At 46.6% G+C, this 288358-nt stretch overlaps 1 protein-coding gene and 4 long non-coding RNA genes across 6 annotated transcripts; 4 read left to right on the forward strand and 1 right to left on the reverse strand.

Annotated features, from left to right (window-relative positions):
• Positions 1-30934: 30934 nt before the first annotated feature.
• Positions 30935-45848, reverse strand: STC2 (stanniocalcin 2). Its single transcript, XM_036120344.2, has 4 exons — positions 44245-45848; positions 42008-42150; positions 39311-39522; positions 30935-34434 (listed from the first exon to the last, which is right to left on the reverse strand). Exons 1-4 carry the CDS (start codon positions 44393-44395, stop codon positions 34032-34034), a joined length of 909 nt encoding a protein of 302 aa, XP_035976237.1. The 5' UTR covers positions 44396-45848; the 3' UTR covers positions 30935-34031.
• LOC118553353 (uncharacterized) lies at positions 43356-223248 on the forward strand. 2 transcript variants are annotated; one of them, XR_004925986.2, is made up of 6 exons: positions 43356-43684; positions 53820-53923; positions 56564-56737; positions 57756-57957; positions 174248-174328; positions 222271-223248. It is a non-coding gene; the product is annotated as an uncharacterized LOC118553353 (long non-coding RNA). The 2 variants fall into 2 exon arrangements; XR_013445636.1 differs by lacking the exons at positions 56564-56737; positions 57756-57957.
• Positions 108710-126898, forward strand: LOC144381097 (uncharacterized). Its single transcript, XR_013445638.1, has 2 exons — positions 108710-109014; positions 124431-126898. It is a non-coding gene; the product is annotated as an uncharacterized LOC144381097 (long non-coding RNA).
• Positions 188207-212838, forward strand: LOC144381096 (uncharacterized). Its single transcript, XR_013445637.1, has 3 exons — positions 188207-188439; positions 189665-191477; positions 210544-212838. It is a non-coding gene; the product is annotated as an uncharacterized LOC144381096 (long non-coding RNA).
• An 11608-nt stretch (positions 223249-234856) lies between the features above and the next one.
• Positions 234857-252129, forward strand: LOC144381098 (uncharacterized). Its single transcript, XR_013445640.1, has 2 exons — positions 234857-236906; positions 251668-252129. It is a non-coding gene; the product is annotated as an uncharacterized LOC144381098 (long non-coding RNA).
• Positions 252130-288358: the final 36229 nt, after the last annotated feature.

The following is a 288358-nucleotide window of genomic DNA, read 5'->3' on the forward strand; positions in this document are numbered from 1 at the left end:
AGCATGTTTCTACTTTGCCTCTAGAATTGCGCTCAGAGAGTAAAGAGTGGCCCAGTTTTGTGTCTGTGATTTGGCTGATGAGGCTGGAGAATTGAGGAGACGGGGAGCGCGCCCCGGCAGGTTGAAATCCGAAGCTCAATGTTGCCTCCAAGTGAGAATACGCGGAACTGCAGGTTTTGGAGGGAGGGTCGGTGCCTTGAATGGGGCGCTTTGGTTTCAGATGTAGGGTTCAGAGAGGAATAGGCGTCCTCTCCAATTTTGAGGAGACACTGATCTGGTTCAGAGATGGACCTGGGACAATTAGATGACAATTGCCAGGCTGGAGACTTTCTCCAGTTCTCATTCCATTTGGTTTTATGGTTTAATTCCTTTCTAGAAGAAGAAGATAATAATGATGGTAATGATTATGGTCACTATTAATTAAATGCCTGTTACATGCCAATCTTTTTGTTAGGTGGTTTGTGTACATCAATGCTAAGTTTTTAAACAAAGCTCTTATAACTGCTATTTTGCACATGAGAGAACTGAGGCTCAGAGAGGTCAAATCTTTCACCTAGAGTCACCCAGCTGTCAGATGCGGGGGCCAGGTTCAAAGTCAAATCTGTTGGGTTCTAAAGCACTGCCCATTTTATTAGACCAGGCCCATCTGCTGATGAACCTGTTAGGGCAGCACTGACCCAAGCCCAGGTTGGATTGGCAGATCTCAAGGTCATACTGTTGCCTTTGCAACTCCATGGTTCTGCTATTCTCCCAGAGCTCTGTCTCACAGGCCCTGCTGGGAAGCTCCATTTTCTATGGCAGCAGGCCGGAGGGCTTTCCTGGTTGGGACAGTAGTACCAAGCACCAAGCCCTTAGTACCCAGTGGCCCTGCCCTGGCTCCTCAAAGGCGGCCACCAAAAATCAAACGGTGCCAGCTTCCTGGTAGCTCAGGGTGTCTTGGACCCTGTGCTCCAGGGCGGAGCTTGCCACCCTGCCCTGGAGAGAGAGGGGGGCATCGTGGAGCCCACCGCTACCAGCTGCCCATCCCCCGCCCCGGGGGCTCCGGAGGTGGGGCCAGCAGAAAGCCCTACACGGCTGCTCTCCTCCTCCTTTGTAAACAGTACCAATTAGGTTAAACTCTAAAACAGGTGAAAAAGGAAAAGCAAGCAAATAAAAAAGTCTTCACAAATCCTGATTTCCAGACCACCCTTGTTAGTTAAAAAAAAAACAAAAAAAACCCCACAATACATTCCAATGGCAAAAAGTAATTCAAACAGCACAGAAAGGCAGAAAAGAAAAAGTAAAGCTTCTTCTTCCAGAGGTAGCTTTAAAACAGCTACTTGGATTTCCTTTAAGAATTTTCTTTTGTATGGACTAGCAGACAAATAATACATATACTTATTTACATGTATTTAAAATTTACACAAATGAGGTCACACTATGCACATGTTGGAACACTCGGCTTTTTCTCATTCGATGTATGTTGGGGACTTTTCTGCATCAGCAGGGGCCCCATATCTTCATAAAGGCTGTGCAGGGCTAAGCTCTACCTGCCGTGATTGTTTTAAGCTGCCCCCTAATGGCAGGCACTGATATTTTGGTTATTCCAGTGTTTTCTGAAGCAAGTCCAGTATGGTGACCCCACCCCATCAGCAGGTGCAGGAATGAACCTGCTGCGAGGGGCCAGGCGGGGCCCCCTGGTGGAATCCGCTCCGCCGACAGCAGCCTACTGACCCAGCCCTGCCCGCCGGGGGTGGGTGGATACCAGCAGAGGCTGAACTGCTGCCCCCTTGTGGCCCGGCGAGGGGGAGCCTCTTGCTAACCGGGTGTGTCCCAGGAAAACCGAATCCCACCTAAATCCTCTCCGTGGAACCTCATCTCATCAGCTCGTTCTTGGTGTGAAGGAGGGAGGAGGAGAATCTTTGGTCCTTACGTCTCATGGCTCACCCATACCTGTGGCTGCATCCAGCACCGGTCTTGGAACAAGGATGCTCAGCTGCTACTGCGCATGGGAGGGAAGGTTTGGCAGTGATTGGGGGCGTGCAGTGTGCCTACTTTGGATGCTAAAAACCAGGATCTCCCTTACTCTCAGATGGAAAGATTTTGTTGGAGTCAGGTAGACCTGGGTCTACCACTGACCTGCTGTCTCTTCATCCGTCTATCCATCCATCCATTCAATCATTTGAAATTATTTATTGAGTGCCACTGTCTCGAGTGCTAAGCTCTGTGACCTTAGATGAGTTACTTCACCTCTTTCTCTTTGAACTTTAGTTTCCGCATCTGTACATTGAACATACTGACATTTATTTTTTATTTTTAGTTTTTTAAAGGTTTTATTTTTAAGTAATCTCTACCCCCACCCCAACGTAGGGCTTGAACTCACAACCCCGAGATCAGGAGACTCATGCTCTTCCAACTGAGGCAGCCAGGCGCCCCTGAGCACACTGACATTTATTTATTTTTTTAAATTTTTTATTGTTATGTTAATCCCCATACATTACATCATTAGTTTTAGATATAGTGTTCCATGATTCATTGTTTGTGCATAACACCCAGTGCTCCATGCAGAACGTGCCCTCCTCAATACCCATCACCAGGCTAACCCATCCTCCCACCCCCCTCCCCTCTAGAACCCTCAGTTTGTTTTTCAGAGTCCATCGTCTCTCATGGTTCTTCTCCCCCTCCGATTTCCCCCCCTTCATTCTTCCCCTCCTGCTACATTCTTCTTCCTCTTTTTTTCTTTCTTAACATATATTGCATTATTTGTTTCAGAGGTACAGATCTGAGATTCAACAGTCTTGCACAATTCACAGCGCTTACCAGAACACATACCCTCCCCAGTGTCCATCACCCAGTCACCCCATCCCTCCCACCCCACCCCCCACTCCAGCAACCCTCAGTTTGTTTCCTGAGATTAAGAATTCCTCATATCAGTGAGGTCATATGATACATGTCTTTCTCTGTTTGACTTATTTCGCTCAGCATAATACCCTCCAGTTCCATCCACGTCGTTGCAAATGGCAAGATCTCATTCCTTTTGATGGCTGCATAATATTCCATTGTATATATACACCACATCTTCTTTATCCCTTCATCTGTTGATGGACATCTTGGCTCTTTCCACAGTTTGGCTATTGGAGCACACTGACATTTAAATCATGTTGGGAAGAGTAAATGAAATAATGTAGGTGAAACACCTGGTGCATAGCATAGACTCAGTAGCTGACATTTAGTGGATCTGAGAATTAGAAGATGCCTCACCTTCCAGAAGCTTAGACTTTAGTCCGGGGGACCTGATGTAGGCACCTAAAGCCGTCAGGGACTTCGAGCAAGCACAAAATCCTATAAGACCACTGCGTGTGCATGTGTGTGTGCACACGTGTGTCCAAACCGTAGGCCTGTGGGCTGAAGCGATGCAAAATCAGGGGTAGACTGGGGTGGGCTTGCTGGAGAGACAACCCTTTAGTCAGGCTTTGAAGGATCGGGATTGCTGGAGAGAAAAGACGGTGTGCCAGGAAGAAGGCACCGCACAAACAAAAGTCATTTCTTACACAGAAGTGCCACACCATGGTTGTACTTGCATCTCCAACCCGTTAGCCACTGCATCGGCCCCCAAAACGATGGCGGGCCCTGTCAAGACCACCTGTTTCTTGGGGCAGTGAGGCAGCCAGCCAATGCCAAGCTCAGAGTCATTTGCAGCCATTTCTCACCACCTGAATCAGTCAATTAACTGGTCACTAAATGCTTGCAGCAGCGTTGCTGCACTACCCCCTGGGAATCCAGACAGACTTCGTTCGATTAATGCAGAGGAGAGTTCAAGGATTCTGAGTCAGCTAAAGATTATAGAGCACTTGCTACGTGCCAGGCATTGTGCTGGATCCTTCACAGAGCTGTAAGGCCGAACGATTACACTCATTTTCAGAGGAAGAGTCTGAGGGTCAGAGAGGATAAATGGCTTGCCCAGGACCACAAAGCTAATAAATGTAGAGTCAAGATTCTAACCCAAGCCTCCGGACTCATTGGTTTCCCTCTCTATTTCCTGTCCTCTCCCGTACTCTCTCCTGGAATTCAGCTCTAGGTACAAATTAATTCCCTGTAATTGGGTCTTCCATGTTGTTGGCCCTAGTCTCCCTCCCCACCAGGGAGGACCTAAGTGGCCTCACCCCATCCAGAGTGATTGGAGGGGACTCAGGAAAACCCCAGGGGCTTCCCTGTCTTGAAAAGGTAACCCTAAGCGCAAGCTCTGAATTTCAGTCCTGGAGTCTTTTAAATAACTACACACCCACTATTGTGGTAAGTCATGGTATCTTTGTGGGTCACAGGGATGTTTTTCATTAGTTCGTGAGGTTTACCTTAGGTTTCTTCACTTTTCTTAGTCAATACATTTTTAAAAATCAAAATAACTTGAAAAACAAAATCAAAGAAAATGAAAGGACTCATCATTTTACCGGCCCTTTTGACTCTAAGAATCAGCCATATAGAAACCTCCCCCGCCCCCACCCCCCTCCCCGGTGCCCGGAGTGACCAGAGTTACAAGTACAGGGATACTCCCGGTGGCTCTGCTTGTGTCAGCAAAAAAAACCGGAAGCGACATCCATCTACAAGGGACTGCTTGAAAATATAACAAAACTCTAGCAACGTTAGTAAGAATACAGTAGCATATGCGAACACGGAAGGACCTCTAAGATAAGTACAGAAGGTAGCTGTCATGTGCATCTGACTCCAGGGTCATAAACAATATACTGCGTGTAATTTCTGGTTTTGTGTATAGAAATAATTACTTAGTTGAATATGCACCAAATTACTTATGGGCCTGTGGGGCATTGTTCATTTTCTCTATTTTTAATATTTCTCTAATTTTAAAATTCTGTGTCAGGTGAGAGGCCGGCCCGCAGTGTCTGGCAAGTGGTCTCCACCCTGGAGGGTATGGAGACGTGGTCAGCGGGGCCTCGGGGTATATAGGTTCCAGGGCGTGTGTGCTTGTCTTGACATCCCTGGCTGTGTGAGCGGAAAGGTGGAAGGTGCGGGGAGCAGCTGTGAGATGGGCTGTTGGCTGCACGGGGTTGGGGCTGCTTCTCTTTTACCTATCCTGGCAGACTGCAGGCCGAGACCACCTGTGCAAGGTGGCTCCCACATCTGTGAGGTACCTTGTTGTGGTCCACCAGGCTTGGTTCCTGCCTCCTTTTCATCCAGGCCCCCAACAACTCTGCGACACAGAAATTATTATCATCTCTATTTAATACACGAGAAAGCAAAGGCCCAGGGAGGGTAAGTGACTTGTTCAAAGTCACATGGCTGCTGGTAGAGCCCAGGCTGGAGCCCAGGTGCTTGGACTATGGGATTGTCTCTCCAATTTCTCTCTCTGTCTCAGTAAATTTTCTTTGAGTCAATAGTGTTTTATACACTTAGGATTGAGCAGTGCGATGCAAGTGCCAGAAACTCAGCTCAATCCAGTTTAAGAAAGAAAGAGTGACAGAATATAGTAAGTTACAACACTGAAAACTACAAAGATTAGGGTTTCAGGTACAGCTGTGTCAGGGTGCTCAAATGGTGTTACTAAAGATCCGCCTTCTCCATCTCTCAGTTCCTCTTTTCCCTGTCCTGGCTCAAACCTCAGGTGGGCTCTTTCCATATGGTGGCAAGACAGCCCTCAGCATGCCTCAATTTCTTCTCGTGGAAAGCTGCCTTAGAGAGGGAAGAGGCTGGACTTCAACTCATATTGAATCCCAGTGAAGCTAGAGCTGGGACATCATTCTGCATCCAGACTCCAAAGTGGTGGCTCAGAGAGGTGCTTTGTTTGGTCTGCACAGTGTTTCTACTTATTTATTTTACATTTTTAAAATTTATTTATTTTGCACAGGGTTTTTAAAAGCTTTGGGTTAGTTGCCAACATTTGAAAATCGGATTTCATGTTAAATTCATATTTCGGCTTCTTTTGAAAAAAACGGAGTCCTTGTCCCTGTAAGGCGGCACATTGGCTGGTGGCTGCCCCCTCCAGTCTGGGTGTGCTGTTTTAGTACACCATAGTCCCCACCACTCCTTCTTGTCTCCTATCCCTGGTCTTCTTCACTCATTGACTGAAGTATAAACCATAGAAATAGTAGTTAATAGCATGGACTTGAGCCAGAGAGTCCGAGTTTGAATTCTACCTCCTGGCTGTGTAACTTAGACAAGTTAGCTAACTGTTAGCTGCCTTGGTTTACAAACCTGTGCAATGGGGACAATAAAAGCAGCTATCTCATGAAGCTCTTTTGAGAGGCTTAAATGAGTTAATATATTAAAAGTGCTTGGTGCACTGACCACATTTTATAAACGTTAAACTTATTATTATCATTGCTTTCTGGCTGTAACTATTTGCATTTTTTTTGGACTGCTGCTTTCCCCTTACAGTGACACACATTTTTTCCTTCTTGAACCATGCAACCATCTCGATCCAGTCCGATAGATAGAAGAGTTTGCAGAGAGGGTTACGAACTCGTCCGAGATGTTGGCCGAAGTCAGGCAAACGGAGAAAGGATGCCAGTATGAGCCTCCCACCCTGGCTGTGCCTTTGGGGGCTGCCGCTCCCAGCCAGGAGCCTGCTGGGACCTGGGGAACCACTGAGCCCGCTGTCACTCAGCGTCCCCAACACCCTGGCCTGTCAGGTGGAGCCCAGCCCCTTCTGCTCAGCACCAGACACCTTCGGACCCTGGAGTCGGGAGTCAACGGCACCAAAGGCGTTTATCTGGCCCGGCTCTCCTGCTGCTCAGCTGGGCTGCCTGGCCCTGCTCTGGACAGGCTCAGATGACAGAGGCAGAATTTAGAGCCCTTCTGGATGGCAGCTGGGATTCAAGCTGTCAGCCGGAGGCGAGTCGACACAGTCGGGCTGCAGAGACCAGGCGGGCCTGCGGAAGGGCAGGAGGTGATGCTGTGCAGGTCTCCCGCCCCTGCGCTTTCTTCTATTTATAATTCCCCTTGATAATAGGGCACATTCATCCCCCTGCAGGCCACTAATTGCTCTGGAGCGAAGGGATGACAGCCTAATTATTCACTTCACAAAAATTAAAGTTGGGCCGTGTCAACAAAGTCCATTCGCTGTCACCCAGATGCAATCCGTTGCCCTTCACTGGGGCAAAGGGCAGTTGGAAAAAACCCCCAGCCCCTGGCCTGCTTCCAGCGCGAGCAGACTTTTATTTTCTGGCCTCAAATGATCTCTGGGAGGTTCTGCTTCGAGGAGACAGAGTGCCTCTTCCTCTTGGCCATAAACTGCGGTCAGCCGGTCATTGCTCCCCTGACAGGAGGCGACATTTTGGTCCCCGGAAATGAGGCATCTGAGAGAAGGAGCGAGATTAAAAACCAGCAACTACTGGGACCAGTTCAGCCCACGGATATGTTTTATTTGGCTAGCCGAGTGTTTAAAAAACTAAACAACAACAACAACAAAAAACCAACTAAAAAAAATTGAGGTAACATTCACGTTACATAAAATTAACCATTTTGAAGTGTACGATTCAGTGGCATTTAGTACATTCATAATGTTATACTATCTCCATCTGGTTCCAAACGATGTTCCTCACCGCAGAAGCAAACCCCAGTCACTCCCCACCCCCCTTCCCACCAGATCCTGGAAGCCACCGCCTGCCTGTTACCTGCTAGTCTGGATATTTCACATAAATGAAACGATATAACAGGTGGCCTTTTGTGACTGGCTTCTTGCACTTGGCATAATGTTTTCGAGGTCAATCCATGCTGTGGTGTGTATCAGTACTTTATTCCTTTCAAGGCTGAGTAATTTCAGAAAGATCTGAATTAGTTCATAGCAGCCTTATTGAGATATAGTCCACATACCATCCAGTTCACCTACTGAAGCATTCAGCTCCATGCATTTCACAATGGCGTGCACAATTCACAGAGGTGTGCAACCATCACCACAATTAAATTAGCTTTTAACATGGAAAAATCAGGAGATTTCACAGAGCGCCTTGGAAAACCAAGAGATGTGGTCACACTGAGCCCCCAGTCACAGCACAATACTGCAGCCCGGTCCTCTAGATGAGACTTGTGCTCACTCCCTCTTGTGTGGAACCAGCCACTTCACTCGTTTGCTTACAGCCTGGTCCTAGAGGCATGTGAGCCTGTGTAACGCCCTGCACGGACAGGTGGAGAAACCAAGGCCCAGCCAGGCCAGGCTGCTTATTCAAGGACATGTGAGATGAGCTGCATGTAGAATGCAGGCCTTCCAACTCCCAGCATCACACTCCTCCCACTACCATGTGGCTCTTTCACAGGGGTGGAAGCTAATTGTCAGAATCTCTGTCTTAAGGGAGGTGTGACCCTATGTTTGTGACAGCCTTTATACCGTATTATTTGATTAATATGTGCATTGGGGATGACTGCCATTTCTACCTTCTTCTGGTAACTGTGCTCCAAGCTTTCTTTGGGGAAACACCCCAAATAATCACATGGTCTCGGTGGGGCAGGCCCTGAGCACCCCCGTCATAGGGGAGTGCTTGTAACTTCCCAAGCCTGACAGTCAGACTCTTGCCATAGTGTTTGAATCAGGGCTGAGGAACTTTTGTTCGATTATTGGAAAAAAGAAGCTCCTTCCCAGGTAAGGGTCCTGAGATGGTGAGATGTGAGTGGAGGTCTGCTGAGGGCTGTCTCACTATCGTGTAGAAAAAGACTGCCTGAGACTTGAGCCACTATAGGGGAAAGAAGAACTGAGAGATGGAGAAAACAGATCTTCAGTAACATTTGGGCACCCTGATACAGCTGTGCCTGAAACCCCAATCTTTTCAGTTTTCAGTGTGGTAACTTAATATATTTTGCCTCTCTTTTTTTCATTATTATGTTCAGTTAGTCAACATATAGTACATCATTAGTTTTTGGTGTAGCGTTTGATTCATTAGTTGCATATAACACCCGGTGCTCATCACAACACATTCTCTTTTTTTCTTAAATCAGATTGAGCTGGGCTTCTGGCACTTGCATTGAACTGCTCAATCCTGTGTATGAAACACTGTCCACTCAAAGAACATTTATTGAGCACTCATTCCATATCAGAGTTTTCACATACATGAGATCAAGCATGTGAAAACTCTGTGAGGTAGGTAGCTACAATTATTTCTCATTTACAGAGGACAGGATGGGAGGGTTAGGGAGGTGACTTACCCAGAGATACTCAGACTGTGAGTGGGTGACCTGGGCTTTTAACCTCATGTTTGAAGCTAGTTCCTACACCACAGTGCCCCAGTGCATCACGGGAAACATTTGTCATTTTCCAAAGAGTTTACGCATATTTTCCGCTCCCACCCCCATGATAAATTGTGGAAAAGTTGGAGTATATAGAGAAAAATTCTACCACTCACAGATAACCCTTGTGAATGTGTATAATATGTCCAGGTTTTAAAGTATAATTTTGTAACATATGAAAGTTTATATAGAAAAAATTAGAGATCAGCCGGTATGTACAATTTCATATTCTGCCTTTATCATTTAAAGTGATGTCATAAGAATGGAGACAGCTTTCCGTGTGGCCTCCTGGGTCAGAGGGAGAGGCAGCTTGCTGAGGCTTTTGGGGTAGACCAGGGGCTGACCCTCCACGGGCCGGCGTCGAGCCATGTGTGGCACCTCTGTGGGCCCCGGGCGGCCCCTTCCCCGCCTGGGGTCTGGCGGACCCGCGGGGACTCCACCGAAGGGCCGGCGTCCCCCGGTCTGTACTGGACTCTGCCCAGCAGCCGCCAGCACCGCGGGAGAGCACGGGGCGAGGGGGGGAAGGCTTGAGTGTCTGTTTCGTACGCGGGCAGGGTGCGTTGTGGTGGAGTCGGGGCAAATGTGCGTCCCAGGCCGAGGTGGAGCGGGCTGCGCGGGAAGCGCTGGTTTTGCTCTCCGGGTGACATTCCGATTGCCTCCCGACGGAGGAGGCGCGGAGCCTTTAGCCCACTTGGTCGAAAACGCGCTGTGCTCTCCGTTGCCGCCAGGTGGCGCTATGGAATAGGAAACGAATTCGCAGCTCACGCTCCGGGAGGAGAAATACAGGCAGAGCGAGATGAGCTCTTCCGAGAAGAGGAAGCAAGCTGACGATGTCCCGCTCCTGAGGGTGCGCCATGCAGGGTGAGGAGGGAAGGTGTGAGCCCAGACAAAAGTGGGAACACACTGGGGAAGAAAGATACAGCGGTAATGAATCAATGAACATGTCGTCACTGAAATGAGAGGCAGCTGATGTAGAGGGAATTCCTGTGGATTGTGGGGTCGCACAGACTGGGTGTGGATCCACATTCAGGCACTTACTGGCGTGATCATAGCAAGTCACTCTGTTTCTGAGCTTGAGTTTCTTCATCTGTAAAAGGTACACGAGCCTACCTCTGGGCTACAGGGCAGATGTGAAAAGGTGGAAGGGGGCTCTTGTCTGGATGGCTCCCATTGCCTATAGCGAAGGTGTGATTAGCTCAAGGTTCTCCATGGTGTTTCGGTCCTCTTTGTGCTCACTGGAACCAGGATGGTGTCATTTTTGCATAATGCCTGTCCTGCTGCCCCGTACAGAGAAAGTGCCCAGCACATTGTGTATTACATTGAATCAGTTGTGTGAATGTACACACAGAACATGACCATGGGTTTCAAGTTGTGAGATGGACAGCGGATCCTGGCCATCAGATAAAGGGGTCTAGGAAGGCTTCTTGGAACATGTGAGGCTTCGAAACAGGGGAGGATTGATTGGGAGATGAGAATCCCAACATTCTGGACTAGGGGGCAGCATGAGCAAAGGCCCTGAGGTGGGAGTGAGGGAATGGATGCAGTTTAGGATGGGGCTGTCTTGCTGGTGCTGGAAGAAGAGTGAGGAGCTGGAGCAGCTAGGACGGTGGAAGCCCTAGGAGACTAGCTGTGAAGTGCTTGGATTTGGCTTAGCAGGTGCAGGCAGGCCCCTGGGCAGTCAGGTCCAGGACACCTGGCCCTGGGCTAGTCACCAAATCAAGCCTGTCTTGGTTGCAGACACTCCTGCCTTGCCCAGAGGCTTAGGGCCTAGAGCGGCTACTGTCTGTGCAGGCACGTGCCAGGTCTGAAGGGTTTCAGTGCTGGCAGGGGGCATGGGTATCCAGCTGAGGTCCAAGGCCTCCGGCTCTCCCTCATCTGCAAGGAGGGGGAGGAGAGGTTAGGGGGCTGTTCTGAGAGGTTTGGAGGGACCGTGACAGACTGACATACTCTCTTCCATTGGATAGCTTCCAGGAAATGGGAATGACTACAACAGCCCTCCTCCTTGTGGTGTGTGGCACAAGAAGCCGGGACATCAGGCCCAGGGGCCCCTGACCCGGTGAGGGCTAAATAGGCCTGTGCACACTGCAGAGCTCTGGGACCAGGAATGAGCTGGAGGATAGTTGTGTGCTTGGGAACAGGCAGCTCCCGGAGCCTGGCTGTAGACATGCTAATTCAGGGGTTTGTTGTAAGGACCTCAGTGCTTCTGATACAAGTGGCCACTGGAATGTTCTGGGAAGAAAATGTGGGATCAACTTGGTAGGATCTCCTTAGAAGGGGAATCGAGGTTAGTGTGCACCTGTTTTGTGTCAGGAATACATACATTATCTTGTTTAACCCTTTTCAAGCCTTGTGAGTTAGGTATTATTCACCCCATTTTATAGCTGAAATGGGGCTCAGAGAGGGTAAAGTGACTTGCCTAAAGTCACACAGCTAGTAAGTGGCAGTGACCCCGGCCTGCCTGTTCCAAAGCCCCCTTCTATCATTACAATAATGATTTTGGTAACAATGATCACACACACACACACACACACACACACACACACACAGTGATCTTCTAATAACAGTTCTTTGAGATATAATTTGCACACCATATAATTCACCCATGTCAAGTCTACAGTTTTTCCATGACGGTTTATATTTGCATAGTATTGTTTTTCCAAAAGAGCTTCCCCATCTAGATATTATTTTAGTAACGGCTCTGACACTTACCTAGCACTTTAAAATGCACAGAATGCTTTTGCTCATTCTCTCTCTAGCCTGTTTTTTGATCCTATTATACCCTGTGAACAAGTAAGGCAGTTTAAAAAAAAATCGTCACTCTCCTGTTACAGATAAGGAAATGGAGGCACAGGGAAGTTGTGGCTGGTCTAGGAGGCAGCTGACTAGAGAGAGGAGGGAACAGAAGCAGCCCGAGTCCACAGACCCCGGGTCGGTTGGCAGCTGTCCTGAGATGACAGGCAGGGCCAGGCTCAGTTCCTGCGTCTGCTGGAGGCCTGGCGTGGTCTGGAGTTCCCAAGAAGGGTATGTGTGCATGCTCTGGCTGGTGGGCAAGAGCCCCCCAAGCCTGGGCCCTGGAAGGCATCGAGGGCAGGATTCTGGCCTGGGCTGAAGGGAAAGCAACTTGCCTACTGTTGTATCATTAAGGTTACCTTTGGCAACGAGTAACAGGAAACTCCACCCACAATGGCTTGACCTACAGAGAATTTAATTATCTCATGGACAAAGATTCTGGAAGAGGCAGCTCCAAGTTTGGCTCAGTAGCCCCACCATGGCCTTGAAGATCAAGGCCCTCCACCATCTCTAGCATGTGGCATGGGGACTTCCATGTGTCCTCTAGATCACAAGATGGCTGCAGCTGCTCCAGGCCACACATCCTCACAGAGCAGGATGCCAGAGAGGGCATTTCCCACAGTGCTCGTGTTTTGGTCAGCAACCTCAGAAAATCTTGGCACACTTCTTACGTCTCATTGAGCAGAGCTGGGTCACATGACCGTTCCTGGACTCTCACTGGCAAAGCGGAACAGGATGGCCAAGATTGGCTTAGACCAAGCAGAATTTATCTGCCAGGCCCGGGAGAGAGAGTGGCTTTACTTAGCAAGATGTCTGAACAATATCCGTTTTTGTTATCCAGGAGGAAGGGGCAGGCAGGTGGGGGGAGACATCGGAGGAATGTTTGCTGGGTAGGAGACCAGGGTGTCTCCCTCAATTGGGTGGGACTGGGTCTAGCCTGGCTTTGTGGGGTTCCTGGTTTGGGCAGGGGAGGGGGCTGTCACGGCAGGTGTGCACCTGTGATATGGTGGGCCCACCGATGAGTGAGGGCCTGGGTAGCTCCTAACTCAGCCGCCAGCAGGATAGCACAGGTGGGAGGGCCTGTGTAGTAGCCTTTGCCTTGCAGTGGATTCAACAAACCTGGGGCCACAGCCCCTTTAATGGGGGAGAAGGCAAGCCTGGAACTTGGTGTTTCAGACTCTGTTCATCTTTCTTTGGGCTTTGCCACTTGCTCTTGTGATCACTCTATATCTTTGTCTCAATGTCAGCGGCAAAGCTTGGGTGGAGGCTGCCAAGGTGAAAGAGATAGAGTTGGAGGAGAGCATCCAGCAGGGGATGGATGCATCCCAGGGGGGTGGCGTAAGGCTGTCCAGGCTGTTCACTGCACAACCTAAGGGGATGCTACTTGCATAGGTCATAGCATTTAAGGACTGCCTGGAGCTGTGTGGACACAATCTATAAGACCTGATAAAGCCGTCCATGCCATCTGCAGCGTGTAGACACAGAGCATGGGTTTGGGAGAGTTGGGGACACTTGGTGGGTTGTATTCTCCAATTCTCCCCTTTGTTCCATCCATCCTCTTGTCCCTCCCTGCCTCTCAGTCACCTTTCCTGGCACCTCTGTTTTCCTGCTGTTCTCTTCCACTCCCTGGAGCCACCACTCCCTTTTCTGGTCACCTTCGCCCACAAGAGAAGGCTCTGCTGCTGGAACCCGGAGTCCAGGCCTACTGGTGCGAAGATAGGGACCATTTCCAGTCCTCCCTGAATTTTCTCCATCTGTCTGTGCGCTAATGCCTCCGAGCAGCCTCTGTCTCACCTCCTGTTCCTCTCAGCCTCTGTGCTGGGGGGCCCGGCTCTGTTCGAACATCAGTGAGGGAGTAGGGGCTCACAAGTGCTCGGGCCCCATGCTGCCGAGGTGGGCTGAGTTCCTTCCTCTTGCCTGCTAGATTGCTCTCTTCATCTCAATTTCTCCAGCTGACCCACAAACGGGCCCCACTGTTCTTGGGCAAATGGGGAGACGCAGGTGGAGGAGCTTGGAGAAGGATCCACACAAATTCCTCTCCAGGGCCTGATGAGGCTTCTGCACTTACGACCGCGGACCAGTAACATCATCTTTATAAAGGAGGAATGACGCCCTGTTGCCACATGGCCCCTGGAAACTGCCACCTTGGCTCCTTTGTTGTCTACAGGCCCCCTCGGAAAATGTGGTGCGTGATCTGTGTCAGATAACACCCCCGGTGGCCCTGCCACCAGGGCCCGCCAGCACGGGAGGCCGGAGGGGAGCCTGGCAGGAGCTCCCCGGGCGCACGCCCCTTTGCTCGGATGTCAGCGTTTGCGTGTCAGTCTGGTGTTCCAGCTGCTGTCTGGTATTAGCTTTTCCCATTTCTTTGACTTTTAACATCCACTTTTGTATTGCTGATCGATGGAGGGCGGATATTTGGGCAATCTCACAAAGAAGGTGCCCAGAAGACAAGGAAGTAGAAACATAGGAGTGATAAACGAATGATAAAGGCACGTCAAAGGAACGCTAAAGCCGCCTCTCTTGGATTTGGATTTTGACATATTTTGCTGGAGACCTCTTTTCACCCATGAGCCTGATAATAATAATAATAATAATAATAATAATAATAATAATAATAATAATAATAATAAACAATGACAACAATGTCAGTAACAGCAGCGACCATCACTGAGTGATTTTTATGTGCTGGTGGCTGAGCTCATGTAATTGAACATAGCAGCTATTGTGATCACCATTTTACAGATGGCAAAACTGAGGCCCCAGAAAGGGGAAATGACTCGCCCAAAGTCACACAGCTAATTAAGACTTGGAGGCAGTATTTGAACCCAGGCAAGGTGGCTCTAAAACGCAGGTCCTACTGGGGAGGGTATGTGTTCTGGTAAACGCTGTGAATTGTGCAAGACTGTTGAATCTCAGATCTGTACCTCTGAAACAAATAATGCAATATATGTTAAGAAAGAAAAAAAGAAGAAGAAGAATGTAGCAGGAGGGGAAGAATGAAGGGGGGGAATCGGAGGGGGAGAAGAACCATGAGAGATGATGGACTCTGAAAAACAAACTGAGGGTTCTAGAGGGGAGGGTGGTGGGAGGATGGGTTAGCCTGGTGATGGGTATTGAGGAGGGCACGTTCTGCATGGAGCACTGGGTGTTATGCACAAACAATGAATCATGGAACACTATATCTAAAACTAATGATGTAATGTATGGGGATTAACATAACAATAAAAAAAATTAAAAAAAAAAAAAAACGCAGGTCCTGACCTCAGCTGCATGGCCATCTCCCAGCGAGCTGTCCTGAGGAATTCCAACTCACAAAAGGCCAGAGAGGCATGAGGTCTGCTGCCAGGGGTGGACGGATGAGGAGGAGGTAGAAGTCTTTTAAGAGTTGCCCCCAGAGAACCCAGGTGAGCTGTTCTTGCTCTGGGTGGGCCCTGTGGTTGGCGGGCAGAGCAGCGGGGGAGCCCCGGAGCTTCCCTAGGCTCACGGCTCTCACCTCCTTCTCTGCCAGATCCTAGCCCCACCTGGGACCCGCCACCGCTTGGAGGGCACAGGTGGTTATTCCAACTTTCCGAACTATGAGATGAGACTCGCCCAAAGTCCTGCAAGCCAGAAATGACAGGAAGCCGGAGTGATCTGTCATGCCTGGGCTCCTGCAGACCCTCTGGGGGAACCCACCTCCCCTGCTCTGCCGTCCTGCTTGTGCTTGGGAAGGTCTGGAGGGAGGTTCTCAGTGAATTCAAGAGATTCTTTGAAGAGGCAAGAGAAGGGAAGGAAGGACCTGTGAGGGTTTTGGGATGGCCTCCTGAAATTGGTGGCCTGCTCTTTCTTCCTTATGACTGCTCCTCACTGAATTCCCACCCACATCTGGGCCATGATTACTGTCTTCGTGTGGCCCTTTCCAGGAACAGTGGGTGGAGTTATCCTGATGTTTTTCTGAATTCAAAGAATTTCTCCAATCTCCCAGAACTCAGGGATGGCCTTGACTTGGCCTCTGAGCTCCCCGGGCTGTGTTTCCCTGGCCTTTAGTAAGGGTCAGATTCTGAAGGTCACTTCTCTATCCCTTCCCTCTGCTTCCCTTTCCTGTTCCCACCGTCTTCCCCTGGCCGTCTCCACCCGTTCCTTTCCTGATGCTCCCACACCAGGTATGCATGCTTGGAGGCTCTGCGCTTGACTTCCCTGGTGGTCCTTTTCCGGGCCCTGTAGTTCTTGATAGCTCACAATGCCTCAGGTGGAAACTCCTGCTCCAGCCCCGGCCCCTAGGAGCCCCACCCCTGCCTCCCAGCCTGCAGCTGCAAGATGGAGCACGTTGGAGTGAACGCAGGGATGGGTGTCACGAGGCACTATAGCCCCGGCCCTGTGCCACCTCTCTAGCCCAGCACTTCCGAGGACACTGAGTAGTGCTGAAGGGTAGCGAGCCTCTGGCGGTCTTAAGGTAGGAACAGGGAAAAGGGAAAAGAAAGTGAGAAACAAATGGAAAATAGAAATAAGAATAGTAGCACTATTGTTGAGGGCTCTGTGCTAGGTCCTTTACAAAGGTTATCTCGCTCTCGCTCCATGGCAGCCATCTGCAGTGGGCACTGTTAACCCCATTCACAGATGAGGAAACAGAGGTTCACAGTGGGACACTGACTCCCTCAAGGCCCCACAGCTGGGCAATGGCTCTATCTTTATCCCAATGAATCCCTCTTAAATCTCCGGTCCAGGCCTTTCTCTCAGAGTTCCGGACTCTTATATCAGACACTCCCTATGTGGTTCTGCTCTGAGCAATCAGTGTATTTCTTCTCCCTGCCTACAGTGACTGTGGAAAAAAAAAAATGGGCCAATGAGAACCCTTGGGAAGGAAAAACTCTTTTTTCCTCTGTGAATGCCAGTGGGAAGGAGGCTGTAAGCCTGGAGCATCCAAGGGATGCCACATGGCATCCTAGAATGAAGCTGGCATGGAGAGAATCAGGCCTGAGAGATGGAGAGGAGGTGGATGAGTCCTCATGGCACCGTCTGAGCCTGGATCCAACTATGCCTGAAGCTGGAACCCTTACCTTTTTAGCCAATAAATTCCCTTTGTTGGCTTAAACCAGTTTGAATTGGGCTGCTGCCACTGGCAACCAAAATCGTCTAGTACAATCGCCAGAACTTGCCCTAATTCCCATTTAAGTGATTTTGTTAGGTCTGTCCTTTTGAAGCACCTTGTACACAAAGGCCTTATAGTTAGTCTTGCTCCCAAGTGGGGTCTGGCCTTTATAAGAAGTCTGGTGCATAAAAGGTGCTTTATCCAGACCTTTTTTCTTTTAATTTTCTCTCTCTCTTGTTATTATTATTTTTTAATAAATAACTTTTGAGTCCTAGACTACCAGCCAGGAACCACCTCCCTCTTGCCTGTTCTGACCTAGCCATATATTTAGTTCTTTTCATCCCTCTCCTTGAACTTTGTTGCCCCTCCATCTCCCTGTTCTTGCTGTCTTTATAAATACATGCAGTGCTCTGAGGGGCAGGTCGTGAATCCTCAGAGGCCCCCTGTACTTCGGTGTTCCCAGACACAATGTAGGAGCCTAGGCCCTAGAGTTTTGGGACCCTTTGGCCTGTCCTGCTTCGGCCCCTCTGCCAGCCTCTGGTCTCCTCTGAGAAATGCTTCGGGAGCCATAAGCCTCCAGCTGGTGGCTGCGTCCTCCAGATTTCTGCTTTATCCATGCCCTGGGTAGACCGAGAGCTGAAGATGCAAGCAGTGCCAGACTGCGGTTCTCTCTCCTGAGGTGGGGTTGGGAGTCCCGAAAGTTCTCTAAATGGTTGGCTTGGTTTTGGGTTCCTGTGGGACCCAGCAGAACCTGGATGGAGAACTGTATCAAAGCCCAGCTCACTTCCTTGAAACGATCTTTTTCAGCCCCATCTTGCCAATGGGAGAACTGAGGTAGAAACCAAAAATGACCTGCTCGAAGTCCTGACGGAGAGTCTGACCTTTGGACTCGGAATCCCGTGCTGAGCTTTCCTGCACACGTAATCCCCCTGCTGCTTTATTTGGTCTACTTCCCTTCGGTGAGGGGGGTGGGACACAGCTGTTGAAGCTTTGGGGGGAGGATGTAATGCTTAGTAAGACCCCTGCTCCCCAGGCAGGGGTTCGGCGGGTGAACTCCTGAGCCCTGGGGCTGCTGCAGGAAGTGTGACATCCTGGCTCCGGCTGGATTCTGAGGCCTGTGGGGACAGGCAGATGAGCCGGCCTGAACTCTTTCGTCCAGGAGGTGAAGAGTGTGTAAGGGAATAGCAGAGCTCAAGCGCTGATGCACTTCTCCCGGCTCCCGGAGGCCTGGGCTCTGCGGGGACGACATGTGAGCATCCATGCTCCAGCGGCTGGGTGGGCCCTGGTGGGGTCTGGGGGCCCGCAGAGGCTGCAGGTGTGGGCTTTGGGCCTCCGGGCCACCGCTGGACACCTGCCGGCCTCCCTGCGAGGCTGGGAGACTCCACAGCTGGCAGCCTTGGCCGGAGCAGGGGGTGGGCCCCAAGGGGCGGGAGGGCAGGGCGGCAGATCTATCCCGGCGCTGGGGGCCCCAAGCTCTCCTCGGGAACCGCGGCTTCCACTTGGGAATCTCCTGCGGGGAGGCAGGGAGCTTGGTACCTTCATATGACTGCCTTGTGACAAGGGGAGTCATTAGACAGAATGGTGGGCTCCAGGTGCATGTACCAGCAGTGTCAAGTCTGCCCAGCACCCCCCACCCCCCACTCCTCTACCTTGTGCCTGTAGAGTTCTGCTGAGCTTTGCTGCCTAGTATCCATTCCCCTTCCTCTCGGGGAGCAGCATCTTGACTGCCTTTGGGGAAATCTACCACATGCTTAGGGTGGGGCTGGCCTTAGCTCTCCGATTCCAGGGTTGAGCCCGTGACTCAGCCCAGCCAATCAGAGCACCACACCTTGCTAGCTGCAGGGGAGGTAAACTAAGGACGCATGTATTAGTGAGGGTATGCCAGGTGAAGCTGCAGCAGTCACAAACCAACCCCCGGAATTGCTTTGCAACCACAGTATTTTTTTTTTTTTTTAATTCCCTCTCGACTACCTGCTCTCTTCCCTCCGGGGGTGACAAAACTGTAAGATCTAAGTCTAGGAAGCCACCTTTGAGGGAGCCTGCCTTGGAATGAAGCCAACACAGAGGAGAGCAGAATGGAGAGAGGCAGTTTCCTGATAATCTATCATTCGAGCACCCGGATCTAGCCATGCCTACATCCCATTGCCTGAGCAATAGAGTGGCCCTATTCTTTTCTCTTTCATCCCTTCTCTCCTTCCTTCCTTTTTCTTTTTTTGTTGGGCTTAGCTACTTTGAACTAGATTGCTGTTGCTTGAACCAAAATAACTCTAATGTATAAGTCCAAACTCTTTTTTCTCCTGCAGCCTGGTTCAAAACTCACCTTCTCCAAGATTAATGGCTCCTCTTTCTGATTCACTTATATTTTCAATGCTTCCTCAGAATTTACAACTTTTCTTTGCCTGGCATCATTTCATGCTTATTTATATATTGTTATTTTCTCATACAGTTCTTTTTAAATTTCCTTGACTGGGTTATTTTCAAGTCAAGTCAAAAACAAAGATACTTACCGGGCTCTTCTGAGTAAATGGCATTGTGCTGGGTGGTGGGGTGGAGTGAGTTGGTAAGTCACTTGAAAATAACAATAGAACATTTGAATTGGGTCCGAGATAAAAGTCACACATTAGGAAGGCCCATTCAAGCCGGAGGAATCCAGGAAGGGGTGATGGATGAGCAGGGGCTTTGTCCTGGCTACTGTCACCGTCTCAGGACTGGTTTGGAGGTCCCTTGCCTAGCCTCTGATGATTTCGAGGAGAAGGACCTGTAAGCAGAGGGACAGGAGGGAGGGTGCCAAGCAGCCTGAATCGCCTCCCAGGCTCCCTGTCCTGTGGTCTGTGAACTTTTGAAGCTGCCTCAACTGCGGATGTAGGCCTCAGTCCCATGACCTGTCAGGGAGTGTGAAACTTCTCTAAGGTCTCTCTGGCTGAGTCAGCATTATATCACCTTGCTCTGACCCCAAGCTCAGCAGGCCTGTTTCCTGATGACCAAGACTTGACTGATTTCTACCTGGATCTCTTGCCCGATAGAAGATTCTTTCTGAGTGTGGGATCCTGCTTTGACCTGGGTCTCTGCAGGTGCTGAGCCCTGGGCTGGGTCCCTCCTGCTGACCTCTTCATGCTCTGTCTTGCCCTCTGCTTATTTCTGTTCACCAGGTTCTCCCTGACCCACCTGCCACTTTCCTGTTGGGCCGTCTGGGCTCTGGGCTTTGGGTGGTTCCCAGGAGCCCATTGCATCCAGACAGATCTGGCCAAGATGGGTTCTGGGTGGGTGGGGGTGGGCAGTAAGCTCCTTCTGTCCTCTGCCAAATTGCCTCCGTCTCCCTGAGAACCATCTGCTTCTCCCCTGAGACCTGGGGTTCAGGGAGAGGAAATGACCGTCCCAAAGTCACTCGTGGGGTATGCAGTTTTACCTAGAAATGTTGGTGAAACATTTTGAGATCCTCAGATGGGAGGCAGCAGATAACTCTCCTTAAAGCAGTAGAGAATGACTTTCCCTTCTGGTTTTGGAGAAATTGGAAGGGAAGGGAAAGGCTTGGAATTCTATATGCTCAGGCTCATAGCCCAGGCTTGACAAAAGCCCTTTCAGGATTGAAATAACTCTGCAGCTCCCAGCTCGGCCGCCTGTTTCTGGTACCAGCAGCACTTTCTCTTTGTCTGCAAACTGCCGTGCTGGTGTTTGCAGAAGGGGTTCCTGCCGGCTAACTGTGTACTCTCTCGGCCCTGCAGAAGGCAACTTCCTAGGAAACAGGGCCTCTCATCCCACCGGGCCTCCCTGTTGTTTATCTTGTCTTCAGATGAGTCACTGCTTCTTGTGACTTATTGACAGGCCTGATGTGGCCCTGTAGAGAATCCAAAAGCTGCGGGTGGCCGCCAGGCCCCTTGGAGGAGCGCCTGTCTCCTGGAGCAGAGAAACTGGGGACTCGGTCTCGGGGATTCCTGAGGTCAAGTCTCGGCAACTGCTGTTGTGACCTGGAGAAGTTGCTTAACTTCTGGGCGTCTCTTTCTTTATCTGTAAAGGAGGAATAACAATTTCCATCTTTCGGGGGCATCATGCAACTCTATCTTTTTGAAACACTGGTCTAAATGTGGAAGTTGAGGAAAGATTTCAGAGCCTGGGGCTACTCGCAGGGTTGTTGTCAAGGGGTTCCTTGGTCTGTTGGTAGGTCATTGCCCTGTGCGCGCCCCCCAATACTGTCACCCCATAAGGCCAGCTTCTCGGTGATCCTTCCACAGGCCTGCTTCTGGTTCCCGGGCCCCGGCAGGAGGCCTGAGATGATGGTCCTGCTCTCACTAGGTGTTTTCAACCACCTGCCCAGGTGTGTCCTCAGGACCAGTGAGCCCACCGTGCTGGTCCACCAAGCAAAACCGCTCTTCACTGGGCTGGTGGCTGCTCGTGCTATTTCTTTTCCTTTAAATTTTAACTTTTAGCTAAGTAATACCTATATATAGTTAAAATTTTTAAACACAAGTTCTATTGGCAGAGTCTCCTTTTTCCATCGCTGGCACATGGCTTTCCAGAATAGAGATGGTTTTTTTCCAGCCTCCCTTGCGATGAGGAGTGACCATGGGACTCAGTTCTGGCCAGTGAGATTTACACAGAAGTGTTGCGTGGTCACGTTAGGGAAACATTCCCAAAAGACAATGTGGATGCACCCTTTTTCCATCCTGCTGGCAGGAATATGGGTTTGATGGCTGGAGCTGGAGCAGTCATGTTGAACTATAAGGTGATCTGGAAACCGGAGGCCATGTGTGTGGTATAGCAACAAGAAAAAGGAACCAGAGTCTGGGAACTTTGTGGAGCAGCCCTGAGTTACTTATCTTCAGACTTTTACCTGGCACAAAAATGCATTTCTGGCTTAATGAAGGGATTTTGTTTTGCGTTTCTGTTTCTTTCTGCCAAACCCAATTCTAGCAGATCCAAATTACCTGCCCCACCCCTCCCCACCAACAACCACTTGCTGTCCTTTAGCTCTTTCTTCCAGTATTTTCCTCCAGATGTCTGAATAATATGTCTCGCTGCTATGTTTTTGTTTATTTGATTTTAGATATTATCTATGACTTCCTACTACAAAATATTTGAATTTAGCTCTCTTTGCCCATCCCCTAACCCTCTGCTACCCTCACATACATACTGTCTTCCTGCCCATCCAGCCAGTATGGATTCTGGTTGAATCCATAGATAGTGTATTTATCCATTATTACCACCGAGTAATTACTATTTATAGCTGAGCTCAGTCTATACTTACAGGGAGTGTGCCACGATTACATTTTCTTTTTAAATATAACTTTTTACTTTTCATGGAATTAATGATGTACCTTTTTTGATTGGTTTCCTTTCAAGACTTTATAGAGGAATAAATCACATGTAGTAAAACATAAATATCCCAAGTGTCTGGCTTAATGACTTTTGCATATGATACACCTGTGACACCAGACCTGTGACATCCTAGAAAGTTCCCTTGTGTCCCTGTCAGTTAGCACCTCCCTGTCCCTGCCTCCTCCCTGCAAGAGGTAACCACTGTTTCGAATTCCAACTCCATAGACTAGTTTTTCCTCTTTTTAACCTTATATCACTAGACTCATACCCCATGTCTTCTTTTTTGACTGGCTTCTTAGCCTCCTCATGTTTGAAAGATTCATCCGTGTGATTGTGTGTCTCAGTCATTCATTCCTTCTTAATGCTGAGTTGTATTCCTTGGATCGAAATATCACACTTTGTTTATCCATGGACATTTGGGCTGGTTCCAGATTTTGGCAGTTGTGCATAAAGCTACTCTGAATATTCTTGTACTAGTATTTTTCTGGCTCTATGTACTCATTTCTGTGGACACATTCCTAGGAGTAGGGTTGCTGCCATAGGATGGATAGACGTTTACCTGTATAAGAACTTGCCAGAGAGTTTTCCAGAGTGGTCGTAGGCACTATTTGTGCCCCCGTGTGCAACATATGAAAGGGCCAGTTGCTTCACCGCCTTCTCAGCACTTGGGATTGTCTGTTGTTCTTAATTTGATCAGTTCTTCTGCGTGGAGAGTGATTATCCTTGTGGCCTTAATTTGCATTTTCCTAATGACTAATGTTGTTGGGGTCTTTTTCATGTGCTTTATAGCTATTTGGACACCTTCTTTTGTCAAATGCCTGTTCAAGTCTTCTGCTCATTTTTGGTTTGCTTAGTTTCTTGTAACTAATTTAACCACTACTAACTTACCCCTAAGCCCTCTGACAGTACCATGAAGTAATCACTTGCAGTCAACCTCTGTCCTCTGCTCTGCTCCCCCTGGACCCTTCTTACCATCATCCTGGGAAGTCCCTTCCCTTTCTCCTGTGCTAGATCTCTGCTTCCTGGATCTGATTATGTCTTTGTTCTCACTTAACTCCCTCATTTTGGTGGAGCACAGCCTCTGGGAGCTTCCTGTGGAAGGATATTTGAGAAGGAAATTTTTTGAGACTTTGCATGTTTTAAAAAATATCTGGATTGTACTCCCACTTAATTGATGATTGGACTGGGTGTAGAATTACTTCCCTCGGCATGCTGAAGCCTTGCTCCTTTGTCTTCTGGCTTCCAAAACTGCAAGAGGTTTTGGGAAGTCCGAGACCATGCTGATTCTTGATTCTTTTTATGTAACTCCTCCCTCTGCCCGTTAGAAGCTTTTGGGATTTTTCTCCTTTATTCCTAGGAGTTTAGAAGTTTCACAAAAATGCGTGTTGCAGGACAGTTTTTCATTCACTGTCTTGGGTCCTCCTTAGGCCTTTTCAGTCTGACAAGTCATGTCCTTCAGTTCTATGCTGTTTCTTAGATAATTTTCTCCCTACCATTTCCTCTGTTCCCTTATTCTGGAATTCCTGCTGTTTCAATGGTAAGTCTCCAAGACTGATCTTTCTTATATTTTTTCTTCCATAATTCAACTCTTTCTGAGGGACTTTCCCAAACTGAGCTCCCAGTTGTTTTATTGTTTTTCTTGCTTATATTTTAATTTCCTGGCACTCTGTTTAGGTTTTCTGAATGTGCCCCTTTATATCCGCGTAAGAAATGGAATGACCATGAATGGCTTGGATGCATCCATGAGTGGAGGCAAGCGGTCTACGGGGGCCCGGCTCATCAAGTATGTTAGTGCAACATGTAGGGTGTAAGACAATAGGGAGTGGTAGGGACTGTGGGGAACTGGAAAGAGGACTTGGGATTGGTGGATGTTTTTATTCTTGAAGAGAAGCTGGAAATCTGGATTTTTATGCCTTGTACGTGCTGGCAACTAATTTGGCTTTAAAAAAAAAAAATCAGCGCGTGAGTCAAACCAAATACATGTACAGGCAATATTTGACCTGTGAGCCACGATTTTGTGAACCTCTACTGTGGGCCTTCTAGTTTGGAAAATTACTCTTATATTCATTCTCTTATTCATTTCTCACAACAACCCTGTGAAGCCTCTTGCCCAAGGGCAAGAACAGAGCATAGTGCCCTGCTTAAAGGTGTTTTAAAAAAGTGTTGGCCAGCAAGATGTCCATCAACAGATGAATGGATAAAGAAGATGTGGTATATATATACAATGGAATATTATGCATCCATCAAAAGGAATAAGATCTTGCCATTTGCAACGACGTGGATGGAACTGGAGGGTATTATGCTGAGCGAAATAAGTCAAACAGAGAAAGACATGTATCATATGACCTCACTGATATGAGGAATTCTTAATCTCAGGAAACAAACTGAGGGTTGCTGGAGTGGGGGGTGGGGTGGGAGGGATGGGGTGACTGGGTGATGGACACTGGGGAGGGTATGTGTTCTGGTAAGCGCTGTGAATTGTGCAAGACTGTTGAATCTCAGATCTGTACCTCTGAAACAAATAATGCAATATATGTTAAGAAAGAAAAAAAGAAGAAGAAGAATGTAGCAGGAGGGGAAGAATGAAGGGGGGGAAATCGGAGGGGGAGAAGAACCATGAGAGACAATGGACTCTGAGAAACAAACTGAGGGTTCTAGAGGGGAGGGGGTTGGGAGGATGGGTTAGCCTGGTGATGGGTATTGAGGAGGGCACGTTCTGCATGGAGCACTGGGTGTTGTGCACAAACAATGAATCATGGAACACTATATCTAAAACTAATGATGTAATGTATGGGGATTAACATAACAATAAAAAAAATTAAAAAAAAAAAAAAAAAAGTGTTGGCCAGGAAGCCGCAGCGGGAGTGTGTGGCTCAGGTCTCCCTGCTGTGCAGTGTAGGTAGCTCGGCCTCCACCTGCCTCTCCTTCGGGGCCCATCGCAGCGTCCAGGCTGTTCTCAGCAACGACTGACCGCAGCGGGTAGGGGACCGAGCCGGCCATTCCTGCTTACGGCAGCCCTCCTCTCGCTGCACACCTTGCTCTGCGGCTGACACTTTCTCAGAGCTTTACTGCAGTCCCGCGCAGCCCCCCTTCCTCCTCCTCCCCATTTGTAGGTGTCAGGCCTGTGCTGTGGTCTGAGGCTTGGCCTGCCTGCTCCAGCTCCCGCCTGCTCTGCCTGATCCTTCCCAGCCTTTCCCCAACAAATCTCTTGCACGTTTAATTCCGTCTCTGCTTCCCCTAAATGACAGTTCTTCTGAGGCCGCAGGCCCCGGAAACATATGTATGGAGGTTACTTCCATCTCTGCCTGTGGGCGTCTGTGTAGAAACCCAGAGGTTGGTAAAGGACTCCCAGGACACTCATGCCCAGCAGGGAAGGGCCTCGAGAGGGTAGCGGGCCCCATTGCTCTGCAGAGCTACAGCCGCTAGGAGGCCAGAGGGCCCCCCCATCCCCAGGCCCCAGGCCCCCTTCCTGTGCTGATACTTGTTTGAATGTGTCAGAGGAATGGCTTCTCTTCCAGAAGATTCTGGCATGATGTAGGGTCCGGGGCGGGGGGTGGGGGGGACAGGAATTCTCTGCTGCTTTCCTATTTTCTGTCAGAATGTAGGGGATATAATCAGGGTGTTTTCTCTTAAGGGGCAGGGGAGGCCTGGCTTCAGGACAGTTGGGGCAGTGGAGTTTGATCGCCGCCCCCTGCCTGGGGTCTTCCTCTGCATCCTGCTCCCTGCCAGGCTGGCCTCCCTGCTCTGCATCCTCCCAGGAAGACACCTGTGGATGGTTTCCCCAGTGACAGGAAGCCCTGGCTAAGAGGAGGCTGGGAGAGCCTTAAGACAGGTGGCAGGGTTGACAGACCCTGTGAGGGGTTGCAGTTCTTAGCCCACACTGAAATGAACTCTTCCTCCCAACCTCCCCTTTTCTGGAAATGTGAGTTTCCGCGGAGTTCCCTGCCCCGGAGGAGGCGGAACCCCATTGTGGACCCAGCACTTACTGGATGACCCAGGGGAAGGGAGACACAGAGCTGTGGCTTCTCTTTGTTCTCCCATCTCTTCTCATTATCACGCTTGTTCTTCACTGAATATTTCAAGATGAAGCTTTTGCAATCGGGGTCATCTGACCTTGGCTGTCGGAGGGGATGGAGTTGTGTCAGCCTCTGAGGAGGGTGCCTCCTTCCACCTCCCTCCTCGAGGTGCCCCTGATGGTTTTGTGGATGTAAGAGAGCAAGGGAGGAGTCCCAGGGCACTCCAGACCCCTGAGAGGTGCCCGAGCCCGAGGTCACCTTTCTACCCGACTCCTCTGTCACAGAACTCACTACATTGTCCGAATCAAAAGTGTGGAGAAGCTTCCGCCCTGCTGGGTGGCCTTCAGCATCTCTTTTGCAGAGGTGGGCACCAGCCCCTGGGGACCACAGACCTGGCAGGCCCCGAAGACTCTCTTCATTTTCGTGGTGTTATTCTTGGTTTAGAAACCCTAGTGAGCTCTCGAGCTTTTTGCAGATTCGTCCCACTTACTCTGAGAAGGCATTTGGACCCCATCCTGGGGCTCCATTTTGTTCCTTTGTGCCTTTCATCGTTTCGCTTTTTAAAAATACATTTCTCTTCATTTCAGCTGAGTCATTTTCCTCCTCCTCCTTCTCTTCTTCTTGACACTCCCGGGAGCCGGAAGGAGCCCTGTCCCAAATCCTTGGCTCCACCAGGCCAGATCTTTTCCAAATGTCAAACTCTCAGGAGCCTTGGCACGGAGCAGAGCGGAGTGGGCTCTGGCCCTGAATCTCTTCTCTCCCTCATCTCTGTCAGCCTCTGCTTTCCTTTCTCATTAAGGAGGTTTATGAACTGGCTTTTCTGTGGGTACCTTGCCTTGAGGTTTGCAGACAGAGCCTGGCAGGAAGGCCCTCTGCTCCCTAGCGTGGTCCTGCTGCTGTCTGGCTGAGCCTGCCCCTTGGAGCTCCCCTCGGAACTCACGTCTAGCAGGAGGTGGGGCTTTGGGGAGCTGCTCAGCCGCCACTCTCGCATCTAGAGAGGGACTGGGCCTTGCTCAGGGTCCCCACCTGGTTGCTGGTTGGCCTCGGACCCTCATGCCTGGCTCAGGCAGGTTCCCACCCTGCACAGCTGCCCTCTCCACTCCCGTCCCCAATCCTGGCCATGAAAGGCTTCATAGCTGCCTCGTAGAACCACCAGGACAGTGGGAAGGTTGGGTAGTTCATCTCATGTGTACTCTTGGCTGTAGCAGGGAGCCTTCCAAAATGCAGGAGAAATAATATCCATCGTTTACAGGACAGTTCATGGTCTTCAAAGCATTTCCTATGTATCGTGACTCTTGCACAGCTCCAGATACTGTACCTCACTGACCCCTGTGAGGGAAGCAGGGAGCTGGTCGTTTCCTTATTTTGTGGCTGAAGAAAGTTTAACTGATTTACCAAAATCTCAGGGTCAGTCCTGATTTATTTTTTTTAGTTGTTATTAAAAAAGAGAGAGTAAGAGAGATTTACCTAGTGCAAGACAAGGAAGATCAGTATTCCTGTCTACATCTCCTGATTCCCAAATTGCAGGCTTCTCAGGGATTTTCAATTTTGATACCCACTCACCGATTCTATGACATGTGAATGCCCCTTATAAGGGCAGAGGGTCATATTTACTTTAGAAGTGAGTTGAAATTTATCTGATGTGACAACTTGGCACCCTTTTAGATATTCATTCATTCATTCGTGCACTCTGTGTAATGGCTGGCTGCTGGGCAACCATGAAACTTTGTACAAGTGACACGGTCTCTTCTCTCATGGCATTCAGATCTCGGGGTTGTTACGATACCAAGGATGAAATCAAAATCCTAGTTTGGGGTTGAAGAATGGGCTGCAACATTCTCTAAGTTCTCTTAGGGAAGCCCATCAGTGTTCGTCACCCTGAGGGAGCCATGCTTTGAGAAGTCTTGGGGGATGAGGTGCCACATGGAAAGACAAGAGAGGGAGGCCAGGAGCCACTGAGTCACCATTCTGAAGGGGCCACCAGGGGAGGGGACCCTCCAGCCCTGGTTGCCCCAGCAGATGCCGTGCGGATAAGAAACCAACCACCTAACTGAATGCTTTCTAAATTTCTGACCCACAAAACGGTGAGCAAAAGAAAGTGATGGTTTTAATTTACTCAGTTTCAGAGGTAGCTTGTCAACATAGCAGTAAACCACTGGGGCAGAATTCTAGGGCCTGATCACCTATCCTGTGCAAAGCCGTCTTTAGCACCCTTAGTCCTTCACTGACTCAGGAGGGCCAGCAAGCGGATGGTCCCCATCCTCATTAGCAGGCCACTTCTCATGTACGTGGGCACTCTCCTTAACTTGAAGAACCATAAAAAATCCTGGGAACTGTCTAAGGAAAAATAGAACCAGCTGCTTTTCCTCTGCACCTTGTGAATGGTTGCCCTGCCTCTGAGCATTCCTCGGGGGCGCTTTTTTTGTCCCTCCCAGTTTTAGTTTGCCCGGCCGACCTGATGGTCCATGGTGGCCAGGGGGATGCACGCCCTCAGGAGCCATGGGGCTTGGATTCTGTTGAGCAAGCGTCAGGGTTCATCCTGGTGGGGCCCATTGCATGCATAAGCTTAGGTTGGCTTTGTGGTTTTTTTTTTTTCGTTCTCTTCGGGGAGTGACTTTTTGTGTGTGTGTTCTTTTTGGGGAGTGAGAAAAGCTGATCTGCTTATGCAAGCAGCAACGCATGACTCCTAGCCCAAGGCTTCTGTTGCTCTTTTCTTCTCTTCTCCGCCCACAAAAAATAATTTCACATGAAACCTGTTCTCTGGCCAAGGCTTGTCCCCTCCTCAGCAGGGGGCTTTCTCTTTTGTTGACTTTAGAACAAATTCAGATTTCTGTCTCCCGATTTTGGGGCACGCAGCTCCCTCTTCCTTTGGAAATTTTGCTTAAATACCAGCATACTTGGAAGCCCCTCTGCCTTCTTCCTCCCACAGTCTAATAATTCCTGCACTGATGGATTGGAGCTGGCCCGAGGGTTGGGGGGAGCCAACTGCCATGTTTGAATGTGGTGTATTTCACCTACCTTTTCACACCCGGGGGGTGGGGGGAAGACATTGCAAGTAAGACTGAGCAGAGTGAGCCCTGGGGTGGGTTGGTGTGGCACCTCTAGAGCTCGCTGGCCTTGGACGAGCTCCAGGCATATTGAGGTGCATATTAAGGCATATTAAGATGCCTTGGAGCCTCAATTTCTCCATGTGCAAAATGGGGTTCAGAAATAATGCCTGTAAAGCACACGGCGGGGGCACATGATATTCACAAGGAACTGCAGGTGTCATGAGGAGGGGGATGATGGTGGTGATGGCTTCAGGGGAGCCTGGCTTCTCAGAGCTGGCGACTGGGTGGGCTTCACAGAGAGAGCTCCGGCTGCCTATTCACAAAAGCCGGCTTCTCCCCAAAGCTTCCCTCAACCACACCTGAGAATCTTTAAAAAAATTACCTGCGTGCACAGGAACGTGATGAGACGCCGTGATTCTCCTGCTCTCCTTTATCGGAACCAAAATTTGAGCCTTTGCAGAGAGGAAAGGTGAGGGCAACAATTTTCCTTTCTGTTCTAAAGCAGAGCTCCTTGGAGGTGCTATAAATATAAGAGTATAATTATTCTTTCTCTAAGCCTCGTGTAAAATAGGAATAATACTGATTGGTTTAAATTAAGAATAAATCAAACGTGGAGATTCTAAGGATGAAGTGGGGGAAAGCAGGTGGGCTTAGAGTCACAGATCTGGGTTTGGGTGCACTGTTCACTGGCCGCATGGTTTGGTTTGGGGCCAGCTGCTTTACCTTTCCCTATTTCAGTTTCTTTGCCTGTAAAATGGGGACTATACCCACTAATTGTAGGATGTAGTCAGGGTGAGAGGATGTATGTGAAATGCGTAGCAGGGTGCCTGGCACTCGGTGGGTACACCATGGGAAACCAGGGACTCCAGCTCTGTTTTGCTGTGGTGAGGATGAACTGGGGAGGAGGCAGCGAGCTTCCCTGCTGGTGCCAGGCCACTGAGCTGTCATGCTGGTGGCATCTGCCACAAGCTCAGTCTGAAAGAAAGGGGGGGCCAGGCCACAGGGGGAGACTCACAGGTGAGACCAGAGGGAGCTGGGAGGACGGCCCTAATGGTGGGGGGGGGGGGCTGGTGCCTCCAGGCAGGCTGCATGGAGTTCACTTTCTTCTTTGTCTTGGTGACTCAGGCAGTGTTTTGGACAGAGTGCCTCTAATGGAGGAGAAACCCAGGATGGTCATCTTCACCTGGTTTCCCTTCCTGTAAACTGAGCATCCAGAATTTTTTTTTAAAAAGATTTTATGTATTTATTCATGAGAGACAGAGAGAAACAGAGGGAGAAGCAGGCTCCCAAGGAGCAGGAAGCCCGATGCAGGATTCGATCCCAGGACCCTGGGATCATGACCTGAGCCGCTTAACCATCTGAGCCACCCAGGCGCCCAGCATCCAGCATTTTAAACGGACTCAAAACTCACTTGCACACAGCCATTCCCCCCGTGCCCTGGCTGTCCAAAGCGCTCTCAGACAATAACGCTACTCAAGGGAAAGCCATGTATTTAAAATCTTTATTAATGAATGGAGAAAAATAATGCCATGTGACAATGTTCAGGACCTGCTGCCTAAATCCATAACAGAAACAGACATTATGACTTAACAAGCTCACGTGGTGCCAATTCTGAGATCAGATGAGGTTGTTCTTCCTTAGGAAATGGGCTCTGGTAGCATTGTTTTTCCATGTTGTTCTAGCAAAGCCTTTTACTTGGTTCAAGTTTAAATTTCTCTCTCTTTGTGTGTGTGTGTGTGTGTGTGTGTGTGTGTTTGTCTAAGTATGACTACAGCTCTGAGCTGGTGTTTGCTATTTATTTGGTTTCAGGTGTCAGCATTTTGCTGTACTAGGTTGGTCCTGTCCTTTCAGAATAACATGGCTATTTATTGATACAAAGGAGAGGTGTTCAGATCATCTTGTTAAAATGCAAAGCTCAAAATAAACATCGTATCTTTATTTGGAAATCCACATCCTTCCTTAAAGGAAGGCTCATGAGTAAATTTGTATGAAGTATGAAGCCCAAGTTGAGTGTCTATTTTTAATGACTACTTTGCTTACATTTTAGATTGCCTCTGTCAACTCTTACAGGAATTTGGACTTTACTCTGTTTTGAGCCAAAGAACCTTCGCAATAAATACTATTGTATGCTTCAAAACATTAAGAACCAGAATGAAATGCGATCTACCTGACTTTTGAGAAGCAACACACTAGTGGTATGAAAAATATACAACAGAGATCAGTGAAGGGGTTCAAATGAACAAGGTAAGCAATTTTATGCCTTGGGGGAAAACACTGAGATAATAAATACAAATGACAAATATTTACAATAGAAGCAACAAATGGGACATCAGTAGGCGAACACATAAAACATTTACACTGAGGAAAATATAAAAGTGATGCCTTTCACACATCCAGCCCAGGAGCCGGTGAACAAATGAACAGCTGACCCAGCAACGCGGGAGAATGTTATTGCTTCAGCTTTTGAGTGATGTAAGTAAAACAGTAACATGCTGCAGTGGCCCATGGCATGAGACAGCCATGGTTTACGTTTGGTTCCCATGGCAGGGCCTGACACACCGGTCCTTCTCCCCCTGAGGGCAGAGCTGGATTAAGTGCACCATCTCTTCTGCTTTCTGCAGCTCTAGCTCTTTCTAGGTGTTTCTCCCAGCATTTTGTCCCCTTCTGCCCCCCCCCCAATGGTTTCTTTCTAATGTGGATTACAAAAGATTGGGGAGCTGACCTTCCAGCACCATGTCCTGGCACTGATGAGATTGGGTTTGGGGTATATAAATACTAGCTGGGTTTTGGGTAAGAGCATTCCCTGGGACAAATTATTTTAGAGTAGATAAATTTAGCTTCTTTATCTCTGGCCTCAGGTTGTTTTGAGGGAGAGCTATAAGCTGATACAAATGGAGGATGCTTACTTTTTTCCAGCTCACTAGAATGGGGGTCAGAAAACTCAGGCCCAAGAGCCAGATCCAGGGGGGCACCTATTAAATGCAGTTTTACTGGCGTGGAGCCAGGCCTGTTGGTGGCCCTGTCTATATATTCCTGCTTTCCTCCTGCAGCGGCACAGCTGAGTACTTGTGACAGAACCCACATGACCCACCCAACGGAAAATAGTGTAATTGACTACCTGGACCTTTACAGAAAAAGTTTGCTGACCACTGCTCTGGAAGGAACTGGCCCAGGACACCTGCGTACTCCTTGTAATACTGGCCTCCTGTTTGAGTACGGGCTGCAAGGGAGAATCTTTAATGTGACAACCCAGCAGGCGAGAAAGAAAAGGCCTATCTGTGGAACATTCTGACCAACCACAAGAACCCCACCGCTGACCCTTTGTTACAGTCCTCTCCCTCCTTGCCTTGGATTTTTAGTTCTGTCCCTCCTCTCTGCCTTTCTTTTGTCCACTCGGACTCCTTTCCTCGTTGCTACATTCCCAATCCGGATCTGGAAAATCCTGTCCCTCAGTGCTTCCTGGCGGTCTCCTCCATTTATGTAAAAGGTCAGCCTTCCCTGCTGGAAATCACAGCCATCTTCGCTCTCTTCTCCCCCTTTCCATCCCACACACCAAGAAGCCCCGTTTCCGACTTGACCTCATGGCATCAGGTATGCAGCTTTATCGATCTTGGCTGAGGCTCAAGGTGGCGGTAACAAAATGCTAAGGAAAAATCTGTCAAATGTACTCCTCATGCGTGCATTTTCCTCCAGGGGTGTGGTTTGCCCTGAGTGGCTGTGAGCCCACGCCGGGCAGGCAGACGCATGGCTTCATTGCTCTTTGATTCCTTTTAAAAGAGCACTCAAAAGAGAAAAAAAATCAGCCCCAAAAGATGGGCTGTATTTCTTTTTCCTTTGAGCTGGTTTTAATGACCCAGTTGCTTTGTTTGAAAGCCATTTATTTAGACGACAGGTATGTAGATGTAACTGGATAAATAAAAAAGTGAAATAGAGATTCGAAGCAGTGGTTAATATACAAACACACAGGGACCACTCCCTTGGACATGGTTCCCCAGACAGAACGATGGCTCAGAAATTACACTTAGAACCCTTGCCCTCCCCGTCCCCAGCAGCTCCAAACCTCAAGGTCCCATGCAAGAAACTGAACTTCTGTTTGGCACCAAGCGCCCACACAGCCCCCGTCTCCTCTCCACCCTTCTGACTCCCAGCACGGTTTTCACATTCCCTCCTGCACCCGGATCCAGCCCGCCCTCCGCCAAGACAGCACCGAGTGCCCGGTCCAGTCCGGCGGGCCTGCCGACCCCCGCCCTTCCCCGGCCCACCTCCCCCACAGCAGAGCAAACCGCAGGCAGCCGCCCAGTGGCTCCACGGATGGAAAGAAAACAAAGTTGCAAGGAGGCCGCGTGGCTCTCACTTCGGGATGTGCAAGTGTGGAACCCCCCTGGGCACAGCCGAGACCTCGCTGCGGCCTAGGCCGCCTCCGCCTCACCTGTTCGGCCCGCTAGCACACACCTTCATCAAGTCCACAATCCCCACCAAATCCTGCGTGTGACATCCCCCCTCTTTAATGGCAAATGTTTTGGAATGTCCATAGAGAAGAAAATGGACGGCATGGAGGAAAGATTTCCCGGCCAGGCCTTTCTTTCACCTGCGGATATCGGAATACTCAGACTGTTCCTCCTCCCACTCGCTGCTTCCAGAAGTTCCCTGGCCCCCGTGGCCGGCTGCTCGGCCCCGGGCATGGGCGTTTGGGTGGCTTTTGCTACCTCGCTCGCCCTTGGCACCTCGGCCCGTCTCCCGACTACTGGGCTCTGAGAGGTGGTGACCTGCCTCCCCGTGGTGGGTCCTGGAGAGCTTGGCTCTGTCCGCCTGGAGCTGGCGCTCAGGGGGCACCGTGGGGGGCCTCTGGATGGTTGAGGTGCAGAAGCTCAAGATGGAGCACAGACTTCCCCAGTTCTGCTCACACTGCGCCTGGACGCTATGGGTGATGGCCTCCTTCACCTCCTCCCCGCAGGTCAGCAGCAGGTTCACCAGGTCCACGTATGGTCTAGAAATGGAGAGCAGAGAGAGAGAGAGAATGGAACCAGTCCCGAATGGGCCAGAGACAGAGGGCAGTGAGGATACCCGGCAAGAGACATACGGCCGAGGCCTGGCTTCGGTTTAGTTTTGGGAAAGAGCTTTCAAGAATTACTTCAAGCCTTTATCCATATCCTAAGGAGCGCTGGCCTCAGCCACTATTTACTAGATGGCCATTACCTCCGAGGCTCCATGCCGGGCATTGGAGAGAGGCTGGTGATCGAGCCTACCACCAGGAAAGGGGCCAGTGACAATTTGCAGGTGCGTACGATGAAAGGAAGAGCCTCTGGGGAAGGTGGATGAGAATGCCAGGTACGGCGGCCGTGTGAGTGTTGGAAAGGAGTGTAGGAGAGCTCTGGGCATGTTTCGGGTATGCCAGCTAGGAGGGTTTCGGTGGGAGGAGTAGTCAAGTGTCTTGGGGGCCAGTGGAATAAAAGACAAATGGTGAAGGGTCAGAAATACCAAACTGAGGAATCTCTTTGGCAGGAGAGGAGGGGTGTCAAAGATTTGGGGCGATGGTTCTCACATCGCCCTCTTGCCATGCGGCATCAGTGGGGCTGGCTGGCTTTGCACTTGGTGCCACTCTCTCAGGTAAGTCTTCTCTAAGGGAGGCTCCCAAGAAACCATTTCCCCATGTCTGTGTTTGCCCCTGGTTTAGGCTCATGGTGAAGAAGGGTGTTTTGGGAGGGTACTGGATGCACTTCCCTCTGCACTTGGGGAGTCTGGAGCAGGTGGATAAAGGTGGGAGGCAGACCACCACCCTGTGAGGTCACTTCCCATGGAGCTCTCCCCTTTCCTGGTACTAAAGGTTGAAGAGGGGGAGTGGCTATCTAAGCAACTCTATTCTTCCAGTCTGGGCTTGCCTAGAACTGGAGGTGAGGGCTGGCCGCAAGGGGCCTAGGTGTTGGGATGAGTGCCAGCAATCTGTGAAATAAACACACTTGGTTCTTGCTCAGGTCCCCTAGCTGCCCTGGGTTGTTCTTTGGGAAAAGTGCTGGAGGAAGGATGACCACATCATGCCGACATGGGGGTGGGAGGTGTGTGCCTCGGGCGGGAACAGCGTGCCTGCTCTTTATGGGCCCATCTGGTAAGAGGCGTCCCCTGTAATGGGCTCTCATGGCCCACTCGCTGAGCCCTTCTTACATCTCACTGGCCTTCTAAAATCCCCAAGGAGGGTATAGAATGTTTCATGGGGCTAACCAGCATTCTTTAGCAGTCCTTGGCTAGCAAATTTTCTGAAGATATCTGACCATGAGCATTGCAGCTCTGGGACATTGCCTTGGGCAGGGAAATCACTCTGGAACGTGAGATCATTTATAAGGAACAAGACTTTTTTTCCTCTGTGAGCCTGGACCACCTGCGTGGCTGCCCGTTAGCCCACTTAATCTTTTCTTTGCGAGTTGGCAGTTGTTGCTAGGCAGAAGAGCAGATTGTGTTTTAGGACTTGAGAAGTAGTTCACTGCCATTTTTATGAATTAGTCCTCAAGTTGTAGTTGAACTGTCCTCATGTCATAGATGTAAAAATGGAGATGGCTGGTGGTGGGGGGAGGGCGGGGGAGAGGGGAAAGTAGTCTTTGGAAGCTTCTGGGCTGGGAAGGCCTAGAGCTGGGCTGAGAGCAGAGAAGAGGAATGTTCTGGCTGATAGAGATCAAGCTGCCTTTTAAGGCCTACTTGATGCCTTTGGAGTCAGAGAGTCTGTGCATGGCTGATGGACAGGGTGCTTAAACTCTCTAAGGCAGGCCCCTACCAGTGACAAGGACAGTGATAACACTCCTCTTCTCGGGCTGTGAGAGGGGGCCGTGGGGCAACACAGAAGAAATGCTGCACGCATATTTGTTTCCTTCTATCTTTTGACAACTAGCAACTGACTGCCTCAGGGAGCTCAAGGTCACGGAGTTTATCTGCTACGGCAGCATGAGGATTTTAGCGCCTGATTTGTACCTGCCCCCCTCTGGGACGACATGAACAAATTGCGGGGGCTGAGAATCTGTCTTTTTGGGACTAGCCTGATGCTCTTCTTTGAGTTTCTTTCCCCAGAGTAAGGGGAGGGCTCTCTTGGGAAAGCACGGACTGCTTCCTGGCCTCCTTTGCCAGGGCAGTCTGCCTGCCAGATGAGCTCTCGGAACCCCAAGGCGGATCCGAGAAGGCTGGACTAGCCCACACTCTCTCCTGCCTTTGGCGCTCTCTCCCGAGGAGAAAGCTGTGAGCCATGGGGAGGGGTGTGTGTTAATCTAAGCCGTGTTTTGAGCTGGCATGGTGCCTTCTCAGGCTGCAAGCTCAGCCCGTGTCTAATGACAAAGCCCAGCTTTCTCAACTGGGTGTCAGCAAGGCTAAAGGATTTTTAAAAATACTTGGAGGGGGACGTGCCTGGAGGCTGCCAGCACCCAGTGACAGGGTGTGTGTAGCCAAGGCAGTTGATATGGAGAAAGTGGGGCGGGAAGGGGTGAGAGGAACAGAGGGAAGTGGAGAGCTTGGATGGAGCCACTCTAACCAGACATGAGTGTTTTGCGGTGCCTAGGGATTGGGGTAAGGAATGGGGGTGATGTGGATTCTGGATTGACTGTGATCTCCTCTTCTATAAAGGGAAAAGCAAATTCAGTTCTCATTTTCTTATCTGTGACCAATGCCACACATTCTTAAATAGTCTTCTTGATATTTGGGGACTGATAGGATCCTTTGTGCCAGAATCAGTGAAGATAGTTAACAACACCATCAACTCAGCTCGAAGTTCCAGTTGATGCACTACATAGTCATGGCTTCAGAAGGAAGGGGGTGGGGCTCTGGGGGAAGTTGGGGTTCGGTGAGACCTGCTGCCTGGAGTTGCTGGCTTAGTGAGAGGAAAGAGGACTTGTGTGCAGGCACAGTGAATGTTCTTAAAAGAGGCCCAGGGGTGAGTCACGTGCATTCCCAGAGTGGGCTGGGGCAGAGGGCTAGGTGTTCATTCTAAATGATGCGAGGAGCCCTCGGGAAGTAAAAATCTCATGGCCCCATGGGCCATGTTTCCATGGAGGAGGTACCAGAAAAGCCACAGTGCTTTACCCCTTCTTAAATTCCAGGGGGAGCAAAAAACCCTTTAAAACCTTCGGTTTTCCCAAAGAAGACTTTTCTCCAGTCTTGAAAAAGACAAAGTCTTTTCACTCCAGGAATGTCTTACTGACTTATAAACTCATGCCCATCACCCATTCTTAAGGCCAACAAACTATCTATAGTGGATGACAGTGGACCGAGGACAAAGGAGCTTCGAGAATGTCCCAGCCATGGGGCATTTGTGTCTTCTAGGGGCAGCTTGAAGGAAGGGACCTTTACAGCACTCTCCTTGTGTAATGGGGGTGTAATTGAGAAAAGGGAAGAACCCCTGCTACATCTGGGGGCCAGTGAACCTTTAGCAGGTCTAGTAGGGCGAGAGCAGATCAGGAGCAGGGAGGTTTCATGTCTATTCCCGATAAGCAGCTTCAGTCATATCTATTGCCAGTTCCCAAGCTGCATAGTAGGGGTCAAACTTCAGAGCCAGATCTTGAACCTCTTAGCTGCCCTTTTCTGCTCTGTTAGGTGGGGTTAGTGATCTCTACCTTGCAGCCCTGTTGGGATAAATCAGATCGTCCAGGTAAAGTCCCTGGCCCACTCACAAAATAATAGCTATTATCATTATTGTTATTGTTGTTGAAACTCCTGTTGCTCTGTTTCTTTACAGGTATTTGAAAGAGTGATAACTATTTTTTTGGGCATCAGTGTGACTAAGGAGAAGACATTACTTTGCTCTTGGCAAGAGCCACCTGCAGAGATTCACGGTGAATCTTCAAATTCTAACACTGCACTGGGGCTGTTGCAAGATACCTAGACCCTCATAACCTGGTGGAAAGTGACGGGTGCTGGTTGTTGTCCTCTGTGATCTGAGCAGTGTGGGGTGGGGAGTAGCCTGCTTAGTGGCATAGCTGGGGGAAGGCCATGGCACCAACTAAGGAGCAAGATTTCATAAAATTGGACTGACTGGGCCCAGTGAGTCGCTGTGTAAAGACCAATGGTGCCATCAAGCTGGCAGTGACTTGTATTGGTCCGCTTAGCTAGTGGCCGGCTCTCTGCCCTCAGTCTCTGAGGAAGGAACCACTGTGACCTGCTGCCCAGGCTTCATGTTTGGGGCAACTGTGTAAAACACGCTTTATCACTTTGCAAAGTTTAGGATCCTACAGATGGGACTTTTTTTTTTTTTTTTTTTTAAGGAATAAGATGTCTGGGGTTTATTACTGAATTGTAAGCCTTTGAATAAGCAAGTTCATATTTACCCACTTTGACAAAAAGTGGGCTCCCGGGCCTGGCTTTGTCTCTCATTGTCTGTATGACCTTTACTTCAGTGAATCTCAGTTTTCTGATCTGTAAAATGGAGATGAGAATGGTACCTTGCTTGCAGGGCCACTGTGAGGACCAGGTGACAGATTCCCGTAAAGCACTGAGCACAAGGCCTCGCACTCGGTAAACGCTCAGCCACTGTGCTTAGCTCTCAGCTGTCTATTGGGGCACCTGCATGGCCACTTGGAATACTCAGAACTGTTGGGATCTGGGCTGAGGGGAAGGTAAAGCGTATTTCTGAATCCTACACATTTCACGCTTAGTACAATATTTTGTTTCTATTGCTTATGCTTTTGAAACCAATGGTGGACATTTCTTTCAGTTTTCCTGAAGGCCAGCAGGAAAGGGCCTCCCAGGGGAGTCAGTGCAGCTTTCTGAGGTAGAGAGCAACCTTTCCCATTTGACGGGAGTTCGGCCTCTGAAAACAAGCCCCTCAAACTCCTCCAACACCAGCCTGAGGAGTGGGCCCCTCCTTCCCAGGGCCCCTGTGGGGTGGCACTCACTCGTGCAGCAGCAAGTCCTTGAAGTGAATCATCTCCGCCATTACCCGGGTGTTCTCCTGGGCGGCAGAACACAGATCGTGTTTGAGGTAGCATTCCCGTTGTAACTGGAACACCATTTCCTTAATGGCGGGGCACTTCCGGCTTATGCAGCCGAATCTGTGCCGCAGAGCGTGGGCCTTACACTTCAAGGCATCTTTGATGAATGATTTGCCCTGAGAACAGAGGGGACAGAGAAAAGAGAGAGGGGGGCAAAACAGACAAGTCCTGGTCAGAAGCTCAGACATTCACACTTAATGGCCTTACACAGGATTTTTGTTTGAAAACTGAACCCCAAGGTCCTGCCTCAGACTGCCGTCCATGCAGGCGGCAGGTTGATGCTCCGTCAGGAGGTATGTCTAGGGTGACATGATAACTCCGGCATTTGGCCAAAAAGGATGTTTCTTCGGGAGACTAACAAATCTGCCTCCTTCCTCCCCAGCTGCTCTACTAGTTTCCCTTGTTCTGGGGCTTCCGTGGCCCTCTGACCTCCAGGCAGCCCAGGGTTGGCTGTTTGGTGGCAACTTTTCTGGAACACAAGGGGAATGTGGCCATACGTAAATCCTGAACTCCCAGCAAGAGTGTTTCCCAAGTAGAAGGTGCCTGCTGATCCAAGTCTCACACCACTGCTTTTTCCTCCGACCCCACGAGTGACATCAAGATTGGGTCCTACCTGTGCCTCAGGGCCTCCCACCGCCCCCAACCCATATACTCATGTCTCCTCCTATCCTTCAAGGAGGAGCATTCTTTTCCTTTTTGAAAACGATTCGACTCCTTTAAACTGTTAGGATTATTGCCTCTAAAAGGCCCGCCTGGCACACTGCCTGGCAGCATCTGGAGTCTGAACTGCCCAACTGACAGCCCCTCCCCCACACCCCCTGCCTCTGAGTGGCTAAGGCAGCCAGGCATACATCTGGCCCACAGTTCTCTTTTCTGGCAAGCCCGTTAGATTGTTCTTATCCTAGAAAGGAGACAGCTGTTGGGGGTGTGGAGGCAGGCTGGGGCGTGAGTTCCCTTATCAACCTCTCAGGGCAGAGAGGCATTGTGGGATACCTACCTAGGGATCCCCATTCCCCCATTACTATAGAAACAAGCTGTCATTGGAGAGGTCACCCCTCTGTTTTTAGACAGGCCTGGAAGTAACTGAGTGGAGACAGAAAACGGGTTTAGGTTGGAAGTGGGAAGCCAGCCAGCACATTTAATTCAGTTCTTCCTTTAGAAGCAACTGAAATGTCTACAGATAGTGTCTGGTTGCTGAAAAAACCCCTCCCCATGGCCCTTTTTGCTCTGACTTTCCAGTGGGAGCCAAAGAGGATGGAGGGTAGGGTGTGCCATTTATGAAGTAGTCACATGCTGGGAACCAGCTTGAAAGGGATGCTTCTCACTTGAGAACATACTCCTGTTGGTTGAGAGAAAAAGGAAGATTAATTTATTCGAGGGCTGCAGCAATCTGTTTTGGTATTCTTCCCTGACATCCTGTGGGATCGCCCCTAAATACACATCTTTCCTCCGGATTTCCTATTATGTTTCCTAATTCCAGTTAATCCAGAAGGGATGCTTTATTAGGGGAGCCTGAGGAGTTTAAACGTTCTACTCTTTCCTTCCCTGGTTTCTGTTGCCCCTCCCCTGCCACCCCACATCCTCTGCAGCGCAGGTTGCCAGCCCTGTCGCATCCCTTTCTGGTTCCCAAGCATTGCTTTGTCAGGCTCTCTACAGGATGGCAGTAGATGGTGACGGGTGGCATTCATAAGTCACACCGTAACTGTTGGCCTTCTCCAAACGTTGCCCCCACTCTCCAATGACATGGGAGAGGAAGTTGATGAGATACAACAACAAGGGGCTTTGTAGTGCATATATGAGCTGGGGAGAACATGAAGAAGGTGAGCCTGATGCCACTTGCCACCTGAAATGTATTTGGATTGTCAGCACTGGAACCATAGGGTGGCTTGTTGGGTTTGTGCCCTGCCCCAAGCAACAGCTAGGCTTTTTTCACCCTGCCGACTCTGGGATAGCTGGAGTGGGTCAGGCGTCGTTAGAGGACTCTGTAGAGCAGGACTCATTCAGCGTTTTTGGGTTGGGAGAGGACGGTCTGCTACTTAGGAGGAATAAGTCGGTTATTCTGGAGGCCCTGAATTATCCGTGTTGCCTGCTCACATACCCATTGGAGATGATGAGTTTCTATGAAGTTTGTGTCTCATTTATTCTTCCCTAATAGGTGAAAACAGGTCTTGGAATGTATAATTGGAGTCCCTGTCCTCCTCCCATAAACCTACTGTCTCTAACGTGATGGGCCTTGCAGACTGAGTTCTGGGTGGCCAGACATAGTGTGTCCCTTTACAAGATGTTTATTATTTGTTATGCTTTTTGTGTTCTCTGCTAAGAATCTTTAGATGATTGTTCAACTTGCACTCCATCCCACTCTGCCTGTGTAGACACAGCTTAAGAGTGGAGAAGGATTTCACCACATGACAGTGCTGGAAAGCAGAACCCCATGAGTGGAGTGGGGAGAGACTGGCATCCTGCTGTGCACCAAGAATCTCTTGCACATGCTAAAATACACCATAAAGATCAGCTAAGGAAACCTGTTCACAAGTCCTTCCAATGAACATTTCAGTCATGCAACGCCAACCTAGAATATTTTGTGCTCTATGTGGTTTTTACCTGGGCATCAAATTTTCCAGCGTTGTGCAGAAAAGTCATGCAAATCCCATGTAAGCCTCGAATCTCACAAGAGTTGTTCTCGAAACATTCAAACACACCACACCCCACATCGCCTGCGTTGACCAAACAGTGTTGGATTTCCGCTAAAATGAGAATTACATACAAATATATACAAAATTCTCAGCCACGCTGGGGAATGCAGAGGGGCCGGCTGAAATAAAAGTTAGTAATGACTAAGAGAAAACTGAAGAAGATAAAGTTAGAAATGACTATTTGAGGATCTAAAAAGCTAGGGCAAGAAAATGTCATCATTTAATCTACTAATGAAAATGTCAGTATTTGTAAATGCTGTATCTGTAAAAAAATAGCCAAACCTATGTTACAAAAATCACAATCAGAAGTTAGGTCTGAGCACTCCACTTTTCATCCTTCCCATCTTTTTCAAGTCTTTGTGGAAATACTTAGTTTGAAAGCAGAAACAATTTCAGCTTTCTAAACCCACAGACACAAGTAAGATTTTAAATGATTAGCTTGCTCTCTCCCTTCTGTACTTCATCAATGAAATACCCTTCTCTACTTGGAACTCAAAGCCGCTGCTACTAAATCACAGCCATTTCCTTCCTGACCCCCAAATGCGAGCGTCCAAAAAGCAGTTTCAATTCAGCTTTATGATTGAACACCTAAAAATCAAAACAAAATTCCTATTAAGGCAGCGCCTCCAAACCATCAGCATTAAAAATACCAGACTAGGAGAGCTGCGGTTGCGAGCAGGCTCGGGAATCGAGTCAGATGGGGGCTAGCCTGCAGAAACGCAATCGTTGCAGTTAGAGGGTCCTTTTAAACAGAAATCCGGTGTGAGATATCACTTAATCCCCTAGAAATTCCCGCGACCCCGGAGTTTGCTGCCCTCCTTCGCAGAATGTGGCCCTAATTCATCTCTCCAAAAGGATAGACTGGGGGAGTTAACTGTCAGGCTGCCCCGTGCAGGAGACTCTCTTCCGTCCCTCCCCCCACCCACCCAATTCACTGATTTAAGCCAACCACAAAATTACATCAGAAAAGTATATTTTGGAAGAAGGGCGGGGTCCGAGTAGATAATCCGCATTCAGATTAAATCTACCGAGAGAATGAGGGGAGTGTATTTGTTGAGGTCACCAACTCCCGAGAATCACGTTCAATTCTCAGGGAAAGCACTGGAGAGGGGGGAGGGTGGGCGCAGGTCCTAGGCTGAGCCCCGCGCGGGCTGGGGGTGCGGGCGCTCGCGCGTGGAGGTGGGAGACTCCCGGATGATCCCACGCGCGGCCCCGGTGCGCCGGGCAGGAGCGCGCAGGGCGGCGATTCACTCGCTCCGGGCGTCCCTAATGGGCACTCGTGCATTCCTGCTCGTGCGGTGAGCGCACGCACGCCGCCGCTGGGTTTCAGGCCCCCAAATAAAGGCGGCGGCGGCGGCGGCGGGGAGGGGGGGGCGCCGAGCGAAGGAGCTCCAGGCAGATTGTCTTTCTCTCCCAGGAGCTGGGAAAACGGCCAGCCCCGTGCCCTGCACGCCTGGCTCTGCTCGGCAGCCTGCCGGTGAGCGGAGAGCCGGTGGAGCAGCAGCCGCGCGCGGTTCGGGTCGTGTCACCATTTCTGCGCCTGCTGACCCTCCCTGGAGAGGGAGAAGGCGGCAGCACCTCAGAGGTACGCTTTGCGCCACCTCCCCCGGCCCCTCCCCGGAAAGCAATGCCCCGGAGGGGGAAGTTCACAATGCAATCGGTCTCGCCTACAAAGTTCTTGGATGTCGGGCATCTTTTGAGGAGGGGGAAAGCGGTCCTGTCGCGGCCGGCCGGCTGGGAAGAGAAGTTCTCCGGGCACAGGGCGCAGGCCGGCTCCGGGGACCCTCCTTGCCTCCCGCGGGCCGGCCGGGATGGAGCGGGGAGCTTTGCACCGGACCGGGGACTCCGGGGCCGGCACTGGCCGTGTCAGGCGCTGCCTCTTTTACCCTCGACCCCGGGGAGGACAGCAACAAGTCCTGCTCCAGCCATTTCATCACCCTGCCAGCACGTGCGGAATCCCGGCGCGCGGAGCCTGGCGCGGACCGCTCTCGCCTCGCGCTTTCCTTCGCACGTCCCGCGCCACCCCAAGAGTTTGCGCGGCCCCTAGGTGGGCTCTCAGTTCCGGGCAAAGCGCCCGCGGCGCGCTGCGTGGGTGCACGGTGTTGTCTCCCGGCAGCTCCCCGCCGCGGGGGCGCTCGCACTTACCTGTGTTCTGCAGGGACAGGCGGCCTTTCTGTTGGGAGCCCCTGTCTTGGGGACCCTCCGGCGGGTTGGTGGCGTCGGTTCCCCGCGCCGGGTCGAAGGTGGCCAATACCAAAGCCAGGGTCACGAACTGGCCCAGCCGCTCGGCACACATGGTTCTTGGTGTAAACCTCCCGCCCGGAGACCTGGATTCTTTGTGCTCCCCTCCTCCTCTTCCTCCTCCTTGGCCGCTTCCCCTCCTCCTCCCACTCTTCCTCCTTGCTCGCCTTTTCCCTCCTCCTCGCGGCCGCAGCTCGGATAGAGGTTACCCAGCGCCCTCCCGTAGCTCTCTGGAGAACATGTGACCAGGCCGTTAGCAGCGCCGCGAGTGCCCGGCAATGGCAGGGATGGTGCCTCAAATATCCCTGGAAGCTCTGGTGTCACTTGAATGAAGGAGTCGAGCAGGTGTTGTCCCAGCGGCTGGACCAATCCGAGACCCCGGCCCGTTTGACAACACGGTTGGGAGGCGGGGCCTGCGCCCAACTACTACAGGAGGAAGCGGAGCTCTGCTGCGAGCGCCCGACAAAGTTGCCGACCTGGCGGCGGCCACGCGTTTGCGTGCGTGTGTGAGTGTGAGCGTGGCCGGAGATGCGTGCGCGTGTGCGGGTGATCGAGGGCAATGGCTGAACGCACTTAAAAAAAATAAAAGCGAATTCCAGCTCCGATTGTAGCTAAAGAAAGGCGGGAGGAGACGGTTTGCGCTCGGACAGTGTCGCCCCCCCCGCCCCCCCCCCCGGGCCCCTGGCTCGCATCACACCCGCATCGTGCTGGGAAAGTTTCTTCTTTCTGCCGTTTGGAATTCAGTGAGCTCTCCAGCCCCGAGCCTTGACAGATTGGAGTTTCCTGGCCACAGTGACGCTGGGGGCAAACTGAGCACATATGGGAATTCCTGGCTTTGTGACGCTTTGCATTAAGAAAAAACCCTCTCAAACTAAGATAGGAGAAGCACTAGATAGGACTTGGCCTGAGCAACTGCCCCATCTTCCCTCTTTCTTTTTGCCCCAATTCGGTGGGCCGTGCAACATTTAGTGTGCCAGTTCCTCGCCCCTCCCCCAATCCAGACGGATTCCGGGCTGGGTTGCAGGGATCCAGGTGACCGACTGGACTTGGATCATTTCCAGGCGGGTGGCAGGGAGGCCCAGGCCGCCCTGAGTCAGCCCGCCGCGGAGCATCGCTTGCCCCGGAGGTCGGAGCTTGAAAGGCAACTTTACGCGTCTCCAAACACACTCTTCCATTTCCCCAAAGCGCTACTCGCCGCTCCGCTTCGGGTTCCCTTTAGTCTCCAGTCATCGATGGAAATGGGTAAAAAGCAAAAAAATAAAACCCTCAAACCAAACCCGGGGAAATTCTCTCCATCTCTTCCGTCTTGTTGGAGCTTCCTCCCCAAGCACGGCCCGGGCTGGATCGCCCCGGCTGCTTTCTCCCCCGGCCCGCGAAAGCAGGGAGAAAGTTGGGCGCCGCTCTGAGCGCCTCTTCCCCCGCTGTGTGTGTACGTGTGCACGCTCACGTCTCCCCGGCGCCGGGGCCGGGGACAGGAACTGCTCTGGGCACCGTCAGTCCGACGGCGCAGCTCTGGGGGCTCGCGCGGCTGGGGGAGGGCGGGGACGCGAGCGCCGCGGCCGAGCGCCCCGCCGCACGCACGCACCCGGCTCGGCCCGCCCTCGCCCCTCCCCCGCCGTCCCCACCCTCCTCCGGGAGAACAGGTGAGCTCGGGTACCAGCTCCCACCCCCCACCCCCGCCCGGCTGCGCGCCCGCGCCCTCTGCGGTAATGCGCCGGGGAGGTTTCATCACCCGCTGCCCGCGGCGACGCGGCCCTGGGTCTCCGCGGCGGGACGCACTGCTGCGCCTCGTTGGGGCCGCCATGTGACACGGTTGGGGGAGGGGGTGCGGAGACGCTGGGGCCAGGTCGTCCTCGGGCCGCCGCCGTTGGGCCTCCGGAGCGTCCCTCCCAGGGTACTGGTTGCACTCGGGCGTAGGGGAGGCGGAGGCGGGAGGCCGGGGTGGCCGCCGCTGGCCACAGCTGTCCTGCGCGTCGAGCGGCCCTGAGTCGAGAGTCTGAGAGGAGGGGGTGGGGAGGGCGCCTTCGGAGTGGCAGTCCACCATCCCCGCCCGACTTTCAGAGCCCCAATAAATGGTCACTTTGAAGGTTTGAGTCTGCAGCCGTGACAAGAAACCGAGCGCTCATGCCCAGGATTCCAATAGCAATTACTTTTTGCAGCCTCAGATCTTTTGTGGAGGGAGGTAGGGTACAAGTACATTAAAATGGGTGGTTCGCATTTCCCACCCTGCTTTTGTTTGCATAGTTAACTTAGGCTTCCTTTATTACTTTATGAAAAACACTCTTCCGTAGATCCTTAAAAGACAAAACACTAACAAACAAACAGCAGCATTCTGGCCTCTCACGAGCTCCATAAGCCCCTGAATTTCCAGAGTCCGCTTTCTTTCCATAAAGCCTCTTTTGTAGGTGAGAACATGAGCAATATTGGCATTAAAAAGGGTGTCTGGTCACTTGGCTCTTTGAGCAACAGAAATAGAAGAGGTCCAGGGGGCAGAAGCAAGCCCACCTTTGCTGGATGCAGACACTGAGTCTACTTGGCAGAAGGCTCCGAGGGCATCTGGAACAGCAGGTAGGCAGGTGTAGGCTCCCAGGCTCCCACTTCCCCACTGCCTTTGGTTAGGCAGTACCTGGTGCCATGAGGCCCTGGGGCTGCCCTCAGGGGACCTGCATTATTCAAATCTTCATCTTGAGGCTATTTGCTCCAGGCTCACAAGGGACATTCCTGTCTCCCACCCAAACCAACTGCCTCTTTAGAAGGAAGAGAAAAGTAGTAGCTAGATTTTGAGGCATTGTAAGCACAGGTATTCATTCTTCAAGGTTTCATCTCCAGGCCACTTGGCTGGGGCCAAACATCCAGAGAAGAATGCCCACCCCATTCAGTCCCATCATGGCTGAGAAAATTCTGCGGAACTAGTAGGCAGTTAGTTTCCTGGGACAGCTACCCCAGGCCCTGGGCCCGGGGTGGGAGCTGGGAGGGGAGAGCGACAGGTGACTTTGTTCTAACTGTCCTCTTCATTCTTCTGGCTCTAGAACTCTAGCCTTGTTTGGCGGATTGTGGCTGATGAGAGTGGGGGTGGGGAAGGGACAGTAATGATTTTATTATTATAAAGCTAACATGAATTGAGAACACACACAGCTCCACACACCCAGTTTGTGGCTTTGGTGTCTCTCTAGACCTGAGTCCACCCTAGCTGGGAACTGGGACTTGAGAGGAGCAAGGACAGACCAGTTGGTGTTGTCCCAATGTTCAGCAGGGAGTCTGGCTAGATGGACCCTCCTTCTCAATTTAAGACCCAACCAGTGGCAGGAACGATGAGGCAGGACTGCCTGGGCTTCTGTGGTTGATGCTCAGGACCCACGTTTTCCTCTTTGATTCACCAATTAAATTCAGCTAAACACTTAGTGAGTAGTTTTTTTTGGGGGGGCGGATATTTGGGTTAGACTTTGAGAGGTAGGAGAGGATACTGACAAGTAGAGGTAAGGAAAAAAGAGAGGGCACTCACTCCTCTGGGGGAGGACCAGCAGGAGTAAATGAATGGATGAGATACTGTGGGATTTGTATCAGGAATAGGGGTTTCTCAGTTTGGTGTTAAAGTGAGAGATAACTGGCGAGGGTATCTGGGGCCCTGTTGTCAAGGCCTTCGGGACAAATCTGTGCTCACCATAGAAGATCTTGTTCTCTCATTGTGATGGTATTTAAGGATGAGACTCCAGCACGCTCTTAGACTAGATTCACCTTTGGAATTAGGAAACGTGGGAGGCCCAGTGCTGATGTGAAGGAGGAGGTGGAAGAGAGGTATGGGAAGTAGTTTGAATCCTGCTGTGGGTTGCGACGCCCTGTAGGACAGAGGTGTTCTTGCTCAGGTACGAGCAGGTGGGGCGGTGGAGGATGGGAACAGCCCTTAGGTGAGGAGGCAGTGATCTGTAGGTTGGTACAGGCTGTCTAGTTCAGGCTTACTGTGAGTTCCAGAGCCTGAGTGGAAAACGTGGCTTCCACGTGGAGAGCTCCTCCTACTGCAACCCCGCCCCCTTGGGGCTGCCTGTCTGGGCTGTTGGCACCACCTTATGGTCAGAGAGGGAACTGTCTGACCACATAGTGGACTCTTCCTGACTCAAGGGCCTGGGGCACTAATATTGGGTCTCCTGCCCTCTTTTCAATTTCTTTGGCAAATCAATTCATGCAATCTCCTCATAACAACTGCTTTAGTTGCCTCCTCAAGGAAATCTCTTTTAAACTTTTTGCTTTTCTTCCCGCATCCTTTGCTATCCTGCTGTGTGAGCCCCCAAATCTACCCTCATCCTGGCTTTCCCCCCGTCATGCCTATATGAAGGAAAATGTGGGCAGACAAAATAGCAAACTGCTTCTATCAGCCTCCAAAGTTCTTGAAAGCAGAAGTCTGCCCCTAGAAAGTCTCCATCTTTCCCCTTGTCTTCTTTCATTGAAGTGGTTGTTACATTAAATAAACTTCAGGATAAAGGAGAATATGTCTTCAATATTTGGGTTTGTTTGTTAGTACTACAACAAAATTGCTTTCTACTAATTTTTACCGGAGAAGTACAGGGCTTCAACACTGTTATGAATTAAGGCTTTTGTGGGTCTGGTTTGGAAACCTCACCATCATTTATAATGTTATTTATTGAAGGAAAATAAATTCTGAGTGCCCAAAACAACTCCCAAAGATTTAGAACACATCACTTTTGTGAATTGGACATTTCCTCTGTGTCATAGATTAATAGTCGCAGTGTATTCATGGATTGACTGGAAACACAAAAGATAAAAAAGAGTTTTTAAAAAACCCCAAGAGAATAGGAACATTGTCTCCCTCACCATAAATTCATTTACTGGAAAGAATATAAAGCAGTACACATTGGGTGTCTGATTGTGGCCTGAGTTTTGTTGGTGCCTTGCTTTGAAGCCTGAATAGTATTCTGGAAGTCCTCTCTGTTTTCCTTGGGTCATCATTTTTGCTTCCTCATTGTGTGCCAAGATGAACTCCAAGAGAAAATGTCCCAGGCGAGGGGCTGCTTAGTGTCCGTGGGGGGCGCTGGTAACTGTGTAACTCTCGTGGCTGGGGTTCAACGCTGGTCTGAGACTGATGGATTTCAAGTAGGTGAGGAAAGAGTCTTTTTGTGGGGTACCTTTCCAGTGGGCCACATTTTGAAAGTCTTTGTGAAACAACCAAATCTATAAATATGATTTAACTATCAGTGTACAATCAGGGTCCATTGGACCTAGTTTTGGTTTCTGAGTTTTTTTTTTTTTCCTTAGCAGTTCTGTTTGTAAAGGTTGATGTTTTGTGACTTTTGTTCTTTTTAAAGAAATCTTCCAAAGATCAAAGAAAACATTTACTTTTTAACAAAAACAGAATAAGACTCATTCTTTCTTGAATTTACCATATGGGACCATTGGAACCATTTATAAACCTAAGGTACTTCATGGGATCTTAGTGATCTTATTTTTCTTATATCTTGAAACATTTTCCATTTTATTTTTATTTTATTTTTTAAAAGATTTTATTTATTTATTTGTCAGAGAGAGACAGAGAGAGCACAAGCAGGGGGAGTGGCAGACCGAGGGAGAAGCAGGCTCCCCGCTGAGCAAGGAGCCCAATGCGAGACTCAATCCCAGGACCCTGGGATCATGACCTGAGCCAAAAGCAGCCACTTAACTGACTGAGCCACCCAGGCGCCCCCAACATTTTCCATTTTATTATCCTAGGAATTATTTCATCATTACCCATCAATTACTGCTAATTATTTTATGCTAAAAACACTAAAATAATAAGAAAACAGAAGAGTGATAGAACCACCACCTAGAAGGATGATACAACAGTGAAATAAACCATCGCTACTGCATCACCTTTCCGCTTTCTTGTTACATTCCTTAGCGTATTACATCATCTTTCAAGAAGGTATAGAAGATGGAAGACACCATCTTTGTTTCTTTCATTGCATCCAGTTGAGAATCCAGAATTTTTCATTTCCTAAACAAAATGGTAAAGAGAAGAAAATTGACAAAGGAAAATGTTTTATCACAGTTAGACACATCAGAAAGGACAGCAGTGCTGTTGACTCTAATAATGCTAGTAAAATTGCTTATATAAGCAAAATCTCAGACTGTGAGTCTTACAAGATAATAATCTGGATGAATTTTTCTCAGACTCCTGAATTGATGAATAAACAGTATCTTTCTGACAAAGAGAAACTATGATATTCTTATCCAGTTAGTCATTCATCAGGAATGATTTCATCACCCAATATTTTGCAACAAGAACCTGGACCATCCTGTTTTGCTGAAAGAATGGGAGCCAATATTCTTTTACCTCTTGTGTTTGGTTACCAGAATGTCCCTGATATGGTTTGCAGGGAACAAATGATGAAGTCAGATGTGTTTACAAGGCAATCAAAAGGAGATAAATGATATAGAAATGGAAAAAAATTATTGGACTAGTTCTTGCTGGTATTTATACACATAAAAATCCTTTGCAAGTTTGGAGAAAAGAAGATCCATCTCTTTAAAAAACTTATGAATCATCAGAGGTTTGAAAAGTAACTGGTTTTGTCATGCAAGTGCAAGAAGAACCAGAAATAATGATAAGCTAGAACTTACTGGAGATTTACTTGAGATTTGGAATCAGTATTGAGATGGATCCGTCCCAGGTTCCTGCATGACAGGTGATGAACAGTTAGTTGCATACAGAGGACATTGCACATTTTGAGTTTATATATCTTCAAAGTCAGGAAAAAGGGAATGAAAATTTGCTCTATTAAAACCATTAAATTTTGTAATAAAGTTTTATTAAAAAATTTTTTTTTGAGAGAGAGAGAGGGGGTGCCGTGCGCATGTGCACGGGGCGGGGAGGGGGCAGAGGGAGAATCCCAAGCAGGCTCCACGCCCAGCACAGAGCCTGATAAGGGCTTCGATCTCACAACCCTGAGATCATGACCTGAATCCAAATCAAGAGTTGGACACTTAACCAACGAACCACCCAGACACCCTAAATTTTGTAATAAAGTTTTAAACACTGTCCCTTTATTATTACCTCCATAAATTACCCATAAAAATAAAAAGGCTGTATTGGACCCTGATGGTAAGTGAAGCTGACAATTTTTTCCTGGTGTACTGGGGGTTAAGGTCACTGAGGCAAAATATTAATAACAAAAATGAAGTAAACCCCACTGCAGTAGTATCCATCCACTCCCAGCTGTTGCTCTATTACACCTTTCCATACATGCTCACCATTAAGGATTGATGATTGTTTTAAAGAGGGTGATTTGAATGAGAGACATTGTCATATAGCCTCTAAGGTGATTCTCCCCTTTAGTGGAAGTCAGTGCTTCTCAAAGTTCAATGGGGAGAAGAATTACTGTACAGGACACATAACATGGATGCTGTATTTTAGTATATGGTAGACAGGACTTCTAAGATTAATTTTGACCCTTGAAGGCTTTCACTTTGAAAACTTTAGAACCTGATAGTCTTAGTCCGTTGGGGCCACTGTAGCAGAATACTATTGACTGTGTGACTTACAAGCAGACATTTCTTTCTCATGGTTCTGGAGGCTGGAAGTCTGAGATCTGGGTGCCAGCCTGGTTGGGTTCCTGGTGAGAGCCCGCTTCCTGGTTATATGTGCATATGGTTTTCTTGGAGTTTGCATCCAGAGAGAGAGAGAGAGAGGGAGCGAGAGAATGAGCAGGCAGGTTTGGCAGGCAGGTTTTAAGCTGGATGGTTTGGTGTGGCTGGGCAGGATGGTGTTTGTGGAGGAGAGGACTCACAGTAGTGCATTGACCAGGGCTAGACCCTGAGGGCCTGAGATGTCTGCCTTCAGCAAGTAACTGAAAACCCAATGCAAAAGTCTTAAGCAATAGAGGCCAGTGCGTTACCCCCCATTCCAGGAAGTCCTGGGGTGTGGAGCTAGTGTGGGTGCAGCAGATGGATTGGAGGGGGAGACCTCTGAGGAAGGAACACATTGAGAAATCAAATGGCAAATTAGAGACGGAAAGGAAGAAGTGATTTTGAGAAGCTTGTGGGGACAAACTGGCAAGATGACCAGCTTGTGTATGTGATGAGTAAGTGGGGAAAATGATGGAAGTTTAGGCCTCTCTTAGCATTCCCTCCTGCACCTGCACTGTGTCCCTCCCCTTCTCCACAGACATCTCAATCAGTGCCATCACCACATTTCTGGGTGCTCCAGCAACTCCTCCCCTCTCCCACCAGGAGTCGTCTTGGATATGAAGATAAGTCTTTTCTTCCTCCCTTCATGCTTCTGTGTGGAATTTGCCAGATTCTTATTCCTGACTGTGAAATATATGTGATTCCATTCACCTCCCTCCATTGCTACCATCTGGGTCATCTTTGTCTTATATATTGCTGTGGGATTAACCAGCTGGTCTTCTGCTTCTCCTTTTGCTCACCAGCACTCTCTCCAGTCCAAATTCTCTGCACTGTAGCCAGATTGAAGAAAAACCAAACCAAACCAACCAACAAAAATAAACCCCAAACCAAATCATACCACTCAGTTGCTTAACTCTAGAGGCCTCCTTCGAATCAGTTTCACACTCCTCACCATGGGCTGGACGGCACTGCAAAATCTGGCCCTGCTGGTTTTGAAGGCCTCATGGGAGCCACTCTTACCCTTCTTCATTCCCTTCCAGCACCTTCTTTCTATACTGCAAATAGGCCAACCCCTTCCCTGCTTTAGGGCCTTCGTACAGGTTGTTCCCACAGATCAAGGGCTTTGCCCAGTTCTTACCTTGTTTATTTATTTAAATGGTTTGTTGTGTCTTATTCTTTCTCCCACTCAAAATGAATTATAAGTGCCCCGAAGGAGATGTTGTCTGCCAGGGTCAATGTTCAATCCTTAGCACCTACGAGAGTCCCTGACTCACAGCAGATTAAGTGTGTGTCTGGTGTGTGTGTATGTGTGGTTACTGGAGGACAAAATGCCTCCTGGTTCCATTAGCAGAACTGGGACTTAGGGAGGGGAAGCCCAGGCTGGTGGGGAGGGGTGATTGAAGGGTTAGGGGGTGTCCTTCCAACTCCTGTAGCATTTCATAGTTCAGCCAAGGCCCTGATCCCATACTGCTTTGTGCTGGAATTATTTATAGGTTGAAAGTGCTTTCGTACATGTCGCTTCCTTAAACCTCTCTATAATCTTGGGAGGGATAGAATTATTATTCCCATTTTACTAATGAAAACCTCGAGCTCAGAGATTCTTGCCCAAGACACACATAGCTGGAAAGGTCCTAGTCCAGATTTGGACATGAATATTCAAATTCCCAATTCTTTGTTTTCTATTATTGTCCTGGAAGTCATAACCCACTTCTCCGTCCCTACCAGTGAACAATAAGGGTTATGGATCATATTGCAAAACACTTTCATTTTGATGCTGATCAAAGTGATTTTAGTTAGCTTGATGGTCAAAGGAATTCAGTACCTATGTATGTATATATAATACTTATATGTCTTTTCTCCCTAAGATCTTAAAACCTTGAAAAAGGCAGAAGAACTAGGAAGAGAAATAAGTGAAAGAGAGAAAATTAAAAGAAAGACCTCAAAGCAAAGAAATGGAAAGGAACCAAAGGTAAGATTATAATCTAAAAGGAAGCCAAAGAATATTTTCCGAAACTTCTTGTTTTTTTGGCAAGGTTACAAACTAAGGAAATGGGTAACAAGATAAATTAGGCACACAGAACTAAAGCAAGAAGGCTGATAATTGGTGAGAAAAAAGGGAGAAAAGCGCCCTCCAGGGGAAGGCAGAGGAAAGGAGAGACTGGCCAGACGGGGCGACTCTGAGAAGCATGGGCATGCTAGCATCGACTACATGATGTTCATTGTAGGCCTGGCAGGTGGGGCGTGTTTAGGAGAGAGAGAGAAGAGGAAGGTGTTGGGCCCTTGGTGTCAGTTAGCTGATGGCGGAGATGAAGAGCAACGGGAGTTAATCTATGGAGTGTGAAGGTGGGGAATGCCTTCTGGGTGGCGGGGGGGGGAGGGCAGGGGCTTTGGATCAGGATGCCATGAGGGTCACGTCTCAGCCTTGACACTGATTAGCTGTGTGACTGAGGCCAGGTTACTTAGCCTCTCTGAACTTCAGTCTGTTCAGCATAAGCCCAGGGATAATACCATGTACTTGGGAGGGTTGTTGTAGGATTAAATGAGTTAGTGTGTCAGAATGCCTTGCTCAGTGCTTGGCACCTGGCAGGCACTGAATAGCCAGTGTTTTCCCCAATGATCAAAGCAGGAGGTGATGGCCATTCTCTGACTCACATTCGAGTCTCCGTAGAAACTGTGACCTTCTGTTGCCTTGGGCATCCTCAGATCCTCAGAAGGCAGGAAACAGAGTTGGGGAGCTGCCCCCTCCGCCTATCTTGGTTCAGGTGGCTCCATCTAGGTGGTGAGATTGGGGTGGGTTTCATCTGGGGACAGCTGTGTGGGTAGTGATTGGGTACGTTTTTATTTGCAGGTTACTGTGTGCAGTAACTTCTCACATTTGCTTTTTAAAAATGCCTTAATGGACTGCTATAGTAGAGGGAGAAAAATCTTTCATTCGTATGTGTATGTCATTCAAATGGTATTTTTAAAGATTTATTTTTGTGTGTTCACGATGTTCTTGAATAATGTTTCCATAAGTACGGTCAAAGATAAAACTTGCACGGTGCGCAAAATCTGGTCATGCATATTTTAGAGTGTGACCGTCTTTTGGCCAGCCTCGGGCTCCATTTGCCGAGCTCTTCACTGGCCATGTTTCCTTAGGAGGGGTTGCTTGAGCTGGCTCGCTGACCGGGAAACTTCTGAGCACAGGGTAAGCTGATGGTGGTGCCCTCTGCCGGTGTCACCCCTTTCCCGCCAACAGCCCGGCTCTCCAGCTGAACCAGTGGAGGGCAGACTTTTGTGTCTCAGTCATTGATTCAATAGATATATGATGAGCATTTTGATGTGCCAGGTGCTGTGCTGAGCTTTGTGGTGTATAGTGGTGAATAAGATGGGCAGAGTCGCTGGTCTCATGCAGCAAAGGAAGTAATGAGAAGATACAGCGTCGAAGGGCCTGTGTCAGTGAGGGTGATCTGGGATGACCTCCCTGAATAGGGATTATTTCTTGAATGACACAAAAAACTTGAATGATACAAAAAGACCACCCTATGAAGATCAGGAGAGGCTGCTTCCAGGCAGAAGAAGGTAAGTACAAAGGCCTTGAGGTTGGCATTCAGTTTGGCTAGTTCACCGAACTGAAAAGAGGCTGGCGTGGCTGGAGCCTAGTGAGTGATGTCTGGAGAGTGGCAGGAGATGAGTACTTTAGGGCCGATGGCCAGGGTAAGGAGTATGGATGTCTTATTTAGCTTGGGCTGCTATAACAAAATACCGTATGCTGGGCAGTTTAAATGCCAGACATGGATTTTCTCCCAGTTCTGGAGACTGGAAGTCTGAGTTCAGGGTGCCAGCATGGTTGGGTTGAGAGCACGTTTCCTGGCTTGCTCATGGCTGTCTTCTTGCTGTGTCCTCATGTGGTGGAGAGAGAACGAACAAGCTCTCTGGTGTCTCTTCTTCTAAGGGCACCAATCCCATCATGAGGGCCCCATCCCCACGATCTCACCTAACCTCAGGTACCTCCCAAAGGCCCCACCTGCAGGTGCCATCACAGGCACCAAAGGTGTCAACTCTCAAGATTTAGAGGAAAACGCAGCAGCTGTGAATGCCTGCCTCTGTTCCCACTCAGTAAAGCTCCAGTCCCCGGATTCCTGAGTCAGCTTCAGATTGGGAAGGAAGACGAGTCTCTCACAGACCGAGAGCGAGGAGCACCACCTCAGGAAAGTGGAGAATTGATGGAAGCTGTCTAGGGAATGGCCCTCAGTCAGGCCTGAGCAGACAGAGCCGAGGTTCCCTGTGCCACCCGAGAAGAGCCTTCCATGCGGGCTCAGGGCAGCCTGGGAAATGACTCCCTGGTGTCCCTCCTTTTCTCATGCTTTTAGAAGCACTGTCCTCTGGTGGCTCTCTCTGCTGCCAGGACGGCACCAGGGGCCTGAAGGGACTTCCTGGGAGCCAGGTGGTGAGGTCGCTGTGGAAGGAATGTGTCAGGGCTCTTTTGCTCTGAAGTCGATCTCTGTACCTCCGGAGCACCCCCTCTGGAGTCACCCCAGCCAATCCTGGGGTCCCCTTTATTGTCCCTGCTGCCCCACCATTCTCCATCTGCTTCCTTCCGTACATACTGTTTCGCTTCATTCTGTAGCAGTTTCTGCAAATGAAGACCTGTTCTTTCCAACAAGTGAACGATGAGCTTCCTGAAGTTGGGTTGTTTCTGTGTGATGCGCACGGTCCTGGACGCAGCAGTGGCTCTTGGTAAACATTTGTCCGTTGAATCAGTTGGTGGTTCTGACCTGTCCTCAATTAACCAAGGACCAAGGTGGGTCTAAGGGTGGGTCTGTATTTAGGCAGTTTATGTCAGGATCACCGGCCATCAGTCATTAGCTTATCCCCTTTGTGGTTTTTCGCCATACATGCATTCCACCGTGCAATCCCTTGCTTTCTACTTTTCTTTAAATTGGCTCATGTTTTTCCCTGACAAAATTAATTTCAGCAGAAAACTTGATAACATGACTGTGTGTGAAAGCCACCATTGCTTCTCATAAATAAAAGGTGATTGTAAAAAGAAATCCAAATCTCTGAAATAGAAAGCACACGTTTCTTGCCCCGTGAATCATCTCAAGGGGTCTAGTAATCTGCACATCACACTTTGGGGAACTGTGATTTATATGACAGGTGAGGATGCATTTAGGAAAACGAGAGCCATCCCTGGGCATACTTCTGGATCTTGGGCACCTCCCTGTGCCACGCACTGTGGGCATGACAGCCAGGGGCTGCCACTTGCCACGGGTTGCACAGGGAGGCAGTGGGTGACCAGTGAGCAGTACTCTGGTGCCTCCGTTCTGTCTTTGGAGACCCCCTGCTCCTTGACCTTCCGCCCTGCTTCAGGCTCCTCCTGGGACTAGGACGCAGTCTTCTTCCTCCATTAGCTGCTAGTCCTGAGAACAGCTGTGGAGGAGGGGGGAGGAGGGGGCTGGGGGGACCGGAAGGGGAGGGGGAGGAGGGTAGGGGTGGGTGCAACGGGAAGGGAGAACTGGCTGTGGAGCAAAGGAGAGAGCACCAGGAGGGGCCAGAAAGTGGAGGGGAGGGCCTGAGAGGTGTGCCTTGCAGCAGGAAAGTGGTTTTGGCAGAGAACCAGGAGACTGTGAACTGTGTATTTGTCTATTGAGCCTAGAGGCGCTGGCTGGGTGGACAAGCACAAAAGCAACACTTTGATTCTTACACTGCAATGTGTAACCCTCTGTAGGATGAAAGATTTTAAGAGGAAAAGGCAAGGTACAAGTGTAAAAGTAGTATGATAATTATTCAGGTAATGACTTTCATTCTCTCTCTGTTAGATGTTTGGACTTGGCTTAATTGCCAGTTTGGATCAAATGACACAGCAGAGCATCCATAAGCCTGCAGATGCTAAGTCTGTTGTGTCCTGACTCAGCGGAGATGCGAAGACTCAGAGGTGACAGGGACCTTGGTGGGAAGCATCTCCCCAGAGCCCCTTGACTGAGCTGCTCCCAACATGTCTGACATCCCCAGAATCTGAAAGTAAGTCTGGTGGGGGCCTTCCTAGCAGGTGACCCCCTAGCTTCACAGGGCACCTCTAGCATTGTATAGGCTGCTAATGCATAAAGTGGCAGCCCTGCCCTCTGAACTCTGGGCTTCGGGCTCCCGTGCAGACATCATCCTGGTTTGGGACAAGTCTTTGCAAGGCTGTTGGGAACCAGTGTGCCTGGTGGAGGACCTGGAGGAGACATTGCAAGTTTCTTCCAGCTCTATATCAGGCTGCTCATAGGGTTGACCCAGGCTGGTTTGCTTCCAGAAGGGCAAACCGGCCACCACATATATGCTTGTGGCCTACATTTGAGTCCTAACTTTATCTCCTTGCTTTATGGTTTCAGACAAGTCATTTCACCCCCCACACCTAAGTTGACTAGTTTGAATCCCAGCTTTGCCCCTTGCTAGCTGTGTGACTTTCGGCAAGTTGTTAACCTCTCTGTTCCTCTAGTTCTCTGTCTGTAAAATGGTGCTAATAATCATACCTCTGTCTTCGGGTTGTGGTGATTAAGAGACTTGACGTATGTGCATCTGTAGAGCCCTGAGAGAAGCCGTGCTTCTCCGTGTCCCCAGCCATCCCCAGGCTCCAGCCAGCTTGTGCTGTTGCCTGTATCCTGGGCAACCTTTAACAAACCCCAGAGGCCAGGACACAGGACCTCCCAGCAGAGAGTCCAAAGTCCTGCCCCTGCTGACGCCCAGACAGAACTCCTGCCTTGTGGCCCCTGCGTTCGGCTCACTGTCCTCAGTGCTCTGTCATGCCTTGTGTCCTAGGCCAGCCTGCCTCTGCATCCCGCCCTTCCTTGCTCCTGATCCCAGTGCCTCTTGTCAGGTTAGCTTAATGGATTATCTTGGCTAGGTCATGGTAGCCAGTTGTTGACTCAAGCGCTGATCTTAGTGCTGCTGCGATGGTATTTTGTAGTTGTGGTTAACATCTGCATTTAGTGGCCGTTCAGTAAGGAATATCACCCTTGATGTTGTGGGGGGGCCCCATGAAGTCACCTGAGGTCTTGTAGGGAAGGAATTCTGCTTCGAGACTGTGGATCAACTCCTGTGTGTTTCCCAGCCTGCTGGCCCGTCCTGGAGTTCAGCCGTGCCAGTTCCCATGACCACACAAGCCAGTTCCTCCCAAGAAATCGATGTGTGTGTGTGTATTTATATATACCCATATGTGCGTATTCATGCATGAGCAGTCCCCAGTTCTCCGCGGTTTCATTTTCCACGGCTTCCATTACCTGCGGTCAACTGTGGTCCGGAAGCAGACGACCCTCCTTCTGACGACACATCAGAAGGTCAGGAGCGGCCTCACACTACGTCTCAGTGCCTGCGTCATTCATCCCTGTCATCTCCTCTTGCAGGTGTTTTGTCATCTCCTGTCTTCACAAGAAGTGAAGTATAGTACAATATTTTGAGAGAGAGAGACCACATTCACATAACTTTATCACAGTAAATTGTTATAATCATTCTGTTTTAAGTAGTTATCGTTGTTCATCTCTTACTGTCTCCAATTTATAAATCAAACATTATCATAGGCATGTACGTACAGGAAACACATAGTATCTATAAGGGTTTGATACCGCCAGCAGTTTTAGCATCCGCTGGGGGTCTTGGAATTTAACCCCTGTGGATGAGGGGGGACCACTGTATATTCATATATGTGTATGTATTACTGGCTCTGTTTCTCTGGAGATCCCTCACTGACAGACCTCCTCTGGCATGGCTCATGCCTCACTTTCTGGAATCTTCTGAGTATCCAGCCTCCAGGAGCTGTGCCCTCCTGCCTGTCTCTAGTGCAATGATTGTTGGGATGCCTCCTTGACTTGGCTCCCATGGTGGCTGGTGGGGTTACATAGCTTTAAGCTCTTGCTCCCATTTCCTTTTCGTACGTCTCTGGAGCTTCCTCAGCTCCCAGGGGGACCTGGGCACATAGTAGGTAGTTACCACATTTTTGCTGTCTGAATGCATGTGGTGGGACTCAGTGGTAAGTTGGGGATTATAAACACTTTCCTGGACTTGCAGGGGGAGAATCAAGAGTGTCTAGCCCAAGGTCATACTTCAAAGAGTTGGCTTCTTCCTTTTGTGTCTGAGGCCTAAGGCTCTAAAATATACCTTAACTACATTTCTTTCCCCTTGTTCTCCCTCTCCCTGCCCAGCATGGTTTCCAGAACATAAAATACAAGTTCAGACATGGCAGAGGAGACTAGAACATGAAATTCCTGAGCTTTTAGATGGCTATTTGGTTGGTAAACACAGCTCAATGGTTTTTGTGCTTGGTAGAGCTATGTCTTGCTCATGGTGGAATATTCTGGGATTTGTCTCCTAAGTGGCTATTCCTTGGGTATCTTCAAGTAATTCCAAGTGGAAAACCACACAAGTGTCCGTATGAATGCAGATAGCTGAGTAGACTTCAGAGTAGTGGCATCCTCGGGACCTGGAGGCCAGCCTCCACCGTGTAGGCTGGCCCTTTCCATGTCTCTAGCGATGCTTCACCACATGACCTGGCAACCTCGGTCGGTGAACATTCACTCAAGAAGTTCCTGCCTTGAGCTAGGAAGCTTTTCAGTTTTAACAAAAGCCAAGGCCTTCCTGGAATTTTCTTTTAAAGCCCCAGTACATAACCCTGCTTTACCTCTACTGGGACTTTTTGGAATTGACAGCGCTTTCTCTTTTAACCAAAAACACCACTCTTCTTGGTGAGCGAGGCGGAGTTAATGAGCACAAGCAGGGCATTGCAAACGAGTTTTGAAATGGCAAAAATTCCTTTTATTTTGTCGTTTTTATGGAAAGGTCAAATAGTTGAAAAAAAAATGTTCTCGATGAGGAGTTATACTTAGGGTTTACAAAAAAGCACACGTTGTTGATAAAATATGAACTGTTTGAAAGATTTATAAGAGTCTAAAATCCTGCATAGCCCTTCAGAATTTGAAGCAGCAGGAAACCACTGTGATATTTTTAAAACAAGTATTTATAAAAGTAATTGGGTACTCTTGATGTGGAATAAGGAGGGAAAAAAAAAAAAAACTGCTAAGGAAGCTATATTGGACTTGACATAAAAGCGAGGTATGTAATTTGGGAGCAGAATGAAGGGTGAGGAACGTGTACACACAGTACCTGCGGGCCCGTCTCGTTCAGAAGAGCTGGAGGCGGCAACGGAGCGCGGCGGCCTCCGTCAGCGCGGGGAGAGGGGGCGGCTCTTCGGGGCCTGCGGGCAGTGACCAGGTAGTGCAGCTCGTTGCTGAAACCCCAGTGTAAAACTCCGAGGCCCTCTGAAGCTGATTACATGCAAACAGGACAGAAAACACATGTTTCTGAGAACATTTTGGTTAAAATTAAAAATGTGGCAGAAACAGTGCCAATAATTTACTCGAGAATATCTGAACCAGATGCTGCTAGCCCGTAATTCCGAGTAATTTGCCAAAATTATGTATTTACTTTAATCCCCGAGATGAAGCTAAAATATGCATGGTTTTTGTTATTTGTGATGCAAAAAATAAAAAATGTCTGAGGTGACTTCAGCACATACTGGAGAGAGAATGAGAAATGGACAGGATGTCTATGAGCTACGGCTCGAACCTGTGTGGAGTTAAGCAGAAGGCCATCAGGAATGGATCCTCAAAAAGCATAATACCGGGTGCCTGGGTGGCTCAGTCGTTAAGCGTCTGCCTTCGGCTCAGGCCATGATCCCAGGGTCCTGGGATCGAGCCCCGCATCAGGCTCCCTGTTCCGTGGGAAGCCTGCTTCTCCCTCTCCCACTCCCCCTGCTTGTGTTCCCTCTCTCGCTGTGTCTCTCTGTCAAATAAATAAATAAAATCTTAAAAAAAAAGCATAATACCCTAGGAGGTTAGGCAAACATTTTTGAGTAGGTAATTTATGAAATGAGAACCTTGCATTAAGACCGTGTTTCTACTGGTGACAGTTGCTGAATAGCTCCCACCCATGGGCATATCATCTTGTTTATGTGATGCCAAACATCTGGATGCAAATGGAAAAAAAAATTGGTTAGCTGTCTCGATTCCTGTTCTCTGTGAAGTCAAATAATCGAATAGTGGGGCTAGTTGGTCATTATTTTGTTCCTGTTTAGATAGTTAGCATCTAACTGGACAGAGACAGTTTAGTGTAGTGGGTAAGCATGCAAGCTTTGAAGTCAGACTCCCTGGGTTTAAATCCTGTCTTTGGGGTACCAGCTATGGGGTAGTTCCTTAAGTTCTCTGTGCTTAGTTTTCTCATCTGTAAAATGGGCATGATAACAGTATTTACCTTATAGGGTCTTTGTGAGGGTTAAATGAGTTAATACAAGTATGATACCTGAACACAGTAATTGTCCTCAATAAACGTTACTCATTTTTGTTCTTCCTAGTATTTGAGAAGTGTTGAGACCTAGGGGAGGTCTTTGAATTTATGCCTTTTGTCCTTTTGACAAATAAATAATCTTACTTGGAGGGGGAGAGGTTTTTTTTTTTTATTGTGGTAAAATATACAAAACAAATTTTATAATTTTCACTATTTTTTAAGTGTATAGTTCAGGGCCATCAAGTATATTCACATTGTTGTGCAATCATCATCACATCTACAGAAGATAATTTTTTTAAATTATAAAAATAATCTCTAGAATCCATGGCTGACTGTCCACACCTCAGTTTGGCCCTTATCCTCTCTCTCTCCTGAACTATTGTAATGGCCTGGTGGTGGGCTTCCTGCTCTTCTCTAGTCCATATATGGCTCTAGAGCAGTCCTTCTAAAATGCAGATCTGATCTGTTAGCCTTTGAGGATCTTTCCACACCCTCCCACCCCGTGTATCATTCCTACAAGATAAAGGTTGGCCTCACTAGCAGGCTTTTTCAGCATTTAAAACTTCATTTCTGATAACCCCCGTACTTGGTATACAGGCTCCAAGAAGTGTTTGGGGACCTCTGAATATGTATTGCCCTAGGGATGAGGATCTAGGAATCATGCCCATTTTACAGATGAGAAGTGGTGTCAACTTCAGCCTGGGATGGTACCCCATTTATGACTGGGTGCTTTTTGGAGTCTGTCTTATTGTGCACAATTTGAGGGGCACCAGGATCCAGCCAACATTCTCTGCTTCCAAACTCCTGCTTGGGGTTGGCCCTTGCATGCCCAATGGTGCTACCAGTAAGTTGGGCCCAAGGAGATGTGGGTTCTAGTCCTGCCTCTGCCCCTCACTTTTGGTGGGACCCAACTCTCCATCTCTCATCGCTTACATGAGGAGGTTGGGCCTTGTTGGTCTATGTGGAGTGGATGAGGCCTGGGAGGGTGAGGGGTGCTTCCTCAGAAGGGTGGAGAGACAGGGTCAGAGAGAGAAGGACAGACCTTATTTACCGCTTTGTTTGGTGAGTTGGTACCTGCTCACATTCAGAAAATGTGCAGCCCAGGGCCTGGTCCAGCGCAGGTACCAATTAGGTATTTGTGGAGTAAAGGGATGATCTTGTACCTCAGTGACACTTTTGACAGTCACTCACTGGTGAACAGCACTCTTTTCTTTGGCTCTGATAATTGACTCCCCAACCCCATCTCCCTCTGCATTAGCTTTTATGCCCTGCATTAGCTATCCACTGGCCTGTTCTCATTCTGCAGTTTACCTTGCTGAATTGACGCCTTCCTTCTGGATGCTTAAAAAAGAACCTGAATGCTCAGTAGGCTACCTTCCTGCTTTTTGCTTTCCACTTCTTACAGGTGCTCCCATTATTTTGGAAATGACCCCAGAGTTCTCTGGCTTTACAGATGGGACAGGGATCTCCCTGGAGGGGCGTGACTTCAGATTCCCCCAAATCCGGGGACAGGCTGCTCTTCAGGGTGCCTCTCCTTCTGACCTGTGTCTCACTCTCTCCCCCTCTCATTTTACTCCCACATTAAGCTGCCCCTGGGGAAGGCTTTGCTTGTTGTCTTGAGTCAGAAAAGGCTGCAAAACTACTTTTTTTTAGTCCTTGAAAGATGCTGTCAGGTTGTTGATGATGTTAGGATTAGACAAGGAAGATACCTGCTTGCTAAGAAGTTTCTACCAGGTTTCGCTTTTCTGCTGTTTGCCTGGTTTCCAGAAAGGCCCCCAAAGCGAGACCCCGTCCCATGGAGTCAAGAATGGTACCATCTCTAGGGCAGACTTGAGTGTGTGACTGCTGTCACAGCTGGAGGAGCCCAGCTCGAGAGCGCGTGGGTTACGTGGTACACCCCAACAGAAGGAGAGGCTGGGCATGCCGCCGCCCTTTGGTGCACAGGCAGTTGGGCCACCCAGGGCTGCCTGGGCCTCTGCTTCCTGGCGATGGTCATTTAGACCCTAGGCATCTGCAGGGAGGCTGGAATGAGCAAGCTTTTTCCTTCTTTCAAATCTGAGGAATGTGTGGAAGGCAAGTGTCAGACCAGAAAGGAGCGCCATTAACTGTGCCTCTGGCGCTGGCCACAACCCTGCTTGCTGTCAGTGTGTCAGCAGGCCTGAGCCGCTCTGCACGGGGCCCAGTGGATGCACGGGGAGACAACAGGAGACATGTGCTGCCTCCAGGCAGGGCGGAGGGCTGGCTCCCAGGAGGCCGTTTATTTCGGATGAGGAATTTTGCTGGCGATTAGGCCAGGTTGCCGCTGGGAAAACACAAGCGTGTTGGTGACGGTGGTGATGGGGTGGGCAGTCAGGCTGCCTATGGGTGTGGCCGCTTGTCGGGCTCGCCGGTGCACGTGCGCGCTACCATGTGCGGACACATGCGTGCACCACACCCTCACGCACATATGAGCATCACGGGCACACGTGCCTCCCACATAAGCACATGCATGCACGCACGGGCACGTGCTCACACACGCGTGGATACACACTCACCATGCAGCTCCTTTATTAAACCGGCGAACATAAGCATCAAACACCCTATTTATAGAAACAATAAAGCTGGCAGAAATTAATAAATGCCAACGCAAAATTTTGTCTTTTTCTCTCTACTCCATCTCTATTACTAACACTTTATCTTTTCCCTTCTTTAGTTCTCATTCTGCTTTGAGAAGACAGGCCACTTCCTCCTCTTAACCTTGGCTTTGAAAGCTGCCCTTGAGTGTGATTCTCAGCTCTCTGACCAGAAAGAAAGTACTCACTCACTCTGACTTTTCGGAGCACAGTGTTGCTTTATGGCATCTAGAATGGCTGTCTGGACTCATAGGCCAATTCTGACACTTATTGGCTGTGTGACCTGGGGAAAGTCACCTAACTTTTTGGGCCTCAGTGTTCTTATCTATAAAAGGGGGATAATAATAGCCCTGTCTTTTTGGGGGCATTGTGAGAATTAATAAATGCTGAGCCCAGTGCCCGGTACAAAGTAAGTATATGGTGAACACTAATGATTATTAGCTTTCCCCTGGCCCTGATTATTTTCTGGAGATACTCTTGGCTGTCTTGGGCTTTCAGCCTCTTGCACTCAACTATGCAAGTGTTTGTGTCTTTCTTTTCCACGGGAGCTGGAGAAGAAGGAGCCAGCAAGGTTAGACGTAGACCCCGTGATTTCTTTCTCCAATCCATAGGCTTCTGTCTACCTGATTGCCTCTGTTTGTACCCTTTGGAGCTATAGTTGGGATTATTCCTAATTTGCTTCCCATGGTTCCCTAGCAACACTCACTAATATAGGATTAGGTACAAAAATACTTTTGGTTAGAATTTCAAGGATCTTGATTTATAATAGACTGTTGCTTTAAAAAAATAATTACTTTGATTTCCCCTTCCTTATTTCAAAATTAATTGTAAAATATTTAGGATACCTAGCTGATCAGAAAAAATAAAAGTCACCCTTCTGTCAGCATCTTCGTGTATATTTTTCCAGTCTTAAAAGTATATATACGCAGGCATCTGTTAAAATGGGAATTGTTGTACATATCCTTTTTGTGAATAACTCCCCCCACATTTCACAATGTCCATCTGCCCATAATGTTTTGAAATGACTTTTTTTTTTTTTAAAGATTTTATTTATTTATTTGACAGAGAGAGACACAGAGAGAGAGGGAACATAAGCAGGGGGAGTGGGAAGAGGGAGAAGCAGACCCCCCACGGAGCAAGGAGCCCGATGCGGGGCTCGATCCCAGGACCCTGGGATCATGACCTGAGCCGAAGACAGACGCTTAACGACTGAGCCACCCAGGCGCCCCTGAAATGACTTTTTAAAAGAACATGATATTTCCAATCAGAGGAAGCGTGGCTTCTCCGGGAAGAATGTGGTACCCGTGTCCACTCTTCGTGGAGAGGATGTGGCTGTGTGGTGGCAGAGGGCTGGATTGGTGGGTGCGTGGCCGCAGGGACACCCCAGCAGCGCACGCCTGAGGGAGAGGCAGGGAGGATGCAGGTAGGTCATGAGTGGGAATAACGTCTCTCTATCCCGATTTTTCTTCTGCAGCCGGAGATGACTTTCAGCCCGGGTGTGAGGGAATGGATGGACGGCTGCTGTCACTGTCATTTATGGACACCAGGGCAGTTGCAGGGGAATGTGAACCCCTTGGGTCCTGGACAAGGAACAGAGGGGTCAGGGGCTGACCTTCCAGGGAGGCAGGCAGAGGTTAGGCACACAGACCCTGGGACCAGACTGTCTCCATTCAAGTCCCACTACTGTTGCTTGTTAGCTTTGTGACTTTGGGCAAATGGCCTCCTGTTTCCCTGTGCCTCAGATTTCTCATCCGTAAAATGGGGATCATCACTGTAGCTATCTCACATAATGCAGTTGTGTGGATTAAGTTAATATGCACATACAAAATATCTGTAAAGCCAGCAATGGTGAGTTGAGTCTTGCCTCAGATAGCACTCCTCTGAGCTCTTCTGGTTCCTTCTTCCCCTCTTAAGGACCTCGTTACATCGGGCCCACCTGGACAATCCAGGATATTCTCTTTATTTTAAGGTCAGCTGATCAGCAACTTTAATTCCATCTGCATCCTTAATTGCCCTTTGCTGCATGGGGTGACATATCCACAGGTTCTGGGGATTACGATGTGGACATCTTCAGGGACCATTTTTCTACCACATCTGTTGTCTTGAACAAGCCTTTGTGTCTTCTGTGGTGATTCATCTGGGGTGATGTGCTCAGAGTACATCTCCCTCCCCAGATGTGAACTCCTGGAAGACTGGAATTGTATCTTGTTCTTATCTGAATTCTCTACGACCTGATCTACAGACCTGGGCTACTGGTACCCCTGTAGGTGTGGGAGAACTTTCCAAGGGGATGTGGGTAAAGGTAGTTTTAAAGGGACCCATTTATGAATGTACCTGCTATGGAGGCCAGTTTTCCTTTTCTCCAACTCTTTCCAGATTCTTTTCTCTCACTTTCACAAAGAAAGACTCAGCCTTCCCTCAGCCTGAAATATATAGTGCCAAATAGTGACATTCAAAATACTGGTGTCTGAGAAGTCTTTATCCTAATTAAGACATGTATTTTCAATAAATTGTATGTGTGCATTTAACACGTATGCAGCAACCTTTGTAATATATCTATATCGCCTTGATCAAACATGTACAAATAATGATTGCAATGATAGCTCAATCCAGAGGAAGAATTTTTAACACTCAGAGCCCCATTATTGTAGAAAAAAAAGAGTAAATGAGAACTTCAGCTTATATATGTTTTTTTCTTCCATAGAATTATGATAAGGTGAATAATAAATGACTTGCAACCATAAAAATTATATTACAATAAAATTCCATGAGAAAAAGTAAATGTGCTTTCAAGGAGGAAAAAGGAAAAACTGTAAACTTTTCTGACTCATAGAGAAGAGTTTGTTTATGTATTTTTTGAAAATAACTGATGGTGGGTATCAAATTGCTATGGCATTTAAATTCCATTGGAAACATTTAAGAGAGTGATGTAATAGTTTTATATTTACAAAATGTCAATATTTATAATGCAGTAGGAATTGTAGCCTTTGCATTATTTAAATTTATGATGAAAAATTTTCAATGTTAACCAAAAATGTGCGGGGGCCTACACAGTATATGAAAATTCCTTTAGGAGGGATACGAGCTTGAATATTTGAAGACCATCTGCTTTTGGCACCTTCCACATAGTAGGTGCTTCAAATGTTTGTATTTGAGGAGCGATTTCAGTGAAGTTTGTAAAACATGAGAAAGGATAAGAGTAAAGTGGTCATACAAGCTTTCAATGAGAAAGTTTTAACGAGTAAGATTCTCGGGTGGATGGCTTAGGTGTGCACCTCTTAGCAGCTCAGGAGCATCTTGGGGTCTCTGTGTGTTTCATTGTCCCCCAAACCAGTTCTTCAGTTCTCTCATACCAGTTGGGGGTCCCACAATTCACTTCAGTTCTGACACCCAACTACAAAGAGGGGCACAGACCCTGCGGGTTGACCTTAGTCCTCCAACACCGCCCCCACTCCAGGTGCAAATGGGGTCCCCAGGCTACCTGCACTTCTGCCTGACCAACTACACATTTGTGGGGTTTCATGACCTTCATGCCCCTCCACTTTGATAATTTGCTAGAATGACTCATGGAACTCAGGAAAGTGCTGTACTTAGGATTATAGTTTTATTTTAAAGGATATACGTCAGAAACAGCCAGATGGAAGAGATGCATAGGGCAAAGCTCCCTAGACAAAGCTTCCATTCCCTTTTTGGGGTACTACCTTCCCAGCACAACCATGTGTCCACCAACCTGAAAGCTCCCTGAATCCTATGTTTCAGAAATTTTGTCAGTTTTATTACATAGGCACGGCTGATTAAATCACTGGCCATTGTTCATTGAGCTCAATCCCTGGTTGCACTCTCTTCCCCAGGGGTGGAGCTGTGCAGAGTGGGGTGGGTTCCTTGGGCATCCAACTCCTATCCTGCAGCCTTTGAGGGGGCCTGCCAAAGGTTACCTCAGTGTAAATTCAGGTATGGTCAGAGGAATCACAAAAGACCCCCTCACTCACAGGATTCCACATTTTTTAGGAGCTCCATGCCAGCAACCCAGGACAAAGACTTGGCAACCATAGACTATATATATAGTATATATATATATGTATTATAACTCCGTGGGATTCTAAGAAATCATGAACTTTCTTAGTTTGGGCAGTTGGCGATTGGCCTAATGTAGCAGGGGCAACCATGACCTTATGGTGTTTGCCAAGTCTCGGAGGAATAGCACGTGGGAAGGGGATTTAGGGCTCTCATTAGAGATTTTAGTTGTTCATTTAACCAACTGACAAGCCAACTGACCAGCTCACCAACTTTGCAGAGTGCTACTCCTCAGCTAGGAGCCCAGGGGCCTGGAGGCAGAGGTCAGAAGGGAGGCAGGAAGTACACAGTTGAATTAAGTGCAGTTTTTGCCCCGGAGGAGCCTGCAGTCCATGGTGAGATGCATGGCCTCTTGCCTTCCCAAGCTTTTCCTGGGGACCATCTCTTTCTGCTTTCCTTTAGTCCATTCAGGATCATGTTTCGCTGCTAGAACAGGCCTCTTGTGGAAGGGAATTCTGCTGCACACTAGCAGCCGTTGGGAGGTTGGGAAGTTGGGAGCGGGGTCTCCAACGTAGCAGCTGCTCCTCCCCTTGTCGTCTGCACACCCCCCTGGATGACTCCCGTACCCTCCCTCACCTATACTCTGGGGCGCCTTAGTCTCTTGATTCTTCCTTAGCAGGAATGAGTCCATTTTTAGGAGTGATGAGTGGATGGAAAAATGACACCAATCACTCATGACAGATGTCTCCAAAGCTTAATTAAGACCAGACAGTTTCAGCTCAGCGACTGTGGAGATGGTGTTGGAAGAATGCTGGACCATAGAGCAAAGATTCAGGGTCTCAGGCAGGATTCTGTTATCTTTGTCTCACCTTTGTGCAAAGAACTATGCTCTGCAACGTGGGGAATGCAAAATGTGTAAGATGGAGTTTCTGCCCTCATGGAGGTTATGATTACAAATTTAAAAATTTTAAAAAGAAATAAGATAAAACATAACATTGTATTTACACTCCTGCTGCCATTGCCTCTCTACAGGAGAGTGGGGGGCAGAGAGAGAGAGAGAGAGAGGGAGAGAGACAGAGAGAGGAGATTGTGGATTCTGTCCCTGGCTGCTCAGGCTCTGCCTTCTCCCTCTGCTGAGGGAGGCTGTGGGTCTGCCAGCTGGGCTCTGGAAGAAGGTGTAGGGGGTGAAGCCATCAAGAACCTTAGGCTGGGGTTTTGGGAGAGTTTCTGATGGGGAATCAGCCAAGGCTGGGCTGAGGAGGGAGGCTGCTGAGGAAGGTGTGGGGTAGGAGAGACTCGAGCTGAGGAGGGGAGCAGTGGGGAAAGAGGTTTGATTGAGTGTTGGTATGGACTGTGAATTAGATCCCTTTTGAGCTTCTAGAAGATTGGAATGATTTTTCTGGAAAGATTGGAATGACTTTGAATTATTTTTGGTCTCTAGAGCACACTTTGTAAAATGTGCTATCAGTCACTGGAGCAATACAATAAAAATAATAACTCCCAGTTTAGACTGAGGCCAGCAATGCTATTGGAAAATATCCTCAAGATGAAATGTAAGTCTAATCATGCTACTCTTGGGTTTCCATTTGCACCCAAAGTGAAATCCCATCTCGGATTTCTGGTCTCTGCCAGAACTGTGAGACAATCAATTTCTGTAGTTTTAAGCCACCCAGGTCGAGGTACTTTGTCACGGCAGCCGTGGGAGACTCATACATACAGCATCCTCTTCCTTTCCTTCATATTGTTTATGATGACTTAATTGCACATCACGGACTTGGTGATCTGTTTATTCTCTACTTCCAACTTGCCCTCAACACTGCACAACATTGTCAGATCCAGGTCCTTTCTGTTCCCCACTGTATCTGCAGTGTCCAGCACAGTATGTGACACATGGCAGATGCTGGAGAGACATTTATTGAATGGATGAAAATAAGTAGCACACCTTGTTTAGAATTGTTGACGAAAGCACCACCTTCTTGGAGAACCTCAGGCCCATCGAGGGTGGAAAGTATGCTTCTCAAGTGCTTGATGTCACCTGCAGATGTCAGGTGACAAAGGACTGCTGCTAGGGGCTGCAAGGGGTAGAACCATTCCCTCTGAACTTGAGCCTACTTGTACTTTTCCTTGCTAATCCTTTCTTTATGGAAAGGGAGACAGCTTCCTGTGGTCCTTGTCCAAATGACCCCAGATGGCAGTGTGAGATGGGGAGAGCCTAGCTCTGAGCCTAGAGGTGAAGTGCAGGAGGCCTGGGGGCGCATCACGTTTCAGCAGGGTTCATTGCCAAAGAAAACACATTCTTTGAAGAGAAGGGTAATTGTTGAAGGCTTTGTCTAATGTGAAGGCAGAGGGGATGGACCATTTGAACTGGTTTAGTATTCATGATAATATATGGTTCAGGACTCAATAAAAGGGTATAATTCTATTGAGGGATTCCACTGAGCTCATAAACCACGGGAGTGTGGCTCGTCAGCAGAATGCAGAGATTGGGTTACCACGGAGCTTGTCAACAGGGACCACTCAGGGCTGTTGATCACTCTGGAGAAAGGATTATCATGGGGCTCTTTTGGACTGTATGCCTAGAAAAATCAGTGCCCAAATAATTTAGTTAAATTGTGTGTGTGTCTGTGGTCCCAAAGGATACCAAGGATCACAGTGGAACAAATGGTTTCATTACGTGGTATTTGTTAATGAAATTTATGTACAAAAATTTTTGTCTCTAAAGATGCCATGAATGAGAAAGTGGTTATTTCCTGAACTGTGGGTGAAACAGCCTTTACCTTTACTCAGGAATCATGACAGTAAATATGAAAGTGGCATGGTATTAGGGTATTAGGGAATAGTGGGGCCCACGGTCAATAAGAAGGTAAATGTCTGGCTTCAGCCTGGGGTTTGCTAAACAAGACATGTCTGAAGGCCTTGGTTTACGTGTTTATCTTTCCTATAGACCAGGAGTTCACAAACTACAGCCCTTGGGTCAAATCTGGCCTGCCACTTGTTTTTGTAAATAAAGTTTTATTAGAGCGCAGCCACGCCCATTTGCTTATGTACCATCTATGTTTGCTCTTGAGCTACAGTGGCAGAGTTGAGCAGTTGCACAAGAGGACAGATGACCTTCAAAGCACCAAATATTTATCACCTGTCCTTTTACAGAAAAAATTTGCCAATTCTTGCACTAGACTGTGAGCTGCTAGGGAGCATCTTGGCACATATTCTAAATTCAGTAATTATTTGTTTATTTTGAGGAGGAGATTTTATATTTTCCAAGGCAGGTACAGTGGGTTGTTTACCCAACAGCCATTCCCTCTTCTTTGCTAACAGGGGCAGCCATGGACTTTGGGGGTGGCAGATGGACTTCTCCCCAGCCCCCAGAGGGTGAACTTCGCTTAGTTCAAGCTAACTGTGGTTATTCCCTCCTCCTGCTAGTTCTGTGGTTTAGACACAGGCTTGTGATGAGATTGTGGCCAATGAGATGTGGGGAAGTGCTAATTTCCCCCACGATGGAAGTCTACTGGAGGTTTCTGAGAAGCTAGGTCTAGGGGATGGTTTCACACTCTTCAAAAGGGGCCCAAGGAGTGCTGTCTTCCCTTCTTTTGCCTTTGGACCTTGTTGAAGGAGGATGGTGCTTGCAGCAGCTGTAGCATCTTGGGACAAGCCAAGGCCAAAAGCCAAAGGTGAGGATTGCAGCGTGAAAATAGAGCATGGGTTCTCAGTGACATAATGACAACCAAATTAACCAATCCAGGATCTGTCCTACTTTGTGTGTGTGTGTCCGTGTGTGTGTGTGTGTTTAAATGTCTTTTTTGCTTATTCACTTTTAATTGGGTTGATTTAAAAACTTGCATGCTAAGTAATTAGAAATGTTATGTTGTTGGATCTGCCTACTCTTTCTTTGGGGTTTCTAACTTTCATGTATGTTTACTAGGAAGGTCTTCTATAGATTTTATGAAAATATTCTTCGTATGTTTTATTTTTTATTTAGAACCTTACTCCATCAGCAATTCATTTCTTTATATGGTATGAAGTTAGGGTTTTTCATTTTTCTTCTAGATGGAAAAATACATTTTTTTTTAGTGCATAGTAGTGAGTGAAATCCAATGTGCTTATAGAATTTTCATAAAGATGGTATGTTATTTTCTACACTGGAAACTGATATGGCAAGACTGGTTTCTCATAGATACCTTCTTAGAAAATGGCTAACATAATGGATGCTTTTTAAGGGTGATACTGCTGTAACTAGAGTGTTTGCTATTTCCCAACAAAGAACTTAAAGTAACTTGAAGATCTTTGCCAGAAGTTATCAATTTTAAGACAAACCATATCATGTAAGGGAAATACCAGCCCTGCTAAGTATATCTAATCTGGCCCATCCCAAGGACAGATATTGGGTTATTTCCTGACCCTGATTAGGAATGTTGAAAGAAAAAAAAAGTGAAAATTTATCAGCATCTTGCACTGACTCGAAGGAAACAGTTTGATTTTGAACTGCAGAAGTTCCTCATATCTGAAGATAATTGGTACTGGGAAACAACCTTTCAAGTATATTTTGCCATATACATGACCAAAGATTAGTATCAAGAATATAAAAAGAATACCTGCAAATCAACAAGAAAAAAAAATAGAAATGTGGGCAAAAGATGTGAACGGATATTTTTCAGAAGAGGGAGCACAAGAAGCTAATACATTTATGAACTCTTGCTTGTATGGTTAGGGGTCAGGGAAATTCAGATCAAGATCTCAATGAGATTCCCCCATCATGCCCATTTAATTGGGAAAAATGTACCATACATTTAACCAAATTTAGTTTACAATTGCAACTGTGCACTCTTAAATATGCAAATTAGTTTACAATTGCAAACTGTGCACTAACTCTTAGAATATGCAAAGTAAGGGTCAAAGGTTGATTTTTTTGGGATATAATGTTTTTAGGACCATAAGATGTGTAATTTTAAAAAAATTGTAAGATATCACTAGTCCATAAGAGTCATCTTATAACAAGAATCGATGTTGGCAAAAATATCTGAGGACATCGAGTTCTGATGTTTAAATCATTCTTTTAAAAACTTCTTATTTTAGCATTATCCCTGCGGACTTTTCCTTTTGAGTTATAACCAGGCTAACTTTGGCCAGATCCTCTTTTGCCAACAGCCCCACGTTTGGTTTAAGCAGCTCTCCACCATCACTCTTCTGGAATTCATGACTTCTTGCATCTTCGTTGGTGTTGTCTTGCAATCTGTTGGCAATGACATCATGTGGCATTGTAGAGCCTTTGCAGCTTCCCTGGGACATTGACAAAGAATTTGACTTATGATTGATGAGATTGGGAAGATGCGAGAACGTCGGCAGCTGGAGTGGCTTACAGTTGCTTTTGTCTCTCCAGTAACCATTTTCCCCTTTTTTGAAATAGCACCCTCATTTTCATGGGGAGACTTACTGTCTTCCAGCTCTCAGTCCATATGGTTTGACGGAGGCTGCTCCCACCTCCAACTCCAGGGGTGCTCATGTGCCCCAGGTCTGGCCAGTCTGAGCACTGACATTGCTCTGGGTCACAGTGATTGGTTCAGGGATGGGCATGTGACTGAAACCAGGCCAATGAAATTCCACTCAGTGGCTTTTGATGGAACCCTTGGAAAAGAGGGTGTTCCTTTCTGCTGGGGCTGCTGAGCTGCTGGAGTATAAGCCTGGATGTACTGCGACCACTTTGCTGTCACTAGGGGAAAGCAGATCAGAGAACAGAGCCAACAAATAGCAGCATGCTGTCACAGAGGGAGATAGTTTCTTCTTGACATTTTTTGGGAACTTGGAGAGGTTTTTGTGTCTATTTTTCACATCAGTTGTGTGAGTTGGATTTCTTTCACTGGCCCTCAAAAGAGGCTGGTGGATGGATAGGATGGCAGGTTTTAGACTCGAGCACACACTTCTTAGTCCTAGGTCACTGCATTCTCCACCACACTTGGGTGCTTCCCCCAGACTCTCTTGTTCAGTTTGCATAGCTTCTGGATTTGTGGTCTAGTGAGAAGTGATGTTATCACATGTAGAAGAAATTGCCATCTCTGTTGATGGAACCCAGCCCACATCAGCCGACCAGTTATCTGGGGAAACATTCGTTCCATGGAAAGGTGGACCATACTTTACTCACCCTCAGGAGGCTTGTACAGTACCTTCAGAATAAAACTGCATTGTAGAAAGTGACTGGGAACCAGAGCCGGCAGGGAAAAGTGTAGGCGCTTGAAGAGGGTTAGAAGAACTGCTCTGTGGGTCCCACTTCAGCTCAGATGTGCTCAGTAAAAAGCAGGAAACATGATGGGGCTTTCTTTCTCTTCTTCCTGTCTTACCAGATTCTGTGCCACTAAACTTGGCCAAAAATGGTAGTTGTAGGTTTGGGAGGAAAGTAAGCAATTTGATGGGGTGCCTGGATGGCTCAGTCGGTTAAGCATCTGCCTTTCGCTCAGGTCATGATCCCAGGGTCCTGGGACTCAGCCCTGCAGTTGGGCTTCATGCTCATCAGGGAGGGGAGTCTGCTTCTTCCTTTTCCTCTGCCCGCCCCCACCCCCATTTGTGCTCTCTTTATCTCTGTCTTTCTCTCTCTTACATGCTCATTCTTGCTCTCTCTCAAATAAATAAATACATACATACATAAATAAAATATTTAAAAAAATAAGCAATTTGACAAAATACCAAGTGCTTCTTTCATGCAAAGTGCTGAAGCATAAAGGGTATGACACTAGGGTGTATGTATCAGTCAGGTTATGCTAGGTTTCGCTGCAGTAACAAAGAATCCCTAATCCCAGCAGCTTTTAGCAGCAAAGTTTTCTTTCTTTCTCACGCTACACGTCCACTGTGGGTTGGCAAGTGTACCCAGGCTGCTAGAGCAGCCACCACCTCCATTATGGCCAGTCACCATCGCAGATGGGAAAAGATAAATTAAATGGCATGTCACTTCTCACTCAACTCATGGGCCAGAACTAGGCTCTTCCCAACAGTAAGGGGACCAGAAAGTACACTCCTCCTATGAGTTATAAGAGGAGAACTGGAAATATTTGGTGACTAGCACTCATGATGTCCATGGTAGGCAAGTTCTAGCCTTGTGTTTGATGGAGGGAGGAATAAAAAGGGCACCAATCCTGTGGGGGCAGGAAGAAAGGTGAGGGTGGGGATGCTGGGGTGGGATGAACAGGCCTCAGGGTCATTTGAGTGTGGGATACAGTCTGCTGAACCTTAAGTTACCATTGTTGCTTATAAATACAGCATTTCACACCTCACTCCAGACTGGACTGAATTAGAATCTGCATTTTAACAAGATCCCCAGGCAGTTTGTATGCACACAGTTTGAAAAGTATGACATGGACAACAAATGAGAGTATTTTAGGTGGCATATGGACATATTTTGTCTTGGTAATTATTAAATACCTTTTTGTTTTCTTTTTTTTTTTTAATTTTATTTATTTATTTGACAGAGAGAGACAACCAGAGCAGGAACACAAGCAAGGGGAGTGGGAGAGGGAGAAGCAGGCTTCCCGCCGAGCAGGGAGCCCCACATGGGGCTCGATCCCAGGACCCCGGGATCGTGACCTGAGCCGAAGGCAGACGCTTAACAACTGAGCCACCCAGGCGCCCCCCTATTTGTTTTCATAATATTTGATAGTTATTTGTTTTATTACAGTCTTTCCACATCTTCATCCCAGTCATCCCTCGTCTCATATTTCCTGCCTCCCCCCAACTCCCTGTCTGCTTGCAGAGTCACCTGTGACCAGCCTCTAGAAGTCACAGGAGGTGACAGGACAGAGACACACCTGGGGTCTGCTCATGGAGAGGGAAATGGCCATTCAAGTTCAAACTATCTGGGTAGGAGGGGGAGTTATCTGGAAATATCAGGCCTAATAAATATTAGGATCCTGAATCATTCAGCTGGTTTCCTCATTTTCCCAGGCACTGTGTATGCATATGCGTATATAACCTCAGAATTCTCTCTGTTAAAGGTTATCAGACTAACATAGAAAATCTCAAATGAGAGCAATGATATTCAAAATAGTCCTCTGCTAGTTTCCAATTTTAAGCTGATCCATTAGAGACCGTGTCTTTCTGAGTCCTTAATGGTAGGTGATGGTGGCTTTATAAGGTGATGCCTTTTTTATTATCTTTAACATGGTAGTGCCCCCCCAATATCCATGTTCTAATCCCCAAAACCTGTGACTAGGTTACATTACATGGCAAAAATGACTGCAGGTGTGATTGAGAATCTTGAGACAGGAAGATGATCCTGGATTATCCAGACAGGCCCAGGATAAACATAAGAGTCTTATAAGAGGGAGGCAAGGGTCAAAGGCAGAGAGGAGATGTGATGGTGGAAACAGATGTTGCTTTAATGGGCTTCACCAAGACTTGTAGGAAGCCTCTAGAAGCTGGAAAAGACAAGGAAACAGATTTTCCCCTAGAGCCTCAAGAAGAAACAAAGACTTGATGACACCTTGGTTTTAGCCACATAAGACTCATTTTGGACTTCTGACTTCCAGAATTTCTGGATAAGAAATTTGCATTGTGTTAAGTCACTAAGTTTGTGGTGCTTTGTTATAGCGGAAGAAGAGGAAGCCAGTCTACCTCACCCCCACTGAAGGGGCCGAGGAGTAGGTGCAGATTCCAGCAGCCCATGGGGACAACCACAGGGCCACCTTCTCAGTGGAGACCCCCAGCTGGCCATTATCCCATGAGCTGGGCTCCCACCCCCACCCCCATCAAATAACCTGTGCAGTCAAGTGCTCCTCACAAGGAAAACTCACTTGAGTATATATGCCCATTTTAATGCTGTGCATGCCCATCTGCGTGATGGACAAGCTGGACCAAAAGATACCTCTTTTCCAAAGATCCTGTTAGCAAAAAAAATATAACCTTTTAAATCACTCCCACAGTAATGTCCAAACATGATGAGCTGCCCTGGTGGAGGCGGGGGGGCGGGGCAGGGGGGGCTGTCCATCTTCCTGCCCCAAATCTAAGTAGGATTTTGTGCATTTAGGGAGAAGAATGCATGGTGGCTTCCTCAGAATTCCCCCAATTCTCTTCGTCCCATTTTGCACTTTATTTTTAAATTTTAACAATGTTTTTTTGTGTGTGTTTTCCCATGGACCCAGAGGCTGAAGGTCATTTATTTCCTGCTTTCCAACAATAGTATTAGATTCATATGAAATTAACTCACACATCCTACTTTTGTTTCTTGAAGTAGACCAAGCAAAATGGTGTGCTGGGGCTTTTTCCACACAGAGATCCAAGTTTCTTTTCCCACTGCGTCCCTCTCAGCTGTGTGACTTTGAGGAAGTCACCATACTGCTCAGAGCCTTGTTTCCTCATCTATAAGACAGGAGTGATAGTTCCAAATTCTGAGGGTTGCTGTGAGGATTAAGTTAGTGAAGGATGTGATGTAGAGAAAGCACCCACATCTGTGTTCAACTGACGCTGCTCAGTAAATAAGAACTATGATGGCACTTTCCTCCTGAATTACATGTGATCTCATCTTACAATTTTGACTTAGGAGATAGGACATTTTGTGTGATTTCCCCCTGGATTCCCAGGCACCGTGGTATCTTACTGTGCTGCCCCTGCCCCTCCACTGTCCTTGTGTCCCATGGTAGGCATTGTCGGCTGAGTACCCAGCATTTACTCCTCCTTTCTCCACTGCAACAGAACTGGTTTTCTGGTTTCCACTTCTCCCTGGAGGAAAATCTGAACCCCCTCTCCCCCCACCTCAAGGGCTCAGTTGACCTAGGATGATTCCCAATAATGGGTTTAGGGATTGGATTTGAGCCAGTGATCATGTGGCATTGCCCTAGCAACAGTTATTGGGTCAGGATGGGTATGTAGCTAAAGCTGGAGTGAGGTAAGGCATCCTTTCTCTCTCCCCTGATATATAGCAGGTTCATTTGCTGCAGGCTGCCATGGAGGAAGCTAGCTTGAGGTGCAATCAACATGTGGAGGAGAGTTAAGCCCAGAGACCCACAGAGAAGTTTAGATAGAGCCCTGATCATACCATACCTGAAGGCCACCCTGTCTCTTGACTCCCTGTTACAAGAGATAGTGTGTCTTCTGACTGTTGAAATGAGTTTGCCTCAGGGTCAAGCTAGAGGACTCTCCATGGAAAATTTTTCTCCTCTATGTAAGTGGGCAGTTGCTGTACAAAAACACTATTCTCCACATTGTTCCAAGCCTAAAGAGTTTCCTTTAAGGGGTCAGGGCAGGGCTGACAACTACAAGTCTAGGTGAATTCAACAAAAAGATCCAGACTAAGGATTATGCTTTCTCCTCACCGCGGTAAGAAGTCCATTGAAAATGGAATGATAACAGATCCTCAGAGAGCTTCAGTGGGAAGTGAAGTGAGACACTAATTTATCCCTTTTTACCTCTCTGAGAAGCAGCATGGCTTGGTGGGAAGAATCATTCAGAATCCAGACTTTGATTTGGGTCTGGATCCTGACTCCCCCACTCCCTAGCTATGTACCTTTGGACAAGTCACTCATTTTCTCTGATTTACCATTTATTGAATGTCTTTGAATGTTTTCTGTGTGCTGTTCTAGGTGCTTTCTGTGGATTAGCTTACTTTATCTTCCTGCCCACAGAGTGGGTATGTTTAACCAATAGGGAAATGGGCTCAGAGAAATGAGTAACTCACCCAGAATCACAGAGCAGCAAGCAGAGATGCTGGGATTTGAATCCAGACAGTGGGGCACCAGAGACACATGGTCAGACCCAACCACCACATTGTACTCCCACCAAGCTTTGGAGAAGCAGGAGTGGCTGGTCACATCTAGGCAGGAAGCTGAGGGCAAGTGACAGGGAGGCTCCAGTACCCAAAGCTCCAACATTCTTTTATTTTATTATTTATTTATTTTTAAAAAAGATTATTTATTTGAGAGAGAGAGAGAAAGAGCACATGAGCTGGGGGAGGGTCAGAGGGAGAAGCAGACTCCCCATTGAGTGGGGAGCCCTGTGTGGGGCTCGATCCCAGGACCCTGAGATCACAACCTGAGCTGAAGTCAGACGCTTAACTGACTGAGCCACCCAGGCACCCCTCCATCCTTTTATTTGTAACTTACTTCTGTAGACATCCCCAACGCTAGGAAGATTTGCTTTCAGCTTTCCATTTTACAGCACGGCACATGTGCTTGTGACCTCCTAAGTCAGGCATGGCAGGGACACAGAAAGCTGAGCTTCCCTGCAGTGACACTTCCGCAGTTCCATTAACACCCTTAAGTGAGACCTATGCACACTCAGCAATGGAGAACTCCCCCTGAGAGGCCCCGGGTGAGGCCAAGAGACCAAGCTCTCTCTTTAGAGGCTCCGGGTTCCCATGCATCTCACGTGCCTGATCAATCTCAAGCACCATTCTACCCTCCTGCTCCAGAGCTGACCACAGCCTGCCAACCCACGCTGCAGACCGGCAAACTGAGTCCCACCCCTCCCAGGGAAGCCCCAGCCAGGTCAACACCTCTAAGTGGAAAATGAGACCTAGAGATGCTGGGCCCACCCTCCCCAGATGCCAGCCATCATTTCCATCTAATAAGCGGGAGGGGTGATAGAGGTCTACCTTCCTCATACTGTGTAAGGACTGTGTGAGAACACTTTGTAGACTAGAAAGTGTTCTAGGAATGTGATGGTTGCATGACTAGTAGTAATGTGGCCAATTCAAATTCCTTCTCATTTTCATACATCTTGGAAAAAGGCAACAGAAAGGCCACCAGATCTGCGTGACACAGCAGATCACAATGGTAAAGGTACAGGCCCTGGGGTCCCACAGAGTTAGGTGTTTGGCACTTACCAGCTGAGTGATGTTGGGACATCCCCGAGGCTCAGGTGCTCAGCTCCCTTGTGTGGAAAAGGGAGTGGTGATGCCCATGTTGTGCTTGGGAGGATCCATTTGGACTTAAAGTTCTGTTTGAACATCTGTTTTGCCTGAGCCGTCACCAATCACTACCTCTTGTTCTAGAAGCAACATCTTGATTTCCCTCTGGGGTACGTCCCTACTGCATGCAGTCTTAGTGGGGTTGCCACTCAGAGCGCACTGGCCTCCCCTTGCTGACGGTGCACCCCAAACCCAGTTGCACCATAGCCTGCCTGAAACCTGTATGATGAGAAGACAGGAAGCGTGGGAGTTGAAGAGGCTGTGATTTGATCCTGCCACCTACAGCCCTGGAGCTGACCTCATTTCCACTGGGAGGCTTGCTTCATCTGCTCTTCCTCTCATTCTGGGAGCTCCCCTGGAGTCTTCCAGTATCCCCTATTTTTGCTTGTTGGTTGGAGTGGGTTTCTGTTGCTGACCTCCTGAGCACCCTACCTACCTGTCGGAATGCTTCATACAAGAGCTTAGCAGGTACATACCTCACACATAACAAATGGTAGCTCTAGATTCAGCAGACTGAGTCACACACTCACGGGACCCTGAGGCCTGTTCATCCCACCCCAGCATCCCTCACCCTCACCTTTCTTTCCTCCTTCATATCACTGGTGCCCTTTTTATTCCCCTTCTACATGTTAGTCACACCCCCTTAAAGACAAGGCCCAAGGCCCAGAACTTACCTACTATGGGCATTATGAGTGCTCCTCACAAATGTTTTTAGTTCTCTACCTTCTAACAAATGGCATGATTGCACTTTCTGGTCTTCTTATGGTTGGATGGGGCCTAGTTCTGGCAAATGAGTTGTGATTGGAAGTGATGTGTGTCATTTAACTGCCCGGATGTGACCCCTCTCCCCCCCGAGTTTTAATGCCCTCTGCGATGCTGACCAACTATATTCGAGACAGTGGCTGGGTACCCTTGGCAACCCATAGTGGATGTGGAACGTGGGAAAGAAATAAACCTTTTTGTTGTTAAAAGCCACTGGGATTTACAGATTCTCTGTTACTGCAGCAGAACCTAGCCTAACCCAACTAATACATATGCCCACTTTTCCTTTCAGCACTCTGCATGTGGGAAACGCATCGATAAGTGTTTGTCAAATTGCTCATTTTCCTCCTTAAATCTATAAACACCATATTGGCATTCTTTTTTTTTTTTAGATTTTATTTATTTTTAGAGAGAGAGAGATAGCATGAGCACTAGTGGTGGGGCGCAGGGAGGGGCAGAGGGAGAGGAAGAGGGAGAGAAGCAGACTCCCTGTTGAACACAGAGCTCGATGTGGGGCTCGATCTCACAACCCTGAGATTATTATGACCTGAGCCAAAATCAAGAGTCAGACACTTAACCGACTGAGCCACCCAGGTGCCCCCATATTAGTTAGCATTCTTATATCATTTTTGACCATATTCAGTGGCACTGAATTTGATAAAAGAGGAAGGAGAGAAAGAAAGCCCAATCCTATTTCCTTGCTTCTTATTTTGAGTCATGAGGATGTACACCACACTTCAGGAATCACTGCAGTGGGATCATGAAGATGATGGGGTTCTCAGGTGTAGACGTTCATCCCATCATTCTAGTGGGGACTCATTTAGCCAACATGTACTGACCTAGAACTCTGCGTTGGGCACTATACTGACTGTAAGCAGGTAGGGGAAGATGTGAGTGGGAAAACCAACAATCTCAGCTCAGCACTCCTCTGGGCATAAGCCGTATGGCCCAGGAATAGAGAGGTATGAATGACTAACCCCAGTTCTGGAGATTCAGGTGACATTTGACTTGAGTCCTTAAAGAGAGCAGGACTTACCTGGGCCAAAAATAGCTTTGGAGCAATGCCAAGGGCATCAGCATGTTAGTGGGGAGATTTCTTGGCTTCCAGTTCCCTATGTGCATTAGATAGTGAACTCCCTAGAATCATGGTGTTCCGAAAATATGTGTGCACCGGGCAGGTCATTTCTTCTAGCACTTTTTTTGTTGAGGGATGGAGATATGGGCAGATGAGGAAGCAAGTTTTGATCAAGTATTTAGAAAAGAGCAGGACTTGATCTAACACAATGCCAAAAGGCACGGGAGCCTCTAAAGCCAGATTTTCCCCCCAGTGCTTGGAGGAAACTAGCAGCCTGAGGAGCCAAGAGGGTGTCAGCCTGGGACTTGGGGGTGAAGAGTACGTGAGATGGAGAGGCTTGGGCATTGCCACGGTTTCGGGTTTCAGGCAGAGTTGAGCCACGTGGCCACATCACATCAGAGTTTGCTGTTTTAACAGAATGCTTCAAGAGACTGACAGATCCTAGGAGTGAAGGTTTTGTGTCCAGAGGGGAGGCCCCTCTAACTTTGGCAGATCTGGGAACAGCCCCTGCAGTAAACCAGTTTACTTGAAAGAAAATATACCCTCCCCTCATCTTGTGCACAATAAGCATGAAGTTTTTCAATAAGATGAAGCTAACACCCTTTAGTGATATCAGTGCCAATAAACATATGGAAATGTGCTCAACCTTGTCAATAATCAGGGAAATGAAGAGCTGTGATTCCTGCTTGTGCCATTACATTGAATTCTCGAGTTTGTGCAGGATCCGTTGAGACATAGGCTGTGTTCTTTCCTGCTGGACTGGAACCTGAGAGGATGTGGGCTGATGTTGTGGCAGCCATCCTGCCACCATGAGGGGAGAGCTTATCTGAGAATGGAGCCACACCAGAGGAAGGAGAGATTAGAGAGGGAGAGACAGACTAGGGCCTGCCAGAGCCATTGAGTCTCTGTACCTGAGGCCGGGACTCCCCTAGACTTTTTAGTTATGTGAATTAAGTTTGACCTAAGATTTTCTATCTTTGGTAAAAGTTCTAGCTGACACGAGCATAGTGATGGAGGGAGAAAGGCTCATGATATCTCTCACTTACTGAGTGTTTACTACACGCTGTTCTAAGCACTTCGTGTGTCTTATTTCATTTAATCCTCCCAAAAAGGCTCTAAAGTAAGTCAGTCTGATTCTCATTTTACAGGATGCAAGGAAACTGAGGCGTATATAGCTAAAAGCCCACCCAAGATCCCATGGCCAAGCTTGGAGCTAGGCATAGGCAGTCTGACTCGAGAGTCCATATTCTTAACCACATCCTCACTGGAACCCTTGAACACAAGTCAGGAGGGTTTGGTGCTTTTTCTGGGATTGACTGAGGCCGGCTTTGCCTGCAGGTTTGTGTATGTGAGCTCCACCAGTGGGATCCTGGACATTCAGTCTGCGAGGAAAACCCCCAAGATGTTTTCAAATCCATTGTCTTTCTCCATTTAGAAGCTGCTGCTGATTTTCCATCATGAAGTACAATGACATGGGATTAATTTGGTAATTAAATGTTTGTTGCTGGGAATGAATAAATTGTCCTTCATCACTAGGAGATTTTGTTGTCTCACTTTGAAGTTGGAGAAGAAGCAAGATGCCTGCTTGTTTGTTGTGGCATTCACTTCCGCTTTGTAACTTCGTGTAATATATGCTGACAGTATTTCTCCGTTTGTATTCTCTGGGAAGATGTTATTTACTGTCCCTGATGGTAGAGGAAAAAAAATTAGGTCATTGCCTCACGTATCTTTCTTAAACCATCCTAGCATGTGCTTCATTAGGCAGAGATGCATTTTCTGAAGAAGAGAAAAGCGATCCTGTCTTTTTTCTGTTCTAGTCCAAATTTTCTCCAAGACTGCTGTGTTCTCAAATATTTGCAGGGAGCATTCTGAAATGGTGTCAGATATGTTTCTTACTCTTTTATGAAGTGCGTGACCTGCAGTCTCTGGCTCAGCTGTAACATCATCATATTTTAGAAAGTCCTGAAGTTGTTTAACCCCTGAAGCATTGCTGTGCAGCAATTCTGCCTCTTGTCGTTGGAGGCCATCTCCAAGGTGTCCAGGCAGGTAGCCTGCGCCCTCCCCCTTTGGGACATTTCCGACATGGTCAGGGTCACACTGCACGCCGCCCACGGCCCGGGCGGACAGACTTGTGCAGATGAAGTCTTTTGAAAGCTGCCATGTGCTATACTGGTGTTTTGTAGATGACACTTTATAAAAAGAGTTGCTGGTCCACCTTGTTACTACCAAATTATATCAATGTAGAGTTAAACTGCTGATTTTTTGTTTTTGTTTTTTGTTTTGGTTTGGGGGAAATAATTTGAAATAATTTACTTAAAAAATACGTAGGACATTGGAATGTCCAATTTTTGACTCTTATTGTACCCTAAAATAGTGTAGAACTTTCATCACTTCTGAAAAAAAATCATGTTGCATGAAGATCAGTCATTCAAGTCCCTTTGGAATCCCATGCAACATTTATTCTCAAAATATTTTACTCGGGGCAGGGGGACACTGAGTGAGCATGTATATGTAGGTTTTTGAGTCCAACCAATTGGGGTCAAATCCAAGGGCCTTACTTAGTAGCTGTGGGACTTTGGGCAAAATACTCCATATCCCGAACCTCTGTTTCCGTCCTCCATAAAATGAAGAAAATAGTATCTCTGTGAAAGGGATGAAGAATAATATGAATATCTGAGACATAAGAGGTACTCATTGAGTGAGAGCTGCTTTAATTATTGCCTTTAATTACTCCCTTGTGGCTTCTTCCCCTAGGTGAGATTTCCATAGGAACTTAAATATTGACATTACACTTAAGATGGGGAAGCAGGGGTAAAAGGTAGCGTGATGCCCATGTATACTTTGTGCTAAGCGACATTTCATGAAAATTAGGACTCAGAAGCAAAACACAGCAAAAGGATGTTGGAAGCAATCACTTGCTTCCAGAAAGATCCTTCCTTAAGCTGTAAACTTTCCTGATTTATTTAAAACGAGAGTGCATTTTCATGCCACTTTTGGGAATGTATTTCACACATCTGGGGTCTGTTCTCCAGGACATTGTCTTGGACCTAGAAGATCCTGGGCTTCTCTTGAAAAGCAGATTTAAGGTAGAAGCCAGGACATTACTGGTTCACAGGAGGAGACAGAAGAACAGAAGGGATCTGGAAGGGAGAAGGAAGAGAAGCGGGCCTGGAGGAGGGGCAGCCTTGGAAAGCAGGAGCGTCTCTGAAGGAGACCCTGGAGGAGGATCTGTAGAGGGGCGGGAGAGGGAGAGGAGAGGCCAGGAGAGAGGGGGCCCTATGGCTGTGTGAGAAAGGCCACAAACAAATGGTTAAAATATTGCTTACTTCGATTATATCATGAAAAAATGGCAGTGGCCAGAGCTCCCTGGATTAGGAAGAAAGGGTGTAATTCCATCTTGGGGCTTCTGGTGAGTTGAGCTTGTGGTTCTGTGGTTTATGATGTCACCAGAACCCCTGGCTGGAATTACAGCCTTTTAATTTACAACTTGGTAAGTGGGGAGGCTGAGGGTCCATCATGCCTGCTGGAAATGTGGTGAGGACCTAAGGGTCGAGGTTGGCTTGGGAGGTCAAGTTCTGGAGGCTGGCCCCTTCTGCCCTTAGTGGGTCCTCTTGGTTAAGCCACTTTTTCTGTTCTGTCCTCTGTTTCTTCTCTCCCTGTCTTCCCATCCCTCCCTCCTCATTTCCCCACGTTGCACAGCTTGATTTTTCCCATGATTTATTTTATAAAAAACCCAAGTTAGCCAGATTTCCTCTGGCCTTCCTGCTCATTAAGCTCACAGTTCAAACCTTTCCATCTTAAAACACACCCAAGAAAGGCTCAAATGTGACATCTCTGAATTTTGGAGGAAGGGCCCTACTGTGAATTGGGTGGCTCACTTCTGTCTTTTGTTCTGCCTCCAACCTCCCACTTTATTTCCTAAATCATCAGGAAGTGATGGTTTAGCCTCAATAGAGTGACTGCTTGTGGCCTCCTCAAATATGGCAGCATGTTGGTACCTCATTGCCTTTGGTTATCCTCGTTCCTCAGCCTCCATTTATCCTTCAACCCGTAACAAAAGTTATCTGAATATTTCTTACTGGCAGGACATGCAAGGGTGAGATCTGGGGATATGATAGAAGATAAGATAGAGGTGACGGCTGTTCTCATGAAGGCTCCACCGCCTGCCTGACATGGCCATTTCGGGGTGGCAGAAGTCTCAGAGTCAGTATGTCTCAACCCTTGTCTCCAAATCTGCTCCTCCTCAAGTGTTCCCCATTCAGCTTCTGCCACTATCATCACCAGTTGCTCAAGCCATTGACCTAGGAGTGTCCTTCCTGATGTCTCCTTTTCCCTCATCCCCAACCTCCAGTCCATCGGCTCATCTTGTCCATGGTATCTCCAAAAGAGAACTATTTGGGATCACTTTTCTCCACCTCACTGAGATCATTTTATTCTACCAGCTTCTAACAATTGCAACTGCACCTGAGTGCCACCTCCCACTTTTTTATTGTTCTTTCTAACCCAAGAGTTCTCAAAGTGGGGTCCCCTGGGCCAGGAGCAGCCTCATCACCAGGGAACTGTTAGAAATGCATCTTCATGGGCCTCCCCCAACCTATTGTATCAGAATCTCCAGCGGTGGGGCCCAGCAATCTTGTGTTTAGCAAACGCCCCAGGTTATTTTGATACATGCTCACATTTCAGAGCATCTTCTGTCCATTCGCCAACCAGGCAAGGCACTTAGAGCTTTTTATGCATTCTCTTATGTACTCTCATTTTACAGGTGAAGGGACTGAGGTCTGATCTTGGAGAGTAAATTGGGCTGTATCACTTCTGAGCTGAAGACCCTGCTGGAGCTTCCCACTACCCTTTTCCACAGCCTGTAAGACGCTATCCCATCTGACCTTGGCCTCTCTCCCCACTCTCCGCTTGAGGAATACTTTTCCTTGGACTCACTTGCTTTAAGACATTCTAATCTTTCAGTTTCAGGAACACACAGTTCCCTTTTCAGCCACAGGGCCTTTGCACATACTGTTCCCTATGCCTGGAACACTCCCTGTCCCATTACTTTACATGGATAACACCTTCACTTCATCATTCAGGCCCAGCAAAAATGTCACCTCCTCAGAAAGACTGTCCCTGGCTGTCTTAAAATAGGTTTCTCTGGTTTCTCCATTCTGTTCCTTATATGTCTCTACACAGCACACACAGTTAGTAATAACTTTATTCATTCATTTTTTTTTTTAGGTCTCCTCCACTGGGAGGTAAGCTCTTTGGGGGTAGGAGCTATGTCTGTTCACCATGGAATTCCTAGTACCTACCATAGTCCCAGAAATATGGCATGGAACAAATGAATGAGTGAATGAATGAACAAACAAACAAAAGTAGTCTAGATTATTTTGTTTTGTCAACAAAAGCCTTACTTGTCCTTAAGATCTCAGGCCAAATACTACCTTCTCCAGGGAGCCTTTCCTCGTTGCCCTCATGAAATGAGTTCTGTGTTTTTCTGGGGTTCTGGAAGGTACCATTATGGCACTCATTTCCTTGTGAGGCAGCGGGGGCAGTGGGAAGGCAAGAGTGTGGGCTTTGAGGCACAGAGACCTGAGTCCATAAAACGGCCGGTGTCACTTTCTGGCTGCTTGCCATCTTGTCTCTCTGAGTTCTCTCACGTGTAAGATGGAGAGTCTCTTGTGAGGATGGGGATAATGTGCCCAATACAGAGCAGGCCCTTGAGAAGTGGTGGCTGGTACTGTTTTAGAGCTAGTTATTCACATAACTCTCACTCAAGAAAGAATGAGAGAAGGAGCTCCTGGAACACTGGCCTCTGCCTTGTTACCCATACTGGTTGAGGGTGGAGGCAGCGTGAGTCCTCTGCCCGCCCCTCCCCATGCACGCCCAGGGCATGGTTTTGGTGGCCAGCCGGCCAGAGGACAGTGAGAGGGCTGTCTGTGTCTGTGGGTGAGCCCGGCCTATGACTCACAGGCAGAGGGAACACAGCTGGTTTCAAAAGCAAGCTAGACCTATTTACTGATGGCCCCCTCCAATGAACATCACAAATAGATGAGCCCAAAACGCAAAGAAAACCATGGGATCCTAGCTTGAGCCGAGTGCCCCATTTGCCACAAGATGCCACCGAGTTGTTTTGCAACACCATTTGGCAAGGGGGCTTCTTTTCCACCCAAAACTTCTTCCTCCCAGCCCTTGCCCTCAGCTGCGTGGGTGGCAGGGGATGCAGGAGACCCTGGGTTCCTGGTAGGACATCGCGTATCTGCCCTATCCTCAGTTGGAGATGAGTGAAGTCTGCTTTTCTTTCACCAAGAATCCTGGCCTCACGGTAGATGCCAATGACTGCCAGTCCATTCTCCCTCCTGCAGCCTGCTCTCTTCCATGGAGCTTCCTGAGCTGCTCTGCCCAGTGCTGACCTCCGCCCGTGGCAGCTGCCATCTTGTGCTGTGTTCAGCTGCAGGGGGCGTGTGGAGGTCTTGGCTTTTTCTGGGGGCAGGACTCTGCCATTGGTCACCTGCCCGAGTGCTCCCTGGCTGCAGCACACGTTCGTGGGACTTCTGCCTCCAGGCCCCCCCTGAGTGTCTACCAGTGTCTCCCACATTTGAGGCTTTTGGATCTTACCTTCATGATTTCTGCCATAGTATGTTTGCAACTGATATTGTTACTTCATATTTTTCTTCGAATCTACTCACTGTTTAATATCAATAGACATTTTACATGGAAAATTTATACCTCTATCATAGATAGAAAACCAGTGTCAATTGCCGTTAAATAATAATAATAATAATACAACAAAGGTAAAATCACTTCATTTCAGCTAGATCTTTCTGCCTGCCCGAGACTTGAACTTTCTCTCTGTTTAGAGGGAGAACAGCAAGTTTTAGAGATGTGTTAAAGTCGTATTCGCATTAAACTGTAACCTTTTCCTTGATACAGAAAATTTGAAAGAGAATTAAAAACAAAGTCATTCCTTGACTTAATGTTATTTAAGGCTCTGTGTGGGTACCACCAAAACCATTTTAGGTATAGTGATTTTAGTCAACGATACTGTATTCTATACTTCAAAATTCCCAAGACCTAGATCTCAGGTGTTCTTACCACAATAGAGAAATGACAGTTATGTGACCTGACAGAGACGTTAGCTAAAGCTACAGTGGTAATCATACTGCAGTATAATAATGTGCCAAATCACCATGTTGTATATCTAAATGTATACAATATTATATGTAAATTATATCTAAGAAAGCCCCTAATGCTTACATAGCGAAGGCACTAAGTGTTTTGCAGAGATTAACTCACTTTATTTTTTTTACAACAACCCTGTGATGTTGTATTATAATTATCCCCACTTCACGGATTAGGAAATTGAGGCATCGAGAGGCTAACTTGCCTCTTCATAAAGCTTGTGAGGACTAGTGGAGGCAGAATTGGAACCTAGCTGTCTGATTCTAGAAGTCTTGATCTCAAATGCTAGTCTCTGCGGCCTTTTGAAGTGGTCACTTGTCCCAATATTTTGGGAGATGCCGGCTCTGTGAAAGGTTGCAGACAGTGAGGTCTCATCCCGAGCAAGGTGGGTCTGGCGTAGGCAGAGCTGCTTGGTCCTGGGGCTGGGAGCTGTAGTGCTCTTTAGGTCTGTAGGTCTGTTCTCTCCGTTGAGTGCCTGCTGTGGGTGTGGCACTGTGCTGGGCACTGGGGTTGTGGACACAAGTGCACCCCAGGCCTTGCTCTCATGGAACTCCAGCCAGGGGGATGGCAGGGGGAGACGTGTAAATGGCACGGAAACAGCACGATGGAGTTCTGTTACAGAGGGGACACTAGGGTAAGATGGGCTGTAGGTACTTCTCTCAGGTTGGGGTTTGGAAAATGCCTCCTGAAATGAAGAAGGCCGCAAAGGTTGTGCAGAACACAGGAAAAGCTTGAGAAAAGGGCTAGGGCTGACCAGCTGGGTATGGGGAGCGCAGCCTGCTTCTCGACTCCCTTGAAGAGTGTACGCCAGTCTCTGAAAATCCTGGGCAGCACTGCAGGGAGGGAGTTGTGCCGATTCTTCTTTGTCATTGATTTTTCAAAGGACATAGATCTGGGATTTGGGCATGGTGACCAGTGAAGCCCTCTGGCTCAACAGAGGAAACATGGAGGCTTTGGTGCCCCGCCGTTCCCCAAAGAACCACAGATCACTGCAGCCTCTGTCCTGCCGTCATGGCCTGTGACTCTGAGGTGCAGGTTGGGCCATGCCGCAGAGGTAATTTTCGGGGTAAGTTTGTTTATTTGAAACCCCACGCTGGCAATTGGGTCCGGTTTTTATGTGAGGATTTTGTGTTCTGCGTATAAGGAAGTACTGCTCGTTAGCTACTACGAATGTGCCCAAAACCTCTCTCTCCAGAATAAACTCGTGCTTTGCAGATGAAATGAAACATACTGGGGCCACACTCAGAATAGAACGTCCTTGGCTGGGCGTTGTAATCCCTGGTGAGCCGCCGACAAGAACCCTAGAGTGGGAACCGCCACACTCCATACTTGGAGCTCCTTACCGAAGGCAGGAGGCTTCAGCATGCGGAGCTGAAGGGCCGTGATGAATGGCAGGCTGCGAACATTTTTGGGGAGATGCAAATGCTCCCTGGACTATTTCAAGGATGCACGTACTCTCGGGCAGCATTTGATAAGTGGCGGTGGAGGGCTAGTTTTGGCACCAGTGGGGAGGAAAAATAGTCACAGTTCAGACCTTCTAACCAGAGCAGCTTTGATTGTATCTCCGTGGAAAATGGAGATTGTTTGGGAGTCTGCTCAGGAAGCAGAGGCAGGTGGGAAACTGGACCACCTCTAATGCCCCGAAGGACAGTGGCTGTGTCGCCTAACCTTTCAGGATAACCATGTCCCTTTTTTTTTTTTTCTTGTGAAATGAGGAGGTGAGGCCGTTTGGGAAGCTTTCAGGTCACTTTCAGATTTTAAGTCCATTGATTATCTGGGGATGGTAAGTAGGAATTTGCTGAGGTTGTTTTCCTCTGTGTATTGGGCAGGTTCTTTAGCTGCAAGTTAAAGAAATACTCTGGGAATTTATCGGCAGGACACTGAGTGCACTCACAGGATCGAAAGCAAAGCTGAGTGCCTGAGTCATGCAAGGGAGGGGAGCCGGGGTGATGCTGGGGATCTGGGGAGCTGAGCTGAGATGCTGTCTCCTGGGGCTTCAGTGATAAGTCCATCAAGCCTAACCTTTTGGGGTCTTGTATTATTCTACTCTAGCCTCAAAATTCCTGAGTGACAGAGGGCCTAATTGACCTATATTGGGTCCAGTATTCACTCCTTGGGCAAGGGACACAGGGTGCCTGGAATCACAGGCCCATCAAGACTGTATGCAATGGGGGGTGGCCTGGAGGAGGGTGGAGGCAAGAGGAGAAGGATAACTGTCCAAAAGGAAAGTGCATTGTTACCAAAAAAAGGGGGCATAGATACTGATGGGCCAAAAATAACAGATTTCCATTACTCTGACATAATGGATGAAAAGGAGGTAATTTGGACTGTTACAATGCCTATTTTTAAGGTCATATTGAGCAAGGCAACTGCTCTTCTCAGCCCGATCCTATCACACATTGGCTTATGTATTCCACCTGGCTGTGTAGAGACAAGCGTTTCTACGTGTGGGCCCAGGAGTTGGCCATGGCAGGATCATGGCTCTTGCACCGTTTGTCCGGTCCATCGATGAGCAGAACTGAACACACAGGAGTAAGTGGGCCTGAAATGACTGCAGTGGTAATAGTGGAGTGTGTATATTTGCAGTTTTGGGGTCATAACCATGATTGTTTGTACATGTTCCTTGAACCAGAAGGGACAAAAGGAAGAGTAGGGATATGAGGGGAATTGATAGCAACCCCAAAGCCCTTGGTTTACTTTATTCCTTTGCCCTCTTGGGTTAGGTGAGCTTGGGTTAGGGAAGCAAGTTATATTGTTAAATTTCCACTAAATACTATTCTTACCATGTACTGACAGTGCAGAAACAGCTTCGAGCAACATTTTCCAAAGCTGTTCTATGGGATCTAGGCTTTGAGAGTCTCAAAACAAACAAACAAACACACACACACACACACACAAAACCCCAAACCCAAAAAACAAACAAACAAAAAAACCCCCCAAAAAGGAATGTCTTATAGTCAAATAAGCTTGGAATATATTGCAAATTATATTATCTTTTGGGTATTCATGGTATGCATTGGCATTGATAAGTCCTGCAGCATACAAGCCTGTTTAGTTTAGTCTAATTTGGGATTTTCCAAACGTTCTTGACCATGCAACATTTTAAAATAACACCTATTACTAAGTAACATCTTTGGCTTTGAGGAATGCTCACAGTGCTCTTGCACTTCCATTGATCAGGAACATGTGAGGTCTTTGGTCACCTCTTCATCTTCTTGGCACTTAGAGATTTCTATACAGTGACTTCAGAGACCATGTTTACTTATATTTGATAATTCCAAAGCAAGCCCGGGGCCTCAAAGCATACTTACATGTTGCTCCAGATTTTCTGACAACGTTCATTTACCCTCCCACCAAATGTTTGTCAGATGCCCAGGTACTATGTTCTGGGAGGCACAGTTGGAAGCAGAGAGATGAATAATGGATGGGCGCCTCCTTAAAGGGCCTCTGGGCTCACAGGGCAAGAGTGCATGCAAACAAATCACAAAAAAGAGGTAAGATGAATAACAGTAAAAAGATGCTCTAAGCCAGCTTCGGGAGGGGCTTGGTGGCTTATGTGCATGCTAAGACACAAATTAGGTACATTGTACCTAAAGCCCAGCAACTCTGCTCTATGGGTATTATGTTCCCCTTTTACAGTTAGGAGAACTGAGGTTTAGAGGGGTCTGTCTCTTGCCTGATAACGTACTATCTGTGAATGACGGAGGCATTTTGGTTTCTCTCTGACTCTGAAGCCCAGGGTTTTCCCAGACACCCTGCACTGCTGCCATTTACTGATCAGATTTCCCAAATCCTAAAGCCAGGTCATTTCGGAGACTGTCAAATATTAGAGTGGGCTCAACTATTTAAATGACTATTGTCTCAGAAAACCTGAGCCGTGATCCTTGTTACTGGTGGGAATTGAGAGGAGGGCAACTTTCTCCTCTAAAAAAAATGATTTCTAATTGTGTGACCAATTCAGAAATGCACTCATAAAGAATAAAAATACTGCTGCCGACAAGCTAAAGTATAGCTGCCAATCCTGGCCTCCTCTTCCCCAAAGGTACACCTTGCGATCAATATGGGATGTATTCCTCCAAACCTTTCTCTGTGTATTACTTTATGTACAAATGGATATAATAATGGGAAATATTCCACCGAGTGAATTATCTTGCCATTTTTTTCACTTAACAGTATATTTGGAGCTCTTTCTATGCTAGAACACATAGCTATATCACTTTTTTTAAACAAATTTTCCTTTTAAAGCAGTAACTTTTGAAAAAAAGATTTATTTATTTGAGAGAGAGAGAGAGAGACAGATGGACCATGCAAGCAGGGGGAGGGGCAGAGGGAGAGACAGTCCTCAAGCAAACTCCCCACTGAGCATGGAGCCCTACTCAGGGCTCTGTCCCAGGACCCTGAGATCATGACCTGAACCGAAACCAAGAATCAGCCGCTTAACTATCTGAGCCACCCAGGCGCCCCCAAAGCAATAACTTATTTTGAAATATAAAAGTTGCATGAATAGTATGGATAGTTCAAAGAATCTTCAAATACCTTTTAATATTTTGCCCTAACTACTATCTGTATGTGTGTATGTATATAATGTATATACGCAGATATTAGATACATAATGTGGTTTTCTCTTCTGAATCATTTGAGAGTAAGCAGTGTACATTATACTCCTCTCCCCCTAAATACTTCACTGTATATTTCCTAAGAGTAGAGATATTCTCCTAAATAGCCATAGTGGTTATCAACGTCTCTAATATTGATATGCTGCTTTTATGCAGTCTACCATGTATATTATATTTTTTGTCAATTAATTTTCCATTTTTTGTCAATAATGTCCTTTGTAGTATTTCTCTCTGCAATCTAGGCTGCCATCTAGGATCAGATATTGTTCTTAGTCATCATGTCTTTTTGTTCTTTTATTAAGATGGAACATTTTTTTACAGTCTCTCTTTGTATTTTATGATATTGACACTTTTGAAGAATACAAGGCACTTTTTTATGGAATGGACTGTTTCTTATTTGGGGTTTTCTGATGTTCTCTTATGATTAGATTGATGATTAGATGCAAGGCTTGCATTTTCAGCCAGAATATTATAGAGGTGATGAGTCCTTCTCAGGATGCCACATCGGCTCACACAGTGTCTGCCCGCCCCTTGTTGGTGATGCTGATTTTGATCACCTGGTCAAGGTGTTGTCTGATTTGTATCCTATGAAGTTACTGGTTTTTTTCCCCTTGAAACTAATATGCATTCTGTTGGAAGACACTTAAGACTATGCAAGTAGCCTGCTCCTCATCAGTATTTCTCCCCAGATTTAGCATCCATTGATGATGCTCGCCTGAGCCGCATCTTTATTAAGATGGTTGCAAAATGATGATTATCCAGCTGTAACAATCCCTCCACATACGTCAGTGGGCTTGGCATTCTGCTGTAAGCCAGGGCCCTTCTTTCCCCACTCTGTATTTGTTTACCTATTTACTGTGGACTCATGGGTTCTAATTTTTAATGGTCTATAATTTGTTATTATCCTTAATTATTTTGGTGCTCAAATTGTCTCCCATTTGCCCAGTGGAAGTCCCTTCCTGTGTCCTTGTGACATGTACTCATCATTTTTTGAGTACTTTTTTACTTTCTGGCATTACAAAATGTTCCCGACTCATCTTGTACCTACCCTGTCTCAGCCCCAGAATCAGCCATTTCTCCAAGGGGCTCTGATTTCTTTTAGCAGGGGATGGTATCAGAGACCACAATCTGCACATTAACATGCTCATTGCTATGGAGCGTCTATCTCCTCTATTCTTTTTAACTACTGCCTGGTATTTCATAGAACGGCTGCATAGTAGTTTGTTTATCCATTGCCCTATTGATGGATGTTTAGGTTGCTTCCAGTTTGTCCCTAGTTCAAGCAACTCCCAATGAATAGTCTTGTTAGTACTCTTTGTGCATTTGTATACGGAGTATCTCTCCAAGGGCTAAGAGTGATGAGAAGTGGGACTGCTTGCTTGTAAGGTGTGCATGTTTACCATTTCACTACCTACAGCCAACTTATTCTCCACAGTGGCCCTGCCAGTGTGATGCCCAATAAACAGGATATGAAAGTCCTTATTTTTCCACACCCTTTCTGATGTTTGGTATTGCTCAATATTTTGTTTTTACACAATTTCAGTGGTGCAAAGTGTTGTCGTATTGTCTTAATGTTCATTTTCCTGATTGTGAGGGCGAGCATCTTTCATGTGTTGGCTGGCCATTTGTCTTCTCATTGGAGGAAATAGAGAAAGCTTTATGAGGGATGTAACAGTTGAGCCAGACCTCACTAGATGAGAAGGCTTTTAGGAGGTAGGCAAGACAGAGAAGCCGTTTCAGACGTAGGAAACAACAGAGCAAACCACAGAGTAGTTAGGGCCAACTGGTCGTAGACTTTGGATCCCCCACTTTCCTGGGGTGGGGCCTGCTATTTCATCCCAGTGCCGCCTGGTTCATGGTCATCCCTATGACAAGCTTTGGAAGAGATGGGAGGGCAGCTCCCTGGCCTTCTATTTTAAGGTCATTTTAGAATTCACACACACCTTCCTTGTCTGAGTGAAATTTAACTGGGGCTGAGGTAGCCAGATGTTTTTCTTAGGTGGTAAAACCAACTGCACTCACCAAAAATCAGATCAAGTGAGGGCACAGCTGATGGACGAAAGAATATAGGCTAAATGACCTGTGGTGGGAAATAGATTGATGGTTCAGTGACATCAAGCAAATCAAACTCCACCCAGAAATGACAGGTGGCAGCCCAACACAATGTGTGTGTAGGATCAGGACTAAATGAAAGGCTAGCTTTTCATCATGGCCCAGTGGTCAGAGGCTTGGAGGAAAAGCAAGAGAGTGTTGAAGAAAGAACATCTTATTGTGATCATTTTGCAGTCTGTTCGTGTATCAGATCATTATGTTATATACCTTAAACTGATACTTCGTTATATGTCAATTATGACTCAATAAAGGTGGACCAAAAAACTAAAAAAAAAAAGAGAGAGAGAAAGAACAATGGTGGTGTTCTGCCAAGAGACGGGTGCAGGGTAATTTAATAAGGGATGGGCAAGACCTTTCATAGAAAGAGGGGCCTCTGTGAGAGAAAGGGCAAGAAGAAGGGATTTCATCTGGAGTGTGAGGGATTTAGGTTGGAGGTTTGGAACTGATGGGGATGATCATAACTATTTAAGTGATTTGTCAGGGAAGTTTGTGGAGGGTCCTTTTCCTCTTTGATAAAGACGTAGATTCTCCTCCACTGGAATGATTTGAGGCATCGTGTGTGAAAGCCCGCCAGGCCTGACTTTTCTGCCCAGTCAAGGTCTCTGTGGGTGACTGCAGGTGTTGTACCTGTGGGCAGATGCTGGTTTACTGCTCACACATCCACGGACTTTCTCTGTCAAGGAGAGGAGAGGGGCCTACCCAGCAGGACCTGAACCTTTCATAGGGTAAAAGGCTTTTGGGGTTGCAGATGTACTTGGGAAAATGGCACAGCATTTTTTTTTTTTTTCCTAATCGGTATCTCAACTTACGTCTCACAATATCATGATTTAGGGATTTTTTTTTCTTTTTTTCCCCCAACATTTTAATATGACAAATTTTAAACACGCAGAAACGTTGAAGGTCTAATATGAACACTGCTATATTTATCACCTAGATTCAACAATTTCGTCTCTATTTCCTTTGTCTCCATATGAATTTATGTACCTGTGTGTCTGTTAGATCTATACGTACATACATTTGGGTTTCTATACTTTTTCCTTTTGGCTGAATCTTTCTAAAGCAAGTTGCAGACATTATGACACTTCACCTGTTTGGGAGACAGAAACCACAACTGCTGTTTGAGTGGAGAGAATTTAATGACTTAACGAGGTATAAAGTTATAACCAGGTAACTGAAAGAATAGGGCAAGAACTCTAAGGAGTCATGGAAGAGGTGATTTCAGGAAGCAGGTGCCGTCTTTATGGCTGGTGGCATAAAGGTGAAAGGCTGGGATGATTAAACTAGAAGCCTAGAGGGGAGGCTACTTGGCTGGCGCCAGCCTCTAAGCTGTGGGGCTGGGACCCAGACCTCTGAAAAGGAAAGAAGCACTGGTGCTAGGGTGCAGAAGCAGTGCTGAGCGGCAGAGCAGGAAGAGGAAGTAGACAGGAGAGAGCAAGTAAAGCCCTTCCTCCCCTTCAGCCTTGCAGGCTATCTCTAGCGCCCCCTTTTGGCAGAGCCTATCATAGGGTTTACAGAGTCCCAGACCCAGTATCAGAGGCCAAGGATAGAAAAGTGAGTTTGGAGTTGAGACAACATTTTGTTAACCGGTACGAACCTTAAATACTTAAGCATGCATCTCCTAAATTAAGAAGGCACTCCTACCTATACACAGTATCATTATCATGCCTAAGAAACAGTAATTTCCTAATATCTAATGTGCAATCCATGTTATAGCTTCTCTAATTATCTCCCAGATGGTTTTATGGCTGTGATTTTAATCTTTTAGGGAGTAGAATCCAATCAGGATTCCTGCATTGCATTTGCTCGATATACTTTAGTGTCATTCTAGAACAGTCTGCTGCCTCCCTGTCCTTTTAAAAATTACTATGATGAAAGGCTAGGCTGACTGAGTTGTACAAAGTGTTTCTTGTACAAAGCGTTTCTTTACCTATCCTTCTGTCCCCAGTATCTCCTGTATCCTAGAATTTAAGTCTGAAGGCTTGATTGGATTCATTCATTTTGGTCAGGGATACTTCATAGGGGGTGTTATGTTCTTCATTGCAATGTGTATTTTAGCATATGATTTTTGGGTCATCTTTTAAGACATTTATTAACTTCAGATACACTTTTGTACCCCAGGGAGCAAAAGCCAAACGAGTCTCATGGAAAGGGGGAAGGACAACCATTTTCACTGTGACAGGTGCTGTCTATTAGTTCTGGTAGAAGTTGCCCTTACCTCCCTCCCCCCCCCCCCCCCCAATGCATGAGCCCTCCCTGGCCATCCTCTTGCGTCATCTGGAGATGTTCTGTACTATGTACTGGAACTTCTGCTCATTGAGGCTGGGTTTTATCCCTGAGCATCCTGTTTTGCAATGCTTTGGGTTCCCCACATGACCTGCCAATGTACAGTGAGTGCGGCATCACCACTTCCCTGTGGATGCCGGGCTTGGGCTCTCTGCTGCCCCTGAGTGCTCAGCTGCAGAGCCAGTTTGCTAATTACCTGTAAAAGGGGAGTTTTCTCTTCTTTTCTTGCCTGCAGTTGAGTTCCTCTCGGGGCTACCTTGCCAGTCCTGCACTGTGTCATACCCTCCCTCCTCTGTGGACATGCCTTTCTGACCAGAGATTCTGGACTCTCTCAGCATTCCTGATGTTCTCTCTGCCTTGTCATTCACCACTTGGGATCTTGGCCATCCTGACCTTTCTTTGGCATCACCAAACAGAGCCTTCCCCTACAACTTTGGATCTCTTCTTGGGTTCTATTTTCATTAAATCCAGTTTGCCTTTCTATGTGCACGAGTGGAAAGGTCAGGCATGCTTGTTCTGAGCCAAGTCATAGGATCAGAGTTTTAGGTTCACTTCTGTAATTTGGATGCTACAGGTGTCCAGGTATGGTGAAGTTTTGAGGAAGACCAGATGTAAGAAAACCAGGAGTTCAAGTTAAAGGAGAAGTGACAAATGACTCCCAGTTTCTGTGAGGTGGGAATGATGGTGAACTGGGAAGCCCATGGGAAAAATAACCATAGACTCCATGTAGCTTCTCCTATCAAGAGATGAAGTCTATTTAGGTAACCCTTGAATCTGATGGATCTCATGTCTTGTTTTATTAACCAATGAGACATTAATAAAAGGCATGTAGGCAGAAGCTTGAAAAATGCTTGCGTATCAGGCTTGCCCTCTGTCTCTGATGGAAGAGCACTGAGCTAGCCTGCTGGACAGGCCGTGTAGAAAAGAATTGAGGTATTGCATCCAACACCTGTCAGCTTCTGACCACAGCCATATGTGTGAGCCTAGGCGAGACCAGCTGAAGAAACACCGAGTTGGGCCCAATCCAAATTGCAGTTACTCATAACTAATAAGTGGTTATTGTTTCATGCCACTAAGATTTGGGGTGGTTTCTTACACAGCAAATGCTAACTGGTTCATGCACTATGGGATGGGGGCAGCACCCCCTCAGCCCCAGCCTCGAGTTGCCATGCCAGAATATGAGCCCAGTGTCGTCATATCTTCCAGTTTTCCAGAGAAGAGAAAAATTCAAGATTAGTTTTATGTGAAATAGTCTAACTTTTAAATTGGCTTCAATGTTTGCCCCACATCATCCTTGATCCAGGGGAAGTGGTCATTTGAGGGGGGACACATGAGCCAGCAGCAGTCTCTAGGGACCGATGGCTGAGGGCTGGAATGGGAGCAAAGGCATCTTGGCCTGCCTTGGAACACTGAGTCAGTAACAGACATTTGTGGCAGGATGAGGATGCCTCTGAAAAAATCCCTGAGAAGGGCATGTCTTCTGCTCATTCTTCAAGACTCAAACAAGATGCCATCTCCTATGAGCTTCTCTACCACAGAGTTCATTCCTCCATCAGGGAACATAAATCCTGTACCCTTCCGCCACCATCCACCTCCCTCACTAGAGCTTCTGGAAGGCCATATCTGGGGGACTTAATTTACCTTCCCAGGCCGGGCCAGGCTGACGCATGTTTAAGGAACAGGTGACCTGGTGAATGCCTGGAATGTTCTTGTGTGTTCCTCCTTTCTTTGGGACAGGCTGCATCTTGTCACTGTCCCAGTCACCCTTCCTTGAAACCCTGCATCAGAGTGAGTCATTGAGCACAAATGTTCATCTAGCTAAGGAATTCAAGAAAATGGAATTTTCTTACATTTTTGTCAGTTTATGGAAAAGCAACAAATAAGCCAAAAACAAACCCCAAAACCAAACACAAAGGTCCTCCACATGTCAAGTGTGTCAGAAGTTAAGCCCCAAAGATGGAGAGTCAAGCTGGCTCTTCGCCTGGGGAGAGTATTAGCCTCCTTGGGGTCGTGGAGCTGGTACAGCCACAGGGCAGGTGACAGGGGCCTCTGAATGAGGTGATTTACCCTGAGTGGGGACTGCAGCATTCTGTTGGGCCTGTGTAATCTGGGCCAGCCCAAACATCTGGCTGATTATGGAAGAGTAAAGCCTCCCAGAATCTGGTCCCCTAATCCCTTGTACTCGCATTGAGAGAGCGAGTGCACAGACACACTTTTTCCATTTTCATTTACATTCTTGACATCTCATAGTCTGAGATGTGGCGTGATCAGGGTAGCCCAGAAAAACTTGGTGTGAAGGTCATCAAAGACCCTCAGGGGAAGCCTGGGGAGGAACAAATATGCTGGCCGGGCCTCCTCCTCTTTTCCTCAATAGTCCGCTCTACCCAGCTGTTGGAGGGCTGCTCTGATTCTGAGGAGTGGGCCTGGACCTGACTGGGAGGCGCATGGCTTCCCTCTCTCCACTAGGGGGTGGGGGAGTTTGGATGTCCAGCTAGGAAGCTGCCTGCATTAAGCTCCACCGGGCTAGGAAACCAGGCAGCTCAGAGAGCTAGTGAGCGGAGGGGACCTGATGAGGTTGAGGCCTTCTGATGAGTTGCCTGTTGGAGGCAGGTCTGGTTCCTGGGGAAGAGTGGGCCATTTTGGGTCTGGCCCAGGTTGGCCCAAGGCAGGCCAGAGAGGGCAGCTACCCTGGGCTGTGACTCCTGCAGTCCCGACCTCCGGGCTAGCCTCCATCAGTGATGGTTCTGTCCCTTGTCATAAACCAGCCATAAAAGGTGACTGTGAGCTGGGTGGAGGGCACAGGGATGGGCTTCCTCTTCTTCCCCATACCCTGCAGTATGGGGCTCGAGGCTTTCCCATGGCAGGGTAGTCAGGGTGCCAGGAAGCCTGCTGCCATTGAGAGAATATTTCCCCAGCCTCCTGCTAACTGCCCAAATGCCCTGCATGGGAAATTTTATTCCTTTGAGTCAAGGTGTGGGTGCTTCCCTGTGGTGTCTTTTAAAAATGCATCTCTCTCTGAGAGAAGCAATATGTTAACCAAGGGCCAGCATAGTTGCCTTAGAATGAATGAATTTATTACACTCGTCTCCCCTCCAGGGCCCCTCATTGTGAAGCAGAGGGTGGAGGGAGAGGAAGGACGAAGACAGGAGCCTGGGGGGCAAACCACGTTAGGAGGTCTGGGGCAAGTAGGGAAGATGGTGGTAGAGGCCTCTTGGTAGTTTTCTAGGGAGGGAAAAGATGGAGTAGAGAGAGGATTTTTGGAATGCAGGAGGGAACTGAAGCATGAGGGACCGGGACACTGACAAAAGCATTCTGTAATTTAACCTCATGCTGCCTTCTGTCAGAGCTCCTGGAATTCTGAGCCGAATGTTTTGTTTCTCACCCTTCCCTAACGTCCCGATCATTGGTCACTTACTGAGGGATTGATGAAAGCTTGAAATGCAAACTCAAGTGAGTTCACTTTCCAAGTCTGGATTTTCTGGTTGGTAAAATGGAGAGAACTGTACTCATCATTATGCACGGAAGGATCCAAGCATAGTATCTGCAAAGAAATACTCGTTTACTGATGCTGTAGAAGAAAATCTAGAGCCTCTCCCTTTACCCGTAATATGGAGGAGTACTAAAAATAAAAAGGCTGCCCTTTCCGGGAGGTTGCAGTAAGGGATTTGGTGAGAATAGAAGGCCAGGAAGATGCTGGCCTCCACTTGTGAATTGCCCTCCGGTTGGACAGGATGTTGCCATCAGCTGAGAGTAGGGAAGAGGGGCCAGATTTGGCTTCTGGATTTTCAGAGAAGTGCCTCAACTTTAAGATTTTTATTTAGGTGGGCTACATGTAGACCCAAGTTCTGAGGACACAAGAATTAAAGAAAAAAAATTCCCCAAACTAAAATAGACAAGCAATATACAAACAATGCTTTCGATGATTTACACCCAAACAAATAATTTCAGAAAACCAAAATCTACTACAAGTATAAAAAGCAAATGACATAAAAATGCACAATGTTTCTTCCTGGGACAAGCAAGATGTTTGTTTTCCTATGTGCAGGCAGGTCTTTCCCATCCTGTGGCCCACATGGTCTCCCCTGCTCCATCTTCATGGAAGGAAAAGAAGGGTTGAAAGAGCTATGAATCATCTCTCCTTCATTCAGGAGACCTTGGGGTGAACTCACAGAACAGGACAACCTATGTAAAGAGAGATGTGAGAGTGAAGAGGAGCAAGGGTGACACAGTAGAACCTGCCAGGGGTAGACTTGTACACAGACACTTGAACCTTAAAGTCTTGTGCAGTTTCTGAAGGTGAGCTGCAAATCTGGCTCTGAGCGCAGCAGCGGCCAAAGCAAAGACAGAAATAGGATCTTCCAGAGGCCTTGAACTGTCCAGCATCTGGACCCAAGCCAGCTCACTTAGGAGAAGCACAGTTCTTACTGGAACCAAACATCTGGCTGATTGATTATGGAAGAGTAAAAGTTTCTACCCTGGGCTTTCATGGAGGAAACACTGTGTGAGGAAGTCAAGGACCTCTTTTCCACAGCGCTGCAATACATGGAGCAGTGAGTTTTATACGCCTCACCCAAAAATTCCCTCCATGGAGGCAGATGCCAGGTAAGCAAGGCCTTTCCAATGAAAACGATTGCACCGGAACCCAAAACACTCTGACCCAAACATTCAGCTTTTTCATGGTTGGATTTTACCCAAAGGTAAAATTTAGAAAATGTGGAGCAGTAACTTGCAAGGTGTGTCCTGTGGGATAATAATATGCATGATGTGAAAAAAGGGTAAGCAAAGGTAAGCAGGCTATTCTTATAGCTGCAAACCCTCTCAGAACCTTTCCTGGGCTGATGCACTTAGACCTCTCCATCTGCAGTCTCTCCAAAACCTATTTAACTGCTTAACTCTGTGTGTCTGTACGATGTTGGGTGTGCAGTGGAGGGAAGGGGCAGACTGAAAACAAAGAAAACTCCCCAAAGCCCAAAAGTGAAAGCTGCATCATCTTGTTCCCCAGCTGTACCCCGCCTCAGACTTGTTTTAGAAAGGGAAGCTTATGCAGTGTCACCTTGGGAAGCGCTCATCTATCTGAAACAATATTTCATGGCTTGGCTATAATTTTCCTGGGAAATGTAAATAAATAATCTAAATAAATTTATAACTACTTTAGCAATGAATATTCAACTAAGCCCTATCTGAAATGATCTTGCATCTGTGTAATGGTGAGCCTGCCCACCACTGTTAGGCCATCCAGCTCTGGGGGCGGGGGTGGTGGTGTGGACCACCACATGCCTTTCCATGAACCCTCTATGGATTCGGGGTTTCAAGCCTGAGGTGTTAGGAGAGTTGGCAGGGAAGAGTCTTACTCTGTGGCCTGGCCTCGGACTACCGCAGTCCTGGGTTTGGCATGCCCCGGGAAGAGCTGACCCATTCACTCTGGACTGGCATGGAGTGTGAGGCAGGGAGAACGTGGAAAGAGGTTCAGAGTCAGAACCTGATAGTGCTTGACCCTAGTGGGTATGAGCTAGAAAATGAACATGATTCCCAATTTCTTAAACTGCCCAGTGCGTCCACTTCTTTTTCTCCTTTGTTTACATATTTTTTGGTCTTCAGGGGGAGATTTCCAGATGGGATCCTTCAGGTTGTAGGACAGTGGATCAGGTTCATATCCTATCAGATCTTCACCATTCCCCCCAGTTTTGTGGCCAAATGTTTGGAAATGTTTGCTTTCCAAAGGCAGCCATTCATTTATCTCTTTATGCAGCAAACATATATTCAGTGCTGACCATATGCAAAGCTAGAGTGAGCAGATGCTCACAAATATATACAAAAGTCATCTGAAAGTTACATAAATCTCTGTATAAATAGTATAAACCACATTTCCAGCCAAAAATGGCAAGCATCATGTATTTGACAAAGAACATTTATACAACAAACCCTATTCTTTTAGTAAAGTGGTTTTTAAATAATTTGCACTCAAAGATTGTTGCTTACCAAACCTGTCTGATCATTAAATATGGGCATCCTGATTTGGGATAAAGTGATGTGGTCAAGTTTTTGACTTTTCTATGTCTGATTTTGAGTGTCCTCCCTCTGCTCTGGGCCTAAGGCCTTTTTCTGTCCTTTCCCTTTATACTATTGCTTGGGACTAACACCCTTCACGTACTAGCATAATCCTATTCAGCAAACATTTACGGGCCATGGTAGCTCTGCGTCTTCACATTGGACAAACTTTCATACCATCCCTCCAAAAACCTCTGGAACCCACCTCGTGTATGAAAACTTTCTCTCAGGAAGTTTTCTCTTTAGCTTTCTGCCAGACAGGTCTCTAAAAGAACACAGAACACCCCATTCTGGGAGAATTATGGTGAAGAGAGCTTTAGCTACAGATCATTTCCAAGCGAGATGATGTACTGTGCTCATAAGCCATCTGAACAGTCTGTGTTTGGTTGGTAGGAAATGCGCAAACAGCGGAAAAATTCCCCAGGGTGGTTAAAAGCCAGTGAAGATAAATTTCTTTTACAGTCCCATTCTTCAGTTAAAAAATAGTACCTTGGGAATGAAATTCTCTCTACGTGGTAGGTCAAAGATCAGAAGGGGCTATTGTCTGGTTCCTGAGGAGGATCAATAATACAATAACAGGAGACGTAATTCTGGTGTGCAGACAGTCGTTCATTAGATTATAGTGCAGATTCATATATGAATGTCTTCCTGACTTGCCCAAAGGGCGTGAATGGACAGTGAGACATTCTTCCCAGCACACGGGTGTGTCTGATGAGGAGTAATTAATGAACTTGCCAATCATGCTTCAATATTCTCGAGGTTAGTGCCCACTTGGGAGGATCTCTGTAGAGACAGTGGAGAAGAGGCATCAGTGGATTAAGCCATTAACGTCCTATTGACCCTTTTCTCCTGTGTCTGACTTCCCCGTCGTTGAGATGTCGTATTGTCCTACCTGTCTTAGTTCTGTGGCTTAAATGTTTTGTGCTGGCCTCCACTGAGAGGGAACATATTTCTGGTTGAAGATGTGAGGTCAAATAGGAGTTGTGAGAGGAACCTAGTGAAATCCGCCACTAACATGATCCAGCCAGTATTTCCTGGGCAACTACTATGTGCGTGGGCGCGCTAGCCCCAGAGGAGCTCCGTGGGGCAGGAAGGATCTCTATTTCTCCCTTGTTGATAGCTTATCTCTTTTCTTGCCATGCCACATCGATATTTTGCAGCTTGCACATGGCATTTTCTCCTCAAGTAGACCCCTTTATTTGAAAAATCTGAATTTCACACTGGAACAAAGCAATATCGGTGGTCAACCAAGCTGTCCTGCTCCCAGAACTCCATGAAATCTGCCTTTCCACCTTGAGTTTTAAAGATGCATTTGTTTTCTTCTAGGAAAATAAGGGAGCAAGCTTCTTCTTTTCCGGGGAGGAGTAGGTTATGATTTTAGAATGTTGCCCTGGTCCAGCAAGTTTTGCAACACAATGACCTCATCTGTATGAACTCATATTCTGTGGTCTTACAAAAAAAGGCATAGAAGATTAATTGGAGGGGTTATTTGGAACAACTGATACTACTTTATCTTGTTTCATATGCTTTTGGTTCTTAACTTGTTGACTTAAAGATGTTTGTTTCCTGATTGATTACTTGAGAATGATTCTTGGATGTGTTTCAGCACTGGTATTTTCTATTAAAAACTACAGATTTTTAATTACAAAAAATGCAGAAAAACATAAAGGAGAAAATTAAAATAGCCTATAATTGGGTATTTAAAAATTCAATGCAGATCTATCTATCTATCTATCTTTATTTATGAAAGTGGGTTCATATTCTATAAACCATTTGTAACCAGTATTTTTCACTGACTTTATCAAGAACATTTCCATGTTTCATATTTTTCTCCATCATCATTTTAATGGCTGCATAGTTATTCCCTGTGTATAATGCCATAATATATTAAACCAGTCCTTCATTGTTTGGACAGTGAGGCTATTTCCAACTTTTTGCTTTTATAAACAATGCTTCACTTGACATCCAAATACATGTATCTTTAGCCATGATGATTTTCCTTAGGGATAAATGCTTAGAAGTGGAATTGCTATGTCAAAGTTTATGCATATTTTAACAGTTATTAATAGGTTTTGCAACATTGCTCTCCAAAAAGGTTTTACCAATTTATTCTTCTATGAACAGGGTTGAGGTTGTTTACCTGTCTGTCCTCTTATCAACAAATATTATAAAAAAATTTGAAACAATTTGCTAGTTAGAGAGGCGAAAATGTGACCTGATTTCCATCATGTGCCCTCAGTTATTAGTGGGGATGAATATTTTATGTTTACCAGCTATTTGTAATTTTTTCTTTTATGAATTGCTTATTTATTGTAAGTATTTCTCCCTCCTATCATAGTTTATGGTAATTTCTTTTTTTACAAATAGAAAATTTTCAGTTTTATGCAGTTAAGTTCATCAGTCTTTCCCTCTGTGGTTTTTGCCTTTACCATGTGCTGAGCTCAGTGTGTGTATATATGTGCCTTTTAGCCTTAATTTTTTTTTTTTTTTTTTAGAGAGAGAGAAGATGGGGAGGGGCAGGGGGAGAGGGAGAGAGAGAATCCTAAGCAAGCTCCATCCCCAGTGCAGAGTCCGAAGTGGGGCTTGGTCCCACAACCCTGAGATCATGACCTGAGCTGAAATCAAGAGCCAGACCCCCAACCGACTGAGCCACCCAGGCACCCCAGTTTTAGCTTTTCCTTTAACATTGTAAATGCAATGTATGCATGCTCCTTCCGAAGGCTGCAAATGATGGATATGAGTGTAAAATAAAAGTTCTCTCTGCCTCCTACTCTGCCTCCCCATACTCTAGACTAACCACTGTTTGCTGTTTGGAAGCCCTTGGTCTTTAAACAGGTATAGTTGGTCTTCGGTCAATGGAAGGATCATTTCCACATGTTTATGGTGTGATGGTACGTAGAGCTGGTGGTGGTGGCTCTTCCCCTGCCCACCATATATTCAGTCAGCTTCCCATTCTCCACTCTGCATTCTCTTTCTTCCAGCTCTAGGATTGGTATGTCAGCATGTATTTATGGCTGGGGGGCCTCTCAGCAGACAGGCCCTTTGGTTCCTGCTCTGGGACCCTGAAAGTAGCTTGTCCAGAGGCTAAGGTAGGATGAGAAGGGCACAGTCCTACTGGCCCAGGGCACTTGCTTCCAGGGCATGAAATTTGGTGTTAGTTGCTTTTGTGTAGACCAGGCCTTCTAGAAGGGGACATGCACAAAGGGACCCTCCATGGCTAGCATCAGGTGGGCTGAGTCAGGCTGTCTGGGAGCCACACCTGCCCTTGACTGCTGGTGACCACAGCCCCAGAGTCATGTGCTTTGCTCAAGGCTCTGTCTGCTCAGCTGGTGCTTTTAGTCTATATTATTATAATGGATCAATCCTTGAAATGCTTTTGTCAATATGAAGGGAACTGAATGTTCTGAAAGTTTCACATTCATCTTTATAGAGGGTTAAAATAAAATAACATTTTTTTTTTTTTTTTTTGCCACATTAAAGAGAAGCCAGCCTCCATTTTTCACACAGTGTTCCTTAGAACACTATTACATCCTTCACCGAGCCACACAGGGAGGTAAAATGCTCCTTACTGAATGTCTTTTCAAATCAAGAACTTAGACTGGATGAATATTGGTTTCATGCACAGAACATTTTGATGTCTGATTTTTGTTCCTGTTCAGTAGTCTTAGAAAATACTCAGGTTTTAGTCCAGGTTCAAACTGGTCTGCTATTTTATTTTTTCTGGAAAAAGAAGCCCCACTTTGGATCGTTTCACTCTTTGATAACAAGCTTAATTTTGGGGCCCAGCTCAGAGTTCAGCTAGAGAGTATGGGTTGTTTTGGTTACAGACTGACAGTGTGAACTCTTGATTCAGACCGAATTTCTTCTGTTCCAGGGGGAAAATCACTCATCTATTAGTCAGCAGCCTTCACAGCTCCCGAGAGTTGCTCAGAATTCCCTGGGGATGAGGCCTCAGCTCCTGGCCAAGTGGTGAACAGGGCTCTGTGCAGAGGGAATGGGGCTGGGCCATCAGCAGGGCCCTTGCCCCTCCAACTTGCAGACCTGGGCTTCCTGGCGAACAGCCCCAACGGCCATTTGGCCTTTCCTCTTGCCTGACCTGCACCTTGCTGAAATGTGCTCGTAACATGAATCCATCAGCAGATGTTTGGGAGGAATGGATACGTGATGAGCCTCACTGCGCTGAGGGTATGTGTGTCTGTGATCTAGAAGTTTACCATCTCAAAGGATCCCTGTCCTGGGATACTTGGATGGGTGACCTCTGGCAAGTGACTTATTTTCTTTGAGCTTCTGGGCCTCATCTTTAAAGTGGGGAAAATGAGATAATAACCATTCCCTACTTGCAGGATGGCTGTGAGTGTCATAGAGGAGCCTGCATGTGATGGGTTTAGCACAGTGTCTGGAATGTGGTAATGCACTTAGCTGCTCTTAGGAATTTGGGGAGACATATGCATGGACTATGGCCTAAAAAGATCAAGGCAGCGTAAGAACCAGTAAGTGGCCCAGACAGGTAAATGTTGCAGGAATTCAGAGCAGGGAGGAATTCCCAAGGGCTTGGGAGAGAAGGGCAGGCTTCCTGGAGGTTTGAACTAGGCTTTTTTTTTTTTTTTTTAATTTAAATTCAATTAGCCAACATATAGTACATCATTAGTTTTTGATGCACTGTTCATTGATTCATGAGTTGCATGTAACACCCAGCTTTTGAAGAGAATTCTGTGGAAGGTAAAGGCAGAGCAAACTTGGTGTTTTCTGCTCAGAGCCTGGGAAGAGATCTGTATGTCACCTCTCCACCACCTTTGTTTTAGGTGTTAAGGGTCTTGACCAAAGCCAGATGACAAATTAGTGGCAGGGCTGCAGCTGGAGGAAGTTTCTTCTTTTGTACTTTATCTGTTGGTATTTCTGTTAGTTATTGTGTTTTTAGATGCAAGTGACAGAAAAAGCCCAATTCATGCTGGCTTAAGCAGAAAACCAAAAGAAAGCAATAAGAACAAAATCCCAACAACAGGGAAGGGAATGTATTGACTTCACTCTTGAACAGATTCTCCCCATGGTGGCTCCTGGCATTTGCAGGCTTATGTACTCCTAGCCTCACATCCAGCAGAAAGAAAGCATTCCTATCCCCCAAGTCTACCATCAGGTCTCATTGGTCTGGCTATGCTCATGGGTCCACCTTCAACCAGCCACTGTGGCCAAGGCTGCCCATGGAGCCTTCAAAATGACATGGTCTAGGAGGTCCTTGCCAGTAGGAGGGGGAGTGGCTTTTGAGAAGACAAAAGTAGCTGTGCTCAATGCTGGGACACGGTTTACACACTTCTTGTGGTCATTTTGTCCACAAAGTTAGGAGGGGCACTGTAGAGTGGCCAAGAGGTGAGGGCTTCCTTTCTCTGGAGTTCTGAGTGAAAGTTTATCTACTGGCAGCAAAAGAACTAGAAATTGGGCTCCGGTTGCCTGTGCCCCCAGGAGTAGATGAAATCGGAGTGCCCGTTGTGTGGTCCTGGCACATGGCTTTGAGGGGCCAATCCAAGATGGGTCTGGAGAGCTGCCTAATGGAGTTCTGGGTCACTGGACTTTGGTAGTTGACCTGGTAACTGCTGAACGTTCCAGAGGCACTGCGGTAAGATAAGGAGAGCTTGAAGAGGGGAGGAATCCTAGTGCCTTGAGTCCAGGGCTCAGAATGGGGATGAAAGACCGAGTGCCCCATGTCACCCCCGCTGTCCTTCTTCTCAGGCAGGGAGCCAGGTTAGTTTCCCTTCCTGTGTGACAGTCCTGGGGGGGGGGCGAGTATTCGGGGGCAGCATACTCACTGCTCTGTGGCTGCTAGGAGTGGGGAGGAAAACAGCAGTCTGTGCTGCTGCCCCTAGTCTTCTGGGGGTTGGTAGGAAGCTGACCTCCAGGCACCGTGGCCCCTTACTCTTTGGGGGTGTGCAGAGCGCACCTGGCCTGGCCTGTTTGCACCTGGTGTCCTAAATTATGTCCCTCAGAGGATTTGTGTGCAGTTGATATATGAAATGATATATGGGAAGCAGGACCTGAAGCAGGAGAGTGATTTTAGACAGAACGCACGAGGGTGGCTTCAGCCCCATCTTGCAGGGGACTCTGGGGTGTAATCTACCTCTCAGAGTTGGTTCTGAGCAAGAGAGCTGGGCTTTCATCCCCCCACGACCTGCAGTCATTGGCTTAGGGCCAACTAGAGGAATGTAAACTCCCACACACTTTGTGCAAGCTCAAGATTTTGTAAACAAAAACACATGGGGGATGGGTAGCAGAAAGAGCAAGAGGCACTGGGGTAGAGGTGTGGTCTGGATGGCACAGAGACACTGTCTATCCCTGAAGTTTCTTCTCTTCACAGAACTCTACCACATGTGTTCTTGCTGAGAACCCATGAGCACACTTCTTCCCCGTGGAGAAGAGTCCAGGAAACACCCAAGTCTGTATCTGAAGGGTCCCTGTATTAACTGGGTCTAAGTAAACTGAGCTAAACATAATTAGCTCCTCACACTGAGCAGGATGGGCTAGGTCTAGCCTCAGGCATGGCTATATCCAGATGTCCAAATTGTACATCAGGGACTCTCACTGTCACTTGCCTCTTTCTCTGTGCTGGCTCCATCCTCGGGTTGGTGCTGTCCTCGTGGTGGGAGGATGGCTGCCAGCAGCACTGGGAAGACTTAGGTCCAGTGGAAGAGAGCACTTTGCTCTTAGTTCTCTAGTAAGGGCCGTGGGATGGATTCTGATTGGGTGATATGCTCATCTCTGAACGAATCTCTAATGCTTTGAGTGACTAGGCCTGGGCCACCCTCACCCCTGGAGTTGTGTATGTGTGTGTGCACATGTGTATGAAACCTTCCCAAGGAACATCAGGAAGATGGAGAGGAGACTAGGTTAATGCTGGGGCTCAGGCCCCAAAGCCAGGCCTTGGGGACTGTGTGGTTACACCCCAAGGACCTCTTGCCTTCTCCTGATTCTCATGGTGACCTGTCCTTGACTTCAGAGGCTGGAACCTGGGGCTCAGATCTGAGGGACCAGAGTCTCCTGGAATGGTTTGCTGTGTGCATTCATTTACTTTACCTTTTCAATTTAATATTATAAAAGTTATATGTAGGAATATTATAACATCGAATAATATATAACTCATATAAACTTAAAAAATATATAAATATATTTTAAATATAATATATAAAATATAAAATTGTCTTATCTATTATCTATTATCACATATATTTATATTTATTTTACACATACATAAAATATAAAATGCAAATTACTCATAATCTCAGCCCCCAAGGAAGTCACTGTTAGTAGCTTTGGGGAAAATCACTCTCTAGATACCCCTTTCCCCAGCTCAGTGACCCAAATTTCTACCTCTTTCTTTAATATCTGGATGAAATCACTCTAGCCCCTAACTTTTGTGACAGCAAGAAATCCCATTTTACCTAAGTAGTAACTCATCACTTCTTGCCCCGAGCCCATCCATCCATGTGTCCCTTTATCTGATTTTTTACTGAGTGTCTGTTAGAGATCAGGAGTGTGCTGTAGGCACTTGAGATGTACTGGTGATTGAAAGAGCATAAGATGCTGCCCTTGTAGGGTTCAAGTAGTAAACAATGAACCTAACAACTGAACCAATGATCTCACCTATGAAAAGATGCTAAGTGCTATGGAAGGTGCTAAGTGCCATGGAAAGGGGAAGGGCTGGAGCAGGGTGAGGGGCTATGGTGGGGGCTGCGGGTGACAGGTCACAGGGGTGCCTGAGGGAGGGCCTCCCCAGGGAGGCAGGGTTGGAGCAGGGACTTGAAGGAGGAGGGTGGCCATCTGGGCAAAAAGCATCCCAGGCAGAGGGAATAGCCAGTGTGAAGAAGTTGGGAAAGTGTCTGGAATGTTCTAGGAAGAGAAAGGAGGCTGGATGAAGGGAGCCAAGTGAATGGCAGGGTCTGTGTGTAGGAGGTGGGCCAGCTGGGTAGCCGAGTGGGGTAGGGCCACACAGTGGGAGTCTGGAAGGCTGTGAGGATGTTGGCTTTAATGACACAGAATGGCGAGCCAGGGGCACATTCTGCCGGAGGAGAGAAGCGTCTGACTCATGCACACTCAATGGGGGCTCCATATTTCCTCTGGGCTTCCTGCTGCTGCAGTGGCCCGCAAACTGGGCAGGTCTCCCTCCTCCATTCCCCAAGGCAGGACTGACCCCAGGCTGGCTAGGGGATTCAGAGGCTAAGTGGCTTTATCACCATTGAAGTACAATATGGACACGCGTGTGATGTGTGTGTAAATGCAGAGATATGTGCATGGAAAGCTAAAAAAAGGCCAGGAGGTTATACAGGGCTGGGCAGGAACCAGGACTTGGTGCAGAGAAGGGGAGACTTCCTTGACTCACTTCTGTATTGTGGCTGCGCTCTTGTCAAAGTCTGTGGCTCAAGCAAGGTGCTTCTATCTGGGTTCCCACAGTGCCTGCAGCTGCCACTTGGCCTGTCCTCACCTCACTGCTTCTGCCTGTGGCTGGCATTCTCAACCTCTCTCTCTCCTCCCCACTCCCCCGCTGCTGACCCTCTCTGTAAGTCTCCCATTCATTTCTCCCAGGATCAAGGATCTGCATGGTTCAATGAACCACCCTTGCCCCCACCCCAGGCTACATGATCTGTGTGGTAGTTCATTAAATTGGCTCTGAATAAAATAGAAAGTTGCCAGTGTGCTATTCCAGCTCATGGGAGAGTGTGCATGAGATGTGGTGTTCCTGTCCCACTCTCCAGGTGGTCGTTAGGGATCTGTGTGCATGGTAGGGAAGACAACAGTGGCTCTGTTCCTTGGGGGTGGGGGGGAATTCTGCTTTGCTTTGCACCTGTAGCCACTGTCCAAAGAGTCTGTTGCTTCATGATTCCAGTTTCCACTTGTTTAGTCATTCAACAGATGCTTTTGGAGCATCAAGGCCCTGTGCTGGAAGCTGGAAGCATACAGATGATTTTAATCAGAATCTTGACCCCTGGGTGACACATACTTGTAAGCTGGGGCAAGTGTTCCAGTGTACGGGGTTGTAATCATCATCATCATCATCATCATCATCATCATTGTAATCGCCATCATCTTCTTCATCATTACTACTGACATTTATTCTAATTTGTCTAAGCATTCCACATGCATTAACTTACTCCTTACAACCATTCCAGAAAGCAGGCGCTATTATGATTCCCATTTTACAGATAAGAAAATCAAAGCACAAAGAGATTTAGTAACGTGCCCAAGGTCACACCACTAAAAAGTGCCAGAGCAGGGATTTGAATGCTGGTGGTTTGGATTCCAGAACCGGAGAAGTAGCTATGGCCCTCAATGTATTACTGTGTCATTCAATATTCTGATGAACATTGGTTTCATGAGATGTTAATAAACATTCCAGAAGGAAAAGGGGTAGTTAAATGGATTAGGAAATGCTGGGCCAAATAGGGAAATAAACAGCCTTTTATTGCAGGCCTTCTCAGAGCCTTTGATTTGCTAAGGTATGAATCTCTAGTGGCAGCAATTTCCAAACTTAGCTGGCCATGCTTTTGGGGCGTGGGAACATCTATCAACATTGCATGGGACTAGTATTTCATTGAATGAAATTTAACAAAGGCTGCTTTGTGGCTTGTTTTTCCTTGCCATTCCTACTTGTAGTTTTCTTTATCTTTTTATGACAACTGCTGGGGTATTCTTTTACCACTCATTCTACTCATGTGACCCACCTAGTGTGGGTGGGGGATTTCATGCAGAGGATATTGTTCTGACACTTATGCTCAGTAGCATTGGTCACTGGCAGTAACGACGCTGGTGTGGAGTGGAGTAGTCAAGTACTGAGCTGGACTGGTGAAGTGGCCCAGAAGGCAGGAGGGCACCAGGAGGTCAGCTAGTACAGGCCACGTGTGGTCTACGGAAATCCCACGTGGCAAGGCAGGGGCCATGTCTGGGGTCTCAGACAAGGGTGTGGGGTCCAAGCTGTGGTTTGGCCTTAGTATCCAGGATAGACCTGAGGAGCAGGATGTCCACAGTGTCCGTAGGTCTAGTCCAGGCCGTGGCTTCATCCATCAATGGGGCTCACTGTTAATCCCAGCTGGAGTGGCTTTGCCCTCCTCCTGGTTTTTGGCACCTTCCCTGGGGTGGACCATAAAGGCTGGAAGATTTATGCTGATCCCTGAATGAAGCAGGAATGATGCAAGCCTCAAGTTTTGCTTTTAAGTTGCACTTGTAGGGATCCTCCTGGGACAGTTTCCACTCCTGGTTTTAAGATCTTCAGAGCAAAGGAGAAGGCTCATGGGGCAGGGGCTTAAGGCAAGATGTGGTTCTGAATGGCTGAGAATGAAGTTTGAATTCAGTCTGGTGGTCCAACTTCTTGGAATCCAGTTCTGAGAAAGAAAGAGCGAAGGATAGCGAGTGGATTTTCAAGAGAAGGGATATGAGAACTGAAATTCTTTTTCTTTCTTTCTTTCTTTCAAATTTGTATTTAAACTCTAGTTCATTAACACATAGTGTAATATTTTAGTGATTCATCACTTACATGTAACACCCAGTGCTCATCATAATAAGTGAGAACTGAAATTCTTTAGAAAAAGAACAGACAGCACTGTGTGAGAGTTGGAGTGTAGGCACTGGAGGCCTCTATGGGAGGCGATCAGGTGCAGTCATCATTGAGGCTGAGATGGCTAGTAGCCTCCCACTGTCCATCCTCCCTTTCATGAAGCATTGCTGCCTAGCAAGTCCCAGCCTTCCTTGCAGCTAGGTAAGGTCATCTGACTAAATTCTGCCCCATGAAGTGTAAGGAGTATTGCGTAGTAATTCAGAAAATGACCATAAATGGGAGGGAAGACCCTTCATTTCCTCTTTCTTCTGGCTGCTTGGAATGCAGACACGATGCCTGGACTTCAGCAACCATCTTGGACTGTGAAGTGACATGCCAAGAATGGTGACGTACAAAGACAGAAGGTGACACTGTGGTTCCACCACACCAACTGTTGGCTGTCTATCTCCATACTACTTGTGTGTAAAAGAGAAATAAATTTCTGTCTTTTTTTTAAGCCACTGTTATTTGCGGGGGCTGACAGGGGGAGTTCTATATATCAACAAAACAGAGACAGCCATAACTCTACCTTCCTGTCCTAGATGGGCGGTGGCCTGTGAAGTCAAATTCTGGAGATCTGAGGTCAGAGTAGAAACCCTGAAGGCCTGGGGTGGTGGTATGTTCTTCCGACTGGCTCGGGCTGTTGCTGTGCGCAACCTCGCGGCACTCCTCCTTTTTGGCCAAAGCAGTGAAAGAGAGGGACATGGGATGGGGCAGGGGTGAGGGGTGGGGGCTATGACTGGTCCTCGTGAGACTGGGCTGCCAAATGTCTTGTTCTGAAAAGGGAACAGGTCTCACATGGACAAGATGGAAGGACTGCTTGTTCCCTCTGGAAAGTTCTATTAAAATGACCAACCCAGACACACTTTAATATTAATGGGAAATTCCTCCCGTTGTTTATGAAATCATCTTAGAGTTGATTTTAAAAAGAGAGAAGAGAGAAAAAGCCGTTTGTTAGCTAAACGAAGCCCAGGCAATTATTTATAGATGCATTGGAGTGGCTTGTTTTAACATGGAGCAACTGTCTGAAAAGACTCCACTTTGACACTGGTAAGAACCCCTGGCACTAAGAATAAATTTATGAATGTCTTTTATGAGAGTCAACACACTAGACAAATAGCCCCACAGACCGCCCTTCACGTCGAGAACCAGAACAAAGACAGTCGTATTCGCCATGTGCTCAGGGCAGGCACGGCGCCCAGCGGCGCAGCCCTCACAGGGCCGGATGTTCCCCTCCAGCGAATGTGATTCCTTCGGGCACTGCCACGGTGGCGGGCAGATGCCTGGTTTATTTCCATTGCTCCACTTCTCCCATTTGTTTGGGTAGCTGAATATCTCTTTCCCAGGAGAACATCTGCTCTTTTAAAAATGGAAAAAAAGCAGGAAGACCTCCAAGCCGTTAGGGCTGGAACTCACCCTCTGCTGAGACAGACCAGAGCCTCATCTAATGTGGGTCTGTGCCACATCGCCAGACGGGGGTGCGTGCTGCCCAAGCGTCTTTAGGGCTCCCGGAACTCTGCTCGGTTGCACGGGCTTCAAGGCAGCTCCCGTTCCGTGCTGGGATGCGTTAGGCTTATTCACTGCCTTGACCAGGTGTGGCTCGTTTTTCTTGCTGTCTCATTTATGGATGACTTCATACCATCAGTAACACCATGGTTGGTTGGAAGTGAACCCACGACAATTCAGAGGTGCAAAAAAATATGGTGGAAAACCCTCACACTTGTCAGTTAAAGGTAACTTAAATGCTTCTGAGTGAAAACAGTCTCTTTGGGGGAAAATAATCTTTCAGAGCTTTTTTTCTCTCGTCCCCTCCTACCCTTTCCTGGGGGGCTCCGGGTGCTAGGGGATGCTCAGAGAGCGCTGTGGCAGCCGTCCTGTGGGCCCTGCTGTGGCGTGGCTGATCTGGCCTGGTCCCTGGTGCCCTGACTGGGTCATGCCGAGGGAGCTGGGTCTGATCACCCTTCCCGGTCAGTCTGTGGGTCACACCAGCACCCACTAGTGAATTCTGTGATCTCTCCATTTCCTTTAGAGGTGAGGTGCCACTATTTGGATGCAGCCTGGTCCCACCTTGTGGGGGTCAGCGTGGGTTCACTGATACTCATTCCTGGGAGCACCTAACCATGCCAGGTAACATTTCTGTTTTGCTTGGTTTCTCCTGTGGCCACACTCCTTGGATTGCAGACGGCAGCCTTCTCCCTGTGTTTTCACAGGGTCGTCCTTCTGTTTGCTGACACCCCTGCTGACTCTTCCTCTTCTTATAAGGACACCAGTCAAATCGGATTAGGGCCTTATTCTAATAGCCTCATATTTAAAAAAATTATTTATTTATCTATTTATTTATTTATTTATTTATTTATTTACTTGTTTATTTATTTTAGAGAGAGAGAGAGTGCAAGTCGGGGGGGGGGAGCAGAGGGGGAAGGGAAGGGAGAGGCAGGGGGAAAGATTCTCAAGCAGACTCCATGCTGAATGGGGAGCCTGACACGGGACTCGATCTCATGACCCTGACATCAGGACCTGAGCCGAAACCAAGAGTCGATGCTTAGCTGACTGAGCCACCCAGGTGCCCTTCTAATAGCCTCATTTTAATGTAGTTACCACTTTAAAGACCTTATCTCCAAATATAATTACATTTTGAGATACAGGGGGTTGAGACTTAAACCTATGACTTTGAGGGGACATAACACAGCCCAGAGCAGTTCCCTTCCCCTCCATTGCCCTCCATGTATCTGGCCTTTCTGGGCTTTCTCTTTTCTTGCTGGGCCCTCCCTGGCCCCCTGGCCAAGGCCCAGGGAGGGGTGGGGCTGCTGGGTCCTTCAGAGATCAGGCACCAACCGGCCTCGTCTACATCTCTCTCTGGTCCTCCAGACCAGAAGGGCTTTTCCTCCTTCCTCCTGGATGGGAAACCTGCAGAACTCCCCTCCTGTCAGATCCTGACTTTTCTCTAAATATAGCTAATATGTTCAGACCACCACACGTTGTTCTTTGCAGGGGAAGCAGTTTGGAATGTAGAAATTTCTTTTCTCAACAAAGCCTGACTTTCAAAACGGTTTTTTGCTGCTGCCATTACAAATCTTGTTGGAAATCCACAGCTCAGCAGCTGCTCGGCTCTCTGAAGAAGTGAGTGGGGCGGGATCTACAGGGCAGCTTGATTTATAGGGAACGCAAAGTAAGTCAGTACGATATTGTCAGAATTACAGTTTCTGCCTCATGTCATGTGACTCAATTTATTATTTTTTTTAGTTCAGAATTTTTTAAGTTTATTTTCTCCTATTGTGGAAAAACAATACATGTTTATTTTAGGAAATTTGGTAAATAAGTTCAAAGAAAAAAGTCATGCTTAGGCTTAACATACAAAAGATACTTACTGTTATCATTTTGACCTATTTCCTTTCAATCTTTCTCCTGTGGATAAATTTTAGGCTTTATTTTTAATTTATTTTTATTTATTTATTTCTTTTTAAGGATATATTTTTTTTTTTAAGATTTCATTTATTTATTAGAGAGCAAGAGAGAGCAAGTGGGAGGGGCAGAGGGATAGAGACAATCTCAAGCAGACTCTGGGCTGAGCATGGAGCCTGACATGGGGCTTGATCTCATGGCCCTGAGATCACAACCTGAGCCGAAATCAAGAGTTGGACCCTTGACCGACTGAGCCACTCAAGTCCCCCTAGGCTTTATTTTTAATTTAATTTGTATTTTAAAAACTGGTAATACTTTCAAATGGTTAAAAAATAAAAACAATATACAAAGGTATACAGTGAGAAGTCCTGCGTAAACTCTGATTTCTCTCCTTTCTTACGCAAAAGTTATTAGCGTTCTAGAGCGTTCTGTACTTGGAGAACTTCCCACATCAGCATTTCTTTCATAATTGCCTGTAGCCCGGACACCCAGCTCTCTTCCTCCCAAGCTATGACACTTTGGGCAAACCCCTTCACCTGCCTGGGTCAAGCTTCAGCAGTGATGCAGGTCTTTGAATTTTGGGGAGCTAATGCTACTTGTCCCCTTTTCCCTCCTACTAGTAACAAACCCTGCCACCTGCTGTTCCAGCGTAGCCCCAGTCACAAGTGTGGACACATGGCGCAAGTCTGGACAATCCAATAATTTGCCCTGCTGATGGTCATTGGTTCTGGGATGGTCATGTGACTCTCGGCGCTGGTGGGAATGCCTGCCTCTTGCCTCTCTGGGCTTGCCGTGTTGGTGTGGTGTGAACTTGGGCCTGCTCATGGTCATTTTCCCCATTGTGTAAAGGGCCCATCACTGGTAAGACAGACGTGGCCAACATCAGAGAGAAGCAGAGGAGAGATATAAATGCCCTGACAACTTCTTGGAGTCCTGGATTCAATGCTGCCACAGGATTCACCCCTCTTTCCGAGTTGTGAGAGTTTAAGTTGCACTTCTGTCACAGCTGGGAGAGTCCTAGCTTGTACCAAGTTCAGTTCATGGAAGGAGGGGTGTTTACCGAGAGGTGAGGGTTAAGGGCATAGGCTCTGGAATCAGACTGGCTGGGTCCACATCCTGCCTCCACCACGTAGTATGTGGCCTTGGGCAAACTGTGTAACCTCGCCATGTCCATTTCACATTTGCAGGGTGACATGATTGGGTGAGTTGATGTATGTCAAGCGTGCAGCCCAGTACATGGGTCATGCTAAACCAGTGATAAATGCTATTGTTGTACCCACCTGTTTGCATTTCACAGATGCCCTTGCACGCTCACCAGCCCCATGCCCATCCTGCCCAATCTCACTCTTCCTTCTTGCCAGCCTAGTGGTGAACATTCACTTGAGTCGCACCAGGCAGGCAGCATCATGATGGTAGGAAGTGATGGCTGAGCTTTTTCAGTCAGCAGACTTCTAAGGCTGGGCAAACAGATAAAGACCAGTTTCGAATGAAAAGCACTAAAATAGAGCAAAACTTTAAGGATAGACTGAGAGTGTACAGCCCCAATATACACACACAGGAGACCATCTTTCCTTCTTCAAGAGTTCTCTTCCTTCAGGAGGGGCCTCTCATCAAGATGGTTTTCCCAATACCAAGTTGTTGATTTATTTTTAAAAAATCTCCCTATATTAGTTTGCTAGGGTTGCCATTCAAAGTACCACAGACTGGGCGATTTAAACAACAGACATGTATTTCCTCACAGTTCTGAAGGCTGGAAGTCCAGCTCAAAGGAGTCAGCAGGCTGGCTTCATTCTGAGGCGTCTCTCCTTGGCTTGTAGATGGCCTTTTTTCGCCCTATGTCCTCATGTGGGCTTCCCTCTGTGCACTTGTCCATGTCCTAATCTCTTGTGAGGACACAAGTCATATTGGATTAGGGCCCACCCTCCTAAATTCATTTTAATTTAATTACTTTGTTAAAGGCCCTATCTCCAGATACAGTCCTATTCTGAGGTACTGGGGGTTAGGACTTTCACATACAGATTTGGGGGACACACAGTTCAGCTTATAACACTCCCTGAAAGGGGCTCTTCACTGTTGCCCCACTTCTGAGACATCTCTCCTGCTCCGCACCCCCGTTCCCTGTTCCCGAACCCCAGACAGACACCACAGCATGGTATTTTGGTAGAAGCAGCAAAGGGGCCTTCATCAGAGTCCTGGACTCCTGAAGAGTGAACGCTGTGAAAAGCCCTCCTGAGGCCGGTGGGCGTGGAGATGAGGAGGTGTGGGCAGGAGTATTTTGGGACTGTTTGTCCTTCACATGTATTAAAGGCTGGCTTAGTTTAAAATGGAGTCTTTCCTATTTTTTTTTTTTTTAATTGTAGTTTTGAAAGAGGGTGGATGATTAGTGTGTGTTCCCAGGAGTCTGTCTTGGGCTAAAAAATAAGCCAGTGGACAGTGTCCATAACTAGGTGTAGACGATCTCAGGGTGCTGAATAAAGGAACACGGCAAGACTCTTGCCCTCTGTTTTCTAATTTCTTCTGAATATTTTTAGTTGATCTGTCATTTTTAGCTTAGAATCATAGGAGGCATGGTTTCATTTAGTTTTGTCACCAGGAGAGCTAAGATAGTTGGTTGTGATCGTGACACAGTGGGGATAAGGGACGAAGAGCACCCCTTTTGTTTTGACTGCTAAGAGCTGAATGTGCAGCTTGGAGACCATGACCGTGTCGGGCTGGCACCTGCAGCCTCATGTGTGAACTTCCCCAACACCTCCCTCTCATCTGCCTTCCTTTTCCATACCTGTAACTTCAGTCTCTTTTTTGTTAGATTAGATATATTTGTATCAGCTGTCTTCAAATCATTCATCCGTCCATCTCTTCATGTATATAAGAATGATTATGTATATAAAAATATATACAAATATATATAAACATATATAAACATTTGGGAATATCTTCCTGTATCTCGATATGATGTTGGAAACAATCCAGCTTTAACCTTGTAATTGGAGGTGGAGCCTCATAAATATTGTATCCAACTGTGTTTAGCTATTATCTTTCAGATTAAGAATAAAAAGCAGAGTTTTTTTTTAAAAGGACAAATGTGCTTTCATTGGCTTCGAAACATACTCTCTGTGTATTTTTGACCATACACATTTGCAAATATATGTACGCACACATATATACAAACATAAATATATTGCACAGTATATTTAGGATTCTGTCATTTTGGCATGATTAGGATTTGTGAGATGTTTTGGTTAGTGGAATGTTCTGGTTAATAGTGAATTTTTTTATGCCATAAAAACTATCAATTAAAACAAGAATGCGATAAAACACCTAACTCTGAAGTTAGACTGTGCAGAATTGGACCTTTCTCTTTCATTCAGGAGGGACTTCACTCTTAGGATGATGCATGTAGCTATGTCAGTGGACTTGATATAAACTATGTAGTTCTGGACCATTCTGTTAAGTTAGAGGAATATATGCCAGAAATTGGAGATGTGTGGTTTTGGGCTGTGTTTTCTACTGATGGCATAATGTTTGAATTTTTTTTTTACAGTGTTCGAAATTTTTTAAATGAGGTGCCACCATTTAAAAATTGAGAATTCACATAACCTAGATTTGAGGCTAATATTGAGTGACCAGTGGTCCTAGACTCCAGAGGCCCTTCTTGTCTCTCTCACCTCCCTGGTCCCTGGTGGTGTTTGAGATTGCAACTCCTAAACATGTCTTCCTAGCTAATTGCAAGTTCTTAATAAGCAGTGATTAAATTCTTAAAATAACCTGTGTTTTACATCTATTTATTTATTTATTTTTCAAAAGAATATCAAATCCATTGTCTCCTGGTTGCAGCCCTGTGGGATAGGCAGAGCAATAGCATTGCACCCATTTCCCAAATGGAGAAATGAGGATTCCTGGACAGGAGATAACACCTTCCATATTTAATGGTCCCTAATGCTCTTCCGGAAGCAGTTTGGAGTCTTGTCATTTATAGATTTATAAAATTTCTTTTGGACTCTTAACTATAGGAAACAAACTGAGGGTTGCTGGAGGGGTGGTGGCTGGGGGGGATGGGGTAACTGGGTGATGGGCATCAAGGAGGGCACTTGATGTAATGAGCACTGGGTGTTATATGCAACTGATGAATCACTGAACTAATTAATTGATTTTAAATAAAATAAAATAAAAAATAAAACCTCTTTTGAGGTTATATACACTCCCCCCAATGAAAATATATTTGCCGTTTTTTTCTGATTATATAAACAATAACATTCTCAAAGTAAAAAAGCTCAATGAATGCAGAAGTGAATAAAAAGAAAGAATTATCTAAACTGTCTTCACATAGAGATAATCACTGTTAATTTGGTAAACTCACTTTAGAACCTCCCTAAACATATCTGTGGATGTTTGTAGATATGTAGGTTTACTTAAATGAGATAATATTAATGATGGGTTTTATAACCTACTTTTTATTTCAGTCAGGAATACATCACAGATAGCTTTCCATATTTGTACACTGAGGTGTATGTATCATTTTTTAAAATTTTATTTATTTGAGAGAGAGCGAGAGTACAAGAGGTGGGGAAGGGCAGAGGGAGAGGGAGAAGCAGACTCTGTGCTGAGCAGGGAGCCCGATTTGGGACTTGATCCCAGGACCCTGGGATCATGACCTGAACCAAAGGCAGACGCTTAACTGACTGAGCCCCCCAGGTGCCCCTGTATATATCGTTTTTAAAGCAACACTGCATTTTATGTTAGGCACCCACTGAGATATTTTTACCGAGGCATCTTTAATCAGCCATTTAGGATGCTTCCATTTTTCCATTATAAACATGGCTGTCATGAACATCCTTGTATATGTATCTTTGTCTACCTGTTCAGTGAACCAATAAGGGTAAATTCCTAGTTTGAAACTGTGTACCTTGCACATTTTAACTATTGACAACTCTAGAGAGAATGTTCTTCAAATCCATGTGAGCTCTTGGATTTGAGGAACAAGTTAGTATTGGTGATGTCCTAGTTTCTCTAAGTACAAGCTTTGTGACCCAAAGGCATTACAAAATTTAACAAAGTTTTATTGACCATCTTTAACATATACTAAGCAATATATAAAGGCAAATAAAATATGATTCTGGTCTTTCTTAAGCTTGACCCCTAGTGTAGAAGCACACCCCCTGCCCCCCCCAACAATTAACTATAATACAATATGGTAAGTGCTGAACTTCCAGGAAAATGAGTCAGAAGGCAAAATGGGTAATTATGCCTGGGAAAGTCTGAAGTGATAACATTCCCGCTAAGCCTTGAAGGATGAATAGGGTTACAGCAAGCAGAGATTACCAAAGGCATCTCAGATGGAAAGAAACATGGGACAGCCTGATGGTTCAGAGGTTTGGGGAGATGCATTGGTATCCTGGTAGGGCTGGATCTTAGCAGTGAGATGTGAAGAGCTTTCCTTGGGGAGTGAGTTTGTAAAGACCCCTTGGTCTCATCTTTCTTATTCATGTAGGTCATAATATTGCCTATTTCATAGGGTTGGAGGATTTAAAAAGGTAATGGGTGTAAGGTGCTTAAAATGGTGTCTGGCACATACTAAATGCTCAATAACTGTGGTCCCTTTGATTATTCTTGTCTGTTCCCTTCACAGTTTATCTGAATGCTCCTTTCAGCCGTTAGCTTTCTGAGCAGAAGTCCAGTCATCTTCTGGGACAGTGCTCCTGTGCCCACTCCTCCAGGGGAGTTCTCTGGACCATCTCCAGCTCCGTGGTGACTGTCCCTGAGACCTCCAGGTTCAGATGTGGAGGGAGAGAGCAAAGAGGCTCACCATATTTGGTTTCAATATTTTAACTCTGAAAAGTTTGTTTCTGTGCTGAGGACTCTTGGACATCAAACTGGACTTCTAATTTGGAAATGTGGAAAATCCATATAATTCAGATATTTTCCATGATGTGCTATAAATTTTTAGGGCCAGGCAATGGTGTTGTCTCAGGGTGATGAAATGGAAAAACCAATGTGTGTGTGTGTGTGTGTGTGTGTGTGTGTGTGTGTGTGTGTGTGTGGCGGGGGGAGACTTTGTTTTGCCACAAGCCACAGCTGTGCAATTTCAGACAATCCCTTCATCTCCCTGAGCATTAGCTTCATCATGCTATTGATGGTGATGATGATGATGATGATGATGAAGAGGAAAAAGAAGAAGCAGAAGCAGCAGAGACATGTGCCAGGCTCTCAACATAGATTATTTAATCATATTTAATACTTGCCACAACCCTAAGGGGTTGGTACTATTATCCCCATTTTTCTAATGAGGAAACTGTGTCCCAAAAGCAATAACTCAGGTTGCTTAAGACCATATAACTAGTAAATGTTCAAGTCAAGTTCAAATTCAGGGCAATTAACTCTAAAAACCAATAGTCATCACCGCTGTCTCTCAGTGTTATTTTGTGGGGGGAAATAAAGAGATCTGGTGAGATGACATCAAAGGGTGCTTTAAACTCTACAATCCACAGTCTATGGAAACGTGCTCCCCACCATCCAAAAGTTGTTAATGTTATTGAATACAATGCGGGATCTTTGTCACAAACATGTTGTTCTAGCCCCCTGGCGGAGCAGGGTAGGATGGCACGCACGGAGGATGGAAAGTTGGTGTCATAGGCACCTATATTTACTCTGCCTCAGAGTAGGAAGGGTGGAGGGTACAGTTCCTGTCCACACTCCCTGATGCCCGGTGGGATTAAATTCATCGTTCGATTTGGGAGGTTTTGTTCCTACTGGTTTAAGCCACACCTTCTGAAGTAGTTGCTTTTTATAGACAAGGTTGCTGGGGCGTGTTCTGTAGGCAGAACAGCTCCACAGGCACCTGGGGGCCAGTGAGGACTCAGGAAGGACACCGGTCCTAAGTTAACCAGGTCGTTCGGCTCTTGGAGCTACCCTGGTAAAGAGAGGCCAGCAGCTGTGGCTCTCCCTGGCAGGATGGGGTCTGTTCTCAGCCCAAGCAGAACCGGATTTACTGGCTTATTAGAGAGGGGTTGCTTTATCAGGTTGCGGGGGGGGGGGGACGGGACTTTATTTCTGGTCTCTGGATTCACAAACCTGCGTGTGAATCCAGGATCTGTCACACTATCTAGTGAGGTACCTGGATGTGAATGTGCTTCCTAACTGAAAAAGGTATTCAGGGATCTTCCTGTCAGCGGGGCTAATTTCTTAAACTGAGGTGTAACATGCATATTTAAAGTGTAATAATCTTTTTGTGTGTGGTAACATATATGTAACATAATACTTACCATTTTAGCTGTCAGTAAGTACACAATTCAGTGGCATTGGATACATTCACAGAGTTGTGTAGCCACCCCCACTGTCTATACCCGAACCTCCTTCATCGTCTCCAGCCAGAACTCTGCCTGTTAACCAGTAACTCCCTTTCCTCCCCTCTCCCAGCCGCTGGGAAGCTCTGTTCTACTTTCTGTCTCTGTGAATTTGCCTATTCTAGGTACCTCATAGAGGTGGAGTCATGCAGTATTTGTCCTTCTGTGTCTGGCTTACTTCCCTTAGCATAATGTCTTCAGGGTCCGTCTGCATTGCAGCATAGATCCAAATTTCATTCCTCATAGCTGAGTAATATTCCATTCATTTTTTCCCAATTTTTTTTTTACTGTGGTAAAATACATCTAACACAGAATTGATCATCTTAACCATTTTTTAATGGCTGCGATTATTTTATTTTAATTTTTAAAAACGTTTTTATTTAAATTTCAGTTAGTGAATAGGCAGTGTTGCATCGCAACCATTTCTGCGCAGGTCAGTGGCGGTAAGTACATTCACACTGTTGGGCAGGCGGCACCGCCGTCCGTCTCCAGGACGCTTTTTGGTTTCTCTCACCATTAGACGATATGTCTCCATTCTCCCCTCCCCGCTGCCCCTGGCGACCTCCATCCTCCTCTGTCTCCATGAGTCTGACCACTGGGGGGAACCTCATAGAAGTGCAATTGTACAGTGTTTGTCTTTTTGTGATTCACTTATTTCACTCCGTGTAACGTCTTCAAGGTTCATTCCTGTTGTAGCAGGTGTCAGAGTTTCCTTCCTTTTTAAGGCTGAATAATATTTTGTTGTATGTATGCACTACATTTTGTTTTTCTGTTCATTGGTTGGTGGACACTTGGGTCATTTCCACCTTCAGGCTATTGTGAATAATGCTGCTGAGAGCATGGGTGTGCAAATATCTGATTGGGTTCCTGCTTTCACTTGTTTTGGAAATATACCTCGGTTTGGAGTTACCAGGTGGAATGTCCCAATCTTGAATATACAACCCGAAGTTTTACATATGTTCATGTTTGTGGAACCACCACTCAGATCAAGATATAGAATATTTCCATTACTCCAGAAGGTTCCCTCATGCTCTCTGACAGGCCATCGTTGCTCCTCTCCCCAAGGTAAGCATCGTCATTCGTTCATATTCACAGCCTCAGGGTTCTTCACTGGCCAGGTTTAGAGACTCTGGAGGGTTAAACAGGGCTAATGGATGAACAGGGAAAACACACACACATGTGCACACACATGCACATGTACACTTGTACACACAGGTGGTCTCTCTGTCATCTTGTAGCCAAAGGAACACTTCTGATCCAGCTTTTCTTTTTTTTTATTTATTATTTATTATTTATTTTTATTTATATTTATTATTTATTTATTTATTTATTTAATTTTATTATGTTATGTTAGTCACCTTACATCATTAGTTTTTGATGCAGTGATCCACAATTCATTGTTTTCGTATAACACCCAGTGCTCCATGCAGTACGTGCCCTCCTTAATACCCATCACCGGGCTAACCCATCCCCCCCATCCCCCTCCCCTCTAAAACCCTGTTTGTCTCTCAGAGTCCATAGTCTCTCATGGTTCATCTCTCCCTCTGATATCCCCCCCTTCATTTTTCCCTTCCTTCTCCTAATGTCCTCCATGCTATTCCTTATGTTCCACAAATAAGTGAAACCATATGATAATTGACTTTCTCTGCTTGACTTATTTCACTTAGCATAATCCCATTCTTGTCAATGTAAAAGTTGGGTATTCATCCTTTCTGATGGCTGAGTAATATTCCATCGTATATATGGACCACATCTTCTTTATCCATTCATCTGTTGAAGGGCATCTCAGCTCTTTCCACAGTTTGGCTATTGCGGACATTGCTGCTCTGAACACTGGGGTGCATATGGCCCTTCTTTTCACTACATCTGTGTCTTTGGGGTAAATACCCAGAAGTGCAATTGCTGGGTCATAGGGTAGCTGTATTTTTAAATTTTTGAGGAACCTATAAGCTGCCAAGACTGAAACAGAAAGAAATTGACCACCTGAATAGGCCAATAACCACTAACGAGATTGAAGCGGTGATCAAAAACCTCCCAAAAAACAAGAGTCCAGGGCCTGATGGATTCCGTGGGGAATTCTACCAAACATTCAAAGAAGAAATAATACCTATTCTACTGAAGCTGTTTCAAAAAATAGAAACAGAAGGAAAACTTCCAAACTCATTCTATGAGACCAGCATTACCTTAATCCCCAAACCAGGCAAAGACCCCATCAAAAAGGAGAATTTCAGGCCGATATCCCTGATGAATATGGATTCCAAAATCCTCAACAAAATCCTAGCTAATAGGATCCAACAATACATTAAAAGGATCATCCACCACGACCAAGTGGGATTTATCCCCGGGATGCAAGGGTGGTTCAACATTCGCAAATCAATCAATGTGATAGAACACATTAATAAGAGGAGGGAGAAGAACCATATGGTCCTCTCAATTGATGCTGATCCAGCTTTTCATTTAGGCTTTTTGGTTTCTTGACTTCCGAGATATTTTTACGGGACACAATGATTCTCGACTCCTTAACTTTTTGAGGAGGGAGGATAGACTTGGATGTCCAAGAAAGTCATCTTGCTGGGGTGGATTTTGAATTCCTGGGTCTGAAAATGTTGTCAGTGAGAAGTGAGCCTCTGAAATGAAGGAGCCCCCCTTGTAAGAGGTGAGAAGGAACAGGGCTGCCTCCTGTAGGACATCACCTCCTGTTGGCAGCTGTTGATGGAGGAGGCCTCCGAAGATTCTGGGTGCTGGAGCTGGAGCAAGGAGGCTTCAGGAGATCGAGGCCCTTAAAGGTGGGGTGGGTCATGAAGAATACAGAGGAGCAGAGGGGAGCCAGGAAGCCTCTGGAGTCTGGGGCTGCCTCCACAGTGTCTGTGCTTCTCACTGCCCGTCTGCTCTTCTCCCCCTCCCGTCTGTCTGGGAAACCTCACCCTCTGTGTATCTCTTCTCTGATAGCATTGGCTGCCTCATGGTTTGGGCTTGTCATGAGGCCCTGTAACCCAGCTCTCCCTCCCAGACCCTTTCAGCTCCACTCCCACCAATTGCTGCCATATCATCTCAGGCTATTCTGGTTCAGATTCCAGTTGGAGGGGACATGTGTGGTCTGGCTCCTCTTGTCATGTCAAGCTGAGCCAGAGTTAGCTACTCAGCCTGGGATGCGCTGCCTCTGGTCAGGACCTTTTCCCCACTCCAGGGCAGTGCAGGGGCCTGCAGGCAGGCCTCAGGGATGGGGTGGCCTTGGCAGGCATCCTGTTGACCATGCCCAGCCTCTTACCTTCAGGGTATCGTTCCCACCTCACAGCAGAGGTGGCTGAGGCCAGGGAGGTCATGTGACATGTTTAGCCCAACACGTAGCCTGAGTTGATGGTGAGGGTGGGTGTTGATGTTGGTGGTTGGAGGTGAGGTGGGGTGAATGGGGAAAAAGGAATGGAGGGATTTAAGATCAAATAGAAGGCAGTGTTGTTCTCATTATTTCTGTCTTCTCATATGTCCACGGAGTCTCTCCTGCCTCTGGATTCCTATGGATCTCAGTGAATTCTCTGTGAATGGTGTCCATCACTCCCAGTATAGTTATTACTTCCAGTATGGTTGTTATATATTTATCTGTTTTATTGAGATATAATTGACATATAACATTGTGTAAGTTTAAGGTGTACAGCCTGTTGGTGTGACACATTTATATGTTGCAGTGCGATTCCTGTCATGGGCATTGGCTAACACCTTTATTCCCATAATTATTTCTTATTTGTGGTCAGAGCAATAAAGATCTAATATCTTAGTGGTTTTGAAGTTTATCATGCAGTATTATTGACTGTAATCGCCATGCTGTGCATTAGATCTATAGAACTCATTTATCTACTAGTTGGAGTGTGTACCTTTAAACACCATCTCCCAAATTCCGCCATCCCCCGCCCCTGGTAACCACCATTCTGCTCTGTTTTTATGAGTTTGGCTTTTTTAGATTTCACATATAAGTGATGCCATGCAGTATTTGTCTTTCTCTGATTTGTCTCACTTAGCATAATGCCCTCAAGTCCATCCATGTTGGGTTGTCCTTGGGCAGTAGCAAGCTGGGGGGGTGCAAAAGAACTGGGGTCCATGCCTGTTCCATGCACCCCAGAACTGGGGTGCTCAGTGGAGATGGGTTATTCTGCATTCTCTGTCCCTTGGGAACAATGCTGGGACTTTGTTCCCACATCCATCCCTCCCCATACCTCTCCCCGGCTTCTGGGGGAAGCTGTAGAGTTTCCGTCTTGAAAACTTGGGTCATTCGTGCCCAGCCAGATGGGGACCCTGGCACAGTCAGACATTGCTTGCTGTTTTGTGAGTGGCCACTGTCTCTGAGACCCACATCTTGTGTCTCCAACTCCAGACCTGGAGTCAGGAAACCTGAATTCTAGTCCTGAGTCCACTGTCGAATCATTTAAGCTTCCTGTCCCTGATGAGGCAAGAGGCTCAGCAGGTTTTCTGAGGTATTTGTGGAGTGCCAATGGTTTGCCCACAGCAGTGTCCTGGGCTGTTGGGAAAAGTAAGCCAAGGTGAATCTAAACCAGCTGCTCCCTCTGCCCTTGGGGACTCTGCAGTGGTGCACAGACACGGGATTCAGACGCAGGAAGCTCTCCCCGGCCTCAGAGCTCAGGGCTGGGAGCATCTGCTGTGGGCCAGGCCTCATGCCATGCACTCCGTTTGCAAGCTCGCTTATTCCTGCCCACACTGGAGGCTGGTATCTTAGCCCCCACTACTAGATGTGGGATCCTGAGGCCCAGAGGCTTGGAGTGAGTTGCCCAGAGCTGTAGAGCTGATGAAGCAGCAGAGCCGGCATCTGGACCCCGGCCTCCTTGCACCTCTGTGCCCTTCCTCTTCATTCAGCCGACTACGAAGTCCTCTCTTCTCTCTAGCTTCCATATGACCCATCTCCTTTGTGGGGAAGGAGGTCGCGGGGGACAGGAGTGTTAGACAAACAAACAAACAAACAAACAAGTAAGGAGGATTGGAGCCCAGAGAGCCCGCCCAGACCCTGCTGCTGCTGGACGTGGAGACTGTCTCAGTCCTGGTTCCTTGGGGGGAAAAGAGTTGTCACAAAATATTGTGAGTGTCAAGATTTTGTTTTTCTTGTGTGGGCGGTGGGGCAGGGCAAGTCTTCTCCATGATGCACTTGCGTGTTCATTGAGGAAATATTTATCAATGTGTGAGCCACACGGTGCCAAGAGCCAGACAAAGATTTGGGTCAATGATTTCTCGAGACGCCTCCAGTCTAGAACACAGCAGTGGCGATCCTGCAGGAAGGGATGTGACCTTTATCTCATGGGAAATAATAATAGTGGTAATAATGACAGTATTAATAGCAGCCACATGTCTGGCTCTGCCCCTCCTGTTCTGTATGTGTTAACTCATGGTTAGAGCACCCCTGAGAGGGAGGTTTTGTTACGTCCCATGTTTCATAGGTGAGGAAGCTGAATCGAGAGGCAGGTGACTCGTTCAGAGTAAGCTGGAAGCAGGCATTGGAATCCCAGCACACAGGCTCCAAAGTCCACTCTGTAAGCACAGCTGCACTCTGCCTCTCTCCATGCCCCAAGCGCTCAGAAAACCAAGTTCACTCCCAGCTGGGGGGTGGGAGGAGTCTGAGCAGGCTTCTGGCAAGAGGGAGCTTTGAGTTGGCCGGAGGTGGGGGGAGGAGGGGGCTTCCCCTTGTGGACATGTCGGGAGCACCACTCCAGGCCCCTGGGAAGCCCATCACCCCCCTCACGCCCTCTGTGGCAGGAATGAAACCTGATGTTTTATTTCTCCAAACAGCCGCACCATTTCACATAAGTACACTAGCGTGGACTGTCATAAATTGGCTACACCTTTAAAAATGTCGCCTGTAGCAAACGTACATGGGATCCCAGAAATTGATCCTGTGACGCATCTGAAGGCCTTTCCTTCATTGCTCCTACATCTCCTTCAACTCCTGGGAGTGACTATGTGTGCTTGTATGGTAGGACAGGATAAATGTGAGGGATTGGGGGTTTTCACTCTGTCCTTTGATTTGGAACCCTTTGGAGCACTCGTGTTTATCTTTTGAAGGCTAAAATGTGTCAGATCATTCTGCCTCGCTCCCTAGGGTCATGGATCTCCCTCCCTCCTGCGTGCATGTCTGTGTGTGGTGTCTCCTCGTGGTGCTGGCATCTGGAGGGAAAGACACTTCCTGACCACAGCGAGGGTAGAGGCCAGTGGGGAGAGTGGGGCAGTCAGGTTATCTTAAACCAAGGTCATACTCACTTAGAGGCCGGGGCCGGGGTGGGCTTCAGTTTTGGGGGTGGTGGCAGGCCTCCAGGGGAGGTGAATGTGGCTGACTCACCAAGGACAGGCAGGCAGATAAGGTGGCGTTGCATGTTCCAGGAGTCAGAGAATCAGTGCACTGGAGCGGGCTGTGAGCGGTGACAGGAGGTGACACTAAATGGGGGGTAGGTCACACACACCTCAGTCCCCATTCTTCCCTCCAGGTGAGACAGGAAATGCGGGTTCTGACGACCCCTTGGGGTGCCTGGGCCCTGGTTTCCCTTTTGCCTCTCTCCCCACCAGCCTGAGGCAGTGGCAGAACCCACAGCAGAAGCCAGGCCATGGCAGCAGTAAGTGGAATTTCTTCATGTGTTGAGAGCAGCAACTGGAGAGACTTTGGAAGTCCACTTGAAAGAAGGCTCCAATGGAGAAACAAATGCATATTTTGTCTTATTTTTTTGTAAAATGGATTACAGAGGAGCGATTCCCTGATGCACCACATGCGGACACATCCTGTTCCTGACGTGGGATGGGCAGAGCCCCTTCTCCCAGTGCAGCCCCTCCTCAGATTCCATGAGCAGGTTGCTCTGAATTCTTACTGTTTCCCATCAGGGTTGCACTCAGCCCTGTGATATGAGCCAGGTTCTTCCCCCATCCTCAGCTGCCGAGTTCAACACTGTCTGGAGAGACCAGGCAGAGGGGTTTTCTGGGAAGGAGGACATAAACCAGAGAAAGCCCAATCAGAGGAGCAGAACCTCTGCTCTAGAGTGAGGGATAATTTTAGGTATCTCACCTTGCGCAGTTGTGGGAGCTGGTGCAACAGATGCTCTATAAGGCATTGCTTCTGCATCTGGTGCTGGGCCTGAAGTCAGCAGGCCTGGCAGTCAGAGAGAAGGTGGATGGGAAGTGGGGGAAGCCAGGGCAAGCTTGGATCCCCCAAGGATGGACTGGACTCGGAGGGCTGCTTGGGACCCATGAGGATGGGACGGCAGCATCTCCAAGGACAAGCTGGGACTGCACCAGATTCATCCACCTCCAAACACCCCACCTCCAAGCTGGGGATGCCCCGCAGGAGAAGTGGGTGCCCTTGGCCATGGAGCAACAGGCCTGGCCCAGGACGCAGAGAAGCCGAAGGAGGAGGTCCAGCGCGAGCCTGCCTGCCGCCTCACACCACCAAGGCTGGTGAGCATGAGCTCCGCAGCGGCACTTGACCCCACGCTGCCTTCGGAGCCGGAACGTGGCTGCAACTTCCGGTTGCCTTCCAGGTCTCGCACGAGTTTCTCTTGTGGCCCAGAGTCAGACAGACACGGAAGAGAATGCTGGGAAAGTTGTTCCAGCTTGGCTAAATTGCCACAGTACAAACTTGTCATTGCTTGGGGTGACTCCAACCACAATCCACTCTCTCCCTATGACCTGTGGTTAGCTTCTCCTGAATTTTCTAAGGGCAAATACCCCTCAGCTCCATGCAGGCCACGGAAAATAACACCATGACTGCCACTTTGCTCCCAGTGACGACACAGCTCCATTTCCCGTGAGGAAAACATACCCTTCCTATCACTGACACATTAACCCTATTCCACATGGAGCGGTAACCCTGGCAGGAGACGGGACCCCTTTCTCGGGCTTGTCTTCAGCATGAAGAGCCCTCCACATTAGCTCAGAGTCCTTCCGGTAGTTTCTTCACGATGCCCGCATTTCTGCCTGCGAGGCTCCCTGCGGACTACTATCCCAGCTGCCTGTACTGGTTCATTTGCTGTGTCAACTCGACTAGCACAGTAACGCGCACCCCGTTCCACCCGTCTGTCTGGCCTGTGCTGAAGACAGATGGGTCCTGGAGAATGACTGGGGGTTATCATGAGCTTAACCAGGTGGGGACTCCACTTGTAGCTCAAGGGCCAGATGTGGATTCATTGCTTGAGCACATTCACACATCCCCTGGTACCTGGTATGCGGTCATCCACGCGGTGAGCGCCTTTGTCTCCTTCCCCGTCCATCAGGCCCACCAGAGGCCGGAAGTGCACATTCCCTGTCCTGCCTCAGCGGCGTATCAGCTTTCCCACCCTGGATCATTATCGAGGGTACAGGGGTCTCGATTGCCTTTCCATTCCACAGGACATCACCCTGGGCCGGTACATGGATGACGTGGTGCTGATTGCACCTTGTGAGCGAGATGTAGCAACTACTCTAGGCTCATGGGAAGACTTCTGCCTGTCAAGGATGGGAAATAAATCTCACTAAAATTCAGGGATTGTTTACCTCAGTGAAATTTCTAGGGGTCCAGGGGCGTGGGGCGTGTGGAGATATTTTTCTAAGGTGAAGGACAAGCTGTTGCATCTGGCCTGTCCTACAACCAAGAAAGAGGCACAACGCCTAGTGAGCCTCTTTGGATTTTGGGGGCAGCACATTCCTGATTTGGGTGTGTGGCTATGGGGCTCATTTACAAAGTGACCCCCAAAACTGCTTGGTTCGAGTGGGGCCAGGAACAAGAATAAGAGAAGGCTCTGCAGGAGGCTCGGGCTGCTTTGCAAGCTGCTCTGCCACTTGGGCAGATGATCCGGCAGATGATCCAGCAGATTCCGTGGCGCCTGACGTGGCAGCGGCAGAAGGGGATGCTGTTGGGAGCCTGTCTCAGGGCCCTCAAGGGAAATCACAGCACAGGCCTTTAGGATTTCAGAGCAAAACCCTGTGTCATCTTCTGCAGATAACTACCCTCCTTTTGGGGAACAGCTCTTAGGCTGCCACTGGTTCTTAGTACTTAACCATGGGCCATTAAGTTCTGTAGGACCTGAGGTGCGCATCAAAAACTGGCCATTATTTGACCCACCAAGCCATAAAGTTGGGCGTGCACAGCAGTACTTCATCGTCAGGACAGAGGTGGTATATACATGATTGGGCCCAAGCAGGTCCTGGAGGCACGAGTAAATTACACGATGAAGTGGCCCAAATGCCCTCAGTGGTCACTTCTGCTACACCACCTTCCGTCTCCTGTGGCCTTCTGAGGAACTCCCTATCATCAGTTGACAGAAGAGAAGGCTTGGGCCTGGTTTACAGATGATTCTGCACAAAATACAGGCAAAACCCAAAAGTGATGAGCTGCAGCACTAAAACCCTTTTCTGGGCTATCCCTGAAGGACAGTGGTGAGGGGAAATCCTCCCAGTGGGTAGATCCTTGAACAGGGCACCTGGTTGTTCACTTTGCTTAGAAGGAGAAGTGGCCAGATGTACAATTATATATTGATTCATGGGCTCTGGCCAATGGTTTGGCTGGATGATCAGGGACTTGGAAGGAACATGATTAGAAAATTGGTGACAAAGAAATTTGGGGAAGACTTAAATGGATAGACTTCTCTGAATGGGCAAAAAACATGAAGATATTTGTGTTCCATATGAATGCTCACCAGAGGGTGACCTTAGCCGAGGAGGATTTTGATAATCAAGTGGCTAGGATGATCTGTTCTGTGGATACCAGTCAGCATTTTTCTCTAGCCACATCTGTCAATGCCCAATGGGCTCATGAACGAAGTGACCATGGTGGCAGAGGTGGAGGTTATGCATGGGCCCAGCCACATGGTCTTCAACTCACCAAGGCCTGGCTGTGGTCACTGCTGGATGCCCAGTCTGCCAGCAACAGACACTTTGTAAGACAGTCCTCCTTGGGCCCTTGCTCCCTCTCAACCTTCTCTTTTCCCACTCACCTCTCATGCACCCTTCTAGAGCTCCTTTTATCTCCTCGGACCCTTTGAACTTTGCACTTGCCCTTCTCTCCTCCTTGACCACTAGATAAAGTGGCCTCCCCAGTTACTCATTGGCTTTTCACCTGTTTATTGCCCTCCCAGCTCTCATCAGTCTCTATTTGTTTGTTTCTCTGTGTTTGTTACCTGTCTCCCCTACTAGAATGCAGCCCCTTGAAGGCTCAGCCTTATCTTCCGTATTGACTGCGGTTTGTCATCTTGCCTAGCAGATGTTGAAAGTACTCAATAAACGTTCACATTGTTGAGTGGAGAATGTGGTGATGCAGTGGAGAACTTGTGACAAACACGGGTGCAGATCGGGGGAAGGGGGTGTCAATGATTCTGTTGGTCAACCACACCATGGGATACCTGCTGGCTCAGATCCCAAACAGGCACTTGAAAGCTTGCAGTGCAACTTTTTAGTATGAGAGCAAATATCACAAATCTGATATTCCAAATGAATACCCTGGTTGTAGGAGTAATTTCTCATACCAGTAATCATAATATGGGTAGCACATGTTTATTGAGGGTTTACTATGCACCCAACTTTGGCTGTGTAATAAACAAACACAGAATCTCAGGGGTGTTCATCTCATACATCTGCAGGTCAGCTGAGATTTGCCTGATCTACATGGGGCTCGGCTGTGTTGGGCTCTGGCTGTAGTTTGGTTCCAGATCTATTCCATGTGATGCTCATCCTCCTTATATTAGCTGGTTCTTTGGGCCAAGGCAGGATCACAAGAAGGCAATGCCAGTTATGCAGGCACATTTTAAGCCATTGCTAGCATCTCATTGGCCAAAGCCAGTGACATAGTCAAGACCAAAGTCAAGAGCAGGGGAGGTTCCCCCATACCCCCTGAAGCCATGTAAGGGTTGGATGTATAACACTACCACAGGTACATGGAGAAATGTGATCAGTATCTCAGTTTTTGTCAAGTGTGTAACTTAATCTACCAACAACCCTATAAGGGTTATTATTATTGTATTACTATTATATTATTACATATTATAGTATATACTGTATTATGTTATATTTTATTATACTATGTTATACTATCATATACAGCATAGTATATATAAACTTGTATATAGTATAATATATATAAGCATAATGTAACATAGTATATAACATATATAATATGTATAACATATAATGTATAGTTAATATATGTTTTTATATGTAATATATACTACAATATATAGTATAATATCGTATATGTAGTGTAATATATCATGTATACATATACATTATGTATTATGTATAATATACATGTATATATTTTATGTTGTACTACATAATATAGTTTAATGGTATATATAGTATATATGTAGTATATTATACTATTATAGTACCTCTAATATATACTATATAGTATAATGTATAATGGTATGTACAGTATTGTATACTATATAGTATATATAGTATACTACAGTATATTATATATTTATGTATATATTATACTATACTACTAATAGTATAGTGTATATATTTTATATTATATCATTATCCCACAAGTTTTGTTATTATCCTCTTTCTGCAGGTAAGTGTTGAAAAGATTTGCACAGGGTCACACAGTGAGAGACAGAGCTGGAGTCTGGACCCAGGATGTCAGACTCTAGAGCTTAATCACAGCCCATGCTGCCTTTCATTATTTTGATAAAAGAAGCAAAGTGCCTCCCAATTGAGATGCAAGAAATGTTGGATGCTGGTGTCCTTGCATCTCAAGTTCATGTTCTTTGCTCTGCCTACTTGCTGGTGTCTTACAGTGTTCCTTGGTCTGGTATTTGTACAAAGCCCTCTTTCCCTCTCATTAAGATGTGCACACCCAGGGCTTCATCTCTGCAAAGTCTCTAATACCCCGGGAGTCAATGGCCAGTAATGACTTAAGAGATAATTTTCTTGCATTTCCAAGACCCTAAATCTAAAGGCTTGACCGATGTGGGAATTTCAGACTCCAGGCAGACTCATGGGAGAGGGAGTAGGAGATAAGGAAGCTTTTTGGGATCCTTAAATCACTTTCAAATGGGAAGTTTATTTTCTTGCCTGGAACATTTTCAAAAGAGTCAAGATTTCCTTAGCATTTAGTCCATGGTAATCTTGCAGAGAGCAAGAGAGTGAGATGGAGAGTAAAGAGAGCAAGAAGCCTCAAGATTGATGCTGTGGGTCTGCATACATAGATATGCACTTACATAAAAGCATTCCATGCTGTGCAGAGGGCAAAGCCACTGCCTGCCGAGAATCTGCTTCAATTATGATGGAACATTTCATCCATCATTTGGCATATTCTCTAACCAGAGGTCTTTCGGCACAAGACAGGCTGGTGGGAAAGGGATCTGCGTGGAGGACTTAATGCCATGCCCTGTTCTGTGTGCATCTGTGTTTATGTGTTTATAGAAAAATTCAATACTTAATTGTATGCTTGGCCTGCTCACCACTGGTTTCTAAAAGAGGCTTTCTGTAGCCTTGGTTAGGTTTGCTCATATCTCATAAAAGCCATAACTTGACTGTGGGATCCCAGAACTTATCCTGTGGAGACGGGGCTAGCAGTCACCTGGGAGGGTTTGAAGTTCTGGAAGACCCACTTTGCTGAGAATTACTGGTCCTCTTCCTAGCATCCATTTCCCTTCCTCCTTCCTAAAAGGACTCTAAATTTCCCAGCATGTGGTTTGGCTGGCCCCACCCCCAGGTCCAGAGTGGATCTTTATCAGTTGAAGGCAATTAGCTTAATTACTGCTACTTTGAATTGGTTCAGGACTGGGAATGTGGTGTGAGTGGCTCCAATAAGAGGAAGCCCAGGAGTTCTTTGAAGTTTGGGGAAAGAGAAACTCTCTCCCCGTTAAGATGTGAATGAGAAAGATGAACTGTGTTATAGCTCTCTTGTGATTGTCAGAGGAGTCAGCCTTAGGATGAAGCTGACGCTGGGGTAGGTCCATAATGAGATGGAAGGAAATGGATGCTGAGTGACATTGTTTAGCTACTGGATCAGACCATACCTGAAACCTGTGTACCTCCAAAATCTTTAGTTCCTTTAAAGGTTGAGTCTTGGTTGGGTTTTCTGTTACTTGGAACTAAAATAACCTGCACTGTTAAACCCAGCCAGCCAAAATGTTATCCTTTCCTGGTCTGCTCTGGTACTGGAAACATCTACTAATGAAATCCTAGCTCTGGGACAAATCATGCTACCCAAAAGACCTCATGAAGCACTTTAAAACATTACCCTGGAATTCCAACTCATCCCAAGAAGAGTTCCTAATCTTATGGAGGAGACAGATGTGTCATGTCATGACAGGATGGCATATGAGCACTAAGATGGAGACGGACGTGTGACGTGTGTGCACCGAGTGAACAATGACCCCAGAGCATAATCTAGCCCCTTGCTGCCTCCCATTATTTTGATAAAAGAAGCAAAGTGCCTCCAAAGTGGAATATAATCTCTTCCCAGAGGACTATGGGAAGGTTTCCCTCACAATATTTATGGGGTATCCACCAGCCCCCAAGCACTGTTCTAGGTAGTGGAGATATCACAGTCATCCTTAGTCAGCTTGGGCTGTGGTAACAAAACACCATCAGTTAGGTGGCTTACCAACGAACACTTAATTCTCAAAGTTTTGGAGGCTGGGAAGTCTAAGATCAAGGTGCTGGCCCATTTTGTTCCCAGTGAGGGCTGTCTTCTAGATGGCTGCCTTTTTGCTGTGTCCTCACATGATGGAGAGAGAGAAAGAGCACGCTGTCTGGTCTCTTCTTATAAGGACATGAAACTCATCATGAGGACCCTACCCTCATGACCTCATCTAAACAAATTACCAAAGGCTCATCTCCAAATACCACCACATTGAGGATTAGGGCTTCAACATATGAATCTGGAGGGACACAAACATTTAGTCTATAGCATGCAGTAAGCAAAACAAAACCCCTATCCTCATGTGTCTTACATTCTGTTAAAGGAAGCAGACAGTAAAGAAATAAGCAATATACAATTGATGATGGAAGGGTATAGAAAAAGAAAAATAAGGCAAAGTAGAGGGGATTAGGAAGTGGCAGGAGTATTAGGAGGTAATAGTGGAGAAAAGACTTGAGAAGAAGTGAACCATGAAGGGAGCTGAATAGGAAGGACAAAAGCCCAGAGCTGGGGTGAGACAGGAGGTGGGGTGGGGAGGGGGCTGCAGCAGAGGGAGGGAGGGGCAGGTGGTGGGTGATGAGGTTAGAGAGTTAGTGGGGACTACGTCCTAGGGTCTTCCTGGCCATGGTGAGGGCCTCTGATTTCACTGATGAGATGAGAGCTTATGGAGGGTTTCAAGGCATGAAATGAAGTGATGTATGGTTTTAAAGGCCCTTGACTGGGTGCTGTATGGAGAACAGACTCTGGATGGTGGCCTCCCAAAAGATATCCTCATTCTCACCCCCAGAACCTGTGAATATAACCTTATTTGGAGAAAGGGTCTTTGCAGATGTAGTTAAGTTACGGATCTTGAGATGAGCTCATCCTAGTTTATCTGGGTGGGACCTATTCCAATCCAATGACAAGTGTTCTTAAAAAAGAGACAGAAGAAGAGAAGACATGGACATGGAGGAGAAGGCCACTTGAGGATGGAGGCAGAGACTGGAGTGTTGCAGCCATAAGCCAAGGGATGCCAGAAGCCACCAGAAGCCTGAATAGGCAAGGAAGCATTCTTTCCTGAAGCCTTTGGAGGAAGCATGGCCCTGTTGAAACCTTGATTCTGTACTTTTGCCTTCCAGAACTGTGAGAGAATAAATTCCTATTGTTGTTGTTGTTTTTTTTTTTTAATTTTTTTATTGTTATGTTAATCCCCATACATTACATCATTAGTTTTAGATATAGTGTTCCATGATTCATTGTTTGTGCATAACACCCAGTGCTCCATGCAGAACATGCCCTCCTCAATACCCATCACCAGGCTAACCCATCCTCCCACCCCCCTCCCCTCTAGAACCCTCAGTTTGTTTTTCAGAGTCCATCGTCTCTCATGGTTCTTCTCCCCCTCCGATTTCTCCCCCTTCATTCTTCCCCTCCTGCTACATTCTTCTTCTTTTTTTCTTTCTTAAGATATATTGCATTATTTGTTTCAGAGGTACAGATCTGAGATTTAACAGTCTTGCACAATTCACAGCGCTTACCAGAGCACATACCCTCCCCAGTGTCCATCACCCAGTCACCCCATCCCTCCCACCCCACCCCCCACTCCAGCAACCCTCAGTTTGTTTCCTGAGACCAAGAATTCCTCATATCAGTGAGGTCATATGATACATGTCTTTCTCTGTTTGACTTATTTCGCTCAGCATAATACCCTCCAGTTCCATCCATGTCGTTGCAAATGGCAAGATCTCATTCCTTTTGATGGCTGCATAATATTCCATTGTATATATACACCACATCTTCTTTATCCATTCATCTGTTGATGGACATCTTGGCTCTTTCCACAGTTTGGCTATTGTGGACATTGCTGCTATAAACATCGGGGTGCACGTACCCTTTTGGGTCCCTACTTTTGTATCTTTGGGGTAAATACCCAGTAGTGCAATTGCTGGATCATATGGTAGCTCTATTTTCAACTTTTTGAGGAACCTCCATACTGTTTTCCAGAGTGGCTGCACCAGCTTGCATTCCCACCAACAGTGTAGGAGGGTTCCCCTTTCTCTGCATCCCCGCCAACATCTGTCATTTCCTGACTTGTTAATTTTAGCCATTCTGACTGGTGTGAGGTGGTATCTCATTGAGGTTTTGATTTGGATTTCCCTGATGCCGAGCGATATTGAACACTTTTTCATGTGTCTGTTGGCCATTTGGATGTCTTCTTTGGAAAAATGTCTGTTCATGTCTTCTGCCCATTTCTTGATTGGATTCTTTGTTCTTTGGGTGTTGAGTTTGATGAGTTCTTTATAGATTTTGTATACTAGCCCTTTATCTGATATGTCATTTGCAAATATCTTCTCCCATTCTGTCAGTTGTCTTTTGGTTTTGTTGACTGTTTCCTGTGCTGTGCAAAAGCTTTTTATCTTGATGAAGTCCCAATAGTTCATTTTTGCCCTTGCTTCCCTTGCCTTTGGCGATGTTTCTAGGAAGAAGTTGCTGCGGCGGAGGTCGAAGAGGTTGCTGCCTATGTTCTCCTTTAGGATTTTGATGGACTCCTGTCTCACATTGAGGTCTTTCAACCATTTGGAGTCTATTTTTGTGTGTGGTGTAAGGAAATGGTCCAGTTTCATTCTTTTGCATGTGGCTGTCCAATTTTCCCAACACCATTTGTTGAAGAGACTGTCTTTTTTCCATTGGACATTCTTTCCTGCTTTGTCAAAGATTAGTTGACCATATAATTGAGGGTCCATTTCTGGGCTCTCTATTCTGTTCCATTGATCTATGTGTCTGTTTTTGTGCCAGTACCATACTGTCTTGATGATGACAGCTTTGTAGTAGAGCTGGAAGTCCGGAATTGTGATGCCGCCAGCTTTGCTTTTCTTTTTCAACATTCCTCTGGCTATGCGGGGTCTTTTCTGGTTCCATACAAATTTTAGGATTATTTGTTCCATTTCTTTGAAAAAAGTGGATGGTATTTTGATGGGGATTGCATTGAATGTGTAGATTGCTCTAGGTAGGATTGACATCTTCACAATATTTGTTCTTCGAATCCATGAGCATGGAACGTTTTTCCATTTCTTTGTGTCTTCCTCAATTTCTTTCATGAGTATTTTATAGTTTTCTGAGTATAGATCCTTTGCCTCTTTGGTTAGATTTATTCCTAGGTATCTTATGGTTTTGGGTGCAATTGTAAATGGGATCGACTCCTTAATTTCTCTTTCTTCTGACTTGTTGTTGGTGTATAGGAATGCCACTGACTTCTGTGCATTGATTTTATATCCTGCCACTTGACTGAATTCCTGTATGAGTTCTAGCAGTTTTGGGGTGGAGTCTTTGGGATTTTCCACATAAAGTATCATATCATCTGCAAAGAGTGAGAGTTTGACTTCTTCTTTGCCGATTTGGATGCCTTTTATTTCTTTTTGTTGTCTGATTGCTGTGGCTAGGACTTCCAATACTATGTTGAATAGCAGTGGTGATAGTGGACATCCCTGCCGTGTTCCTGACCTTAGGGGGAAAGCTCTCAGTTTTTCCCCATTGAGATGATATTCGCTGTAGGTTTTTCATAGATGGCTTTTATGATATTGAGGTATGTACCTTCTATCCCTATACTCTGAAGAGTTTTGATCAAGAAAGGATGCTGTACTTTGTCAAATGCTTTTTCTGCATCTATTGAGAGGATCATATGATTCTTGTTCTTTCTTTTGTTAATGTATTGTATCACGTTGATTGATTTGCGGATGTTGAACCAACGTTGCAGCCCAGGGATAAATCCGACTTGGTCGTGGTGAATAATCCTTTTAATGTACTGTTGGATCCTATTGGCTAGTATTTTGGTGAGAATTTTTGCATCCATGTTCATCAGGGATATTGGTCTGTAATTCTCCTTTTTGATGGGGTCTTTGTCTGGTTTTGGGATCAAGGTAATGCTGGCCTCATAAAATGAGTTTGGAAGTTTTCCTTCCATTTCTATTTTTTGGAACAGTTTCAGAAGAATAGGTATTAATTCTTCTTGAAATGTTTGGTAGAATTCCCCTGGGAAGCCATCTGGCCCTGGGCTTTTGTGTTTTGGGAGATTTTTGATGACTGCTTCAATTTCCTTAGTGGTTATAGGTCTGTTCAGGTTTTCTATTTCTTCCTGGTTCAGTTTTGGTAGTTGATACATCTCTAGGAATGCATCCATTTCTTCCAGGTTATCTAATTTGCTGGCATAGAGTTGCTCATAATATGTTCTTATAATTGTTTGTATTTCTTTGGTGTTGGTTGTGATTTCTCCTCTTTCATTCATGATTTTGTTGATTTGGGTCATTTCTCTTTTCTTTTTGATAAGTCTGGCCAGGGGTTTATCAATCTTGTTAATTCTTTCAAAGAACCAGCTCCTAGTTTTGTTGATCTGTTCTACTATTCTTTTGGTTTCTATTTCATTGATTTCTGCTCTGATCTTTATTATTTCTCTTCTCCTGCTGGGTTTAGGCTTTATTTGCTGTTCTTTCTCCAGCTCCTTTAGGTGTAGGGTTAGGTTGTATACTTGAGACCTTTCTTGTTTCTTGAGAAAGGCTTGTATTGCTATATACTTTCCTCTTAAGACTGCCTTTGCTGTATCCCAAAGATTTTGAATAGTTGTGTTTTCATTTTCATTGGTTTCCATGAATTTTTTTTAATTCTTCTTTAATTTCCTGGTTGACCCATTCATTCTTCAGTAGGATGCTCTTTAGCCTCCATGTATTTGAGTTCATTCTGACTTTCCTCTTGTGATTGAGTTCTAGTTTCAAAACATTGTGGTCTGAAAATATGCAGGGAATGATCCCAATCTTTTGGTACCGGTTGAGACCTGATTTATGACCTAGGATGTGATCTATTCTGGAGAATGTTCCATGGGCACTAGAGAAGAATGTGTATTCTGTTGCTTTGGGATGGAATGTTCTGAATATGTCTGTGAAGTCCATTTGGTCCAGTGTGTCATTTAAGTCTTTATTTCCTTGTTGATCTTTTGCTTAGACGATCTGTCCATTTCAGTGAGGGGGGTGTTAAAGTCCCCCACTATTATTGTATTGTTGTCAATGTGTTTCTTTGCTTTTGTTATTAATTGCCTTATATAATTGGCTGCTCCCATGTTAGGGGCATAGATATTTACAATTGTTAGATCTTCTTGTTGGATAGACCCTTTAAGTAGGATATAGTGTCCTTCCTCATCTCTTATTACAGTCTTTGGTTTAAAATCTAATTTGTCTGATATAAGGATTGCCACCCCAGCTTTCTTTTGGTGTCCATTAGCATGGTAAATGGTTTTCCACCCCCTCACTTTCAATCTGGGGGTGTCTTTGGGTCTAAAATGAGTCTCTTGCAGACAGCATATCGATGGGTCTTGTTTTTTAATCCAACCTGATAGCCTGTGTCTTTTGATTGGGGCATTTAGCCCATTTACATTCAGGGTAACTATTGAAAGATAGGAATTCAGTGCCATTGTATTGCCTGTAAAGTGACTGTTACTGTATATTGTTTGTGTTCCTTTCTGGTCTATGTTGCTTTTAGGCTCTCTCTTTGCTTAGAGGACCCCTTTCAAGATTTCTTGTAGGGCTGGTTTCGTGTTTGCAAATTCCTTTAGTTTTTGTTTGTCCTGGAAGCTTTTTATCTCCCCTTCAATTTTCAATGACAGCCGAGCTGGATATAGTATTCTTGGCTGCATATTTTTCTCATTTAGTGCTCTGAATATGTCCTGCCAGTCCTTTCTGGCCTGCCAGGTCTCTGTGGATAAGTCTGTTGCCAATCTAATGTTTCTACCATTGTATGTTACATATCTCTTCTCCCGAGCTGCTTTCAGGATTTTCTCTTTGTCTCTGAGACTCGTAAGTTTTACTATTAGATGTCGGGGTGTTGACCTATTTTTATTGATTTTGAGAGGGGTTCTCTGTGCTTCCTGGATTTTGATGCCTGTTTCCTTCCCCAAATTAGGGAAGTTCTCTGCTATAATTTGCTCTATTATACCTTCTGCCCCCCTCTCTCTTTCTTCTTCTTCTGGGATCCCAATTATTCTAATGTTGTTTCGTCTTATGGTATCGTTTATCTCTCGAATTCTGCCCTCGTGATCTAGTAGTTGTTTATCTCTCTTTTTCTCAGCTTCTTTATTTTCCATCATTTGGTCTTCTATCTCACTGATTCTTTCTTCTGCCTCATTTATCCTAGCAGTTAGCGCCCCCATATTTGATTGCACCTCATTAATAGCCTTTTTGATTTCTACTTGGTTAGATTTTAGTTCTTTTACTTCTCCAGAAAGGGTTTCTCTAATAACTTCCATGCTTTTTTCAAGCCCAGCTAGTATCTTTAAAGTGATGATTCTGGACTCTAGATCTGACATCGTACTAATGTCTGTATTGAGTAGGTCCCTGGCAGTCGGTACTACCTCTTGTTCTTTTTGTTGAGGTGATTTTTTCCATCTTGTCATTTTGTGCAGAGGAGAATAGATTAATGAGAGAACAAAATGCTAGCAGGGTAACAACGTCCCCAGAAAATATACTCTAAACAAATCAGAAAAGACCTGAAGCAGTGGGAAAAAAAAGGGAAAGAAAGAAAAAAGAAAAAGAAAGAAAAAAAGGAAAAAGAAAAAGATAAAGTTAAAGATAAAAACAAACAAAAACAGAACAAAACAAAACAAAACAAAAACAGAATGTGATCAAATATGATCAGGCTGGTTTATAGATCAGTGCCACACACTAGATTTTGGGTGTATTTTGGTCTGTTAAAAGAAAGTGCCTCCCAAAATTTTAAAGAAAGAAAAACTTATATATGTACAAAAATAAGGGTTGATATGATGAAGGGATGGAATATGACTGTAAAGATGGAAATTATAAAAAATTTTATAAAAGGAATTGATAAGTTGTTTGAAAAAAGAAAGAAGAGGATTTAAAAAAAAAAAAGAAAAAAGGGAGAGAATGTGATCAGGCAGGGGAGTAGAAAAAAACCATACACTAGAGATTTAGAGTATATTTTGATCTGTTAGAAGAAACTATCTCAAAATTTTAAAGAGAGAACAACTTATATATATATGCCAAAAATACGGGTAACTACTATGAAGGGATAGAATATGACTCTAAAAATGAAAAATAAAAATTTTTTTTTAAAAAAGTGATTGATAAGATGTTGGTTGAAAAAGGGAAAAAGAAAAATTCAAAAAAAAAAAGAAAAAAAGGCAGTTAAAAAAAAATAATTTACTTTGAAAGACTAAAGAATCATGGTAAAAAAGCCATGAATTCTATGTGCAGTATTCCCCTAGCGCTGGAGTTCTGCCGTTCTCATTGATCGGTAAACTTGGTCTTGGCTGGCTGTTCTCGCCGATCTTCTGGGGGAGGGGCCTGTTGCCGTGGTTCCCAAATGTCTTTGCCGGAGGCGGAATTGCCCCGCCCTTGCCTGGTCCGGGCTAAGTAATCTGCTCGGGGTTGCTCTCCGGAGCTTTTGTTCCCTGCAAGCTTTCCGTACAGCTTTGGAGGCTGAGAGTGAAAATGGCGGCCTCCCAGTCTCCGCCCCGGAGGAGCCGAGAACTCGGGGTCCCGCTCCTCAGCGAGCCCCCAGAGAAAAGCAGTCACTCACTCCCGTCTCCCCGGTCTCCGGCCTCACTCCGCGCTCACCCGGCCTGTGACCGCGTGTTTCTATCTGTGGCACCCAACCCCGGGTGGAGTCTCCAAACCCAGCAGATCCCCGCGGTGCGCTCCCGCACTGCTCCTCCCGGGGGAAGAAGGTGAGTCTCCCTGGATCTGCCGCTTGTTGGGTCCCTGCTGGAGGAGCAGTGGCCCGACTGTGCCGCGGATCACGGTTTATGACAACCCCGAGCTGAGAGCCCGCGCCTGGGCTCCGTCTCTGCAGCCGGCTTCCCTGCTCCGATACCTGGGAGCTCTGCCGCACTCAGGCACCCCCGGTCTTTCTGTGACCCCGAGGGTCCTGAGACCACACTGTCCCACGAGGTTTCCACCCCCCACTTAGCCACCAGAGTGACGTCCCTCAGCGGAGCAGACTTCTAAAAGTTCCGATTTTGTGCTCTGTGGCTCTATCACTTGCCAGAAGCGGCCGATGGAGGCCCCTCCCCCGCCGTCTATCCTCCCGAATATCGCCTCGGATTCACTTCTCCGCACGTCCTACCTTCCAGAAAGTGGTCGCTTTTCTGTTCAGAGAGTTGTTGCTATTCTTTTCTTCGATCTCCTGTTGAGTTTGTAGGTGTTCAGAATGGTTTGATCCCTATCCAGCTGAATTCCTGAGAGGAGACCTAAATTCCTATTGTTTTAAGCCACCCAGGTTGAGGACATTTGCTGTGGCAGCCACAGGAAACTAATGGGAGAGGCAAGAATGGAGCAGGGAATCTGGGAGAAGGCTGTTGCCATAATTCAGGTGAAAAATGGAGCTTCCTTGGCCTGGGCTGGGACCAGTGAAGGGGCGAGAGGTTGTCATGTTGTGAAGGTAGGCTTTGCTGAGAGAGTAGATGTGGGGTGTGTGAGAGAGAAAGGTGTCAAGGAGGACTCCAGAAATTTTGGTCTGAGTAACTGTGAATGAAGAGGACGCCTTCTGAAAGGGCATTGACTGAGAGAATCTGGTTTATGTGTGCGGGAAGATCAGTAAGCTTGAGATGCCTCTTAGATGTCACCCAGGTGGCAATGCCAAGTGGATGATTGTTATATGAGCTTGTTACCTGAGCTTGCTGGTTCTTAAAGCCAAGAGCATGGATGAGCACACCAAGGACTGAGAGTAGATGGGAGGAGGAGAAATGGATGGAGCTCCTGGACGTACAAGGCCAGGGAAGCAAGAAGGACCTGGTGGAGGGCACTGAGAAGGAATAGCTGGAGAGGTAGGAGGAAAACCTGGTGAGCGTGGTGTCCCCGATGTAAGTGGAGAAAGTACCGGCCAATTCCAGGTAAGTTGAACATAACAAGAATTTTATTATTCAGTAATCAAAATAAAAATTTTAGGACTCAAGAATCTTGGTTTATGCTATTTCTTCCAACCTCAAGGACATGAAGAAATGTATCATGGCTGCCATTTCAATCATTTAACTGTAATACACCACACAGGCCTGGGGTAAATACCTTCCAGGATTGATATGTGTCATGGGACATGAGGGGAGCACGTTGAGCATTTATAAGATGATAAGCAGTAATTATGATAATTCCTTGAAGAATAGGTTTTAACTACCTGTTCATACATAATCCAGTTATTGAGTAATACATTTTTCAAAGTGTCTGATTCTTTTTGGATCACGCTGTATTTTAAGAGAAGGGCATGTATATCTGTGTCAATGCTAATGGTAGGTTAAGGTAATGGGGACTGGTATTGACTGCTGGATTGAGCAACGTGGGGGCCTTTGGTGGTCTTGGAAAGAGCCATTCCAGGGGGATGGTGAGGCTGAGAGCTGATTCGAGTGGACCTCAGAATGAGAGGGGAGAAACTAGACAGTTTGAGTTCAGTGAACATTTTAGAAAATCTACTCTGTGAAGGAGAAGAAAGAAATGGCAGTAGCTGGAGGGGAGTGTGGGGGTCAAAGTAGTTAAAAAGTATTTTTTAAGATAGAAGGAGGAACAGCATGCATGTAGGATGATGGAGATGATTTAGCAGAGAGGGAAAACCCAATAATGCTGGAGCCAGAGGTTTAATTGCGGGAGTAATGTCCTCAAGGAGGTGAGAGGTGATGGCATCTGTGGCCTAGGGGAGCGGCTGGCCTTTGCAGAGAGGAAGTGACAGAGGAAGGCAGGAAGATGGGACAGATGCAGGTGGGTTAGTAGTCAGTGGGGGTTGCATGAGGAGGCTCTCTGTGGACTGCTTCTGCTTACTCAGAGTGCAAAGACAAGGGGATCAGTTGAGAGTGAGGAGGAGGGAGTAAGCATTGGAATTTTGAGGAGAAGGTCCAGAGAATAGTCCCCAGGTGAGGGGACTAAGGAAATGCGGGATTGCTGGGCATGGCCGGGGGATGTTTCAGTGAGGCCTGTCAGCACAGCTGGGTGTGTGTCTCCACCATGTTCAGCTGCTAGGAGCAGACACAGAGTAGGCGGGTGTGCTTAACCAACGTTGCATTTTGCTAGGCACCAAGGAGGAAGGAACTATAGGCACTGGGATTGAGGGTATATGAAAGGGGGTATAGACTCTGGAATCTAACCAGGCAAGGTGGGCAGATTCTCCTGGTGGTTAGGTCACTGATGGAGGTCTTGATGGCTCTTTAAGATGATTAGATGGATTCATGTAGGATGTAAACTGAAAAGACTGGGGATAGTGGTTTGTGGCTGGAGTGTTTGATATTGGGATTATAGAGAAAGTGAAGGGGATTAGTCTGTTAGGCCTGCTATAACAAAATACCACAGGCTGAGTGGCTTACACAGGAGACATTTGTATCTCACAGCTCTGGACGCTAGAAGTCCAGGGTCTAAATGCTGGCAAGGCAGGTTTCATTCTGAGGCCTCCGTTCTTGCTTTGTAGGAGATTTCCATCTCATTGTGTGCTCATGTGACCTCTTCTTTGTGCATGTGAGGAGGGGGGAGAGAAGGAGAGAGAAGGAGAGGGACTGGGGAAGGGAGAGAGGGAACGAGAAAACATGCAAGTGAGCTCTCTGGTGTCTCTTCTCATAGGGCACCAATCCCATTCGTGGAGCTCCACCTTCATGGCCTCATCCAATGCTAATTACCTCCCAAAGGCCCCATCTCCAAATACAGTCATATTGGGTGTTAAGGCTTCAACATATGGATTTTTGGGGGACATAAGCATTCAGTCCATAACATGCAGTTATTGCCCATGACCTGATCTAAGCATTTGGCTAAGGTTATAGGATTATAGGATGAAGAACAGGATAACTGGAGGCAAGGAGGCCAAGGAACTAAGTGGGAAGGGTCTGGAAGAATTGTCTTCATGGAACTGAAATCACTAAGCATTATTATGACAGGAGTGGTTTTAGAAAAGAGAGTCAGTGAGGCAGGTGCTAAAATCTTCAAGGAAGGGGGTGAATGGAGGGTGCCACCATATCTGGAAGTGAGTGGGTGGAGTGGTTAAGAGGCCAGACTCTAGGGCAGGTTCCCTGAATGTGAGTCTTACCTGTGTGATCCTTGGCAAACTGCCTAATCTCTCTGTGCCTCGGTTTCCTCATTTGTGAAATGAGGATGATCATCATACCTACATTGAGGTTTAAATGCATTAATGAATGAAAAGCACAACAGGGTTGGGACAGGAAGGGGCTGGGTGGCCTAGTTTAGTGGTGTGAACTTCTAGGTCTGTGAGCTTTTTCAGGGAAGCAGGAGAGAGAAAGTCCTAAACATGGCGAGGAGGATATCTTGTCCATCTATGGGTCAGTGGCACAAGGAGTTTGAGCAAGAGAAGAGCTACCCTTGAGCAGGCAGAAGAGGAAGCAGAATTTTTAGGAGGGAAGTGGGTTTTGGGTAGGCACAAGGTGAAGGGCAGCTCCAGGGAAGGGGTTGAGAATAGAGAATTGTGCTGAGAATGGACAGTGAAAGGCGCAGGACCCATGAGAAGGCTGGGATGCTGGGGAGGGACAGCAATCTGGGTCACAGAAGTGTATGCACAGAGCCCTTTGGGGATGGAAGAGCAGGCGATGTGGGATGATGGCTGGGAGCTGTGGGCTCCAGGCAGAGGCTGAGGCATGATAGAATTGGTCTTGAGGATTTCTTAGATGGCGGTGTTGAGATAGAGTGCTGGGATATGCGTGTGGTGGTGGCAGAGGAGCTGCCTTGGCAAGAGCTCTGGGGGTGTCTGCTCTGGAACACCAATGGCACCATTGAGACCTCCTATGGGGAGCCTGTGGAGCTGAGCAAAGGGTGGGTATGTCGCTGGAGCTGGAGTCAGGAGTTCCTGGGGATGCACAGGGGGATGGAAGTAAACTGGTGAACCAATGAGGACGCATATCATGAAAGACCCCCTGTGCATTTTTCACAATGCAGACCTGTAGCCTGAGAGTCAGATCTATGCTTTATAAGCATCACTGAGAATGAGGGTGGATGGTGGATAAAGGAACAGGGAGAAATCCATCTGCATCATAGGGACCAGTTAAGGAGCTGTTGAGGTGGATGAGGCAGCAGATTATGAAGGCCAGAAATCAGCAGGTGGAGGGGACAGGAGGATGAAGGGTAGGGGAGCAGACTTGAAAGAAATTTCAGGATCTGTTTCTTGGAGATATTCAGAAATCTCTGAACAATAGGCCCCAGTAGAGTCATTAGGACCCAAAGTTGCTGAAAGGAGGCAGAAAAGGGGCAAGGGATATGAAAACCTGGCTCTTTATGGGGCTCCCTCACCAAGTCAGTAAGTTATCATTTGTAATGATTCTCCTAAGTTTTCTGGAGCCTCAGTTTCCCTGACTATTCCACTAGCACAAGAATATATCCAGCTTCCCCTCCCCTGGCATTTCGGCAATTCGGATGGGATATTGTTATGCATTTGAGCACTTCCGTGAAAGATGCCTTCTCTTTGCAAAGCACATTCATGTCCATTATCTCACACAATGCTCACCATTCTGTCAGTCAGTTGACGCAGATCATGGTGGTGAAGGTCATGATGAAGGCAGCTGATGTTTATAGTCTACTGATGAGTACCAGTCACTCCACTAAGCATTTGCCAACCTGGTTTTGATTCCCACAGCAATCCCTCAAGGTACATAATATTTCCTGTCTCCATTTTAAAGATGAAAATCCTGGAGCACAGAGAGGTTAGCAAATTTCCTGAAGTTGTACATTTAGTCAAGGCCTGGAACTGAGTTTTGGACTCGGGCGGTAAATGAACATCACGATCGGTTAACCACTTCTGCCATATATGTCATCATTCTTGCATTAGAGGAAGGGTTGGCAGGCCAGACCCAGCCCGCTGATTGTTTTGTAAATAAAGTTTGGTTGGAATCCAGTCATGCCCGTTCACATAATGTATTGTTTGTGGCTGTTTTGCTGCACTGGTGGCAGGGTTGAGTATCATGACAGAGACCGCATGACTCACAAAGCCTAAAATATTTACCTTCTGGCCCTTTGCAGAAAATTTCTTGAGCTCTATGCTAGACTATTTTTTTTTTGTCTGTTTCTCCTTCCTCTTCCTTCCTGCTTTTTTCAATACAATAATATATAAGATATAAAAGTGAAGGAACATTATTCCTAATGTAGCATCCCGTTTTCATGGGCATTTTACCAATGCCAAGCTGAGAAAGGAAGAGCAGTTAATGTGTCATCTGGTGAGTTTTTTGATGAGGACTACCCCCCCCCTTTTTTTTAAAGATTTTTAAATTTATTTGAAGGGGAGAGAGAGAGAGAGAGTGAGAGTGGGGAGAAGGGCAGAGGGAGAGAATGTCTAAGCAGACTCCCCACTGAGCTTGGGACCTGATCCCACAATCTATGAGATCACCACCCGAGCAGTAACCAAGAGTAGGACATTTAACTGACTGAGCCACCCAGGCGCCCCAGTGAGGTCTACTCTTAAAGTGATGACAAGGATAAAAAATGACACCTAATTCTCATAAAATGTTTATGATGTCCCTACTGTGTACCAGGCACTATTCTAAATGTTGGGATTTCTGCCATCCGTAAAGTGAAGGGATTGAAATGAGAGAATCTAGATTAGGGTCTACCCGTCTTGAACACATCCTAAGCTGTTTTTTAAAGAAACCCTCTGTCTCTAAGCAGCTGTAATGTGTACACAAGTGGCATACACAATCAAATGCATTCAGGGGAAGGATGTCCTTTTTAGAGATTAGTTTGTAAAGTGGACTAGATCACAAACACTGGCACTGGGTCGTAGGAAATGTGTTTTAGCTCATTTGGCCACAGCAAGGGGAGGGAAGGCTCTCCTGACACGCTTGGCAAAACCAAACCCAGCTGAATAAGGTCGCCAGCAACCGTTGGGCATCCTGTGTTGGGACTCATATAAAAAGTTGCAGTGTCACCTCCTGGCCACTAGAGAACTTCATCCTATTTAAGCAGAGAAAGACTTGCTAGCGGCCTTTCCGCCCTGGGGGAGGATTGTTCATCTTTCCTTCACTTAAGTTTTCCAGCGGCCTTATGGGGGTGCTTCGTGAGATATAAAGCGTCAGAGGGTATTTATGATAGAGAGCCATCCAGTGCTGAATTGCTGAAGAGTACACCTCCAGTCTGATTGGTAGGAGACAGCTCTAGAGTTACAGTCTTTATTATTTTGAGCATAAATCCATCTCTTGCAACTTCCACCAGTTGGGTGCCCTCAACATGAGGTTTGTCTGGCTTCTACACGTCACGTTCCCTTCCAAGATGTTCCCTCCCTGCCCCTAGTGGAGAAGGCACAATGAAATGGCTTGTATTTAACACACACTTACATAGCACTTACTGTGCACTAGGCACGAAGTACTGTACAAATGTTAACTTAGTCCTCAAGAGCACCCTATGAAACAGGTGCGCTTATTAGCCTCAACTTACAGAAACTGGGGAAATGGAAATACAGATATTTACGGAACTCATGGAGGACCATGCCACTATTAGGTAATAGGGCTGGGATTTGAACTCAGACAGTGAAGCTTCAGAGCTCATACTTTTAACTAGCACGCTCTGCTTTGCCCCCTCCCAGGAGAGGGGCCAGATAAACAATGAGATATTTTAAAAACATTTTCACCTATTTTTTTCACTATAAGTATATAACAGGAAATTTGGAACATCAAAAGAGAAGAAAAATCACCCAGGCTTACCACAATTGCAGCCAGCAGTCTCATGTTTTTGCTTTCATTTTTTTTTTGGTGCATGTGTGTTTTTTCCAATCTCTGTGCATGCAGTTTGCATTCTGTTTTTCTGCTTAACATGTAATGTCCTAATGTTATTCCATACTTTTCATAACCACTATTTTAAATATTGCAAGAATGTGCATGTGCAGGGACCCAATCAAAGCTCTAGAGCTGGTAGACGAGAATGGCTAAAGAAGGGAGAGAGCAGGACAGACCGTCAAGGCACAGACCCAGAATGCCCGCGGGACTCTGGACATGCATGAAGACCGCAGGGGCTGCTGTGCTGACACGTCCTGTCAGTGGCGCTGAGCTGGGAGGCAGCAGCTGGCAAGCCAGCGCCTCATAGCATTTGGAGACTAAAAACAGCTCTGTGAGGTCACAACATGTGGTGAAGTCTCTATGGGGAGAAACGCCTTGTGTTCACTGGGTGTCTTTTCCCCGCATGTATGCAGATTCCGAGAAGTCCCTGAGTTCCAGTTCCAGCCTTGTTGGCTCTGTGACTGTGGATACATCAGTTCGCTTCTCAGGGTATCAGTGTTCTTAACTATCTCGTGGGAACAGTAACATGGGTAAAAATGATCGTTGTGTCAGTTAGGGATGCTTTTGGCTGCAAGTGACAGCAAATCTGATTTACAAGGAATCAAGCAAGAACGACTTTTAATTAGCTCACATAACAAGAAATTTGGAGCTGAGTAGTCCCAGGCTCGTGCAAGGGCTCAGCCGTGTCATCAGGGAACCCAGACTTTCTCTCTTTGCAGTACACCGTTCTTAGGGTGTTGGCTGTAGTTCTGGTTTTTGAGTACATTTCGATGGCTGGATCCATGGTGGAGTAATATTAACCCTTCCTTATAGAAATTCAGTTTCAGGAAGACACTCTTGTTCTATCTGACCAGCAGGAAGGCGCCTATCTTTCCAGGAGGCCTCTGTATCGATCCTTGCATGGGTAAGGCAGCTTCCCTGTGAAGGAGCTTTCCAGCATGCGCAGAGAATTACTTCCAAGACCATTGTTTTAGTCTGCTCTAAGACTAACTAAGTGGGTACCGCTACACACACACACACACACATACACACACACACACACACACACACACAACACCATAAAACAAAACAAATTAAAATGAAAATAACTAGAAGTGTGTGAGACCAGGAATGATCAAGTCCTCTCCCCTGGGTGTGTACTCTCCATCTTGGAGAACTGTGATCTAGGACATTTCAGAGGTGGAGACAAATGATTTTGACTTACAAAAATACAGTCTCAGTGCTTTCGTTTGGCAGTTGATTTGGTGGGGAGGGAGGTTTAAATTTCGAATTGGTTTTTCTACTAAAATATTTTTGTAATAGAAATTCATACACAGGATAAAATTTCAAATCGGGGTGGCCCCTGCCAGTACAGAGAGCCACAAGGGCTTTGCTGGAGCATCAGGAGCTCGACTCTGGGGAGGGGGAGCTGAGTCTTGTCTTGGGGGCTCTCTGAACGAGCCCTTGGTTGCGCTGGTGGCCCAATTGGGCTGTGACAGCTGAGCAGGGAGCCCTCAAGGGCCGAGGCTGCTCTCATGCCTTACGTGAGCCCTGTGGCATCTGCACTGCCCGGATCATTTCAGGAACTTGAGGACTCCAAGTGGGGAGCCCTGACAGCTGGCCTGGGGGATGGCCGGAAGGTGAGGACGTTCTTCAGATGGCCTTCAGTCAGCAGCCGATGGCATTTGGCCTGCTGCCTGCATTTGTGACATTGCTTTGGAATGCATTTCAGGGGAGAGGACCCTCTGTGACAAGACAGTTTTCTTTTATTTTGAAGGGGGCTGGTTTGATTGGCTTTTAACTCTCTAAAGTTCAGAAATATCTGATTCAACTTTGTCATATTCCTGAACACTGAGGGAGGCAGGGATATGAGGTGATGACATGCTCAGGTTTTTTCCCTCCCAAGAAAAATGAGAAAATTACTGAGAAAATAATAAGTGCATGCATATGCAAACAGATGCTATGCAATATTCCTGACCAACGATGATGCCCTTTGCCATTCTCAAGGATTTGGAGCCACCAGCCCAACAAAATGGCAGAGGCCAGCAACAGAAATTCCAATGGAGGAGCATGAGAATTCTATGCCCTTTCTTAACCTTAAACAGACTTCAAAGGTGCAAGGATGGAGAGAAGCAATTCACAGGGTGCCTGACGAAGGGAGTGTCTTCAGTGGGGGAGGGAAAGGACCCAACTTCACTGGCTGAAGAAACAAAAAGAAATTTATGGGCTCATACATCTAAGGTGTTCAGGATACTATTAACTTAAGGTGCAGCTGGATCCAGGTGTTCACACAAGGGCTTTAGACATCTGTTTCTTTCCATCTTTTAGCCCTGGCTTTCCTCTGTGTTTGCTTCATTTTTGGGCAGTCTGTTTGTGGTGGCTCCAGCATCTCCGAGCCCAAATCTTACCAGAAAGAGCTCCTCCTCCCAAGAGGTTCCTGCAGGAGTCCCCTGGTTGGCTCTTTTGGGTCTGGCTTGGGTCATATGTCCATCCCTGACCCACTCACTGTGGCCAGGGTAATGCCATATGCTGAATAGTATGAGCCCATGCCTCGAGCCAGAGAGCTGGGGGACCCTTCCTAAGCCACAGGGCTGATGGGGAGGGTGCGGCGGCTCCCCAGAGGGAAGATGGGGGCTAGTGCCAGAAGAAGAGCAAAGGGATGCGAGGCAGGCAAGCCCAGTTGTTCACCACATGGGGTATGTGAGGTAGAAGCTGGGCCCATCCAGGACTTTCATTTATTTCCTTGGTATATCATCATTGCCAAGTGCTGTGGGGTGTTGAGGGAGTGGTTGCTCTTCTCTCTTCTGTCCTGCAAGGATGGCAGTCTGTTTTTTAAAAATAAAATATTTATCATCCTTTTTCTCCCAGCTTTGCGATATAATTGACATAGAACATGGTGTAAGTTTTAGGTATACAATGTAATGATTTGATATACCAATATACTGTGAAATGATCACCACCATAAGGTTAGTTAACACATCCCTCATATCACATAGTTACCTTTGTGTGTGTGTGTGTGGTTAAGATCTAAAATATAGCAACTTTCAAGGATACAGTACAGTATTGTTAACTGTAGTCACCATGCTGTCCGTCACATCCCCAGGACTTATTCATCTTATAACTGGAAGTTTGTGCCCTTTGACCACCTCGCCCATTTCCCCAACTACCATTCCCCACCCCCAATAACCACCGGTCTGTTCTCTGTTTCTTTGAGTTTAGTTTTTTAGATTCCACGTACAAGTGAGATCATATAGTACTTGTCTTTCTCTGTCTGACTTATTTCACTTAGCATAGTGCCCTCCAGATTCATTCATGTTGTCTCAAATGACATGATTTCCTTCTCTTTTTTGCGGCTGAATAATATTCCATCACACACACAGTCACACACCACATTTTCTTTATCTATTCATCTGTCAGTGGGCACTTAGGTTGTTTCCAGATTTTGGCTACTGTGAATAATGCTGCAGTGAACATGGGGGTGCAGGTATCTCTTCAAGATATTGATTTCATTTCCTTCGTATATATACCCAGAAGTAGGGTTGCTGGATAATATGATAATTCTATTTTTAAATTTTTGAGGAATCTTCATAACTGTTTCCTACAGTGGCTGTACCAGTTTGCATTCCCACGAACAGTGCACAGGGGTTCTCTTTTCTCCACATCCTTGCCAACACTTGTTATCTCTTGTTTTTTTGATAATAGCCATTCTAACAGGTGTCAGGTGATATCCCATTGTGGCTTTGATTTGCATTTCCCTGATGATCAGTGATGTTGAACACCTTTTCATGTACCAGTTGGCCATTTGAATGTCTTCTTTGGAAAAATGTTTATTCAGGTCCTTTGACCATTTTTTAAAAAAATTTTATTATTTATTTATTTGAAAGAGAGAGAGAGCGCGCGTGCACGCACAAGCAGCAGAGAGGGGCAGAGGGAGAAGCAGACTCCCCACTGAGCAAGGAGCCCAATGCGGGACTCGATCCCGGGACTCCAGATCATGATGTGAGCTGAAGGCAGATGCTTAACCAACAGAGCCACCCAGATGCCTGCCCTTTGACCGTTTTTAAATTGGATTATTAATAACTATTGGACTGTATGATTTCTTTACATATTTTGGATATTAACTCCTTATCAGATATGTGGTTTACAAATATTTTCTCCAGTTCCATATGTTGCCTTTAAATTGTGTTGATTGCAATCACCTCCTGATTTGGGGCAATAAGGAGCCTTGTGGTCAGGATGCCAGTAAGGATGTTTTTGGGTGATGGCTGTTCTGTTTGAGGTTTTGCAGCATGCAGACAACTACAAACATTTATTTTCTTGCTCATGAGTCTGGGGTTGACTGGGTCTTGGTTGGGATTGACAGCTTGGCTCCAGGCTGCTGGTTGAGTCCAAGTCTCTTTGGACTAGCGGCTACTTGGGGCATGCTTTCTCATGGCAGATCATGGAAGTGTAAAGGGGCAAACCAAACTGTGCAAATCCTGGGAGAGTTCCTCTTGTGTCACATCTACTAAAATTACCTTGGCCAAAGCAGAGCACATAGGCAAGCCCAGTGTCAGTGCGGTGAGGATGTGCTCTGTGTCACCCTGCTTGGCAAGGCCACGTGGTAGAGGGAGGGAAAAAGAAATGGAAACAATTGTCTGATCTTCCATATGTTTCCTTCATGAGAACTCATCTGTGTTAGGCGTCCTGCACAGAATTAGCTTCATGGCCCATTCAGTCCTTTCTGTGTCTGATGGTGATGGTGATAAAGGGGTGGTTTTGCAAGAGCTTGAGTTTCCTCCTTGAGATCAGAATCAGGGTTGGGATGGGTGCCCAGATCTCCTCAGGCATTGCTCCACTTAGTGTGTAATGGGATGGTCTTCACTCTTACCTGTCCGGAGCCTCCTGCTGGATAGGCAGGTGATCAAGGTAAGGGTCAGCTGAGTCCAGGGCCGGGAGAGGCCTGATGAGAGGGCTGCAGAGCATGGGGCCAAAGGTGAGCTGGGAGAGCCAAATCAACAGCCAGAAAGCCAATCTGGCTAAGGGGACTGTCTGGAGGGGTAGGCAGAATGAGATTGAATCAGGGAAATTGGACAGAGCCCAGGGGACAGGCCAAAGCAAGAGGGTGCTGGACAGATTGGGGGTGGGGGCTCAAGAAAGTTCCCAAGCAACAGGAATTCTCAGCCCGGAAGGGAAGGAAGTGTTAAGATTTGAGACGTGACCCATTTTTTAACCCCAAGGAGGAAACAGTTGCTGGGCAGGCAATTTCCCCTCTGATTCCTGCCTTGGCAAATTTCTTTGAACTGCTTAAAAATGTCAATATCCACAATCACCATAAGAAGCTCATATACCATAGAAACACTTGCAAAGAAATAGAGTGTGGTAGTTATTTTTCTTTTTTAGCTCCTGGTGAAGGCTGAATGTTTTCCAGGGTGAATGGTTACTACTGAGATTTTCTTTCCAGAGCTCTGAGTTTTTTCCTTATAATTACCGTCAGTATTGCCGAAGTGGGCCTGTTACGTTTGAGTAATGGAGGCACAGATTGGCAACTGCAGCAGCAGAAAAAAGGGCACAGTTACTGTAAATGGGTATTTCTGTTGTGACGGAGCCATTCTGTGTAGTCCTGTTACATATCGGGAGTCTGGGGGGCGGGGGGCAGAGGCAGAGCAGGTGGAGGGAGGGAGGAGAGGGCTCTTGGAGGGCAGAGAGCAAGTTTCTCCTGCAGAGAATGTGGGGCCTTCTGCACAGCTGGGCGTCCGCAGATGGCAAGGATCACATTTCCGGATCTGGTGTGAGCAAAGGAGGCACAGAAAGCCTCTACTTTTCTGTGCAGTTGGAGGCTGATATTGGTACCAGATGGGAGAGAACGAACTTATTATTAGTAATGATAATACCAAGATCTGCGAGGCATTTATTGTCCGCCACAGAGTAGGTTCAGACTGTACGTGCTTTATCTCTTGAAGATAATCCCAATACAGTAGGTACTATTATTATTCCCATTTTACAGATGAGAAAACCAAGGGTGAACATGGTGAAATCACCTACTTAGGGTTATATGTCCAGTAAATGGTAGAGCAGGAATCCAAACCCAGGCGCCACTGAAGCTCATGGTGACTCATCCAGTATAAGCGCCCAGCATGGCATGACTGTGACAGTCACAGGTCAGGCTTAGCCAGGGTTTCTAGATGCCCAGGGTACTGACACAGGCACAGTGGCTCCCCGCGGGCTGAGTGCTGGAGAGGGCAGCCAGACCACAAGTGGCCCTGGGGCCCTATCTGCGGAGGATCAGGGGAAGGGACTGGATTTTTCAACCAAAAAAGGAGAAGAACCATAGAGTGGACATGGTGGTTGTCTCTCCGACATTCACCACACCCTTCTCCCATTGTGTAACACTAGGAGTGGGGGGAGGGGGAGGGGTTTAGTAGATTGACCCACAGCTTGGATGGATCCTGGTTGATCTATAGCTAAGCCAGTCATGGATGTCCCATCCCCCTTGCCTCTGTGATTGTCTTAGAGATGGCAGATCTAAGACATTTCAGGCCAATGAAATGCAGGGAGGGGTTTGGTAGGGGCTTCTAGGAAAGTAAGTCTGTGCTTTGATGAGGGGGTTCAGGAAAGGGCCAGCTCTCTGTCTACCCCTCCCCTCAACAGTAAGCAAGAAAGCAGGTAGCTTTGCTGGCTGTTGGCAGCCACCCTGTAACCACAAAGTCATCCAGCCCTGGATGATGGCAGAGCCACTAGATCAATCCCCCTCCCCCACACAAGCCCACGCCGACTCAGGGGCTGCCTCTCAGGCAAGTCTATAAATCTCCTTATTGTTTTATCCTCACTGAGCTGCGTGTTTTCTTGATGCTACAGCATTTTAACTGGCATATCCTGGGTTACAAAAGGAAGATAAGCTCGATGTCTTTGTTCCCAGGAAAGCAGATTAGAACTATGGGGAGCTAGGTATCTGACTCAATGGAAGGAGCTGTCTTGTGGTGAGTGCTCTAGCATTTGAAGCATCCAAGCTAAGGCTGGGGAATCTTCAAGAGATTTCTTTCTTTCTTTTTTAAATTATATTCCGTTAGCCACTGTATAATATATCATTAGTTTTTGATGTAGTGTTCAGTGATTCATTAGTTACGTATAACACCCAGCACTCATCACAACATGTGCCCTCCTTAATACTCATCACCCTGTTACCCCTCTCTTCCCTCTGAAACCCTCAGTTTGTTTCTGGGGGTCGATAGTCTCACTCTCTGATTTCTCCCCCTTCAGATTTCCCTCCCTTCCCCTATGGTCCTCCGTGCTATTGCTTATATTCCACATACGAGTGAAACCATATTATAATTGTCTTTCTCTGCTTGACTTATTTCACTTGGCATAATCCCCTCCAGTTCCATCCATGTAGATGCAACTGGTGGGTATTCATCCTGTATACAATGGAATATTATTCAAGAGATTTCTAAGAGGGAGGAGAGACATGGCTACTGGTATGCTCACCAGTGTCAGGGTGGGGACTCCCACTTAAGAGTGGGAGTGGGACTCTGAGGCAGGGGGCTGATGCTGAATGCCCCTCCCTGCTGCAGGACAACGTCTCAAGGACAACTGAGGGCACCCACGTAGTTTTTCCTGCATCATCTTCAAAAGAGACCAGAATTTTATTTTATTTTTATTATTATTAATATTTTTAAAAGATTTTATTTATTTATTTGACAGAGAGAGACACAGCGAGAGAGGGAACACAAACAGGGGGAGTGGGAGAGGGAGAAGCAGGCTTCCCACCGAGCAGGGAGCCCGATGCGGGACTCGATCCCAGGACCCTGGGACCATGACCTGAGCCGAAGGCAGACGCTTAATGACTGAGCCACCCAGGCGCCCCCAAAAGAGACCAGAATTTTAAAAATCATTTTCCCCACAACTCCCACATATTAAGAAGTTGAGTCTAAGTGGTGCTCATGTGATGTGTATTATAGCTAACACATCGGCTGTAGGTCAAGTTGGTGGTGCAGTTGCATTGTATTTTTTTAGTTTTTTGTATGGTTTAGAGTAAAATGGGACTTTTCATATAATTAATGCGACTGATGCAGCAGTGTCCATCATATCGGGCATGCCGTATAAATTCTTAGCATGGCAAACTATTGTAAAGGTTTATGGTTGTGGTATCTTTGCTTTCCTGACATATTGAGTCATACTTATGATTTAATTATTGTGAAGTCCAGAGTTAGGAACGCTTTGTAACCTTGCCACAGCAATATTGTTTTTGTGGGGAAGAGGGAAGCCAGTCCATTTTAGTCATTGTGTTAATTTATAAACACATTGCCTGTTCTAGGTTCCTTTCACAATCCCTTCTGGATCTGTCATCTATGAATTTATTTGAACATTTTTTAAAAAGCATTGACTGTTTCCAGGGTGTACCACCCACTTGCTATGAGAAGCCATGCTTTCTTGTATTTATCCTAAACTTGTATTTCCTGAGAGGCCAGTGTCTTCAGTGTCCCCCACTTTGGATTACTCTCCTGGGGCGTGACAAGCCCAGGATGATGAGCAGCAGTGGCCTTGGTCATTCTCACCTAATGCCACCTTAACTTTGTTTTGTATAAGTGGCTCATTTACTCTCCTCCGCTGGGTCTCAAAGCAAATTAACAGTATCAGGGGATTTTGCTGAATGAAGATGGAATTAAGCAGAGACCATAGAATATACTGGTGCTACTTTGGCAGCCTTTTACGTGGTGAAGCGAGGGAGAACTTGGCTCCTGGCTGCCTTGCCCAGGAGGATGGGTGAAAGAAGGCCATATTGCAAGCAGTGTGTTCTGGGTCATTACTGAGTCCAGAAGGACTCAGGCTAGACAGTAGAGATCCTTATTTGAATTCATAGAAGCAGCCTTTTAGTTCCCAGATAGAATGGCTATTCCTCAGTTGTCAAGCTCTTGTGCTTATTTTCTGAGTTGGAAGATGGGCACAGGGCAGGAAGAATCAGGCATGTTCTCAAATGTCTGGGATAATAGGCATCATTTTCTTAAATTATCTCTGCTTCCTGTAGAATTAGTTTTTTGAGCTCAGAGTCCCCCGGATCTCTTGCTAGCTGCCCTGAAGCAGGCACGTTGCACGCCTTTCTTAGTCCAGAGCTGCAGATGGATGTCTGAGGTCTTTTCTTCTTGCCCAGTACCAGAGGGAGAACACACAAACTGCTTAAGGTTTGCCCAAGGGGCTGGGCCCAGTGTGTGGCCCATCAGCCCCAATGCTCTGTGTGCCCAGCTCCACACTGAACCTCCAGTTCCTGTTATACAGCTTAGGAAAACGAGACTATTTGCAACTTGAAAGCCCATCCCTGGCCAGGGCACTTGCTAGCAGAGATCTAGAGGAATTAAGGACTTCAGCATAATACCCCAGTTCTAGCTTTTGCTCTCCAGCTCAGAGGAGCTACTCTGTGTGCATTTTTGTGCACGCTTGTCTTTCTCTCTGACTTTTTGAAAGCATAGATTGCTGGTCCTTATCGAGGGCTGACTTTGACCATGCATTCACTTTCTCTAAAGCTCCCAACCACCTTATAGGGTCTGTGTCATTCCTCCATTGGATGGACAAAGGAAATCATGCTCCAGGGAAGGAGGCACCTAGCCTGGAGTTACACTGCTTTGGGGTGGCAGAAGTGGGATTTCCCATTCTGAAATGCCACTGTCTACTGATTTGCTCATACAAGATTGGAGAAGCACTTTTAAAAAGATGAGAAAAAGTAGAAATGTGTTTGTTCTAAGTTCCTTGCCTATAACAGCTGGCTTGGTTTTTCATTTCTCCAGGTTTTGATGCTTTTGTAAAGGCAAGACCCATGCTTTGTTCTCTGTCCCATAAAGGCTCCCTTGGCAGAGCAGGGAGCAGTGGGCTCTAGGGCCCCAGGAGGTGGTGCATTACCCAGAGGATTATTGACCCTCATTTAGTGATGGGCCTTGGGGCTGATACTGAGGAGACTAGGGTTCTCTACATGGTCTCAGGAAGGGGTGAATTTAGTTCTGTTGCTTCTTTGAGTGTGAGGATAAACCTCGATGGGCTTCCTTTTCCTGTCTCCCTCTCCCCCTCTCACTACCCTTGTGTATATTGGCCTGTCTTACTTGACCACCATTTCCCCCATGGTTTTAGGGGGAACCTTGTAAATGATCAGTTTGTGTTTTCCAGCACCAATTGTAAGCCTACATCAGTAACACAGAGAGGTCTCTCTATACTCACTTTCTATCTCTGGCCTCCTTTTTGGCCAGAATAGTAGGCATTCTGGAAGTTATGCCCCTCTTAAGACCTTCTTCCTGCCTCTCCTGCTGGCATTGATGGGTTTTCTCTCCTCACATCTTTTTCATGAGTGGTAATTTCTCTGTTCCTTGACTCACAATGGTGCAGCAAGGAATCCTCTTGCCACTTAATAAGACTCTGTGTTTGAAAGCCCATCTCAAATGCTCTTGCCTCCATGAGGTTCTCCCTGAGTTATCCTCAACTGGGTATATCCTTGCCCTTCTTCATATCCGCAGCACTGGTAGTCTATCTTTAATCGTTTTTTTCTTTAAAACATGCTGTTTCTCCCTATTTCCCTAGTTGTAAAATTAGCACATATCCATCATAGAAAGTGGAAAATGCAGAAAGGCACAAAGAAGAAAATAAGAATTAGCAAGATAATGATAAGCTCTAGCATTGGGCAGGATCGTATGTAGGCACTCTTCAAAGATCTTCCATGTATATTCATCCAGCTCATTTTCACAGCTCCTCCTGGAGGTTGCTATTACCAGAATCCTGATTTTACACATGAGGAAATGATGTTCACGGTGGTCACGACCTGTGTCTCAGACATCATCCAGGGCCCTGTGTGATGTGGAGATCTTGCTGAACTCGGCTGAGCAGGTTCCATGGCTGTGAGAGTTGGGGAGTCCTGGGCCAAGCCCCTGGGCTTCTCCTGGTTCCTGCTCCAGACTCCATGCAGCCTGGGGTGCTGCTTGGATGTCCAGTTGGATGCCAGCTGTCCAGAGATGGCAACATTCAGAGGCCACCTCTGTGTTACTTTCTTCCTACTTCTCCCTCTGTGACTTCTCCTTGGGTCAGACAGAGGCTGCCACACATAAAGAGAAGCCGGTTTTAATTGTGGGAATAAAAAGCACAAGAAGTAATGACCACAGCAAACATTTATGGAGCGCTTACCATGTGCCAAACCCTGTTCTGGGAGCTGTGTATGTGTGTGTGTGTGTGTGTGTGTGTGTGTGTGTGTGTGTGTGTGTGAACTCTTGTCCTCCTCACACAATAGCTGCATTCTGGATGAAGGGACTTCAACACAGAGAGGTTAAGAAACTTGACCGAGTTACACAGCTAGAATGCAGTGTGATTCAAGCTCAGGTGGATTTATTACTTCTTTAACCTTACAATTAGAATGAGGAATAAGGAACAGCCTCACGGGCCTCTCCCCACCCCAGACCACAAAGGTGTTCCCGGGATGGAGGGATGACTGGCAAAGAGTGGGTATGGGGCATAGTATAAGATGGGGGACCTGACTGAGGTCCAGGCAGAGAGGGGAAGGTCAGCAGTGAGAGACTGTCAGGGGCAGCCTGGGAGCTGATCTGATGCCCACAGGGGAGTCCCAAAAGCTCTTTGTCTAGTCACTTGAACCTATGGCCTTTGGGACACCTGTGGATCATCCATCAGAACAACACTCACCTGAGCCTGGAGACTTTGCCAAGTCCCATCTAAACAGCCCTGTGTGGACACCCCCATTCTTTCAAGGTCCATCATACCTGTAGCCCCTGGAAATAGAGGGCAGGGGGTCTCGGCACCTAGAGAGATGGTAGCTGTGCTCTTGAACTTGGGTAGGAACAGCATTGAAACCCATCACCTCTTCTGATCTTCAAGGGACAAATTGAACACCTTTCAGGTCATGGGAAGTCAGAAATAGACAGTCATGTGGATGAAGGCTGGGAAGACTTCTTAGAGAAAGAAGAGTATAGCCTGGTTCTAGAATGACAGAGACAAATTCACCTGGAGGAGGAGTGAGGAAGGAGCACACACCAGCCTGAGGAGAAGGGCTGAGAGAAGGGAGTGGCTCGGCATCCAGGGATACAGACTGAGAGGACCCTCCAGAAGCCGGGTTGGGGTACATGGTAGGCCGTGTACCATCTGGGATGGGGGATGTGATGAGGTCAGGGAGAAGTGTGGGTGTGAGAATCAGACCCACTGTGAGAATTGGGCTTGAATCCTAGCTCTGCTACTTATTAGTTATCGGATTTCTGGCAAGTCACATGTCCTGCCCTCACCCTAACCTCAGTTTCTTCACTTGTAAAATGGAAGCTGTAACACCTACCTAAGGAAGCCCCAAGCAGGACTTGGTGAGATCATGAACAGACAGTGCCTAGCCCAGTGCCTGGCACATACATAGAACTTGCTTAACAAATGGTATTCATTACTCTTGCTCTGCTGGAAAATCTCCTCGAACTGCTGCTTTGTTTTATATGTCTTCATGCAATGTCCCCAGGTAGCAGTCCCCAAGAAGACACATTCTAGCCTCCACATCTGAAAGAAAGGGGGAAAATCTTAGTGGATGTTCAGCTAGAAGAAAATTATACAGTGGGCATAAAGGAAATGTGGGGATGCCATTCCTCCATCTTAATTTGATTTTGGTTTGCTTTTCCTGGGAAGCTGTATTCATTTGAGTAGTTTTCCTGGCAAACATTGGAAACATATGTCTGGTTCTTTCATGCACAACGGGGATGCTTCTGGCTTCCGTCTGTGCATAGACCAGGGTTCAGGAGAGCTGTTTTTCTTATGGCGGGGTGGGATTTGCCTTGATCCATCCCACCGCCCTCTACTCAGCCCCTTTCTGGGAAATGGAAGCTGATGGACCCGTGTTGCTGCATCTCTGCCCTCAGCCCTTCTCAGTGACCGCCGCCCCACGCAGACCCTCCCCAGTACTCAAGTTAGTGACAACACCAAGCCAAGTCAGAATTCAATGGGAAATTAGAGGTCATTTGCCCAAGCCTCTTCTTGTCTCACTCAGCCGAGGCATCCACAGGAAGACCCTCTGTCTTCTAGGAAGCGTCTGTGTCTATGTTTTCTTCAAAGAAAAACAAGGAAGTTCTGCCTGCGCTCGCTTCTGCAGATAGCACTGAAGGCTTTTTAAAAAGACACAGCCAACTTCTCGTTTTCCTGCCCCACTCCCTGGCCCCATCCATCATTTTGTGGCTGTGTTCACACCTGATGAGTGTCTCCCAGGATGTGTAGCCAGTACCAGGCACATAGTTGGCATCCAGTAGGTGCTGAATGCTGCATGTGGAGGCCAAAGGTCATTTTGAACATCTCATTTATCTTTACTCCACTTCTTCGTGCTTTGTAGCTCCTTTCCTGGTCCTCCCCTTGGAGGTATCAATGTTAAAGATCAGCTAACCTGATATCCGAACCTCACTCTCCCATGTGTCACTTTCACAGTTATTTGTAATATTTAAGTACTAATAGACATGATCAAATAGATTCTTTTTTTTTTTTTTTTTTGCAGTTTTGGAAAGAGTGAATTTCTTTTTTAAAAATTTTAATTCCAGTCTAGCTAACATACAATGTTATATTAGTTTTAGGTGTTGAATATAGTGATTCAACAATTCTGTACATGACTCAGTGCTCATCGTAAGTGTGCTTTTAATCCCCTTCAACTATTTCACCCATTCCCCCCCCCCCGCCTCCCCTTAAACAGATTCTTAAAATTAACTTTTTAAAAAACTCAATCTCATTTTAAAGGAAAACTTTAAGGGCTTGATGAGCTAGTTACATTTTTATAAGCAGAAAAATAAATCTGTATCAGTTTGAATGAAATAAAATTGAAGAGTGTTCATTTGCATTCCACCTGTGGACTCTGCCTCACATTTGGCTGATACAGCTGTGAGTGAACCTCTTCATGGTGCAGGTGAGGAAACTGAGGCCCGGTGGTATGAAGTTACTTGCTCAAGGCCACACAACTAGCCAGTGGCTGAGCTTGGACTTGAACCAGATCGTCTGAGTTATTTATGCATCTTGGCAGCCATCTATCCCTCTGATTCATGTGGTCCCATGAAAATGTTTGGAGTGCAAGCACAGCTCCAGGTGTTGTGGCAGATGCAAAGAGTACAATGGAGGGCCTGTTCTGGTAGACTCAGGATATGGTGGGGGAGACAGTGTTCCAACAAACCATCTCAGTGCTGAGTTATGTGACAAGAGCTTTGCTAGAGACAGGCAAAAAGGATCATGGGAGAGAGGAGCTCAGGGCCTGGGATTGTGCATCTGGATTCTCGTGCTGCCCTTATCCAGGGCTAAGGTGATACCACTCTCCATGCAATAAATAACACTCAGCCACCCCATTTCCTGCCCCACAGTCGTGTCATGTGGCATAGTGTGTTGGCTAAGAGAGAGCACAACCTCAGGGGTCCCTCCGACCTGGGTTCAAATTAGGTGTGCACATCACTAGCTTTGTGACATAGTCACCTCTCAGATGCTAGCTTCCTTCTGTAAGATGAGGTTTATGTGACCTGCCTATATTTTATAGATGTGGAAAGGAAATGAAGTCATGCATGTAAAGCACTGAACATTGCCTGGCCTATCATAGATACCCAAGAAGTGAGAGCTTTTATGTGTTCTAGACAGATAGTTGCTACACATGCCTGCCATATCCCTTCCTCACACCGAATCATGGGCATCTTTTTATTCTTCCCACCAATCTATTTGATAGTGCAGAGCCCCGGTGTGAGGGTCTTTAAAACCGCCTCTCATGTGATCTAGGGCGCTCCAGTCAGAGTTTGGGGCATGTCCTTTGTCAAAGCAGTCATCTCTCTTGCACATGCAGATGAGAAGTTGACCCTTAAACACAACTTGGGAAGTGACTCCCATTAACAAAAGTCAGCATAAAAACATGGTGGCCTCATGGTCTTTAGGCCTGGCAATTGGAAGTTGGGGTTGAGTCTGTCTGACTTCATTTCTGGAGGCAAACGTAGCTCCAGCATTACCCAAATTGGGCAGTGAGGGAATTCTCATGTTCCCAACACTTTCAACAATGTCCCATTATGCTTGGTGAGTCACAATTGGGCCCTTGTCCATGGAACAGCATGTGTCTGTCTGTAGTGAGTACAGTGCCTTGCTGTATGTTTGAACTAATTTCATAGGCTTGTCTCCACCACGGATGTTACTTGCCTCCTTTTTTGACGGTTGCTGGAAGCTTGTATCAGAGAAAGAAAGGGAAAGTGCTATGATTCTTTCCACTGGGCAACTGTGCATGTTGGAGGTAGTGCCCGGGAAGGAAAGTTGGGTTCAAGAGAATTAAAAGTAAAGTCTTGGGTATCTGCAAAAAGGCACTTACCTTAGTTGGCAGGTCAAAGAAAACTCTCAGGTCACCTGTAATTGTTGCGGTTAATGCTGAGGGCTTGCTTTCCCTTGACAGGCAGAGGAAGGAACAGCAGAATATTGAAACAGCTCCCTGGACATGCCAGCGTCAAGGAGGCACTGCAGACTGTGTGCAGAGACAGCTGATTTGCTTCTTGTGTTGTTACGATGGTGAACTTGGACAATTGCATAGACAATGGAGAACCCCAGGAACACAGACTTGATTTCTAACATTCCAAAGTGGGGGAAGAACTGCTGGTGTCTGCTCAGTTCCAAGGACACCCTGGCCTGTTGCTTTTTCCCACTGCCTGGCCCACATGCCTTGGCTGTGTTGAGCATCAGCCACTCAGAAGGTGGGCCCAGGGCCAGCCTTGCTTGCACCCTCTCAGACCTCCGCACCATTGCAGATACTGGAATGCCCACATCCCCTCGGTTCCCTGGTGAACTCCTGGCCAGCTGCCAGCAGCCAGTGGAGACTACAGTTTCTCCAGCGGGTCCCTTGACCTCCCATCCTTTGGGTAGCTGCCTCTGGTCCCCTCGTAGGTTTACACCCTCTACTGTAGTACTAAGACGGAGAGTTAAAGCTCCTTGGCAAGGTCTTTGCTGGTTGCTCTGTCTTCTCAACTAGACAGTGGGCTTTCTGAGAGCAGGGACCTTGGCTGTCTTGCTCACTCTCATGTTGTCAGCACACAGGACACTTCCTGGCAGGCAGAAGGTGCTCAGTAAAAGCTCAAGTGCCACACGAAGGCATGAATGAATGACTAGCATCCGCAGGTGATACTGTGTCTGGTGAGGCATCATCAGTTTCCTGGAGGCCTGGAACTCCTGCAATTAGCCATTCTAGTCTGTTACTATTTTGTCACTAGAAGGCGCCCTTTAAAAGTCCCATCTGTGACCTGTTCTTATTCCTCAGTACCTTAGCATGTGTGAGTTGGCAGGATGACAAGGTACCTGAGGAAATAAACTGGGCTTGGTATGATTTTGGGGTGGAAGGAGGGCAGCGTAAGTGTGTGAGGCAAGGGGTGAGTAAGAAAGATCTGGAATGAGGCTGCGGGGTACTATCCAAGCAGGTCCCTGAACTGAGGGGCTCCTTCTGGGCGTGACACCTAGGACAGTGTCCTTGATAGGGAAGAGCGCTGGGAAGGAGAAGGCAAGAGGTCAAATGTTCCTATTAGCCTGAGGCTAAGCCTAGGGGGACTTTATACCTGGGGAGGGGGGCGGGGGAGGTGTCCCAGGTGAGTTCTAGGTCCTTGTTTCTCGCTTCTTAGACAAGGTAATTCCTGAACCCACTTCCATTCCTTTGTTCATTCATTCATTGACCTAAACCACACTGACCACTTATAATGCACCAGAAACTGTTCTAGTTGTCAGGGTACGGTGACAAGCAAAATGGACAAGTTTCCTGTCCTCACGGAGCTTACGGTCTAGTTGGGGAGAAACAGATACTAAACAAATATATCTATCATGATACCAGATAACCATTAAGTGTCCTGAAGAGAAATGGAGTGGGGAAGGCCAGTGGTAAGCCATGGCGTGCGGTTTTAGATAGGGCGGTCAGTGTGGCTACGTTGAGGAGGGGACACCAGGGCAGAGAATAAAGGAAGGGACCCTGCTATGTGGGTTTTTCACTGGAGGGAGACAAAGAGACTGAATGCAAGTCCAGCTCCCTTGCTTTTGGCAAGCATGTAGGATTGGGAGAAATAGGTTCCCTTTGGAAGTAATTCTTTCATCTGAGCTGAGTAGGGGCCTTTGACAGGCGGGTGTGCTGGGCATCCTTGGCTTTGAGTTGGCTACAACACTTCCTACTGAGCCTCACATTACTCCTTTGCAAAGTGGGGACGGCTTAGATCCCCTTCACAGGGCTCTCTTGAAGGTTCAGTGAGCTGACTTGGTGACTGTGAGGGACCGCGCCCAGGAGTATGATCTATACGTTCCGCATGTGTCAGCCTTCCAGGTGTGGAAGCTCCACAGCAGTTGGTGGCCCACTGATTCTGGGGAACTGTTGGACACCCTCTTTTATGCCCTTGAGCCTGACCCCCTACCTCTGCCCAGGACTCCCATTAGGGTTAGGTTCCGACAGTTGAGAGGCTAAACTTAACAGCTTTGCGATCTGGGGCACGTTATGGTCCCTATGCGGTTTCCATATCTGTAAAACAGGATCAGAGCAGTACTGTTTTGTGGGGTGTGAGGAGAATGGAACCGATCGTGCCAGGGGGCCTGAAGCCATGCCTAACACATCGCCCTAAGTAAGTGTCTGTCATTCTGCCCATTGCTTCTGTGCCTTCCCAACGCCACTGGGACTTCCTGTGGAGAAGAGGCCTGTTCCATTCATCTCTTGGTTCCCAGTGGCTACGTCAGGCTTGGCAGAGGGTAGGCCTTCAATAAATGTTGGATGGGTGTGTGGCTTGATGGATTAGGTGGATAAGTGGGGGAATGAGCTTCTTTGTATTCCTCCTAAACTTTATGCAAAGCTGTGAAGGCGATGAAAGAAAATGTGGAGGGTGCTGACGGTAGAGTTTGGAGAAGGGGCAGAGCATGATGCAAGCTTTCCTGCAGACATGGCTGAGGACGGAGGGGAGAGGGTACCTGGCCCCCCTCAGCTGGTCCCGCAGCTGACTGGGGGTGGGCTTCGTGCCCAGCGCGGCACAACACTATCCTCTCTTCTCCTCACAGCCCCCCCCAGGAGGTAGTAGTAGTACCGCTTCTCTCTTACAGGTGAGGAAGCTGAGGCTTGGAGAAGTGAACTGACTTTCTTGAGGCCACACCCAGGAAAGCTGATTCCAGAACGTTTGCCCTCAGCCCTTATGCTCCACGGTTGGGTCTGTTCCTCAGCCACATTATGAACAGTTCTGCTATAGAGCGCTGAGCTAAGGACTTACTCTTTGGAAGTCCTTCTTTCATCTGAGGTGAATGGGGACCTTTGGCAGGCGAATGGGCCAGCTCTGAGTGCTAGGCATTCTCAAGTTGGGGTTGTTTACCCCACCCTCTTCTTGGGAAAATTCTGTGATCTCTCCAGAGCAGTTTGGCTGAGTTCATTCAATTCACAGGTAATGATAAAGCTGGTGTCTGGTGATGTACACCCTGAATTCAGAAATGTGATCGTAGAAATGTGAAATTGAGAAAAGGGGGGTGGGATCTTAGAATGGAGGAAACACAGTGTTTATTGAGTGCTTACAATATGCTAGCACCTTGTATATTTTCTCAATAGTCTTTCCTAATAAGGGTTCCTCCTGAGATTTGAACCCAGGTCTCTTAGGCTTCCAAACCCTGTCCTTTAGACTGGGAATGAGCATTGGTTGTGATGAAGAGGGGGTTCCCCAAGGTTCAAAACTCTCTGTGCACCCAGTGTCCTGTTAGGAGTCTAAATGTGCGTAAGTTCATAATTGCTATGTTTTCCAGTCATTTGACAGCTCTCATTTGCTCCATCTCAAAGAATGCTGGGTTTTCCTCTACCCACCTCCACCTTTCAGGGGAAATTACACTGCTCAAAAGAAATCCCAGTGTATATACCCAAAAGAATCAAAAGCAAGGACTCCAAGAGATATTTGTAAACCCATGTTCATAGCAGCATTTTTCACAAGAGCCAAAAGGTGGAAGCAACACGAGTGTCCATCGATGGATGAATGGATAAGGAAAATGTGGTACCTACGTACAGTGGATGGTTAGTCATCCTTAACAAGAAAGGACATTCTGACACATGCTACAGCATGGGCGGATCCGGAGGACATGATGCTGAGTGACATAAGACAGACACAAAAGGACAAATACTGTCTGCTTCTACTCACATGAAGGGCTTAGAGTAGTCAAATTCCCAGAGACGGAAAGAAGGATGATGGTTGCCAGGGCCTGATGGGGAGGAAATGGGGAGCTGTTGGCTAATGGGTATAGAGTTTCAGTTTTTCAAGATGAAAAGAGTTACAGAGACAAATGGTGATGATGGTGGCACAACAGTGTGCTTAACGCCACTGACCTGTACGATGAAATATAGTTGCGATGGCAATTTTGTGTTATGTGTATCTTACCACAATAATAACAACAAAAGAAATCCCAGGTGTGTGGGTGCAGTTTAATATTCTCTGATGGCAAGGATTTGAATTTCACTTCAAGGAACTTACCTCTTTCTGATCCTTACTAGTTAATGGGTAGGAAGTGGGGTAAGGTGGGATTCTGTTGGGTTTCTCCAAGTAAAGCAGGTAGTTCAGTAACTCCTGGATTCCTGGACAAGGTTCTCATGGGTGGAGAATCTCCCTCCTTCCCCTTCTCCTTCCTTCCTTCCTTCCTTCCTTCCTTCCTCCCATGTTTATCAAATGCCTACCATGCACCATCCACTCTGCCAGACACTGGACACAATAATATGTGACCTGTGCCCAAATATGCTTGCATTTTCTTCCGTTTTTACTCTGTTTTTGTCAGTGTATACGCTGTTTTGCTTAATATTGATTCATGTTCCATTTATTTTCTATGTTGTTTTTTATTTTCCCCAGAGCAGAATCGAGCAGTTGCTTCTACTTTAATTTCTGATGCTTTACGAAGGCTGAGCTGAAGGCTGCACCACCAGAAGCTTGGTAAGTGTGGGTGACTGGCCTTGGCTGGGAAGCTGCTGAGAAGTTCAAGTGGGAAGGGCCCCAGAGAGTCAAGTGAGTGCTTTCAGTTTTCAGAGTCTGGCATCGTGGGAATTTGCCTGGCCTGCTGGATGGAGAGAGGCTGACTTGGATTCTGTGGGCTTGGAAAGACAGTCAAAAGACTCTTCCTTTCCCTGAAATAGCCATGCATTTGTTTAAAGACTTGAAACGGTTCTGATGCTGGAATTTCCCTCTGTGTTTATTTTCACATCTGGGTGATGGTCTTCTGCCACCGAAGGACTTTTAATGAATCACTTCAGAGATTGCTTTTAATGTTTCCCAGATGAGAGGGGGCTGGTGCTCGTCTTTCTTCTGAGGCCTTACAGGGCAGGACTGACTTGGCTTCCCGGCTGGCTGCCTGGAGCTGTCCCTTGGGGTAGGCAGACAGACATTTTTCGTTTTTCTGGGAAACCTGTTCCTGCAGAGCTCCTCATCACAGGGCTTTCTTTCCACGTGAGGAAGGGGAAAAAGGTGGACTGGAATATAAATAAAAGACATAGACTGGTTTTAATTGGTTCAAGATGTTCTAGGTTGTGCTTGCTTCGGGAGCCCTGGCAGATACCACCTCTCTGCGTTCCCAGGCTCTCATCTGCAGCAGTGGGAGCTCCAGGAGACAACAGCGGCTGGGATGGGCTTCCAGAGCACAGCTTGGGAGGCTTGGGAAGGTGTTGGCTTAGCTTAGAAGTCACTGGCTGCCAGGCATCGTTCGATGGACGCCTGTTCCCAGGGTCCTCAGCAAAGGCCAACAGTGGCTAGCGTCCCTATAACCACTTCGGGTCAATGGTTTCCACTCACCCTTAGCCTGACAGACGGGCTCTTTGTGGTCACATCCCTGCTCCGTGTCCCTCCGTCACCTCTCACCCTGACCCATACTCTGTGCTCCAGCCACATTTCACACACTCTGTTGGGTACTTTCCAGTTGCCCCCACTCCAGAGCCACCCTCCACTCTGCTCTGCCCAGCTCTAAGCCCCAGGGATTGGTACTTGGGGTTCATCATCTAGGCTCCCCTGCCCTGCCCTCTGGCTTCCCATTGGGCTTGCTGGCTGGGGAGCCCCATAGGAGAATCTGAGGGGGAAGGGAGAGAGAGGTGGAGGTATGTATTTCCTTGGCTCCCATTCTGTGGGGTCATCTCAGGCTGGCTGTGTGCCTTAGAAGTCTCAGATTGTCTTAAGGTGGCCTGCTGTATATAATTTTCTCTTTCTGTCTTCAGGTAACTGCTGCCTGCCTTCATTCTTTTGAGTCCAGGGGTGGTACGGCCCCTCGAGTCCTGCACTATCTCTTGTGGTTTCCCTACATCTTTCCATACCTTTGTCAGTCGTCTGTTTACTAAACCTTTCCTGAATTCTCTTCATTTGAGTATTCCTGCTGGCACTTAGACTGATATATACATGGTATCATTTTATACACTTGGATCTTTCCCGTGCCATTTCTTCTGCCAAGAATTCCATTCTTTGCCTTGGCTGCCTGTTGAACTACTCCATGTCCTTCAAAATTCCACTGAAATGTCACCTCTGGGAAGACTATCTTGAGTTCCTCATAAGAGTTCATTACTGCCCCCCTTGGCCTTCCATCTCTCTTTGTGGTGTCAGTCTTGTTCGTAAACCCTCCATCCCCATCCTCACCCCTTGCTAACAGACATGTCCAGACGTTCCCCTCATCAAAATTTTATAATGTTTAATTCCTTCAAAGTCTGATTCAGTGACTGTCTAAAGTGCTTGCTTCAATGTGAGGCCCAGAGTAGATGCTTAATAAATGGGAGCTCTTATCAGCCTACTTCATACTAAAGTGTGAATGGCTGTGTGGTTTAATGCATTATCCCTTCCAGGAGCAGCTTGCATTTATAAAGGACCTTTTAGAGTTAACACTCCCCCCAGTGAATCTCTAAATTGGTAGAGGGGTGGAAGGTCCGGGGATCTATCTCTGGGGCTTCTCAAATTATATCAAGTCCAAGTCCTCTCTCTCTGTAGGTTTGAGAAAACAGAGAATCACTTCAGGTGATTCAGCATACAGAGGCTGCTTGGAAAGGGGACAGGTTGCTCAATAGTGGCCTGGGGGAGCAGAGTCTGTGGAAAAAGACAGATGTGACTGGACACATCTCTGCTCAGCTAATATACCCTTCTAGTGCTATTGGAATGTGATTTTCTAAATTGTGACTGGCTGACTTTCTTCTCTTGTGGTTGAGTTTGTAATAACATAGACTATGACTCTAGTTTTGCCAAAGTGGAAAAAAATGCCATCCAATGGATTTTTATGGTGGTTCTTAAACATTTTTAAAAATATTATTAAAGATGTAGCTCAATAAGTCTTTAATGTCCTGCTTTGGGGCTGACGAGCCAAGGCACAGAGTTATGAGGCTGGGTGTGGGCAGCTGAGGGATGCTACACCTGGGGGGTGCCAACACTGGTTTAGTTGCTCTGTGCAATTTTGCCTAAAAATGGAGCTACCTATGTAAGTACAAATCCAGAGTATTTTGATCGTCCATGGCTTGGGGCAGAGATCAAAGCTAAGTGTCTCACTCCTCATTAAGTTCAAGAAGCCAGGGAACCTGCCCCGTTCCAAGAAGTCCAAATACCTCTTTCCTGGACTCTGGAGAATCACAGCTCATGTCTCAGGTGGTGCAGAGGCAGGGCTGAGTGGAACCACCTCTTGCAAAGCTGGCCCCTTCCCTGCTCTTGGAGAAGAGGGGCCGATCTGTCATAGTTCCATAATCAAGACATTTGGGGACATGTTTTATAAGAGCTTCCATGCAGCTGGTAAAATGGCAGGATTCTTGGGGAGAACCAAAAGTGTTATTTGCTGAGTGTCTTGGAGTGGTTATAGGGCAGAAAGTCTCTCAAGGGGGTGATAACCTCAGGTGAGCAACATGGAAGTCCCAGGCACTCTGTATTTGCTGCTCCCCCACCCCCCCAGCTTCTTGTGTCATCAATGTCCCGAATTCCCCCTTTTCCAGGAACTACCATATAGTCACCGTGAGGTCCGAAAACCTGGGAAGGGAGGCTTGTGAACTGCACTGCAAAGGGGCTCTGTCCTGGCCAGGAATGGCAGCTCAAGTTGACCTTCTGCTGCCTACCTGAGCTCTCCAGCCCCCCTGTGGTCATGGGCTTTACCACCCAGCGTGGCTGCGTCTACACACACCTTCGGTTGGTCTCTGCTTGCACCTCCGTACTCAGGAGATTCTCAGGAAGCATTTGTCAATGGAATAACTCTCAACTTTCACCTGGTAGGCTCTTTGTTGTCCTAAGATGCAGTTCATTTCACCTCTTCTCCTCAGCGTTTTCTTTTCTTGGGCTGGGCCCTGTCTCGGGAGGCCACTTCCGTTGGTCAGAGGGGAGGACACTCTTGCTTTGTATCTCTGGCCTCCGGATGGCATTCCTGTAATTCTAGCTTTATGGCTTCTGGTTCTTGGGCTCTGGACCTTCTCTGCACATTGCAGTGTGGAATAGGGCAAATCCCCCTTGTTTCAAAGAACTGCACATAAATATATTCAAGACATTTCAAAAATTTCCAGTCAAAATATTTTGGGAAGAACAGCCAGATTTTGTAGAGAGAAAAAAAAGGGCAGTTTAATGGGCAAAGATATTCTGAGTAATTCTACGCTTGGGTGACTGTCCAAGTCAAGAAGCTGTTCGACGAGCATTTTCAGGAATTGCAGCCTCCAGGCCAGCTTGTCGTCGGAGTGTCTTCCGTGGGTCACGTGGAGGGGCCCTGGTCATCTCACTGAATGGTTGTCCTTGCCCCACCCTCCCACGACCCCCCCCGCCCCCCCCGCCCCCTACCGCCCCCTTGGGTTTCTATATCAGGAAGGTGACCGGTGAACGTGATTTGCCTTAGGATGGTGGTGCAGGGACACAGATGCACTAAGCCCTGCTTTGGTCTTTCCTTCCCCCACACCTGGAGGCAGGAATGCCTTCCCTGGAGAGCTGTGTGCCCACCTGGAGGCAGAGGGATGAAATGAATGGCCGTGAGGAAGCCCGCACCTGCAGTTCCTGGGGCGTTCTTCCATCTCACCTGAGCACACCTGCTGCTGGTTTCTGACTTTCTATTCCCTGGCGCAGGGGCACTGGGTAAAGCTGAACCTGTGGCGGAGATGGTGAAGCTACTGGCCCTGACTTTTACATTTGTGGAGCATTCTGTTACCCGAGGGCGGTCTCTTCACACCTTTGTGCCTCAGTTTCCCTCTTCATATGGCATAATGTCTGGTGCCGCCAGTGGGAGATCATGTTCTGAAAAGGGCTCTGTCCTCACCTGACCCCATTTCCTCCCATGTCCTCAGTGGTCTCTTTTCATCTCCTGTTACTTAATTCTATTTTACTCTCAGCTGGTTGCCAATTTCTCTCCCTCTTAGATGCATGTTGATAATAACTTGAGGGGTATTTTCTTTAAAAACACCCTAAATGTAAAAGAGGATTCTGGAAGTCCAGAAGCCTTCAAGGTGCAGACGAACAAATCTCCAATGACGATATTTCAGCAGAGATTTTTTTTTGTCTTTTTTTCAAAAGGGAGTCTTTTCTAAAATGCCTTACCTCCATCCCATCATGGTGGCAGAGAGCCTTTATATAATATATATAATTTATATAATTATATAATATAGATGTCATATATAATATACTTTGCTTTTCCTGCTTAATATTATAACATCACTATATTTTCTTGTCATTAAAATTATTTTATAGGCATCTACTTTTCTAACATTTTCTTATAAAAAGTTTTCAAACAATGCAGAAAAATTGAAGGAATTTTAGAGGGAGTGCTCACATACTGGCCACTCAGAGTCTGCATGCATTAACATTTTTTAAATTTATTTTTATTTATTTATTTTTAAATTAATACTTACTTTTATTTTTTGTTCTTAAAATTTATTTTATTTTAATTTAAAAATTTTTTTTAAATTACACGCATTGGTATTTTACTGTGCACGGTTTTATCATGTTTCTCTCCATCCAGCCCTTCCTCTCTACATCCGTCCATCTGTAATTTTGGGGATGCATTTCAGAGTAAGTTGCAGCCATTAATACACACCCTCAAAAAAAAAAAAAAAAAAAAAAAAAAGGGATTAAAAAAAAAAAAAGGGGCGCCTGGGTGGCTCAGTCGTTAAGCGTCTGCCTTCGGCTCAGGTCATGATCCCAGGGTCCTGGGATCGAGTCCCACATCGGGCTCCCTGCTCGGCAGGAAGCCTGCTTCTCCCTCTCCCACTCCCCCTGCTTGTGTTCCTGCTCTCGCTATCTCTCTCTCTGTCAAATAAATAAATAAAATCTTAAAAAAAAAAAAAAAAAGGGATAAAAAATACACACCCTCAGTATATACTTCAGCATGTGTATTATTAGAGTTCACTATTTGCTTATAGTTTTTTCTGTACACACAGTAAAATGCACACATCTCAGGTGTACTGTTTGTAGACATTAATTTCTTAAAATGTCATTTCTATTTTAGTTGTGTATTTCCACACTTTAATGAACAGTTAATTAATTAACGGGGGCCAGGTGATCACTCTGTATTCCCCATTTGGAAGCTGGAGGCCTAGGCTCCTCACTTCTTCAGCAAGGAGAATTGTTGCCCCACCCGATTCCCATCCAGTGTGATCTCTCCACGTCCGGGCGAGGGAGGCAGACCCCTCTCCTATCCTCCTCCCCCTCCAGCTCTTGGTCAAGGGGGCCCAGAGCCAATTCCTGAGGCCCTGTGCTGCAGCCTGGCCTTGTCCAGCCAAACCCAGGGTGCTGACTCTGTCGCCCCTACATAGTTAAATAATTGTGGACATCAGCTACCATGCCAGCAGTTGTGAGGTCCTTCCAGTTTCTGAAGGGCTCGCCTCCATGTTCCTTCTCTCAGACCTCACTGCAGCTCAGCGGGCTACCCACTATGGCGGCGATACTGGGGCTCAGAGCAGGGAGGTCACGCAGCTTGGGACTGGGTGCAGGCCTGTGGCGTCATGTGCTGAGCTGTTCCTATGGCCCCACGGAGCTTTCACCTGCATAAATTCCCAGGCTGTGAAGTAGTGACTATGCATATCCCTAAATATATGTCATCATGACTTTCTGGGAAGTTTGATTTGGGCACACTGTTAAACTAGCTGGGGTGTGGGAGTGTGGTTGCAGACATAATGACATAATTTGCTGGTCACGTGACAGGGAGATGTATAGTCTGGTGGAAAGACCATTGGTTTTGGAGTCAGCTGATATGGGTTCTTCGTACCCAAGCTGTGTGACTTCAGGCAAGTCACTTACCAAGAACCAGTATTTTTTTGAAGGTTTACTATATGCCCAGTGGGGTACATACCTAATCTCATTTAACTCCCCTCCCAGTGCCCTACCATTATTTTCAACCTTGCTTGGTAGATGAAGAAACTGTGGCACAGAGAGATGAAGTGACTTGTCCAAGGTCACACGGCTCAGGAACCCAGACACTGCATAGCATCTGCAACATGGGGATAACCAGGCCCTCCTTAGGGGTGCCTTTGGGACTGTGAGGTCAGATATGTGAAGTTTTTTTTTTTTAAGATTTATTTATTTGAGAGAGAGAGAGAGCGAGCCTGCACAGGGTCAGGGGCAGAGGGAGAGGGAGAAGCAGACTCCCTGCTGAACAGGGAGCCCGACATGGGGCTTGAACCCAGGACCCCAAGATCATGACCCGAGCAGATGGTAGATGCTTAATGGACTGAGCCACCCAGGCGCCCCAAATGTGTGAAGTTTAATCTCCAGAGAGAAGTAAGTTTCACTCCCTGCCTTCATGGTTCAAACACAGAGGCTACAACTGGATGCCCCTGGGCCAAATTTGGTCCACATGGTATTTGCTAGAGATTTTTCTTCTTTTAACTTAGATTGTCAACACTTAAAAATTGAGAGAATGTATATAACAACATCTTTTTCCAGCTTACCTTAAAAAATCTGAATACGTGGACAGATCAGGGCCCTGTTTAGGCATGAAGCTGCTGGCTGGCTCAGAGGCAGCTGATGCTTGTTCCCTAGTTCTCCACAGTCCCCACCATTCTCTCTTGTCTCCCACAAGCGTCAGTGGCCATTTCTCATCCTGTTGCATTGTGGTTTTGCTGACACAGGCCCACTTGACTCACTGTCTGCCTGGCCCCTGTGGGCGTGTCGGGCTGTAGACAGAGCAAAGACCAAATAGCTCATGGGGCACATCCTTATTATTTTCCAGAAGGGAGCCACAGCTTGGGTCATTTGCTATCTATGAGAATCAAAGGTCAGGGTGTTCTCATGGTAGTAAACACATGTAGGTACCGAGGACTATTCGGAAGGTATTTACTTCCCAGCTAGTCACACACTGGTGGTCATACAGAGCTTTGGGTGAATGCTGTGGCTATATCTAGGGCTGTCAGTTTTGGTCTTCAGGCATTTTCAGCACACACCCCACCCTGGCCTGTAGTTTCCAGGTCGTTGCCCAGGGCATGGCAAATGTCTCTCCCTCCTGATTATGCACCCTATTCCCTAGGACTTCAGTCTGGGAGCGGCGACAGTAACACAGCATTTCCCCAAGTAAGGGCAAGCAGTTAGGTAACATGCAAGCATTTTTTTAAAATGTTAATTGTTAGGTATTTTTTTCATGAGAACTAGAAAAATGTAACTAGCACATCAAGTCTCTGATTTTATTTTATTTTTTTAAAGATTATTTATTATTAGAGAGAGAGAGAGAATGAGCAGGGGGAGGGGCAGAGGGAGAGGGAGAAATATTCTCCTTGCTGAGCAGGGAGCCCGACGTAGGACTTGATCCCAGGACCCTGGGATCATGACCTGAGCCTAAAGCAGACGCCCAACTGACTGAGCCACCCAGGTGTCCCAAGTCTCTGATTTTAAGAATATTATTGCTTAGGAGGAAGCTACGTTTTAAAAAGAGTTATTTTATCTTTTTTTTTTTTAATAGGCTCCACACAGTGTGGGGCTCGAACTCACAACCCTAAGATCAAGACCTGAGTGAGCTGAGATCAGGAGTTGGACACTTAACCGACTGAAGAATTATTTTAAAGTTGATTTACAGAGAAAAAGCAAGTAAATGCTGCTATAGGTGAAAAGTGACAGCCAAAGCATGCGGTGTTTGACTCATCAATGTCTGAAGTTTGGGAAAAACTGTGTGGGGCCTCTGTCATTCTCTCCACTGTCCTTGGGCCACGTCCAGGGACAGGAGATAGGGTCCTCTCTTATCCCCTGCTTCATCTCCATTGCTTCCGCGGGTCTGGGGCACCTTGACCTGGGCATGATGGGAAGCTTTGCTGTCCCTAATCATAGCTTCTCCTAAGTCTGTCATGTGGCCTTTGCAAATAGGCCCTTTACGGGCCCTGAAGGCAACATGCTTTTGAAACTCAAGGCAGGAAAAGACTCCCATTGTGTGTCATCTCTTCCTTGGGGTAGAGGATACAGAACACTCTGGCTGCTGCATGAACAGGGGTTATCCTGGGGTAATGCAAAATAGCAGGAGAAGAACAAAACCCTTACCAGTTAGTAGTTTTGAGGAAACAGCCCATCATAGGTGGATGTGGCAACTCTATGTATGAACAGCAGTTGTTGGAAAGAACCTAAGGATTGAATCGAGTACATGAACTTGGCTGAATTTCTTCACTTCTCTGTGGAGTAGCGTGCATACATATTCAGTAAGTGGATGCCTCTATGAGGATGGTGACAAGGATCTTTCTTCCAGTGCTGATGTTAATTTAGAGAGAAAGAGGAGTTGTATCTTGAGGTTTTGTGTTGGAGTTTTTGCCCAGGAGAATATCTTGACAGAGAACAGTCTGTTGACATGTTAACGGCCATACCCTAGGGGCACCATTTTCCTATGCCTTTGTTTGGTCTATGGGGACAGGGAACATTCTATTCTGTTGGTCATAAGGCTGGACAGTGGGAGGAGAGGGCAGCTCTAGGCACTTGGCTACTTTGTAGGCTGGGTAAAAGCCAGTGAGGACTGCCTACAGCTCTCCCACCTGGCTCCCATGCATGAATGCAGTTAGAATTTACTAAGTCCCAGTTGAGGGTCCAGTGGAGGGAAGGGGCCACATGAGCGTATTACCTTGAATGGAGATCACTAGAATTGTCACCAATGCAGTATTAACACAAAGGGCAGAAATGGCCCAAAGAAACTAGCTTGGCTTCTCCCAGAGAGAACTCCCCACTGAAAATGCATTCTTCTCTTTGGTGTGTTTTTATGTAATTTGCAGTTACTGTCCTTGATTTTGCAATGATGACATTTTCTTGTTTCTGTATTTTGATGCTCCCCTTAGTGGTTCCAAAAGGACCCTGCCCCACCAACATCTTGACCTTAGCCAGTGAGACAGTTTTCAGACTCTTGGCCTTCTGGAATTTTAAGAGAACAAATTTGGTTTTTGGTTTTTTTTTTTTAAGGCACGAAGTTTGTGGTAATTTGTTGCATTGGCCCCAGGAAAGTAGTACACATAGCTTTCCTTCATTCAGTCAGTACATCTTTGTTGTGCATCATCTGTGAAGGATCGGCCATCCTTTCTCTATACAGTGCTTCTGTGGGGGAAGGTGCCAGTGGGAGACGCCACATCCCATCCACTTATAGCTGAGTTGGTGACTGGTGGAGGAATATTCGCCTCCCTGCTCCTCAGAGGCTCGTGCCTCTTTGATCAGCAGGGCTCTGAGCCTGAGCTCAGGGGTCCCGTCTAGAAGAGGAGAAGGGCCAGGATGTCTGGGAGCTGTGAGATGGGGACACTGTTGTGTCCTGGCAGCATCTTCCCAGCCACGAGAACCAGAGCCCAGCTTGGGTCGAGCACAGGGAACTACTGCTGGCGTCTGGACGCAGTTATTGCAAAATCCAGGTTCAGTAACTGCAAATTACATTAGTTTCCTGGTACCACAAAGGTAGCAGCTTAAAAGTTAGCGGCTTTAAACAGCACAGATTTATTATTATTGTTTTTTTACGGTTCTGGAGACTGGAAGTCAGAAATCAGGCAAGGTGCTGGCCTTCTGGAGGCCTTAGAGAGGAATCTGTGTCCTTGGGGTTCCCACCTGCTGAAAGCACTTGCATTGTTTGGTGCTGGGCACTGGCTCCATCTTCAGAGTGCATCACCCCACCTCTGGTCCATCATCACATGGCCTTCTTCTCTAACTCTGACTCCCCTCGTGCCCCTCTTACACGGAGACTTGTGACTACACTGGGCCCACCGGGATACTACAAGGTCACCTCCTCATCTCAAGATCTTGAACTTCATCATATCTGCAGGGCCCCTTGTTCCAAGGTCACAATCGCTGGTCCTAGGAATTAGGACAGGGACATCTTTGGGCCTTGGTACTTAGGGCCATTATTCAGCCTACTGCCGACCCCCTTAGAGCAGAAGGTTGCCAGTGCACTTTGAGCTTCAGTAGACCTGTCCCGCAGCTCTGGAAGGTGATGGTTGGTATTCAGAGCCTGAGGCCAGCCTTTTTCTGTGTACCTGTGAACAACACCATGTGGCTTGAGGGCCTCATGTAGCCACCACTTGGCCTTTGCTGTGCACTTACCAGGTGCTGGGTAATGGGGTCTTCAGTGGCCTTTCCAGAAAAGAACATAGAAGTGTGATCATGAGATTTTGTGAAAAGCACTCAGTAATTACTGTAGGACCCAGGGAGCTGTCTGGGAAGGGTTCGAAAACACTTATGACAGATGCCTGTTGATTTTCTGTCCACGGTGCTAGAGCTGCTTCTTTTTCTGAACGCTTCCTAACTAATCTGAAGCCAAGCTGAGCATTAGTCTAAAGCCCCAGGTAAGTCCATGTTGATCAGGACTCCTGTTCTTGCTTTCTCATCTACCACCACAAGAACATTATATATAGCAACTGTTTGGGTTCCTCTAAAAAAAGATCTTGGGCCACGGTGATTACACCAGATTTAAAGGTCCATGGGGTTAATGGAAGGTGGTGGGGTCTGTAGTCACATCTTTGAGAACAACGAGTTCATAGTGAGGGGAGAGGATAGAAGGAGGGGCAGCACTGTGAATGCTGCATCTTTTTAAAGATAAGCAGCGTTTGGAAAGTGTAGATGGTAGGGCCCAAGCTATTTCTAAACTGTCATGATTGAGTGATGCTATGTGCAGGGATAAGCTAGGTAGGGAATACCTAGGCAGCCTTTACTTACAAATTAACCAGGATTGGTTGAACAGGATAGAAATATAACTGGTTTAAGCAAAAGAAAAAAAAAAGGAAAAATTTTGGCTCAAATATCTTCAAGCTCCCATAGATCGAGGCTGCCTTCAGGCATAGTTGGATCTGGGGGTCCAAATATGTCATCGAGACTCCATCTCCCCCTCTCAGTTCTGCTATCTTCCCATTAGCACCAAGGTCCTCTGGACTTGCATCCTATCAGCTAAGCAACCTCAGTGGGAAAGAACAGTGTTTTTCCCAAAAATTTCAACATAAGTTGTTGGACTGATTCCCATTGGCTTGGTTTGAGCCGTATGACCATCCTTAAACCAATTAACATGTGACCCGGAGGGTGTGACGCTCTGATTGTCTGGGTCTGGGTCACCGGTCCCTCCTGTCCTGCAGCCATGATAGGGGGTCAGACCTAACTGAAACACCAGCCCTGAGAGTGGAGGAAAGTTGGCTCCCCAAGGAAAATTGATTGCTGTTAACAGAGGATGGAGGAGCAGTGTTGGTGAGGCAGAAATAGCAGAATGTCCATGGCAACTTACAGCACTGGAAGGGCTTGTTGAAAGGCTGTTCGATTACTTTCTAGAAGGAAGGGAGCATGTGTGTTGCTGTTACAAATCTTTCTGAGAACATTTGTGTCATCATCCTTAGCCCTGATCCGCAGTTAGGGGGCATGGCCCATTAGACTTCAAGACAACTGGGGTTTATTTCACAAAGTTTACAAAGTAGAGGACAAAACACACTGGCTTTGTAAGAAGGCAAAAAACTAAAAACAAAACAAAACAAAAAAAACATTTGAAGATCCTGAAAGTTCAGAACATTATCTTTCCCAAGTGAGCTTCAGGGGACACAAAATGAACAAAAAATGTTTATTGATATATATAAACTGTACCCAGAAATACCATTCATTAAATGTATCTCCAGTGAGAGACTCTGGGAAGGTCTTAGTACTCTGGGACACTCAGGCTCTCCCTTTTAATAAAGGGAGGCTTGTTCTGGCCAGTTGTTCTGGCCATGGTCCAATGAAGCTTGCTACATTTTATCTCCCAAATTCCTGTTCAATTTCCTGTGGAATTCTTCCCTTTTTTCTTTTCCTTTCATCTTTCTTTCTTTCTTTCTTTCTTTCTTTCTTTCTTTCTTTCTTTCTTTCTTTCCTTCTTTCTTTCTTTTTCTTTTTCTTTCCTTCCTTCCTTTTTTTTTTCTTTTGAAATTGTTAAAATTCCTTTTCCAGCCTGAATCTGTTTCCTGGTTATTTATAAGAGCTGTGTGCCACCCAGAGGTGGCTGGTTTTTCAGACAGAGACATGAACATTTTGTCTTTAGTGTTCCTCCTTAATTTGAATGTGGAGTGAAATGTGACCAGACCCAGGGTTTGGTCAGGTGTCGCCATGTCTAGAGGATGACAGTTAACAGTTAGGACACTTTGCTTTGAAAGTAACAAAAAACCCAGCTCAAACTGGCTGAAATGCTACAAGGAATTTATTGGCTCAAATGTCTAGGGATTATAAAGCTGCAGGCATAGTTTGATCAGGCGTTTTTCACCTGCTTTATTCACTGATGTAATAACCTTGGCGCTTAGAACACTGTTCAGAACAGTAAATATTTTTTGAATGAAGAAAATTATTCTGACTCTGCCTTTTTCTGTGGGTTGGTTTGTGGGTGAAGAGGCAACGTCTTCTTTCTGTCTGTCTCTTCTTTCTCTCCTCTCCCCTCTGCCAACAGTGCTCCCACTTGCATTATTATTTTGCTAACTCCTCACAACTGCCCAAGGCCTCTAGCATTTTCTAGAAAAGGAAACCAAGGCTAGAACTCTGGAAGAATTTACCTTTGGACAGTCCTTTTATCCTCTTGTAGAACACTGATGGCAGCTATTTCTCTTCTAATTTCTCAGCCCGTACCTTCTGTTTATATAGCCTAAATGAGCCGCTGCCCCTCAGCCAGCAGGGTAAGGAGCTGAAATTTACTTTCTAGTGCTGCTGGTCTATAGATTTTCAAGTTGGCAGCAAAACCCTTTTCTAATCATAACCACCGTTAGTTTGTGAAACGGGAACATGTGGTGCCTGGAGCACTCCACGAGGGGAGCGGAGAGCCCTGGACCACCCTGGGGAGAAGCGTTGCTGTGCCCCCCCCCCCACCCCCCAGGCCAGGCCTCTGCAGCACTGGAGCTGTGCCGACTCTAGCTTTTCTGAATTTAAACCTTTTATACCTCCGGAGCATCCCGAAGCTCACATTGTCTTCTTTCTTCTTCTTTTTTTTAAATAAGGTCTTTATGATGATGATGATGATGATGATGATGATGATGATGATGATGTTCAATTAGCCACACTGTCTTTTTTCAAATGACCAAATGCACCTTGATTGTGTGTTAACTGGATTTCCAGTTATTTATTTCAAACAGTTAATTTTTTTCATTCTCTTATTTAAAAATGTCTCATGTCCTTGGGCTGAACCTCCTGATGGAGGAGGTTCTCCTGCTTCTCCTGCTACTCCTTATGGATTATATATCAAGGAAATGCCTCTGAGGCCTGTTGGGCCCCGACACCCTTCTGGAAGACAGACTTTGGTGAACCAAGTCCAAGGTGAGAAAGAGGACAAACAGAGCCCAACAAAAAATTACGTGGTTTGAACTTCAATCAAGACCCCAAAATCAAAGGCAGTGTGTGACAGGTCCCACACAGTTGCCAGGATTTTTAAGATGGGCCTCTCTTGCCAGGCTGAGGATCCACAGAGGCTGGCCAGAGATCACACTGAAGAGAAGCCAGGAGTCTCTCCAGTTGTGGTGTGGGATCTGCACCAGTGGCCTGGGCCAGGGCCCACAGCATTGCATGCGTGCTCCACTGGGTCACTTCACCACACCACATTGCCTAGCTCTTTGTGAACCCAGACAAGAAGAAGACACCATTAGCAACTCGATTGCCAAGTTGTTCCTTCCTCTCAACCCCCAGATCGGGAATTATTCTGTCAGGTAAGAGGGGGAACCGTGTAATAGAAGGCAGAGCAGGTAGGTGTGCACGCACCTGCTTGAACAACCCTTCTTGATAAATGGGGCAGAGCCCATCTGCATGGAGATCTTTCTTTGTCCGGCATTATTGTTAGTGGTCTCAACAGAGAGATGTGAGGGACGTAGGCTTAGCACAGTCGCGGCTGAAACAAAGCCAGGATAGAAAGGCAATTCTATAGATGACAGAAAGAAAGCTCCAAGAGGTCTCAGGCTCCAACCAAGCGTGAAATGTAACAGAGAGCAATGTCAAGTCTTAGGTTTAGATCCATGAAATCAATTCCATCATCCACACATCAGCGGGAAGGCCTGCCTTTAACTCCCTTCCTGAGGTACCAACTCTGAATGTCTCTGTATTTGCTCAGAAAGTTTCCTTCAGGTCTGCAGACCTTCCTCATGGATCCCTTTCCTCCCTGAAGTGGTTTCTGGGGCTGTATGGGAATGCTCTGCCCCACCCCATGTGGTGCCCTCTTATGCCAAAACCATCCAGCCCTGTGGGACCCACCTGGGGGACAGAGTGGGGACTGTGGTTTCCAGAGCCACACATAGGACATGAAGCTCCATAGGCTGGGGGCCAGGCAGAGGCTTCACAGGACTTTGGGGTAGGCAGTGCTGCTGAGTAGGAAGTGGCCGCCGCACACTGACAGTTGCTGGCTGTGAGGTGGGCCTTCGAGGCTACCATAGACCTTGCTCCTCATGACTTCCCATGCCCAGACCACCTGCTCTCCAGTTTTGGAGGGCTGGAGTCTTCAGGGCTCGAGTCTCTGCTGGCCTGGCTTCGTTTGTTTCTGTCAGGATCTTTATCACAGCTGAAGATTTTTTTTTTTTAGAGGTATGTATATGAGTGGTTTAAATGTTCTCTGATAGTTCTTTTTTTTATTTATATTTTATTCTCTCCCAATTCAATATATATATATTTATATATATATATATATATATATATATATATACACACATATATATATGTAAAACATGTGCAGCCTTCTGTGAATATTGAATATGGAAGCAATTACTCGAGGTTGCAGTAATTACTTTTATACAACTAGAGTTGGGGACTCGTGAATCAGTTCCATGCCCATTAGCAATGTATGCTGGAGCCAAGATTTTCTTTTCCTTTCTTTTTTTAATAGGACCGGACAGTGTTGAATCCTTGAAAAAAAAAATAACACTTTTTTTTTTTTTTTTTTTTAAGCTGACAGCACATTCCATCTACTCGGCAATGTAGAACTAATGAAGATGTAAGTGTAAGAAAACCTATAATTGAATCCAGCACGTAGCAAGCATAGTTTAACACAAAGCACACCCAGCTGAAATCACATGTGCTAGCTAGCGGTCTAATCCTGTCAGGGCAGCCAGCACTAGGAAATATTTCTGGATTGTGTCTCAGGCGGCGTTTGCTATCCATGTAGCCAAGGCGGAATAAAAATGGCTTCAAGCTAAGTCAGGGAACACCCCACGTGCCTTTGATAAGGTTGCCCTTGGGTGGATTATTTAAAGGGTAAGGATGGGAAAAATAATCCTGAGAAACTGAGATGTTTGGACAAGAGATCTTCTCGGAACTTTCCTTCCGTTTCCCTTGACAATGTTTGTCAGCTCCCTGCGTGGTGGCCAGAGGTGTGTCTCTTCCCACATTGCAGAATTAGGGCAGTCCCTCAGGGACGTGCCTTTTGGTCCCAGCCCTTGGGTTTCCAGCATTCAGGGCCTGATCAACCCAGCTGACTAGTTCCCTGCGTCCGAGGACCCCTTTGATGTGTGGTCAGCGTGGGAGGGAGACTAGAGTGGAAATAATGTGTTTTCCTTTCAAAATTCTTGATTGATGATTCAGTGCCAGGTGTCCCCAATGCCCCCAGCTGCTCTGTCCCCTGCAGTTGCTCCCTGGGGGTGATCTCTCCTGATGCCTTGTCCTTGGCTCTGCCTTGCTTCCTGGCTGGGGAGGGAAACTGCAGCGTTAGCCCCCAGAAACAGGGCTCTGAATTGGTGCCTGCCAAAGACAGGCAGGCATGTTCCTTTGCGAGCCTCTTAGACCTGCCAGCCTCACAGAAGGAGTACCAGGCTGCAAACCGCTTGAAGTTGAATGCCTCTGGTTGGCTCCTCTAGGGTCCATCACTCCCTGTTGTTTCCCACCCAGCCATATTTGGGTTCTCGGTGGCTCCCTGCCGCTCCTTGACTGAGATCACCAGAGCTGTGCTTATGTAGAAACTGTAACAGATTTACACAGTGACCCCCACCACCAGGCTGCCCCCGCTCTGTCCCCAGTCCTCGGGTTGAGGGCATGCTTCGTGGTCTGGCCCCGGGGGTGATGGCATGCTGCTCCAGTCTGTGGAAGGTAGCATGACCTTCCGGGCTAGGCCCCGGAGAACCGGGCCAGATGTGCCGCCAGACCCTGTCCCCAGGACCTCGGAGGCCTGTGTTTGGAGCTGCAGGGAAGCCCCTGGGTGTCTGCTGAGCTGGCGGCCTCCGTCTGGACACCCAGCCCTTTCAGCTGTTGAGCCCTAGTTGGAAGAGGCATTCCAGGGACATTCTTTCTGTCTGGATCAGCGACTTGGCCTGAACTGTGAACCAAAAACTGGAACAAACTGCACCAGTTTGCTCAACCTCGAACCAAATCCAAATAGTTTTTATATCACTAAGAACCAAACCAGAGTTCTGGGGTTTGGTTTGGTTTGTTTTCCCACCAGAGAACATTCGGTGAACAAGGCCAAACTGGAACAGGACTCACCTACCTCCTCAGGCAACTGAGGGGGAACACAAAGAGAACTTCAGCATGGATTTTGGACCCAGTTGGCTCATGGGCCGGAACACACTAGAAGGGAGGGTTAGATCTGCACTAGGTTGACTCCAGGATGGAGAAGCTATGGTGTCAGACCTCTGCTCAGAAGACAGGCGAAGCTGCAGATCCACATCTCTGTGGACGATGCTCTGTGGCATGGGTGGCCCAGAAACTTGCTACCAGGCAGCCACGATGCATGCAGGATGCCACAGATGGGGACAGCACCATGCAACAGGTAGGGACTTGAATAAAATGATGTTGATTTTTCAGAATTTTTTTCCGGTCTATTCCGGGTAAGTCAGTAGGCAGTTAGTTAGCTTCTGGCACGTGCTAAGGCACCTCCAAAAGAAGAAAAACCGCACAACCCCTGCTATCTCGGAGCCCATGATACACCTTGGGGGTGTTGTGTGATGACACAGTGTACTGAAGAGAAGCTGTAATGGTTTAAATAGTGTACCCCCCAAATTTGTATCTGCCTGGGAACCCAGAAGGTGACTTTATCAGGAAATTGGGTCTTTGCAGATGTCTTTAGTTGAGGATCTTGAGATGAAATCATCCTGGATTTAGGGTGGGCCCTGAATCCAATGACTGGTGTCCTTGGAGGAGAGGGCATAGAGAAACATGGGGAGAAGACTGTGTGAGGACGGAGGCAGAGGCGGGAGGGAAGCAGCCACAAGCCAGGGGACGCCTGGGGTCACCAGAAGCTGGAAGAGGCAAGAAAGGAATCTCCTCTGGAGCCTTTGCAGGGAGCACAGCCCTGGTGACACCTTGATCTCAGACTTCCAGCCTCTTGTATTGTGCAGGAGAATAAATATCTGTTGTATTGAAGCCATCCAATGTGTAATGCTTTGTCATGGCGGCCACAGGACACTAATATGGAAGCCCTGGAGACCCCTAGGGCCTGTCACACCCACACCTCCTCTTTGAGGAAAATGGTATCTTCTGCGTAATTAACCACATCCTGTGGCTTTACTGTGGCTTTACTACCTTAGTCACACGTGATTGGACCAAAGATTGGCCGGACACATGATGGTGGCCACCCATGCGGTGCCTGGTTCCTCTAGAAGGCCTTCTACCAACCGTCCTTTGACCAAGGGAGGCACGTACACCCCATAGGGGCATGGTGGGAATAGAGAGATGGAGCCAGGAGACAGAGAGCATGAGGCAAGCAGAGTAGGAGAGAGAGAGAGAAGGAGAAAAAGAGGAAGGGTATGTTGAGAGTGGCAGTGTCATTAGAATCAGCAGCCACATGGCCCCCTCTGAGAGGACAGGTCCCTGTGACACTCCACAGAAGCCCGAATCTGGTTACTGTGATTTTGCTTGCTTTCTGGGCTCCTTCACTTCCTCTGGATTCTTACAATTCATCCCCAAATCCAGAGAGAGCAGGAGCATTTCTCTGTCCTCTGCAATCTGAAACAGCCCAACCGACACACAAATACCATAGAAGTGAGACCACCACAGAAAAATAGGAGCTCATGTGGGTTGTGTTTAATCCAAGGCTCATCCATATAAATTGCTTGCTGGCTGTGTTACGCTGTGCAGCCTACTTAACCTCTCTGAACTGCGGCGTCCTCTTGTATCAGATGGATTAATGTCATCCTTCAGAGGGTTTTGTGAGGATTAAATAAGCCGTAGAAAGTGACACATCCACGACAATGCCTAGCACAAAGCATGCCCTTGATAGTTTCCTTCCCTTCAAGTGACTGGACCTGAGACTAGACTTGGGTCTGGGCCAGTGGTGTTGGAAACAGATGTGTGCTTCCGGTTTGAACCAGTCTGGCAAGTGATATTTTGAAAATGCTTGGTTGGATTTAATAACAAAATTTAAGTTTAGTTTGGAAATTTAGCAAATGAGTGCGGTTTGGGGTCCTCCCCGCCCTCTTTATGTTTGTTGGTTTATGGCTTGATTCAGTCGATGTCCCTGAAGGAACCTGTCCATATAGCATTAATTTAATCAGCAGAAATCTTGCAGAAATAGATTTTTGGAAACCACTAGCCTGCCAAAACATTCCCTGGATTATCAAATATTTTTTACAAGTCTGATAACACTTAATACATCATTGGACCTTAACAGTATTCTGCAGCCAAATCAGCATTGGCCTCACCCACCTTTTCCCAGCGCTGTGCCCTTCTCTCTTCCACCAGCCCTGAGGCCTCCTGCTTCCCATTCCTCAGTTCGTTAAGAGAACGAAGAACGTGAGATTTCTTTAATGCTGGCATTTTCATCCTAAGCACAGTGACTTAACAACAACAAAAGAGAGTTTGGACAAAACAGATAATATGATCTGTTGTAGCATATTTTGTCTTTGGAAGGTTGAAATGCATTTCAAGCCCTAGGCCATATTTTTCATCCTTTCTCTCCTCCACACCCCACTCCTCTTCCTAACAGCTGTGCCCAGCAGGCCTGTTCTCTGGCTGAGCAGCTCTGTGAGGTGGGTCTCTTCCAGCACACCCTTCCTGATACGGTCACCTACTGCTGCTCTCCAGGAGGGCTGAGTGGAAGGCAGGACAGAAGAGGCTGGTGTGAATGGCCGAGAATACGTGTCAGCTAGGGGCAGGTGAGGGGCAGTGGGGCAAGGGGTGAGCATGTGCACAGAGGCTGCAAGGGGTTCTGCAATATTGTCTTTCTTTAAGAAAAAAAAAGATGTGTGGCAAATATGACATCATGTTAAGACTTGATAAAATTAGAGGTTGTAGTCTGCGCTAATATCCTCAAGATTTGCCTAAATGTTTGAAATACCTTATCATGAAACTTTGTTTTAACAATACTTGCAAAGAGAGGTTTTGGATTTAAAAAGAAAAAGAAATGAAAGCATTTGCTGTGTGATGAAAGTCTTCAGTTGTAGCAGTCCATACAGAATTTGCCGTGTGTCATTGGGAACTGGGGTATTGAAATGGGCCTCACATTTGAATGACTTCCTGAGCATGTTTTGAGATCAAGGTTGGAGTAGCTTTATTCCCCCAAACAAAGCCACACGTCCAACTCATGGACCCAGGGTTGACCCTTGAAGGATTTGAGCATATATGAAAGTTTCTTCAAATAAGACCTTCTTTATAGTGCTATTTTTCATACTTTCCATCCAGAGCCAGTTTATTTCTCAAGATTGTTCCCTGCTGGATCAAAAGAGAAGTATCTGTTCAGTCATTGCCCATGTCCAGGACACTAGTTCCTGGGGTTCTGTAGCCATCGTGAAGGTTGTTTGTGAGGGCCACTGCACACTCCCCTCCTGCACATGAGGGAGTATACGTGTTCTTGGATCTTGGTCTGTTGGGCATCCATGGTACTCTCAGTGAAACCCCATGGAGTGCCGGGGGGGGGGGCAGGGCAGTGAGTTCCTGCCCAGCACCACGGCAAGCTTTAATTTGCTCCTGAGATGGTTGGGGACCAGGGTAGCACTATTTATAGACTTGAACCACTTCATGATAACCCAGTGCTGCTCACATATTTTTTGTTTCTCCATTGAGGTATATAATTACCCTTTCCTTGGCTATGAACTTTCAGAATATGGAGCAGCCACACACACAAGGACCTCCTATGACCAGCGGTGACTTCTTTGACTTTCTTGGAGGAGCTGCCCAGTGATCTCAGCCTATCTTCTGGGCAGCAGCAAAGGACCCAGGGTGGGCTAAGTATATGTAGTGGAGGTTCGGAAGTCAGAGGTGGGCTGTCATGTCCTGGACTTTCCGGTCACTTAAATGGACTGCCTTTTTCTTATCTTTCTCATGGCAGTGATAGTATCCAATCAAAATGTTGCGAAGTAAATGAAAGCGCCCCTGGTGGCCAAAGCTGGAACAAATTGAGCAACAAAATAAAGTAGTGTTGCTTTATTACCCAAAGTTTAAAATAAATATCCATGAGTCCAGACCAATATAAACAAATGATTGGTAAATCAATAAATGTGGTAGAAGAAACAACTCACTGTGCAGATAAATTCCAGATCACATATGTAGATACTTCATCTTGAAGGAGGGGAACATAACTCCCCACTCCTCAATTGTGGGCTACATGTTAGCAACTTTCTTCCAAAGAAGACACTAAGCAAAAGGAAAAAAAAGAGGAACTTCCCAGTGGAGAGACCTGAAAAACATCTCTGCCAGGAGATCAAGGTCAGCATCAACAATCATAAATCATGTTGATATGTTGTAATGAAAATAGTACTTCATCTCTGTGGTCTTTCTCTCCCAAACCCATAACCTCAATCTAATCATGAGAAAAACACTAGACAGATACCAGTAGTAGGACGTCCTGCACTGTACCTGACCAGTGCTCTTCAAAACTATCAAGGTCATAAAAAACAAGGCAATTCTGAGAAGCTGTCACAACCAAGAGGACCCTGAGGAGATGTGACTGCTAAATATAGTGTGGCATCCTAAATGGGATCTAGAGCTGAAGGGCATTAGTTTAAAACCAAGGAAACTGGGGTACCTGGGTGGCTCAGTTGGTTAAGCATCTGACTCTTGATTTCAGCTCAGGTCATGATCTCAGGGTTGTGAATCAAGCCCCATGTGGGGCTCCACACTGGGCATGGAGACTGCTTAAGATTCTCTCCCTCCCTCTGTGCCTCCCCTCCCCCACCTCTCTCTAAAAAACAAACAAAAAACCCAAGGAAATCTGAATAAATGATTATATTAAATTAAATAATTAGGTATCAATATTGGTTCATTAATTTTGACAAATGGGGTGCCTGGGTGGCTCAGTCGGCTAAATGTATGCCTTTGGCTCAGGTCATGATCCCAGGGTCCTGGGATCCAGCCCCGCCTCAGGCTCCACTCAGCAGGGACTTTGCTTCTCTCTCTGCCCCTCCCCCCTGCTTGTTCTCTCTCTCTCTCTCTCTCTCAAAAATAAGAATAAATAAAATCTTAAAGAAAAGTTATGACAAATATACCATACCAATGTGAGTTGCTAATAATGGGGCAACTGTGTGTGGGGAGGAGGAATATATGGGAACACTATAGTATCTTTGTAATTTTTCCGCAAATCTAAAACCATTCTAAAAAATGAAGCCTGTTAATTTTAAAAAATTAAAGAAAATAGAAAATGTATACAGACATATTATTGCAAACATTTGTGTTCCACACATGCGTAAATTGTTAAGAGGTTGTCATATTTATTTCAAGTTTGTTTGTTTATTTATTTTAAAGACTTTATTTGAGAGAGAGAAAGAAATCGAGCACAAGCAGGGGGAGGGCCAGAGGAGAAGGAGAAGCAGACGCCCCAAGGAGCAGGGAGCCCGATGTGGGGCTTGATCCTAGAACTTTGAGATCATGACCTCAGCCAAAGGCAGATGCTTAACCAACTGATCCATCCAGGCGCCCCTATTTCAAGCTTATTTAAAAAATAAATTATTAAAACTGAAAAACATTATTGGGAAGAGCAATTACGGATTTGAAAATACTATAGCATCTATGGTGGATCAGAGATAGTCATGAGTGCTTTGTCTCTCCCCATACCAGGGGTGGAATTTATTTCTTCACCTCCTCATATCAGGGCAAAAATGATGCTGTACCAGTGCAAGGCCTAGCCTTGACAAGCCTGGTGGTTTCTGCTTTCTCCCTGTTGGTATCCTGCCGCCATGCTGGGAGGCAGCCCAAGCAGCCACTTGGAGAGGACCATGATTCTTCTCTACTTGTTGATAGTCTAACTGAGCTCCCAGCCAACAGCCAGCACCAATTTGCCAGCCATTTGAGTGAATCACCTGGAAAATGCATCTTCTAGCTCCAGCCAAACTGCCCTCACTGATGCCACACGAAGCTGAGGTGAACTGTCCCCACCAAACCCTGCCCAAACAAACACATGTTGTTGTTTTAAACAACTAAGTTTGGAGATGATTTGTTATGCAGCAAAAGATAACCAAAACAGCACTGTACAATAAGAAAGATTTGACCCCACGTCCTGTTTTTTACTTTTTAATTAAAAAATAATTCTTCCATATGGTGAGATGTTTTTCAAAATGCCTCACCAATTTTCTGGGATGATACCTTTTATAACTTGTTGTAGAGACTCTTAGCATGTTTTATCTCTTGACCTGGCGGGAAGGTTTTAGCCATGGGTCTCTTTTTAGGGCAGGGTTTCCTGAAGAGTGCCCTGCAAAACAGAGGACCCACACAAGTCCCTAGAGCTGCATTGTCCAATATGGTAGCCATATGTGGCTACTGAGCACTTGACATGGGGCTGGACTGAATTGAGATGTGCTGGAAGCATACAAAACTCACCAGATTTTAAAGCCTTAGCACTAGTCTTCAAAAAAGAATGGAAAATATCTCATTAATAATTCTATATTGATTATATATTGAATTGATAATATTTGGGTGTATTGTATTGAATAAAATATATTTTTGAAATTAGTTTCACCTATTTCTTTTTATTTTAATGTGGCTACTAAAAGTTTTAAAATTATACATGTAGCTGGCATTAGGTTTCTATTAGACAGCACTGCTCTAGAGGAAAAGGTTCTGGGTCAAAGTAGTTTGGGAAATGCTACTTAGTTAACCCTTCCTGAGGAATTATAGGGTGTGCACATTTTCTTTTTTCTAGTCTATTCACCTGTTTATATGTGATTGGTGTCATTTCTTCCATAAATATTTAGAGGAATTTACTTAGGGGAAAGCCATTTATGCCTGTAGATTTCTTTGTATAGGTATTGTTAACTACAGCTTCAACACTCTGATAGGTATAGGACTATTATAGGTTTTTTATTTTCTCGTGTCAGTTTTTGTTAGTTTTGTTTTTCTAAGCATTTTTCATTTTATCTAAAAATTTATTAATAATAAATTATTCATAATATATTGTAATTATCTTTTAAATACCTGTAGCATATGAACTGATGTCCTCATTTCAAATTCAACGGGTAATTTGTGCCTTTATTATTTTCCTATCAGACTTCTTAGAAACCAATACTTTTATTATTCTTTTACAAGTGCCAACTTTTAGGCATGTTGATTTTCTCTCTTGAATATTTGCTTTATATTTCATTAATTTCTGCTCTTAGTTTTTATTATTTCTTCCTTTCTAGTTTCTTTAGCTTCAATTTGCTGTTTTTCTTATTTTTGAGATAAATAACTAGAGTTTTTTTTTCTATTCTTTTTTCTTTTTAAATATATGCATTTAGGGCTGTAAGTTTTCTCTTAGCAGAGGTTTAGCTACATCCCCTGTGTTTTGATATGTTGTATTTTCATGATTTCCAATTTCCACTGAAATTTTTTTCTTTGACCTATATAAAAGTATATATTGTTAAATTCCCAAGAAATTGAGGAATTTTTACTTATTTCAAAAATTTATTTCCAGCTTAATGCTTTTGTGGTCAGAGAACATATTCTGAGTGATTTCAATCCTTTGAAACTTGTCGAAACTTCTTTTATGGCCAGCATAAATGTTCCATGTACATTTGAGAAGAATGTGCATTCTTTTCTGCACAGTGTTCTGTACATGCCAAAATATCAAATTTGTTAATTGTGTTGTTTATATCTTATATATCCTTACTGATTTTTTTCTCCTTGCTGTACCTTTTATTGAGAGAAGTGTGTTAAAGTTTCCCAAAATGAGTGTGGATTTGCCTGTATTTATAATTCTGTCAATTTTTCTTTATGTATTTTGAAGCTATGGTTTTTACATATGTATAAATTGAGAATTTAATGTTTTCTTGGAGAATTAACCCTTTTATCATTATGAAACTTATATCTTTATCCCAATTTTGCTTTTTCCTTGAGTCTACTTCGCTATCAGTATAGCTATTCCAGCTTTCTTTTGGATAGTGGTTGCATGTTATATTTTTTATCATCTTTACTTTTTAATTACTCTATGTCTTATGTTTAAGGTATATCTCTAGTAAGCAGCATATATTGGATTTTATTTTTAATTTAGTTTAATAATTACAGGCTTTTAATTGAACTACTTAATCCATTTAGATTTAATTACTGATATATTTGGGTTTATATCTACTATAATGCTACTTGGCCAATCTACTGGATCATAAATGGAAATTTATGTTAGCCCCTCCTTTCTGACCCTCTTTCTTCTGTCTCTCGTTCCTCTTCCTACCTCATTCATTAACTGCTTCTATTTTTGTTTTTCTTTGCCGTGCCTCTCTCTTTCTCCAAACTTCTAAATATTGGGAGTTCCTCTTGTCCAGTCCTCAGAATCAGTTCTTCTCTACTCATTCCTTAAGTGATCTTATCCATTCTCAAGGCTTTTATATAGACTGCCAACTCCCTATTTATAGCTCTATCCTGGACCTCATCTCGGAACTCCCAATACACATATTCAATGTCATACATCACCATTTGGATGTCTAATAGACATCACAAAACTAACATTTCCAAGATTGAGGTCCTAACATAGTGAGAGCTTCCATGTTATGTTTTCTGCAATTTTCTCATCTCAGTAAGTAGCAACCCCATTTTATCACTTCTTAGGTCAAAAACTTAGGGCCATTTTTGACTCCTCTCTTTCTCTTTCAGTTGACATCTAATCCATCCAGAAGGCTTGTTGATGTTACCTTCAAAATATATCCATAATCTGACCACTTTTCACCACCTTCTCTGCTATTGGCTTGGTCCAACCCTGTGTCAGCTCTCACCTGTTTTATTGCAGTAACCTCCTACCTGGTCTTCTCGCTTCCAGTGTAGCTTCCATGAAGCTTACTCACATAGCTGTTGGAATGATCTTTACAAAGTGTATGCCACCTTGCATCACTTCTTTGTTCAAGTAAAAAATGGCTCTCTATCTTATTCAGAGTAAAAGCCAAAATCTTTTCCATGGCCTATAGAGCTCTGATTGATTTAGTTCCATGTCACTTTTCTGACCTCATCACCTATCACCCTTCTTTCATTGACTCTGCTCCAGCCAATCTGACCTCCCCGCTATTGCTCATAAATACCAATCATACTGTCACTTCGGGACCTATTCACATGCTGTACCTCCTCTTCCCTTATATCTTTGTATGGCCTACTCACTTCCTTCAAGTCTCTCTTCCAATATCCTGGACCATTCTGGACCATCTTATATAAGATATTAAAGAGCCCTCATCTTTTTTACCCTGTGACATTTTTTCCCCATAGCTCTCACTGCCACCTGATGTATTATGTATTCATCTTTTGATTTATTTACAGTCTGTTTCCTCCAACCATAAACTCTGAGACACAGGAAGTTTGTTTTATTCCCTGATGTATCTCCAGAGCCTAGGTCAAGTTTTGGCATGTAGTAGGCTACCAATAAATAGCTTTTGAATGAAAACAAAATGCATTTTTATAACAATCCTGTGAAGTTGAGAGGGTGAATATTGTTATCGGCTTACCAAAGAAGAAGCTGAAGCTCAGAGCCTTGAGGTGATTTATAGAAACCACGTAGCCATTAAGTGGTTTAGCTGGAATTCAGACACATCTTTTTCTGCTCACTTGAGGGTTTATTCCACAGCAGCACATATCTCAACCATGGCAGATTCCATACTGACAGCCAATGATGACAAAAATTGGAAATAAGGGTCAGGCAGACTCTGAAGTCACCTTTGCTCTAGTTTCTACATATCAGCAATACCAAACAAAAGAGGGGGAAAAAGGCCTTGTGATGTATGTGGCTTCTTCAAAGTTTGCTATGGGTGGAAAAGAAGTGAGTGCTGAGTGAGCGAGTTAGTGAGCATTTGGAAAAGGTGTGGCTTGTGGTCAGGATGCCCTTCCAGGGACTGGGGAGGTAGGATCATATATAAGGAGGCAGGGAGGATTATTTTCAACATCAAATATGAACTCCCTATTCAGGTTCTAAGACTGAAGGGAAAGTCATACATTCATTCAAAAAATATTTATTGGGTAACCTACAGTGTACCAAGCATGCTGTTCTAGGCACTAGCATTAGAGTACTGAACAAAACAGACAAGTCCTTGCCATCCTCTAGTGGAGAAATGATAAAGTCTAAGTGCATTATCACCAGATGAATGAATTGCAGAAGAACGTGGGGTTTCCTATTGAGAGCACATTCAGTAATTTTTCAAATTACCTCCTTGTTGAAAGGAAGGACTTGTACTTAGAGGCCAGAATTAGGTAACTGTGAGATGTCACATTGGAGCCATAGCTAAATGGACACATGTCAAGCCATAGAGGAGCATATTAGGGAGGGGTGTCAGTGGAAGAGATGAGAAGTAACTGGTATTTGGCAGGTCCAGTTAAAACATCTGGGTGGGATAGAATTCTCTAACAATCTAGAAAAATTCACTTGTCCCTTCTGCCTGGCATATAGACTACATTCCTTCCCCTCTCTTCATATATGGTCATATCACTGAATTCTAACCGGTGAAATATGGGTGGAAGTATTGAGTGCAATTTGTAGGTCTGGCCCTTAAAATCTCTTCTGAAGCCTTTTCAATATGGCAGAACTGCCACCAGCCTGAGTCCCTGAATGACTGTGTAGAATATAAGTGTTGCTGACTTGAATCCCCACCTTGGATTGCTACACAGAAAGGATTACACTTCATATTCCAGTTTAGAAATTTGGAATATTTGGAGTTTTGGACTTCTTTAAAAAGCCCACAGACTTTTCGGAGTCTTTGAAAGAGATTCTTGGTGGACACTAAGTTCCATGAGTTTTTCTCCATTTCCTAGGCTCCCTTGCTGTTATTGTGGTCATGTGGCTCAGTCCTGTCCAATAGACCATGGGGGAAAAGGATATATGCTACCTCCAAGCTTAGGCCGTAAAAATCTCCCATGTAAAACCATCCATTTTCTAGCTAGCTGATACTAGGGCAACTTTGAAACTACAAGATGGCAGAGCCACAGTATTAAAGGAGTCTGGGTTCCTGGGTAAGCATTTGGAGAAGAGCCACCCGAGAATATGACCATCAGACTTTGTATAAGAGATTAATTTGTTTTTATTACTTTTAGTCCCTGATATTTGAGGTTGTTTCTAATGCAGTTAGCCCACCCTGGCTAATGCAGTCTATTTGTTGTTGTACTGTAGTCTACTATAACTAATGCACCAAGTGTGCAGTCGGCCCAACCCCAAGATAGGAGAGTCTCAGCTGACACTACGCTGAACCGTGAAAGAAGAAGGGACAGGGACTCTGTCCTCACTGCCTAGCATGGTACCTGGCACATAGTAGGTGCTCACAAGTGTATGTCGAAATGATGATGAATGACCAAATGTCTGTTTTGTAATGTTTTTGACATATTCTGACTAAACCCCCAAATCTAGCTCCAGGGCTCATGATATCCATGGGACAAATTGTTATAGTGTGGCTTTTAAAGAGATATGTAAAAAACTTTGGAGTCAGACAATCCTCAATCTGTTTGTGACCTTAGAAGCATGTAACCTCTCTGGGCCTCAGTGCCCCAATTTGCCAAACAGGGGTTTTGCTCCCTACCTTACAGATGTATGGTGGGACTGGATGAGTTAATGTCTGGAGAGAGTCCAGCTCTGTGTCTACCACCCAGTCGGTCTCTTTTGTTTGCAAGTACCACCAGCAGGTATCATGGGATTCTTAGAGGAGATCCAGGATGGTCAAGGGATTCCATGACAGGGCTTATGAAGCAAGGCCAGTTACTTAAAACATTCCACGAGATCAGAGGAGGCAGGGGTGTTCTTAAGCATGTGAGAGGCTCACTCATAGAATGAGATAATGAGAGGTAATCTGGAGCTGTGAAAAAGAGTTGGCTCCAGACCTGGGTTTGAATCTTGTTCATTTTATACAACCACTCTTTCCTGAGGGCCTATTCTGTGCAGCAGCTGTTCTGGGCACTGGGAATCCAGCAGTGAAAAAGACAAAGTTTCTAGAATGCCTCATGGCACTTTCAGTTCAGTGGAGGAGAGCTATAATAATGAAATCTATCACATCTGGGCTATAAAGAAAAAGTAACTAGCTTACTAACTCTTTGGCCTTGGGCAGGTTATTTTTATCTCCATGAGCCTCAGTTTTTCTCATCAGTAAAATAAGAAATGTAGTCTCCATCTTCCTCTTTGTAAAGATTACAGTGCTATATGTACAGCAACTAGAATAGGCTCATGGCTAATGAGGAGTGAACTGTAGCTGTTGCTGTTACTGTGATCATTGTTGAGCTCAGGATTAGTGGCCATACATGGCCTGGGCCTGATGCCGAATCTCCTGACTCTGATTGCCTTCATTGTCCTTTATTATTAAGGACTGCTTACAGGGTTACTTGTAAAGATATTAGCAGAAAAATGTCTTTCTTGGGTGTGTGTCTGTTGTGAATATTTCAGTAACAATTGATAGAAACTTTTACTCAAAATGGCTTAAACAATAAAAGGAATGTATTGGTTCATATTACTAATCAGTCCAGAGGTGGGTCTTACTTACTTCAGGTATGGCTTGATCTAGCATCTCAACCCAATGTTCCAGTTTGTTTGTTTGTTTGTTTGTTTGTTTTTTAGTCTGTTCATCTCTCAGTCATTAACCTGTAACTAAAACTGTCTGTCCTTTTCGTTGGAAGATGATTTCCAAGACCTACACGTTTTCTTGTTATATCCAAGTTGTGAGAAGCATCCTTCTTTGTAGTGAGAAAACTTTTTCTCCCAGAAATCCCAGCAGAGGGTGTTTTATGTCTCCTTTGTCTAGGCTGGGTCCTCTTCCCATCCCTTAGCTAATGACTATAGTGTATTATGGCTTCATTGATTTGCTGGAGCTGAGGGTAGGATTGACTAACCAAACTGCATGTGGGAAGGGTGGTTTCCTCAAGGAAAAGGGGGAGGGCCTCTTTTACTACAAAGAAGAAATGGATCAACAGCCAGCAACTGGTATCCACTCAGTTTTTCAGGAAGCTGAGATACAGACTGGCTCCCCCTCTAAGGTTGCTTCTCTCTTTGACTTACTCCCTAATACTCCTTCTTTATCCAGATCCTATTTAAAGCCTAGGGCCATTTCTCCCCAGGTTAGCCCATTTCATTCTCTCTGTCATCAGTCTCTGGTTACATCTGATTTAACTTGGGCCAGTTAATTAAGTTATGCTGGTTTTTCCAGACACAGGGAAGAGGTAAAGTCATATCAAATGCTGTGGTAAACCTCTGACTTGAGGTAACCTTGGGCTTGCTCTGAGCAGTCTTAGCTGGACTTTTTAGGAGACAGACGAAAATAAATACCTTGAGCACCCCTAACACCTAATACTTAGGAGTAGGACGTCCTGATGCTTTTCAAAAGAGAGAGAGAAGTGAACGAGAGAGGCAGACTGACCCAGGGCCAAATTCTAGGCTTGTCTCCACAGTGATCTGGTGCACCTCTTCTAAGACAAATACCAGTGGCCGTTCACAGTGCTGGAGATTAAGAATTGCACCATCCTGAGTTACCAGCCACCGGGCTAAAGTACAAAAACATCTGTAAGTGAAAACTGGAGCATCATCTTGGGCTATGGAGAGTGTGTTTCTGTGGATGAGACCTGTGTCCCCGTTCCAGAAGCTCTGATACTGGGAACACTTGTTGCAAGCAGACTACCAATTCAGGTGCCCTTGATTCCCAGCTTTGGGCTTCTCCACTCCCCTGGATGCCGTTGTTTTTAGTAATCCGAAGGAGTCAGCTTCTTATATCAAGAACCTTAGAATCTAAGATTCTAAAGTCGGGCAGAACTCAAATGGACATAGGGTGAGGACTCTATTTGCCACGGAGGGAATGTACCAGATCTATGTGTATTTTTAGTCTGTGGCTTGTCTTTTCATTCTCTTAGCTGTGTCTTTTTAAGAGCAAACGTTTCAAGGTATAATGAAGTTCAGCTTACCAGTTTTTTCATTTATGGATCATGCTTTTGTTGTGTATCTAAAAGGTCTTTGCCTAACACAAGGTCACAAAGTCTTATGCACTCAATTGCTTTTGCAGCTCTGTTGAAGGCAGTTGTCCGTACATATATGGGTTTGATCTATTTGTCAATTTTTGTGGTATTTCCACACTGTCTTAATTACTCTTAAAATCTGAAGCAGTGTTAGTCCTCCAAATGTATTCTTTTTGAAAGTTGTTTTGGCTATTCTAGATCATTCACATTTAAATACTAATTTAGAATCAGCATGTTAATATCTATAAGGATTGCTGGGATTTTACTTAGGATTTCAATGAATCTATAAAACAATTTGGCACCTTAACAATATTGAGTCTTCTGATTCATGAACATATTATATCTCTCTCACTAGTGATATTTAACTTTCAATATAAATACACCTTGTCAGATTTAGCTCCAAAGATTTAATATTTAATGCATTTGTAAGTGTATTTAAAAAAATTTTTAATATCTGATGGTTTATGTCTAGTATATCAAATACAATTTATTTTTGGATATTGATCTTATAATCCCATGCCCTTGCTAAACTTAATTATAAGTTCTAGTATCTTTTTTTTTTTTTTTGGTAGATCTCATTATATTATTAGATCATTATTAGATCTCTTTTGATAGATGATCATGTTTGCAAATAAAGAGTTTAGCTTTTTCCTTTCTGACATGGAAACTTTCTGTTTCTTTTTCTTGCCTTATTGCACTGCCTAGAACCCTTAGTACAAAATTAAATAGAAATCATGAGAGTGAACATTCTTGATTTATTCCTGATCTTAAGGGGAATGCATTCAGTCTTTCACCATTAAGTTTGATATTAGCTGTAGAGTTTGAGAAAGATTTTGTTTTTTTGCTTTTTTGAGATTCTGTCAGGAATGGATATTGGTTTTTTTTTTTAAAATGCTATTTCTGTATCTATTGAGGTGATTATATGGATTTAATTTTTATTTTGCTAATATGGTGAATTACCTGGATTCTTTTTAATATTTTATTGAGGGTTAGTTTATTTTTACTCATGGAAGATATTGGTCTTTAGTTTCCTTTTCTTATAATGTCTCTGTCAGGTTTAGGTATCAGTGTGGCCTCATCTTTGAGTTGGGAAGATTCCCTCACCTTTAATTTCTTAGAAGAGATTATGTAGAATGGATATGAACTCTTCCTTAAATGTGGGTAGAGCTCACTATGAAGCTATCTGGGCCTAGAGCTTGCTTGCATGAAGGTTTTAAACTACAAATTCAATTTTTTTTATTAGATGTAGGTTATCTATTTATTCTTAAATAAGTTTTAGTAGTTTATGGCCTTCAATGAATTTGTCCATTTCTTTCAAATTGTGGAAAGTATTGGCATGATGTTGTTCAAAAGATTCTTTTATTAGTCTTTTTACTATCTGTAGAAGCTATACTGATGCACCCCTCTCATTCCTAATATTGGCCATTGGTATTTTCTCTCTTGTGTTCCTGATGAGTCTGGCCTGATGTTCATTTTTATTTTTGTCTTCTCAAAGAACAGAGAAACCTGCTGGTTTCATTGATTTTATTCTATTGTTTTTTTCCTGTTTTCTATTTCATTTGTTTAGGTACTTCATTATTTTATTTCTGTTGCTTACTTTGGATTTCATTTGCTCCTTTTTTTTTTTTTTTTTTTTTTTTTAATTTTCTAGTTTCTTAGAATGGAAACTGGTGCCATTGATTTGAGACCTTTCTTCTTAGGCATCTTCTTCTGAGGCGGTCTTATAAATTGTGGTCATGTTGTATTTTCTCTCAGTTCAAATGCTTTATAATTTTCCTGTTGATTTATTCTTTAACTCATGGGTTAATTAGGAGGGTATCATTTGGTTTCCAAGTATTTGGATATTGATTTCTAATTTAATCAATCCCATTGCTGTCAGAGAACATACTTTATATGGCTTGAATTTTTAAAAATTTATTAAGATTTCATTCATGGCCAAGAGTATAGTCTGTCTTGCTAAATTTTCTGTGTGCACTTGAAAAGAATGTATATTCTGCTGTTGTTGAGTAGAGTGTCTTTAGATGTCTATTAGATCAGATTGGTTGATATTATTATTATTATTTTATTTTTTTTGGTGGGCAGCAAAGCAGTTTATTGAGTGACAGTACAAAGCTCCTGAAGAGGGAGGGGACCAGAGAGGGTTGCCCTAGTTGATAATATTATTGAAGTCTTCTATATCCATACTGATTTTCCATATACTTGTTCCATCAGTTATTTAAAAAGAGTATCGAAATCTCCAGCTCTAATTATGGATTTGTTTATTTCTCCTTTCAGTTCTGGAAGTTTTTGCTTTATGTATTTTGCAGCTTTATTGCTAGGTACATAAATGTTTAAGATTATCATCTTTTAAAATGAATTGACCACATTATCATTTTGAAATGAGGTTTTTTTCCCCCTGGTGTTATTCTTTGCTCTGAAATCTACTTTGTCCGATATTAATTTAGCTACTACAGATTTTTAAAAATTTAATTTTAGCATGGTATGTTTTCTATCCATTCATTTTTAATCTCTTTGTGTCTTTATACTGAAAGTGGATTTCTTATGGACAACATGTTTGTCTTGCTTTTTTGTTTTTTATCCTACCTGACAATTTCTGCTTTTTAATGGGAACTATTTTTTTATTGTTTCCATTTAATATGATTATTGATATGGTTAGGTATAAATCTACCATCTTGCTGTTTGTTTTCTTATTTCTCATGTGCTCTTTGTTCATTTTTTCCTCCTTTTCTGATTTCCTTTGGATTGACTATTTTTATTACGCATTTTATCTCCTTTGTTTACTATTAGCTGTCATTCTTTTTTGTTCTTTGTGGATGCTTTAGGCTTAATAGTATTCATCTGTATCTTATCACAGTCTGTCTTCAAGCAATATTATATTGCTTCATGTGTAGTATAAGAATCTCACCATAGTATATTTCCATTTCTCCTCTCCAACTTTTATGCTGTTGTTGTCATTTTGTACATATATTATAAGCCCACCAATACCGTGCTATTATTTCAGTTTAAACAATTAATTAAAAGACATTTAAGTATTAAGAAAAAAACATATTTATCCACATAGTTAGCATTTCCAGTGTTTTTTATTTCTTTGTATAAATCTGTATTCCCATCTGTTACTGGTTTCCTTCTATATGAAATAGTTCCTTTAACTTTTCTTGTAGTGCAGATCTTCTGGTGATAATTTTTTTTCAGGTTTTGTATGAAGTCTTTATTTTTTCACTAGGTATAGAATTTTAGGTTGACGTTTTTTTTTTTTTTTTTCCCTCTTAGTACCTTAAAGATGTTGCTCCCCTACCTTCTAGCTTGCATGAGTTCTGATGAGAAATGTGCTGTCACTCCTACCTTTTTCCTTCTTACATAACGTATCTGTTTTTCTCTGGCTGCTTTTAAGATGTTCTCTTTATTGTTGGTTTTGGGCAATTGGGTTATGATGTATTTTGAAGTGGTTTTCTTCATGTTTCTTGTTTTGGGAGTTTTTTGGCTTTTTAGTTAGCTGCAATTTTTATTTTTCATCAGATTTGGATAATATTTTACCATTATTTCCTCAAATCTTTTTTTCTGTCTTCATTTCCCACCTTTGGAGTTCAAATTACACATATATTAGTCTGTTTGAAGTTGTCACATAACTCAAAAATACTGTCCATTTTTAATGTATTTTTTTCTGTGTTTTACTTTGAATATTTTCTATTGCTATGTTTTCAAGTTCATTAATCATCTCTTCAGTGTCTAATCTGTCATTAATCCCATACAGTGTATTTTTCATCTCAGACATTGTAGTTTTAATCTCTAGATGTTTGATTTGTTATTTTTTCATGTATCTTCCATGTTTCTACTCAACATGTTCATGTTGCCTCTAGCTTTTGAACATATGGAATGCAATTATAATAACTGTTGGCATGTTCTCTTTGGCTAATTTTAACACTTGTGCCATCTCTGGGTTGTTTTCAATTAATTTCTCTATTTCCTGGGGGCCATATTTTCCTGTTCCTTTGAATGTCTGCCTGGTGATTGATTGGGTGACAGACATTATAAATTTTACCTTTTTGGTTGCTAGATATTTTTATATTCCTATAAATATTTTTGAGCTTTATTCTAGGATGACGTTAAGTTGTTTGGATACAGTTTGATCCTTTCAGACCTTGCTTTTAAATTTCTTTTAGGCTGGACCAGGACAGCATCTTATCTAGGACTAGTCATTCTCTGCTACTTAGGTGAGATGGTTCTTAGTACTTTACTCAATACCCCATGAAGTATGGGGTTTTCTGGCCTGGCTGACTGTACCAGGTACTGTTCCCTCTCATCCTTTTGGATGGTTCTTTCCCCAGCCTCGTGCAGTTTCTTCAGAAACATACACTGATCACTATTCTGCTGAATACTCAAGGACACCTTCTATTGATTTTTGGGGATTCTCTGTGCAGCTCGCTCCTGTCCACTGTTGTGTCCTGCAAACTCTAGCTGCTGTGGTCTCCCTGTACTCTTAGCTTAATCTTCTAAACTCAGAGAGTACTCTGGGCTCTGCTTGGTTCCCCCTACCTATGTCATAGCCTGGAAATGCCCTCAAGGCAGTAACTCGGGATAATCATAGGGCTTACCTCATTTTTTCCAGTCTTGCTGGGGTCATTGTGTTTTGTTACATGGTTGTCCAATGTCTTGAAAACCATTGTTTCATATATTTTGTCCAGTTTCATAGTTATTTTAGGCACGAAGGTAAGTCTGGTCCCTATTATTCCATCATAGCCAGAACTGGGTCCACTGGATCCAAAACTATCCACTTGATAGTTTTGATTTTTGGGCTATCTGCATTATTGTTCAACTCTGGAGTCATGTTGATTTACAAAACCCCTGGTGGTCAGAATTGGGGTTTATGATGCTCATAAATACTTCAAAGAGCAAAGAGGACACACCAAGTCATCTCATTTTGCCAATTTAAAAACATTTCCAAAGTATAATGATTGTGTGGGGCCTTGAGAAAGATACAGTTCCAGGCCAATGAATGTTCTAATGGAGTTTTATTATGAGAAAGAGACAGATTTCTTACCTTAGAACTTGCTTTAATAACAAAAGCTAAACTAGTTTCTAAAGTTTTTAAATAGCCAAAGGAATACAGAATCATTGTTTAAACATTTAAGTGTAAGTACATAAAATTAAAAATAAAAGCTCTTTCCCCTTCTGATCCCCCAAATTTTACTGACCAAAAGTCATTATGGTGAAACCTTTTGCTGTCATTGAATTTTAGATGTGAGAATTTAAAGGTTCATTCTGTTTCTTAAGGTCATTGACTATTCAGTCAATGTGGTATATAAGAGAGGAATTGTCTTCTGTTCCCTTCACTGCCTTGCTGTTTGCTTCATTGCATGAAACTTCTGTTCTCCTAAACTGTGATTGCTCAGACACCAGTTTCTTCATCCAGGGAAGAAGGAACCTCTGGAATGTCCATTTGTCATTTTGGGCACTACTGCACAAAGGGGAGCAGGGGTCTTTTAGATGGAGTGCTAGATTGATTCACTGGCATTCTATGCCTGTTTATCTCACTTTGCTTGCAGATAGGCTGAGAGCTAGCCTGGAAAATTTGAAAAGTTCTTTGGAAGTGGGAAATATACCAGAAGATCTGAAGTCTTTCTCACTGTGGTAATCTCTAGACCTAATTGTTCTATCAGAATCCCAGCAGCTCTGCCTCACCTCTGTGTGCTGATTCCATCACCAAGGTCTGCTGAGGGGTCTCAATTCTGCAATGCTTCAGTGTCCTCACAGAGTATGCTGCTTTACCCAGGAGGTGAACACAAACAACTAGAAATAAATTGAACTTGTCAAAGTAATAAAAAAGAGTCCTTTAAAAGGATGAGTTATCCTGAACTTTCTTTTCAAACGGAGGCATCTTTCTGTTTCTTGACCTTTATGTTTTGGCCATGGCCAAAAAGATTTGATAATGATTAGGTCTTATTAGCATTACCATTTAAATATTTATCCATCAAATTCAGCAAAAGCAACCACGCTTCTTGACATATAGATTATTTGGTGTTTGCCATTGGCAAATTGCTTTTGCAAATAAAGGGATGTCACAATTCTGTGTTGGAGGGACACAGGAGCCATATCCTAGTTCAAATGTACAGCAAAAGAGATAACCTGAACAGCCCTACGTGTATTAAAGAAATTTAATTTCTTTAAACATTTTCCCACAAAGGAAACTTATACTCAAAGTATTGCTGGATTGCTAAATTGTGGAGAGAGATGCTGTGTTTATGGATCTATTCCATTCTCCCCTAACTGTTCCAGTTATTCAACAAAATTTAAATCAAAATCTTGCAGGCCTTTTGGAAGAAATTGTCAAGCTGATTTTAAAATTCATATGGAAAGGCAAGTGACCTAAATAACCAGAACATGTTGGAAAAAAGAAGAACAAAGTTGAAAGCTTTACATTATCTGACTTTAAGACTTATTATAAAGCTATAGTGATCAAGACAGTGTGGTATTAGCATCATGGCAAGCAAATAGGTCAATGGAACAGGATCAAGTCCATGAGTAGGTGCACACATATATGGCTAATTGATTTTTAACAAAGGTGTGAAGGAAACTGAATGCTCTGTCTTTTCAACAAATGGTGCTGGAACAATTGGATATGGATATCTTATACATATATATAAGATCTTTGATTCACACTTTGCCTCATACACAAAAGTTAAGTAAAAATAGATTACATAATTAAATGTAAAGCTGAAAACTATGAAACATTGTGAGGCGAACACAGGAGACTGGAGCTCAACTGGGCTTACCCATTTCCGTGCGTGCTCCCCAGACCTGGCTATGCACCCAAAGCCCTTGGGTGATTATTACAACGCAAATGTCTCAGCCTCACGCCAGACTTAGTGAGTCCACATCTCCAAGAGAAGGGCTTAGGAATCTCTGTACTAACTGCTCATTGATGGTTAAGATTGTTCAAATTTGGGAAACACTGCTTCTAAGGTGTCCAGGCCCGCAGGTCATTTGTCACCTGTTTCCCAGGCCCCACTGCACTTCCTCCTGACCTTCTCTTCCACGCCATAGACCACTTACAAAGGATTACAGGAAAGTTTTCTTTCTCATTCTGAAAATATCTGTGAGTTTGTTTTTTAGTTTAATTGGGTTTTATTGTCATTATTACCATCCCTATTGTTACGTAGTACTGCACTACAGGAACCCCGCAAGGTGGGTATTGCCTTCCCCATTGTACAAAGAAGGAAGCTAAGGCTCCAGTGCGAAATAGCTTGTTCAAGTACACCCGGCTTGTGAATTATTAGACCAAGGATGTAAACCATGGTTTTACCTGATTCTAAAACCCATCTTCTTAACCATCATACCTGTAATGATTTAGAGGCACCGGGGACTCCCTCTCACAGGGTTGGTTCATGTACTCATTCCTGTTATAAATATACCTACTCGGGGGACCCTGGGTGGCTCAGTTGGTGAAGCGTCTGCCTTCGGCTCAGGTCCTGACTGGAATCCTGGGATCGAGTCCTGCATTGGGCTCCCTGCTCCATGGGGAGCCTGCTTCTCCCTCTGCATGCTGCTCCCCCTGCTTGTGCTCTCTCTCTCTCATAAATAAATAAATAAATAAAATCTTAAAAAAACAGAACAAAAACCCCCATAAATATACGTACTGGGTTCTGGCACTTCCCACGTAACACAGGTGAGTGTAATGTTCTCATCTTGCCCTGAGTAGCTTCTGGCTCTGGAGATACAGATTGTGGTATTGTGATTTAGAATAAGAAATATGTAGTTAGTCTTTGACTAAAATCCACACACATACTGGAACTGGGTACCAGAATCCTTATAGATAAACAGAAAAACTAAAAAAAAAAGAACATCGTACTTGGTTATTAAGTACAGTAACAGAAATTGCTGACAAGAATTGGAGAGAAAATGAACGAGACTGTGTAGGAAGGAAGAGAGAAAGTAGGCAAGGAAGGCAGACAAATGGCATCTGTAGTGAGTCCAGGGTTTGCCCGTGTGGACGGGGACTGTTCCTTGTGGCTTTGCCCACGCTGATGAGAAGGTGGACGCCACCTAAATAGCTGCCAGTGGGGGAAGGGTGAGCAAAGGAATTGTGGCCCATCAAAACTGGGAAATATTCCACAACTATGTACAAAATGCATCTGGTTTTGTCTACCAATGGCAGAAGCCATGATGCCTTGTTAGGAGAGAAAATGTGTATTGTAGGATCCCAGTTTTGCAAAAACTAGCAGCCCCAAGCCAAGAGGCTGCCTGTGCACACATTTGCATATATTTATGGGAGCAGGAGAGGGGGATGGTTATACCCCAACATGGTTTAGGCATGGGAAGGGCAGATGAAAAGGAAGTTGGGAGAGGTGAGGTTTTTTCCCTACATATTCCTACCATTGCTGCGTAGGGCAGACAGGTTACTTTTGTAAAGTTTGAAGAAAAATTTACTAAGAGGAAAAAAAAACTTGTCCAGCATAACAGGTGATCAGAAGTAGAGGAATGATCCATTACTGAAATGACACCAGGAGCAAGATGGATGGCTTTCTAACTCTTCTTAGTGACAAATGGGGCGGTGAGACTCTGGAAGGATCAGGCCCCATTTTATAGGTGAGACTTCAGCAGACTTGTGACGTCTACGTGGGGAGCCTGTGCATCCTGGGCTCAGGGCTGGAGGCCTTCTCTGTGATGATGACAGGAGGGGGCCAGCAGCCTGCTGGGGACCGCAGGGTGGCAGCAGGGACACACACACACACCCGTGCCTCCTCAGGTGGCAGGAAGTGATAGGCGCCCCTTGGAGTGCTCAGAGGCCGGGAGGCTGGGCGAGCTGCCCATCCCTGGGGCTGCTGCAGGGAGGGGGCAGGGGGCAGGGGGAAGCCTGCAGGCAGCTGTTGACCTGGGGCCATTCCTGGGCCTTGGGAGTGCAGCAGGTGACAATGCAGACACAGACCCCCCAGAACAGTAAATCCTCCCGGTGTGGGGGCTTGGGGGGAAAGGCTTCCAGCGAAATTGAACTCTGGTTCACAGAGGGTTGTGCGGAACTCAGTCTGTTTGCAGCCTGCTAAAACTCTTCTCTTCACCCTGGCAGACCCCTCTGTAGGTCCAGTACGAGGCAGCGTACGGTGAAGGGAGAGGCACCTGCCTTCTGGGACGATCTTCTCTTAGCCCTCTCACGCCGAGTCCTTACCTAGAACAAACCTGCTTACTCTGACTCCCAGGGTATGTGTCTCAGGAGGAGCTCCTGCATCCTGCACTCTGTTTACCCAGTTCCCAGCTGGCTCACAGGTCAGAGACATGGGCTTTTCCTGGGACTAACACCCTTTATGTCACTGCGGAAGGACCCTCTTCATCTTCTTTCATCTCCGCGAAGCCCCTTGAAGCCCTTTGCCCCCCTCCCTGGAATCTATTTCCTCTTGGATGGAGCCTTCGGGGAGGTGTGTGGGGGGGGTGGGGGGCGTCTTTGAGCCTCACTTCCTCCTAGCCCACCTTCTGCTGGGGCTCTCTCTCTTCCTGGGCCCTGAATGCTTACCACTTGCCTGGCAGAACCCCTGGTTTTGGGGTGTGCCTGGCAGACCACCCTGCCTCTATAGGAAATAGAATTCATAGTCACAGACTTATACTCTGGAAAGGAAATTTTGGTGAGCCCAGACGCCTAGGTTTCCCTATAGGCCCCCCACCCCAACTCCCTGCATACTGAGGTGGGTTTTGTGTGTGTGTGTGTGTGTGTGTGTGTGTGTGTGTGTTTTGTTTTTGTTTTTGTTTTTGGCTTCTAAAGACAAAGTGTTAGATCAGGACCTGAGAACCCCAATGTGGGGTTGCCCCCAAGTTGGCACATGCCCAGCTAGGCATTTGAGAGCTCCTGAGAAGCTGAGCTGCGTCTGGTAACTGCCCTACCTCTAGCTCAGATCCCTGAAAGATTTCAGGTTACAGAAGGGATTCCCCCCACCTGTATGTGGCCTTGGTGTCCGCGGTACCATGCTGTCTTTCTCTGTTCATGTAATAGCTCCTAGAAAATATAGAAATCTTCTTGGGCCCAAATCTGCTCTTCTGCTCTTCTCCCTCTGCCTCTGCTTCTCCACAGAGTTGATTTTCTTTTTTTTTTTTTAAAGATTTTATTTTTGTTTATTTGATAGAGAGCGAGCACAAGCAGGGGGAGGGGCAGAGGGAGAGGGAGAAACAGGCTCCCCGCTGAGCAGGGAGCCCGATGCCGGGCTCGATCCCAGGACCCTGGGATCATGACCCGAGCCGAAGGCAGATGCTGAACCGACTGAGCCACCCCAGTGTTGATTTTCTCATTTGGGTTTACTCCCACCCTAATCCCTTCCCCTCTGATGCTTCCCACTTGGCTATGCAGGATCTTCCATGAGCTACAAGAACATTTTCCACTGGCATTTGTAACTTGGCACTCAGGGTCTCAGCTCACCCCTTTCTAAAGAAATGCCCTCATAGCTGTTAGCAGATTCACTGCCCTTAGTCTTTTCCCATCTTCCCCTCCATTAAGAGCCCCAGTTTTGTCCATGATGAAGCGAAGCTGACTGTGGCAATCCCATTCTCCTTGGTCAGTGGGAGTGAGCATTATCCCCAAAGTCTGAGCAAGGGATGTAAGGGAAAGTCGGCTAGCAGACTTCTGCAAACATTTCTCCTCCCTCATAAGGAGATAGAGTCCTTCATGTTTAAATGTCATGGTGTTTGAGGCTGCAGCAGCCATCTTGTGACCATGAAGGTTGACCTGCCATCAGATGGGAAGACCTGAGAACTTAGGAACCAATGCTGCTTTCTCTGGGCTTCTTGCAAAGTGACACAGTAAGGGTCTATATTGTTTCAGCCACCCTTCACTTGATAATCCATTACTTGCAGCCGCAGCCAAAAGCATTCTGGGTGATACACAGGATACCCGGACGAATACACCATTGATCTGCCTCCATCCCTTTAAAATCCATCCTGTACTTGGTAGCAAAATTCTTTCTGCAACAAGACCTTAGGTCACTTCCCCTATCCAGAGTTGCTAGAAGTTTCTGACATTTACCAGTTTGAGCTGCAACTCCTCAGCAGGTCTGGCTTGAATAGAGACTCTCATTTGGAGCCTGCAGCTAAGGAAGTCATGATGACGGCCACGACAGCCTTAAAGGTCCATATAGATATTTGTGACACTGGCCATTGGGGGCTGTGACTGGGACCTGCAGAAGTGATTTCCAACCGTGTGTCAGAATCCCCTGCAGGGCTTGCTAAAAACAGATTGTTGGGTCTTATCGCCAAGGTTCTGATTTGGTAGATCTGGGGAAGGGTCAATTTGCAGCCATATTTTAAAGTCCCTGGCCAGGATTTGGGTGCCTTTCTTAATGTGGTGGGGACATGTTAGAGGGTTCTCAACAGCATGGCACATGGCCCCGGGCTTGGCTTTAAGATGATGTATCCTGGCTTTGTCCACTCACTCAGGAAATTATAGAGGATGTCTACCCAGTGCTTTAAATGGGCCCACCTTTAACCACGGACATGCTAAGTGCTGCTCTCAGAACAAGTGCCCCTGTTTTCCCTGCAAGTGTACCAAGTTGTTAATTCCCTCATTCATTCAGAAACACTAAGTAGGCACCTCCTCTCTGCTGGACTTTTTACAGATAAGAGCCTGCACACACATCTCCTTATTGGACAAACCCTATAAGATGGCAGGAAGGGCATTATGAACCATGTTCTCCAGATGAGGACAGAGGACTTGGTGAAGATGAAAGAGGTGAGACAGAACCAGGATTTGGACCCAGGTCATCCTTTTGAGGCCCGCTCTTCTTTCTGCTATAGCCTATTGCTTTTTCTCCACGTCCCGGGTGGGACCAGGTTGCCCCTTTGGCCTCTGCCCGGCACTTCTGGTATCTGATTTCCAGGAAGAGGACACCTCACGCTGATGGGGTGCATCCAGGTGAGCAGGCCCAAGGGCAGAGAATTCTCTGCTTTGTGCACACAGAGGAGGATTTGTAAAACCCACCGCAAGGCCTAGCTAAACATGCACTCTCTCTGCGGCGTGTCAGCGTGGAGAGCGCCCAAGAGCTCTGCTGACCATGTCTGGCCCCGTGCCTCTTGCCCGATGGACTCTGGTGGCTACCCCAGAGGCAGTGCCCTGGTCATCTATTTCAGTACTCTAACGAAAAAGTCAAAACCAAACCATTCTGGCCACCTTGTACCTACTGTTTGCATTTATGTGCAGTACATGCCGTACCTTTCTCAGGCCCAAAGGGGCGGGGGAACCCAACCCTCTTGGCCTATTTGAAGAAGGCAGGGGCGCTTGGAGAAGCCTCCTGGAAGCATGTTTGTGCTGGCCTGGGAAAACGTCTCTGAGTGTTTGCCGATGGAGGCCTTGGAGGCCGAAATTCCATAGACTTGAACCAAGGAATAGTCAGCGGCAGGCCCACATGTCTTGTTGTTTCTGAACCTTGGACAAAATTGGGAGCAGCTGCTCCGGGCCAAGTAGGAATGCTTTATGATGTGCTGACACCGCCAGGAGATATTACACGGAGCACTGGGTGCCATCTCTGGAGGATGCAAATTTATGACTTTCCTGTTTGGAGCCCCAGAATGCAGGCTCCCCATCTGCTTGCTGCTGACAGCAAAAAGGGAATCTGTTAAGAGTCACTTCTGCCCAGGGTCTGGCCATGCCCAGACCCCATCCTTCGAGGTTTTGGCCATCAGAGGAAAGAGCAAATCTTTCCTTGGCAGCACACGCTGCTTCCCTCTGATGGTGCTACTGCTCTGATAGAGATGCTTCGTTGGTCACCTCTGATGGAAAGACGCATCGTGGCTTACGAATGAAGCCAGCTCAGGCCTGAGTTCCAATCCCAACTCTGCCACTTTCTAGCTATGTGACCTGGGCAAGCCACCTTGGTTTCTTCCTCCTTAAAATAGGGCTAATAGAACCTCCCCTCTAGAATCACAATCAGTAACTGATATTGATTGAGAGCTTAAGTGATGCCACACATTGTGCTAAACTATTCCCATTGATTATTTAACATGTTATTCACAAGGTTCTTCCCATAGTAGGAACCATTTTCCAGAAGAGGAAATGAGACTCAGAGAGGTTAGGAAACTTGCCTGAGGTCACACAGCTAGCAGGATTAGAATCTGCCAGAATGCAGGGCTGACCATCACAATCACCAGTCTCCCTAGATTTTCTGTTGAACTGTTGTGAGGATCAGATGTCACTCAAATTAAATGTCCCTCAAGGCCTGGCTTGAGCTGCAGCTCCATTTATATTAGTTCCCTTGCCCAATGTCCAGTTTCTGAATGAAGAAGACAGACACTGTGGGTCAGAGCTGGCAGGGAGCCCAGTGGGGCTCAGCTTCCCCTGAGGACCTGTGTTAGGCTGAGCCGCTTTTGTTTTCTTAGGCTAGAACAATAGCCTTCGAGAGCTGAGTGGTGTGATGGTTAGGAGCCTGGCCCCTGATATGCGATAGTCCCAGGCATGTTCATTTGCTCCTGTGGACCCCAGTTTCCTCATCTGCAGAATGGGATGATGACAGTTCTTATTCTTCAGGGCAGTTGTGAGGCCCAATAAGATGGAGCATAGAGGGGTGCCTGAGTGGCTCAGTTGGTTAAGTGACTGCCTTCGGCTCAGGTCATGATCCTGGAGTCCCGGGATCGAGTCCTGCATCGGGCTCCCTGCTCAGCAGGGATTCTGCTTCTCCCTCTGACCCTCCCTCCTCTCATGCTCTCTCTCTATTTCATTCTCTCTCAAATAAATAAATAAAATCTTAAAAAAAAAAAAAAAAAGACGGAGCATAGAGAGCACATAGCATTGTACCTGGCTTGTAATGAGCACTCAGTTGAAGGGAGCTCTCATTATCCTACCTTGAGGACTCCAGATGAAGGGCAGAAGGAGAGTGGGGAACTGAGCCTTCATTGTGAAAATATTTTAGGAAACAAAAAGGCAAAAATCAAAGAAAGACAGAACTATAATTTTACACCCAACAGACCTCCCCAGTCTTTCTGTCCTTCATTCTCTGTGTCTCTATTTTAAACCTTCCTTTTAAATGAAGCAAGAAGTCCCATCCTCAGGCCACCCTAAGGGAAATATGGCAGATTCGAAAGATGCTGCTGATGTCCGGCTTCTGCTGAGAAAGGCGGAACACTGCACCTCTGAGAGCATGGCTGTCAGAGCTTGCTGGGTGTTACGTTTAAGGCACATAATTAGTTGTGCCTTTTTCCTGAGACCTTTTAGAGAAATCCTTAAATTCCCACAGAGTCCACTTAAATCTTCTAAACAGTAAGATTCTTTTTTTTCCGCATTAATCTTAAGGGAACTGAGTGGTTTGTAGAAATGTCTGAGAAGCAATCATTTTATGAGGGCTGAACTCTGTCACTGGGCCCACACCAAGAATTCCACCCGACAGTGTAGCAGAATTCTATTGCCCGTGGATGGCAGGCATTGTTCATGACTGACACTGTATCCACGTCCCCCTTCCTTGCTGAAAGCACCTTGGTTCAGAGCAGCAATGAACTCAGTCCCCAGTGATACACTCACTTCCTCACACAGCCTTGCAACTAGAGGCAGTCACATGACATATTCTGGACATGCGCACATGGGAAAGCTTTGGGAGCTCTGTGGAAGTGTGTGTTTTCTGCCTTCTCCCTTATTTCTACCTTGAGCACAGACATGATAGGTGGAGCCATAGCTGATATCTTGCAAACAAGATGAAAAACAGAAGAGAATTGCAAAGACAGTGGCCCTAATGTCACTGAGCAGCACATTCTATCTGCAGGTATATCTTGTGGGAAAAACAAACTTCCTCCTTGGTGAGGGAGAGGGCTGTGGTAGGAGTTGGGTTGACCAGATGACTGAACTGTTCCGGGGCAGATCCCTAAAATGAGGGCATTGTGGGCTAGGGGACAACCCCCAGATGCCAACATTTCCACCTCATCTTCGCCTTCCTGTCCCACAGGGGAAAAAGTTGTTTAAGTCACTTTAGTTGAATTTTTTTTTTTTGTTACTGGCAAGCCTGAAGTAGAAGCAGGCTCCCCCTTGAGCAGGGAGCCTGTCACGGGGCTCGATCCCAGGACCCTGGGATCATGACCCGAGAAGAAGGCGGACGCTTAACCGAATGAGCCACCCAGGCATCCTAACTCCTTTATTTTAAAAGGAAAGCACAAGGCAGTGCCTTTCTTAAAGCCTACCAGCTGTTTGGAGATGTAAATGAGCTCTAAGATTGAGAGCCCTTGAAGGCATACCATGGGTGACCTCAGGGGTCACTAGACAGTCAGTGAACTGTGGTTCAAAAGGCAGCAGTTTGAAGGGTCAGGAAGACCTGGGCTCAAATCTGGATTTTCCACTTTCTACCTGAGTCACTGTAAGCAAACACTCCAACTTCTCTGTCTCCAGTTTCTCATCTGTAAAGCGTAGTTAATGGTGCCTATCTCATGTAGCACTTGTGATGTCCGAAGGGTCTACCATGTATTAAGGGCTCAATGAATGGTTACTGTGGAAGCCAACAGATTCTGCAGACTTCCAGGGATGTGAGGAAAGATCCTGCAGATATTAGAGGTAAACATTAAAGAAGAATTAAGCATTTTGGGTATACATACCAGTGATGTGTAGTTATATAGCCAGGAAAGGCTCTCCAGGTGAGAGTAAGGACTGTCCAACCCAATATTATCAATAGGACAAGGGCCTGTTCATTCTGGAATCTTCTTTCCTGCACCTGGGGACTGATAGGTGAAACAATACCCTAATATCCCTCAGTCCTCAAAACCAGTTTCCTTCCCCACCCTAGTGGCCATCTTTCCCTGGCCCTCCACACCCCAGAGTGGGCAACTGTGCAGCTGGACCTGCACATTCCTCCCTTCCTCCTCAGTCTGCCATGCTCTGGCCTCTGTCCATCTCTTTGCCTCTTCTCCCTTTCCTCTGTCACACTCTGCCTCAGTGACACTGAATCTTCCTCACCTTCCAGCACCCTCTGGGATCCTCCCTCCCACTGCAGGGCCTTTGCTATGTTCTTTCCTCTGGAAGAATTCCCTTTTCTCTTCTGGTTGAACTCTTCTCCAGACCTTATCTCAAACATCACCACCTCGAGAGAAACCTTCCCCTAAATGCCCCCATGACCAATTCCTCCACTATCATCTGCTCACATCCTTTCCTCTGCTTTTTTTTCATCCTAAACATGATTAGTAAAGATACATTTATGTGATTTAAAAAAAATAATGTCTAGCTCCCACTCTAGAAGACAGGCTTCATGAGGTTGCTTTGCTGACCGTTGTGTCCCCAGGGCCTAAGCTGGCTTGGGCACAGAAGTAGATGCCTGCAAATATTAGGTGAACTGACAAGACAACATTTCTGGTTTATTTGAGGGTTCCATGGGTCCCACAGTTTTCTGAATGGGGTCGTTTTCTTTGTGGGTCTGGGAGGGACAGGCTGGGAGGTTTGCCAGGCCTGCTTCTTAGAAAGGGCTGGTGTTTGCCAGGCAGGGGGAAAATTGCAGGAGGCCCTGTCAGTGGGAGCCCATCTCTAAAGTGGTCCCCCTTTTTTTCCCCAGCACCATTTATTGAAGAGACTGTCTTTTCTCCATTGCATATTTTTTCCTGCTTTGTCGACGATTATTTGATCATAGGGTTGAGGGTCCATATCTGGGCTCTCTATTCTGTTCCATTGGTCTATATGTCTGTTTTTGTGCCAGTACCATGCTGTCTTGGTGACCACTGCTTTGTAATATAGCTTGAAATTGGGCAACGTAATGCCCCCAGCTTTGTTTTTCTTTTTCAACATTTCCTTGGCAATTCAGGGTCTTTTCTGATTCCATAGAAATTTTAGGATTGTTTGTTCCAGCACTTTGAAAAACGTCATTGGAATTTTGATCGGGATGGCATTGAAGGTATAGATTGCTCTGGGTAACATAGACATTTTAACAATGTTTATTCTTCTGATCCATGAGCATGGAATGTTTTTCCATCTTTTTGTGTCTTCTTCAATTTCTTTCATGAGTGTTCTGTAGTTCCTAGAGTATAGATCCTTTACCTCTTTGGTTAGGTTTATTCCAAGGTATCTTATGGTTTTTAGTGCTATTGTAAATGGAATCGTTTCTCTAATTTCTCTTTCTACAATTGCATTGTTAGTGTATAAGAAAGCAACTGATTTCTGTGCATTGATTTTGTATCCTGCCACATTACTGAATTGCTGGATGAGTTCTAGTAATTTGGGGGTGGAGTCTTTTGGGTTTTCCACATGAAGTATCATGTCATCTGCAAAAAAGAGAGAGTTTGACTTCTTCTTTGCCAATTTGAATACCTTTTATTTCTTTTTGTTGTCTGATTGCTGTTGCTAGGACTTCTAGTACTATGTTGAACAACAGTGGCGAGAGTGGGCATCCTTGACGTGTTCCTGATCTTAAGGGAAAGGCTCTCAGCTTTTACCCATTGAGGATGATGTTTGCTGTGGGTTTTTCATAGATGGATTGGACAAGCTATATAGAGAAGAATGAAACTTGACCATTCTCTAACACCATACACCAAGATAAACTCAAAATGGATGAAAGACCTCCAATGTGAGACAGGAATCCATCAAAATCCTAGAGGAGAACATAGGCAGTAACCTTTTTGACATCAGCCACAGCAACTTCTTTAAAGATACATCTCCAAAGGCTAGTGAAACAAAAGCAAAAATGAACTTTTGGGACTTCATCAAGATAAAAAGCTTCTGCACAGCAAAGGAGACAGTTAACAAAACAAAGAGGCAACCCACAGAATGGGAGAAGATATTTGCAAATGACACTACAGATAGAGGGCTGGTATCCAAGACCTATAAAGAACTTCTCAAACTCAACACCCGAAAAACAAATAATCAAGGAAAAAATGGGCAGAAGACGTGAACAGACACTTCTCCAAAGAAGACATGCAAATGGCTAACAGACACATGAAAAAATGTTCATCATCATTAGCAATCAGGGAAATTCAAATCAAAACCACATTGAGATACCACCTTACACCAGTTAGAATGGCAAAAATTGACAAGGCAAGAAACAACAAATGTTGGAGAGGTTGTGGAGAAAGGGGAACCCTCTTACACTGTTGGTGGGAATGCAAGTTGGTACAGCCACTTTGGAAAACAGTGTGGAGGTTCCTCAAAAAATTAAAAATAGAGCTACCCTATGACCCAGCAATTGCACTCCTGGGTATTTACCCCAAAGACACAGATGTAGTGAAAAGAAGGGCCATATGCACCCCAACGTTCATAGCAGCAATGTCCGCAATAGCCAAACTGTGGAAAGAGCTGAGATGCCCTTCAACAGATGAATGGATAAAGAAGATGTGGTCCATATATACGATGGAATATTACTCAGCCATCAGAAAAGATGAATACCCAACTTTTACATCAACATGGATGGGACTGGAGGAGATTATGCTAAGTGAAATAAGTCAAGCAGAGAAAGTCAATTATCATATGGTTTCACTTATTTGTGGAACATAAGGGATAGCATGGAGGACATTAGGAGAAGGAAGGGAAAAATGAAGGGGGGGAAATCGGAGGGGGAGACGAACCATGAGAGACTATGGACTCTGAGAAACAAACTGAGGGTTTTAGAGGGGAGGGGGGACCGGGGGATGGGTTAGCCCAGTGATGGGTATTAAGGAGGGCACGTACTGCATGAAGCACTGGGGGTTGTATGAAAACAATGAATCGTGGATCACTGCATCAAAAACTGGTGATGTATTGTATGGCGACTAACATAACATAATTAAAAAAAAAAAAAAAAGAGGTCCCCTTTAGGGATTCGTGGGAGAAAATTCTTCCAGCCTTCAGTAGAGCATTTTCTGCATACCTCTGACACATTCCATTCTTCACTCTGCAAATTTTGGAAGAACTGGTGTCTTCGGTTTTGCTTCAGCTGCTGGGAAGCTCCAGTTGAATTTACAGCCACTTCACATAATCAAATGACAGCTCAAAGCTTCCAGTTTGCATGCTAACCGCACCCAGGATTCCTTTTCTTTTCCTACCCCCATCTTCCTTTCGTCCCGATTTCTTACTGTAGTCATTTTGTATCCTGATGCATGTATGGGGCACTGCCAGCCCCATCAAACCCTTACTGCAATGATTTGGATATCTTTAAAAATTGAGGTGAAATTCATATACACACAAAATTAACCATTTTAAAGTACACAGGTCAGTGGCATTTGGTACATTTGCAGTGGTGTGCAGCTAGCACTCTATCTAATTTCAAAACATTTTCATCACTCCCAAAGAAAACCCCGTTGCCCTTTAAGCAGTCACTCCACATTCCCCTCCCCCTAGCCCCTGGTAAACTCCAATCTGCTTTCTGTCTCTACGGCTTTGCCCATTCCGTTTCCTTCAAAAGGAATTATACAATATGTGGCCATTTTTGTCTGGCTTCTCCCACTGCGCATCACACTGTAGCATATATGGACACTTCATTCCTTTTTGTGGTTTGTTTTGATAGATTGATTGGTTACAAATGTGGGTCATCAGAGGCTGGGAACATTTAGGTTCCTCTAACATATGAAAGGAGAAAAAAAAAAAAATCTCTCTCCAGGTCTCTGTAGAGTACATAAAGAGGTTCCCACCCAGAAAGGCAGTGTACCACGGATAGTCCAATATTACATTCCAGAGGTATTGAGACCCGGGCACCAGCTGCTTCTCTCCAGAGATACTCTCCCAGACTAGACAGAGGTGTCCGTCAGCATTAAAATAACCTTGGCAGAAGTCCCCATGACAGAAAGATAGCCACAAATGTCAGTGCCAAGGTACATGGCAGCAGTAAGGGGGGTTCTGAATAAAGTCTTGGGCAGTAATATTGACTCGGGTCTGGTGGGGCTGACCGATCACTTCTACCCCTTTGGATGCATGGCCCTGATTTGGCAGGTGGTGGGTGAGAAGGGCTTTGGGAAGGTTGAGGTGGACATGCCGCCAAGAAATGTAGTACGATTTCCAGCACTAAGGCACTCCATCCAGGCCAGAAGGCAGTTGAGCGGGCAGAAATAAAGGGAGGCACAGGGATCTCAGCTTCTTGAGTGGAACTTAGGAAAGCAGACATCATAGCCATTCAGCTCATGGAAAGGGGCTCTGTTTTAATGTGTTGATTGATTATTGATGCTAGAGATGATCAGAGAGATGACAGGGGACTGACTCAGATGAAAATGGCTGCAGAAGCCCCTGTGGCCTGACCTGGTTTCCTTCTGTGACACGATCTGAGGTTCTTTTTTTTTTTTAAATTTCATTAACGGTTTGAAAGTGGTGCTTTGGCATTCAGGCATTCAGGGGAAGCTTAGGTCTAAGATGACCCTGGGAACAGATTACAGTCTTTTATCTCTAGTTATGTCAACTTCGGTAAATTTCCTCTCTGACCTTTAGTTTTCTCATCTGTAAAATGGGAGTGATAGCATGGTTACTTCAATGAGCTACCGTGCGGATTAAATGCAGGTGAGACATTGGCATTGAGACAGGTGTTCCTTAACAGGTTTGTTCTCTTCTTCCTTTTTCCTCTTCTAAATATTAAGGAAAAACCCAGATCTTTAGGGGAATCCAGCGATCAGTGATGCAGTGTGAGACCAAAAGGTGGGATGTGAGTGAGAAAGTGCAGGGGTAAGACGTGGTGAACGCCTTACAGTTGAGAAGACTTCAAGACGTCGGGTTGGGAGAGACAACATAAACTGATGTGAGAATCAATTTTAGGAAAACCCATGACAGGGCATAACAAATGTGAAGTGGTGCACAGGGTCCCTTTTAGTTAAGTTGGTGCATCTCTTCTGGAGAGCCTCATCTTAAGCGGTGATGGGTGAGCGCCATTCTCCAGCACTCTCCATCCCAACGCTGACACGTCATGTCAAAAGGATCTATGTGTGATCTAGGCCTCCCTCCTCCAGCCGACTGTGGAAACAGCCTGACACATACACACTTTTTTAATACTTTAAGTTAGCATTGAATGAGTACTTCATGAAGAGGGCCTATGCTAAGCTCTTTGTACTGACCATCTCCTTTTTTTGTTATAATAGCCCTAGAAAGTAGATCATTGTATTGACAGAGGAAAGACATAAGGCTCTGAGGCAGAACACACTTGCCCAAGGTGACAAGGGTAGCAAGTGGCAGAGCTGGCCTTTGACCCAGGCAGCTGGACTTCGGAGTTACTGTTCCAGATCTCAAGTTCAAGTGATGGCTTTCAGCACTCATGCTTCCTGGGTGCGGGAGGAAGGGAAGCAGGGGTCCATGTGGACCTGGTTACTGAGGAAGACTCTCAGAACACATTGTGACTTTGCCAGACATATTCACAATGAAGGCCTGGATGACTGCAGGAGACAGACAGGGAGACCAAGAGCTTTCCAGGGGCAACAAGTTGTAATAAACACTGAGAGCAGCGGAAGTGGGCAGCAGAAGTAGTAAGACTGAGGAAGCTTCTGTCGGCAGGCCACAGCATCCCCAGAGAAGCTCTTGCTCCATCACGCAAGCTGGGGAGTGCTGGCGTCATGCAGGCTGGGCAGCGACGGGGTAGGCATGGCAGGGAGTGGGAGGGCCACCTGCCACTTAGAAAGGCAGCTTGAGAGCAGAGGGCTTGGGGGGGGGGATGCCATCCCTGGAGCCACACCTGGATTTGAGACCTGGGTCAGCCACTTCCTACCTGGGGACTGAGAAAGTTCCCTTTCACCCTGGGCTGCAGGTTTCTTACCTCTAACATAAGGATAGCGACCCAATGGGATTATCCCCAGGATTAGAGAGAATGCTCACAACATAATAAGCACATTGCCCACCCCCCACGGCCTATAGATGTAAATGTTTGTTCCCTTTGTTAATAATAGTGGTAATGAGTGGTATTAATATTAGTGTCCTTGTTGGTACAGTATTAGTGTAAACTTATGTTTCCTTTGAATGGCCTTGCCGATTCATAGTGAAAATCAAGAGCACCCACCTCTTTAGATAAAGCTTTCGAATCAACCTCAGAATCGAAGGTGAAGAAAGTTGGTGTGTGTGTGTGTGTGCACCTGCGCATCTGCATGCACATGCGTGCACCCAGGTGTGTCTTGTGGAGCTGCGGGGTGTCAAACCTGGCAGAAGAACGTGATGGGGCCTTAGACCAGGAACAGTATGTAGCAAGTGCTGTGGGGGCACAAAGGAGGAACTTACTGATGCTGTTAAGGAGTGGACAAGGCTTTCAGAGCATGCGATGTCTGCATTAGCTCTTGGCAGATGGGAAGAAGTCAGCCAGGTAAAGAGGAGAGAGGAATACAAAGGCACGGCATCTTGGCAGAGCTTGCCTGGCTCAAGGAACAAGTTCAGAAGCAGGGTGCTTGGAGGAGGTACCACGGCCCATGGCTGGAAAGGGGGGCCCTCTCCCAACTCCAGCCCGAGCCAGAGTCTTACTTTCTTCCCAGAGGTCCCCCAGGACACTCTGCCATGGTTGGCCCAATGTGGCAGCTCCGTGTTCAGACAGTCACGCATTCCTGGTTAGGTGTCTGTCCCAAGGACCTCGGGAGGGAGGAGCATAGGTGAATGAAGCGGGAAGGAGCCAGCAGGCAGGCAAGGACTCAGGGAAGGGATCCGAGAAGACAATGCTCTTTGAGAGACCAGACCTTTGAGGGCCTACACAGTCTCCGCGGTGAGCCTGGCCAGGGTGACCTCCGGCAGTCTGCACTGTCTCTGTGGACGTGGGCCATGGAAATCCAGGGTGGAGATAGTTCTTGGCGAGGCACATCATGGTCTGGTACATATCATAATTTCCCCTGGAGGCCTCCCTGGGTATGCTGTCTGTCACAGAGAAAGATATCCACAGGGGCCCCCATCACTTCTGACTTGTTTTCCCAAAAGTGCAGCTGGATTTGCTCAGTGCCATCTGCACTATCTCACTGGCCACCCCGCCTGCTCATCTGTTTACAGGCCGTCAGACAGCTGGCCGGGTGAGGGGGACACTATGACCACAGAACGCACAATGTTGACTCCTCCGATGGGAGGACCCTGGGGCCTTTACCTTGCTTGCCCTGGGGTCCCAGCTGAGAGATGGGCCACAAATGAGCTCCACTGTGAGCTTGACCTATGTTAACCACCAGAACTATAATACCATGATGAATTGAGGGTTAGTTAGGTAGCAGGTATCATACAAATATCTCATTGAATCTTGCAACCCTGTGAGATTAGGGCGGGTCATTAATCTCTTCCTCCTGATGGGGAAGCTGAGGCTCAGAGAAGTCATGTAAATTGCCCAAGGATCCACAGTCAAAGGACAGAGCTGGAAGTAAGCTCCTGGAGGCATGGGACCCTCCAAACAGGAAAGAGCCCCCTCCTCCTGGCATTCAAGGCCCTTTGGGTTGTGTCTTGATCTACCTATCTGGCTTCAGACCCTGCCTGGCCCTCATCCCCACAGCAGATCCATAACGTCCTGTTGGCTGTTTCTGATGCCCTATCTGATTTCCAGCTTCCATGCCTTTGTCCCTGCAGTTTTCCCTGCCCGGCTCTGGGAAGTATCTCAGAGGGACCGCCCCTGGTCTGGAGGGGCAGGAAAGACTTTCTCGTTTTCTCATTTCTAAGGTCCAGCACTGCAGAGTCAGTGATGACTTTTTTTTATTCTTAAGATACCTCCTGCTCATTGTTAAAGATTCCCAGAACACAAAGGTGGGTGAAGTCAAACTCTCCTTTCTAATATCTTCACCACCCCAAATTCCAGTCCCTGAGAAAGCCACTGGCAGGTGGTGTGCTGTGTGTCCTCAGATGTTTTCATGCGTGTGAAAAGATGGAATGTAATTATATATATATTTACACAAATGGGATCAAACCACATTTTGGGAGGCTTTTCTCCATTTGCCTCCCCTGCCCTGGCCCTCCAAGTCTTCTCCATCTCTCTCTGCCCTGCTCTGTGTCTGGGAGGCCAGTCCCTACGGATGGCAGCACCTTGGCTGCCAGGGGCTCTGGCTTCTGAGTGGGGTGGCCCATGGGCAGCACTGGCAAGAGGTAGGAGGACCAGAGGAGAAGAGGCTGAGCTATTTACTCCGTCCTCCCCTTCTGCCTCTGCCTTAGCTCCTTGTGGTTCCTGAAGTGGCCAGCCTCCCTGGGGCCACAGGCCATGTTGGAACTTTCTTCCATAGTCCAGCTATCTCTGGACTCCAGTAACCTTAGGCCTTCCCTTGTGCCCTGAGGCCAAGGTGGACGGTGACTGCCTGCCACCCAGGCACTGCACAGCCCCTGTTGGCTCTCCCAGCTTCGCCCCAGCACCATACCAGCTTCTCCCTGACACTCCTGTTCACACCCCGGCACGCCCTTCGGTGTGTCTTCTGCTTGCTGCTGGAGCTCTGTGACACACATACCATTCTGGAACTTCTCTGCCCCTTAGCACTGTATTGTGGGCGTGTTTGCAATACCTGTAGCTGTGTATCTGTTCTTTTTTAAAAAAATTCTTTATTTAAATTCAACTTAATTAACATAGACTGCATTATAATTTCAGGGGTAGAATTCAGTGATTCATCAGTTGTGTACAACGCCCAGTGCTCATCACACCAAGTGCCCTCCTTCATGCCCATCACCCAGTGACCCCATCCCCCACTCACCTCCTCTCCAGCAAGCCTCAGTTTGCTTCCTAGAATTAAGCTCTCTTATGGTTGGCCTCCCTCTCTATTTTCATCTTATTTTATTTTTCCTTAAAGCATGCACGATACTTCTTTCTGGGGGAAATTATAATCTAGAGTTTGAGACCCAAAATAAACAGTGACCAAATGGTAGAGAGGACTGTGGAAGGCTTGGGTGAGTTGCCATGACAGAGACGAATAGGGGTGATCTGCTGGCTGGTCTCCTGTCATACTGATGGACCAGAGTCCATTTTGGCCATGTCCAGTGATGGACATTTAGGGTTTGTCCACAGTTTCACTCCCTCCAACAATGCTGCAGCAAACATTCTTATTCCCGCATCTTTGTGCCTTTGTCCCTGCACATCTGGAAGGAACTTTCCAGATGTGGAACTGCTGGGAAGAGGTGTGGGTGGATTTAAAGTTTGCTAGATTCAATAAATGATGCTGAAGGAGCACCTCTTCCCCAGGGTAGCCCATGCAGGATGAAGCCAGACCTTCTTTGCCTTCCAGGGAGCCAGAGGAAATTCTGTCCAGGAGAGGGCTTGGTGAGAGCAGAGTCTCTTCAGCCTTCCTGGAACCAAAAACCTTATCGCAGACTTTCTCCTTTTATTCAAAGTGGCAATAATGCGATGTGCCTGCCGTCCCTTCTCCTGCCCTCCACAGCTATCTTTCTTCCAAGGAACCTTGGAGTGGATAGGGGAATGTTGCAAGCAAATACCACAGAGATTTTTTTAAAAAATGAGATCCAAGAGAAAAGCCTGGAAGCAATTACTTCTTCAACCTTTCTGGTGATTCAGTTTGAGTAAATGTTTAAAGGGCACCTAGCTTGCGTTAGTTCTCGGCTGGTACGAGGAGAACAAGACGGAGATGTGGTCCCCTCCCCTCCCTGAGGAGCTCACAGTCTGGGGAGGAGGGAGGAGGTAATACGCTGTTTCATAAAGCTGTTGAGGGACCTGGTGCATCAGAATTATGTAAGAGCTTTTCAAAAACTCGGGTCCCAGAGGCCCACTCTGGGGACTTCCTGTTCAGCAGGTCTGGAGTGGGGTCTGGGACTCTGTGGGATTCAAAGCCCTCCAGGTGGCTGACATTCAGGGTGGGTTGTGAGCTATAACATGTCCACCCTGGGACATGATGTGGTCACTTGTGAATGTAGGGGAGGCAGGCCTTCATGGTCAAACCTGGTATTTTGTGTGGCCTATAGTTTGCACTTGCACATTTCAAAGAGAAAAAAAAAAAAGAAGAAGTCAATTTCCAGCCTCTAATAATCAGAAAATATCTCATTAAATTTTGGATTTCATCTCTTTGAAAAACTTGCTATGATACTTGGCCTTTTGGATGGGGCATACATTGTCCAGTTTTATGCAAACCCCAGAACTCCCCCCCGGAGTCTCTCTCTTGTAATACTGTTGCCATATTGTTACTGGATTAACACTACTCTTTGCCTTATGGTAGAATGAAAGGCAAATGAAATTGTGCTGTTATCTACATCAAAAGTCAAAGACTGTAAGACAGATCAAGAAGTCTGGGTGTGTGTGTATGTGTGTGTGTGTCTATTTTTTAGGTGAGAGAGAGGATATTTCTTCATGGAACTGTTCGATGGGCACATCAGGTGTGTCAAAGGAATATGAGCTCAGCCCATTTCCTTCATTTATGCTCCCAGCCTGAGCCCCATGAACCAGTGCCAAGAACACCAGATCAGAGGTGCGGGTGGGGGAATCAAGAACCTGGATTCCTCCAGCCCCTTTGGCCATTAACTCACTGTGTCACCTTGGACACAATATTTAATTCATCTTGGTTGCCCTGTAAAACAGTGGTTTTCAACTGGGGGAAATCTTACCCTCTCTCCAAAGGAACGGTCAGTGTTTTGCAGCATATTTTGTTGTGACAATTGGAGGGGAGAACTTGCCATTGGCATCTAAGCAAAGGCCAGGGATGCTGCTAAACATATTACAATGGACAGGACAGTCCCCCACAGGAGAGGGTTATCCTGCCCCAATGTCAACAGTGTTGGGTTGAGAAACTCTATTATAAATGGAGGAGTCCATCCCTTTTAGCTCTGAAAATCTAAAATATTACCCTAGGAAAACACACACACATGCACGCACACACACACACACACACACACACACCAGCATACAACTTTCATTTTTGGGGGTGGATAAAGCCTCAGGAATAGGTAGAATCTTTTTTTTTTTTTTTTTTTTTAAGATTTTATTTATTTGACAGAGAGAGATAGCGAGAGCAGGAACACAAGCAGGGGGAGTGGGAGAGGGAGAAGCAGGCTTCCCGCGGAGCAGGGAGCCCGACGCGGGACTCGATCCCAGGACCCTGGGATCATGACCTGAGCCGAAGGCAGACGCTTAACAACTGAGCCACCCAGGCGCCCCAGGAATAGGTAGAATCTTGAAGGGTGAGTAGGATGAGAGACAGGGAGGGGTGTTCCATTAAGTGGGAGCCATGAGCAGAGGCAGGGGAAGACAAGTGCAGAGCATGGTCATGGTCACAGCATGGTAAGTGGTCTAGTTTGCCTGGTTGTTGTGGGTGGTATAGAAATCCATGCCTGGAGAGGCTGGGGACCAATTGTTTGGGGCAGTATTATCAGTGAATGGGGTGGAATGGAAGTCTGTATGGCTAATCATAAATAGTCCAGCTCTCTCTCCTTCCAGGATATGGTAGGATTGTACTTCCTGCTCAGGTGAAGTCAGGGGATGGCCATGTGACTTGAGTTGGCCATTGAATAGTGACCAGAAGTGGTGAGACTTCAGTGTTGGGTGCAAGTGTTAAAAGCCAGTGCATCCAGTGCATTCTTTGTATTACTCTCTCCTTTACCTCTGGCACAACGACCCTCAACATTCAAGATATTGACTACTTCATTGGCCTGTAACTCTGAGCAACAAGTATGAGTGTGGATCCTGCCAACTCACAGTAAATATGGACAAGAAGTAACCTTTGTGTTTAGGCTGCTGAGATTTGAAGGTTTTCTGTTACTGGTGCAGAATGTGGCCATGCTGACTGATTTAGATGGAAGTTACTGATGGCAACTGACATGATTGTAGATGGTTAGAGAGATGGCATGAAATTGTACTACATTCCTCAGTGAGAGCACTTAACTATTTGGATAACGTAAGGAGTAAGTATCAGTGTGGAGCTAGACTGCCTTTAACACCTGTCTAATATAATCCTATGCTCCCTTTTTTAACAGAGAGTGGGCACAGGCTCAAGTTTCTGTATTTAGCTAAAATTTCATAGCATAGTTTTAAAATTACACTTGATTTTAGGGTTGCCTTCTATTTATGGCAAGTTTTCCATTTATGGCAGTGATATAAAATTTTTAAAAACGGTTAAGTAAAGAAAGCGAGTCATTTTAAAGACTTATATAAAGCCAATAAAACATAGGTGGTACATGCTTATGGCAAAACTCGTGAAGATGGTTTACAAATGACTGAAGTTGGAGAGTAGAGCTCATAGCATGTGGCAAAATTGCTTGCAGAGGTGAAAGGGGTGCATCAAGGCTAAAGGTGTAATCACAAAGACAAGCACAATATCAACAATGATATTTCCAGGCGTTCTTCTAACAACGAAATGAAAGCAGCTGTCACACAGTATGATTCAGAGGGGCAGAGAATGCACTCCATGTTCTCCATGCCACCCAGTGCCTGGTGCACAGTAGCTTCCCAACCATAACTGTGGAATGAGTGATCCGTGAGCAGAACTTGGTGTAATTCTGTGCTCACTGAGGTGGGTGGGCTGCAGTCTTGGGAAGGCCTTTGCTCTGTTCAGCCTGCTGAAAAGCCTCTGTGAGCCCATCTGGGAGACGAGGCAGAGTGCTAACAGCTCTGAAAACAGAGGGTAGGAAAGTGAGGATCCCTAGGTATTGGGCTTGGGGGATGGGAAGAAGGAGCCATGGAGGCTGGGGCTGCTAGCCAGGAGGAAAGGAATCCCAGGCGGTGTGTGCGCATGTGTGGGCAGGGGTGGAAGGGGGGGGCAGTTGGAAAGGACCATGAAGAACAGACATTTCTAATAGGAGTTATGCAAAGCCCAGCTCTGACTCAGCAAGGGAGAAGGGGAGATGGCGGAAATGTCCGGGAGGCTTGGGCTTTCCAAAATGCACTAAAAAGGCTATCAGTTAACTGATCATTACTCTCATTATAGCCCCACTTCTCTGCCCAGCTGTAGTGGTTGGGGAAGAAATTGCTCCTGGTGAAATCCACCTTCATTTAAGTCCCAGTCCTGGATGGAGGCAGCATGTTGGCCTACATTGTTTTTCAAGGGCTGTCCAGTGCGTTTCCTTTGGTTTGCCCAAAGCTGTTTTGCAATTGCTGTTAAAAATTATAACTCTGAGGGAGGATTTATAAGGAGCCAAGAGTTTGCCTACTTGGACAACACTGGTGGGCAATGTCCAGCTCAGGCAGTTGTCTCCTGGCTGAGAAGGAATCACACTGCATTCCGGAGGCAGGAGGCCAGCAGCTCCTTTCAACAGAGGATCATGCCTATGTCTTAAGAGCAAAATCATTGCATCCTGGGGTCTCACGGCCCTTGGAGATTTCCCTGACATGCTCCCTAAAAGATGCTGGGAACACCTGTTGACTATGACATGGCAGGAATAATTGAAAGAGGCTAAACTGTGCTATGGGGAAGGGGTCTCTTGGTGAGAAATAGACACGGCAAGTCAACTGGGAAAGCGCCACCAACCAGAGCCTTGGCAAGAGGGAGTCCAGTTCAGCTATTCCCTTTTACTGGAAGGATAGTTGGTAAGTTTCAAGTTTCCCAAACAGAGAAGTATGCAGCTAATTCATTTTACATAACCTGAAACTTCAATCTCAAGATACATTTTTTGCGGACATATAAAAGTGTGTGAGCTGGTGCCACCTATGGGCAAGTCGTGGTGCTGCAGCCTAGCTCTATGAGATGCTGGGTCCAGACAAAAAGCACAATGAAGTCAGTACATAAAACGTGCAAGGGAGTTTTTTAAAAAAATATATAGTTATAATTGTTTGTTGGCGTAGTTTGTTTTACAAGGAGGTAATAATACCTCCTTGGAATTGGAGACAGAAATCATTAAATTGTATGCAAGAGGATAGAGAAAATTGTATTGTAGGAATTTCTTTCAGAAAAAATTCTGTGTGCACAGGAAAGAAATTCTCTGATAAATCTTTTTGGTCGTGGAGTAAGACGCCAGAGGCCATGCTCCCAGGAGAGTAGATGGTCTACTGCCTACTAAGGAAGGTGGATCCTGTTAGCTGGCTATAATTGACCTGGATGGGGTAGACAAGGTTGAGGGCAAAGCTGCATTGCTTGACCTAATAGAAAGGAGATGGGGCATTTTCAGGGGAGTATAGAAGAGGAAGATCACCAGGGGAAGCACGAGAGAATGGGAACTGGGAGGATAGGCATGTCTGATGAGGAACAGAGGAAGGGTGTTGTGAGGGGTACAGGGTACCATCTCTCCTGCATTTCCTCCATGGAAAATCTGGTTGGCTTTCTTTGTGGAAAATGGATAAGGGGTGAGAGCCTGGGTTGACCCGAGTTCTTAATAGAATCTTGGACTTGAAAGGGATTTTAGGAGGTCACCAAGCCCATTCCCACCCAAAGTAGAAGCCCCTTCCCTGATCCCCATGGGGGTGTGAGCAGTCTGGTTCAAACACATCCAGGACAGTGGGCTTAGTTCTTCGGGAGGCAGACAGGACCGGCAAGAACTTCTTTGCTTAATTCAGAGGAATTGTGAATAAGGAAGTGACTACACTAGGGGAGGGCATAACAGCAAAGTCATCATAGTTACTGGGGCGAGTGTTCGTATTGGTGCCAAGCACTTAACTCACATGATCTCATTAGAACCCCTTGGGAAAGTTGTTCCTTCTGCCTTGGGTATAAAGATGGAGAGGTCTTGCAGGTCCTGCTTGGCCGGCCTGTAGTCGCACAGCGAGTGCGAGGAGGAGCACGCATTTGAACTCTCGTGTCTTGAGCTTGTGGCCCTGTCACCATGGCTTCCCTGTGGGTTTTGCTGGGGAATCAGACCCTGACAACGTGTGTGAGAGAACACGTGTTGTGTAGAGTGTGGACTCAGTGTTGTACCTGACTGAGGTCTCCAAACTCAAGAGGAACAGAACTTCTGAAGTGGTCAAACTGTTTGCAGAGGAAACTTGCAGAGCAGATAATCTCTGAGAAACACTCAAGAGAACTGGGATGATTTCCCTTGGAGAAGGCGGATTGTGTAATGGGTCTTCAGGTTTATGAAAGATTTTTAGAGACGGTGGCCACCAGCTGTTCTTCATCTCTGCTCTGGACTAGGGGGGAGGAAATTGGCTTAAACAGCAGCCTGAGACTGTCTATATGGAAGAATTTCCTGACCCTGGAATGGGTCAGTTCAGAATTAAAAAAAAAAAAAAAAGGCCCTTTTTCTGAGGATACCAAATGGAAACAAGCTTCGTCCTGGTGTATGGGGACCACTTAGAAACCAACGCCTTTCTGCCTTACTGGTCAGACTCACTAGGTGTGCCTCAAGATTTTGTCTCTAGAAGCACTCGGGGATGGAGGGGGATGTTGTGGGATCCCTTGAGCATCTTCCCTGACAGCTCCAATCCGGCTGTGCCCCTGTTATAGCCCAGGACCTCTTAATAATGCTGGATCTTGCCAAGCACTAGGGAGTGTGCACAAGTAAGTGCCAAGGCTCTGTGCCACTACTCTGCCCCGGCAGTTTTCTGGTCCCTGGAATGGGCTACGAGTATCTCATGGGATTCTGGGGAGGGGGCAAGGAAATAATTTATGTGTAGGTCAAGCAGAGTGCTTGGCATCTAGTGGCGCTGAGTAAATGAGAGGCTTCTGCTCGCACAACCCAAATCGCTAGAATTTCTGTGAAGTCTAAATAAACTCCATTTTTTGACAGTAAAATGAGTTGATTTTGAGTTGAGTTTTACAAGATTACTGTCAGACCTAGGCAAAGGTTCAAGGCGCACAACTTACGCAGTAGGGGGTAAAGCACGACTTAAAATCCCGCAGCCCTGCTGTATGGATGGAATCCGAATACACAAAGCACCTGGGGCACGGACTTGTGTGCAACTGCCAAATGAATGTGGAGCCTAAGGCTTGTCGTGGGATTTGTTCTCAACTCTGGGCCATACCCAAACCTCCTGGGAGCCCTTCCTGGGCCTCTCAGACTCTGGAGATTTATGGACAACCTGAACTGGCCTGTATATAGAGGGGAGGAACATCCTCCCTTTTGGCAGAAGTGCTAGAAAGGGAGCTTCTGCAACCTCCTCCTTTGCCTTAATTTCCCTGGAGCAGCTACTCTGATTGGCCAGCACTGGCCAAAGGAGGAGGGGTCACTGATGACGTACTACTACGCTGGTGTGTGGCTCCGCCCCTGGCTGGCTGTGTTTTCTGGAAGAAATCTCTGTCGCAGAAGGTGGGTTTAGACTTTCCCCACCCCCGACACAGTCTTACGGGAGGCCAGCCGTTGGGGAGGGGGGCGAATAGATGCTTCTTTAGCCATTAATTAAACCAGGGTTTCTCAGCTTCAGACCTATTGACCTTTTAGGTGGGGAAAATTCTTCCTTGCATACATTATAGGACGTTTAGCACCATCCCTGGCCTCTACCCATTAGATGCCAGTAGCATTCCTACCTCAGTTGTGACAGCCAACAATGTCTCCAGATGTTGCCAGAAGTCTGCTGGCAGGTAAAATCGCCCCTGGTTGAGAGCCATCCTCTATCAAAGGCTTGGGTCTTGTGTCTGGTATCCGACTCAAAAGAGGGAGAAGGGAATTTTTTTCCCACTAACCCTTGAACTCCTCAGCTTTGCTACAGGGTGGCTAAGAGAGAGGCTTTCTTTAGTTTCTTCATAGCAAGAGAGAAACAGCAAGAAATAGTGAACAGGAGCGAGGCAGAAAGGGAAACTGAGGCAGGAGCCAGCAGTGAGTGACTTCCATGAAATTCCCAAAGGTGCCGTCCATGTAGGAGCAGAGAAGCTGTCAGGGCCACCCCGTGCCCGGCAAATACGCTGTCTGGGTTGAAAGGCCCGGCTGGTAAATATTAGTGACCATCTCTGCTGCAGCTACCGGGGGACTAAAGTGCGGGGAAAGACACACACTCCCTTGTGCAGAAACTACATTTTTCTTCCCTCTGGCTCCTACCCCAGCAAGACCTGTAAACTGCCCTGGCCGGTCGTTGCCTGCCCAGACCCTCTGCCCCGGGTCATCCACCGCCGCCAACTGCCCTAGTCAATTCCAGGGCTGGTGCGGGAACCCAGGCGCGTGGAGACGGGGCAAAGGAAACGAAACTCCCCAGCACTGGGCCATTGAAAATAATCACTGCCTTTTCAACGGCCGACTTTGCCCGGTGCCAAGGCAAGAACTGTCTGTCTCGCCACCTTTCAGTTCTTGTTAAAAAGCAGAAAGCATGTCAGGGCCGGGCCGAGCCACAGGACAGAGAGGGCTTTCTTCGCCGTGCTGGATGAAGCTCAGTGCTTTAATGAAAGCTCTTATTAGCCCCAGCTGGCGTCCCATTTTCCTGAGCTGGAATAAAAAATTGCCTTGGTCATCCTTTCCCAGGCTAATTTCAAAGCATAATTACCATCATCATAATTGATTACTATTTATTTTGGTCATTAATAGTCATACACCCCCCCCCGCCGTTACATGTGGATTAAATGGTCCAAGAATATTTATGGCACGTGGCAGCAGAGTTTGTTTTCTGGGATTCCTCAAGACCCCAGTCCCTTCCAGGGTAACCCCTTGATTTCATGATACCCAGAGAGTCCTTCTCTGGCTTGAATATTCAAACTACTGAGCAGTGGTGACTGGTGAGAGTTGGGATGAAAATTCTGGGGTTCAGAAAAGATGCGGAGAGAGTGCTGGGGGGATAGTAATATCAGAGTGCAAAGGGGTGTGCCCTCCACACTGGTGTTGGAGGTGGGAGGCAAGGGAGGGGGCGCAAGGGTGATAAAATGGACAGTTCTGAGATTGTTGTTTGTTCTCTCTGGCCCCTTGAAGGAGGCAGTTACCAAGCATTCGTGGGCAGTTAATTTGGGAAGAGAATTGTTATATTCTGCCTTCAAGACAGAGAGCTTGGAAGCTGCCAGCGCGTGACTGCAGAGGATCATAATGTCCCCCAAATAGTCAAGATATAAATATAGCCCCCACTTTGCCAAAACTCTTAAGACCGCATCAAGTGAAAATCCCAGAGGAGGATAGTTTAATTCACACCCACTCTTGAAATGGAGCAATTTTACTTCCATATCGTCCCATCTACTGTTCTACCGTTAGGTATTTAGTGCTCCTGAAAGGCTCTGGAAGTTACAAAAAGAAAAAAAAAAAAAAAAAAGGCAAATAAGTAAGGGTTAAAGGCCTTCAATTTCCCAAAGGCTATTCTCTTACATCTCCTACTAGGCAGACATACTCCATTCAGGTGGGAATCTGATTCGGGCTAAAGCAAGGGTATGCCCACCTCTGAGCCATCTAGCTTCTTGATTGGTGGAAGGATGGGTGCCAAGCTCAAATACACCAATCAGAGCTCTTCCCTAGAAGTTTTGAAGCTGGAACCAATAAAAGCACCAGTCAGTCCCTTCTTGGCTGGAAGTAAGGAACCATTCACAGACATGAATGAACAGCCCATCAGTGGGAAGGATTTGGTCAATATTCAGAGAGAAGCCCATTTCAGAGATGGAGAGAGAGTCCTGGTGACATTTGAGACCCTGCTTTCAGTTATTCCTGAAACCTGGAGGAGGGACACTGAAAAGAGCTAGAAAGTTGTGCCCTGCACCACACCAGAAGGTGCCATTCATATGGCTGCCATGTGATATAGTGGCCCCTGGGGTTGTGCAGTGTGCAGCTTGAACAACTGTACATGGTGACCCCATCTGGAAGTGTCCCTGCCCTTTCTTCACCTTGCTTGGAGATACTCCAATGCCCTGTTATTAAACTCTTCTTTTTGCCAAATCCATTTTGAATTGGATTTATGCCACTTAAACCAAACGAGATCATATCAAATAATATGATAATAGTTATCTATAACCACAAAGGAAAAAAAAAAAAAAAAAGCTGTAACCCCCACCCCCACCCAGCTTATTCTAGATAGCAAGAAAGAAATACCTGTTTTTCTTACCTAGGAATCCTCCATTTATTAGTCATTCAGGGAATCGGGGAAGAGGAAAAGAAGAGTAAAAGAAAGTGTGCATCCCTAGCCCAGCCACAGGGCTGGGGTGCCAGGCCTCGCAGAGCTGCCAGGCCGTGCAGAAGGCGCGTGAATGCAAACAATTTCCGGAAGGCCTTTGGGCTGGCTGTGTGGGAACAGCTGCACAGCTCCTTAATGGGTGTCAATGTCAACGCAGACTCAACATTTTCCAGGGGAATGGGGCTGAGAGAATGCTGTGCTCCAGCCAGACGGTGCCCTGGAGGGGTGGGGGCATGTGGAGCGACAAGGAAGGTTGCCAGGCAGAATAGCTGCACGTCCAGACCCAGGGGACAGAGGATGAGGAAGAGTCTTGAAGAAGCTTTACATTCATAGTTCCTGCATTCCACCCCTGCAAGGGCTTTCTGAGTCTCCCTAGTGAAATATGTAGACACTTAATTTCAGGAGTGAGCAATAATTAAAGGATTTTTTTAGGGATGGGGGGAGGAGGAACACTGGCGGAGTTCTTCATAAGAAAGGCAGAGGGAAGAGAATTCAAACAATCCCAAGGAATGTAAATAAGTGTTCTATAAAGAGACGTGGATGGTGCAGTGGGATTAGTGAGGATTTTGAATTTAGCCTGATGTGGGTTCACGTCCTGGCTTTGTGGGACTGTAGAGAAGCCGCATCAATTCTGGGCGGCTCCATCTCCTCATCAGAAACAGGGATAATAATAGCTAATTGAGTGTGAGTGTAGCACCAGACATGATAAATAAATGTTAATTAGGACTGCAGAGCTAGAGTCACCTAGAAAAACAGTACAGTGCCAGGATGTGAGCTGTTGGGTTTGCTTTTGTTATTATTTTTTCCCCTTACTATGTTTTGGACGCTGTGCTAGGTTCTTATATGCATCTTTTCTAATACAACTTACTTCTTGGCTTTCATCCTCAGGCCAGATGTTTTTGGAAGTATGTAACGTGGTCTGCTTGATGATAGAGAAACTCAGACTCAGTGGCAATTGTTTGGATTTTTTTACCTTGCCCCTGCCCTCTCCACCACCACCTGGCATCTTGTGTATCCTTCGGTTTTGCTTTGTCATTACTGTTTTCATCTTTTTCTCACTGCCCATTTGTCTTAGTTATCCATTGCTGCATAACAAATTATACCAAAACTTAGTGACTTGAAACAAGGAGCATGCATTATCTCACAGCTTCTGCATCAGGGACTGGAGCATCTGGATGGTTCTAATTCAGTGTGTCATATGAGACTGCAGGCAGCTGCGGGCCCAGGTTTCAGGCACCCGAAGGTTTGCCTGGGGCTGTAGGGTCCTCTTCCAATTCAGCTCAGTCACTGGCTGTTGGCAGAAGGACTCAGTTCTTCCTTACATGGACCTCCCCACAGGTTGCTCGAGCATCCTCACAACACGGCAGTGGGAGAAGCCCCTTGTCTGCACTGTCAGCATCTGTATCCAGTTTCAGTTTTGTGCCGTCTACTGTAGAAGTCTCTTAATTCAGCCTTTTGTGATTTCTTACCTAGAGGATCCTAGACACTTCCTGTGATATGGTGATTTATAATGAGAAATAGATATCTGGGCTTCCTCCCTCTTCCTGGCACAGAGCTCCCCCAAACCCTTGGAATTTCCTAAGTGAAAAGAGACATAAAGATGAAGAGAGTATCATTTATTATTCATAATGTACCCCTTTCAACCACACCTGGGTTTATGTTAATGTGGTGACTTTTGGAAAGCCCCTAAGGATGGGGGAAACCAATCATAGGATTAGAGGGTTGGAACTTTCAGGCCCATCCCCCTGACCTCCCGGGAGGGGAGACGAACTAGAGTTGGGCTAATCACCAACGGCTAATGGTTTAATCAGCCATGCCTACATAATGAAGCCTCCACAGAAACCTAAAATGTTCAGAGAGCTTCTAGGATGGTGAACGTGTGGAGGTGTCAGGAGGCTGGTGTACCTGGAGAGGTTATGGAAGCTCCACGTACCCTCCCCCCAACCTTGCCCTATGCATCGCTTTCTCTGGCTGTTGTATTCTTTTTTTTTTAATAAATATGTATATTTATATATCTATAAACATATATATTTTAAGATTTTACTTATTTGAGAGACAGAGAGAGAGAGAGGGCATGAGTGGGGGGAGGGGCAGAGGGAGAGGGAGAAGCAGACTCCCCGCGGAGCAGAGAGCCTGATGTGGGGCTTGATCCTAGGACTCTGAGATCATGACCTGAGTCGAAGGCAGACGCTTAATTGACTGAGCCACCCAGGCGCCCCTGGCTGTTGTATTCTTTATAATAAATTGATAAATGTAAATAAAGTGCCTTCTTGAGTTCTGTGAGGCATTTTAGCAAATTATTGAACCTGAGGAGGGGGTCATGGGAGCCCCTGATTTATAGCCAGTTGATCAGAAGTACAGGAAGCCTGGGATTTGTGATTGGCACCTGAAGTTGGGGGGCAGTCTTATGGAAATGAGCACTTAACCTATGGGATCTGACACTGATTGTAGGTAGATAGTGTCAGAAGTGAATTGAACTGTAGGACACCTGGTTGGTGTCTACATAGAATTGGAGAACTGGTCGGTGAGGGAAAAACCCCACATACCTGGTGTCGGAAGTGTTGTGTGAGTCTAAAGAAACCAGGTTTTCCCAGACGTCCTCACAGGGCTTTCTCTTTCCTATCATCTGTTGAAGAAGGGTTTCTCAGGCTTGACCCTAGTGACATTTTGGGCCAGATAGTTGTTAAGTTGTTGAACAAATCCTTTGTTTTTGTCATTCTGTACTCTCTACATCACAGGAAGTTCAGCAGCATCCCTGATCTTTACCTACTAGATGCCGATACCCACCCACCCCCCCCCCCCCCGCCACGTTGTGACAATCAAAGATACATCCAGACATTGTCAAATGTCCCCTGGGTTGGGGGCTGAGGGGGGCAAAACTGCCCTTGGTTGAGAACCACTGTGTTAAGCTGACTCTAGAGTTTCATCATAAAACATGTTAACTATAAAATATACTTAGGGTTCTGTGTGCAATGCACCAGGCTGTTGATGATTGGGCCAGTTTGTGCCTTTCTCTCTCATTATTATTTTTTTTTTCTGGTTGAAGTTATGCATATACACAGTTCAACTAGTTCTACAAGGTTTGTTAAGACAAACAACATTCCTTAGTTCTCCTCCCCTCCCATTTCCCCTTCTCCAGGGATACTGTTTTCAACTCTTTTAATATTTACACCGTATCTCTGTATATACTTGAACTGCTAACTCTGGCCTTTTCAGTTTTTGGCCTTATCCATTAATTTATCCATTAACTGTGGAAGATAAGGACTTATCACTCTTTCCTCCTTTCACTTCCACCACTTCCCACCCCTCCACCCTTCCCATATATTTATATTGTAATTTTGGCTTGATAAGCATTCATTGTTTCTTATATATGTTTATATATGCCTTACAGAGCTGTGGCTATGAACTAATCTTTTGTTTTTCCTGGAATTAACAATTGCCTTTTTATTGTCACTGTTGTTTGTTTTGTTCAGTTTTCTATGTATTTATCATTAATTCAACCCCTAAATTTCAATTTTACCTTCCTGAAAAAATCTATGAGCATCTAACCTACCCAGTGTGGGCTGGTGGCCCTCTACTCTAGTATAGAGCTGTCAGCCTGGGCTAGTCTTTTGCCATCATCCACGTTATCACCTCCTGTTTCTGTATGTTGCACTGGGTTCAATATTGTTATCCCTCCACCCCCATTCATGTCTTTCCCAGAGCCTTAGAATGTTACCATTATTTGGAAATAGGCTGATTGTAGATGTAACTAGTTAGATGAGGTCATATTGGAGTAGGGTGGGCCCTTAACCCTGTAGAACCCTATATGTCTTTATAGAAAGAGGAGAAGAGATACAGAGACAGACATGCACAGAGGGAAGACAGCCATATGGAGGTGGAAGCAGAGATTGGAGTTCTGCTACCAGAAGCCAAAGAAAGCGTGTGCCCACCAGAAGCTGGAGAAGGTAAGGAAGGGTTTTCCCCTCCAGGTTTCAGAGAAAGCATGGCCCTGCTGACACCAAGATTTTGGATTTCTAGTCTCTAGGACTGTGGACAATAAATTTCTGTTGTTTTAGACCACCCAGGTTGTGGTGCATTGCTACGGCAGCCCTAGGGAACTAATATGTATGGCATGTATTTTGGTTTTTTATCGTTTACTCCTTCATTTGGTAGAATATACCAGTGGCTTCCTGGAGAAAAGCATGCAGCAGTTAAATTTTTTGAGAATTTGCATATCTGAATTATTTTTATTCTCTTCTTACATATAAGTGATAATTGGGCTAGATATAGAATTCTAGGTTGGGTATAGTTTTCTTTTGGAATTTTGAGGTCACTGGCCCATTGTCTTTTGTTTATTTTTCTCCCTGTATGCTGTTAAGAATTCTTAATTTATTCTAATTTGTGATCTGTTGCATGTGGCCTGTTTTTTCTACCTTTCAGAAGCTTGGTAGGATGTTTTTTCTTTATTCTGAGTGTTCTGGAAATTTCATAACAATGTACCTTGGTGTGAGTCTATTTTTTCCATGATGCTGAGGACTTGAAGTCCCCTTTCAATCTGGAGATTTTTGTTCTTCAAGTTTGAAAAACATTCTTTTCTTATTTTGTTGATGAATATCTCCTCAGTTTTCACTGTTCTTTCTTTGTGGTACTCTTCTTCTTTGCATGTAAGACTTATTGGACTGGTCTTCTAATTATTTTCTCTCTTCTTCCCTGTTTTCTGTCTCTTTGTCTTTCTGATTTCCTTTCTGAAACACTTTCTCAATTTTATTTTCCAATCTTGTACGAAGTTTTTTACTTCTATTTTCACATTTTTAATTTTCAAGAAATATTTTTTGTTCTGTGTTTTTTTTTTTTATAGCTTTCTGTTCTTGTTTCATTGATGCAATGTCTTATCTTGCAAGGTGATCAATGATAGTTTGGGGAAGTTTTCTTCTCCTCGCATAATTTCTGTTTTTTTCCAAGCTGTTTTTATTTGTTTTCTGACTTGTCTCATAGAGGCTTTCCTCAGATGTCTTTTCATCTCTGGTTGTCTGAGTGAGTAGTTTCTTGACTGTGAACTTTATTGTGGAGCGCTATGCTGTGCCAGTTGTTGGGAAGCCCCTGTGTCAATATGTTCAAGTCTTTCCGCCTGAGTTTGTTAGACTTAGTAGAGAGGTTTCTTCCAACCTCCTGTCCAGAGGGCAAAGACCTGGATTCCAGCATTCTGGAAGCTCAGTAGGAGAAGCAAGGTGGGACAGGGTCATGTCCATGTTACTGAATCACTCTGTTTTTTTTTTTTTTTTTTTAAAGATTTTATTTATTTATTTGAGACAGAGAGAATGAGAGAGAGAGCACATGAGAAGGGGGAGGGTCAGAGGGAGAAGCAGGCTCCCTGCCGAGCAGGGAGCCCGATGCGGGACTCGATCCAGGGACTCCAGGATCATGACCTGAGCCGAAGGCAGTCGCTTAACCAACTGAGCCACCCAGGCGCCCTGAATCACTCTGTTTGTAATATGATACCCCAGATGTCAGACCCATCAACTGGGTCTAATGTCACATAGTCCAGAGTCCCTATATTTAATTCTTCTTGGAAATCAAATGGCCAGTCTTCTGCCAGAGTGGGGAGGGGGCCCAGCAGTGTGGAGTGTGGGAGGATGTCCAGGCATCTAACTACTACGAAACAGATTTCAACCAGTCTCTGTTATTTTATCCCCTCCCTCCCATAGCTTTGCTCTCAGTTCCCGAAGTAGCATGTGTCATAGGTTCCTGAGTTTTTCTGAGCATTCTCTTGTATGATCCATGTGGCTCATGGATTTTCTTGCTATGAGCTTGGAATTCAGCTCTGTCAGGCCTGCTTAGTCAAATAATTCTTATCCATCAACTTTCTGGATCCCAAAGTTTTGTTATTTTTACCTCTCTCATTTTCCCTTGTACTTATGTCTTTTAAAAAAACCTCATCATGATCATTTTCGTGAGGCTTCATCAGGGACTGCAATCAGATGGCACGTTCTACCTGACCTCTTTACTCATAAGGCCCTAGTTTGCACTTGCCACCTTATTTTGGGTGTTATTTGGGAAGGGAGTTGGTGTCTGTCTCAAGTGTGTTCTGAAATGACTTCCTCAGCATTACTTGGTCCAAAACAGCATTTTGGACCAATCATGTGCTATCCAGCAAAGAAACATGAAATATATTTATATAATAGTATCTTCCAATGAACCAAAGAAATCATATTTCCATCAGATGCTTTCCCAAGTACTTTGCCCCTTCTTCCTACCTCTCCTGCACCTGATCTGAGGACAGCTTATTCCAGAGCTGATACTGAGAGAAAATAAGGAGAACGGGGTTGAGGTGAGGGAGGTTTGGTGGTATATTGTTTCATGACACATCGTGGTCAAAAGGCAACTTGGGGACTTGTTTTATTTGGGATGGCCAGGAAAACCTGCTTTGATGAGTTGGTGTGTGAGCAGAGACCAGAGGAGTGAAGGAATAAGGCATGCAGGTATCTGGGGGGAGGGAGAGTTTTCAGGAAAGATAGCAACAAGGCCAAGGGCTCCAGGAGGGAAAGCAGGAGACCAATGAGGCTGGAGAGGAAGAGTGGGGGGCATTGTGGTAGGGGACTGGCTTGGTGGGCCCGTGACTAGGCGTTGACATTTTCTCCGGGTGAGGTGGAAGCCAAGGGAGTCTGGATTAGAGTTACCTGTTGCATCCTGGGATGTTCTGGCTACAGCAGGAGAAGACAGTTATGGGCAAGAGTAGAAGCAGAGGGCCCAAGGAGGAGGCCGCTGGATGCACGCAGGGGAAAGACGGTGTTGACCTGGACCAGGGAGCAGGAGAGGTGATGGTGTAGGACTAGCTGCTGCATATATTTTAAAGGTAAAACTCAGAGGATTTGCAGGTGAGTTAAATGTGAGGCGCACAGGGAAGAGAGGAGCCTAGGATTACTCCGAAATTTTTGACTTCTGCTTCCAGAAGGACAAAATTGCCAGGTATTAGGGTGGGCAAGAGTAGGGAGAGAACAGCCCTAGGAGGGAAGGTCAGGGTTTCGGCTTCAGCTATGCCAAATTTGAGTGGCCTGTTAGATGTCGAGGTGGAGGGGCGGAGCAGGCCATTGGGAGGTGGTAGAAGGGACTAAAACCCCAGGGCTTATAGAGCTCTCCTGGTGTGCTGAGCACTGTCTGTGTGTGCTTTACCCATATGCTTCATCCCACCTCAGCTGCAGCCTGCTGAAGGATTCTTCTCTCTGTGGGTGGATGGGAGAACAAAGGCACAGGAAGGTTAAGTAACTTGCCCATGACCACACTGTGAGTAAACGTTGGAGCTGGATTCAGACCTGAGCCGTCTGGCCCCGGAGCTTGTCCTTCCATCCACTGTGCTCCATGTGTCACCCCCTCCTCTGGAGTATGCATTTCCATCTTTGGGGTTTGGTGTGGGCAGCAGGAGTCTGATGAGGCCTGCATGGAGTAGTGAAGGCTCAGGGGAAGGCAAGGAACAGATTCGTGCAGTTGTTAAAAGCAAGGCCTGTGGGGCCAGTCAGAGCTGGGTTTGAATCTCTGTCACATACTCACCCTGAAGAACTTATTTGCCTTCTTGTCCTCAATTCTCTCTTCTGTGAAGTGGGGATGGTAGCAGTACCTACTTAATAGGGTCATTGGGAGGTTGAAATGAAGCAATGCATAGAAAGCGTTCAGTCAAGGTCGTCTGTTATTGTCACCGCTGATATTAAAAGGCAAAAGACCCCACCCCATCCTCAGTCCACCATAAGGTGCTGTGTTGGAAAGGAGGTGGGATTGCTGGAAGGGAGCTTAGTAGTCCACTGGGATATAGTAGAGTTTATAGGACTTTCAATGGCCTCCCTTCCTTTCAGAAGCCAGGAATGGTTCAGGGCATTACCCAAATCCCATGATGTTAAGGAGACTCTGTGACCAGTAAAACCATCTACGGTTCTTCTGGCCCGATAGTCTATTTACTTTCCATTACTCCAGGACCCCAGGGATCAGGGCTAGAGGAGAGAAGGGTCCTCCTGGCCGGAGATCAGACTCACAAGGGAGCTTCTTGCTTCTCAAGGAATGAACTCCCACTTGGAGGATGCTGGGCTATAGCTTTAATTGGCCCATCTCACCACACGACATGCCTGTAGCCCTGAATGTTTCCTAAGACGAGACAGTCTCCGACTTACAGGAATGAAGAGCCACCTTTAATTCCTCGGTCCAGAAGGATCCCAAATGAATTTAGAACAACTAAAGACTCTCAGTTCAGAGGGACACTTTAAAAAGCAACCAATAATTACAGTTTGGGAGCCATGAAGTAGCCTGAAGAGACCAAGGCCTGTCCATACTAGACCAAAGAAAGAATTTTATTTACCAACTTTTCATTTATGCTCCACCCACTTCCAAGAATTTGGGGTGGCTGACTGGAGAAAGCAAACAAGAAGCCCATCTCCAAGCCTTTACCTGCTTCTAAAACTCCTGAGATGGATCTACTGAAGTGGGCTGTTTTGCCAGGAGGAAACAGAGACAAATCACAGAACCCCATAAGTCACGGGGAGGGACCCGCTACTCACATGCATAATCTACACTGAAAAGAGAAACCATTCCAGATGCTTCTTTTTCTAGCATCATCCAGGAATGAAATTTTTCGTCAAATGTTGCCATATTTAAATTACCAATTCCTCTCTGTTCTAACATTAGAATTCTTAATGCAGATGTTTCAGGAAGGTGACTGGAGTAAATATATCAATTTATCAGGTAGTTTCCATGGTGGCAGTTGGTCTAGGAGTAGATGTAGTTGAGGCAGAAGAGTTGAGAGTCTAGACTCTTGGGGAAAGACAGGAGGGCTTGGGGAAGGTTAAGTAACTTGCCCATGACCACACTGTGAGTAAATGTTGGAGCTGGATTCAGACCTGAGCCGTCTGGCCCCGGATCTTGTCCTTCCATCCGCTGTGCTCCATGTGTCGCCCCCTCCTCTGGAGTATGCACGGGTGAAGTAGACTGACCGTACAGGGAGGTCTGTTGCCTGGAGCAGGGGACGTGGTAATAAGAGAAAGTGGGCACTTGTGTGAGGGCAAGAAACTCACATTTATTGAGCATCTATTTTATGTTTAGGCTTTTTAAATGTGATCTCTAGAACAACCCAGTGAGATCAATATTATTTATTCTTGATTTTACTTAGGGAGGACACTGAGGCTCAGAGAGGTACAGTGATGGGCCTATGTCCCACAGCTAGAAAGGAAATGAGTCCTGGCTCGTTCCCAGCATGATCCAGGAGCACCCGATCCAAAATCCTGGAGCACGTGTTGAATCCTCAGCTCTGGGGAAGCTTTAGGGATTCTCTTAGTCAAACCTCTTCCTTTGATGGGCAAGGAAGCAAAAAGCCCAGAGAGACCTCAGCAGAGATTCACCCTGAAACTTGGCTCTAAAACCCCAGGTCCTGCTTTGTGCTAATGATGCACAACTTCATGGGGCTGGTTGGCTGCCATGACTTGGCCCTACAGGAAAGCTCCCTAAAATTCTCCAAGTTCATAAAACCATTTTTGGAAACGGAAGAGTCCAGCAGTCTCACCTGCTGGGAAGTGGAGTCTATTTTGTGCTGGAAGCCACTTTATTTACCAACACCCGACCTCGGTCTGTGTCAGAGCACATGCTGAAGGATCTAGAGGCACACAGGTCAAATCCTGTGACAACCAGCACCCGGGGGTGGTGGTTCTTCCTTGCGTCAAGTATTTCCAGGTAGAAGTGGCCTGAGGCTTGGAAATATTTTTGACATAGTGTGCTTTTGTTGCTTATGGGATTGGATATTTTGGGGGCATAAATAGCATGAATTCCAGTGCAAACACAGACTTCCTTATATCATTTGCAGGTAGATTAACATCACTTTTCTTAGTGTTCTATTGACAAACACTGTCAAATTGAGACACTTGGACTATTAGAAATCAACTTATTTAAAAGCCACTATGACATGTATTAAATGGAGTTAAACCAAAGGCAGGTAGGCAGTTCTTTAGGGAGCAGGAAGAAAGAAGGTAATAATGAGTTCAAGTGTAGAATTATACAACCAGTGGGCCAAGAGCTGCCATTTTTTTGAGCATCTTCTTAATATTGGACACTCTTCTCCCTATGAGTTTTCATTCAGTGAGAACCAATCAGATTGCCTGGGTTTGACTCTCAGCTTTGCCATTTTCCAACTGTGTGACAGAGGACAACTTCCTTACCCTCTCTATGCCTCCTCTTTCCTCATCTGTAAAATGGAGATAATAGTGGTCCTCATCCTTGTGGCAGGATTGGGAGAGTAGAAGGTTATCCTCAGGAGGCATTTAGCACTGAAGTGGGCTTACAGGAAGCACTCAGTAAACATTAGCAGTTCTTACCTTTTGCTTTCAAAAATACGCTAAGTAAGTTTTCTCTTACTCATTTTGTGAATGTCTGCTATGGGCTCACTGCCCAGAACCACACAGCTCGTTTGGGGCAGAGCTGGGGCTTGAACTTAGACCTCTCTACCTGTGGAACTAAATCCAATGAAGAACCAGAGCGGGCCCTTGTGTGATCTGAGGCAGGCAGATGGTGGGTGGAAGGAGGTGAGGTGACTTTGAGCAGTAGGGCCACTCCCGTATCGTTTCTTCTGGGGTTGGTATGGGACCTTCTATTTCACAAACGTGAGAAGAAAAACATTATTGTTACCTGAAAATTGGTTGACCTAAGAGGAATTCCATTTTAGGAGAAAACAGCTCCTGTGGTTAGGAGAACACTTTAGCCTGCCTGTTTGGTTTGAAATGTGAGGCCCACAGGGCAGACCCATCACACTGGCTCTTACCCTACGAGACCCAATGGCTCCTTCTTCTGGGGAATACTTTGTCAATCCCCTTGACCATCCTGAAATGAAATGAAATGTATCTGGACACATAATTCCTTCCCTCAAATTAATATTTGCCCTAGTTATAATAGAAAAGAGGGAAAAAAGTAAATGATAAAATAACATGGGCATCAGTACCTAGCCACATGGGCACGGCCACACTGAGGGACGTATTTGAAGTGGTCAAATACGTGCTCCCAACTATAATGTCTAAGTTTAGATTTAAGAGAAGTAAACAATAATCAGATGAAGATCATTGAAACTTCCTTCATAGTTAATAGCCTGAATTAAGAGTCAACTAAGTATATATGTCTGCTTAAAACATAGAATCATCTAGAAATGTAGACAGACACAGGTGGGTTATATGGGTTACTCATGTACCTCGAGCAGCGTTGCTGTCAGTGACAGATTTTTTTCTGAAATGATGATTCAAATGTTGGTAACATTCCAAATAAAACAAAATAAAATCTTCTCTAAATTTACACAGGAGTTACATTCTGGGAAACTCAGTGTATATTAAACTGTGCAAAAAAAATCCCCCACATTTTGTGTTTATGTGTAAAGCTGAGCTAGGTTCCCAGTCGGATCATTGTAAACAGGTTTTTCAGCTACACGGATGTCTGATGGATCATTCAAAGGGTGTGTGGGATTAGAAATCAAAATATGAAAGGTGAAACTAGAAAACTTGTAGAAGGAAACAAAGGGGTAGGCAAAGATTATTTGGGACCATAAATTATTAACCCTAAAGGAAAATTTGATGAATTTTACTGTCTTGGGATTCTTTTTCACCAAGTGACACTTTTAGGAACATGGAAAGACAAGAGTGAGAGAAGCTACTTCTAATCACCTATTCATGGGAGAAGTCACATACGGAATGTATAAGGAGCTACAGATTAATAAAAGCAAAGGCAAACAACCTGACAGAAAATGAGGCAGAAGAGTTGAGTGGACAGTTCACAGAAAAGGATACCCAAATGGCCAGTGACCACAGTGCAATAGCACAGTATGCCCCCCAGAATGGCTACCATGAGACAGACAATGTGAATGTTGGCGAAAAAGTGGGGCAACGGGGAACTCTCCTACTGTGTGGGTGGGAATGGCAGTTGCCATGCCAATTTTGGGACACTCTTTGGCAAATACGTACCAAGGCTGTGAAATGCCTGTCCCGTGATGCAGCTCTTCACTCCTAGGTGTCTGCCCAGCAGAAATGGGTACATCAATGAATCAAGAAATGTGTGTGGGAATGTTCGAGGCAGCACTATTCCTAAGAGCTCCAAACTGGAAACAGCCCATGTGCCCATCAAGAACTATATGCAGCCACATGGAGGAATCTCACAAACATGATGGCGAGTGGAAGACACCAGACACGAAAGAAGACATGGCATGAAGCCATTTCCAGGAGGTTCAAAATAAAGGGGGGGAGGGCAGATTCCTAGTGTTAGAAGTCAGGGTGGTGGTTATCCTTGGCTGCAGGGGAGTCCAAAGGAGCTTTGAGGGTTCTGATAATCTTCTGATTTGGGTCTGGCTGCTGGTTCCATGGATGTGTACATGCATTGAGTGGACACTTGGGTAGGTGTGGTCTTCTACATGCATGCCGCAGTTCAATCAGTGTATGGTAAATATTGGAAAAAATTAAACCCCACTAAGTGCCACTGGTTCCCTGCCAATCACTGGAACAGCTAAAAACGCTGTACGGATTTCCAAAATGTTCCCAAAGATCCCCCCGTGAGAACCACTGGCCCAAGCACAGGGGTAACACAAAGAAATGGATGAATTCTCAACATGGGCAAGTCATAGGGATTGAGGGGTTTATTGGCTCACACCCAGGAGGAGATGGGAGGAAGAGTCTATAGAGGAATCCCAGAAGCAAGGATGGGGGCTGGAGCTTGGAGGGGTTGCTCTAAAGCAACCTGGGATGCAATCCCATATACTGGGCTGTGCGGTCTGGAGTAGCAGGGGCACCAGCTGGGGGCCCTCTGGTGGCCGTGCCCTGTGCCTACGTGGCATGGATGCTGAGGGCCGAGCGCTGGAGGTGGTGATCCGCCAGATTAGTGGACCCAGTGGGGTACAGAGTGAGAGTCTCTGGGGTCTGCATCCACTGGGTGTCTAGGGGACCAAATCAGTGAGGGGGATGGCCAGTACTTCCTGGGATATTTCTGAGCCCAAAGAACAAGCCATGAGTTCACTGGTCACAGGTGGGAGTATCCGAGGCAGCAGACCACCAGTGACCAGGTGGGAAGGAACATGGCTCTGGATGCTAGCAGGTCCGAGCCAGTACCCAGGCCAGGGCCCCTCCCTTCCCATGCCAGGATGGGGTATGGAGGGATATGTGGCCCCTCCCACACACACTTGGTTGCAGAGGTGCCTCGTGGGCATCACCAACCAGTCTGAACAAACTAGGCAGGTGAGTTAGAGCCAAGTCTTAGACCCTCACCTCCCTGGGTGTTAAGCCTTTAGTTGCTGGGTGTTGTGAGTCTGAGGGCTACAAGGGAGCAACCAGGGGTAGACTGGAGCACACTAATGGGACTTGAAGCAACTTTTTACAACCTGCGTGGTGGTGGTTAAAATTTATCAGCCAGTACACCTGTGCATTTATATATTGGCTGAAGGTCAGCCTAGCCTGAGTACTGCCCAGAAGAGAACCGAAGAGAAGCAGGGGGAGGTCATCTGAAAGACATTTTTATCCAAGAGACACTCAGGCAGCATACACTTCTGTCTTATAAACAATTGTATAAGCCACTTGAAGTTGAACAAGAATTCAAGAAACAGAACATCCTGGCCCACAAAGTGGGCTGAGGCATTTCCCTGGGTGTCCGTTCTACACGGACTGAGAGAGGAAGAGGCATCTCAGCCAGAAATCAGCCCAGGGAGAGATGGTCTCTCAGTTAAGATTAAGTTCAGCTGCTATGAAAGCGCCATGCCCAGAAGAGCAATAGTCAGCAAAATAATGCTGACTTTTCTCTCATTTAAAACAGCTCTACAAATAGTCCAGGGCTGGAGTGGTGGTTTCATGGTCACTGGGTTGTCAGGCTCCATCACTATTTCTGTTTCACCAGCCTTAGCCTTTGCTTTCATGCTTATTTTGCCTCATGGCCCAAGGAGGCTGTTGGAGCCCCAGCTATCTCTTATGTACTCCAGAAAGGAGGATGGAAGGAAGGGCAAAGGGATACTCCATCTCACTGTTTCGCTTTGAAGGAGTGTCCTTGACCTTGCCTAACGAAGACTTGGAGTAATTTCCAGGATATCACAGGAAGCGTGGGAGCAGCAAGGCCACACAACAACAGAGATGCCTTACGGGTAGTCAGATCCGGAGTAAGCATTTTGCAGAGCATATTGGAGGAAAATGGAACCTCTTAGAAATCACTGTGATTTAAGATGAGCACAGGGGGATGGAGTTAGCAACAAGAGCCCTGGGCCCAAAAAGCAACCTGGCAGAGGGCAGAAGGTTAGGCTCAGTTGAGTCTGGATGCTGGAAGAGAAAGAGGAGTCAGTCAGACAAGAGCAGCAAGTGACCTCGGATGCACCTGCCCAGGGGGCTACCTGCTCCTTGGCAATGTGGGTCCGGTGTGAATGCCGGTTCAGTGCCATGTGACCCCTGTGCCTGCGTCCAAGTCCTCCCACACAGGTGCCCCAGGTATCCAGCTTCCCGGAGTCCTTCCTGAGCCCTTTCCCAAGACATCCAGGACCCTCAGACCCAGGGCAGTAGCTCCATCACACAATCAAGTCTCTAAGTTTAACCTATGCAAGGCTGTGTTCGCTCAGTGGTGGGATATGAAACATAACTTTTTCTTTGTGATGCTGGGACATTCTGGAGCCTTGGAAAGTCTATCAGCTGGCTTCTTCTGATGGCTGAGCATGAGGACAATCTTAGCATCCCTGTGCCACAGCACTTGAGTAAGAATCCAGCCCCACTACTGGGCAGGTATAAGAAATCCCACACTTCGTAGCCATTGGCCCCTAACCCTACCATTGCCCCCAACCCCAGCCTCAGAGCTCATTGTTCCCCTGATATCTTTTGAGCATCTTCTGTGTGCTTCTAGGTGTTCTAGGTGCTGGTGGGCAGGTCTGTCCCTGAAAATGCAGGGCCCAGGCAGAGGTACGAAGGGAGGTCCCCATATCATCTGTCTCAACAGTTAAGAGTTCTAATCAAGCTAACAAGCCATTAAGTACAATATGCTCTAAGGGCTTCTCTTGAAAAATGTGCAAATTTCATAACTTTTTGGAAGGTCAGCTTCACATTCAGAGTCCTTGGATGTCTTGAAGCTCCAGTTGGGGTGTGGCCTCCATGGAGAATCAGCTCCCCACAATGGTGGCCACCTTCTCTTTCCATCCCTGCTGCATCGTACACTGCAGGGGGCTCCGTGCAGTGTGTGACACCTACATGCTGTCCTTTCCTCCTGTGAGCAGCCATCCTTGGCCATGTCTTAGCCTAAGGGGCTGCATAAACTGGGGCACTTCCCAGCCCTACAATCCTGGAAATGGGCTTGAGCCTTTTGGGGATCTAGGATCAGGCCTGTCTAAAATTCTGGGTCCAATAGGATTTGGAGATGATTTGGGGCTATTTGCCCCTTGAGCCTCTGCCCTTCACTAATCTGGGGGATGAAGGGTAGGATTAGATATGGCTAGGCATGCCTCCCTTGGGTGGCCTACCCCAAACCAGGGCCAACTGCAATTGTGTGGCCCCCCTGCCCAATTGCATTCCTTGTGTGCACCTCCTTTTCTTCCTCCTCCTAGCGCCTTTGTGCCTGACCTTCCTACTCTGTATCCGTACCGTGAGTTCTAACCTTGGACCACAGGGTGTGTAGGCCCTTTGTAGGATATTCAGGACAGAGCCACTTGTAGATCAGTAGTGAAACTTGGATTAGCTAGAGCTCAGAGGGGCATGGGGGAGTGGGAACACCCCAGCCCCATGGAGGCAGACTGACCTGGGTTCGGCGGTGGTCTCTACCTCGTACCAGCGGCCTGGTGTATGGCCCTTCATTTCCAAGAACTGTTTTCCTTACACATTCCTTCAAAGGCTTTGAGGGGATTGAAGGGATGCCCTTGCAAAGCCCCTAGCCCAAATGCCCAGGGTCCCCTTCTCCCTATGTCCTTCTCTTTCATTTTAGATTTTCCTGGTAATTCTCCATTTAATTATTAATAATTCTTACTTATTGAGCATTATTTGCTAGGCACTTTTGAAAGCACTTTATATATGTTAATACTTTTAAGACTTACCATGACTCTTTCAAAGAGAAGTAGGCCAATGTGTAGCACATATTTTAAACTCTGCCTTTAGTAAGTTTGCCTTTAACTATGCACAGGGGCAGTTTCAAAGTGTGCTCAGCTGATCAGTGATCACATGTGAACTCACTAAGACATGCACATTCTCAGGCCCCAGCCCAGACCCACTGAATCAGAAACTATGGGGGTGGGGCCCAGCCATCTGTGTGCAACGTGACCTCCAGGTGACCTTGATGTGCACTCAAATTTGAGAACCATTGGCCTCATCTTTCCATGGGTTCAGCTGCCCTGTGTAATGATTAATAATAACCATTGCTAACACTTATTTGAGTTTTGGTGTGTGCCAGGCACTGGCTAAATGCTTTGACGTGGGTTTTCTCCCTCATTTCCAAAGTATTCTACGAGGCTATTAATATCCCCATTTTATAGGCAAGGAAACTAAGGCATGGAAAGATTGACTGTTCAAGGTCAGCCAGGCCTGAACTCCAGTATCTGCTTCTGTGTTTTCACAGTGGTTGTAATGATGACACAGAGGCATGGCAACATATTATATAATTTTTTAAAAATCTATTCCCTGAAATCCTTGCAACCTCAAGGGTTTTTCTTAAATAGTGGTTGACCAGAAATTGTGACTGATGGGAACTGGCCTGTTCTCAGGGTATCTGACTAATCTAGGCTTTCCTTTGGTCTGGGTGGCATGTCCAGATGCCCACAGGGCCAGGCAGGTGACAGCAGGCATGACAGGTGACAGGCAGTGAGGTGGTCCCCAGGTGAGGCAATAGAGCTTGGTGAGGACTGTGGTGAGCTGGGGTGTATGCCACTCCACAGCCCCAGAGAGATGTTACCATGTGATGACGTGGGCTCCTTTCACCCCATTTTATAAGCAAAAACAGAAATCTGGATTTTATGTGAAGTCTCCCAGTTTTAAAACTGACCCCCAATTCTGGTTTTCAGACACCATGAAGGCTGAACAGAAGACATCTGGGGGCCAGATCTGGCCCAAGGGCTGTTCCATTGCCACTTCTGTGTAACCCTCTTCAATGTTCAAGGTGCAGAAGGTAGTCTGCATTGGTTGATTTAGCCGTATTTCCCCAAATCAGTCTCCTGAATTAATTACTGAATTTTACGCATTTTCAATCTCACCCGGGGGCCAGCCAGCTATGCAAGGGTAAAAAAGAAGAAGGGAGCAGGGAATTGAGTTGGATGTCAGAGATCCCAGAAGTTCTGCACTGGGGTTGGCAGGTTCTCTTCAGCCCACAGTGGCGGAGGTCCTGCGGTCCCGCGGTCCAGCCTTTCATGAAGAGCCTGCTTTTCAGCCTCTGCGGTGCCTGCGGGGCCCACAAGGAGGTGTTGCGAGCTCCCCCTAGTGGGCAGACAAAGGCACTGCCGACAGCCGGAGGTCTGCGAGCGTGAACTTCCTGGGGCCAAGTCCAGGTGCCTAAGCTGGAAAATTGGAAAATGACCCAGGTGGTGGTGGGGGGCGGAGCAGGAAGGCAGCCGGCTCCCTGCAATTCCAGAACTACTCGAGATGTTAACAATATCAGTAATAATACTATAATAAGTATAGTGACCATATTAAAAATAAATAGAATGACATAATAGTTGATATTTACCAGCTGAAGATTTACAGTTCAGAAGAGGTTTTTCTTACTGTGTCTATTTAATCGTTAAAAACACAACACTCTAGTAACACATAAATGTATTCTCATTGAACAAGATTCAAGCGGTATGGAAGAACATACTACACATATTTTTAAGGTCTTTAGAAAACTTTCTTTTATTTTTTTTAGAGAGGGAGAGAGAGGTGGGGGTGGGGGGTGCAGAGGGAGAGGGAGAGAGAGAATCTTAAGCAGGCTCCATGCCCAGTGCAGACCTGGACGCGGGGCCCCATCTCACAGCCCTGAGATCATGACCTGAGCCAGAATCAAGTCTGACGCCAGTCCGACACTTAACCAACTGAGCCACCCAGGCACCCCGAGAAGACTTTCATTTTGAAATAATTCTGAACTTACTAAAAAGTTGCATGAATAGCACAGACTTTCCATACACCTTTTACCTGCTTATCAATTGTTATTATTTTGCCACATTTGCTTCTTTATAATTTGCTCTCTCTAAATACATACTACTATTTTTTAAGAACTGAGCCACTTGACAGAAAGTTGTAGCATGAGACTCCTTCACCCATAAGTAGTTCCGTGGGTATTTCCTAAGAACAGTGTCATTCTTTGCCATGGCCCCAGTCCAGTTATCAGAATCAGGAACATTAACATGGAGGCAAACTATGTCATCTACAGACCTTATTCCGATTTCACCAATTGTTGCAGTAATATCTCTTGTAACATTTTTTGTTGATCCCTATTACAGAATATGAAAGTACAGAAGTTTTCCTCACCTTCTCCCTTGGCCAGCTGTAGGGTGCATACCCCTGAGGGGTCTCTCTCTCATTTTCCTCAATGAAATCATATTTCCTACTTATTTGTGTGCCTTGAGAGCTCTTTTCAATCTCTTCCCCAGCCCGCCAAGGTAGAACTTTCTAGTCTTATTTTATACCAAAAGGAACAGTCTCAACCTGATGGGAAAGTGCCTTTGGTGTCAAGGCTGGAACTCCAGCCCTGTCCTGTGACACTAGGTTTCCCAAGCTTGCTAAGAAAGCAGGAGAAGGTGAAGGGAAAGCCTTGTCCTCCGAGGTTATTCCAAGTGCTGCCCCATCTCCCCGGACCCTTTGGCAGCATTTGGAACAACCCTGGCGCCTCCTCCTTGAGACAGCCTCCAGCTGGCTTCCCGGACACCTCTCCCTCCCAGTTCTTCTCCTCCCTCCCCCCTGCTCTTTTTGGGTCTCTCCTCAGGTCCTTCACACTCAGCACTAGGGCTCAGGGCTCAGTCCTGGACCCCCCTCCCCTCTATCTGCACTCCTGTGTGGGTGAGTGCATAACCTCCTAAGGAGAGAGAGCACCCAAATGCTGGGGACTCCCAAGTTTGTACAGCTAGCCTGGCATCACCAGTGAACTCTAGGCTCACATACCCCACTGCTGACTTGACATTTCCTCTTAGATTTCCAATGGGTGCCTCATGCTTAAAATGCCCAGATGGAACTCCTGATTCCCAGTCCCAGCCAGATCCCATTTGTCCTCACCTCAGTAGGTGGTGGCTCTGTGTTTCTGGTTGCTCAGGTTGAAACCTGGAGTTGTCTCCGATGCCTCCCTTCTCTCTCATACTCCACATCCAGTCCAAGAGAAGCATCTGATCAGTTCTGCCTTCAATTCCACTTCCAAGTCCTTCTCATCACCTCCATGGCTGTCCCCCAAGTCTCCCCACCTGGATGATCACAGAAATTTTCTAACGAGTCTCCCTGCTTCTTCTCTAACTGACTTAGAGCCTATTTTCTACACAGAAGACACAACAACGTTCATAAAACATAAATTAGATCCTGTCACATCCGTGCTCTAAGCGCCCCAGTGACTTCCCATGTCAGAGTAAATGCCTCCCCTACCTCTCTCATTTCTCTCCCAGCATTCCTGTCCTTGCTCTCTTCCAGCCTCACTGGCTTCCTTGCTGTTGCTTGAATGCACAAGCACACTTCTACCTCAGGGGTTTTGTCCAGCTGCTGCCTCTGCCTGGAGTGTTCTTCTCTCTGATATTCCCATTGTTCTACGTCTTCCTCTATGACTTGGTGAACTGTCATCATTCAGTGAAGCTTCTCCTAATTGTTCATTCATTCAATACATTTATTCATTTCTTCAACAAATATTTGTTGAGGGTCCACTTTGTGACAGGCACCACTCTAGGTAAGGAGGAAACATCTTTAACAAGATTCTCACCCACATGGAGAAAGACTATAAACAATAAGATAATAGGTCAATGATAACTATTTAAAAGGGGGAGGTGAGCAGGCAAGGGAGATTGGGTGTGCTGGAGGAGTAGCAATTTAAAATTGGGTAATTGGGGCAATTCATAAAATGCCATTTGAACAAAATTTTGGAGAGGTGAGGGCTTGAGTCATGAGGACACCTGTGGGAAGAGCATTATAGGCAGAGGGAACAGCCGGTGCAAAGGCCCTGAGGAGCATTCCTGCAGTTTCAAAGAACAGCAAACACTCTGGCGTGGCTGGAGTGGACGAACAAGGAGAAGGAGTAAGAGACAGGAGGACAGAGGAGGAAGGAATTCTGCGGGGTGGAAGGCGATAGTGTCCAGATCTTTATTCTGAGTAAAGCAGTGGCCACCAGAGAGGTCACTGTAGCAAACACCCTCCTTTTTCCAGTCCCACACTCCCTGCCTTGCTCTGTTTTCATCACTCAGCAAACTTATGTGCCAGGCCCCTTTCTAGGTTCTGGGGACACAACAGGATGTTGCTGGTGGCTGCCCTCAAAGACTCCCCAGGCAAGCAGAAGGGACAGGGGAAGGATGAACGCACAGGGGGCTAAGTGGAGGGCTTCGTGGCTTGATAGGGTCCGAGGCACCCGGCTGTCTGTAGCCCGTGGTTGTGGTGGCCTGGCTAGGGGGCTTCGTCAGGGAGCCTGGCAGGCTGCAGCCCATCCCTAGCGGGAGTGTTGACCAGGGTCTGTGGAGCTGAGTGTGATGGCAGAAGTGGGGTCTTCCTTGCTCAGAGAAGGAGGGTGGAGGGGACTTGGGATCAGCAGCTGTGGTCTTCGCTAAGCACACAGAGGAGGCTGCCCGCCCCCATCCCAGAGTGCTGGAGGGGCTGAGCTGCCCCCACCAGTTCCCGAATCCCAGAGGGGAGTGGGGGGCGGAAAAGAAAGGGCTGGTGTGCACATCTCCCAGTCCTTTGCTTTGTTCTCCATGCTTTATGAGATACTATCCCCAGATTTCATGCCCCTGGGACTCCAAGACTGTGGGCCGTGAAACTGCGCCCTGAGGAGTTTTGTCCCTGAGGGACCCGGGTCTCAGCCCTGACTTGGTCCTGCTGGAGCTGTTGTAGAAAAGGGATCACTGGTGTCCTGGGGGCCAGGGTTGATGTCCGGTGGGTCACGGGACGGGTTCGATTCCTGAAGGCCTGAGTGTCCCTGCTTCATGGCGTCTCAGTTGGTAATTGACAATGCCAGGCCCACAGTCTGTCCGTCAGCCTTTCATTCATGCCGCGCCTTCTGCTGGACCCTCTGCAGGCGCTCGGGAAACAGAAACGGAAGGACACAAGTCTGCCAGGGTCGGCTGGAGAAGGCCAGCGGGTGAGCAGGTCCGGTACGGTGTGAGCAGTGCCATTAGTTCGGACCGGTGGCAGGGTGGCTCAGACGGGGCCACCAGGGCAGCCCCTGGTTGGGAAAGGCTTTGGATTAGTGTTCTATGCCTGCTCTAATAAATTGCCACAAACATAATGACTTCAAGCAGCATGCCTTTATTCCCTTTTCGCTCTGGAGACCAGAAGTCTGAGATCCATCTCACTGGCTAAGGTCAGGGTGTTGGCAGGGCTGGCCCCTTCTGGAACCACCGAGGGTAGAAGATGTTCCTTGCCTTTTCCAGCTTCAAAGGCTGACCCTACTCATAGCTCCTTCCTCCAGCTTTGAAGCATGTCATCCCAATCTCTGCTCTGTCACGACACGGCCTGCCTGTGATGATATTTAGGGCCCACCTGGATAACGTGTGACAATCTCCCGGTCTCCAGATCCGTAACTCACCACACGTGCAGAGACCGCCGTATGTGGTGGCATGAGTTCTGGGGTTCAGCCGCAGACATCCACCGCTTCCTGGAGCAGATGACTGTGAGGCGGGGCGAGATGGGTGAGGGTGCTCCTGGTGGGGGACGGGCATCAGCAAAGGCCAGGAGGCATAGAAAAGGCTGGTACAGTGAGGGCAGAGGCCAGATCTCCAAGGGCCTGGGGCATCTTGTTACAGGAAGCCTGGCTTTGTCCTGGGGGAGGTGGGTCTGCCCTGAAACTGAAACATGGACAGAAGGTGGTTGTCTGGACCAGGGCCTCTCAGGACACAGATGTCACGCTCAGAGGGGCTGTTTACAAAGCGGTGGATGGGGTTCAGGATGGGGCCTACCTGGGACAGGGCAGTGTTATGTGACCACCATCTTTGGGAAGGTGTGACCACCCCCAGGAGGCAGGCAGGGAGGAATGATCTGTACCAGAGAGGGTGGCCCTGTGGCCAAGAGTCTGCGGGAAAGGGATGCAGCTGACCCACCTACGTGACCTGGAAGGGAAGGAGCTGGGTTACGGATGCCCCGAGCCCGCTCTCCTCTTGCCCTCCCACGGCCTGCTGATAACCCCCCCTACGGGGCAGAGCAGAGAGGTGAGGGATGGGGTGGGGCGGCGTGGGGTAATGTCCAGCACAGATGTTACGGGAGCAGTGGAACAGTGGGGTCACTTGCGAGAAAGATCACTCTGGCACACGTAGGAGGATGGATCTGAGTGGGAGACAGGGCGGAAGTGGGGGCCAGCTCATTCCAGAGGATCAAAATAGCACTTTTAAAAGATAAATTCCCCCCAAGTGAGGGTCTATTTACCCTGTGGGGTGTCTGGGATAGTTTTGGCTTCAGCTGATGGGGTAAAATTCACCCCATGCTGCCATCTTACAGTGTCCTAAATGCCTCCTGCTAAAGATGCTGCACCAGTGGGGAGCGCTCGGGCAGGCTTGGCTGCAAACCACAGAAACCACCCACAATGACTTGAAGCAGAAATAGAATTTATTACAGGATAGTAGGGGGCTCCCAGTTTCTCTTGATCAGCCCGGGGACCAGGCTGAGAGGCCCTGCAGTGGGGACATAGCCCAAATACACCACCACAGGACAGTTCCAGGGAGCGATCCTTTGAGCCCCGAAATGGACCTGGGCACTACCTGGATCCTCTGCTGCCTCCATGGGAAGCTGCCTTATCTTCTCGCTGCTGGCTCTTAAAGTCCGGCTGCTGGTGCCTCTAACAGGTGAGCCTGGCCACTTGCCTGTACCCTAGTTCTGGGAAACAGAGTTTCTGGCTTCTTTGGGGAGTCAGACACCCAGAAGGAGGGAACTCTCCAAAGCTGAGAAGGTTGTTCAAGGATGCTGGGCATGCAGAAGGACACATATCCATTAGAAGGAAGTAAAGGTAAATTATTTTAAAGTTCAGGCCATCATATCCCTCATCCTCTGGACAGCATGTATTCTAGTGGCCTCTGTCATTAGGGAGAATAATATCTCCATATTATTCCTCCAGTATGCCAGTCCTATCCAGGGCCCTCCCCCTGAGGGATACAGGCACCCCAAAGTACGCCTTAGCTCTGGTTCATGTTGCTTTGTCATGAAGTGTACAGGCTTCTCATGGCCCATGCAGGCCACTGGGCAAGGTGGAGTACTGATTCAGTGCTCCCCTTGGGTACCCTTCACTTCCTTCTCCTTCCTCAGAAACATAGTGAGGGCCTAATCTGCTCTAGACTCTGGGGGGACATGAACATGATGCTGTCTGACTCCCAAGCTCTCTCAGACCCAATCTAGGAATCAGCAAGAGTCACAACCCTCTACCTACCATCAACTCCATGGAGGCCAGTTGCCGAATGAGACCTGCCCAGAGGCCAAGTGCAGGCCCACAGTCCTGATTTTTCTGTATGTGTAATGAATAAGATACCTTTAGTGGAGGATCCCAATACCTGGACTTGCCTGGAAACCTCCCTACTAGATCACCCCACTTATTAGGTACATTCTCTACTTTCTATGTTGCTGCAGCATTGCTAAATTTCTGCCTCTCCACAACAGAAATCCCCTCTCTTCAGTTTTCAATATATTTTCCTTTAAATCCTCACTACAAACCCCCTTCTGGCAATCTGGTGCCATTTAGACTTTCCTGGACACTTCCTTCAGAGGCCTCCCAGCTTCTGCAGGATTAGGTTTATGTTCCAGTGGCACCCCAGGCCTGATACCAAACTTTATCCTGGTTATCTACTGCTGTGTAACAGACTACCCCAAAACCTAGCAACTTAAAACAACAGCAAACATTGATTAGCTTTCACAGCTTCTGTGAGTCAGCTTAGCTGGGTGATCTGGCTCCGGTGCTCTCATGAGGTTGCAGTCAAAATGTCAGCTGGAGTGGCCGTCATCTGAAGGGTGGATCGGGGCTGGAGGACCCACTTCCAAGGTGGCTCACTCAGATGGTTGGCAAGATACTGGCTGTGGTGAAGCCTTCCCTTCCTCTCCATGTGGCTCTCTCCACAGGACTGCTTGAGCAACCTCACAACATGGCAGCTGGCTTCCCCCAGAGCAGGCATCCGAGAGAACAGAAGTCACAGTGTCCTATGACTTAGGCTTGGACGTCATTCACCATCCCTTCTATTGGTCACACTAACCAGCTCTGACTCAGTGTGAGGGGAGAACACACAGGTGCATGGATGCCAGGATGTGGGGCTCATGGAGGGCCATCTTGGAGCTGGTGACCACAAACAGTTAAAGAGAAAGAGAGAAAATATATGTTATATATACATGTTTTTCATTATAAAAGTAACATGTTATTTATAGAAATTTAGGAAAATTCAGATTAGTAAAAAGAAGATGGTAAAAACTATCCCATAACAGCTTCACTCTGAGAAAAACCACTGTCAACATTTGGGAGTATATCTTATTAGTCTGAGCTTTAAAAATTTTTACAACAGTTGGATAATACTGGACAAAATTGTTCATAACCTCTATTTTTTCATTTAAAAGTACAGTCACAAAATATGCTCTGACACATCTTTTTTTAATGGCAGCATTGTATTCCCGGGAGCTTTGAAAACCCGAGGCCTAGGTCCTATCCCCAGAGATTCTGATGTGATTGGTTTGGTAGAAGGGTAGGCTCAGGAGGTTTTTAAAGCCCCCAGATGATTCAGATATGCTGCCAAGGTTGAGGACTGCTGCTCTAGGATATCTGGTCCTGCAGAGGGGTGTGTGTGTGTGTGTGTGTGTGTGTGTGTGTGTGTGTCCCAGATGCCTTCAAGTTTGCATATTCCCAAGGTCACAATTCTGGAGTCGTCCTTCCTGAGAACCCCATTCCATGTATTATGGAAGAGCCTGGGGATCTTTCCCAAATGTTCCCTGATCCCATCCCTGACCCCCCAGTCAGCCCTCCCCGCACTCTGTTGCCCCTCCCCACTCCACCTCACCCCCCACCACAAGGGCTTATGCCTTATTGGTCATTTCCTGCCTCTGATTTCCTGAGCACTCAGTCCCATTCCTGTCTGTCCCCTAGGACTGTTTCCTTCTTTCTCTCTGTCTATGTCAACTTAGTGCTGGTTTTCACTGACCACCAGCACACAGCTGTCAAGTTCAGCAGATGTTTCCTGGAGGTCTATAGTTAATGAAGGGTGTTGTTTCCAGAGTTAAATTACTCTGCTCTAAGGTCCTTGGGTTGACTCCTGCAAAGCCTGCTTCCTCCAGTGGTCAGCATGCTGCTGCTGGCCAGATTCCAAACTGCTGCTCCTTTCATAATCAGAACAATTCAACTCTCTTTTTCTATGCATCTCCCCTACGTCCAGGTAGTTCCAAAAGAGATGCATTCTCTCTGTGAAGAATTGAGTGACTCCGTACTTCTCCTAGGTGAGCTGGCTCCAACTGCAGCCAGTGTTTAAAAAAAACAAAAACAGCATCTCCTTCTTTCTTCTATTTGTGCAAATCTTCAGGGATTCTAACAAGTTATCTTAATAGAGGACACTGCTGACTTCAGTGCAAGTATTCTGGCCAGAGATCCAGGGTCCTTAGATGAAACCCAATAGTTGGAGGGGTTAGGGGTTCCTTGGTTCTGGAGAAAGGCAGCTGGTGTCTCAGCAGATGTTCCTAAAGATTTGGGCTTGGGCCACATCTGTTCTGCGGGGAGAGCAGGAAAAAGGGAGGAAGGGAACAAGAGAAGAGAGCAAAGGAAGCTAAAGATTAAAATAGAATGATATGGTTGCCCCTAAAGTTAAAGTCTCTGGTCTCAGGAAAGGGCAGAGAGAGAAACATGGGGAGTCATGGTGACTCCAAGGCCCTGTGGTCCACCCTCCCTCAGATCCTAGTATCTGTAGCCAGCCTTGGCTTTTTGGGATGGACACCTTCCAGCCAAGCTGCCTGGGAAGCCAGCTGCCTCTTCCTTTCCTTCCCTTATATTTTCCCAAGACGGGAGAAGGCTTTGCTTGAAAAGTTCAATGTGAAACTTCACTGTGTATACCCATCAGATGAGTGAAAATTAGGAGGTCGTCTAATGCCAACTGTTGGCCATAGTGTAGGTGCAGAGGGGAGCCCTGCTTCTCTGCAAGGGATGAGGGCAGGTGCTGTCGCTCTGCCACTCTGCAGAGCAGCCTAGCCCACCAGTGCTGGTTCAGGTTAACTGTGTGAATCCCCTGCTGCTGACCGGGCCAGCTGCCATGCCTTGGTATATGGGCCAGAGACACTCTGTCCTAGGGGCACATGCGGAAGATGCTCATGCAGCAAAGGAGGTGATGTGCACACAAATTGACATAATTTATAGAACAGACTACATTGAAATTCAAGGATACACATGAAACACATAGGAAGGCTGCCTACGAGGAAAGGGTTTGCGAGTGGGAACTGGAGGTTGTAGTGGGTTAAAGGTGGTTCCGAATGCTTGGGGATTGCTTCCATCCAGAGCTGGGCTGATGCTTCTGGGTGGGCCTCTGACTGGCCAGTAGAGTATAGAAGGAGCGCTGTGCTCTCAGTTTCTGGGCCTGGGTCTTAAGGGATTGGTAGTTTCCACCCCCTTTCTCATGGAAGTTGGTCTCTGGGAGCTCTGAGCTGCCTTGCAATAAATCAACTACGCTGATCGCCCCAAACTAGAGAGGCCATGTTTTAGGCACTCTGGTTTGTGATCCTAACTGAGCCCAGCCATCCAGCCAGTCCCGACCCTCCAAGGTCACCAGATGTATAACTAAAGCCATCTTGGATGCTCTAGACCAGCCCACTTAAGCTGATTACCACTGACCTTAGTGGATGCCACGTGGGGCAGAAGAACCAACCACATGTGTCCTGCTAAATTCCTGATTCACAAAATGTGATATGATAATAACATCACTAAGTTTGGGGGCGTTTTGTTGTCCAGCAATAAATACCAGGAAAAAGATTAAAGGGATTAAATCACGAAAGCCCTCGCACTGAGCAATGATGAGGCTTGGTGGCATAGAAGTATACAAAGTCCTATGAACTGAGCCCTCCTGCCACTCTTCCGAGCAAAGAATAAAATTCCTGGATCTATCCACGCAACACCAGTGCTATGGGTGGGGAGGGGGAGGCCAGCGGATCCATGGAGAGAATACCGCACAGATTTCGTGCAGGTGACAAGGAGGGAATTTACTTTCTCATTCATTAGTTCCGTAGCCTAGAAGTGGCATATACCTGGTCAACTTGGCCACCATTAAAAATGTTATGGAAATATTAATATGTGTTCAGAGTTAAAATCATCTGAGATTAGAAATACGTTGAAATGTAATTCTTAAGGCAAGAGATAGCACACCAGCTCACCTGAATTAGAACTAACCGATATTCAGTAAATACTCATTGTGTATCAGGCACAGTATCGGCACGGGGGCTAGAAATGAAGTAAGACACAGGTCTGCCCTGGGGGAACACAAAGAACAACATTAAACAATGAACTTGCACTCACCACCTGTCACAGACTGCTTCCTGAACTTGGAGTTCCTAGAGTTTCCTTAATGACATGATAATCTGCTGCTATTATAATATTTTAAAAATTTTTAGTGGGTTTTTCTAGGATGAAACCTATTTATATATTGCCCTTCTTCCAAAGCATCATTTTGAAGTGATGGTTGCTACCAATATTTGATAGTTAAATTGCTAGATCATCAGGAATCTTCTTTTTTTTTCCTCCTAAAATATCTACGCAGGAAGATTCATTGTCAAAATTCATGGCTTCTGAGTGAACTGGAAAAAAAAAGACTATTAATAGACTATTAATAGAGTATGGGTTTTATTTCTAAATGTGTTAATTTAGATCCCATCTTATTGCAAAATGATTTGGGATAGCTTACATAAATATGCACCACATGAACTATTACAACTCAATAATGAAATGACAAGCCAATTAAAAAAATGGGCAAAGCATTTTGAATAGACAGCTCTCCAAAGAAGAGGTACATGTGGCCAATAAGCACATGAAAAGGTGCTCAATGTCATTAGTCATCAGGAAAATGCAAATCAAAGCCCCAGTGACTTCATACCCACAAGGATACATTATTACTTCACAAACCAGAGTGCCTAAAACATGGCCTCTCCAGTTTGGGGCGATCAGCGTAGTTGATTTATTGCAAGGCAGCTCAGAGCTCCCAGAGACCAACTTCCATGAGAAAGGGGGTAGAAACTACCAATCTCTTAAGGCCCAGGCCCAGAAACTGACAGCACAGCGCTTCTGCTGTGGGCAGTTAGGCAAGATACTTGTGTATCTATCTTTGGATCAATGACTGGCTTGATAGACTAAACTTGTATAGGTATTTCTAAAGGGGGAAGCCAAACAGATGAACATAGAAGTCTATAAATAGACTGTAAGACCAGCTAAGATGCTGAGGCTGGTAAGAAGGTGATGGAGGAAGACAAACAAGGAAAACAAAAGGTAAAACTAAAAAACTTCTCTGATCAATCAAAGAAGATCAGAACACGTCTTAGGAAGAAGGTGGAGAAACTAGAACCCAGATAGACTGCTGGTGGGAATAGAAATGGTGCAGCACTTTGGAAACTAGTCTGGCAGCTCTGAAATGGTTAAGCTGAGTTACCGTAGGACCCAGCAATTCCACTCCTCGGTATACACCCAAGAGAAATAAGAACATATACCCCACAAAAGCTTGTATGGTATACAAATGTTCAAGGAAGCATTATTCATAATAGGAAAAAGTGGGAATAACCCAAGAGTCCATCCGCTGATGAATGGAGAAATAAAATGTGGTATATCCATGCAATGGAATATTATTTGGAAATAAAAAGAAAGTACTGATAGATGTTACACAACATGCATGAACTTTGAAAACATGCTAGTCGCGAAGGGCCACATAGCGTGTGATTCCATTTCTATGTAAATAGGGCAAGTTAGGCAAATTTATAATAGGGCTGGGGGATGCTGTATCATCTGCCTTTCAAAACAGTCCATAGGATATTAGCAGTCCATAAGTCATAAATATTATTATTATTATTAATTTACCACTCATAGATTCCAATAGGAACCAGTGGAGAATCTCAGCTCCTTATGAAGTCTTTGACTTAGCCTAGGAGCTATGTAGTAAGCGTTGAACAGGGTGTTGGTCCCAAACCCTTGGGAACCCCCTTAAGAACACCTGACGAAGGGGCACCTAGGTGGGTCAGTCAGTTAAACGTCCAACTCTTGATTTCCACTCAGGTCATGATCTCAGGGTCACGAGATGGAGCCCCATGTGGGGCTCCGTGCTCAACGGGGAGTCTACTTCTCTCCCGCACCCTCTGCACCTCCTCCCCACTTGCATGCACTCTCCCTCTCAATAAATCAATCAATCAATAAATAAATATCTAAAAAAAAAAAAAGAAGAAGAAGAAGAAGAAGAAGAATGCCTGAGAAAGACTGAGCCATACTTGTGTATCTATTTTTGGATCAATGACTGGCTTGATAGACTAAACCTGTATAGGTATTTCTAAAGGGGGAAGCCAAACAGATGAACATAGAAGTCTATAAATAGACTGTAAGCCCAGCTAAGATGCTGAGGCTGGTAAGAAGGTGATGGAGGAAGGCAAACAAGGAAAACAAAAGGTAAAACTAAAACCATTCATTTTTTAGAATAAACTTTAAATTGTCAGTTTTAGATCGACAGAAACATCGTAAGGGCAATACAGAAGAGTTTTCACGTATTCCACACCCCGTTAACTCTATTATGAACATCTTCTATTAGCATGGTACATTCGTCACAATTAATGAACAAATATTGATACATTATTACTAACTAATATTAACTCAGATTTCTTTAGTTTTTACCTAATGCCCGTTGTCTCTTCCGGGATCCTATCCAGGACTCCGCATGCAGAGCAATTAGTGACCGTGTCTTTTTAGGCTCCTCTTGGCTGTGACAGTTTCTCAGACTTTCCTTTTCCACCAGGTTTTTGATGACCTTGACAGTTTAAGGAGTACTGGTCAGGGATTTTGTAGAATGTCCCCACACTGGAATTTGTTATTTTTCTCATGAGTAAAATGAGGTTGTAGCTTTTGGGAGGAAGACCACAGAAGTCAAGTGCCACACACATCACATCATGTCAGGGGAACATAGCGTCAACATGACTTCTCTCTGTTGTTGTTGACCTTGATCGCCTGGCCGAGGTAGGCTTTGTTAGGTTTCTCCTCTGTCAGGCTACCCTTTACCTCTGTTTCTATACCTGCTCTTTGGAGGAAGTCATCATGTGCAGCCCACACTTAAAAGAGCCAGGAGTTATGGTCCCCCTCCTGGAGGGTTGGGTAGCTACATCAGTTATTTGGAATTCTCAACAGGAGACTGGTCATTCATTTAGAATCTGTTATCAACCAAAAGGGGAGGTGGGGCAGGGAACACACGTCTCTAGGTTTGAAATTGGTCTTATATCCTTTAGGGAAGAAGGGGGAGCTGGTGCCACTCAGGGAGAAGGGAGAGAGGAAGGAGAGTTGCTCACAAACCTAGTGAAAGGGGGGTGCTATGTTCCTGACTCAGGTGCCCCAGGCTGTCCCCACCGTACCACTCCTGCTGATGACATGCCCGAGAATCTTGGCGTAATACATTCATGAATTTCCCAAGCAATAATGGAAAAGTTTTCTTTCTTTTGCTCTGAGCAGATTGTTTAAAACAGAAAGAAAAAAAAAAAGGTCAATTCTAAAACCGCAACAAAATAATCTGTCACAAGAGTGTTTCTCCTCCTTCCTCCCCTCTTTGAGTAACTGGCCAGCACTGAGCTACACGCCTAGACCTCCTGAGATGACGTGCTGTCCAGCGAAGGCCCCAGAATCACCTGATCAGGGCATATTGGGCCCTTGGGACTTGTGAGTGGGTGAGTCCCAGGTCTGGGAGAGTGCCACCAAGATTTTTTCCACTCTGTGATGAAAGGAAAGACTCTTCTGGATTGGATTATTTAATGAAAGGCAAAAGTAATTTGGAAAAAACAAGATCTGGCTACTAAATACAAAGGTTATTTTTACTGTAGAGGGCCAGCCATCTAATAAAATGCCACCATTGCCAAAGTGTGTCTCTCCCCCATCCCCAGGAAACTTTACGGGCACCTAAGTGTCTGTCCTTTTGATTATGCTGTGAATGTCTCAGGAAGTTCCATGAGAGCCTGGCCAAGGTCATGGAGTCCCTGCCAGTGGATTTGGTGTCACCTAAGGGCTGAGGTTTATTTCCAGAAGGAGAGATTGAGGTTTCCGTGTGTGACAGTCACATAATGCTTCTTTAGTGCTCTCCTCTTCAGGCCATGAGCTGCGCCCACACGTTGGCTCAGGGGCTGCTGGAGACATTGTCCGAAGTCTTGGTGGTTCTGTTCTGGAGCTGCCTGCAGACTCTGAGGTGTGGGATGCAGTTTCGTCCTAAGTTCAGGTGTCTTGTGCACAAATCCCTTGCAACCGGACAGAAAATATCCTCTGATGGCTGTCTGTAGACAGGTTTAGGGCTAAACATGGTGTCTGCATTCCTGAATCCTGGCTTGGAAGCCATTGCCTTCCTAGCAGGTATTTGAAATCAGCTTTCAGACTTTCCCCAGTGCTTGCTGCACGCTTCACCTCCTCTTACAGAGAGACCAGCAGAGCGATGGCGAGACCAGGTCGGACTCCTACGGCTATCATTACTTACTATTTGACCTTGGACAATTCACTAGCACCTCTCTGCCCCTCCGTTTCTATAATTGCGAGAAGGGATGACAGGACACGATGTCTGCACAATGTCTGAGAAACAGTGGATTGCACAAAATAAAGCGAGTGAATGGTAAAGAATACATTTCCTCTTCTGACACAGAGCCCCAGCTCTTGATTCTTAAAAAACTCAATGATTTCACATTTCTACTACATAAAAGAAAAAGAAAGAAAGAAAGAAAGAAAGAAAGAAAGAAAGAAAGAAAGAAAGAAAGAAAGAAAGAAAAAAAGAAAAGGAGGAAGGAAAAAAGAAAGACCTTAATTTTTACAGCAGCTTTAGGTCCACAACCAAATTGAGAGGTAGGTACAGAGATTTCCCACATATCCTCTGACCCCACACACGCACAGCCTCCCCACTATCAATGTCACTCACCGGAGTGGGATAGTTGTGACCAAGGACAGAACTAGACATCATAGTCATCCACAGTCTGTGGTTTACCTCAAGGTTCACCCTTGGTGTTGTGCATTCTATGGGTTTGGACAAAAGTATGACATATATCCACCACTGTCGTATCATACAGAGTCTTTTCCCTGCCCTGAAAAGTCCTCTGTGCTCCGCCTTTTCATCTCCCCACCCCATTCCTGGCAACCACTGATCTTTTTACTGTCTCCATAGTTTTGCCTTTTCCAGAATGTCATATAGTCAGAATCCTATGGTTTGTAGCCTTTCCAGACTGGCTTCTTTCATGTGGTAATCTGCATTTAAGTTCCTTTGTGTCTTTTCATGGCTTGATAGCTCACTTCTTTTTAGCCCTGAGTGATATTCCAGTGTCTAGATGCACCACAGTTTATTTATCCATGCACCCACTGAAGGACATCTTGGTTGCTTCCAAGTTTTGGCAATTATGAATAAAGCTGCTATAAACATCTGCGCGTAGGTTTTTGTGTGGACATAAGTTTTCAAGTCCTTTGGGTGAATACCTAAAGAGTGCTGTTGCTGGATTGTATGGTCAGATTATGTTTAGTTTTGTAAGAAGCCGCCAAACCGTCTTCCAAACTGGCGGTATCATTTTGCATTCCTGCCAGCAGTGAATGAGAGTTCCTGTCGCTACACAGCCTCGCCAGCATTTGGTGTCAGTGTTTTAGATTTTGGTCATTCTAATAGGTGTGTGGTGGTATCTCGTTGTTGTAAACCATTACTTTTTTTAAAAGCATACATTTCAACAGATTATTGATAGGGTCTTTAAATATCCCAATCTTCCCGCAAATCTGAACACAGTAGTTTATCACAGACCCTAAACAATGGCTCTTCCTTGAGTTTTCACTTTTAAAAAACATTTTATGAGAGAACCACTAAAGTCTCCCATGTTCTGTGGGTATGTAGGGGTGACTTTGCCCTTGTGTGCTGGGACTATACTAAAAGAGTAGCCGGTCTGAAGGGCTAAAAAGCACTTTAATAAGAAGTTGCTTAACAGCTAAGCAGGTGCATTCATATCCTGTGGAACTGATATGACCTATACCAAGAGCTTAAGGTACGAATCTGGTCATATTTCTTTTTTTCTAATTAATCACTTGAATACCACCCCCCCCAAACTCTGTTGTTACAAAGTTTAATATCTTGCTTTTGATTTTTCCAAAAACCCCGGGGCCTTAGTCCTGCTTTTGAAATAGCAGATGCAGGGGGACCTGGAGAGGCAAAATCCTCTATTGCTCTTGACCATCTGCACCACAAGGTGGCGCTGTTGAACAGCAGTCCTGCACAGCCCTGCTGAGGGGAGGCCCTTCCTCTTCTGTATCTGCCGTCCCTGCAGTGATGTTCTGCTCTCAGGCTCCAGAGTCCACTCCCTTGGTTCCTGTGCAGACATTATTGCCCCATATGAGACCCTGAGCAGCATGCACCAGCTTCTGGATTTTGAGCCTGAATCGTCCACTACCCTAGACTCCCATGTTTTTCCTGGTAAGCATGATGGACTGAATGTTTTGTCCCTGTTCCCTACCACCACCCCCCTCCACCCCCAATTCATATGTCGAAGCCCTAAACTCCAATATGACTGTATTTGCAGATAGGGCCTTTGTGGAAGGGACTAAGGTTGGTAGGGTCCTGATCTGATAGGATTAGGGCCCTTCTAGGAGGAGACACCAGAGAGCCTGATGTCTGTCTTTCTCAATGAGGCACTGAGGAAAATGTGAGGGGGCAGGGAGAAGTCAGCAGTGTGCAAGCTGGGAAGAGGGCCCTCCCCGACACCCTGATCTTGGACTTCCAGCCTCTGCGCCTGTGAGAAAGTAAATCTCTGTTGTTGAAGCCCCCGGTCTGTGGTAGCTTGTAATGGCACCTGGAGTGGGCTGACACGTTGAGCTGCTCACTGTGTGTTTCGGGAACGGCCACTGTGGCGCTCCCCGTGTCCATTCCTGTCAGCATCCTTTGATCAGGGGCACCCCTGTCTTACCTGCCAGAGCCGCTTGGGCAGGGGATTCTGGCACACTGAGTACCCAGGCCACGGTCTACCAGTGGAGGGAAGGGAGGAGCATGGGATCCAGGTGGGCATGTCCTTGGCCCTTCCTTGGGGGAGAGGCATGGTCAGAGGAGGAGCAGAGCAGGGGCCTCTAGAATGTATGGCCCGGGCTAGGGGTCCTTTCTCCCTAGCATCATGCCAGCCTTCCTAGGCTGGATCCTGGGTCCACCACCCACTAACTGTGAGCCTGGGGGCAGGTTCTTTATTCTCTTTGTGCCTCACTTTCCTCACCTGGAAAATGGGGAGGTAATAATAGAACTAACCTCCCAAAATTGTCATGAGGATTAAATGCATCAGTGGTGTGAAGTGCGTAGACTAATGCCTGGCATATGGTAGCTGTTACTTAAAAACAAAAAAACAAAAAAACCAACCCCTCTGAGAGCTCTCAAAATCATCCACTCACACATGAGCAGCAGTGGTCAACTGCAGACTTTACTCGAGATTTAGTATGTGGGCCAGAGGCCTGGGCTTACATCGTGCTCTCCACAACAAAAACCCTAAAGATGTCCTTCTCTCATGTTCTGTTTGGTCATCTTGCCGCCAGGCTGTCTCTCTCTGGCCCTTCGTCCCGGTGGTCCTCAGCCTTCCCATGTCTCTCATCTAGTCCTGACTCCCCTTCCCCGTAGGAGAAGACACCTTCCTTTCCCGGTCTCCTTGTCCCTGTGCTATTCAGTCATATCCTTGTTCATTTGTACATGAGCTAAGGGTCTCACCTTCCATCCCAGTCATTCTGTCAAAATATTTCTTTCAAAGAAATAAAATGTCCTCCCTGGTGGATCCTGGCGGAGGAAGTTTTCTCTAGCCTTCCATGTGCAGAACTAAAAGCAGGGCCAAGATGTGCTTGGGGAGTCCTGCTACCTTATTTCATTTCTGCGTCTGTAGCCCTCGTTGAAAAGTGAGTTCCCTGAAGACAGGGGTGACACCTTATTCGTGACACGAGGGTCTGGCTCCAGGGGCACGGATGACGTGTGGATAGGGTGAAGGAGTGCTGCCTTTGGCTTTTGCCGCATCCCTCAGCAAGGCCTTCTGGGCCCTTCCTCTGCTCTCATGAGGGGATGGTTCTCCACACCCTGACGTGCTCTGAGCTCCAGGCTCCCTCCTGGGAACGGTGCTTTTCTAGCACCCACTAGTCATTTCCACTTTTATCTTCACCCTTGGGCTTCCGAGAAGCTTGCTCTGAGCTTTTCCCTAGCAACACAGAACATTCGCAGCTTTGGTGCTTAAAATTACCCCCTTCAGGTCGTTTTGCCTTAAACAGAACGAAAGCAAGGAGACTCAGGTGCCAAGACTAATTGGAGACCCCCTCCCCCGCTAGTGTTATGGACTGAGGCCTGACGTCAATCTCTTATATAAAACCAATTATAAATTAAGAGTTTATGTATATGTATCCACCCACAAGCAACCAAGAGGTAATGCTTATATCAGTTTGGTCAGATACTAGCTTAGTAAATGCATACTTTTAAAGGTAAACACAACTGTGACTTGTTCTAAAAATAAATCGAGACGGCTATAAAGTAGAGTTGTAAATTCATATATATGTATTTTTTAACAAACACTTATTTGTGGGGGAGCATGGGTGACTCAGTTGGTTGAGTGTCTGACTCTTGATTTCAGCTCAGGTCATGATCCTCAAGGTCATGAGATCCAGCCCTGTGCTGGGCTCTGTGCTCAGCGGGCAGTCTGCTTGAGATTCGCTCTCTCCTTGACTTCTGCCCTTCCCCCCACCCTCTTTTAACAAACAAACAAACAAAAAACACTTATTTGGAACCCATTCTGTGCCAGGAAATGTTCTAAGAAGGCTACAAATGCGACTCACTGGCCCTCATGTCGGCCGTGTGAGGTAGGTGCTATTAGAATCCCCATTTTACAGATGAGAAAACTGAGGTACAGAAGAATGAAGTAACTCACTCAAAGCACCATAGCTGGTAAAGGGGCAGCCAGGAATCCAAGCAGTGTGGCTTCAGGGCCCATGCGTTTAGCGTCTACACTATGCTTCTAGAACTTCAAGGAGCCCAGGAAGTAATCTGTTTGTTTCCCTGTGTGTCCATTCATTGAGCAGACTCATGATGATCCCCATTGCTGTGCTGGGTCCACCTAGGGCGCTGGCCACACAGAAGGGACAGCGTCTGGGGGTCCGCCTCAAGGGACCGCCACCCTGTGGTCCTCACCACGCAGAGGGGCTGAGTGCAGCGTCGGGACCCCAGCCCCAGGAATGCACTCAGCCCCGCCTCTTAGGGTATGAGCCTCAGGCACACCACTTACCCTCTAGTCTCTGTTTCTTTTCTTTTTTTTTTTTAAGATTTTATTTATTCATTTGACAGAGAGAGACACAGCGAGAGAGGGAACACAAGCAGGGGGAGTGGGAGAGGGAGAAGCAGGCTTCCCGCTGAGCAGGGAGCCCAATGCGGGGCTCGATCCCAGGACCCTGGAACCATGACCTGAGCCGAAGGCAGATGCTTAAGGACTGAGCCACCCAGGCGTCCCTCTGTTTCTTCAACTGTAACATGAGCATCAGACCCCCGACCCTCTTGGGTGGTTTTGAGGGTGGGATGAATGAATTGGTGCTTGTGAAGGGGCTTGCAGAGTACTGCTCAACCCACCCCTCCTCCTTCAGGGAAACACCACCCATTAGGATTCTTGTCTCCATGTGCATTTGGAGAGTCGTTCAACAGGCGTGCATAGTGTCTTTGGGGGTGCTGGAGCTGGTGAGAGAAGGGTAAGGTTGAGCCTGAGAAGCTTGGAGGGTTGACTCCAGGGCAGGTCTGAGTGATCTTCCAGTGTGGAGCAGGGGTGAAAGCTGAGGTGTGGATTCTAATTCCGGCTGGCTCTCACCAGCTAGCCGGTTTACTGAGAGGCAGTTTCTTTATCTGTGGTGGCGCTGGTCACACGGGGACGGTGAGGGCCTTAAATGAGACGGGCGTGTAAGGTGCCCGGGTGTGCACTGCTGTCGGTGCCGCTGGGCGGCCCGCATGGGGGTGAGGCGGGCGGGGTGCGCGGAGAGGCAGGGGCTCCCTGTGGGGAGGGCACATAGCTCAGTTAGAAGGAAGACCCCAGGGCCGGGGGTGGCCAGCCCCCGCGGAGGGTGGGCGGGACAGAAGTCAGGGACACGGCCTGGGTGCCCTCTGGCTTTCTGCGCCTCACTTGCCGCTCTGCCTGGCCAGGGGTTTTTTGTGGCCCGCCCTGCCCTTGGCTTTGGTGGTTATTTGCGTCCAACCGGGCTGCCACCCTCTAGCTGACCTCTTGCAAGGCCGGTGGCCTTCGGGGCCACCAGGGAGTGGGTGTTTGCTTACACGGCCTCTGTCTGTTTATAGCAGGGGCACTGATGAGACGGGCGCTGTGGGTGGGCCAGGGTGGCTGCCCCACAAAGACAGTTTTCAGGCCACACTTGGCTGGAAATTTGGGGACAAAACCTGGGTGAGATAGAAGGCAAGGTCAGGCCCGGATCAGGTTCAGGCCGAGAGGGAAACTGGCAGGCAGCGACCATGTTGTAGGTCCTTACTACGTGCTGGACTGTACTAGGGCTTCACACGCCTTATCCCAGCTCGTTACGCCACAGAGAGGCTGAGAAACTCGCCTCCGGCTGCTTAGCTACTTTTTGGAGGGCTGGGATTTGAGCCCTGATCTCTCTGCAGGTCTGTGCTATCTTCCCTGTGGTTACTCTGCCTCCCCAGGTAAAATGAATACCCGCAGTTTCCCTTTAAAGATTATCTATAGTCCTCAAAGCAGCGTTCTAGATAAGGAGCCTAAGGTTCAGAGGGGACCAGTGACTGGTCGTGGTCACACAGGTAGGAAGCAACAGAGCTGGGGCACATCACCCAAGGAGCCTGGCTATCCGCCCGGGAAGATCTCTTCTGACAGACACTTTTCCTCTAGGGAAACGCACCGTGGGCCCCTGCTGGCCTGTCTCACAGGTCGTCTCCATGGCTCCCTGTTCAGGCATGCTGCACGGGGTGTGTCTGAGGGGGACGGAAGTCTGGCCTCCATCTCTGCCCTGGGCTCAGCCATCTCTCCGGCTTGACGACAAGTGATGCGCCGGCTGAGCGATGGCTGAGAGCTGTGTGCTGGACATGGCCTCGTTCCTCCCCCCGGCAGCTTGTGGAGGAGGACTGCCATCTCCCCCATTTTACTGAGGAGGGTTAAGGGGACGTGCCCAAGCTCACTCAGCTATGGAGGGGTCAGGTGGGTTTCCCTCCAGAGCTCGGACGGTGGCTGCTCCCTCTTGCTTCCTGCAGACCTCAGAGTCCGAGGGCCTCTCCGTGCCCTCCCGTGTGCCCATCATACCCTCTCTGGCAGGTAAGCCTGCTTCCGACCCCCTTGCCCCTCAGATCTGCCTCCTCTCTTGCACGGCCCTGCCCGGTCTGTGCCCCACCTTTTCCATCTCTCTCTCTCTCCTATCCCCAGGTCTTTTGGAGCCTGCTTGCAAGATCAAGTCCATGCCTTGAGCTGGGCTCCTGGAATCTCCTGCGGGAGACAAGCCCTTGTTCTGGCTCTGCTGCCCGCAGGCCAGTGGGGCAACTTGGGTCAGGTGGCTTCATAGCCCAGGACCTCAGTTTCTCCATCTGGAAAAAGGGGGAGATGATGGCTGCTCTACATTCTGGGGTGTTTCATGGTTGAATGAATCATCCACCACTTCTGCTGCTCCGGCAGCCATTTCTAGGGCAATAGCGATATTTAATGAGCACTTACTATGTGCCCCGCATGGCCGGTGCCCTCAGGCACCATCTCATTCCCTAAATGACGGAAAGAGGCAGGCTGAGTGGCGTGGGTATTTCTAAGCTTCCTGTTCTCGCTGTTTCCTCTCCCTCTTCCCCTTCCTCTCCTTTTTCCTCTTCCCCTTCCTCTCCTTCTTCTTCTTCCCCTTCCTCTCCTATCCCTCTTCTGTTCCCACAGAGCCTGGCCATGAGAGGACTGCCACCCCTCAGAGCCCACGGAAAAGAAAAGCTGCCAGATAACAGAGGTAGAAGTTGAGGTGACCCTGTTCCTTGAGGATGTGGTTCTATCACTCCTCACGAATGGACGGGCCCCATGTCCACGGCCAGTGCCACATCAGGGCACTTGAAAACCATCCCCAAGGTAGCTGCTGGGAACTGCACACCTCCTGTTTCTTTCTTTCTTTTTTTCTTTCTTTTCTTTTGAGAGAGAGAGAGAGAGTGTGTGTGCACAGAGCAGGGGCAGAGGGAGAGAGAGAGAGAGATCTCAAGCAGACTCCTCGCTGAGCGCAGAGCCTGACTCGGGGCTTGATCCCACGACCCTGAGATCATGACTTGAGCCAAAATCAAAAGTTGGACACCTAAGCCACTGAGCTACCCAGGCGCCCCACGCACCTCCTGTTTCTGATTCTTGCAGCAACCCCTGACAGATTTGCAGAAGGTCTGCTCCTGCCTCCCTGGGCCCCTGCACCTCCTTTCACCCCACCCTGGGGCTGATCCCACAACAGACACCCTCACTCACCAGGGGACTGAGTGCTGTAGGAACTGGTCAAATTCCAGGGCCCCAGTTGGGCCACAGGGCTAGTGTGGCGTCACCAGTTTCCACTCACAGGCCCAGTGCCCTTGGTTATCATCTTTCTCTGTCCGTCCATGAAATTACAGTGGCACAGAGCTGACTCTGCTCCCTCAGAGCTGGCCCAGGCATCTTCCTCCTCTTTCTTTTCTGCTTAGGAGGCCAGCATGGAGAGCAAGGCCTGGAAGAGTCCTCTACATTTCTCATGTTGTCCCTCTCTCCTCGTGGCCACCCAGCATGGGATTTTCTCTGGCCTGACTTGTCCTGGGTTCAGGTCGGCTGCATTCCAGGACTGGGGGCCCATGTGCCTCTCTTGCTGTCCTTCCCCTCTCTTCTGCCTCGGGTGGGAGAGGGAGCACCTTGCAGCTCCCTGGCATGACAAGTTCTGGGAGTTAGCGTTTGGGCATGGAAAAACAGGCAGAGCCGGCCTTCTTAAAGCTGATTTTGGTTCAAGACCATGTCATCCCGGAATTGGCTTGGGCCAACAGCCCCCCCCCCCCCCCCCCCGCCCCGTGTGGTCCAGCTTGTCTCCCTGGAGTTCTGTGTCCAGGCTGTGGCCACAGGATCTGTGGATAGTCAGGGACCATCTTACTGATGTCGACTGTGCAAACACATTCTTTCAGGGGGGTGGGAGGCTGGGCCAAGGAAGGACAGAAGTGGTCCTGGGTCTCTAGGTCAGATGGGACTGGTTTACAGCTGTAAACCACAGGATGTTCTCGGCACAGACTTAATGAGGGGAAGTGGAATGATGTATTACGATACTCCTTTTATGGGGGTTTTATCCAATAACGTTCACTGTGTTTCTATCCGCCCCTGCCCACGCGTTTATGGGGAGATGTGTGCTGGGGATGGAATTAATAAGATCCCAGCCTATTAATAATTTGTGGACTATAAATAAGTTTTTGTTGGTTTCCACAGCTCGTGCAAATGGCAGCGTGGCCTTTCACCCAGTCTGGTGGGTTTGTGTGAGGGGCTCTTGCTGGGTGTAGGAAGAGTAAGTTCTGGGCAGGCATGAGAAAGACGGGTGGCCTGCTGCCAGAGTGACTGACACGGAGCCACAGCAAGAGACACAAAAGGCAGATTGGGGGTGGGGGGTGGGGGGGCTGGGGGGGTGGCGGGGTGGAGACAATAAGATAACGTGAACAAAGAGAATACGAAGGGCTAGCTTGGCCCCCAAACCTGCTCTCTCTGCTATCCTGCACTGTCTGGGAGGTAACCCCACTGTTTCCTTTTCTAGCCAAGCCCAGAGACGGCCGAGCCACCTGCCCTGCCTGGCAGGGGCTGTCACGTGGTGGTGATTCACTGCGTCAGCCTTTCCATCTCTTCATTGTCACCACCCTGTGGTGACCGTCACCACCCCTGGCCAGTTCCCTCTCTTATGTCTGTTTATAACCACCTGAACTTTAGGTAGGGCTCGGGTCCGAGGTTTGCAAACAGCTACTGAGCCGTTAGGTCAGCATCTGTGGAGATGGGAGGAGGGTCAGGAGAGCAGCATGGGGTGGCAGAGCCAGAACAGGCGAGGGGCCATCTGTCCGGGTGCGAGGTGGTGGTGGTGACAGGAGGTGGTTCTGTGTAGAGGTGACCGATCCGGTGTAAATGTATGGAGGATAGCGGGAGAGGCTAGAGAAAGAATGACAATTAAGGGAAGGAAAGAAACTCGAATGCACCCCAGGAAGGCCTGGGAGCGGGGGCACATCTGGCGCTCAGTGTGACTTTTAAATACCAGACAAAGGAATCAAAGCTTCTTGGAGAAATGGCAGATTCCAGGGCAAGAGCAGGAAAAGCAGGAGATAAGCCTAGACCATCTCCTTGTGTCAGGAAGTAAGGAGGTGCTCAAGGACAGAGGGAGGAATGTCACAGGATACAAAAGCCAGTCGGAAAGTCTGCCCACCAGCCAAATCTGGGACAACCTGATGCCGAATGAGGTGATGATAGCCCCAGATTGTATAACACATTGAGTAAAATAGGAATCCATGGGTCCATACAGATAGAAATAAACAAGTGAATCAATAAACAGGAACAAGAAAAAGCTTTTTACAATAGTAGGATGCCAACTAATGAGTGTAGAAGGAACGATGGAATTTCAAAATGCCCACTTGGCCATGGTCAAGAATGATACTTGGTTCAACAGAGCTATGTCAATGGGCATGAATGTTGGATGAAGAGCAGGATATGTACAAAATCTCAAAGTCCCTCTCCACAAAATACTAATTTATTACAAATGGACAAAAGAGGGATCTGGCCGACACCACTATAATCAGGTGATCAAAGTTAACATCAGCCACAAAGGGATAGATCTCACTCATGCACCTCATAGGATGCTATGACAAGAATGCATCATTGCTCCTGATGTTCCTGTCAAAGATGCAGGATTAGAATATCATCATGAGAAGTAGTCAGACAAACCCAGTTTAAGAGCTGTTCTACAAAAGATCTGGCCTGGAATTTTAAAGAGGGACCATTCCAGATTAAAGGAGACGAAAGAGATGTGGCCACTGAATGCACCGTGTGATTCTGAACTGAATCCCTTCACTACACTGAACGCAGTCGGGACCAATTGGCAAAACCTAAATGAGGTCTGAGGATGAGGTGGTAGGGCTCAGTGAGGAATAAGCCAGCCACAGAGCACACATAACATATGGCTCCGCTTAGCCGGGGGGCCTGGAGTCCTCAAACTCACCGAGAGGCAAGTAGAATGTGGTTACAGGGGCTGCGGAGGGGGATGGTGAGCTGGTGGTAATGGGGACAGAGTTTGAGTATGAGAAGATGTAAAAGTTCTGGAGATGGATGGTGGCGACAGTTGAATAACCATGTGAATGTACTTCATGCTACTGCATTGGTTGCTTAATTAAGATAGCAAATTTTATGTGTATTTTACTACAGTAAAACAAAAATGGGAAAAAATAGCACGGCTTTGGAGACGAACAGAGCAGGGTTGGACTCTCAGCTCTGACTCTTGTCACTGGTTGACCTCGGGTGAGTGCTTGTTTCTTTCATTGTCAGTGGGGACAATGATACCGTCTCCCTGCAGGGACGCCCTTTACTGGTGTGGCTGGAGTGGCCTGCACGTGGCAAGCACTCAGAGCAGGCTGCCTCCTCTTACCTGATCGTTGCGCATCGTTGACCCTGTAGCCGCAAGGGGGGCTGCCATTTTGCCCATCGCCTCCACCCCCAGCCCACCCCTGTGACCTGCTGGCCACTCAGAGCTCTTAAGCCTGCAATCATTTTGTCTCCGGGAACTTCTCCTGAGGACAGTTGGAGAGGTGGAGCGCGTCCCAGCTAAGGACAGATGTAGGAGCTACACGCTTGTGCCCACCTGAGCCGTCTCTGGAGGGGTGAGTACGGACCTGGTACAGTGGGGCTTGCTGTTGGAGGGTATCTGGGAGATGGGAGGGACACTTCTCTCTGTGAAACCTGTTCATGCCCCTGGACTGTCTCCCCACACAGAAGCATTGTCTATGTAAATAAAATAGATACACACACACATAGCTCCGTCATTACCGAAGAGGTGCCGGCGAGGGGCCCCCTTCCCTCCTCTGTGTCCTCAGTGCTCTGCCATCTGGCAGTAGCCCCTGGCTTTCCAGCTGAAACTGCTGTGGCCCTTGTTAATGAATTCAATGGATTTCTCCCTCTGCCTCCCTCTTCCTGTCACCTCTGTGGCATTTCCAAACACCGCTCCCCATCCCCCCTGTGTCAGAGAAACCAGTGAAATATATTCGTGATTTGAGGAAGGGCCACGTTTTTCATGGCCACTGTTGTAATCCCACGGTGAAGGGCACTGCCTGACATACTAAGTGTGCAAAAAGAATTTTTTTTTTTGGAATAAACAAATCATTAAACGAAAAAAAATTTTAAAAAATGTAATGACTAGGCTTAATACAAAAGTAAGCTCAAATATCATGGCACTGAGGAACTCACAAAATCATTCTGATGTGCAAATAGCCAGAAATAAAGGCAAAGGCCATCCGTTTTTAAATTAAGCAGTCCTGGATGTGGGATCATATTATTGTGTTGTAAAATCCGTTTTTAAATTAAGCAGTCCTGGATGTGGGATCATATTATTGTGTTGTAAAATGTTACCAACGGAAAAACCAGGTAAATATCAGTGTGTACACAGGCGCTCTCATATTATTTCTTATAACTATCTGTGAATCAAATTATTACAAAATAAAGAGCTTGATTTAGGCAATGTAGTAAGTGCAAACCCGATCTGTCAAATGAAGACACATCTGTCAGTTGGGGGATCATTCACGGACAAGTCAATCAGATGTTATTAGAAGATTTGGTCAGGGCATTTTTTTTTTTTTTTTAAAGATTTTATTTATTTACTTGACAGAGAGAGACACAGCGAGAGAGGAACACAAGCAGGGGGAGTGGGGGAGGGAGAAGCAGGCTTCCCGCCGAGCAGGGAGCCCGATGCGGGGCTCGATCCCAGGACCCTGGGATCATGACCTGAGCTGAAGGCAGCCGCTTAACCAACTGATCCATCCAGGCGCCCCTGGTCAGGGCATTTTCTAGTTGCAAGCTGCAAAAATGTAAATCAGTCAACCTACGTAAAAGTAGTAAATACTGGGCAGCAGCAGCTCAGGGGCGGATCATGTACCTAATGAACTTGTGGCTCTAAGGGGAGAGGCGGGAAAATGGATTTTTAATAGCATCATATGGTTGATATTGCCTGCATTCGGCAAGGTCTTACAAGAAAGAGATGAGATCAGAAGCGAATGTAGAGAACACTTACGTGACAAAGGCCTCCATGCAACGATCAGATAAGGATGTGGTGCCCCGGCCAACTTTTCAGCTGGACAGAATGGCTCAGGGAAAAAAGTGTAGCTTTTGCATGGAAGCCCCATAGCCTCAAAGTTTCCATCAAGAGAGAGGTATGAGAGCAAGGGAGCAAAGGAATACAAGAGATTTATGAGTCGAGTCCCCCCCAGAAATTGTGACTGTGGCTTCTGGCCCATGTTGCCGGTTGGAATCTGTCTGGTAACGCTCCTACTACATCTATAGGATAGCCATTCTGACCCAAACTCCCATGATCCCCAGGCTCCAGAAGTCTCCACTCAGAACTTAAAATGACCCTTGGGGCTCTGGTCTCCTAGAGCAGGACGGGGATTGAGAAAGCCGGACAGCCTCTCAGTTCAGACTCCCCGAGTGTGGTGTGGCCAGAGTGCGTTGGGAGACACAGTGGCCGTGGAAGAACCTCCCAGAGGGTGGCGCCAGAGGCCACAGAGAACTGCAGGCTGAGCCGGGCCTGCAGGGACACCCACCATGCTAGGTTCCGTGGCTTCGCAGCAGAACTACAACGTTTTCCATTCTTCCCCTTCCTAGTTCATCCTCTGTCAAGGATGGCGGGGGGAGGGGATCTCAGGCAGATGACTTCTCTCTTTAGTTCTGAGGTCTGAGGAGGAGGTGCCTGCCTAACCGCTAACACAGAGACCTCCTGGGCCGATGATGGATGAGGCCACTAGATGGTACTTTGAGGTCGTCTTCCACGGAGCAGGAGCAGGATCTCTGCGGGAAGACACGGTATATTCAGTGGTCGGGAAGCACACTGAGGTAGCCTTCTGGGACTCAGCCACATTTGGTTCTCCTCTCCTTCTGGGCACGTGAGTGTGTGTACCTCTCGGTGCCCTTGCAGTTAGGTATGGCCACGTGCCTAGTTGTGGCCAGTGGGCTGTGAGTGAAAGCCACGGTATCACTCGCAGGCCGTATCATTCATCCTTCACGGGAGACCTTCCGTGGTTCTCTTCCTCTGCTGTGCTCTTACGGAAGAGGTCTTGGGTTGAGACGATGGGCTAAAGGCTTGAAGCAGCCAGGATGCTAAATGTCGCCTTGAAGACTTGCCCTGGAGCGTTGCCCAGATCACAGCCATTTTGTGTAAGTGAGAAACTAGTTGTGTGCGGCTGATGAGATTTTGGTGTTTCTTTGTTCACGCACTGTAGCCAAAACAGAATCTATCATCACTGACGCCACCCCAGAGCCCAGGTGGCAGAGTCAGGTCTCAAATTTTGAGCCTTGAGCCAGCACACCGTATGAGCTCATAGGATTGTTGTGAGGACGGCCGTCATTACGACTCCAGGCCGGGCCGAGTCTGACAAAGTTCTCCCACCTGCCTATAGAATCACCTCAGTGGAGACCGGGTGCTGCCCCCTTCAGAGAGCTGCGTAAGCTTTGTGTCATTCAAATGCCCACCCCGACCATTGTTTAACTTCTGCCAAATCCAATCTATTGTTCTTGTAGGGGGGTGGAAATGATTTTCTCTCTACCCTTCGAGTACTTGGCTGAAACCCCTGTAACAAAAGACAGATTAACAAAAGAAACACAGAAGTTTCTTAACATGGATACCTCATGTCACCATGGAAACACCCAGGGGAAAATAAGTTAACTCCCTGAGGTGGCTTAGAATTTGGGATTAAATACCAGCTCAACAGGGAAGGAAGAGGGGGTTGGTAGGCCTCTTAGGGGAGAGTCAGTGATTTTTAGGAGAGATGAATGGGCCTTTGGAAGAACAGATGGGAGGTAGAATAATTTGTGATGAAGTTTGTCAGGGTGTGGGGTTGACTTCTAGTCTCTTCTCTTGTGGTGAGAGTCAGTCCTCCCTGGGTGATGTACCTCCCGGGAGGGGATCTGTGACAAGTGTTCCTTTTGGGGTATCTGGTATCTGCCTTTAGGCAGATAAAAGGAATTCAGTGAAAGCCTCTCCCTGTATTTGCTGTTTTTCAAGTGCCTACAGCTCTAAGTAATCCGTGTATCAAAGAGAAAGATTTGGGGGTAGCAGGTCCTGAACTCCTGCGGTCCTATTTTGGGGTGGCATATTCTGCTAACCTTCGCTCTCTCATTTACAAGACTTTAAGCTTCCTACATCGATTAGGCTACACAGACAAGCCCTCTTCTGGCTCCAGCCCTGGCGAGACTGCCACTCGGGGTGAGTCTGGGGGGCTTCTGAGAATACCGTGTGCTGGTTCTCTCAGTCTCTGTCCTAGCTGTACCCTGAGCCCACCTCTATGTGTGATGTTCTGTGACCTTCCCTCATCCTTGGATAGGTTCAATCTGGACACCGAGAGAGAGATGTTAGGGAACTTCAGACTCCATTCCAAGCTTGAAAATTCTAGAGCCCAACTCAGGTAGCTGAAAATCTAGTCTCCGTGAAAATCAGTCTAGAAGATCTGGCCCTTTAGCTGGAGATGTTTTGAATCATCTTAATCACAGGACGATGACACTCCGGGGCAAGTATCTGCAACACCCTCAGGGCCAGCAGGGTGATGGAAATGAGAGACGCCAGCCTGTGGCATCTGCATGTCCCACACGCTCTCTCAAGTGCAGAGTTGCTACAGAATTCTGGCCGATTGTTATCCAGCGGGAATACAAGTATGTTGCCAAACCTTGACATTTTTCATTAGGAACCAGAAAGAGAGCTCTATATGGAATTCTCCCCATTTTGAAATATTGGTAATTAAAAACAACGGACAATAGTTACAACTCCATGGTCAATAGAACATGTCTGGAGGGCGGAGTGGGTTTGCAGACTCTGCTCTGTGATAGACATTTGCGTGAGGGGAGCAGACTGGCTAGAGCTAAAGGTATGCATTGAGATGTAGCAAGAGGTCCAGCTGACTTGATTTTAGCCTACATTTGGAATGAAGGGTGGACCCCAAAGGACTGACAAGTTTGACTTGTTCTGTTAAGTAATAAGGAGGCAGCGTAGCAAGGGGGTGGGGTGGGGACGGGAACATGAGCTTTGAATTCAGAGGCTTGGGTTCAAACCTTGCTCCCCTACGTAATAGTTGTATAATGAGTATGTTGCTTCACCTGAGTTTAGGTTGCCTCATCCACAGAATGGACAGTAAATCCTAACAGGGTCATGAGAATTAGATTTATGCGTATGAAAATGTCGGCCGCCTGGTCAGCGCCTAGTTCGTCTACATCCTTCCAAAGGTTCCGGAGTGAGGAAGAGATTTGATAAAAGCAGTGTTTCTGGAAGGATGGCCAAATGGCAGTTTGGACACTGGAGACAGAAAGACTGGCGAGGTCTCAGGCAGTGTGACCAATTTGAGAGGACGAGTAATTACTACCATGTGGCCTTGGAGCCAAGCCCATCCCCAGTGACAAGACCATAAAAGTTGACCTCCTGGCTCCTCCACGGGTAAGGTGATGGACAGGCTGTGATACGCAGTGCCAACAGAAGCTTGGCCGTGCTGGCTGTCCCGTCTGCCTCCCACCCTGTCCTCGGTCTCCTAGGGCAGCCAAGAGGGGCAGGGCCTGGCCCTGTCAGGGCTGATCCAGATGCAGTTTTCAAACCCGGACCTCAGTGCCAGCCGTGGGCCCACGCCAGACCCTGACCTTTGCTGGGTCCCCACAGACACTGCTCCTCTATCTTGAATAGCCAGGGAGTCTCTGCAGAGTTCTCACCAATGTTCTGAGCTGCTTAGCAAACTCATCTTCAGAAGACACTTCTTTTGAAAGCAGAGCAGGTATAAGTTACATGCAGGCATTTCTACATCAAAATGCCCCAAAGCAGAGTCCTTGCAAGGAATTAAAAAACAAGACAAAAAACTCGATAGTCTCACCCCTCAGGAGCTGTTGGAAGAGACATGTTTACACACTAATCACAATTAAACTGTCATTGCCAGTCAACATCACCAGCTTCCCAAAAACGTGCCTTAAAATGATTTTTTGCGTGCAGAGAATCACCGGGAGGGCTTGCTGGGCCCCTCTACAAGTCTCAGAATCCGGTCTGGAGTGGGGGCTGCATTTCTAGCAAGTTCCAGGGTGCTGCTGCTGCTGCTGCTGGTGAGGGACTCTCCCTTCAGCAGCACTGCTGTCACGGGTTAGTGCTTACTTCGTTCACAGGGCCAGGGAGCGATCCAGAATGCATGGGAACCTACTTCCCCTCGATGAGTAAATAGAAGCTGAGG

This window comes from Halichoerus grypus, chromosome 2 (assembly GCF_964656455.1).
Source record: "Halichoerus grypus chromosome 2, mHalGry1.hap1.1, whole genome shotgun sequence".
Taxonomy (NCBI): domain Eukaryota; kingdom Metazoa; phylum Chordata; class Mammalia; order Carnivora; family Phocidae; genus Halichoerus; species Halichoerus grypus.

Coding starts and splice junctions, on each gene's coding strand:
- STC2 (XM_036120344.2), bottom strand. CDS start 44,395: ATGTGTGCCGAGCGGCTGGGCCAGTTCGTGACCCTGGCTTTGGTATTG. Junction 39,523..42,007: donor CTGGAAAATTTGATGCCCAG/GTAAAAACCACA, acceptor CTCTGTTCTCAG/GGCAAATCATTCATCAAAGA. Junction 34,435..39,310: donor AAGGACTTGCTGCTGCACGA/GTGAGTGCCACC, acceptor CTCCATTTCTAG/ACCATACGTGGACCTGGTGA.